The 284962-nt window shown below is 40.3% G+C and overlaps 7 protein-coding genes and 1 non-coding gene across 14 annotated transcripts; 3 read left to right on the forward strand and 5 right to left on the reverse strand.

Annotated features, from left to right (window-relative positions):
- Nucleotides 1–15476: 15476 nt before the first annotated feature.
- On the reverse strand, nt 15477–35501 carry cd274 (CD274 molecule). Of its 3 annotated transcripts, XM_062971944.1 has the most exons (8): nt 35291–35382; nt 34938–35213; nt 33161–33286; nt 28323–28391; nt 24411–24773; nt 22422–22706; nt 19940–20080; nt 15477–16943 (listed from the first exon to the last, which is right to left on the reverse strand). In XM_062971944.1, exons 4-8 carry the CDS (start codon nt 28375–28377, stop codon nt 16888–16890), a joined length of 900 nt encoding a protein of 299 aa, XP_062828014.1. In that variant the 5' UTR covers nt 28378–28391; nt 33161–33286; nt 34938–35213; nt 35291–35382; the 3' UTR covers nt 15477–16887. The 3 variants fall into 3 exon arrangements, with proteins under 3 accessions (XP_062828014.1, XP_016846530.2, XP_062828015.1); XM_016991041.2 differs by having other exon boundaries at nt 34938–35500; XM_062971945.1 differs by lacking the exon at nt 33161–33286 and having other exon boundaries at nt 34938–35501.
- A 27297-nt stretch (nt 35502–62798) lies between these two features.
- plgrkt (plasminogen receptor with a C-terminal lysine) lies at nt 62799–80116 on the forward strand. Its single transcript, XM_062971942.1, has 5 exons — nt 62799–62962; nt 65089–65175; nt 69981–70111; nt 78300–78409; nt 79647–80116. Exons 2-5 carry the CDS (start codon nt 65095–65097, stop codon nt 79766–79768), a joined length of 444 nt encoding a protein of 147 aa, XP_062828012.1. The 5' UTR covers nt 62799–62962; nt 65089–65094; the 3' UTR covers nt 79769–80116.
- Nucleotides 80117–87953: 7837 nt separating this feature from the next.
- LOC103277661 (uncharacterized) lies at nt 87954–92538 on the forward strand. Its single transcript, XM_008103344.3, has 2 exons — nt 87954–88275; nt 91864–92538. The coding sequence occupies exons 1-2, from the start codon at nt 88050–88052 to the stop codon at nt 92226–92228; spliced, it is 591 nt and encodes a 196-aa protein (XP_008101551.2). The 5' UTR covers nt 87954–88049; the 3' UTR covers nt 92229–92538.
- Nucleotides 92539–99758: 7220 nt separating this feature from the next.
- jak2 (Janus kinase 2) lies at nt 99759–218224 on the reverse strand. 5 transcript variants are annotated; one of them, XM_008103343.3, is made up of 26 exons: nt 217879–218224; nt 215435–215507; nt 196214–196334; nt 165757–166007; nt 146753–146876; nt 137290–137407; nt 136614–136759; nt 135073–135394; nt 133143–133262; nt 131954–132111; nt 124958–125069; nt 122658–122844; nt 121882–122009; nt 118396–118530; nt 116512–116599; nt 115801–115928; nt 115119–115257; nt 113718–113869; nt 112656–112806; nt 112040–112176; nt 111747–111936; nt 108565–108689; nt 105906–106078; nt 105415–105532; nt 103991–104101; nt 99759–103010 (listed from the first exon to the last, which is right to left on the reverse strand). In XM_008103343.3, exons 4-26 carry the CDS (start codon nt 165974–165976, stop codon nt 102903–102905), a joined length of 3390 nt encoding a protein of 1129 aa, XP_008101550.1. In that variant the 5' UTR covers nt 165977–166007; nt 196214–196334; nt 215435–215507; nt 217879–218224; the 3' UTR covers nt 99759–102902. The 5 variants fall into 5 exon arrangements, with proteins under 5 accessions (XP_008101550.1, XP_062828017.1, XP_003216540.1 ...); XM_062971947.1 differs by lacking the exons at nt 196214–196334; nt 215435–215507 and adding an exon at nt 215251–215385; XM_003216492.4 differs by lacking the exon at nt 196214–196334.
- Nucleotides 218225–242909: 24685 nt separating this feature from the next.
- On the reverse strand, nt 242910–278865 carry rcl1 (RNA terminal phosphate cyclase like 1). The gene is made up of 9 exons (XM_003216491.4): nt 278574–278865; nt 273257–273328; nt 272310–272485; nt 269215–269289; nt 268480–268604; nt 267670–267795; nt 264440–264596; nt 261289–261392; nt 242910–243281 (listed from the first exon to the last, which is right to left on the reverse strand). The coding sequence occupies exons 1-9, from the start codon at nt 278707–278709 to the stop codon at nt 243131–243133; spliced, it is 1122 nt and encodes a 373-aa protein (XP_003216539.1). The 5' UTR covers nt 278710–278865; the 3' UTR covers nt 242910–243130.
- LOC134296604 (uncharacterized) lies at nt 244001–248803 on the reverse strand. Its single transcript, XM_062971949.1, has 2 exons — nt 246951–248803; nt 244001–246724 (listed from the first exon to the last, which is right to left on the reverse strand). Exon 1 carries the CDS (start codon nt 248501–248503, stop codon nt 247307–247309), a length of 1197 nt encoding a protein of 398 aa, XP_062828019.1. The 5' UTR covers nt 248504–248803; the 3' UTR covers nt 244001–246724; nt 246951–247306.
- LOC134296603 (uncharacterized) lies at nt 250869–253780 on the forward strand. The gene is made up of 2 exons (XM_062971948.1): nt 250869–253321; nt 253548–253780. The coding sequence occupies exon 1, from the start codon at nt 250869–250871 to the stop codon at nt 252963–252965; it is 2097 nt and encodes a 698-aa protein (XP_062828018.1). The 3' UTR covers nt 252966–253321; nt 253548–253780.
- Nucleotides 260572–260664, reverse strand: mir101-2 (microRNA mir-101-2). The gene has a single exon (NR_129824.1). It is a non-coding gene; the product is annotated as a microRNA mir-101-2 (primary transcript).
- Nucleotides 278866–284962: the final 6097 nt, after the last annotated feature.

Raw genomic sequence — 284962 nt, forward strand, 5'->3', positions numbered from 1 at the left:
AAAGACTCCCTTCCTGAGAACACAGAAGACTGGGTGACGTGGAAGGCGCTGAACAGACTGCGCTCTGGCACCTAGAGGTGCAGAGCCAACCTTAAGAAAGGGGGCCACAAAGTGTGCGAGTGTGGCGAAGAGAAAACTGCAGACCACTTCCTACAATACTTACTTTATACACATTGTTTCAATGTAATAGAAAACACAAGGGGGAGCTGCAGAGCTGGAAGGAGAGTTGAAATACCCCCAAGGTACTGATTTTAACCTTTTGCTACTCTTCAGTACCCAAAACATACAGAGCTTGAGGGAAAATTAAAATCCGAAAAAGACTGAATTTTTTGCCTTTACATCTAACACCTCAGTAGTCAATGAAGGTTTTTTAAGCTTCATAGTAAATCCAAATAAAATACAAATGACTGTAGAGACAAGAATTCAATTCTATGAACCTGTCTGACACCTACGATCTACTGGGGAGGGCCTTCTCTCTGTCCCGCTACCTGCCCAAGCACTTTTGGTGGGAACATGGGAGAGGGAGAGGGCCTTTTCGGTGGCTGCTCCCAGACTGTGGGACTCCCTCCCAAGAGAGACCAGGGTGGCCCCACCCCTGCTGACCTTCCACAGGCAGGTCAGAACCTTCTTCTGCCTGCAGGCATTTGGAGAAGGATAAAGGGCATGCTGCTGGATAGATTTTGGGTCAAATGTGGGCAGAATTGTGTATTTTAAAATGTATTTGTAACTGTATTATAACTATTTTAACCTAACCTAATATTTTTGTATTAGCGTTTTAATACCAAAAGGTCCCAGGTTCAATTCCCGGGAGCGGAATGAGTGCCCGCTGTTAGCCCTGGCTCCTGCCAACCTAGCATTTCAAAAACATGCAAATGTGAGTAGATTAATAGGTACCGCTCTGGCGGGAAGGTAACGGCGCTCCATGCAGTCACGCCGGCCACATGGCCTTGGAGGTGTCTATGGACAACGCCAGCTCTTCGGCTTAGAAATGGAGATGAGCACCAACCCCCAGAGTTGGTCACGACTGGACTTAACATCCGGGGAAACCTTTACCTTAGCATTTTAAATGGTGACCAGAGTGTGTGGTTTGAGTCCCCTCAGGGAGAACGGCAGGGTATAACTTAAGTAAGTAAATTAATTAATTTCTATTTCAGCCACAAAACTCCACTGGGTGACTCTTGGCAAGTCACACAGTTTTATCACCAGATATCCTGTGGTGTATTGATATTAGGGTCACCATAAGTCAGAAATAGGAGCCCCCGGTGGCCAAGGGGATAAAAGCCTTGTGACTTGAAGGTTGGGCTGCTGACCTGAAAGCTGCCAGGTTCGAATCCCACCCGGGGAGAGTGCGGATGAGCTCCCTCTATCAGCTCCAGCTCCATGCGGGGACATGAGAGAAGCCTCCCACAAGGATGGTAAAACATCAAAACATCCGGGCGTCCCCTGGGCAACGTCCTTGCAGACGGCCAATTCTCTCACTCCAGAAGCAACTCCGGTTGCTCCTGACACGAAAAAAAAAGTCAGAAATGACTTGAAGACACACAACTTCAACAACAGTAGTAGTAATTGTAAGGGTTTCTATGCAGTCATCAAACTCCCGTTCTTGCAGAAGTGACATTATTAGTACTGGTTAAGGAACCAGGTATCCAGAAACATAATTGTAGTGGTCTTCTACTCGAACAACAAAACACAGAGACTTTTGTTCTTTCCCAAATAAGCAGGAAGGCTGTTATTTCCCTTTTGTTGCAGCAGTATGCAAAGTATATACAAATTTTATAGCTGCTTCTTCCTCACTACTCACAGCAGCAGTTTTCCAAACCACCATCCATCCTTCATCAACCCTCATCAAACATACTCAGAATAACCACAACCTATATACTACTCCCATTGCATTAACCACCACACTCTAATTAAAGTGGCTTAACTCTTTCATAGGTAGTTAGCCCAGAGGTATTAACTCTGCTATCACTAAGAAAATGCCAAGTAATTTCCAAATCCTGACAGTAATGATGATGTAGATAGCATTGGGTGGAATTCTGTTGTAACCTACACTAGTATAACCACCTGTTACTCTAAAATATGGGACTGTTCAGGTGATTGTGGCTCCATGCAACCTCAACTGTTGACTAATCAGTAACTGATGGGGAAATGTACTCTCTCAAATGTACTCTGGTTGCAGTTTTGCAGACAGGACCAAAAGAAGAAATGCTCCTCTGTCCGCTGGATCTCCAGTTTACTCAGGTCCCTTCTAAACTGCCATATGCAATGGAAGAATTAATTAAAGCCAAGGATATCTCAAAGCAATGTGAACATATCCATGTCCGTAACTAACACTTCTGCTTGCAAAACAATACTGTAATGGGGTCATAGCAACCCATAGCAATGTTCCCCACTGTTTTTTTAAATGCATGAAGTTGCTAGAGCTGTGATTCCCTGTAAAAAGGCCCTTTGTTAACTTGTGTGTAATACTATTACTATGTAGCATCAATGGAGCAAACTAGACTTTCTTTTTTAACATGCTGTTCCACTTGGAAAGCCCCAGAGCTTATACTAAGAATTGTATAAAAGGAAGTTTTTAACTTTCAACAATATTTTTTCTCACTACTTTGTTAAAATGTAATTCAGTACAAGTCACAAAGCTGGCCCTTGATATTTCAGTTATACTAATATATATAATCACTAAGTTTATATAGTGATTTTGTGGCTGAGGTTTGTGTTAGAGAGGGGTGTAAAATTACTCTGAAGTTTTAGATGATGAACAGCATATAAAATATATTAATAAAAATGTAAACATTGAACATGGGATAAAATGGCATTTAGGTGGCAGCTAGATGGATTATTTGTTATAGTTAACTAAATTCAAGATCATTAGCTTAATGACATTTTGCCCTCAGTTTACTGATCTTAATCAATGAACCCAAAAAACTAACTTAAATTATCCTTTCCATAAATGTGCAACTGCTTCCCCTTTCTGATTGTCACTCAGTTGCTCACTAAAGATTCCCTTTACCTTCTCTCTGTTTTGGCTTCTAAAGAGTTTTTTTTTTTTTTATCATGTCAGAAGCGACTTGAGAACATACTGCAAGTTGCTTCTGGTGTGAGAGAATTGGCCATCTACAGAGACATTGTCCAGGGGATAATAATAATAATAAGTTTATTTGTATCCCGCCACCATCTCCCCTGGAGGGGACTCGGGGCGGCTCACAGAAATATCAAATACAAAACAATAAGAATATGCAATACATCAATAAACAATAACATGCACCAATTGCAATATTTGAACATTAACCAAAAAGAATAAAAACACACTTATTAAAAACACTAGCTGTGCCCAGCCACGCGTTGCTGTGGCTTAGTCTGGTGGTGTTGGTCAGTCTACATTAGGTTGTATTGATGCTGTGACCTCCACCCTTCTTTATACTCACATTAGTAGTAGTATTTGAAATCTGTTACCTTCTTCGGTTTTTGTGTTGATTGATAATTGCTTGAGATCCCTGTTGTCTTTGGTTTGTTGTTAATTGTAATGTCTGATTCTGCTGAGTGCGGTTTATATTTTTATTGTGGTACCATAGTCTTTTTTTTTCTTTTGCCTGTGTAGGTGTTTATTATTGTTGTTGTTGTAGTGGTCATGAAGGTTGGATAAGTTAGATGCTACTGTATTATTTTTTGGAGGCCCGGTGTAGCACTGACTGGCCTCTCAGCCTCAGTGCCTGGCTGTTTCTTGCCTGTGATGGTGTTGATTCTTATTGTTGTTGTTGTTGTTGTTGTCATTGTTATTATTGTAATTGTTTTTTTGGAGGCCAAGTGTGAATGTAGGGATTGGGGAGGTGGATGAGTTGTGTTGTCAAATTTTGTATTTGTTATAGTCACAATGCGTTGTTGTGATTTTTGTGGGTCCGGATTGTGGTTTTGTGGTGTGGTTGTGTTGTTACAACTGAGAGGCAAGGCTTTTGTGTTGTGTTGCCAAGTTTTGTATTTCTGGGGCGTTTAGTTGTGTGCCAAGTTTTGTATTTCTGGGGCGTTTAGTTGTGTTGTTAAAGTCACGATGCATTGTTGCGAGTTTTGTGGGTCTGGATTGTGGTTTTGTGGTGTGGTTGTGTTGTTACAATTGGGAGGGAAGGCTTTTGTGTTGTGTTGCCAAGTTTCGTATTTCTGGGGCGTTTAGTTGTGTTGTTATAGTCATGATGCGTTGTTGTGAGTTTTGTGGGTCCGGTGTGGTTTTGTGGTGTGGTTATGTTCTTACAACCGGGAGGCAAGGCTTTTGCATTGTTTTGCCAAGTTTTGTATTTCTGGGGCGTTTAGTTGTGTTGTTATAGTCACGATGCGTTGTTGTGAGTTTTGTGGGTCCGGATTGTGGTTTTGTGGTGTGGTTGTGTTGTTACAACCTGGAGGGAAGGCTTTTGCGTTGTTTTGCCAAGTTTCGTATTTCTGGGGCGTTTAGTTGTGTTGTTACAGTCACGATGCGTTGTTGTGAGTTTTGTGGGTCCTGTGTGGTTTTGTGGTGTGGTTGTGTTGTTACAACTGGGAGGCAAGGCTTTTGCATTGTGTTGGCAAGTTTTGTATTTCTGGGGTGTTTAGTTGTGTTGTTATCGCATGATGCGTTGTTGTGAGTTTTGTGGGTCTGGATTGTGGTTTTGTGGTGTGGTTGTGTTGTTGTAACCTGGAGGCAAGCCTTTTGCATTGTGTTGCCAAATTTCGTATTTCTGGGATGTTTAGTTTTGTTGTTATAGTCACTGCGCAAACAACTTTATCATTTTATATATATAGATAGAATTTATGTAACTCGGATGTGTTACCATTCACCTGGGAAGCTTCTCTCATGTCCCTGAAAGCTAGACCTGACAAACGGGAGCTTACCCCGTCTCGTGGATTCAAACCAGCAACCTTCAGGTCAGCAGTCCAGCCGGCACAAGGGTTTAACCCATTGCACCACCGTGGCTCCTTTTCCTCTGAAGAGTTGAAAGTGAGCATGTCTTTGGGAGAAGACTAGAAGGAAGTACAGATGAAGGAATACACATGGCTGACAAGTATTGCTATCATACTTTTGCTAGTTTGTTGGGTTGATCAGCACAGGTCCAAATCTTCCACAATCATCATTTCAAAACACGTAAGAAGGGCACAGTGAGATGCCAGTATTCACTTAGGTTCAGTTCTGGGACCCTGCCTTCCCAGGTTACAAAAATTTGTGGATGCTCAAGTCACATTATGCACAATGGTGTAGTAAAGTGGAGTCTCCTATATACAATGACAAATCATTCAAATAAGTGCTACAGTGATCCCGAGAATCTGTGAAATGTCAGGAGACTACACCAAGATATGTCGACCCATGAGCGTAATATTCAGTGCATGGCACTGAATAGGTATGGAAACACTGTATCAAGGAGGACAACAGTATCAATATGACATTGACTTTCTATCATTTTTATTTTACCATTACTATGGATTTAATATGAATATTGTTGGTCAGTTATAGCGTTATTCTTTTGCTCCACTGTATTTTAGTTATCCCCATTTCAACATCCAATTCATGGTTTTATAGATCCATAACTGCCACAAAATGATCCTGAATACCATCTTTTAAAAATATACTTTCCATTAAATTGCCACTTTCAGGTGTATTGTGTGTCTGGTGGTGAAGAGCACTAGTGCAATGTGGCGTCACTCTGTTGCCACCCATCAGATCAGACTGTTTGGCCTTGAAAATCAGGGATGAGGAGGAAGAGAGGCTAGAAAAGTAAACCTTTATGCTACCTCATCACCATAAAATCTCCCCCAGCCTCAGATGAGATTTCACAGCTGCAGAATCAATAAATGGTATTGTATCAACCAGTTTATTTTTGATTAATTGCAGCATGAAAAAAACCCACACTGTTGATATTAGGAAATGAAGCTGAACAAGTTGGAAGAAGGAGAGCATCATTTGGATTGCCAAAAGGAAAGTATGCTGTCCTATGTATAAACAACTATATCAAGTGAGAAAATGCTGTTTGTTCCAAAGCAATAATATCTGCTTGAACTGGATACTGCTTCTTGAAGCACATCAAGGAACTATTTAAGTAACATGCTCCCATGGTGTTTAAAAAATCCTAATGCTGTTGTTTCTCACTGCTCCCTCGCCATAAAGAAATGTTACCTCTGTTTCCTTGGTTGCTACTCAACAGAGAGCTACTTTCTTTGTGGCTGATCTGGTCAGCATAACATTTGATATAACCCAGACTGAGATAATACAAGTAATAGGGTTAGGTGATACTTCCAGAAGAGTACTAGCATGCAGATGAAATGGGCACTTAATTTCTGTACTGGGCATGCCCTTCTTGGGCAACCATTTTTCTCAGGTAGACCTTACTTCTAGAGTTAGAAGACAACCATATCAAACATGTGATCCAACATTTCACAGAAAGAAAAATCAAAGTGTGGTGAAGGTGGTGGCAAAAGTTACAGTACTAACAAGGAAGAACACACGAGCTAGAAAAGGCTGTGATGGTTTGCTTGAAGCTAATCTCCTCTTTACCCTGACAGGATTAGTTTTCTAGTTCAGAAGGATTTTCTCAAATTGCACAGATCAGTCATGCATTTCCCATCTGAGTAAGCAAATTAGGACTTGCCAATTTGCTGTCATCTCAAAACCCTCTCTTGTGACTTTCGTCTTTCAGCTATTTTGCCTAAGATAGGAAATACTTTCTTCAGGGGTTCTGGACTGCCAAGTCTGTGCAAAATTAAGTGGAGCAGAAAGTGCAAAACGTGGTACTCAATCCTTGCTCGAGGGGATTACAGATAGAGCAGTCATGTACAAGTACCAGTGTTATCGAGCAATTTAGAGCAGCATTGGATAGTGAGATCCAAGCTGTATGTTAAGCCCGGTGAGAAAAAGAAGCCAATAATTTCCAGAATATATCTCACCAAGTTGAAGCAGAAAGCCACCGAGATATTTGATTTAATTTCATCTGAAAGTGATGCCAACCTGCAATAGTTCACCAAAAATAGACTGAGATACATAACATAGCAAAGCATGCACTTTTATACACATTTCAGGTTCAAAATTCCCACTGCCCCTGGCTGGCCCCAGCCTTGCTGTGATTGGCAGGGGCTCCCTGGAGAGGTGGGAGCTTGACACACCTCAGCCAATGAAAGAGCGCTGCCTGCCTTCAATGCAAATTCTCCCTCTGTCCAATGATGAAAGAGGAGCTGGCAGGTCTCTGAACAATGGAGGAAGCGATGGCTGATGATGAGATTAAGTATCCTGCTGTGTGGGGACAATAACCCTGTTGAAACTCTTACTGTCCTTAGCAAAACTATAAGTTACTATCTTTTATTGGGGGGGGGGGGGGTCACCTTCGACTTCACCAGAGTAAATACAACAGTGTGATGAGTCATGGGCCATGTAGTCCCGTTCAAGGCACTGTAGTCCCAGATGAAGAGGAGAACTTGGGTTTTTCACCATCTCAGTCAGAATTGGAACCTTCCCAGCCAGATTTGGGAACCTTGCACCTGCAAGAGATTTGTCTTCCAGAAATCTGTCAAACAAACCCTGAGCCTAAATCTCCTGTGTTTTCTCGCCACGAGTTTTGTAAACATCAGAGAGCTGTTCAAGCGGCCTCTCGTAGGAGTGCTAGGATAGCTGCTAAGAATTCAGCTGATTAAGCCTGCTTTCCATGGGAAACCTTAAGGAGTCATGCATCTGGACTCAGAGATTAGCTTTCGTTTCTAGTTCCCCAGAGAACTGCTCTTTGGTGGGAAAACTAGACCCTATTTAGGTGTTTTACCCACAAAGACATCTTGCGGAGTCAATTCGTCAGCTACTGGAGTAAGTTGTGTGTGGACAGCGCGCTCCGTTTCCAAGCCTCGTTCCTGTTTCAAGCCTAGTCCCTGATTTCAAGCCTTCGCTCCTGTTTCCAGCCTTGTTTACCTTCGCGGACCTTGCCTTGTTTTCCAGGATTCAGCCTCGCTTTGCTTCCCGGATTTTACCAAGTAATTCCACGGATCTTGTTCCTGCTCCTTGTTACCTTGTTGTCTTGAATCAAGCCTTGTGTTCCAAGTATCAAGTTATTTCCTAGCCTTGCTCAAGTTCATGGACTAAAGGACCTTGTCATCTCCCCTCACTTGCTTGGCAAGTGAGTGTTTCGGTTATTGGATTACAACTTTGGACCTTAATATTTCATATTGGACATTGTTTCTTTGGACTAATTTTGACCTTTCCTGAAAGGTCTAACTCTGGACTATTTTCTACACTTGTTTTTATTAACTTTATATACTTCTTCAATAAAGATATTAGATAGATTCTGGCCTCTGTGTATGGTTATTGGTGCCCTGCAGCCTGGGTCCTGACAGTTTGACTCCGCCACCCTAAGCACCAATTAACCTAGGCCAGAATGTCTACCGGAACCGTGCCGGGTGGCCAGCCACTTAGCTACACCATCGACAAGGAGGAAGTGGACCGCATCCGTGATAAGCTCAATGCGCAGGAGGGAGAAATAAAGGGATTGAAGGAACGCGGAATCCGTCTCCCAGCCTTGGCATTGCCAACCAAGTTTTCTGGAGAAGCTTCTAAGGTTCATGTTTTCCGTCGCCAATGCCAAGCTTATCTAGAGGCCCGCAATGCCGAGTTTCCCCAAGAAGACATCAAAGTGGCGTGGATCTACAGCCTTTTAGACGGGCCAGCGGCCAACTGGGCGACGGCGCTGTTCGACCAAGGTTCCCCACACCTAAGATCAGCGCAACATTTCTTGGATCACATTAAGGCGACTTGGGGGATCGAAGACAATTTGGAGGCAGCCGGCCATAAACTCCGGCGCCTCTCTCAGGGGGACAGACCCTTGTCCCAGTACATAGCCGAGTTCCGAGTGCTGGCCCACAGCACCGGATGGAATGATATAGCCCTCAGAGGACAATTTCGGGAGGGTCTCAACATCGAGATGTTGGAAGAAATTTCCAAAGTGGATCCCCCCCACTCTCTTGAAGCACTCATTGATCAATGTTTACGAGCTGAAGTCATGCTTGCCAACAGAAAACAATGGGTCCGAGGCCAGAGCGGTAGAGCTGGGGTGAAACCTCCCGCTCCCACCAGCGTCCAGCCGCGTCCAGTATGGAGACCCCCGCCACCAGCCCCATACCCCAGGGGGAACGAGGAGGTGCCGATGCAGTTGGGCAACGTGCGTCCCAGGTTAGATGCCGCCGAGAAGGCCCGCCGCCAACGCCTAAATCTCTGTTGGTACTGCGGAAACGGGGGCCACTTCGCTAGAGAGTGCCCAGCCAAAGGGAAGCCCCCCGCCCGTCTGGCGGCGGCGTCCTCCACGGAGATGAAGACGTCTGAGGCGGCAGGCACACAGCCGGCGGGGGAAGCCAGCGACCGGGCGTAGAGAGGCTCGCCAACCCGGTCAAAAAACCCACTCAAGAGCCGCCAACCGGAGTCCTATTTCTTCTAGTGGTCACCTTGTGGTCAGCTAAAAAGGGGCCAGTCATGGTCCATGCCATGATAGACTCAGGAGCTACAAACAATTTCATTGATAGAGAGTATGCCGACTCTCTGGGATTACAATACCATGACTTCAAGAATGCCCGTGTGGTGCAAGCCATCGATGGCCGCCCCCTCAAGACGGGTCCCGTAAGCCAGTGGTCGGAACCCACCAGAATGTGGATAAGGGAACATATGGAAGAAATTTCCTTCTTTGTTACCGAGGTTCCCCATTTCCCTGTAATTTTGGGAATTCCATGGCTGACACTTCACGACCCAAGCATCTCCTGGTCCAACAGAGAACTGCAGTTTGCTTCAAAATATTGCCAAAACCATTGCCTTGTAGCCAAGGTCTGCCATGCCACAGACACTGAACCCATTATCACCTTGCCCAAGAAGTACTCAGAATATTGGGATGTATTCAATGAAAAAGAAGCTGAGAGATTACCCCCACATAGACCTTATGACTGTGCCATTGACTTGGTGGAGGGGGCCCCGATCCCGCGAGGACATCTCTACTCCCTGACTGAACCGGAGCAAGAAGCTCTCAGGGAGTTCATAGAGTCAAACCTTCGCAAGGGATTCATCAGACCCTCTCAATCCCCAGCCGCTTCCCCAGTGATGTTTGTGAAAAAGAAATCAGGGGAATTACGCTTGGTGGTGGACTATAGAGCATTGAACAATATCACTAAGCGGAACAGCTATCCCCTGCCCTTGATCTCGGACCTACTAGACCGACTTCGGGGAGCCAAGGTCTACACCAAGCTGGATCTTCGGGGGGCTTATAATCTAGTTCGCATCAGAGAAGGGGACGAGTGGAAGACCGCCTTCCAGACTAAATTCGGATTATTCGAGTCCCGAGTTATGAATTATGGATTATGTGGAGCTCCCGCAACGTTCCAGCATTTTGTCAATGACATCTTTCAGGATTATCTAGATCGGTTCTTGATCATCTACCTGGACGATTTTTTGGTGTTTTCTAGATCACAATCAGAGCATGAGAACCACGTAAGAATGGTGTTACAACGATTGCGGGATCATGGACTTTATGCCAAGCTGGAAAAATGTGCTTTTGATCTACAAGAGGTAGATTTCCTGGGATACCGCGTCTCACCACTAGGGCTCTCCATGGACCCGGCTAAGGTTTCAGCAGTATTGGAATGGCGGGCGCCAACCAACAAGAAAGAGGTGCAACGATTCTTGGGGTTCGCGAACTATTACCGCAAGTTCATTCCAGATTTTGCCCGCTGGTCTGACCCAATCACCAGCTGCATCCGTGGGAAACAGCCTTTCCGCTGGACAGATCAAGCAGAGAAAGGGTTCCAGCAACTAAAGAAATTATTCACGTCCCAGCCAATCCTTCAGCATCCAGATCCTGAAACCCCTTTCGTTGTGCAGGCGGATGCCTCCGATGTGGCAATTGGGGCTGTACTCCTACAACCAGTGGGAGACCATCTTCATCCTTGTGCCTTTTATTCCCGTCAATTGACCGCGCCAGAGAGAAATTACACCATTTGGGAAAAGGAACTATTGGCCATAAAGGCAGCCTTTGAAACTTGGAGACATTGGCTAGAAGGAGCCAAATTTCCCATTGAAGTCCATACTGATCATCGAAATCTAGAGCATCTAAGAACTGCCCGCAAGCTAAATCAAAGGCAACAACGCTGGGCTTTATTCTTTGAACGTTTTAACTTTCAAATTCATTATGTAACCCCAGCCCAGACCAAGCAAGCAGATGCTCTGTCACGAAAACCGGAATACGCTGCAGGGCGCAAGGAGTCCTTTGAGTCCCAGCTGCTACAACCCGAAAACTTTGCCACGCTCACAGTGGGAAACACCAAATCCACTTCCATGGAATCAACTTCCCCTACTCCAGGACCCCTTTGTGCTCAGGAAATCAGGGCTAGTCAGCAAGCAGACGCCTGGGCACAGGACCAACTTCGCCAAGGACTACGTTTTCCCTTTTCGCTTAAGGATGGGCTACTTTGCTATAGAAATCATGTTTACATCCCCCCAGGACCGGGCAGGGAAAAAACACTTCGTCTGTGTCATGACTGCAAGCCAGCAGGGCATTTCGGGCTATTTAAAACCATGCATTTGATCCTAAGAGATTTCTGGTGGCCCAAGATCCGCAAGGATGTGGAAAAATATGTCAACACCTGCCCAGTATGCCAGCGCTCCAAGACAAGAAGAGAAAAGCCCTCAGGGCTCCTGCATCCCCTCCCTACACCATCCCGCCCATGGGAAATAATCTCTGCGGATTTTATCACTGATCTACCGCCTTCCTGTGGATTCACCACGATCCTAGTGGTGGTGGACCTTTTCACCAAGTTAGCCCATTTCATTCCCTGTGATGGCCTTCCCACGGCCAAAGAAACTGCAGATCTATTCCTCCAACATGTTTTCAGATTGCATGGATTGCCCAAGAGTTTGGTCACAGACCGGGGGTCCCAATTCACCTCTCGTTTCTGGAAGGCACTACAAAAACTATTGGGCATAGACTCTCGTTTATCTTCGGCTCATCATCCCCAAACAGATGGGCAAACTGAGCGCACCAATGCCACTTTGGAACAATACCTTCGCTGTTATGTGAACTACCAGCAAGACAATTGGGCTTCCCTGTTATCGCTGTCAGAGTTTGCCTACAACAATGGGGTCCAGGCTTCTACTAAAGAAACGCCGTTCTTTGCAAACTATGGCTTCCATCCACGTTTCTTTCCCCCTGTCATTGAAACCTCAGAAGTTCCCGCAGCAGAGGACTGGCTGCAGGAACTCGCAGCGGTGCAGCAACTCTTGCTCCAGCAATTAAACCAAGCCAAGGAGGACTATAAACGTCACGCGGACAAACATCGCCAACCGGGCCCCGAAATCAAGGTAGGAGACCGGGTTCTTCTGTCCACTCGCTTTTTGCCCTCCCATCGCCCTTGCCGGAAGTTAGATGCCCGTTTCATTGGCCCCTATCCAGTGGTGGCGCAACTTAACCCCGTGACTTTCAAACTCCAACTTCCGCGCTCAATGCGCATTCATCCGGTGTTCCACCGCTCCCTACTCCTTCCGGCGGATGGTGTGCGTCCTGATACAGACCGACCGGCCCCCCCTCCTGTTTTGATGAATGGGGAGGAGGAGTTCGAGGTTGAGGACATTTTGGATTCTCGCTTTCACCGCCGCCGCCTACAATATCTCATTGACTGGGTGGGTTTTGGCCCCGAGGAACGCTCTTGGGAAGACGCTTCCACAGTCCATGCTCCTGATCTAACCCGCCGCTTCCATCAGACCTATCCCGCCAAGCCGCGGCCCCGCGCCTCGGGGAGAGAGTCCCGGTTTGAGAGGGGGCTTGAGGAGGGGGATAGTGTGATGAGTCATGGGCCATGTAGTCCCGTTCAAGGCACTGTAGTCCCAGATGAAGAGGAGAACTTGGGTTTTTCACCGTCTCAGTCAGAATTGGAACCTTCCCAGCCAGATTTGGGAACCTTGCACCTGCAAGAGATTTGTCTTCCAGAAATCTGTCAAACAAACCCTGAGCCTAAATCTCCTGTGTTTTCTCGCCACGAGTTTTGTAAACATCAGAGAGCTGTTCAAGCGGCCTCTCGTAGGAGTGCTAGGATAGCTGCTAAGAATTCAGCTGATTAAGCCTGCTTTCCATGGGAAACCTTAAGGAGTCATGCATCTGGACTCAGAGATTAGCTTTCGTTTCTAGTTCCCCAGAGAACTGCTCTTTGGTGGGAAAACTAGACCCTATTTAGGTGTTTTACCCACAAAGACATCTTGCGGAGTCAATTCGTCAGCTACTGGAGTAAGTTGTGTGTGGACAGCGCGCTCCGTTTCCAAGCCTCGTTCCTGTTTCAAGCCTAGTCCCTGATTTCAAGCCTTCGCTCCTGTTTCCAGCCTTGTTTACCTTCGCGGACCTTGCCTTGTTTTCCAGGATTCAGCCTCGCTTTGCTTCCCGGATTTTACCAAGTAATTCCACGGATCTTGTTCCTGCTCCTTGTTACCTTGTTGTCTTGAATCAAGCCTTGTGTTCCAAGTATCAAGTTATTTCCTAGCCTTGCTCAAGTTCATGGACTAAAGGACCTTGTCATCTCCCCTCACTTGCTTGGCAAGTGAGTGTTTCGGTTATTGGATTACAACTTTGGACCTTAATACTTCATATTGGACATTGTTTCTTTGGACTAATTTTGACCTTTCCTGAAAGGTCTAACTCTGGACTATTTTCTACACTTGTTTTTATTAACTTTATATACTTCTTCAATAAAGATATTAGATAGATTCTGGCCTCTGTGTATGGTTATTGGTGCCCTGCAGCCTGGGTCCTGACAAACAGAAGCAAATACAGACAGGGACCTCCAAGGATTGAAATGTGAGAGTGACTTCACTTGTCTCCATTTGTTAGCTGTGTCAAGATTCAAAACAAACACAAACTGATAAATTGACTCTTATAAATATGGAGGGGTGGATTGAAATCTAAATCTAACAGGACAACCGTCAATGGAGTCACTTCTCTGAATGGAATCAGGAAGTGATAAATCACTTCTCCCTAGTGTTGTCATCCCTGCAAACCAAAAACCTACCCCAGAGGATTGGAAAACCTACTAGAGCTACTTTTCAGCCCACAAGACTTCAGGGAGTTCCAGGCAGGAGAGCTGGGGAAGAGAGAGAAAAGGGGATCTACTTGTAAATCTCAGATTTACAGTAGTTCAACAAGAATTCAGACTTCTTGTTATCTCTCAATAACAACAGCATCAAAATCCCATCCAAATTATATTACTGAAAATGCATTCTCGGGGAAATCCAGTTGTATATTTGTATGCAAATACATATGTGGGCTTAGTTCTGGTACTATTAAAATCCTGAGTTAAACAAGTACAATATGACTATTGTGCGTCTGCAAAAACTCATTGTTTACCCTTGGTTCAGCCCTTTTTAGTTGGAGGGAATTAGCATTTTCTGTATAGGTTTGTGGGGGGTCAGTCTATAGATAGCCTCTTTCCCTTAGAAGCCCCTTTAAGAATCCCCTTGGGCGGAGCTTCAGGCAAGGCACTTCTGGTTCTTGGAGGAGTCAGCCTTTTCGGTGACTGGAAGGTGAAAAGAGATGAAGGCTGAGAAGTCTACAAAATAGCATGTCCAGTCAGAGCTGAATGAGCTGTATTCAAGTCCAGTCAGAGTTACATATTGGGACCATCTTAAAGACAATTGAATACCATACAAGAAAGAGACAATAGAAGAAATAAAGATTCAAGAGCCTCAGTTCAGTTAGAACTATGTCTATCTCTCAAAGACTTTACCTCTCTTCACAAAGACTTTGTAGTGAGACTCAGGAGAGAAAGTCTAAATTTCTTGTCAGTTAATAAACTCTTGTTTGATTCAACTGTATAGTCTCTGATATGTTTCCTGCGCAGCCAGTTCACCTTCCAAGCAGTAAGACAGTGTGGAGGCAGAACAACAACTACCAGAGGAACTACAGACAAGATTTTTTGCAGATGCTTTGCAGTTCCCTTCAATCTGCATTAATCAAACCTTTCTGGATGCCGGGAGACTATTTCCCGAGACTAATGGCTCCATATGAGAACTCTCCTTAAACTACTGGGATTTGTAATTCCACTTTCTTATTCCGGATTAAGCAGCTGTCTGGAAAGGTCCTATGAATGCATAACTCATGAAAAATGTAACAAATGGTCACTGTAACAAAATGATTAATGGTTTAAAACAGTGGTTCTCAACCTGTGGGTCCCCAGGTGTTTTGGCCTACAACTCTCAGAAATCCCAGCCAGTTTACCAGCTGTTAGGATTTTTGAGAGTTGAAGGCTAAAACATCTAGGGGCCCACAGGTTAAGAACCACTGGTTTACTTTACCTTAACATATTTGCACTGATGTTAATATTTCCAAGTGGGACTTGTAATCTTGGGAGGACAAGAGAACCATGGTCCACTATCCCATTCTCTTTGGGGAATTGCAGAGAGATATTTGGGAAAGGGCCAGACAGGTTTCTTTCCCACTTATAGATGCAAAAGCACTATTGATCTCTAATAAATTATTATTATTATTTATTTATTTATTTATTTATTTATTTATATCCTGCCTCATCTTCCCAAGAGGACTTGGGCAGTTTGCAAGGCAACACAGTACAAACAAAATATATAAAATACACAAAAATGAACCAAAATCAGTAGCGGCACCAAATAACAAAAATTATAACATACAGGTGTAAATGACGTAACAATAAAACACAAAACAGAATTTCAATTAAAAGCAAACTATACAAACCAAGTTTAACATCCTAGCCACAAGATAGTTTAAAATATCAGCATTAAAATGCCTTTCATAATTATTTAGACCATTTCTAGTTTTCAAGGTACAGAACATTTTATTTGGAATTCCAAAATACCCCAAAATGCAAAACTAACCACATGAATAGTTGAGAAAGCGAGACATTTTCTTTTGGTTTAACACATTTACTATATTTTGTGCATAAAATTATTAACGATATGGTGTATATTACATTACACAGGTAACTTTTAAGCTATGTATATAAGCTCTCACACCAGAAGCGACTTCCAGTTTCTCAAGTTGGTCCTAACACAAAAAAGCTATGTATATGAGGGTTATTTGAAACATAAATAGACTTCAGGTTTAGACATGAGTCCCACCTCACATATATACATATATGCAAATATAAGTATTCCATAATCCGATTTCTAGTGTTCAACTTCCCCCAACTTTCATATTCCTTTCAAGAACTGTCTTTGGTAGGCTAGGATTACTATTCACACAACGCAGAAATGGAAAGAGGCAGTGACTTGCCTAAGGCCACATGAATCTCATTGAAGTTATTAATGGGAATGTCCTGCTTTGCTACTCACAAATGTGACCATCCTACCAATAATTTAACTTCAGTTAATAGTTGACCAAAGTAGCTGCTTACTGACAGAACCAGCTCCATGTAGGAATGACATTGGTAAAAATGCCAGCTCGGTTATTATAGGGTAAAAGGTAAAGGTTTCCCCTGACGTTAAGTCCAGTCGTATCCGACTCTGGGGGTTGGTGCTCAACTCCATTTCTAAGCCATTATCCGTAGACACCTCCAAGGTCATGTGGCCCGTCAGTTCAGCAGCTCAATGCTTTAACACACTGTGCCACCAGGGGCCCCCTCAGCTCTTATAACATATGTTTAATCATTAAATTTCATGCAGTTCCTGGACATTTCTTAGAACTGAAAAACCTCAAAATGCTTTCGTGGAATACATGAGGTGCCTTAAAATTGCTGAGCAGTGACAAATTTTTAATGGGCTGGAAAACTCAGTGCTGAAATGCATGAAAAACAGCATGCAGCAGTCACGTGCAAAGACTTCCTCATACAGCTTTTAAAAGAGTGGAATAAGGGGAAAGTGCAAAAGTGCAGACAGAGCAGGTGGAATGTTTCTTGTCTTTGCTCATCTCTTCAGTCTGGAATAGTTGCTGCATTTAAATTCTTGGTCTGAAGATCCAGATCTTCCTCTAAGAGAAGAAATAGGAAGACAAGAAGCGGTAGAGACAGTGATAATAGGTACATGTACAAAGGGTTCTTGTGCGTTTTTCGGACTGTGTGGCCATGTTCCAGAAACATTCTCTCCTGACGTTTCACCCACATCTATGGCAGGCATCCTCAGAGGTTGTGAAGTATATTGGAAAAAATAAGCAAAGGAGGTTTATATATCTATGGAAGGTCCAAGGTACATGTGCAAAGTCATGTTTCTTTGTATTAAAATAATATAGATAGCTTGTAAAACATCAAAATCCAGGTGTGTAGATACTGACTTTGGTCAATGTTTATATATAATATCTGTCTATCACACACAAAATGTAACTCATAGTGTAGAAGATAGTAGTTTCTTAGACTATAGAACTTTTAGAAATTACCAACTTACCACATCTGCCATTCTCAGTTTTGAAATACATTGAGAATAAAAAATGTTTTGACAACAGCATTAAATTGGCAGAAGATGAATATTATTCCTTTCCATGTGCTTCACCATACAATAAAGTTGCTAAACCTGCTGTTTCTCCTTCCAGAAGTATTTATTTGTGCATCAAAATTGTTCATTGAGTATTGTACAGAAAAAACCTAAGAACACTGCAGTAAAAAATGGAGGAGACAATGTGCTGTAGTGGTTTGAGCCTTTGACTACGGAGACTCAAGTTCAAATCCCTACTCAGCCGTGGAAATACACCAGGTGACTATACATAAATCACACACTCTCAATCTTAGAGGAAAGCAAAGGCAAATGGAATAGATCTTGCCATGAAGCTTTGTAATAGGTTCACTTTAGGATTGCTGCAAGTTCAAAATCTACTTGGAACATGATTAGATAAAAATGAAATTTATGCTGCTAACTAGCATCTCCTAGCCTAACATCCCCAGTCCTGTCTTATTGGGGAGCAGCTGCTGCAAATAACAGAGATCTGTTCACTTTCTGTGAGCAACCTTCAGCATGAAATATACAAGAATCTTTGTAGTAAATTCTGCTCACACTAGAGATTACTTGCAGGAAAACTATGGGAACATGAGTCTGCCACTTCCCAAGTTACAGGAAAATGAACCCGTTACTTGCAGTAAGTAATATTGTATTACTTACTCCTTGATAACTTGTTTCTTCTTCTTCTTCTATCACCTAGTGAGGAGTTTTCAAAAATGATACACTTTTACTTGAAAAAAAATGTAGTGTTTTATATGTTAAAGTACTACACATTCCAATATATGTTTGACCAAGGATTGTGAGCTGCGAGATGGGTCCTCCTTTGTGTCCCACTATGGGAGAAATGCATTACACAAGAACATGAGATAGGACCCCCTTCTACACTGCCATATCATCCAGGTTATCAAAGCAGATAATCCACATATCTGCTTTGAACTTGATTATCTGAGTCTACACTGCCTAATTCCTGAAGGTCGGCGGTTCGAATCCACAAGACAAGGTGAGGTCTCGTCTATGTCTGGATGGTAACACTTCCGGGCGTCCCCTGGGCAACGTCTTTGTAGACGGCCGATTCTCTCACACACCAGAAGCAACTGGCAGTATGTTCTTAATTAGCTTCTGACATGATTTTAAAAACCCTCACTTGTTGAATTGAATTTAATTGGTCTTGATATTTCTTTGCCAAGTCAAAACATGGCTTTTTGTTTACACCTTTGGGGCCTAATTTATTTTTCAAGTGTACATGTACCAGGCTTTAACCTTAACTGGTTTAATCTATTTAATCTAGTTATTATTGCTTTAAATCTGGAATTGTCTCCAACTGTTTATACTGTTTTATTTGTATACTGCTCTGATGATCCACAATAAAAGATGGGATATAAATACTTTAATTAACAAATAAAGCCAAATTTCAAATTTTACATTTAACTAAATAAAATTATTTTTGTAACAGCTACCATTTTTCACATCTAAACAAAATCAGCCTTCCTACCCCCTCACCTTGCACCTTGATATGATATTTTTGCATGTTTATACTGTCACAAATTGGGGCAGTGTATCATGGGACAAAATCTAGTTTTAGTAGGAAGCAGGGTCTGGAAGACCTTTAATTCCATAAGGCACCTTAGGAATACAGTCAAAGGGTGGGTGCATCTACACTGTAGAATTAAAGCAGCTTCAGCTTGCAATTCTTCTAACTGCCATGCCTCAATGCTATGGAATCGTTGGTGTTGTAGTTTTACAAGCTCTTTAGCCTTCTCTGCCAAAGAGTGCTAGGGCTCACCAAACTACAACTCCCAGGATTCCACAGTATTGAGCCATGACAGTTAAAGTGGTTTCAAACTTCATTAATTCATCAGCGTTGATGCACCCACAGTCTCTAAGGTTAATGGGGAAAAATCCCAACGGTCTGGGGAATTAATTAGTGGTATAAGATGTGGCTGAAAATACCACCTTCCAGCAATATTTAATATTATTATCTTTATTTATATCCCGCCTTTCTCCCGGTAGAGACTCAAGTTGGCTAACAACCACACAATCTAATACCAATTTAAAACAAAACAAATATAAACATTTAAAAAACAAATATTAGTGCATGGATATAAAAAATATCTGACAGGTTCTTAGACTTTAGTAGTAGTAGTAGTAGTAGTAATAATAATAATAATAATAATAATAACAATAGACACTGACAAAAATACGATCTGTCAACTGCAAAAACCCACCCTACTGGAATCTGTGCGCATCATCCGAAAATACATCACACAGTCCTAGACACTTGGGAAGTGTTCGACTTGTGATTTTGTGATATGAAATCCAGCATGTCTGCCTTGTTTGCTGTGTCATATAATGTCGTTGTGTCAATAATAATAATAATAATCTTTATTTATATACCGCCCTATATCCTCAGGGGACTCTGAGCCGTTTCCAGCATTTAAGACTTTAAGCTTAAACAAGTGCTGTGAAATAGGGACTCTGGGTATCAAATAACTGTTGAGTTGCCAAATAGAAGAGACAGAAACAAATTAATACTCTTACCTTTTTGGGGGTAGTAATTGGTGAATTGCTTTCTCCTCAACTTCATGAAGGCGAATATTATCAGAACTAATAGTAGTAGCAGACAAATTGGTACCATTACAGTCAAGGATTTTTTTTCCGTATTTGATTTATTTGCAAAATCTGTGAGCAAGAAAATCCATGTGATTTATTTGCGGTTTGCACAAAAATCAATCCGCTACTCAAGCCAAAGAAGCTATGCATAAATGCTACTTTTCGTAAGTGTCCCTTACTATACCAGTGATGGCCTGATGCATATAGTACAGGTTCAGTGGGAGTGAAAATATAATTAAAATTCAATACATATAAGTATTTATTATGTTCTTCAAAATGTTCTTTCCCAATGGTTTAAAGCAGTGTGGTCCAACCTTTAGTTACCTGAGGGCCAATCAAACTTTAGTATAGAAATGTGAGGGCTGGAGACATTCCAGAACGAAAACAAATTACATAATTAATATTGAATTACATAATTAAAATATTAATATTGAATTACATAATTAAAATATTTTTCCAGTAAGAAGGGCAAGGGCCAACAAAAATGAATTGGGGCGCATGCTGGACCACACTGGGTTAAAGGAACGTGGTAAGGATCACTGTGTGCAAAATTACAAGCAGACTTTCACACAATTCAGAGCCAACAAAATATCCTAGTATTACACACTTAATGGACTGGATTGAGTTGGCAGTGAGGTGTCTGTGTGCCTTGACACCACTTGTTGATAGAGGATGCAGAATTAACACAGTTTGACACCACTTTAACTGCCTTGGATCGGTGCTATGGAATCATAGTAGCTGTAATTTTATACGGTTATAGCCTTTTCCATCAAAGAGTGCTGGAAATTACAACTTTCAGGATTTCACAGCAGTGAGCCATGGCATTTAAAATAGTGTCAAACTATATTCATTCTACCATATAGATGCCCTCTAAAGCAAAAGCAAACGGTGGCAGCTTCTCCTACTTCATATGTCCTTTCTCACTAATAACTGTTGCCATCTTGACCACACTCTTGGCCAAGTCTCTTCATCTGATAAATGCTGGAGTGTATGTCTTTATCTTCCTAACAGTTGGCCACTGGTAAGCATCAAGGGGCCCTTCCACACAGCCATATAACCCAGAATATTAAGGCAGAAAATCCCACAATATCTGCTTTGATCTGGGTTATCTGTGGTCACACTGCCATATATTCTAGTTCAAAGCAGAAAATATGGGATTTTATTCAGCTGTGTGGCCAAGGATGTTTCCAGAGTTTGTTAATATAGACAACAAACTGTGTCTCCTTTACTGAGCCTCTGAATGGAGAAAAACTACTCAGTTTCCATATCTCAAGGATCAAAATGGCATTCTCTAGTGAGGCAAGTAAGTATCTCTTTTCCCAGCTCCAAATGTTATGGAACGAGATTTTTCAGTTGGGCAGGGACTGGAAGGGAAAGCTAAAACGCCTCCATCAAGCCATCTGAAGTTAATGAAGCAATGCAGATTGCCACATGAAGAGGCCCCTTTGTAAGACAAGAGTCTAACATTACTTAACCGCACCACTGGGAGCAACTTATTACAGTTCAGGACCAGGCAGAGTTCAGAAAAAGCTGCTCGGCAGCTGTGTGATGTTTCATCTATAGCTGGAGAAGGAAGACAATTGTTTTATTGTGTATTTAAATAAAGTTTTTCTGAGCTGGCTGCAGGAGTGCAGAAGATGACATGTGGACACGAGGGGAGCTCTGCTCATGATGCCATGTACCTTTTTCATAGAAAACTGAGAATGAATCTACACTGTAAATTCAATGCATTTTGGCACTGCTTTAACTGCAATGGCTCAATGCTACAGAATCATAAAAGGTACAGTTTTGTGAGGCACCAGCATTCTTTGGCAAAAAAGGTTTTAAAAAACTTTTTAAAAAACTAGGGCCCCTTCCACACAGCTGAAAAAATCCCAGGTTATCTGCTTTGAACTGGAATATATGGCATTGTGGACTCAGATATCCCAGTTCAAAGAAAATAGTGTGGGGTTTTCTGCCTTGATATTTTGGGTTATATGGCTGTGTGGAAGGACCCTACAATTCCCATGATTTATTGTGCCATGGCTGTTAAAGCAGTGCCAAACTGGATTAATTTGCACACTGTCAGTTAACACTGAGACTATTCTCAAATGGCCAGAGGACTTGTCATGCTAACTATCAAACGGTATTGTGAACCTGTTCCACCGTTTTCTCCTTCCCAGTTTTTTTTCTTGGTAAGTAAAACATGGAAAACCTGGGAGAGTTACAAATGGTAGACAATCTCCGGGTTTTTAAACTGCTTTTCACATAGCAGATATGATGTTAAAGGAAGAATCATTGCAGGATATATTACCATAAGAAGAAATCGTCATTGACAGAGACAGAATAAAGACAGGCAAAGGTAAAGGTTTCCCCTGATATTAAGTCTAGTCGTGTCCGACTCTGGGGTCTGGTGCACATAAATGCTTACCGAGCGATGATACTGCACCATGTGCCGATGTGTTTTCATTTAGTTCCCTATTCCAGAATACACAGCTATAGTTTCCGTGATTCCGTGGTTTGACTCTCAGGGTACTAGTAATGTTGAAAAGTCCATCCTCTGTCATTTGATGCGTAGTGAAGGCAAATTTGCTGAGATTAGTGCTTTTCTCATTTTGCCAAGAAACTTCAGCAAGAGGATATCCTTGTGACTGACAAGTCAAATTCAGCTCTGTTTTTTCCTTTCTCTTCTGGAAATGTATTCTCTTGTAGGGTGCTGTAGAAGAAAAAAGTGAACTACAATTACTATAAGACTCCAGTAATCGTGGAACCCATATCCATGGTTTCACCTCACTTTCTGTCCCTGTGATAATTGGATTTTGAAAACTTTGGCTTGTGGTGGAAACAAGAATTGGTTGATAAAACTTCAGCGGAGATACCTTTCCCCCATGATAACTATTTCAGGAGTGAATTTCCCTTTCGAAGGGTAGATTTCTCTCACTTCCTGTTGTCTCACTCCCATTCTTAACTATGAGTTGTTTCTAAGTTGAACGTTTGTAACTTATTTATTTACGACATTTATATCTCACCCTTCTCACCCTGAAGGGGACTCAGGTTAGCTTACATGGGTGACATTATTTCATGCCAACAACATCAATTAAAAGCAATTAAACAACAATTTAAAACAACATTAAAACAACATATGTAAACATTAGACAACTCAGGGACTGCGTGTTCAGCTAAATAAATGAAAAGGTTAAATGTTCTGTCCTTGCTTGCTGAGATACTGATCATTATAACTCTCCACATACCTGCAGTTGCTATCTGCAGTTTTTAAATACATTGTCAATTCAAATATGCATTTAGCAGTATTAATTTATTCATATGTTTATTACTTATTTTTAAATTGCACCTTCAGATATCAGCCAGCATGCCAACGCCTCAAATCAAGAAACAGCCTCCTAAGATCCACAGAAATGCTCGCAAAAACACCTCAACAAGCGAGAGTCCAAAAGTGGCAGGCTAAAACCCAGAACCTCAAGCCATGGCTGATACCAGATGAGAAACTCCCACCTGGGCACACAGAAGACTGGGCGACTTGGAAGGCGCTGAGCAGACTGCTCTCTGGCACCACAAGATGAAGAGCTAACCTTAGGAAATGGGCTACCAAGTGGAGTCCACGACATTTTGAGTGTGGAGAGGAGCAAACCACAGACCGCTTACTACAATACAACCTGAGCCCTGCCACATGCACAATAGAGGACGTTCTCATAGTGACACTAGAGGCACTCCAAGTGGCCAGCTTCTGGTCAAAGGAAATCGCGTATAATGCCAAAGTTTTTAACTTTGTGTTTTTAAATAAATTATAACAGTATCCTTAATTCACTTCTGACACGATAAATAAATTGCACGTTCTATCTAGATCCCTCAGTACAAGGTACCATCAATTTAAAAAGCACTAAACAGTCTGAAACTAACTTGGAAAACATAATCCAACAAGATAAAACATTGTACAGAAAATCACAATTCATCTGATCATAATCCAGCTTTGCCCATTAGGTCCAAAGGCTTGGAGGTGAGACCTAGGAACCTAGTGGTTTCTCTTTATACCAAGTAATGTAACTGCTCCCAAAGATATATTGCATGAAATGGAAAGAGCAAAGGCTGCCAAGGAAGAAGAGAGGCACTTATCTTTAAAATTGGCCACTGTCCCCATGTTATAATGTGAAAAAACCCAAGGGTTTTTCCTAAGGCAGCTGACAAATCTCTGAATTAAAGCCAGGCTTTGTGTTGTCATAAAAAGAGACTAATCAGTATTTCTTGGTCCCAGCATGCATTCATAAGAGTAACCTGATACATGGATATTTGCTTGGGATTTATTTAATCTACAGGTTGAATTTAACTGTTGACCTTCTGATCACAGTTTCTGCCTAACGTCTGGATTTTCCCCCCAGAGTATTAATGCTCTTGCGCAACTAACCTTTAACATCCAAATAAATGTACTTGAGGTCGGATCCTTCATAATGCACAAGACAAACATATATTCCTGAATCTGCGATCTTTACATTGTTGAGACACAGCATGGAAAGTCCAATTTTTAATTCGCTGGGTGCAACTCTGGCTCTGTCTTGATAGTCTGCGTGTTGCTGCCTGAGGTCTTCTTGACCTTTGCTGAGCTTGTAAACTTCTTTTACTTCATTTCCCTGGGAGGGTTTTCTTTGCCACAAGACACTTAAATTGGTCAGATTGAATGGATCGTGGACTGGAAAGCGGCAGCCCATTGTCACAGTGCCCCCATGCTCTGCAAAATAACGTGGCTGAAGAACTTCCACTGTGAATAAAGCTGAGACATAAATGTATGATTATTCATCAAACAAAGTACTGGCATTTTTGTAGAGTTGAAAGAGTCCAGTAGGTCACAGCATCTGGAGGGCCACGTAAAATGACATGGTAAGCTGGAACTGGGCCAAGGCCTTGAGTTTGACATATGTGTCCTAGACCAACACAAGAAGTAATTTATGCAGCACATAACTTGCCAGTCTTCATTTTCAATGAAATTTTCATATAAATAATATTAGTCCTGAAATTACACTTAGACCAGTTTGGTGTCTTTTTGCGAACAGTTTTGTGAGGGATGTATAGACATTTATATTTTTAGGTGACAATCCCTGGAATTTCACACCATGCTGAACTCGGGTTGGCGGGATAGACCTGCCACCTTTTTTGATCATTACTAAATAAGACTCTATACATTTAGATTGGAGCCCCAGGTGGCACAGAGTGTTAAAGCGCTGAGCTGCTGAACTTGCGGACCAAAAGGTCGCAGGTTCGTATCCGGGGAGCTGAGTGAGCGCCAACTGTTAGCCCCAGCTTCTGCCGACCTAGCAGTTTGAAAACATGCAAATGTGAGTAGATCAATAGGTACCGCTCCAGCGGGAAGGTAACGGTGCTCCATGCAGTCATGCCGGCCACATGACCAAGGAGGTGCCTACAGACAACGCCGTCTTTTTGGCTTAGAAATGGAGATGAGCACCAACCCCCAGAGTTGGACAGGACTAGACTTAATGTCAGGGGAAAACCTTTACCTTTACCTACATTTAGATGGCCTTCATCAGCTTTTTTGCTTTACACACCGATCTCACATATTTGCTTTTTACAACTTTTTTCTTTCGCCTGAAAAGCTCCAGAGGTTTCAAAGGCACGTGTCATTCTGGGCCCATCCAGACAAGCCCTTAACTCAAGACCCATCTTAGTTTTACTGGAGGCATCCAAATGATGCTTCTGATAAAACCGAACAACTCTGGGGCAAAGTAGGTAAACCCTGCTTTGTCCCAAATTAATTAAATACCTGATAAAACCGAGATGTTTCATAACATCTGGGTCTTTCCAGTAATGGGCCCAGTGTGAATTGGGCCCAGGGACTGTGTCACATGATCCCCAGACCCAATCCAAACAACAGTCTCAGGTTTTTCGGGCTCCATGGGCCCAGAAAACCAAGAATGCACCCACCCCTTCCCCAACCCCCCCAAAATAAGCCCTTAAAATTAAAACTTACCCGACTATTATTAAGGTACTGTTGGAGTCCTCCTGGTATGTAGAAATGACGGGGGGAGGATCAAGTTTCCTCCTTGCCCCCTGTCTCCTGACGTGTCGTTTCTATACTCCAGAATAAATCCAGCAGTACCTTAATGATGGCCAGGTAAGTTGTTTTTATTTTTAAGGGCTTATTTTTGGGGGGGGGGGGGGGCTTCTGGGTGTTTGGGTGCCATCCCCCAGAAGTTACCAAATGGTCATCTAGACACCCCTGGGAAAGCACGGATTTTGGGAGGAGGTGTAGAGAATCAAACCTGAACTGAAGCAGGTTTCTTAAACCCATTTCGGTGCACATTTAAGTAAAATCTGGAAGTGCCTTCTGTGTCCTTTGCAATGGTCAAATAAAAGTCCTAATATAGTTTTGTGAATTCTCATTACAGCCAAAACAATCAGCTTTTCTTTCAGCATTGCCACCATAATTGTGTCTGTAAACCAGAAGTAAGTGTCTACAGCCTGCAGTTCATAATAAAAATTCAATTCCAAAAGCTATACCTGTTACTCAATGGCTGATTCCCTCACTATAGCTGAATCTGCCCATCTTCAGATCTGTGACAAACCCTTCCATTCCAGCCAACATTAGCCATGCAGAAAGGGCAATCTGTGTATGGTATTTGCAAAAGGACAGAGCAGAGAGAAGACTCTTCACTTGCAAATCCAGCAGTAAAAATAAATGTAACAGGCTTTGCTTGGATGAACATAACACACACAACCAAACCCACACAACAATTTGTGGAATTAAATAGGCCACAACCTAATTTGTTACAGCTGAAAAGGCTTTATCTACCAAAAAATCGGATCTGTTCATCAGCCAACATGCCAGTTGAGGCTGGGGCTGGACCTACACTGCCCTATATCCCAGGATCTGATCCCAGATTATCTGTTTATCCCAGATTATTTGGCAATGTAGACTCATATAATGCAGTTCAAACGGATAATCTGAGATCATATCCTGGGATATAGGGCAGTGCAGATCCAGCCTGAGTGATGAAGACCACCCACATTCCTGAAATGGCAGGTGTGGAATTCCATTTTGGCAGATGCCACTGTGTAGTGCCATTGCCACCTGGGAGTGAGGCAGAGTCAAATGCCCTCAAATGGGCATAACTATGTTTGTTTCCTATGGTCCCATAAACAGAGCTGGATATAAGAGTCCCATAGGGTCCATCCATCTCCCTGCAAACTGGATCTGTCCCAAAATTTTCCAAAGTCGTGGCAAATCAATTTTGCAACACGACTATGCCTAACGTTTGGACTACAAGCAACAGGGACCCAAAATAAGAGGATTGATAGAAAGGTGATTTTGTGCTGATTGCCTGTCAGAACAACTGGGACTTTTCCTTCATGTTCCCAGGACTGGCACAGAGTGAAGCCTCTGCTCTTTCATGGAGAGATTAGTCTGCTTTTCCTGATAGATTACTTCTTTTGCCATTGCTGGATCAATATCTATCACTTTTGCTTTCTCTCCCTCTCCCTGCACCCCTGTTTCACTTTCTCTTTCTGTTTGGGAAATTCCAGCTGAGTGAGTGGGCTTTCTGACAGCAAATGGGTACAGAGCTGGCAGCTTCAGGCCCATTGACCAGCCACTTCCACAGCAGCCAATGAGCTGGGATCTAACACAAGATCCCCAGAAAAATACCATGGCAGCCGCACAAACCAGAGCAGCTCTGCTCCACCTCACACTGTAGTCTAGTCACCCACTGTGTTTCTTCAACAGTGTGAAGTGGAGCAAAGCAGAAAACTCTGCTTAAAAATGTGTTCTGTTGCAAATTGACTCAGGCACCATACGTTTGGACTGTCTCCTGTGACTGCAGCATTAAAATGAGGAAGATCTGAGGAATTGTTCAGTATTGTTCAATATCTTCTATTGAGTGCAATATAACTTGCAGAAAACAGTTCTCTGGAGACCCCCAAATTGCAGTCATGTATTGACATTTGCTGAATGTCTACTAAAATGGATTTCCCCGTCTTGGAATATAGGAACTATAGAAGTTCTCTAGACAGTTGTGGAGTTCCTGAGCAGATCACAAGGGAAATGTACAACTTTTAGAATTATAGTGAAGTGGTGTAGTGGTCTGGGCATTGGACTAGGACTTGGAGACTAGGATTCAAATCTTCACTCAGCAATGGAAATCCATTGGGTGGCCATGGGCAAGTCACACACTCTCAGCCTCAAAAGAAAGCAAACCCAAAATCTCTGAACAAATTTTGCCTGGAAAACCCTGTGGTAGATTTGCTTAGAGTCACCATAGGTCAGATACAACTTTTAGATACAATAACCAATTGGAGTAAAGGCTCTCACCTGATACCAAATGAAGCTGGATCTGAACTAGTACAACTAGGAGGGGTCCAAACATTTTTCTAGATGTATCTAAAAGACAATTTTAACATCATAAATATTCCCAAATGTATGAGGAAGTTGACACATGCAAAGAAACAAGGAAGTTCAAATAATAGTAATCCAGAGCAGGCTTTGATCAAACAGTAAATAATGGATATGCCGGTAAATAGGTGTGCTCTTTGTCCATTCTCCTTGACTCATTCCTAGCAGTACGGCATGCCTTGCTGTCCATGAACCAAGCATTTTGTTCAGTTCATGATGAAACTACAAAGGAGGGGTAGAGAATAGTTTGAATTATGACTCCCAAAGACCCTTATCACTGCCAATGTTGAATCTAGAGGGAATTGTGGGTCAAAAGAGGCAGCATAGCATATTGGAGTTCCTGATGAAGAAGCAAACATACTAAAAACAACATACAAGGTTTCATTATAAGATCCTCATTATATACGAAGAGACAAATAGTTTAGCGTGCTGATCCAGCTCCGTTGTTATGAAGAGAAGAGTCAGAGAAGAGATACAGAAACATCCCTGAGCTTATCAGTTTATATCACACTGGACTGAAGATTGTAGACCAAAAGGAAAGACTTTCATCACACAGACTGTCACTAGCCAGTGTTGTTATCTCTTTTCTCTGGATGCCTGTTTTTCATTGGTCACTGGAGGCAGGGTCTTTAGTGTACTGTGTGATTAAGGTAGCCTTGCACTAAAACACAAAGGGGTGCAAGATTAAGCAGTTTGAAATTTCTATATCAAACACAATGATCTTAATAACTTCCCCTCAAAAGATATTGTTTTGATTATTAGGGGGGGGGGGGATGAACCAAGCCACTTTGGTTTCTATTGATTTCTTTCATTTTCCAGTCTTGCCAATATAGTTGCCAGATCAGGAGTATATCAGGCCATGAGATTTCAGAGCCAAAACCTGAGACCAAAGGAGTCAGTCTCCTCATGAGATGCCACTGGAAGCATGTCCTGGAAATCTTACGATGGACAGCCATTGATGGCGCCATTAAGGACCAATTGTGAGTGTATAAAGAAAACCTATCTATTTTTTCCCAAAAGAAACCAAGTTTTAAAAATGAGATTTACAGACACACACCTTTCAAGGCTGCGCTCTTGCCTTGAGACTCCTCCCCATCTGCCAGAGGGCTGGAGCAGAGGCTCTAATACTAACAACTCTGACACTTAACAATGCTACAAAGACTATTAGGGAGACTTTTATCTCTTTTGCAGGGGCCTCTCAGCTTTTCACAGCATTGAGACCATTTTGAGTGCACAGGAGACATTGTAGTTTCGAAATTGAAAGATATTTTTGTTAGCTTTCTTATTCCCAGCAAACCTAAGGAAGGAAACATGACTGCATCTGATGCACTCCACATGGCTATGTGTAAGTCCTTCATAAATCCATTGTCATTATAGGAATTGGTGGGGTTTCCCACCACTCCTTATAATTTCTGTCCCTTTGCCTACCTTTTGAATCATCATGCTGGATGAATCAGCCTGCACAGATATAAGCCTTTTTCATTGGCCATTACTAGAATATGGATTTTGAAATGAATGCCTTTGGGTCTTATTGTCACTGCTGAGAAGTACAGCTTCCTTTACAACAAAAGAATTTGTTAAGAATGATTCAGATCAGATGCCAGACGGAGTAAGATTGTACACTCATTCTTTCTCATAGTGGATTTCCCCCTTTTATGGCCTAGTGGTCTAAGTCTGACCACCTTCGGGATAATCAGCTAATGAATCTAGCCTTGTCCTGTGCTGTCACTTATCACTGATATTACTCAGAGAAGGAAGATAACAATGAATAAAGGTAGAAAAAGGAAAGGGAGAGAAAGCCAACCAGGCTACTGAATTTGGAGTTGGAGTTCTCAAAAATAACTTGTTCATGTTGTAGTATGAAAAGGAGTCAGAGGCTGTCTTGCTTCTTCCCTTCTCACATCTATGTGAGTTATATTTCTGCAAGCAAGAAAGGTGAGAAATTTGGGGATTTCAGAGAGAAGTCTGATCTGTAACTGGGGGGGGGGCGGTATGCTTCCACAGGAATCCTGTAACTAGAGATTTCTCCCCATCATGTGTATGTCTTTGCCCTTCAAGCACATACAGTTTTTAAAGCCACACACAGAAAGTGGAAATCATTATGTGGCAAAGGAGAAGGGGAAATGATCAATTTGGTAGACGTGACTTGTCCTTTTCCATCCTTTTGAAGTAGATCTTAAAACTTCACAATAGAAAATAGTAAATGGCTATGCTACAGTTATGGCACTTTATGAATTATATATGGCTTAGTCCTGTGTGTTTAGTCTCAACCTGTGTGTCCCCAGGTATTTTGGCCTACAACTCCCAGAAATTTCAGCCAGTTTACCAGCTGTTAGGATTTCTGGGAGTTAAAGACTAAAAATATCTGGGGACCCACAGGTTGAGAACACTGTCCTAGATAAAGATGAAGATTTAGGTCTTTCTGTGGCATGTATGGATTCTCCCTGCTTCCCATTTCCCTCTCAACTGCAGTCTGGTGGAATGGCTACTACAAAGGGACACAGAAATGAGGGAAGAGTCTGATAGAGGTTTCTAAAGGACATACAATTTTCTTTGCAAGCCTACAACTTAGTTGTTTTGCTCTTTTACAAGGTACTTTTCTCAAAAAGCTAGGCCGTTATTATGCAGCAATACAACCCACAGCTTGATATGCAACTCTATACATTTAAAAGCTATTTCTGCAAAAAAGACCCTTACATTGTAAAGCAACTGAGTCATCCCTGTTGCTCAAACAATAGGACCACCAGCCCCATAAGATGAAAGGAGGTAGCTTCACATTCAATGACGGTTTCAGCAACATCTGGTTTATCTCATGTTGGTGAATCTACTATAAGGAGCCCCCGTTTGTGCAATGGGTTTAACCCTTGTGCTGGCAGAACTGCTGACTGAAAAGTTGGTGGTTCGAATCTGGGGAGCGGTCATGAGCTCCCGTCTGTCAGCTCTAGCTTCCCATGCGGGGATGTGAGAGAAGCCTCCCACTGAATGGTAAAACATCTGGGTATCCCCTGGGCAACATCCTTACAGACGGCCAATTCTCTCACACCAGAAGCAACTTGCAGTTTCTCAAGTCGCTCCTGATACAAAAAAAAAAAATCTGCTATAGATTTCAATCTGAATTTTTAAAGGAGCTATCCATGGTACTTAACCAGTCTTGTAGCCAGCGTCCCACACTTTCAGTGGCATCACTAGGGTGGGTGTCACCCCATGGACCTCCTCCCATACCAAACAAGACCACAATATTGAAGCTAAAATACTAGACAATTTGAAGAAATCATCTTGCTTATTGCAAGATTTAAGGATTCAAAGCACCATTGTAATAATGATGGTTCTTACCAGAGGGGATGCACATTATGGGAAGGTTCAAAAAGTAAATAAATGCAGAGCTTTAGCCTTACAGGTATACTGATACAGTGTACATGTGCTAGAAAAATGTTATTGTGGTGGTCATATCTAACCATAGGAATATTTTTTTATATATTTAAATATATATTTCTGCTGAAATACCACTCAATTTTGTATAGGCAAGTCATTTTGGTGCCACTCCAAACATCCCTTAGTGATGCCACTGCCTCCTTTAGAGTGAAGACTAAACCTGATAACAGATCTATTATACTATCACTGAAGCTCCCAACCTTTGTGAATGCATCCAAAATTCACTGCAATGAACTGGCCAGGTAAGTTGTTCCACACAAACAGGTTTCACAGCCTTATCTGAAGCCATAATTAGTTTCAAACCGAAACTGAGGGTGCACCCACACTACAAAATTAATGCAGTTTGACACCTCTTTAACTACCATAGCTCAATGCCATGGAATCCTAGGTAAGACCCCAGCACTATTTGGCAGAGAAGGTTAAAGAGCTTGTAAAAAAAAACTCCTATAATTCCATAGCACTGAGGTGTGGCAATTTAAGTGGTACCAAACTGCATTAGTTCTACCGTGTATATGCATCCTGAGTTACAAGAACTAGAAAAGATTCATCTAAAAGTCCAGTCATCTTCTGTGAGTGAAATAACATACCAAATAAGATACCCGAGTATAAGCTGAGTTTTTCAGCCCTTTTTTTAGCATTGAACTCCCCCCCCCCTCCCTTGGCTTATACTTAAGTGAGGGTCCTGGCCAGCTCATATTTGAGTATATATACTCAAGTATATAGGTAATCAGTGTTGGACAGTCTTATCTTAAATTACAGTTTTATGTAAATATTCAAAAACATTGAACCTACTGATGCCTCAATTAATGTAATTTTATTAGTATCTATTATTATTATTATTTTTGAAATGCTGCATTTCCCACCCTCATCTTGTACTTGAGTCAATAAGTTTTCCCATTTTAGTGGTAAAATTAGGTGCCTCAGCTTATGTTTGAGTTGGCTTATACTCGAGTATATACGGTATATCTAAGGCTGACCCTGATAGAGTTACCTACCTATAATGGACTGCCTTATTGTAAACCAGTGGTTGGTAACCTTGATCCCACAAAATATTTTGGACTGCTACTCCCATCATTCCTGGAGCTTCTGGAAACTGAAACCCATATGCCCCACTCCATTTTAAACAAAAAACAACACATTTTTCTTTTTATAGCCATTATTAACAACCTTGATTTATCCCACACAACTCTGTTTCTTCCTTGAATTAGCCACTCTCAGCATCAAACAATTTCCCTCATATCTCCTGCTTTTAATACAAAAAGCTTTCAGTGCTCATGTAAACAAAATGTCCTAGAACACATTAGAAAAATCAGAATTATATTTACCTCTTTAGCTAGCTTAGACCTCCTCCACTGAAAAATTATTTAGGATTTCTGCAGGTTTGATTTGACAGGGCTTCTTGGAGAAGAAGCAGCAAACATGATCCTTCAGAACTGCCAGCTGTCCCTGTTCTGATATTATCAAATATACTTCAAATTGGCTTTCAGGAAATGATGAATCTAGTACAGTTTCACTTTCATTTACAGAACATAACACATTGTGAAACACAATATTTGTTCCTGGCTTATAAAAACATCATTTTCTAATTGGTTCTATAATAAATAAATAAAAACACAGAAAAGGTTTATTAAACTGCAAACATTTTGCTTGGCAGGACACCCTGCAGCACATTTTGCTATAGCTTTTCAATGAAGAGTCTCAACCAACATAGTTTGTGGCAGCCACAAAAACAAAGTTTATGGAGTATAACAACTACTTTCAAAGTAAGTACTTCACAATTAAACAGGAAATAACACTTTCAAACCAGGAACATATTTTTTCAGATTTTGTTACATAGTGTAATGCATTAACCTTCTGAAACCTGACCTGTGGTATAAAAGAGAATCTTACTTTAATAGGTGCAATTGTCTCAGATTGTATAGACACATGCCTATTAATTATAACTGCATTCTTTAAAAATAATTCTTTTCTTTATCATTATTTAAAAGCAGTTAAAATTGATATTTCAAATTAACCTTTCCATTGGTTTATAAAATATCAGAATAAGGCATGCTATTGACCAGTGGTAGTAATCATACCTAAGTAAAGAGAAGCCCCATCCCACACACACAAAAGTAAAGTAATTACCATATACTTGAGTATAAGTCAACTCAAATATCCGCCAAGGCACCTAATTTTACCACAAAAAACTAGGAAAACGTATCGACTCAAGTATAAGCCAAGGGTGGGAAATGCAGCAGCTACTGGTAAATTTCAAAATAAAAATAGATACCAATAAAATTACATTAATTGAGGCATCAGTAGGTTAAATGTTTTTGAATATTTAAATAATTTTATTAATAACACACATGGGTAAATTTTACAATATAATAAAAATTAAAGGTATATAGGGTAGAAACATGAGAAAAAAGTGAAATAGTAAAAAAGAAAAATGAGAAAAGGGGGAAGGAAAAAATTATTTACAGGGGCATTTTGACTTCCATCTTCTTCATAGTGGTAGTGTTTATTTGTCCTTTGAACAAATTGTCCTTTAAAACTATAAGACTTCTTAGTTTCTACAGCCCCTCACTCTCCTTATCCTCTTGCGAAACAACTATTTTCTTTAATCTTCTTTTTGTTTTATATTAATATTTTCATCTTCTCATGTTTCAAATATTCTTTAATTGGTTGCCAATCTGTTTGAGTTTTAGGTTTTCCTTGGTGCATTGCCAGCAATAGAGTTAATCTATCCATATTCATAATCTCCATTATTTTTTAATATTTACATAAAACTGTAATTTAAGATAAGTCTGTCCAACTCTGATTACCTATACACTCGAGTATAAACTACAAAAAAGGAGATTCCACCTGAACATTAGGAAGAACTTCCTCACTGTGAGAGCTGTTCGGCAGTGGAATTCTCTGCCCTGGACTGTGGTGGAGGCTCCTTCTTTGGAAGCTTTTAAGCAGAGGCTGGATGGCCATCTGCCAGGAATGTTTTGAATGTGATTTTCCTGCTTCTTGGTAGGGGATAGGCCTGGATGGCCCGTGAGATCTCTTCTAACTCTATGATTCCTCCATTCCATGTTCTCCATTATTCCTCCATTATAAAGAAAAACTCACCTCCACTTTCATGTCCAAAGGCTCTTTTTCAAGCAATTTCCAGAGCACAATAAATGCCAAGTCCTGGTGGGTGCGCTTAAGAAAAGGAGGTATCCATGACCAGTTTCATTGTGGTCTTGGTGCCGCATGATCTGGCTCCCCTCCTTGGGGAAACCCTGGTTAATCTTTTCTCACTCTCTACAGGACTGTTGAGCCACAACACTGATAATCCTGTTTCTTACTGGCAATCCAGACAGTCCATTCCATGTTCTGATGTCTTCAGCAACCACATTTTTACTAAAACGGAAATTAACAAAATTAAAACCGAGAAGCAAGTCAATTGTGCATTTTATACCAATATTTCCTAGCCTTACCACAAGTCGACCACAAGTCGTAGAAGGTCCCAACCTTCATTTTCAACATATATTTGAGAATACTTCTTTCATTTGAGCCCATTTTTCTGGAGTGAAAAACCAAAAATACACCATTTTGTAAAAATTCTCCTTAAAACCATCACATAACATTTCAATCCCTTTGACCACATTTTCCCCATTTTCCCATCTGTACATTATATACAAAATTCTGAGCCCATTTTAGCACTTGTTCCTCTTCCAACTCAATTTTAACAGAAGTTTATACATATAATAATAATAATAATAATAATAATAATAATAATAATAATAATAATACTTTAATTGTATTCCGCCCTATCTCCCTGAGGGGACTCACCTGCAAATTCCTGCATCTCAAATTTACATTTGGTCTTCCCAAAATTATACATTTTGGCCATTTTAATTATTTCAGCTATTTTTTTTGCAGAAATACTGTTGAGAACTATCGCCCCTTGACAGTAATTCTTCATTTGATATAATTCTATATTGTTCTTGACCATATTCCAAAAGACTGTGATAACGCAGTGGTGAAGGAGAAGAAAATGTACAGCAACACGATAAATAACTATAGATGCATGTTTGAGTGTGTGTGCAAATTATCAGTCCATAGGATGGAACTATAGCAATTAAAATGGAATGATAAGTTTATAATTAGGTATGTAGTGTAAAAGGACCCTGTTCTTTGTAGATAATTTGTCTTTGCCCTTCTTTCCCATCTTTTGATCCCTGAATCCTTTTTTAGAATTGCTGGAGAGCTTTCCACAAAAGGATAGTCATCTTCCAATAACAACAACAACAACAACACTTTATTTAGAGTCTTCTGCCCTTCTCCCCAAAGGGACTCAGAGTGGATTACAACATATAAAGCAGACACAGGCAAACATTTAGTGCCTTGTTACAATCACATACAATGAGACACATAAACACAGACAAAGGCAAAGGCTTCTCCTTTCACTTCTGGCTCTGGAAGTGGTGCTCATCTCTGGGTCTGGGGGAGATGCTCTTCTCCCTTTCCAAGCCAAGGAACCTGCGTTGTCACCTCCTGGTCATGTGGCTGGCATGACTGCTTGGAGCATCTTTTTGCCTATTCCCGCCAAAGTGGTACCTATTTGTCTATTCACATTTGCATTTTTTTCGAACTGCTAGGTTGGCAGGAGCCAGGGCTAACAGCAGGAGCTCACCCTGTCCTGCAAATTTGAATTGCCAACTTTCAGCTCAGCAGTACAAGGGTTTAACCCATTGCGCCACCGCAGCCCCAACAGTATAACTCTGGATCCATGACAAAGGTTGCATCAGTTGGGTTATTTGATTCGTCAACGTCTGTGCTCTTCAGATTTTTCACATTCACAAAATATGGTAGTACAATTAAGGACTAAGAGGACTTTGCAATAAATCTTGATTCTATTCCACTTCTGTCATTCCTTTTATGGATTTTCAGATGATACTCTTATGGCTTAAGTGTTTTAAGGTACTGCTGTACTGCTGTTATGGCTCAAGTATTTTTAGAAGAAAGGTAATCTGCTTTCCATCTGCCATGCAATTCATACAACCTTGATAATATTGTGTGTGTCTCAATTGCAGAATAATAATAATAATAATAATAATAATAATAATAATAATAATACACTTTATTTATATTCCACTCTATCTCCCCGGAGGGACTCAAAGCAGATTACAGGATACATATAAGGCAAACATTCAATGCCTTTTACACAATGACATACACAGTCAGAGATAAAGGTCTTCCCCTTTTGTCATCTCCGGAGTCTGGAGGTGATGCTCAACTTCCGGCCATGGGGAGGTGCTCCCGTTCCATTTTCCCATGCCTAGGAGCCTATTATCTGTGGATTCTCTGATCTATTGCCTGCATGTTTTGCATATCTGCACAGTGTTCTTTTATCTTCCCGCCAAGGTGGTACCTATTGACCTACTTGCATTGCATGCTTTCAAACTGCTAGGTTGGCAGAAGCTGCGGGCTGACAGTTCGGGAGCTCACCCCAACTCGTGGCTTTGAACTGTCAACTCTCTAGTCAACAGTTTTCCGTGCAGCTAGCGGTTTAACCCACTGTGCTACAGTGGCGTGTAACTATTTGTAACACTCCGTCATAGACTTTTGTTTCTCCCCAAGTAATTCCGCCAAGCAAGGTATGTGGACCTAGTAAAAATGTTACCTGCCTGATTCCCCAGATTAGGGGTCACACTTTGGCATGATGATTTACTGTCTGGTTTTGAAAGGGACTGAATGTGGTTTTGAGTCATCTGGGCAGGAGATTTCATACAGAAACAAGACCTAGCAGTGTACAGTCTGTAAATATCAAACTTCTTGGGTAAGAATTCTATCATCTACAATTGCAAGGAAACACTCCTATTTGTTCTCTAGCTCAACATCTTACTCCTAATCATTCTCGGCAATTTTGATGGTATTATATTGCTACTGTTTTCTTCTTCTTAGCAGATCCCTAAAGACATAATGGTAATCAGATGTTTCAGGTTCTGACCTAGTAATCATGTGTCTGACAGGAAATCACGAGCTTTCTGTTTTGCTTTTTTACACAACCAGCTCTTCTGGAACTAATTCTCATTACTCAGAGCACATCCATTAACATTTGCCACATTTAATTTGCTTTCACAGCACAGGCAGTATGAGGTGGAAGGTTTGTGCACTGGGGTCCAAAAGAAATGGATCATGTAAACCAAAACTTGGAAGCATGTGTTTAAATTATAGCTATCAGAAACTGTAAAGCAGTAGGATCAGTAGCCACACTATACCAAGAGCTGCAGACCCAAATAATAAATAAATACATATTGAAAGCTCTGGTATTAGTATAATAGTATGTGAATCCCTTGAGTCTAACTTTCTGTCTTTAGTGCTGGCAGATTCTGGTTTGAACATGTAATATGATCTGAGCAATATTGTGTGTATTATCATTTTCTTTTCATTCTTTCAGCATCCAGAGTTTAGAATATGCAAAGTATTTGTTGGGTTGATGTGAGTTTTCCAGGTTGTATGGCCATGTTTCAGAAGCATTTTCTCCTGATGTTTTGGCCACATCTATGACAGGTATCTTCAGAGGTTATGTGGTCTGTTGGAAACTAGGTAGGTAAGGTTTATATATCTGTGGAAGGTCCAGGGTGGGAGAAAGAACTCTTGCCTGTTGGAGACAAGTGTGAATGTTGCAATTAATCACCTTGACTAGCATTGAAAAGCCTTGCAGCTTCAAGGTCTGGCTGATTCAACAACACAAGTATTTGTTGTTGCTGCTATGTCTGCCTTCAAGTCATTTCTGATCTATGGTGACCCTAAGGCAAACCTGTCATAGGTGTTGTCAAAGGCTTTCATGGCTGGAATCATTAGGTTGTTGTGAGTTTTCCAGGCTGTATGGCTATGTTCTAGAAACATTCTCTCCTGACGTTTCGCCCGTATCTATGGTGTATATCTATGGCAGGCATCCTCAGAGGTTGTGAGCCATGGTCGAGCGGAGATTTGAACCCTGGTGTCCAGAGTCTTAGTCCAATACTCAAACCATTTGGCTCCCTAGCAAAGCATTAGTTATATAATTAATTCCAGCAATCAAGACATGTCTGGAAGATTTTATTTTAACTAAATTAATTAAATTGATGTATAGAGATGGCAGACCCAGAATTTTAAATGGCATATTTTCAGTCATTTTGAAAAAATATTTTATTTTATGTATATATTTAAACTATGTTTCAAAAAGGTCAATCTCAACTCATCAGACTCTTTTAAATGATCTGCTTTGTATATGTGTAAAATGGAATACATTCAATTGTTTGTTATATCCACAGGGCATCAGTTTCAGGATCCATCACAGATATGAAAAAGCACAGACAATAATGCCTCATATTATTAAATGGGGATGACATGAATGCACATGCTTCTGCATATCCATGTTCGTGTGATCACCATTTACTAATATGGAGTGCAATGATCCATAGTTCCTGGAAATTGCTGATCCATTTCCCAGGGATCTGGAGGAGCCACTTTATGCCAAAGAGGCCATATTTTTAATTAGACCATCTCAGATAAAACCTAGTTTTAAAAACCTGCAGTGCCTCCTATCCTCAGTGAATTTTATCTTCACCAGAGAGCCTATATTTAAGTCAGATCATTGCAGGTATCTGGTATCATGGAGACATTGTACTTAGCTGGTATTGCACCCTCCTGGGCACAGAGAAGGCTGGGCGACTTGGAAGGCACTGAACAGACTGCCCTCTGGCACCACGAGATGCAGAGCCAACCTTAAGAAATGGGGCCACAAAGTGGAGTCCACGGCATGTGAGTGTGGAGAAGAGCAAACCACAAACCACTTACCGTACTACAATGTAGTCTTAGCCCTGCCACATGCACAACGGAGGACCTTCTTTTAGCAACACCAAAGGCACTCCAAGTGGCCAGCTACTGGTCAAAGGACATTTAATATAATGCCAGGTTTTTAACTTTGTGTTTTTAAATACAACTTTACCCTCAGATCGCTTCTGACATGATAAATAAAAAAATAAATATTGCAGGTATACATTCAAACTGGGTATGAATCTTTCCAATCATTTTACACAATTTGTTGAAAATATATACACTTAATTTTATTTATGTTACAAAATTGATCTTGTAAAATATTGAACTTTCCCTTGTGTAAACAGACAAGGGACTCCTGAGTCACCACTTGTGAAGCCCATTTCTTAGAACAAGGGAAACAGCTGGGAACTTTCCTTTATTTCTTTGTATGTGGGAATGGATGCTCAGGGTAAGAGTAGGTGTCTGGCAGATGGCTCTCTCTCGAGCAGGTAGAGGCCTATTTGACAAGGAACATTTTCTCTAGTCCAGGAGTTCTCAAAACTTTTCAGCTGTGGAGGCCTTTTTGAAGCAAAAGTTTCTTGTGGAGTCCCAAGAAATGTTTATATATTATATTATATATTATATTATGTATGATAATATACTCATAATTTAGTCTAAACACCTTCTGCAGGGAAAGCACAATCAATACACTCTCAACAGATGGCCATCCAACCTTTGTAACTATTATTATTGACACAACAACATAGTCTGACACAGCAAACAAGATAGATATGCTGGATTTCGTATCACAAAATCACAAGTCGAACACTTCCCAAGCGTTTAGGACTGTGGGATGTATTTCCGGATGATGCGTACAGATCCCAGTAAGGTGGTCTTTTGCAGTTGGCAGATCGTAATTTTGTCAGTGTCTATTGTTTCTAAATGCTGGCTGGGATCTTTTGGCACGGCACCCAGTATGCCGATCACCACCGGCACCACCTGTACTGGTTTCTGCCAGAGTCTTTGAAGTTCGATCTTGAGGTCCTGATAGCGGCTGAGTTTTTCCTGTTGTTTTTCGTCAATCCAACTGTCACCTGGTATTATTATTATTATTATTATTATTATTATTATTATTATTATTATTATTATTGGAGCAACTCCAGGGGCCATTCAATTCAACCCACTTCTGCCATGCAGGCAAAGCACAATCAAAACATTCCCTGAGCAGTGGGATGGAAATAGGGTTTTGGAAGCAAGGAAAGCACCTCCTGAGTGGCATGATCATCAAATTTGCAGACAACACCAAATTGGGAGGGATAGTTAATACTCCAGAAGACAAGAGCAGAATCCAAAACAATATTAACAAATTAGAGAGATGGGCCAAAACTAACAAAATGAAGTTCAGCAGAGACAAATGCAAGATACTACACTTAGGTAGAAAAACAAAATGCAAAGGTACAGGATTTGTGCCTCTTCAAACTCCATAGCCAACTTCTGGCAAAAGTTGACCATAGAGTCCTACTAAAGAACCTAAAGATTCCTAGAGAATATGTTCTCTCAGTTTAAACTGCTGAGCTGCTGAACATGCGACCAAAAGGTCGGCGGTTCAAATCCGAGGAGTGGGGTGAGCTCCTGCTGTTAGTCCCAGCTTCTGCCAACCTAGCAGTTTGAAAACATGCAAATGTGAGTAGATCAATAGGTACTGCTCCAGCGGAAAGGTGACGGCACTCCATGCAGTTATGCCGGCCACATGACCTTGGAGGTGTCTATGGACAACGCCGGCTCTTCGGCTTAGAAATTGAGATGAGCACCACTCCCAGAGTCAGACATGACTACACTTAATGTCAGGGGGAAAACTTTACCTCTGCCTTTAACCTATACATAAAAGAAATCCTATACAGAACTACCAATGGAAAATGTGGTTAAACTTTTCAACACAGAATCACCACAAGTGTGAAAAACAGGAGCTTGCTTCTAATGTGCCAAGATTGAAAGGAAATGATAATAAAATAAAAAGCCCCAGAAGACAAGCACTAATTTCCATATTCATCTTTCAATTTGTATGAAGGGGAATTACACTTCCACACCAACAATGTTTTAACTGTTTAAGCTTTTTCAGCTGTTTGCTATGTATTTATTTCATTAGACTATTTATGGCTTCTACTGCTTTTATCTGGAATTGTTTTAAATTGTTTATTTTATTTTCATTGAATGCTGCCCTGTGACTTCACAAAACAGGGTGGAATAGAAATATTTAGGTAAGCAAATAAACACACAGGAGTCGCACAATCTCAACTTGCCAGGCAAACCAGATGATTTTCTTTCCCCACAATTTCTGAGATGTAGAATCTGTTTATTACTTCCAATAATTACAGTTTTTCTGTTTAATATATTATGCATGTAATGAATGCCATATACCCCAAAATGTAATAGGACTACCGGAAGGAAACAATAAAGTGCAAATTAAAATCTATAAGCAATTCTGGAAACTTTGTGATAGATCAACTAGATTAGCTGGTATATCAAGGATAAGAATGAGATAGAAGAAACGAAGGAAATTTAGAAGGTCAATTTCTTCTCCTTTACACTTTTCCAGCATTTCTTAAAATTTATTATATTAAAATCTTGAAATACTCCTTTGTAAAACTCTCAATCTTCTTGTTCTTCACTAAAACACAAAGCCAGAAGCTTTTCCAACCTTTTAGCAGAATATGAAAAGAAGAAATACATATTTGAATCTGCAGTTGGCAATGTATGCTTACTCTTCACTCTACGCAACTTCATCAGAATATAGTTCCTGGACCTACACAATTCTCTTCTAATTCTGACTCTGAAAGTGGTGCAGAGAGATACCTTAGATCACAATGCCCGCTTTCTTATTGAGGGTTGATGATACTCTCTGGACTTGGAAAGTAATTTTGGAGAGGGTATAACTTCCAGAATCCAAAAGCTTTGGTATATAACATTTAAAGCATGACCTGTAGTCCAAACTCAAACACTATAACATGCTGGCTCTTCAAGGGTACTTGCTGATGGGCAAATCAAAGGAAAGTATAACTGCAGTGTGCTCAGAATAGATCTGTATCTGTAGAAAGGAAATTGCCAGCTTCCTATTCGTTAGTATGAAATGTTCCTTACCACAAGTTGGTTTAGTATTTTCAAAGCAGCACTCAATGACTGCTTTTGGAGGTAACAGACTCAGTCTCTTGGAAGTTGTCAACCTTCACTTTTAAAAGTTTCAGGACCAAAAAAGAAGTTTGCCCATTGCTCAGGATCATGACATTAGCAAAGACCAGTTTCAATAGCCCATTCCCCACCTTTATCAGAGTTGGCATAATGGATTAGTCCAAGGGAGCCACCTAATCCTCTGCTCCAGGGATTCAAGGAAGGAAGGACGGACAATGCAATATTTACGAGAGTTGAATGAAAAGTAATGCCTCTACCTTCATAACTCCTCAACAGATGGCAGTACTGGTATGCGGCAGGTACTGGCTTGTTCAGTAGACTCTCCTCTACACTTCCATTTGATGGGAAGCCTTAGCATTGAACGGTTGTGTTGTTAAAGTGTGAAGTATGGAACCCTGCATAGATGGTCGGTCAATGTGACTTAAGCAACATGCAGTCATTGAATTCTTGACAGCAGAAGGTGTCAAGGAGATTAATCAGAGAATGCATGCTGTTTATGGTGATTGTGTCTGGTGATTATGTGGAAAAGTGAATAGTGGTAGTTAAAGAGCACATTCTAAAGATTATTTCTGTGTTTGATTTATTAAAATATTCCCATCCAAACCCAAGTAACAAAGGTGGAGGCATTGCTTTTCATTCAACCCTCGTAGAATGAACTGCTTTAACCAACATAAACTTAACAGTATTTCAGTGGACCATCCAGTCCATCCCCCTTCTGCCTTGCAGGAATAGCAGTGGTTCAAACCCTTGTGCCAGCAGGACTGCTGACTTGAAGGTTAGGTTGCTGACCTGAAGATTGCTGGTTCGAATCTGGGGAGAGCGCGGATGAGCTCCCTCTATCAGCTCCAGCTCCCCATGTGGGGACGTGAGAGAAACCTCCCACAGGATGGTAAAACATCAAACATTCGGGTGTCGTCTTGGCAACGTCCTTGCAGACAGCCAATTCTCTCACACCAGAAGCAACTTGCAGTTTCTCAACTTGCTCCAGACATAAAAAAGCACCCCCAACAGATGCCCATCCAGCCTTTGTAATAATAATAATAATAATAATAATAATAATAATAATAATAATAATAATAATAGACAGAAGGCCTGATCCTTGCAGCCCAGGAGCAAGCCATCAGAACAAATGCAATTAAGGCCAAGATCGAAAAATCAGCTGATGACCCAAAATGCAGGCTGTGCAAGGAAACCGACAAAACCATTGATCATCTCCTCAGCTGCTGTAAGAAAATTGCACAGATAGACTACAAACAGAGGCACAACTACGTGGCCCAAATGATTCATTGGAACTTATGCCTCAAGTACCACCTTCCAGCAGCAAAGAACTGGTGGGGTCACAAACCTGCAAAAGTATTGGAAAATGAACATGCAAAGATACTGTGGGACTTCCGAATCCAGACTGACAACGTTCTGGAACACAACACACCAGACATCACAGTTGTGAAAAAGAAAAAGGTTTGGATCATTGAAGTTGCCATCCCAGGTGACAGTCGCATTGACGAAAAACAACAGGAAAAACTCAGCCGCTATCAGGACCTCAAGATTGAACTTCAAAGACTCTGGCAGAAACCAGTGCAGGTGGTCCCAGTGGTGATCGGCACACTGGGTGCCGTGCCAAAAGATCTCAGCTGGCATTTGGAAACAATAGACATTGACAAAATTACGATCTGCCAACTGCAAAAGGCCACCCTGCTGGGATCTGCGCGCATCATCCGAAAATACATTACGCAGTCCTAGACACTTGGAAAGTGTTCGACTTGTGATTTTGTGATATGAAATCCAGCATATCTATCTTGTTTGCTGTGTCATAATAAATAATAATAATAATAATAATAATAATAATAATAATAATAATAATAATAATTGCAGAAACCCCAAAGGCCATCCAGTCCAACCCCCTTCTTCCATACAGGAAAAACCCAATCAAAGCACCACCAACAGATGGCAACCCACACTTTGTAATAATTATAACAACAGCAGCAGCAGCAGCACTAACCCCAGGGGCCATCCAGTCCAACTCCAGTCCAACTCCCTTCTGCCATTCAGGAAAAACACAATCAAAGTACCTACTGAGTAGTGGGCGGGAAATAGGGTTTTGGAAGCAAATAAAGGTGCATGTGTATGTGGCAAGGAAAAGAGTCTGGGAAGCAAGGGAGGCGGAGGAGGGAAGGGTCTGTGTACTCGGAGGATACTGCTGCTGGTGCTGTTGTTTCTGACAGGTCAAAACTTTAATTTCCCTGGAGGAGGCGAAAAGAGGAGGTGAAAAGAGGAGGAGGCGGGAAGCTGCATGACTCCTCAGAGCCCCGCAGTATCACCCACAAAGCCCCAAGGGCTCCGCAGAGCACAGTTTGAGAACCCCTGCTCTATTCTGTCTCCATCACCAGATCAGCAACAGATCATGGGAGGATCCTATTGTTACTTTGGCACATTCCACAGTCAAATAATGTTGGTAGTTTTTTTAAAGTTCTGTATTCCACAAATGGAAAGATGAAAGGAACAGATTTTTTTTGGTAAATCTAGCTAAATCTGAGGTTATGCTGAACTTTAATCATAATTGTCAAGTCTTTTTGATATGATGTAGAACAAGTTCAGTGTTAATACATAAACTGAATAGTTTATGTTGATGACAATCTGGATGACATGTTAATTTTACAGAGAACTGGAAGTTAACTATTTTTTATATTTAGACATAATACCCCGTATTAACAACTGCTTCCCTTTTTATCAAACCTGTGAGTCAGGAATTTAGACTGCCTCTTATTGGTATTTTGAAATCCTGGAAAGCCTAGTGTGAACTACAAAATGAAATAAGTGAAGTTAGATTTGTGCTAATACGTACAGTTGCAGCAGGCAGATCTAATTTGCTTTATTTGGGTAATTTAAAAATGAGAGAAAATAAAATATGAAAGGATAGAGGAGTTTGTCCTTTCCTTCCTATTCCTGTGCCACTTTGGACTCTCTTGGAGCTTCCCACTTTCTCTAGATCCCCCAACACTGGAACCACTATTTTATGTGGTTCCTTCTCCATTTAACCTTCAGATGACATGGAGATCTGCCATGGTACAAATAATGGGAAACTTCAAAGAGAAAAATAATGGCAAGAGACTCTGATTCCATCACCATGAGATGACAAGAGGACTTCCTCTCCTGCTATCACTCAACTTCTTTCTTTGGTGTGAATCCCCATTATGTCATGCATAACCATCACATAATCAAGTTCTTTATCTTCAGCAGTGGAAGTTTTTGTTTGCAAACTTCCCCACAATTTTCACGAGACAGGTGATTGGACTAGAATAAAGAAGAAACTACATTATTACTTAATTTGCACACCAATTCAATTATGGGGTGTGTTTACGCAGTGGCAGCTCCAATATTACAGGAATGGTGAATACGCCCTTTTAAAGGATCTATCCAAGGTACTGAACCTCTTTTGAGAATACAATTTAGTACCTTGGACAGCGCTTTAAAATTCAGAATAAAACAAAAATTGATAAATTCCCACTGGCACTGGAGTCACCTGCTGCTAGAGTTACAAGGTCAGTTGAGAGGAAGAACTGCTGAAATTATGTTCCAGAATATCAAATATATCCAACACTCCCTTGACAACAGGCTGTCAGATATTCAGATACTGTCAGATATTCAAAACTCTCACACATACATTTATATTGCTCTATTTGCATGCCACCCTGGGATCCCATATTATAGGAAAGAATATAAATATTTTAATTATTAAATATGTAATGCTAAAAACAGAGGAAATGTTATAACATAAAGAATGCTGAAACTCAAGAGTGCTGAAAGTTTATTTTCTAATTTTATCCACTCCTTTAATCAACTAAAGCCTGTAGCTTCATAATATTATCTAAAATCTGAAAGCGCTACTCCTCTATCTTTAGCAGCAATTCAATTTCTACATGTAATTCTAGCCTTTTTAAAATTCCATATGAATTTGACCAAATCTTTTATCCATTTATCAAAAACCTTCACTTCCTTAATTATTTGTAAATTTTGAAATAAAAACAGCATTTTTGGGAAAACCATCATTTTTAACGCAACTATCCTTCCCATCCAGGATAATTGAATTCTTTACCATCTTTCCAGGTCTTTTAAAACCTCTTTCCATGCCTTCCCATCATTATCTTAATATAGATTATTGTTTTTATTATCCATAATCCTAAATACTTAACTGTCCTTGTAACATTACACACTGATAAGCTCTCTGATTTATTAATATTGCTTTTCAAAAGATTTTTAATTAAAAATATTGATTTCTCTTTGTTTATTTTAAAACCTGCCACATTTCCATACCTACTAATTATTTCCATCAAATTTAGTATACTTTATGTAGGGTCTTCTGTAATGACCACCATGTCATCAGCATATATGCTAACTTTAAACTCTTGTCCTTTTATTTTCACTCTTTTATTACATCTGTCTTCCCTAAATCTTAATATTTAGTACTTCTAACATCCATATAAATAGGAGGAGTAACAATGGACACCCTTGTCTTGTTCCTTTTTGTATTTCTATCAAGTTTGATAGTTGGTCATTTATCCATGGTTTTGCTTTTTGTTTAGAATAAATTACATCCATCACTTTTCTAAATTGCTGGCCCACCCCATATTGAATCAATACTTTACCCATAAAGTCCCAGCAAACATTATCAAAAGCTTTCTCAGCATCCAAAAATAACAATGTCATCTATATTTGGGTCTTGGTCGGCAAGCTCTATTATATTTAAAATCATTATTACATTCTGATTTAACTGTCTACCTGGGAGGAAGCCAGCCATCTATGATTTTAAGCAGAATTCTTTTTAATCTGTTTGCTAATATTTATGCAAATAATTTGTAATTGCAATTTAATAACGAGATTGGCTGCTGAAAGTTTGAGAATATGCTGAGCGAAAGTTACATGATTTGGCATGGGGCTTAGAAATTTAGTACCTGCAATAAAGCTTGACATATAACGCAATGTTTAAAGTGTGGTTTTGTTGGTTGGTTTGAGTGCAATGAAATACCTGTACGGTTTATGTTAGCTGATAGCCAAATTGTTTCTGAATATGGAGAAACAAACTGCCTCATTGCGGCTTAAATGATTTGGAAATAACAAGTACATTTTACATTAATCTTTAGCTTCACTTTTAAATAAATATTATCACAATTTTAATTTGGTCTTACACTGGTAAAACAAATAATTTTTTTGTGTTTATGTGCCCTGAAGTTGGCACATTCAACCTATGGTGACCCTGTGAATGAGAGAGCTTCAAGAGTTACCCACAGCCCTCCTCAGGTCTTAAAAAGTCAAGGCTCTGGCTTCCTTGATTAGGAGTGGCTTTTTTAAAAACTGAAATATATCGTCAAATTTTACATAGCCTTCTTTCATATACATAAGGATTTTTGGTTTTTCCATATTATCTAGCTCATTGTGTAAAATAAAATATAATGTAATAGAGTAACCTTTTAAACATGAAATCCCCATGTTGGAATTTTCTTTTATTTCAGGAATCTTTGAAGGTCTCCAGTCTTTCTTGAATATTGAAGAATCTTTTATCTGAAGATATCTTGTCAAAATATCAATTTATGCTGTTTCAGCTACTTTTTCTATCAATTCTTCCACTTTTGGTTTTTCTTCTCGTTTCCATGTCCGCACATACACAGTTCTAACTGCAGTTGTCATCAGAATGAAAAATCTGTCATATGTCTTCAAAATAAATGCCTAGTAAGAATGCCTCTAGATTCAAGAGTATTTTTAGTTTTAATACTCTTTCTATAGTTTTATGCATCTCAATAAAAATTACCTTCTTGCAGGACTACTATATAAAGAAATGATCCCGTTGCTTGTTTACATTTCTAATTGTGGCTGCATTTTGACTATTTTTACAGGTTTCATGTAATATTGATAGAACATTTTGTAAATGGTTTCCAACAATGAGCAAATTCTGAATATTTTTATTTTTACTTTCCAGAGGCATTCCCACTAATTTAGACTAATCATGCAGCCAATATTTTTAGCCCATTCATCTTCCATGTGTAGATTTTGGATAGTTATTTATTTCTTACTTGTAATATTTTGTCAAAATTTGTCTTTTCTTCCTCAGATCCTACGTGTACTGTATGTCCTTTTGATATTGATGGTGTATTTGTGTACATTCAAACCAGTTCAGGTTGTAGCCTTGTTGGTTTATTTCCATCCTTGTTTTTAGTTAGAGATTGCCTTGTGTCTTCTTGAGTAAATCCGTATAGGTTAACCATCTTCTGTTACCCTTGGTATTTCAACTTTGCTTAAAGGCTTTTTGAATCAAAGTCCATTGGGGCATTTTTGTATAAAAATTTCTTTTGTGCTTGTTTCAAGTTTTCATCTGAATTTTCCTATTTGGTAATTTATTAAAGTTTGGGTCTTCTGCCACTTTCCCATAAATTAGGTATGCATACAAGCCACATTTTAGATCTGCTCCTTCAAGAACAATGAAGGATTTCCAATGCTCATTTCCATTTCTAAGCCGAAGAGCCAGCATTGTCCATAGACACCTCCAAAGTTATGTCACCGGCATGACTGCATGAAATGCCATTACCTTCCCACTGAAGTGGTATCTATTGATCTACACAAATTTGCATGTTTTTGAACTGCTAGGTTGGCAGAAGCTGGGGCTAACGATGGGAGCTCACTCCACTCCACGGATTCGAACCGACCTTTTGGTCAGCAAGTTCAGCAGCTCAGCGGTTTAACCCACTGTGCCACCCTGGGGGCTCCAATATAAAAACAACTTCATCGTTATTTTTATATACATCTTTATTATTCATAGTTATGTTTACTCCTAAAATATTTGCTTGGAAGGTTGTTTCAAGTCCTGTTTTCTGTCTTAGTTCTTCTATTTTATTTTATTTTATTTTATTTTTGTTATTTAGCTTTGCCAGGTTAGGAATGACTTTGAAGCAGGCATCAAGATTAACAGGAATGGACTGGTAAAGAGTTTGAACAAACATTTCAGCCATATCAATCATTCTTCTTTCAATAATAGCAAGGCATCTTTACCGGAGGGAGGGGGCAGATAGGAGTCTTCATTCTAGCTTTTTGAATGTAATGCCAACAAAAACTGGAAAAAGTAATACTTACTAGATAAGGCAAAATGATACAGAAATCTCTAGAGTCAGTTTGAATTTATAACAAATGGAGACTGGAAAGATCAAGTTAGGTCAAGCATCCTGATTTACTATTTGTCTCTTTGAGTTAGTGTTTGTTTTCTCATAGAGCTCACTATGCCTTCCCTAGCTTCCCTAGCTATTGCATTTTATATATATAAATAAAACAGTTACTACAAATAACATTTCTGTACAGCATAGAAACACTATATATTTACAGTGTCTCTCATCCAAAGGAACTAAAGCTCTTTTAACACTGTCATCAGACTTTCATACCATCTGAAGAAGCAGAGAGAATAGCAATACGCTTGTATGTTAGGTAAAAGATAAAGGTTTCCCCTGACGTTAAGTCCAGTCGTATCCGACTCTGGGGGTTGGTGCTCATCTCCATTTCTAAGCCAAAGAGCCAGTATTGTTCATAGACACCTCCAAGGTCATGTGGCCGGCATGATTGCATGGAGCTCCATTACCTTCCCGTCGGAGCAGTACCTATTGCTCTACTCACATTTGCATGTTTTTGAACTGCTAGGTTGGCAGAAGCTGCGGCTAACAGTGAGAGCTCACCCTGCTCCCCAGATTCGAACCACCGACCTTTCGGTCAGCAGGTTCATCAGTTCAGCGGTTTAATCCACTGTGCCACCTGAGGCCCACTTGCATGTTATGAAAAGGGAAATGATGTGTTTTGAATTGCTAAGTACAGTAGGCTTAACACACCAGCCTTATGGTTGCTTTAAAAGAACTGTTTCTAATTGTGAGCCCGTATAAAGGTAACTATGTTGCCCTGTCATTGAAAGTCTTGTGGGCCACAGAAAATTGTGTGTTTGACACATGTGCAGCACGCTCTCCACTTTCGTATTTAGCATGCTTACTAGCACTAAGTGCCCAGAGCTTACTTCTGTGTGTACCCACATGATGCTTGCTTTGACCCAGGCATCCCCTTCCCTTGGTCTCTCTTAGGCAGGCAGTGGCATTGAGTGAAAAGGACTGCATTTGATTCCATGCGCTTAGTAAATGGAGCCCAATGGAAGTCTCATGGAGCCATCACATGACCTAAGGACGTTTCTAATGGGATTCTGTGGTGTTCTGTTTCCTAAGCGCATGGAAACAAAGCCCAAAGACTGTCTTCAGGAGTCCAGTGTTACCTGACTCCAAACTGGAGAAAGCAGAAGAAAGCGGGGAGAAGATGGTGAAAGACACAGAAAGGACATGGGATGGCTGGTCATCCCAGAAGATAGTTTGTGTGCACGTACCACCAGAAAGCAAAGGTGTTACTATTTTAACAGGTTGGCAATTTTCAATTTTGGAATATTTTGGATTTCAGGTGGGATGCTCCACATGTACCATAATGCAATGTTAAAAGAACCAGAAAAAAGAGTGTCCCTCCTGTATATATGCACCTTATGTACATGGATGTGGCAACACAGTGGCATATATGGTGATGTACAGTGTTTCAGTCCTCTGCCTGGGTGCATCTCTTCCCCTCCCTCTGTACAACAAATTGCATATTTTTGAACTGAGCCTTGTCTATGCAAGGCCCACGCTTGATCATGTTCCTACATGATACATCATTCGCTGGGCTACCTGACTGCATCTCAGTTCCTAAATCAAAGGCTTCAGCTGTCACAACAAGCCACATTTTTCAAAATCCAATTCGTACAGGAACAGAGAATGAAGTGAAATCTTCTGAATGGGGCACAAGCAGCAAAACAAACACCACTGGGGGGTTGACCCTTCTTTACACTATCCAAAGACAGATTGGTAGCTATCCTATCATAATTCTCTCAGTGAAAGCTAATTTTCAAAGCAATTCATAGAAGGAATAAGATGGACATATTCCCCATTCTTGGAAAGATGAACAACAAAGAAAGCAAAGTCATGTAGGACTTATTTAGAGGTACATTTACTTCGAATTGCTTGGGTTGCATTCTTAGTCAGAACCATTTAATAAAGCCATCCACAGGTCAAAGTTTTCATACAACAACATACTTTCTGTTCCTTGATTCTGAATAAGTCCTACTAATTTCTAGGGAAGTACAAACCGAAAATAAGTCAAAAGAAGGCAAGATCCAGGAAGTTACTGTAGGGATTTTTTAAAATTTCTGTTTGAACCAACTGCAGTTTACTGGCAAAATCAGCTAGAAAGTGGTAGGACAACAAAATCTTGACTATGCAAGATTGGATTTCTCTGGAAAGTACTATCTGACACAATTAACAAGAATTGTACTATAGAAAAATGCCTAGTTTAGTACAATTTATTTATTTATTTACAGTATTTATATTCTGTTCTTCTCAGCCCAAAGGGGACTCAGGGCGGATCACAATGTACACATACATGGCAAACATTCAATGCCATTAGACATGCAACATACAGACAGAGATACAAAGGAATTAAGTAATGGGCAAGTCAGTTCTGCACAGAAGGAAGCCTATGTTAAAATTCTCTAATCCTAAAAAAAAGGTATTTAAAGACCAAAGTCAGCATCCTGAACTGAATCTGGAAACAGTGGGTACAAGACTGGTACAACATTATTTTATTTATTTATTTATTTATTACAACATTTATATCCCGCCCTTCTCACCCAACAGGGGAATCAGGGCGGCTTACAATAAAACACACATATAAAACCTGTACAATACACTATACATCAGTTAAAAATTAACTTACATAAAACATTCATAAAACACATTATAAAATACAAATCCTTAGGCAATAGATGCCATTATACAAATCCTTAGGCAATAGATGTTAAATCGAGTTCACAAGATTGACACAATGGAACAGAAACACAACAATGTAGCAAATAAAATAATTGGCATGATACTATCTAAATTTTCAAAGGCGGCTTTCACAAGTTTTAAAGCCAATCTCTATGGCCCCAAAGGTGGCAAGTGACATGTGTGGAGACATACACACACATTTCTTACACACAAAAGTACAATAATGCTGAAAAGTGATGAAAGAGGTGTTTAACCATCTCCATTTCTGCAATCCTATGGTGCAACTACGCTGCAGAAATAATGTGGTTTAACGCCACTTTGACTGCCATGGCTCAACTCTATGGAATCCTGGGAGTTGTAGTTTGGTGAGACACCAGCACTTTTTGGCAGATAAGGATCAAGGCTTTGTTCAATTACAACTCCCATTATTCCATATCATAGAGCCATGTCAGTTACAGCAACGTCAAACTGCATTAATTCTACAGTGAAGATGTACTGGCAGATCTGACATCAACATAGATAGATCTGTTTGAAAATTTCATATTTTTTGCACTGGAGGTGGAGACTAGATATGTCTGAGAATGTATTTATGATATTTTATTTGCATTGAAGGTGGGCATCAAGATATGAAGAGATTCAGAAAGGAGGCTGTGGGACCAACCAGAACCATACCAGAGCCATTGGACCAACAAAGTCTCTGATTAAAAAAAATCTGCTCTGGAAACACGGATGTTGCTTCTGTTTTCAGTAGCAGTTATAAACACACAGAGAGTGCACAATATACAGTAGAGTCTCACTTATCCAACACTCGCTTATCCAACGTTCTGGATTATCCAACACATTTTTGTAGTCAATGTTTTCAATATATTGTGATATTTTGGTGCTAAATTCATAAATACAGTAATTACTACATAGCATTACTGCGTATTGAACTACTTTTTCTGCCAAATTTGTTGTTTAACATGATGTTTGGTGCTTCATTTGTAAAATCATAACCTAATTTGATGTTTAATAGGCTTTTCCTTAATGCCTCCTTATTATCCAACATATTCGCTTATCCAACATTCTGCCGGCCCGTTTATGTTGGATAAGTGAGACTCTACTGTATAATCAAACAGCAGAATACACACATTTCAATTGTCCAACAGAAAATATTGCCATCTAGTGCACAATGAGCAGAAAGACACTATGTAACACCATTTTTGTTACTGGGTTATAAAATGTCATTTATAAAATTTCAATTGGTTCTATCATAGAAACATGGAAAAGGTTTATAAAACTGCAAAACTTTTGTTTTTGCAGAACATCTTGCAGCACATTTTGCTATAGTTTTTCAATGAATAACTCATAGAGTCTCCGCCAATTCAACATAGTTTGTGGTAGCCACAAAAACAAAGTTTCTGTAGTATAACAACTATTTTCAAAGAAAGTACCACACAGTTAAACAGGAATAACACTTTCAAACCAGGAACAGATTTTTTTCAAATTTTATTACATAGTGTAATCTCCTTTCAGATCTCTTTTGCTAGCTGCCTTGACTGATTTCTTGCAGAGTTTTGGAAACTAAGCCATGGTCCACAAAGCACTTCACAGCTTTCTTTATTCTTAACATACTGTACATATGCCCCTGCGCACATACTCTATTTTAATGCAAGTGATCACAACTGTGATCCTATAGCTTTTGGACTGCAATTTTCCATAACCCCACACCTCTAGTTACGTTGGCTAAAGCTGATAAAAATGGTAAGTCAAAAACACTGCTGTCCACAACTGCTAATGTGAACTAAACACGTTCATAATGTTATTATTGTTTTCATTTTATTTTATGTATTACGGTATGAATGTTATGTATGGGATCTTTGCGTGCTCTTTTGTAAGCCGCCCCGAATCCCTTTGGGAAATGGTGGCGGGATATAAATAAAGTTTATTATTATTGGGTTGTTGTGTGTTTTCCGGGCTGTATGACCATGTTCCAGAAGTATTCTCTCCTGATGTTTTGCCCACATTTATGGCAGGCATGCTCAGAGGTTGTGAGGTTATTATTATTGTTTCTTCCCTTCCCCTTCTTTTCCCTCCCTCTCCCTTCTTTCTTTTCTCCTCTTTCTCCCTTCCTGTCCCTTTTAATTCCTTCCTTCCTCTCCCTCCCTTTTTCTTCTTTCCTTCCCATTCCCCCTTCTCTCCCCCCCTCCATTTCTTTCCCTTATTTTCCTTTCTTTCCTCCCTCCCCCCACTTATTCTTTTCCTCCTGTTCTTTCCTTTCCTCTCCCTCCCTCTTTCCTTTTCCTTCCTTCCCTTTCCTTTGCCTCTCTCCCTTCTCCCCTCTCTCCTTTTCCTTTCCTTCCTTCCTTTCTCTTCTTTTCCCTCTTCCTTTCCCTTCTCTCCTTTCCCTCTCAGGACCCATCTACACAGTTGAATAAAAAACCACATTATCTGCTTTGAATTGGGCTATATGGCAGTGTGGACTCAGATATCCCAGTTCAAAGCTGATATTGTGGGATTTTCTCCCTTGATATATTGGGTTATATGACTGTGTGGAAGGGCCCCGGGATATCTGAGTCCACACTGCCATATATCCCAGTTCAAAGCAGATAGTGTGGGATTTTCTCCCTTGATATTCTGGGTTATATTACTGTGTGGAAGGGCCCTGGGTTATCTTAGCCCACACTGCCATATATCCCAGTTCAAAGCAGATAGTGTGGGATTTTCTCCCTTGATATTCTGGGTTATATTACTGTGTGGAAGGGCCCTGGGATAACCGAGTCCACACTGCCATATATCCCAGTTCAAAGCAGACAGTGTGGGATTTTCTCCCTTGATATTCTGGGTTATATTACTGTGTGGAAGGGCCCTGGGTTATCTTAGCCCACACTGCCATATATCCCAGTTCAAAGCAGACAGTGTGGGATTTTCTCCCTTGATATTCTGGGTTATATTACTGTGTGGAAGGGCCCTGGGTTATCTTAGCCCACACTGCCATATATCCCAGTTCAAAGCAGATAGTGTGGGATTTTCTCCCTTGATATTCTGGGTTATATTACTGTGTGGAAGGGCCCTGGGATAACCGAGTCCACACTGCCATATATCCCAGTTCAAAGCAGACAGTGTGGGATTTTCTCCCTTGATATTCTGGGTTATATTACTGTGTGGAAGGGCCCTGGGTTATCTTAGCCCACACTGCCATATATCCCAGTTCAAAGCAGATAGTGTGGGATTTTCTCCCTTGATATTCTGGGTTATATTACTGTGTGGAAGGGCCCTGGGTTATCTTAGCCCACACTGCCATATATCCCAGTTCAAAGCAGACAGTGTGGGATTTTCTCCCTTGATATTCTGGGTTATATTACTGTGTGGAAGGGCCCTGGGTTATCTTAGCCCACACTGCCATATATCCCAGTTCAAAGCAGATAGTGTGGGATTTTCTCCCTTGATATTCTGGGTTATATTACTGTGTGGAAGGGCCCTGGGATAACCGAGTCCACACTGCCATATATCCCAGTTCAAAGCAGACAGTGTGGGATTTTCTCCCTTGATATTCTGGGTTATATTACTGTGTGGAAGGGCCCTGGGTTATCTTAGCCCACACTGCCATATATCCCAGTTCAAAGCAGATATTGTGGGATTTCTCCCTTGATATTCTGGGTTATATTACTGTGTGGAAGGGCCCTGGGTTATCTTAGCCCACACTGCCATATATCCCAGTTCAAAGCAGATATTGTGGGATTTCTCCCTTGATATTCTGGGTTATATTACTGTGTGGAAGGGCCCTGGGTTATCTTAGCCCACACTGCCATATATCCCAGTTCAAAGCAGATATTGTGGGATTTCTCCCTTGATATTCTGGGTTATATTACTGTGTGGAAGGGCCCTGGGTTATCTTAGCCCACACTGCCATATATCCCAGTTCAAAGCAGATATTGTGGGATTTCTCCCTTGATATTCTGGGTTATATTACTGTGTGGAAGGGCCCTGGGTTATCTTAGCCCACACTGCCATATATCCCAGTTCAAAGCAGATATTGTGGGATTTCTCCCTTGATATTCTGGGTTATATTACTGTGTGGAAGGGCCCTGGGTTATCTTAGCCCACACTGCCATATATCCCAGTTCAAAGCAGACAGTGTGGGATTTTCTCCCTTGATATTTTGGGTTATATGACTGTGTGGAAGGGCCCCGGGATATCTGAGTCCACACTGCCATATATCCCAGTTCAAAGCAGATAGTGTGGGATTTTCTCCCTTGATATTCTGGGTTATATTACTGTGTGGAAGGGCCCTGGGTTATCTTAGCCCACACTGCCATATATCCCAGTTCAAAGCAGATAGTGTGGGATTTTCTCCCTTGATATTCTGGGTTATATTACTGTGTGGAAGGGCCCTGGGTTATCTTAGCCCACACTGCCATATATCCCAGTTCAAAGCAGATAGTGTGGGATTTTCTCCCTTGATATTCTGGGTTATATTACTGTGTGGAAGGGCCCTGGGATAACCGAGTCCACACTGCCATATATCCCAGTTCAAAGCAGACAGTGTGGGATTTTCTCCCTTGATATTCTGGGTTATATTACTGTGTGGAAGGGCCCTGGGTTATCTTAGCCCACACTGCCATATATCCCAGTTCAAAGCAGATATTGTGGGATTTCTCCCTTGATATTCTGGGTTATATTACTGTGTGGAAGGGCCCTGGGTTATCTTAGCCCACACTGCCATATATCCCAGTTCAAAGCAGATATTGTGGGATTTCTCCCTTGATATTCTGGGTTATATTACTGTGTGGAAGGGCCCTGGGTTATCTTAGCCCACACTGCCATATATCCCAGTTCAAAGCAGACAGTGTGGGATTTTCTCCCTTGATATTCTGGGTTATATTACTGTGTGGAAGGGCCCTGGGTTATCTTAGCCCACACTGCCATATATCCCAGTTCAAAGCAGATATTGTGGGATTTCTCCCTTGATATTCTGGGTTATATTACTGTGTGGAAGGGCCCTGGGTTATCTTAGCCCACACTGCCATATATCCCAGTTCAAAGCAGATATTGTGGGATTTCTCCCTTGATATTCTGGGTTATATTACTGTGTGGAAGGGCCCTGGGTTATCTTAGCCCACACTGCCATATATCCCAGTTCAAAGCAGACAGTGTGGGATTTTCTCCCTTGATATTCTGGGTTATATTACTGTGTGGAAGTAAGGCAGGAATGAAGGGGTAGGAGGAAATGGCCATATAAGGAGGTACGAGCAGGCCAGGAACACAGCCGATGGGTTATCACATGGTTTCCCTGAAATCATGTGTTTTGAGAGAAACGAAAGTAATGAAATGTAATACTGCACCACAAATATGCACCAATGGTTTGATATGTGGGCGGTCGTAAACTGAACCCACTGAATTGTATAAATAGACACTCGACCCTGTCTGCGGCGTTCTCCCTTTTGAGCATCTAGTTGTGCGTGGGATGAACCTCTGCAGCTGCAGGAAACTTTTAGTAAACTGCTTTCTTTGGGAAAAAGAAAAAACCTCCAGTTGTCTGTCTCCTACTTCCACTGCGTCCGCACAGACACACGAGAAGCCGGGAAGAGGGGAAATCTGGTTTCCGCTACATTTTCTGGTGACCCCGACGTGATTCCACAATAAGACGGGCCAGGAGATCGGAGACGGATCCCGTTGGCGGGACGGTCCCAACTCGGCGGTGGGGGCCAGAGGCAACTACCGTGAGACGAGAAGGGGCCCCTGAATATTGTAAGACCGGCTGCGGTACTTGCCTCTGATGCCAACGCCGGCCGACGGTGGGAGCCGCAACGACAGCGAGGTTCCAAAGAAACCAGGCAGGGAAAAGGATCCAGGGAAAAGTCCAGGGGCGAAGGTTGGTCCGACGTCTACAGCAATCTGGCAAGTATAGTGGTTAAAATGAGACACTAAGGGAACACAGTTACCAGCGCCGGGAGGGGACACACAAAGGTTCCCAGGGAGGTATAAAAGGGTTTCTGTCTTGTGATTCCTGACACACACCGTTGAGTGTCCAGGTGCCCAGTCCAAGGCAGTCCCCTCTATTAGGCAGGATGGGAGGCAGTGGGTTCAAATCCACCACCCCATTACAGTGTATGTTAGATAATTTCGGCTCAGTTGCAAGTAGAGCCGTAGAAGGAATTCCCCAGAGAACAAGACTTGTGAGGGTGCCCCAAGACCAAGTCGTGCAGGGCTCATGAGGAGTCGCAACTCCCGGGGAAAGGAAAAAAAAAAACTGTTTGATTTCTTTGTCATATGTGGGAAATAATGAGTTTCAAGTTCTGCATGTTTCGTGGTAATATTGAAGTGAAAATGAAAAATGAGTCTATAGATTTACACAAAAAATGTTGAGCACAAATATCTAGAAATGTTTTATTACGGTTGAAAAAATCTGATTCGAAGAGGTTCTGTCTGTGTTAGTTTGCTTTTGCTGACAAGCTGCAGAGAGGCAGAAAAAGGGAGGGAGTTAAAGTGGTGTTGAGGCTCAGAAAGTTTTTTTTTTTTTTCCTTGTTATTTCTGAGGAACAAAGGCTGTTTTCTTAAAAAGTTTTCTTTTGCACCTGGGCCTCATGCCAAAAAGATAGTGGGAAAATCTTGACAGTTCAAGGTAAAAACTCCCTGTTATTCTGGTTAAACTCAGGCGAAATGCCCAGAGGAAGATAATGGAATTCCAGTGGACAGCCAAGGTCAATGAAAGCCGCTGTGAAATGTAATGTGAATTTAATATGAAAAAAAAAAAAGAAAGAAAGAAAATGATGATGTAAATGTGTGTATATATATATATATATATAATATTTTGGGGTTCTGTCTTTCACCTGGATCTTAAATCCTTGCTTTGGACTTATTTTGGGACAACTGGGTGAGAATGTTTTCATGAGCTGAGAGAGAGTGTGTGACTTTATCTAAACAACTAACCACTAATCAGAATTCCTGTGGACTTTGTGTGAATGAGATGTATGTGTTGAATTCAAAATGCATAAAGAGTTATAAACAATGTTAGTAGATTTGTTCAGAAGCAATTCGGAAGCTGTAGATATTTTTTTTTTGAAAAAAAAATGGTCTTAGGCTTGAAAAAAAAAATCCTTGTTTTGAAAGAACAATGCTTCAGTGTTTTTAGAGAACATGGTGCTACAGACTTTAAACCCCTTACAGGTTATAGGGAAATGTTGGAGGTTCTTTTTTTTGCAGCACTTTGGAATACAAGGAGAGGAGTTATTGGTTGTAGAGACTTTGTATGGAAAACTGTCACAAGTTGGCAGTGCAAGAAAAAATATATATATATATATTTGTTTTTGAAAAAAAAAAAAAAAAATTGACCCCATATTCCTGACACAGAAGGATTAAGAACTGACATTGATTTTTAAATTTTTTTTATTGACATTTTATTCAAAAAGGGAGCTAGTGCTTCATAATAATTTTGTGAGATTTGGATTCTGGACTTTGTGACTTTGGCCCAACTCTTTCTAAAGGTTACGGAAAGGGAGGACTAGGACTTTTGTAAAATGGGACATTAGATCCTGCAAATAGGGGCATTTTTTCCATCGCCCCCAGCCTGGATTTTGCCAGATTTGAGAAGCGGCAGGAGGCTTTTCAACGTGTGTTACTAACAAATTTTGATCTGTTCAACGAGTCGGTGTAAAAGGGGAATTGAGTAAGTTTAACACTGCAGCAGGACTGGAGTGGAAGATTGCATTGCAGCAAGTGGATACACGATTGTTAAATCGTTTGCGGAAAGGAAAAGAAAAAGATGCGGAGAAGAAAGATTTTGTTGGATTTCAAGACAGATGAGTGTGTTGTCAAAGGCACAACCTCTGAGGAGGCCTGCCGTGGATGTGAGCGAAACGACTAGAGAGAGTGCTTCAAGAGCCATACAGCCTGGAAGGATGAGTGTTTCCCTCCCCTTCTTTTCCCTCTCATTGTTTTTTGCTACAGGTCCTGAACTCCTGTATGGGATAAAACCCAGAAGTCTATGAGACATGTTTATTGAGAGGCCTGGGAGGGCCTATAGGTGTTGCTGAGTGCTAAGGCTGTGATGGAGTGTGGCATCAGGCTGGAGGCTGTAAGGGCTGACCAACTCAACAACATACAATTTTCTATTTTGACCCAACTCTCCTGGTTAGGACCTTTTGTAACGGGACATTGCAAATAATTCGGATTTTTGCCGGATTTGAGAGACAATGAGGGACTTTTTATATGCCATCTAACAACCTTGCTTTTTAAGCCAAAAGGAGGATATAGCACGGAGACAATGTGACAAAGAATAAAATAAGTTAACCATTGCAGCAGGACCAGAGTAAAAAGGATTACTGCAGATCGCGGAAGAAGGCCCATGGAGGAATCATTTCTTAAGAGGCCATGGAGGGGTCGTTTGGGAGCTGAATAGTGGCCTACCTGCCCCACCCGTGGAGAGACAAGGGATTTCAACAAGATTGGCTGAGACAAAAGTGATGCCGAACAGGATGATCGACAGATGGGTAATCCGTTCCCCCTCCCCCATTCTCTCTCACTGTCTTCCTGTTTTCTTTTTCAGCTTTTTTTTTTTTTGGACTCCTGTTCCTAAATTGGAGATCCATAAGGCATTGTTACTGAGAGGCCTGTTTTCCAAAATGGAGATCCATAAGGCATTATTACTGGAAGGCCTGTTTTGGAATCCAAAACGCGCAGGAGTTTAAGTCTACCCCACGCCACACACTGGGTATACTGAGTATGACAGCTAAAGCCCTGTGAGAGATGGAGATTTTCTTTACAGATTTTTCTTTACACAGAGACAATTCTTAGAGACTAGAGACTTGATTGGACAAAGAGACTTTCTTCAAATTAACTGAACATTATTCCTTTGATCAAGGAAGAGGAAACACACCCCCAGTTTGACTTTATGCCAAAGACTGAAAAGACCTGAAAGTTGGACATGTATGTGAATGGCCACCTCTGGCCATAGCAACAAATCCATCATCGGAAGAAGCCAAATGACTGGGCTAGATCAGAATTCTACTGTGGACTATGTCCTTTCTAAAACCTGATTAATATTTTTAATCCTCATGTGTTGTTTACCTCTGGTGATGAAACTATGTACAAATGCTATTCTGCGCTCATTTTCCACTGAAAAGATAGCTTGGCTACAAGCTAGAAGGGATTGGAGGGACCCATAAGTCTGCTCATTTAGTTTGCTTCAGCTTTTGTATACACGCTTCGCAAAAAAAAAAAAAAAAAAAAAAAAAATGGGGGAATAAGGCAGGAATGAAGGGGTAGGAGGAAATGGCCATATAAGGAGGTACGAGCAGGCCAGGAACACAGCCGATGGGTTATCACATGGTTTCCCTGAAATCATGTGTTTTGAGAGAAACGAAAGTAATGAAATGTAATACTGCACCACAAATATGCACCAATGGTTTGATATGTGGGCGGTCGTAAACTGAACCCACTGAATTGTATAAATAGACACTCGACCCTGTCTGCGGCGTTCTCCCTTTTGAGCATCTAGTTGTGCGTGGGATGAACCTCTGCAGCTGCAGGAAACTTTTAGTAAACTGCTTTCTTTGGGAAAAAGAAAAAACCTCCAGTTGTCTGTCTCCTACTTCCACTGCGTCCGCACAGACACACGAGAAGCCGGGAAGAGGGGAAATCTGGTTTCCGCTACAGAAGGGCCCTGGGTTATCTTAGCCCACACTGCCATATATCCCAGTTCAAAGCAGATATTGTGGGATTTCTCCCTTGATATTCTGGGTTATATTACTGTGTGGAAGGGCCCTGGGTTATCTTAGCCCACACTGCCATATATCCCACTTCAAAGCAGACAGTGTGGGATTTTCTCCCTTGATATTTTGGGTTATATGACTGTGTGGAAGGGCCCTGGGTTATCTGAGTCCACACTGCCATATATCCCAATTCAAAGCAGATAGTGTGGGATTTTCTCCCTTGATATTCTGGGTTATATGACTGTGTGGAAGGGCCCTGGGATATCCGAGTCCACACTGCCATATATCCCAGTTCAAAGCAGATAACGTGGGATTTTATTCAGCTGTGTGGAAGGGGCCCCAGACCCAGTTCATTGAAAGCGCTAGGTTTTCTGAACTCCATCTCCCAGGATGCCTGACCATTGGCCACGGCAGCGGAGGCTTCTGGGAGTTGAAGTCCCAGCCCTGTTGGAAGAGTCCAGTTTAAGAACCACTGGCTGAAAGCGCGCCGAGATGCCGCAAGCAGCCCAGGGCAAGGCGCTTGTCGGCCGCCGGGGCGGAGATTCACCCGGAAACGAGCCCCGTGGCCGACACGTGTCTTTCCCGGTTCGTGGGCGGGGGCTGCGCGTCCACGGAGGCGGTAAGTAGGCGGTGGGCTGGGGACAGGCACATGCGACGCTATTTCACGTGTCAGAGCGGTTGACACGCAATAGAACGTGAGAATGGGAGTACACGTGCCACGGGGAGGTTGCGTGTTTGCAGGGAAGCCTCACTTCCCTATGCATTCCTGCTGCTGTTCTCCCAGCATGGGCGCTGGAAGCAAAGCAGCTAAGAGGCAATAGTCAGCAGAATCTTAGCTTTAGATCAGGCATGGGCCAACTTAGGCCTTCCAGGTGTTTTGGACTCCAACTCCCACCATTCCTCACAGCCTCAGGCCCTTTCCTTTTGCCCCTCGGCCGCTTAAGCGGCCGAGGGGCAAAAGGAAGGGGCCTGAGGCTGTGAGGAATGGTGGGAGTTGGAGTCCAAAATACCTGGAAGGCCCAAGTTGGCCCATGCTTGGTTTAGAAACACTACAATACTATTATTTTCATTTATATATCCTCCAGTGACATTCAAGGAAACTTGGAATAGTAGTAAGACGAGGCTGAAAACCGTCAATACAATTCAGTGAAAATTGAAACATAGAATTTATTTCACAAATCAACCAACTGTAAAGTTAAAAATGTATCAAAAGACAATACTAAAAATCAGCAAAACCACCTTCCAAGTCCGTGTTGAAGGCTTTCATGGCCAGAATCACTGGATTGCCGTGTGAGTTTTCCGGGCTGTATTATTTTTTTATATACCATATTTATATCCCGCCTTTCTCAACCCCTGGGGGGGCTCAAGGCGGCTTACAAATGGCACAACATATTTCCTCTAGCAATAATGGGCAACCTTTTGCACTTGGTGTGTCAAAATTCACCAAAAAACCTAGCATGACTTGGGTGGTGTGTCACTTCGAGAAAAAAACCATAATTTCGCAATATGTATAGTTTAAATAACAAAAATATATAATTGTAATATATAACTGTATTTAATAAATCAAAACTATTTACTACCATTATTTTCATGTACAACAATCTATGGTACCTCTTGTAGTTTCCACGCTGATTTTTCTCTATTCCAGTTTCAATGTAGTCACGAATAATGAATAATATAATAAAAATATAAGAGTAATAATATGATAATATACTACAATAATAGAATAATAATAGAATGATTTTATATATAAATGTAATGTGCATAATTCCTATGGAGTAAACAACAAAACCACTTGACGAAATCACACCAAATTTGGCCACAAAAGACATAGTCATCCAATCAATCTGCATGCGGCAGCGTGTCAGCAAAAATGGCTAGGCGTGTCAGTGCTGACACACATGTCATAGGTTGGCCATCACTGGCCTATAGCATAAGATGCAAGAAAGTGACATTAAAATTAAAATAATCATTCATAAAATCATATTTAAATACAATCCAGTGTTGAGACACGACATCCAAAAAGCAAGGTCTAAAGGCCGATCCAGAGTCAGTTTCACGATTTCAAGTGCACTTATTGCACAACTACTGTATGGCCATGTTCCAGAAGCATTCTCTCCTGACGTTTTGCCCACATCTATGGCAGGTATCCTCGGAGATTGTAAAGTGTTGGAAACCTGGCATATATAAACCCCAGTTGCCTAGTTTCCAACACCTCACAACCTCTGAGGATGCCTGCCATAGATGTGGGCAAAACGTCAGGAGAGAATGCTTCTGGAACATGGCCATCCAGCCCAGAAAACTCATAGCAACCCAAAACTGCCGTATTCTTAAGTTTCCATAGCCAGAGACTTTTGGTAACATTTTTTTCATTCTCCATTAATTTCTTTGGAGGATGTGTATTCTGTCCAGACTTAAAGTGCCCCTGACTCCCAGGCTGGATTTACACTGCCATATAATCCAGATTATCGAATAAAATAATCCGCATTATCTGCTTTGAACTGGATTATATGAGTCCAAAGTAGATAGTCTGGATTTTATTTGGCAGTGTAGATCCAGCCACAGTGAGCTAAAATAAATTCCGCAAACTGACAACCTCCAGAGCAAGTTGATCAATATTTTTATAGAGAACAATAGCAATTGCCATGAGAGACGCATTGTCTAAATCTGCAAGGTTGGCATATTTTATTTTCATTTTTCAGTATTATGAAGTAGATACTGAAATACTCGGTTGTATCCTTTCAGGTCAATATGGGATTCATCTTTTCCAAGTCGATGAATGAAAACCTGAAGAGTCAACAGGAGTTCATGATTATGAACTCTCGACTTCAGGTTGGTCTTTATAATGGGCCAGGCCAGTGTGGCGATTGTAGAAATGTTTGCTCTAGAACATAATTTGGCAATGGATCTGTTCACTGGCATTTTGAAATATTGTGTCAACATGGCCAAGATCCAGCATGCCTTCCCCTCAGATGCTTTCCCTCTGCTTCCATCAACCTGCTCTAAAGGGCTTCCCAGAGTAGAGGAAGGGCACCACAGATCCTATGTGTCCTTAGTGAGATTTGGGGACCACCTTTTCTTTAGGGTCAGTGGATTCAGACAAACAGTGACCAGCATCATCCTGGGAAGTTACGTCACCATAAACCGACTTTTAGTCATGGAAAATTATATCTCACGACTGCATAACATTTGCATTCTTTTGAAGAGAGCAGAGATATTTATTTTCGTGTCAGGAGCAACTTGAGAACTGCAAGTCGCTTCTGGTGTGAGAGAATTGGCTGTCTGCAAGGACGTTGCCCAGGGGACGCCCAGTTGTTTTGATGTTTTTATTATCCTTGTGGGAGGCTTCTCTCATGTCCCCACATGGAGCTGGAGTTTACAAAGGGAACTCATTCACACTCTCCCTGGATTTGAACTGGCAACCTTCAGGCCAGCAACCCAACCTTCAAGTCATCAGTCCTGCTAGCATAAGGGTTTAACCCATTGCACAACCGGGGGCTCCTAATGAAGTTTTGCCATTGGCCTCATTGTTCAAGCAGAACAAGTACTGTGGATGTTCCACAATGTTTTCATTGCAGTGTAGATCCTGTTGCACAAATGAGACTCCCATTCATTTTGTGCAGTTGTCTGGATGTTTAATGAGAGCCCTGCTGCACAATGGGAAAATCCGTGTTGTGCCCCAATCCGCATCAATGCAGTTCACTAGAAAGGCTACATGTTTGGGCCAGAGATGTAGGTAAAGCATGGCGCAGCTTCTGATGCAGGATCTTGGTCAGTATCTTGAATGTAAATTACAGTAGAGTCTCACGTATCCAACATAAACGGGCCAGCAGAATGTTGGATAAGCGAATATGTTGGATAATAAGGAGGCATTAAGGAAAAGCCTATTAAACATCAAATTAGGTTATGATTTTACAAATGAAACACCAAAACATCATGTTAGACAACAAATTTGGCAGAAAAAGTAGTTCAATACGCAGTAATGCTATGTAGTAATTACTGTATTTATGAATTTAACACCAAAATATCACGATATATTGAAAACATTGACTACAAAAATGCGTTGGATAATCCAGAACGTTGGATAAGCGAGTGTTAGATAAGTGAGACTCTACTGTACTATATATACTCATTGATCTCATGCATAAGCTGAGGGTAGCTTTGGTGGCCAAAATTATGGATCTTGATGTGACTGTTGAATAACTCAAGGTTCGTTCATGAAGAAGGGGAAGCCCAATGTCAATTCAGAAGGCCTTTTCCTGGCCAGGCATAAAAAAAGACAGAAAGGTGACCAATGTCAACCAGGTCTGGGCAAACTTTGGCCCTCCAGGTGTTTTGGACTTCAACTCCCACAGTTCCTAACAACCTACCGGCTGTTAGGAATTGTGGGAGTTGAAGTCCAAAACACTGGAGGGCCAAAGTTTGCCCAGACCTGGTGTAGACAGTAGAGAAGGTCAGTGTAAGTCTCATAAAAAGCATTGTTGTACTTAGATTAGGGCAGTATTGTGATAAATTACTGGTAATCTGTGCCTAGTGACCTGTCTTATCTGCTTTTTATACACACGGGTATGATCTTTGTGCAGCTTTCTGAGTGAAATACAGATAATAAACCTTTCTCTCCAGTTCAACACAGACAAAGGAAAAAAGGTGTGGAGCTATGAACTTGCATTGACTGTTGAATGAGATTACCAGTTCGGAGAAAGGAAGACAAGACCCAGGCTAACGTTTATGAGCCTGTAAAATAACCCTGTGAATTTTTATTAGGTTTGTGTTCTGCTTTTCCTCCAAGCAAGTTGGTTCTGCCAGAACCAATCTGAGTTAGGCTGTTCCAAGGCCATAGAGTGAATGTCATAAGGATTGGGATATGTATGTAACAACTAAAATCAATTACATCAGTGGAGCGCTATCCTGTAAATGCGTGGTGGGTTAGGTGATATTTAGGCATTTTAGAGTTTTAAGGGTGTGTGTTTGTATATGACATATATTATTTTCATAACTGCAAGATGTGGTGAGCCAGCGCTGCACCATTTGGGGTCCCGCCTGCTCATTTTGTGTAAATGGTTTTGGAATATCCACTGAAATCCATTGTGATGGGATGGCTTGCTACTAAATGTAAATTTGGGGAATCAAGGGTCGAAATATACACTTAAGTGTATATTTGGCTGAAGTGTGTCATTGATCTGGAAAGGTTTCTTGAAATCATTTCCTCCAGAAAGCTTTGGGGCTGGATCTACTGGAAGCAGTGACATACCTCTGTAATGGTATATTTCTATTTATCCAACTCCAGTGGAATTCTCTTCCCCTCTGATTCTCACTGCAGTCTTCGGCATAAGGGAATGCCTTCTTCAGAGCACATACAACCCTACAACAGGTTTTTGAGTGAAAAGGGATTGCAGGAAAGGAAGATCTCTGATCCAGGTGGAATCATGGAGATCCAATAGAAGATGTAATTTACATGTATTCTATGTGTTTTATGGCACTAGTATGTGCTTTCTGTGAGCCACCCTGAGTCCCTTTTGAGAGATGGTGGTGGGATATAAACAAAGAAGTTGTTGTTGTTGTTGTTGTTGTTGTTACCACCCCATATACTTGTTGAGAACACAGAGGGACTTAAGTTAGTAATGAGTCCAGTGAACCCCCTACATTTGATGGGGTTGGACCACAAGTCCCCTAAAAAAATGAAAGCCGACAAAAAAATGATTTTTTTTTTACCTAAGAGAACACCTGTTTAGAAATATGTAGGCTCTCCAGCACAACTCCATAGTCAACTGCCTCCCAAAGTTGACTATACACAATCATACTGGAAGACCCAATATTCCTAGAGGGGTGTTCCTCTGGGAGTCTTTAGGTCCTCCAGCATGAATCTGTGATCATATTCCAGCAGAAGTTGGCCATAGACAACCTAGAGCAGTGGTTCCCAACCTGTGAATCCCCAGATATTTTGGCCTTCAACGCCCAGAAATCCTAACAGCTGGGGACCCACAGGTTGAGAATCACTGACCTAAAGTTTCCCAAATCCTCAAGTCAAATCCATAAATGTAGAGGGATAACTGGTTCATTGTTCAACTCCAAGTATGATTAAGTCTAAATTTAGCCCAAAAAGTAATTGTTCTAGGGCAGAGGTCCTCAAACTTTTTAAGTGGAGCCGGTTCACGGTCCCTCAGACTGTTTGGTGGTGGGGGGGGGGGGCAGACTATGATGAAATAGTCCAAAAATTAGGATTGTTGTTGTTGTGTGCCTTCACATCGTTTCAGACTTAAGTCAACCATAAGTCTAAAGTTTAGGACAGGGGCCAGGTAAATGACCTTGGAGGGCCACATCCAGCCCATAGGGACCCCTGTTCTTGGGTTTCTGGAATCTATTAAATTAGATCTCTGGCTGCAACTTTTAAAACTGCCCATCTGATTAAATAGGCTTTGTGAATAGTCACACAAGGATTTTCACTTGGATTATGATTAAACAAAGCTATATTTCAGCTGCAAGTAGGATAGATGATGTGCCAATTAATAGTTTCCTGTTTCCTGACTTTCTGAACCCTGTTACTAGTAATTACCCTGGTTTCACACATAGCTGTCAGTAGACAGTGGCTGTCTTCTAATAGTGGGGAATGAAACTTTTGACATAGATGTGTGTATGTGTCCTGTGAAATTTGAAACATCTTTCCTGAGGAAATGGGAATATCTAATTTCCTGTCAATAGATTCTCATAGCTAACTGTCTGACAGAAATGTAAGAAGGTGAATGCAAATGTGGATAATAAACATATCCTATAGCTCTTCTCACTTTGTGTTACTGTTGTACTTATTTTCTCACCAACACCCACACATTTGGTGGAGCTGGAGTCTTTTGTTACCCCTTTTCCATTAATTTCCTCTTTGGTGGAAAGGAATATCTTTCTTTTAATGCAATCATAATTTTGGACCAATTTTTTCAGACTCATCTCTGGACATTGTATAGCAGAATGTTACTTCTAGGCTGGGGAACAAAAAGTTTTTGCAGAAGGCCCAAAAATATTGCCCCCCCCCCCCCCAGAGCAATAGCTTTACTATTGTGTTGCACATGGTTCTCATAGCAGAGATGCTAAGAAACCTTGTTAGCAAATTGCAAAGATGTGCTACAGGCCATCAGCAATAATACCTGATGTGCATTGGTGCCCAGTGTGCATCAAGAATGACACACATTGGGATCAATCTGATGTGCATCCCATTGTACATTGGTGTCATTATGAAATGGTTCCTCTGCTTCCCAGAAAGATAACAACAATTTTCTGCTGTACATGGACATTATGGAACTGCCCAATGGAAATTCTCAGATTTAAATCCACTTACGAAGATCTGATTTCTCAACAGGATTCCAAGTTGGTGGATACCATGATTTCTGTTACAGTAGTGATGCTTTTAGATCCCTGCCACTAGAGGAATCAGGGCAGCTATGGATACACTATGTGAAAAGTGTACATACCTATGTACACTAATAATTATATTTTGTACTAGTGGTGAAACCCTCTATTTTTACACAAGGGTCACTGTATTCATATCTTCTGGTGTGAAAATTCTGATTTCCAGAAATTCTTCGAGCAATATTGTAAAAAAAATGTAAGAAAGCTATCATATTTATATATTTTTCCTTTACATTCAGCTGGAACGGCAACTCCTGATGCAGAACCAAATGCGAGAGCGGCAAATGGCAATGCAGATTGCTTGGACACGGGAATTTCTCAAGTATTTTGGAGCATTCTCTGGACTTGCGGCTGTAGGTCTAACAGTTGGGTATGGAATTGTTACTATTACGGTATTTTATAAATCTTTTTAAAATGTGATAATAGTTTTTGTTCTCTTTCACTTGCCCCTTCCCTCCATATTCTCTGACGAAGAGTGCTCTAACTAGCAAACACTCACTGACTACATAGATCACCATTTTCTGTCAGATAGGCTTCCAAGAAAGAAAGAACAGTAGCAGCCAATGAGCATAAATATGATGTCAGTGCCTGACATGTTGGAAAGGAATTAATTGCCAGTCCCATATACTCAATGGCTAGATACTTTTTTAGCTGATATAGCACAAACCTCCCTTAGCTCAAAATATTTGGAGGGACACCATAGCTCCTATAACAGAATTGACAGCGGTCCACAATGGTGCGAGTTGTAGTCCTCAATCTATTGGGGGCACCAAAACTGGGATGTCAATGTTTACTTTGGCAGAAATTTTACCTACACACCATATAATTCCCATTCTGAACATGAGTAAACTTTAGAATATTTTTAGCATCTGATGACTGGCTTTGCAGAATTCAGATTAGTAAATTTCATTACAATGATGGGGCTTCCTTCTTAGGCCCCATCTACTCTGCCTTATAAAATCCAGTTTATCTGCTTTGAACTGGGTAGTTTGTGGCAGCCACAAAAACAAAGTTTATGTAGTATAACAACTACGTACTTTCAAAGTAAGTACTGCACAGTTAAACAGGAGAATGTTTTAAATTTTGTTAAATAGTGTAATCTGTTCAAAGCAGATAATCTAGATTATTTGATTTGATAATCGGGATTATATAGCAGTGCAGATCTAGCCCTAGTCTCTGGGTTAAAGATCAGGCCAAAATGGCCCATTTTACATGCACTGTTTGTTATGGTTGAGCCTTATGGCTCCGATACTGGGAGACGTGGTCGTAAGACTCCTTGAGAGTCAGACTCTCTTGAGGAGCGAGAAAGGAAACGGCTGCGGGACTTATTTGCAGAACCAACAGACGAAGACTCCTTTGAGGGTTTTACCGAGGGAATGGAGGAAGAGGTGGTTAGCTCAGAGGAGGATGACATGGAATGGACTCGTCTGAGGGAGGATTTGGGTGTCACCGGCAATGCTAGTGTGGGAGGCGACTGGCGGGTTGCAGGATCGGACCCGTGGACGAGTTGGAGGGATGGAACGGGATCCACAGCTGGGGATGCTGTGGGGCGTAGTCCAAGGTGTGTTAGCTCTGATGAGGATGATGATGATGAGGCACCTGGAATTAGGGTAACAGCTGACAGCGATGAGGAGTTGTAAACTGGCATAAAATGGGGTTTAGAATCCAGGGCTAATTGCGTTGGGCAAGGTAATCTGGACGAACGCTTGGGCTCTTGTTGGGAATTTCCTGAAGACGGGTGTGTTTCGTTTGCTGAATACGTAAGTTACCAAGGACACTGGGCATAGACGGCGGGAGGAACTGTGTGGGCTTTTGTTGTGCAACCTGTGTTTAATCTTATTAGCTTGGACCTCCGTCGTCTTCTTGACGGACATTAATTGCCTATTCTGGATTGACGTTGGACTGACTGACTGACTACGACCTCGGACTACCCCTTCTGTGGCTTTCGGTGGAATTGGTGAACCAAAGACATCTGTACCTGGCTTTCGACCTCGGACCGGACTGGGACCCTGCTGACCGTTGCTACCCTGATTGAAGTGCCTGGATCCGGATTCCGTTTGTTGCACGGAGGAGTAACAACCTTAGTTACTCATTTGCAGCTTTTGAGTAGCAGAGAGGAATCTGCTGCCAGCTATTTATGTTTCTTTGAATCCTTGTTTATCTACTTTTGTTTGTTTAAATTGCCGGGCTGAAGTAAGCATTTTCTGTTTAACCCGGATTAAACTCCTGTTTAATCCGGTTTATCTTTTGAACCACTTTTAGTATCAGTGGAGTCTTTTTTGTGTATCTTTTACACTGAAGGCAAGTGTTTGCCTAGTTTTTTGTTTCATACGGGCACTTTTTAGTTCTGTAACTTTAATAAACTGTGTTGAACTTTATCTGGTGGCGTTCTGTCTGTGACAGATTGCCCAACGCCCATAAAAAAGTTTTCTAGTTAGGTAATTACGTTAAGAAGACGATGGAGGAGCTTAAGGCTCGTTTTGACCAGCTGCAGGCTGCTTTTTACGCTGCACAAGCAGCACAGCCAGCTAAAGGACATGTAATGACTCCCGAACGCTTTGATGGGTCTCGAAACAAACTGCCCACTTTTTTGGCGCAAATTGAACTTTATTTTTCCCAGATTAGCGCACAAGTCTTCCCTACAGACACCAGTAAGGTGGCGTTTATTTTGAGTTTATTGACCGGTCCTGCGGGACAATGGGCCACTAATTTAATTTTGGGAAATGACCCAGTCAAAGACAATTTAAATGATTTTAAGAAGTTACTATCTGACACTTTTGGGGACCCCCTCCGTATGGAGAATGCTAGCTGGGCTCTTTATCGGTTAAAACAGGGAAAGGGGTCTGTTTTGGACTATTTAAACAAGTTTAATTCTTATCGTCATCAACTTGATTGGGGAGAGAACGCGTTTATGCTCTTGTTTATTGCTGGCTTGAATGATTATCTCCAGGATGAATTGGCGCGTTTAGAGCCGGCAGAAAACTGGGACGCTTTGGTGGCTAAAGTTTTGCGTTTAGACGCCCGGTTCGAATCTCGCAAACAGTCTAGAGCAATGTATGCGCCAGCTGTATCTGCGCCTAGGGCACCTGTAGCAAGAGGGGAGGAACCTATGGAACTCGGGGTGTTTAGAAAATTGTCAACGGCAGAAAAGGACCGTAGAAGACAATTGGGACTGTGTTTGTATTGCGGGAATGCGGGGCATTTTGCTAGAAATTGTAATGTTAAGCCTTCTCAGCTTTCGGGAAAAGGTCAGCCCTAGTGCGACATGAGTCCAACGCACTAGGGCTTCTAAAGCAGTCGCTTGAGGGGAAGAAACATGTCTTCGTACCCATTTCTTTATCTGTTGGGGGAAAAGAACTTGCTTCTACTCTGGCACTGCTGGACTCAGGGGCTACGGTCTCGTATGTGGATGTTGGGTTTGCAAGGAAGCATGGGCTTCCTACAGTACGTAAAGCATGCGATATATGGGTGGAAGGAGCGGACGGGAAACTACTGGAGTCTGGGGTGGTTAATCGTGAGACCTCAGAAATAACGTGGGAGGTACAAGGAGTAACTGGAAAGTTTGTTTGGGACATTACAAGCTTACCAAGATATAATGTAATCCTGGGAATGGATTGGTTAACTTTGGTGAATCCTCAAGTGGATTGGGTGAAACGTACTATAGCTTTTAACAGGCAGGAATGTTTTGCTCTTAGTCCTTCTCAGCTTGACATGGAGGGAGTGCCTGCTGAATATAGGGAATTTCAAGATGTGTTTTGTAAGAAGGAAGCAGACAAGTTGCCGCCTCATAGACCATACGATTGTGCAATTAGATTAGTAGAGGGCGCTAAGTTACGAGCAGGAAGGTTGTACGCTTTAACGGTACCAGAAAGACAAGCCTTGAGGGAATTTCTTGACGAGAACCTAGCCAAAGGGTTTATCCGCCCATCTAGCTCTCCAACTGCTGCACCTGTGTTCTTTGTAGCTAAAAAGACGGGGGAGCTTAGACTAGTATGTGATTATCGGGTACTTAATAAAAACACCATTCGTGATAGATATCCGCTACCTTTGATTTCGGAATTACTATCGAGAGTGCAAGGGGCTAAGATCTTTACCAAGCTTGACCTGCAGGGGGCGTATAACTTGATTAGGATACGGGAAGGTGACGAATGGAAGACGGCATTTAACACGTGTTTCGGATGTCACGAGTTCCGAGTAATGCCTTTCGGATTATGCAATGCACCTGCTGTCTTTCAAAGATTCATAAATGATGTATTTAGAGATTTAATTGATCAATTTGTAGTGGTTTATTTGGACGATATATTGATTTTTTCTAAGGATTAAAGGGAACACCAGCAGCATGTAAAACAGGTACTACACCGTCTACGGGGTAATGGGCTTTTTGCTAAGGCTTCCAAATGTGTGTTTCACGTGTCTGAAGTTGAGTTCCTGGGTCATGTAGTTTCGGGAAAGGAACTAAAAATGGACCCGCACAAAGTTGACGCAGTCAACTCGTGGCAAGAACTCAAGTCCAAAAAAGATGTACAGCGATTTTTGGGATTTGCCAATTACTACCGAGAGTTTATCCCAAACTTTGCCAAACTCACTGTACCTTTAACGCAACTCTTGCGTAAAAAACAACCGTTTGTGTGGGGAAGGGAGGCTCACGATGCGTTTCAGCAGTTGAAGTCTAGTTTTCAGGCTGATAACATACTAATCCATCCAGACATTGATAGACCATTCATAGTAGAAGCAGACGCTTCTAGTTATGCGCTGGGGGCTGTATTATCGCAAAGAGATTCATCAGGGATTCTGCGTCCCTGTGGATTTTACTCCAGACAACTAACACCTTTTGAGCAAAATTACACCATCTGGGAAAAAGAATTGCTGGCTATCAAGGTGGCTTTTGAGGTGTGGCGGCACTGGTTAGAGGGCGCACGTCATCAAATTGTAGTCAGATCTGACCACAAGAATTTAGAACATTTACAAACTGCCAAGAAATTGAATCAACGTCAGATTCGATGGGCTTTGTTTTTCTCTAGGTTCAATTTTAAGGTTCAGTTTGTGGAAGGGAAGGTAAACTTGCGGGCAGATGCATTATCTCGTAAGCCTGAGTTCAAAACTTGCGAGCAGTCAGTGTGTCAGACTATTTTGCCTACTGCCTCTTTATGTGTGGTGGACAATGAGGCTGGATTACATGCTCAAATCCTAGAGGCTCAGAAAGATGATAACTGGACTCAAGAACAACTCATGCTACTTTCGGTAGGGAATCGTACTATGCTGCCTCATTTACAAGACCAGGAGGGGGTATTAGTACGTAATGGTCAGGTTTATGTACCGGCAGGTGCACTCAGGTTGGAAGTTATTAGGGCACATCATGACGAACCAATGGCTGGGCATTTTGGCAGGTTTAAGACCGTACAACTCATTGCCAGAAACTATTGGTGGCCAAAGATGCGACAGGACATTCTCCGCTTTTGTGATACCTGCGCAGTTTGTCAGCAGAGTAAGACGCCTGTCGGGCGCCCTAGGGGTTTATTATCTTCTTTGCCTGTTCCTGAGAGACCATGGCAGATTATTTCCATGGATTTTATTTCTGACTTGCCTAGGTCTGGGGGTTATACATGTATTTGGGTGGTGGTGGATCTATTTTCAAAAATGGCTCATTTCATACCGTGTTCAACAATTCCAGCGGCTTCTACATTGGCTTTACTATTTACCAAACATATTTTCCGTTTGCATGGAGCTCCTGAGGTTATTATTTCTGACAGAGCTCCTCAGTTTGTGTCTCGTTTTTGGAGACACTTCCATGAGTGTTTGGGAACCAAATTGAATGTGTCTTCTGCTTTTCATCCACAAACGGATGGTCAGTCTGAAAGAGTGAATGGGTTGTTGGAGCAGTATTTACGTTGTTTCTGTCTGGAGCAACCAAGTGCTTGGGTTAAGTGGTTGTCGGTGGCTGAGTTCGCCGATAATAACGCTGTACATACGCCTAGTCAACACACCCCATTTGAATTAACTTATGGTTTCCATCCGCGGGGAGGGGTGGCGCCGTCAACCAATGTGGTTTCCTCTGATCCGGTGTACCGTTCCTCTGAAATGGCTGCCTTACATGATGTTGCTCGCCGGCTGTTGTTAGAAGCTAAGGCAGCGCAGAAGACTCAAGCCGACCGCCATAGACAAGCCGGGGAGGAGTTGGAGGAAGGGGATCTGGTTTGGTTATCATCTAAATATATTAAACAGGCTGGAGGAAAGTTTGCGCCACGGTATTTGGGACGTTTTCCTATTACTAAAAAGATTTCTTCTGTGGCATTTAGATTGCGTTTGCCTTCTTCTTTTAAGATCCACCCTGTCTTTCACCGTTCTTTGTTGAAGTTAGATACTTCTGGGCGCCGTAATACTGTAGCTGAAGACATCACTGCTGTGTCTTCACCTTTGGAGGAGGAGGCCTTTGTGAGAGGGGATAGTGTTATGGTTGAGCCTTATGGCTCCGATACTGGGAGACGTGGTCGTAAGACTCCTCAAGAGTCAGACTCTCTTGAGGAGCGAGAAAGGAAACGGCTGCGGGACTTATTTGCAGAACCAACAGACGAAGACTCCTTTGAGGGTTTTACCGAGGGAATGGAGGAAGAGGTGGTTAGCTCAGAGGAGGATGACATGGAATGGACTCGTCTGAGGGAGGATTTGGGTGTCACCGGCAATGCTAGTGTGGGAGGCGACTGGCGGGTTGCAGGATCGGACCCGTGGACGAGTTGGAGGGATGGAACGGGATCCACAGCTGGGGATGCTGTGGGGCGTAGTCCAAGGTGTGTTAGCTCTGATGAGGATGATGATGATGAGGCACCTGGAATTAGGGTAACAGCTGACAGCGATGAGGAGTTGTAAACTGGCATAAAATGGGGTTTAGAATCCAGGGCTAATTGCGTTGGGCAAGGTAATCTGGACGAACGCTTGGGCTCTTGTTGGGAATTTCCTGAAGACGGGTGTGTTTCGTTTGCTGAATACGTAAGTTACCAAGGACACTGGGCATAGACGGCGGGAGGAACTGTGTGGGCTTTTGTTGTGCAACCTGTGTTTAATCTTATTAGCTTGGACCTCCGTTGTCTTCTTGACGGACATTAATTGCCTATTCTGGATTGACGTTGGACTGACTGACTGACTACGACCTCGGACTACCCCTTCTGTGGCTTTCGGTGGAATTGGTGAACCAAAGACATCTGTACCTGGCTTTCGACCTCGGACCGGACTGGGACCCTGCTGACCGTTGCTACCCTGATTGAAGTGCCTGGATCCGGATTCCGTTTGTTGCACGGAGGAGTAACAACCTTAGTTACTCATTTGCAGCTTTTGAGTAGCAGAGAGGAATCTGCTGCCAGCTATTTATGTTTCTTTGAATCCTTGTTTATCTACTTTTGTTTGTTTAAATTGCCGGGCTGAAGTAAGCATTTTCTGTTTAACCCGGATTAAACTCCTGTTTAATCCGGTTTATCTTTTGAACCACGTTTAGTATCAGTGGAGTCTTTTTTGTGTATCTTTTACACTGAAGGCAAGTGTTTGCCTAGTTTTTTGTTTCATACGGGCACTTTTTAGTTCTGTAACTTTAATAAACTGTGTTGAACTTTATCTGGTGGCGTTCTGTCTGTGACACTGTTGGTAAGCTCTTTCAGCATAGTTTGTAAAGAAAACATCTGATAGTGTATAAAAACAATAGATATGTAACAGTTGGATTTTTACACTGCAGTCCAATCTGGATTCTTTATGTTCCTAGTTTAATTTTCCTTTGTATTGTACTTGCTGCAAATATTTATTATGTATCTCTGTCTAATGTCTCATCTTGTTTTATTTGAACTGGATTGATGAATGTAGGTCTTTTGATATAGGGTAGGACAGCAATATTTTAATAGAAAAACAAGATCAACAGGTATACATACTACCTCTGTAAATACTGCTTGATTAAATAAATTATCCATAAGAAATATAAGCTCAATCAATATTTATGACACTCAATTCTTTTTGCTTTTAAAAAAATCATTTTTCACTGCCTATGTGTTTCATGGGGACAGAGCAAAGAACATACATATCCAGTTTATGAGAGGGCAGATTGTATCTTCTTATTGATACTGTAAACAAAACAACTATATTTGCAAAAATCTAAGCACACATATCTCTCCACAAGGACAGTCTGCAGAGCTAGAATACCGTGGAAGAGTTGCCCTTTAACACAGAAAGATTACAAACACTTTAGACAGTGACATTTCCCATTTGCCATTTCTGTTCATTTTTTGTATATTCCATGAATATGATTAGACATATTTTCATTGGCGGTTGTTTTTATGTATACATATGATTTTTTTAAAATGTGGATACAAAATTAATGTAAATAAGTACTATATTATGTGTATGAAACTGGAAATAGGCCATAATTCTGGTGAAAAAAACAAAACTTTCATAAATAATACAGTAACACTTGTGATATAATTGCATCATCTAAAAAGAGTCTTAAATTAACCATTTATTTCTAACACAAACTTGGCAATTCATTGTATTTGATTCCAGTGTTTTTCTTTGTTTGCTTACAGGGCAATAAAAAGGAAGAAGCCTGCATTCTTTCTTCCAATGGTCCCTTTAAGTTTTATACTTGCCTATCAATATGATATGGGTTATGGATCACTCCTGAAAAGAATGAAGAGTAAGTATGTCTATTATATACCTTAAAGATGGAGGTGGCAACCGAGTGCCTATGTGTACAAGTTCTTCCAGTATCTGTGTTGACCGCTTCCATTAAACAAAACCTAATGACTTGAAGCTGTAGTTGCTTCAAAGTAATGCCCGATCCTTGAGTTGCTGCCACTTTGATTTCCCACATGCTATGCACCTCATAGAAGCCTCCTTCTGACTTGCGAAAATTAATGAGGAGGTGCAAATTGAGGGAGTGGGTTATGGTGGTGGGCTATGGGTGAATGCTGGGCAACTGCAGGTTTCACTCTGCTGGTTTGGTGTTGTAGTTTGTTAATCTAGGAGTATGTTCAAACCATGTCAAGACTCACTGGGCAACTTTAGGCGGGTCACACACTCAGCCTAAGAGGAAGGCAATGATAAATCTCCTCTGGGGGGAAAAACTGTTGCACTAGACCTCCGAAACACCTTTTCATCACAAACCGCACTCTTTCCAGGTAATTCAATAAGTAAAAGTTTATTAAGAGAAGAGTATATAAAAATAAGCAAGTATAAAAAAAGGAGAAACAAAGTTCAAACAGGTATTTCCAAGATAGCCAAGATTCCAAAATCCTTTCAAATACAGTCTCAAGAGTCAAATTGACAGCTATATCCATAAACATGATAGCATGAATCCAAGGCAGGCAACACATGAAACTAGAAACAGGAACAAACTTGGAAACCTGAATACATGAATCCAAAAATGTAGGACCAGGAACTGAGAAGTGTTCACCTGAATACAATGTTACTCTCACAAAGGATTATATATATATGTATAAATTGAGAAGCAATTTAGGGTGGTTCAGGGGAGAGCGTGAGAGAGAATGTGTCCATTGGTATGAATTTCAGAGACTAAACCTGAAAAAGGATGTGGTTTTGTATATGTGCAATATGAGGTTTTTGTATGCTTAGGAGGTTAATTAGGCAAGGATGATTTGCTTTTAATTTGTGGTAAAAAAAAATCAATTTAGAGCCAGTGTAGGAAAGTGGATTGCTCTCCATGCAAGAGGTCATTTTGTTTGAGCAAAACTCTGGATCCAAATAAATTCCAGTAATAAATGCAACTTGTCAGGATTGATCACATGTTACGGTGACTATTGTGAGATGCTTTCCTCATCATACAGCAGCTGCGTTTAAATGATGTCATTCAAACTTTTTAAAAAAATGCTCTTATAGCATTGGTGCAAAGGTATACATTTTTTGTCTTCCAGGTGAAGCAGAGAACATACTTGACATGGAGAGCACTACGCTAGAAATGCCAAAAGGACCCCTTACTTTTGAAAGCATCGAAAAAGCCAGAAGAGCCCAGAGCAAGTTTTTCATTGAAAAGTAGTTTGGTTGCGAACTAAAACATGAAAGAATAAAAATATGTATTTGTAATTATGTTGCTGATTTAAGCAACCTGATCCAGTAATATGTACATAGCACCTTTCCATCATGACTCGAATGTAATCAAATCAGCTGTTTGGCAGGAAAAAGGAGCTGGGAGAATAAATCCAAGTCCTTTTTTATTTTCCAAAAGCTGATTCGCACAATTTTTGATCTTTTTAGAAAAGGGGTTCCATGTGCCATCCCTACAACAAGATAATTAAACACTGGGTGGATTGAACTAACCTATGTTGAATAATATTATCTAAATGTAATGTCCATTGTGAAATAAAACTGATTTGATACAATATAAGTTTAGATGTGCTTATTCTCATTGTTAAAAAGACTTACAAAGCAAACACCTACATGTCCAATCTGTTGTCGAAGGCTTTTATGGCTGGAATCACTGAGTTGCTGTGAGTTTTCCGGGCTGTATGTTCCAGAAGCATTCTCTCCTGACGTTTCGCCTATATCTATGGCAGGCATCCTCAGAGGTTGTAAGGTATGTTGAAAACTAGACAAGGGAAGTTTATATATCTGTGGAAGGTCAAGGGTGGGAGAAATAACTCTTGTCTGTTGGAGGCAGGTGTGAATGTTGCAATTAATCACCTTGATTAGCATTGAAAAGCCTTGCATCTTCAAGGCCTGGCTGATTCCTGCCTGGGGGAATCCTTTGTTAGGGTGTGTTAACCTGGCCCTAATTGTTTCATGTCTGGAATTCCCTTGTTTTCATAGTGTTCTTTATTTACTGACCTGATTTTAGCTTTTTTTAAATACTGGTAGCCAGATTTTGTTTATTTTCATTGTTTCCTCTTTTTTGTTGCTATTGTCCACGTACATGTGGATTTCAGTGGCTTCTCTGTGTAGTCTGACATGGGGGTTGTTAGAGTGGTCCAGAGTTTCTGTGTTTTCAAATAATACGCTGTAGTTAGTTCATCAAGTGCTCTGTTATGGCTGACTTCCCTAGTTTAGTTAGTCTGCAGTGCCTTTCATGTTCCTTGATTCATGTCTGAACAAGGCTGTGTTTGGTGGTCCCTATGTAGACTTGTCCACAACTGTTGAATTTTCTTATTGGGTCTGTAGATATATGTCCATTCAAAAGCACTGAGATTGGCCCCAGTCTAAGGATGGTTTGGATAACAATAATGGATACATTAAAGTGCTTGATCCTGAGCAAGGATCAGGATCCTTGCTCAGTGTCCATCTTAGTCCTTAAGACAGTCGTTCTGAAATTGCAGAATTTCACGCCTCCCTTTTGAGTGCAGTGGGCAGCAAAAGGGGGAAATGAATACTAATTTTGAGCTTGTAAGGAAATTATTTGACTGGGCGAGACAAAATCCAATCAAACATTCCAAGTAAAATATTTACAATAAACAGTGTTTATTTACAATAAATATTTACAATAAAAATTAGGATGCATCTTCATATCACATGAAAAATATAACTTGAGTTCATGCCACCAAGAAATAGAGATAAGGAGGACTTAACCTAATATGCAGTTCTATCTTTGCATCTTTTATGTTTCTGACATTGGATTCAGGCACAAGATCTGGAAAAGTCCCAGCGGAGGGGGAGCTAAATACATTGTTCGTTGTACTGCATTAACTATAATATTTTATTTTGAATAAAATTTGTATGTGTAGAGTTATAGGCATTTCCCAAGTTATGAACAATATAGGTTCTATAGGTTTTTCTTAAGTTGAATTTGTATGTAAGTTGGAAAAAATTCTTTACTGTGTCCAAAGCGACTTGAGAACATACTGCAAGTTGATTCTGGTGTGAGAGAAATGGCCATCTACAGAGACGTTGCCCAGGGGATGCCCGGATGTGTTAGCTGGGAGGCTTCTCTCATGTCCCTGCAAGCTAGAGCTGACAGATGGGAGCTCACCCCATCTCAGATTTGAACCGCCAACCTTCAAATCAGAAACCCAAACTTCAGGTCATCAGTTCAGCCGGCACAAGGATTTAACCCATTGCACCACCATGGCTCCTAGTTGGAACAGGTACATTTTTAAAGTGTAACTCCATGTAACTTAAAGTGTGTATATGCCTAACTTAAAGTGTGTGTGTGTGTGTATACACACACACATACACATACATAAACATACACACACTCTTTGAATAGCATAGAGAAGGGTTAATACCCCTGTGGTGTTTGTTTTGCTGCCAGTGCCTCTGTTCAGAAGATCTCGCCTCACTTTCTGTCCCTGTAATAATTGGATTTTGACTTGTGGAAACACGGGATTTCATCACATTGAGCTGGAGAGAATGAGGGAAAGCAGGGAAAAGGGTGGAGTTTCATGGGGTTCTGTCTTTAAAGAACATGAAGCATTTGCTCCCTCCCATCACATGAAGAGTGCCTCCTCCAGCTTCTAACTCAACCATCCGCTTAATTCCCTTCATATGAGCAGGTGATGATTCCTCCAATTTCAAGGATACCAGCACACTTTAAAACAGGGCATCCTTTAAGGCAGCACAGCCTTCAAGCCCCCTCCACTGAAACAATAGCACCTTTCTTAAGGCACTTTCCCTGGGTTCATTTGCACTGAGATTTCCTCCCATTGTCTCGCCAGGAATTTTATTTATCTTATTTTTAAAAACATCACCCTGGACCATAGGAAGTGGTTTTAAATTAACTCTCATCTTTTCCAGGGCCCTTCCACTCAGCCACATAAACCAGAATATCAAGGCAGAATAACCCACAATACCTTCTTTGAACTGGAATATCTGAGTCCACACTGCCATGTATCCCAGTTTAAAGCAGATAATGTGGGATTTTATTCAGCTGTCTGGAAGGGGCCCAGAGCTGTTGCATTGGCGATAGTGGTTTCAAATTAGCCCTTTCCCCAAGCCTCTGCATTGGCACACAGAGTCATCATTTTATTTACAAGAAGGCAACAGGGATTAACATCAAAAGGGGAAATTGGCAATTTTTCCCATCTCTATGCAGGGAATTTAAAAATAAGTCAATTGTCAACCTGCTGAGCAATTGTTGAAAAAAAAAAACAACACTTTAGAAACAGCAAAATACCTCACTACCAGAGTTGAAGTTTGCATCGTGTGAACAGCACTGTAGGTTGCCATTTCTTAAATGCGTAGAAACACTAATTTTATTGTGTGATGAAGTCCAAGGGTTGGTGCTCATTAGAGTCTGCCCAGAAGACTCTAGTCTTCTTAACAGATCGATTTACTGGTTTGGCCACTTACACATACTATTCTAGTGCAAATAGGAACACTTTATTTTATATTCCTAATATGCAATAGGAGCCCCCATTGGCACAGCGGATTAAACCACTGAGCTGTTGAACTTGCTGATCAAAAGGTCGACGGTTTGAATCCGGGGAGCGGAGTGAGCGCCCGCTGTTATCCCCAGCTTCTGTCAACTTAGCAGTTCGAAAACATGCAAATGTGGGTAGATCAATAGGTACTGCTCCAGCGGGAAGGTAACGGCACTCCATGCAGTCATGCCGGCCACATGATCTTGGAGGTGTCTACGGACAATGGCGGCTCTTCAGTTTAGAAATGGAGATGAGCACCAACGTCCAGAGTTGGACACAACTAAACTTAATATCAGGGGAAACCCTTTACCTAATACACAATAACAGTATTTGGATGGGTTTCCCCGCCAGAAATTTCATCTTTTGCTTGACTGATAAACCATTAGTTGGTAGGATGAAATAATTGAACAGAAGATTACTAGGAAACTGGCTATTTTTATTTGTTATGAGAACAAGGTGCTTTCTTACAGCAGGTGCCCAGGTACACATTATTCACTCTTTCAAAAAAATGAAGTTCAGTTGTCAGGTAACACGCTGTGCTATAAAATTGGATTACGTTTGTAATATCTTCACCTCCAGCTTCTTGCTATTATCCACGTCAAAATGTCCAATTAGTTGGCCTGATTTCAGTCATACTATGCCTTCTACTAGTGCATGCTTCATACAATAGAAAGTGGGAAATTTGAGTCACAGGTCAAAAACAAAGGAATAAAAGCTCCCAAATTACCTTATGTTCAGATAGTGGATTCCAAATACTGCAAAACAGTTTGGCAATTTTGTCTGTTGTAGAGTTGTTTCCCCTTAAAAGGAAAAAAAAAGTTAGAAAACAAATGGGGTGATGGAAAAACACAGGAGCCTTTACAAGACAGTGGACACTTTCCATAAAAATTGGTCATTCGTTTTAATCCAATACTTGGTATAAAAGTTTGCAAGAAACACTGTTAGGATATAGTCCGGCTGTATCATCCCTATAGAGCAGACATGGGCAAACATTGGCTCTCCTGGTGTTTTGGACTTCAATTCCCACAGGAGGGCGAAAGTTGCCCATGCCTGCTATAGAGCATGTGTTGTTGAAGACTTTCATGGTCAGAATCACTGGGTTGCTGTGAGTTTTCCAGGCTGTATGGCCATGTTCCAGAAGCATTCTCTCCTGACTTTTCACCCACATCTATGGCAGGCATCCTCAGAGGTTGTGAGGTCTGTTGGAAACTATGCAAGTGGGGTTTATATATCTCTCCAGATTGGGAGAAAGAACTCTTGTCTGTTTGAGGCAAGTGTGAATGTTGCAAATGGCCAGCTTGATTAGCATTTAATGGCCTTGCAAATTCAAAACCCGGCTACTTCTTGCCTGGGGGAATCCTTTGTTGGGAGGTGTTAGCTGGCCCTGATTGTTTCTTGTCTGTAATTCACCTGTTTTCTGAATGTTGTTCTTAATTTACTGTCCTGATTTTAGAGTTTTTAATATTTATTTATTTATTTATTTGCAGCATTTATATTCCGCCCTTCTCACCCCGAAGGGGACTAAGGGCGGATCACATTGCACACATAAAGGCAAATTCAATGCCATAACATAGAACAGAGACAGAGACAAGACGCAGGCACGGGCTGGCCTCGAACTCATGACCTCTTGGTCAGAGTGATTTGTTGCAGCTGGCTTGCTTTCCAGCCTGTGCCACAGCCCGGCCTCTGAGGATGCCTGCCATAGATGTGGGCAAAACGTCAGGAGAGAATGCTTCTGGTACATGGCCATACAGCCTGAAAAACTGACAGCAACCTATAAAGCATAATTATTTTTAGTGAATAAAATATGCAAAGGCGCTTCCAAAGAGCAATTTTACCCTTTTCCCTAATAGACACTGAAGGCCAGATTCCTTTGCTTTGATTTTGCAGAAGCTAAACTAGAGGTAGAATGGAAGGACTGGCCTTGCATCTGTACAAATAAGATGTCACGCTCTGCTAAAAAAAGTAAACTATTTTATATTTCTTTTGCTGGTGTGGAAAGCTGGGCCTGGGTGGTGCCAGAGTTAAAAACCTTGCTTCTGTCCTTAGTCAGGGTTGCAGTTATATAGCGGGCAAAATAGGGGGCTTGCCCCTGAAATAAGAATCCTGTCTCCCCATAAGGAAATTCGCTTCATTTCCAGTACCCCAGTAATAACAAGGATTGGTGATGAAGCTTCAGTGGAGACCCCTTTTCCCCAAAATAAACTCTTCTAGGAGTTAATTCCCCTTCTGAGGAGAAGATTTCTCTCACTTCCTATAGTCTCACCCCCGTTCTTAACTGTGAATTGTTTATAAGTAGGAAGTGTTGTTGAAGATTTTCATGGCCAGAATCACTGGGTTGCTGTGAATTTTCCAGGCTGTATGGCCATGTTCCAGAAGCATTCTCTCCTGACTTTTCACTCATATCTCCTGACATTTTGCCCATTTGATGAAACAACCTGAACACAGCACATTATTTGAGAACACAGAAATGCTGGACCACTCTGACAATCACCATGTCAGACGACACAGAGAATTGTGGACAATTTCATCAGGAAAGAGGAAAACATGAAAATGAACAAAATCTGGCTACCAGTATTAAATGATGCAGGATCTCACAATGGGATATTGGCCTACACAAATTGGAGTATAGTGTCTAGATTAAGGGAAATCATGCTACCCCTCTATTCTGCCTTGGTCAGACCATACCTAGAATCACACTGAGCCCAATTCTGGGCACCTCTATTGAAGAGAGATGTTGACAAGTTGGAATGTGTCCAGAGGAGGGCGACTAAAACAATCCATGGTCTGGAGAACAAGCCCTATGAGGAGCAGCTTAAAGAGCTGGGCATGTTTAGCCTGTAGAAAAGAAGACTATTTATTTATTGTGTCAGAAGCGAACCGAGGGTACACATTGCAATGTATTTGAAAAAAACAAAGATGAAAAAAACAACAACTTGGCATTATAAAAAATGGCCTTTGACCAATAGCTGGCCACTATGGAATGCCTCTGGTGTTGCTGTAAGAAGGTCCTCCATTGTGCATGTGGCAGGACTCAGACTACATTGTAGTAGGTGGCTTTTGGTTTGCTCTTCTCCACACTTGCATGTCGTGGACTCCATTTTGTGGCCCCATTTCTTAAGGCTGGCTCTGCATCTCGTGGTGCCAGAGCAGTCTGTTCAGCGCCTTCCACGTCACCCAGTCCTCTGTGTGCCCAGGAGGGAGTCTCTTATCTGGCATCAGCCACTGATTGAGGTTCCGGGTTTTAGCCTGCCACTTTTGGACTCTTGCTTGCTGAGGTGTTCCTGCGAGTATCTCTATAGATCTTAGAAAACTATTTGTTGATTTAAGGTGTTGGCGTACTGGCTGATACCCGAACAGGGGATGGGCCGGAGATGTCAATGCCTTGGTCCTTTCATTGCTGGCTTCTACTTCCCGGTGGATGTCAGGTAAACAGTATAATTTCTCCAGTGGTGTTGGGTGTAGACATCCTGTGATAATGTGGCATGTCTCATTAAGAGCGACATCCACTGTTTTAACGTGGTGAGATGAATTCCACACTGGGCATGCATACTCAAAAGCAGAGTAACAAAGCACAAGGGCAGATGTCTTCACTGTGTCTGGTTGTGATCTCCAAGTTGTGCCAGTCAGCTTTCGTACGATGTTATTTCTAGCAGCCTATTTTTGCGTGATAGTCAAGCAGTTCTTCTTGTAAGTTGGAGCAGGGTCCAGGGTAACTCTCAAGTATTTTGGAGTGCTGCAATGTCCCAGTGGAATTCCTTCCCAGGTTATCCTCAGAGCTCGAGATAATTGTCTGTTCTGAAGGTGAAAAGCACCTGCCTATGTTTTAGATGGATTAGGGATCAGTTGCTTTCCCCTGTAATAGGCAGTAAGAGAAGGCTGAGAGGAGACATGAAAAGGATCTTGGAGTCCTTGTGGACAACAAGTTAAACATGAGCCTACAATGCGATGCGGCAGCTAAGAAAGCCAACGGGATTTTGGCCTGCATAAATAGGGGTATAGCCTCTAGATCCAGGGAAGTCATGCTCTCACTGTATTCTGCCTTGGTCAGACCACAACTGGAATACTGTGTCCAATTCTGGGCACCGCAATTGAAGGGAGATGTTGACAAGCTGGAAAGGGCAACTAAAATGATCAAGGGTCTAGAGAACAAGCCCTATGAGGAGCGGCTTAAAGAACTGGGCATGTTTAGCCTGCATAAGAGAAGGCTGAGAGGAGACATGATAGCTATGTACAAATATGTGAGGGGAAATCATAGGGAGGAGGGAGCAAGCTTGTTTTCTGCTGCCCTGCAGACTAGGACGCGGAACAATGGCTTCAAACTACAGGAAAGGAGATTCCACCTGAACATTAGGAAGAACTTCGTCACTGCGAGAACTGTTTGGCAGTGGAACTCTCTCCCCCGGACTGTGACGGAGGCTCCTTCTTTGGAGGCTTTTAAGCAGAGGCTGGATGGCCATGTGTCAGGGGTGCCTTGAATGCGTTTTCCTGCTTCTTGGCAGGGGTTGGACTGGATGGCCCATGCGGTCTCTTCCAACTCTACTATTCTATTACTAGAGAAGGTTATCATTTTCCAACACTTTCAAAGGAAGTCCCACAGGACACAACTAAAGAGGAAACAACACTTTCAAATCAGGAACTGATTTCCCGCCCAAACTTTGTTCCCTAGTGTAATGCCAATAATAATGCCTGGAACTCAGGGCCACCTGGCAGAAGGGCTTGGAGGTGTCCTAGTAGATTAATCAAGCGGGTGGGCGAAGGAAATGAGTGGCACAAAAGGTGTGTTTGTGAGAGAGACTGTACAAGAGAGAGGGGGGGGGGGCGGGAGGAGGATGAGTCAGTCTCGGGGCTGCCCCGATATAAAGGGAGGCCAGGGCGGCGGGAGCTCAGTGCGTCTCTGACCCCCGAGGGCCAAGAGTCTTCCTCCTTTCTGGTGTGTGTCTCTTTCTTTCCGGAGCGGGACCTGCCATGGGGCCCCAGAGCCTGCTTGCTCTGCTGCTGCTTCTCCTGCTCAGCCACTGCCCCTTCTTCTCCGAGGAGCAGAGCATCGGAGACGAAGGCGAGCCCCGGGTCAAGCTCTGCGGGCGAGACTTTGTGCGCGCCGTCGTCTTCACCTGCGGAGGCTCCCGCTACAGGAGGATCTCCCCAGAAACGACGGCCGCCTCGGGAGACAACACGCGGACGCCGCAGATCGGTGCGTATCTGTGATGGGGAAGGGGCCAAAGGGAGGGGGGGGGGGAGGAGGAGGGATGCACTTCCAGCCGCGTTGCCTGCGCCGACTCCACGCCAAACCACAGTCCAGGGACCCCAGAGCCCCCAGCCAGGGCACGGCTTCCTTCTCCGGGGCAGGCGCTCCCCAGAATCCCTCCTGATTGAGAGCACACCTGAACATGAGCAAGCCCTTCCTGACTCTTAAGAGCTGTTCAACAGTGGAACTCTCTGCCTCGGAGTTGGGTGGAGGCTCCTTAGACTCATAGAGCGAGAGAGAGACCACATCTAGTCCAACTAGGCCTGTAGCCATGGAGGGGGGGGGGGGGGTTAGGGGCTCAACCCCCCGAAAATTTTCAGGGTTTTTTGTAATTTTTTTTTGCTTACTCATGAATTTTAACTGGTTAACCAAATCCCCATGAGTGTCCACTGAAGTCTATCGATGGAGCCTGTTGTGTTATGGAACTACTCTTCATGATTCACCAAAAAAAGTTTCACCCCCCCCCCCCCCACCACTAATTTTCTGGTTATGGCTCTAAGTCCAACCCCCAGCTTTCTGTCATGCAGGAAAAGCACAATCAAAGCACCCCCGACAGATGGCCACCCATTCTCTGTTTAAAAGCTTCCAAGAAAGGAGCTTCCACCACACTCTGAGGCAGAGAGTTCCACTGCTGAACAGCTCTTACTGTCAGGAAGTTCTTAGAATCCTAGAGTTGGAAGAGACCTCGTGGGCCATCCAGTCCAACCCCCTGCATGGTGTCTTGGGTGCAAACAGACAATATTCCAATTTGCACAAAAAGCTTAAGGGTGCAGCTCACTAAGCTTTGCAGAGCAGTCTCTATACATATAATATATATTTCATAATTTCAGGGTTTGATTTCTCAATATCAACTCTAAGTTCCCTTCAGTGGTTGTTGAGATTGATATTATCAGCATACTACCTTCATGGTCAATAATTCACTTGAGCCAAGAGTGACTCAAGTCCAGGAGAATCTGGCAAACCATCAACTTGATTCTTGGTTGTCCAACTCCATCCAATTGGCTGTGTTTCCTGTATAGGATTTCCTAGTGACTATATTTCGAATCATAGAATCCTAGAGTTGGAAGAGACCTCGTGGGCCATCCAGTCCAACCTTCTGCCAAGAAGTAGGAAAATCGCATTCAAAGCACCCCCGACAGATGGCCACCCAGCCTCTGTTTAAAAGCTTCCAAGGAAAGCGCTTCCACCACACTCCGGAGCAAAAAGCTCCACTGCTGAACAGCTCTCACAGTCAGGAAGTTCTTACTAATGCTCAGGTGGAATCTCCTTTCCTGTTATTTGAAGTCATTGTTCTGCGTCCTAGTCTCCAGGGCAGCAGAAAACAAGCCTGCTCCTTCTTCCCTGATATCCTTCCACTTATTTCTACATGGCAGTCTGTCTCTTCTCACCCTTCTCATCTGCAGGCGAAACATACCCAGCTCTTTCGTCTCCCTCCTCTGGACACCTTCCAGCTTGTCAATATCCCTCTTAAATTGTGGTCCTCAGAATTTGAGGCTTTTTAAACAGAGGCATAAGATTAAAACTCATTAAATCATTCACATCAATGCTGAATTTATAGTTTAAAACAGTGGTTCCCAACATTTTTTGGACCAAGGACCATTCTCTAACATTAGTACCAAAAGGGTTATGAATCAGGTTTTGGTCGACTTTAGATTTGGTTTGGTTATTTGGAGTGCTGATTCAGAAAATTGCCTTGGATAGATTACATCAGCTCTAGTTTCTGATATAGAACATATACCATCCAGTATTCAACATCTGCTCACCCACAGAAAACCATATTTAATAATCTTTAAATATTTAATAAACCATATTTAATAATCTGTTGTTTCTAGCCCAGTGGTTCCAGAGCGCGTTTGAATGGATAGTCCCAATAGAGCTGTCATCAGAATACTTCTTTTAAAAGCATATGGCACTTTATCACTGTTACTCATTTCCATGATACAGCACTTTATGAAACCTGTCCCCGCTGGTTTGCTTTTCATTACTCTGATTTTATCTGCTTGGATTTTAATGTATTGTCCATTATTTTATTTTGTGTATCATTGAAATTTTTAAGTTTTTGTCAAATATGTTGTGTCGTTGTTTCGGGCTTGTCCCTGTTGTGAGCCACCCCGAGTCCCTTCGGGGACATGGGGCGGGATATAAAAATAACGTTTATTATTTATTATTAGTGGTCCTCAACCTTCCTAATGCTGCGACCCCTTAATACAGTTTCTCATGTTGTGGTGACCCACAACCATAAAATTACTTCCATTGCTACTTCAGAACTGTAATTTTGCTACTCTTATGAGTTGTAATGTAAATATCTGATATGCAGGATGTATTTTCAGTCACTGGACCAAATTTGGAACAAATACCCAATACGCCCAAATTTAAATACGGGTGGGGTTGGGGGGGGATTGATTTTATTAATTGAGAGTTGTATTTGCTGGGATTTACAGTTCACCTACAATCAAAGAGCATTCTGAACTCCACCAACAATGGGGTTGAATCAAACCTGGCACACAGAACTCCCACGACCAACAGAAAATACTGGAAGGATTTGGTAGGCATTGAACTTGAGTTTGGGAATTGTAGTTCACCTACATCCAGAGAGCACTGTGGACTCAACAATGATGGATCTGGACCAAACTTGGCATGAATACTCAATATGTTCAAATGAGAGCACTGGTGGAGTTTGAGAAAAATAGACTTTGACCTTTGGGAGTTGTAGTTGCTGGGATTTACAGATCACTTACAATCAAAGAGCCCCTTGAAGCCCACCAATGATAGAATTGGGCTAAAGGACAGGCTGAGAGATCTTCAGCTTTCTCTGCCAAAGGAGTCGCCCAAGACCATCAGAAATATGTGTTTTCTGATGGTCTTCTGCAAACTCCTTGAAGCCCCCTCGCAACCCCCGCAGGGGTCCCGACACCCAGGTTGAGAAATGCTGTTCGAGTAGGTCCTATCGATATTCAAATCCCCACCCAACCTTTACAACTTTCCTGTTTCTAGGTTTTTGATTGATTGTTTTTTTCGTGTCAGAAGTGAAGCGTTTCTAGTCATCAAGATTATTAGAATGTGATGCACTGCGTGTTTAGAGGCTTTCCTCAGAAAAGTCTTCCTTTTTCCACCAATTATTTAGTAGTGTTTAAATAGAATAGAATAACTTTATTGTCATTTTATATTGTACAGCGAAATTAAATGCTTTCCCCAGCACACATTACAAAACAACACATCCATCCCTTCACACTCCTACCATCATATTCTGGGAAGACAGGATTTGTTTTGAAATGCAATTTGAGAGGTGTGTGTGATCTTTTTTAAAAATTATTTTTATTAAACACTTATTTTCATTATAATTAAAATAAATCCAAAAATAGGAAAAAGACTCATTTGTGACATGAGCATCCACAAAAAGAAAAGACAAAACGACAAGAAAAAACCCTACAATTACCCTAACTACATATATACATTTATCGTATGTGTGCGATCTTTTTATTAGAAATTCTGGCAATCCTAGCTGATACTTTACATTCCATTTTGTCTCAACAGGCTTTCTGAAAATTACCAATGACAAAGGACAAGAAAACAAGAATTTGATGTCAGTTTCAGATCCTACAGTGAAGCAGCTGCAAAGTCTCAACCAACCAGCTGGGCAGCAGCCATTGAAAGACTTGTCCACTTTATATATTGAATCTGCTCCTCTTTCTGATAACTTCATTGAATATATTCGTCAAGTGGAGGATGCAGCCCGCAAAAGAAGAAGGGAAACTGAGCCAAATAATTTGAAAAACCTGAATAATTTTCCCTGGGACAAATACCCTCGAAGAAAGCGTGACGTTGACCTTCAGGACAGGCTGTCCTTAATATGCTGTGTTTTGGGATGCACCCAGGAAATTCTTAACAGACTATGTTGAGAATATGCACATTTAGTTTTTCAAGAACAGACTTACAGGTACTTACAACACCACTTAGCTGTATGTTACATGGACAGACCAGAGAGCCATTGTTTCTTTATTTATTATCTTGAGTAACAAATTATGTCCTTGTTTCTTTTTAGCCATTTGTAGACACAAACACCAAGAACTTCTTATTGGAACCCATATTCTGTGCTTATCATATTTGTTCGATTTTAATAAAAACATTTCCCCTTAAAATTAGGCTGATATTTCTACCAAAACTCTGTCCTGTTTAATTGCTTTTAATTAAAGTCTTACGAAATCTCGACATGAATGGTGTGTATATAAAATTTGCAGGTCTCCCAAGTATAATTAAACATGAAGAATGACCTAGGATTGATTTTCTTATATAGTCCATGTCAGTGGTTCCTTAATATCGACCTGAGTATTGGGAAAGGAAATGTTACATGCCGGGCATAAAAGTGCAGGTATTTGTTCATTTTATAAAGCTGTAAGAAAAGGTGAAGGCAGGAGGAAAAGAGGGAAAACTTGTTGCAGGTGGATTGATTTGATCAAGGAGCTGCCCTGAGTTTGGAAAATCTGAGCAGAGTTGCTGTTAGTCAGGGATCCTGAAAGTCATAGGGTCTCCGTAAATCTAAATCTACTTTCATAGCGTCTCCATAAATCTAAATCTACTTGATGGAAAATAACCAACAATTGTAAGGTGGCAGAAAACCATTCATTTCACTTGGGAAGTTCATCCCATTCATTGCTTGAGTGCATTACAAGGCTTTTTCAACATTTCACATCCACAAAACTTATTAGGAAACAAAGGTTTCTTACTGGCCTTTGTTCTGAAATTAAAAGAAGTAACTCCAAAAAAGTCCCAGCATGGCTACCAAATGCTACTATGAGTAAGTATGAAGTAAACAAAGATTATTGCACAAATATTAGTAAGATTAGTTGTGAGCACTTACATCTAAGTTGTCCCAACTGCCCACACATACTAAGGGTACATCTACTGTCAAAAGTCAGACGCCAATTAGAGAGCAAAACAGAGTTTATTCAAGAAATAGCCCAAAAACTAGTCACAAACATAAAAGATGGCTTAAAACACTTAACTTTCAGTGTTTTAAGGCAGTCCAAACAAAAATATATCAAAAAATATGCTTTAACAAATAAACCGGATTATTCAAGCAAATACTCCATATTAAACTAAAGGTTCTTCAATTCAGCTCAAAACATTCTGAGTTGACTTGGAATAAGTAGCCAAAACAAAACAAAGACTTGGAAACTCCCAAAAAACTCCTCAAAGTCCCAAACTTAGCAGTTCAAACTTAAAGCCTCAAACAGAAACCCACACTGGGCAAAGGAGCTCCCCAGTGAGAGTAGCTTGTAAACAAACTTGGAAGCCGGTGCAAAAGGAGAGAGCGGCTCCAAGCCTCTACTGAGGCAAGCACCAGGCTTTGGGATTTAAAGGGACAGAGCAAGGAGATGTCGTCAAACCGTTCCGGAGTCAAAACAGCAGGGGCAGCAATAATCCGCTTCAAGAGTGCAGACAATGCCAGGAGCTCAAGGAACAAAGCGAAGAGACATCGTCAGGTCGGTCCAGGGTCAGGAAAGGAGACAGCAGCAAGGTCGGGAGGCAAGCCAGGAGTCAAGAGCCGTGGGTAGACACAAATCAGAGAGTGACACCAAGAAGCTTTAAGGAGCGAAGGCAGAAGTAGAGTCGAATTCCAGTCCAAGGTCCAGGGGTTGTAGTCATCAATTCAAGGTCCACGAAACGGAATGGCACAAAGAGCCAAGGCAATGGAGGCAACAGCAGATCTGAAGCAAAGTCCCAGTCCAGTCTTCTTTAACACGTACAGGAGTCCCAGTGGCGCCCAGCAACGCCTTGCCACATGCAAAGTGAAGTGACTAAACATTCCCAATTTATCCTAATTCTCCCTGGGTGTCCAAACACCAACGCCCAAAGAGCAGGTGACCCAAATCCTTAATCCGGTCAGATCTGCCGGGGAGACTCTGCTCTCGGTCCCACCCTCTTTGCAGGCATGATTGGTGGGAACGAGGGACAGGGCCTTCTCAGTGGTGGTCCCTTGGCTGTGGAACTCTCTCCCCAGTGACATTAGGTTGGCCCTCTCCCTCCTGGTTTTTAGAAAAATTGTAAAGATCTGTCTATGATACCAGGCATTTGGGGAATAGTGCAATGTGAAACTGACTCGTAACAGCACAAGATTAGGTATTATGTTTTTAACTGTTTAAATTGTATTTATTTGTTTTTATTTGTTTTAATATTTGTACTGAAATGTGGCACTGTATTTTGCCAAATTGTAAGCTGCTCTGAGTCCCCCTCAGGGTGAGAGAGAGTGGGATAGAAATATAGTAAATAAATAAATAATAAATACTTCTGTTCTTATACTCTTCTGTTCCCCCATTCCCTCTATTTTTGTCACAGCCTCCAACTAAGAATGGTCTCCCTACCTTTGTGGTGTGGGAAGATGCTCCCACAACAGCTAAAGCTCAAAACATTTGTTCTACACAGGAACAGATATTATGTCCTAAAAGTTCAAAAAGTAGAGTGGGTGAGGAACGAAAGGATAAAGTAGATAGTAGGAACAGTATGTCTGTCAGCCAAGATCTAAAGGTAACAAGGACATTGTATAAAATCATGCAGACTTTGACATAATGCCCTAAACTGTTAAAATTATTTTTGTTTTCACTGTTTAAATCCCAGATTTGACACATTCCAATTTTAGATTTTCAGATTTTAACACAAGTTTGGAGTATTTGCACTGCAAAATCTATTATTTTATTGATAGATGACAAATAGGTATAGGGTAAAATTAGATTAGGAGAATAGATGATAGACAAGGTGGAGGCCCCTTGGCTGTGGAATTCCCTTCCCAGGGATATTAGATCAGTCCCCTCCCACTGATTTTCCGTAAGAGGCTGAAAACAAGACTTTGTGACCAAGCCTTTAGAGAACTTGTGCAATAGACATATATGGAATGATGTGCAATGACTTTTGGAGCAGCCCGGATTACGCTTGTGGATTACATGATTGTGAATGTATTGTTTTAAATGTTTTTAATTGTTTTGATGTATTTTATAATTTTCTTTTAATGTCTATTTGAATTGTATGCTGTTTTTAAGGCATCGAATAGTTGCCTATGTGTAAAACTGCCTTGAGTCCTCTCCGGGGTTGAGAAAGGGGCAGACATGGTGCAAAATAAATAAATAAATAAATAAATAAATAAATAAATAAGGCGGTGCCCTAAGGGCATTACAGAAGTAGATAAGACTGATACTGTCAAAGACCGACATTGTATGGAAAACGTTATTTTATCTAGTATTAAATTGCTCTTAAGATCACAATGCACACATTGAGGGAGCAGAGAGATCCCACATCAGGACTAAAGATGAAGCGGAAGCAGTTCTTGCTGCAAATGTCAACTGCATTACTTGGAGACCCCAGAGTCCATAGTGCCTCAATATCTAGAAAAACATAACTGGAGAATACAGATTTCAGTTGTGCAATGACCTGTAATGTCAGAGATTTGTTCAGCACTGTAACAATAGGCTGTTTGTGAAAAATTTAAGAGGATCCCACATTTCCCAGGACTGGTGATACTGCTGCAAGTCAAACTCATTTTCACCGGGAGAAACACATCAGCCTTATGGTTGCCTTGAAAGGGCTGGTTGTAATTGTAAGACTATAAATGTAAATGTGTTGCCCTGGCGTTGAAAGTCCTGTGGGCCACATCAAATGACTTGGCAGGTCAGATAAGGCCCGCGAGCCTTGTTTGATAGGTGTGCTGTAGGTGATCCATTAACCCAACATTTCTCAACCTGGGGGTCGCAATCCCTGGGTGGGGGTCGCGAGGGGCGTTTCAGAGGGGTTGCCAAAGACCATCAGAAAACACATATTCTTGATGGTCTTAGGAACCCAAATCCTTCCAGTATTTTCTGTTGGTCATGGGGGTTCTGTATGGGAAGTGTGGCCCAATTTTGTCATCGGTGGGGTTCAAGGGGCTCTTTGATTGTAGGTGAACTATAAATCCCAGCAAGTACAACTCCAAAATGTCAAGGTATATTTTCCCCAAACTCCACCAGTATTCACATTTGGACACATTAAGTATTTCTGCCAAGTTTGGTCCAGATCCATCATTGTTTGAAATCCACTGTGCTCTCTGGGTGTAGGTGAACTACAACTCCAAAACCCAAGATCAATGCCCATCAAACCCTTCCAGCATTTTCTGTTGGTAATGGGAGTTATCTGTGCCAATTTTGGTTCAATCCCATTGTTGGTGGAGTTTAGAATGCTCTTTGATTGTAGGGGAACTGTAAATCCCAGCAACTACAACTCCCAAATGACAAAATCACCCCCACCAGTATTCCAATTTGGGAGTATTGGGTATTTGTGCCAAATTTGGTGCAATGAATGAAAATACATCCTGCATATCAGATTTACATTATGACTCATAACAGTAGCAAATTTACAGTTTTGAAGTAGCAATCAAAATAATTTTAATGTTGGGAGTCACCACAACATCAGGAACTGTATTAAGGGGTCAAGGCATTAGGAAGGCTGAGAACCACTGCATTAACCCATCATCTGCATCTTTCACCCCAAACAGCAGCGGTGAGAAAAGTGAAATTTGGGCCCAAAGACTTTTTTGCGGTGACAAAATGCCACCCATTTTAGAAAAAAAATATTATTTTTTGCATTCAAGACCCAGAGCACTATCTCTACTGTGAGAATATTAATCTTCTGCTAGTCATATTAAGAGTAATGATTCTTTTAACCTTGGCTTAATATGACTAAGCTGTAATTACTCCCAAGAAATACCTAAATGTGCAAGATACTTTCTTGTTAATGTAAGATTGTTTGCTTAGAATAAAAAGTTTCCCTTAAAGGATCTCGTGATTTGCATGCTTTCTTCATATGCCTTTACTCAGTGTGTATCTCCATATGCATAAAACATTATCATTTCCTACAAGCTTATTCTCTGCAGGGGCAAGGGTACAAAAGGCATTGTAAGTCCTCAGCAACTTCCCAATGAGTCACGGAGTTACTTGGGGCAAGTCAGTGGGCGGTGGCAGCTAGATGATCTCCAAGCATCCTCAAGGGTCCTATTTCCTACTCAAGCGTAGGAAATGAGACTATTACAGTATCATTTGCTACTCAGGTTGTCAAACAGCTTTAGTTAGCCTTGAATTTGGGTATCCACAACAAAACAATAGCTTAGCCATAATTGGTGTCTATAAAAATATCTTCGAATTTAGAAGTACACATTGCTCCGATATTATATTTTGTTTTCAAAGTAACATGTGATTCATCAAGTAAATTAACATGTTACTATCAGTGTAACAGAATCCCTTGCAAAATGGCAAACCTGCTGATTTCCCCCCAGCAATATTGGCAATGAGTAAACACTAGTTATTATATAAAATTGCCGTGTATACACATCATTATTATCATTGCTTCTCGCTATTGCAAAAATAATTGTGCTATTTTTTATCATGTCAGAAGCTAATGTTGTTTGTGGTGTGAGAGAATCGGATGTCTTCAAAGACGTTGCCCAGGGGAAGCTCGGATGTGTTACCATCCTGCAGGTGGCTTATCTCATGTCCCCACATGGGAAGCTATAGCCGACAGACAGAAGCTCACTCCATCTTGCAGATTTGAACTGTCAACCTTCAGGTCAGCAGTTCAGTCAAACAGACACCCCCAAAAAATCAGATTGTTGGAAATAGCAACCTTCTTTAAGCCTCCACTAGTTATTTGTTATGAACATAATTCAGATTGTTTACTGTATTGTATATGTGTGTATTGGTATGCAGCTTTCCCTAACTACTTGTTGTGAAAGGGGCTGCAGACCATGTGATCAGATCTCGGCTTCTTCAAGACTCAGACTCCATTTTAGAAAGAGTATGCTTAGAGCCTTTGTTAGGAACAGAAATATGCTTTTAGAAGTCAGTAGGAACAGTGTATGCTTTCAGACACCAGTAGAAGCAGAAGCCATTAGGCTTTCAATGTTGAAACAGATACTCTATTAGACTCTCAGAACAGAGAGATGCTTTGGACTTTGGACTGTTGATTATAAGAAAGATGCCCTGTGTTACCTATATAAATTACTTAAAATCCTATCTATAACTGGATTGATAGGCAAGGTACCTGTATGCTGAATACATGAAGTTTGTGAGTAAACCAAATATTGTTACTTTTAAAGAAGTCTACTTCTTTTCGTCTCTTGAGAGCATGATTTAAAGGCAGATATATTTTAAGAGAGAGTTGATGCTTTTGGACAACTAAAAAATAACACTTCTGAAACTTTGCTTTATGTGTGTGTGTGTGTGTGTTTGTGCATTGGCATATCTTTGTCCTTAACAGTTCAAAGAGATATCTAGGTACATCAGTTTAAAGCTGAGAAGCCTAACTGCTGTGCATGAATGCCATTTTCCAAAAAGTTTATGGCATTATTTTTCCTAAAGGTTATGACTTCTAACAAGGTCATGCCTTTCCAAAGATCATAAAATCTCCAAAAGGTTATGGAGATTGCCATTTTCCAAAACAGATAAACGAGAAGTCGCTCTCCAACTCTGAATTGAAACAAACTCAAAGTCATAACATCTCAAGTGTAGAGCCAAAGCAGAGTAATGTCTTTGATGTATTCAAAAACATCTCACTGAACTGTCGGCCACATCTGCAAGATCTCTTCCTTCATCAGTTACCCCTAATGTGTAGACAGAGAAGGGGAGACAAAGGGATGGGCTTAGGAAAATAAGATGGATGTGTCCTCTGTCCATGTTAGGACTTGCCTAAATCCACTTAAAATATTGCATTTCATCACATAATAGTCATATTTCCCCCCTTTTTTGATCCCCAATACGGTATTCTGCAAGGAAAGAAATTGGAGCCTTGTGTTTGTGGGTTTCTTTCTTTCTTTCTTTTTTTTAAACAAACCTGCCTACCCCTCAAGACAAAGAGGTGATAGAGAGTTTATACTGTGTTATGGGGAAAAGCAAGCAGGGAGAGATCACTTTTGTTTAAACTGTCTTATGCTGGAAAGGAAGGAAGGAGTTCATTTAAACTGTCTTATGGGGGAAAGCAAACACAGAGAGCCCTTGTTTGGTTTGGTTTTACACTACCTGCGATGATTACGTGAGGAAAGGAAAAAGACCCATTTTGGAACTCCAAAACTGGGGGTACAACTATTATGCAATGGCAACTATTATGCGATGAAATATAGTAGTAATTCTCAAACAAAAACCATTTAATTCTCCAAGTAGAACTATGATCTAGTCAGCATTTTGCATAACAATGTGAAACAAAACAAATAAACAAAACCTGTTTTTTTTAAAAAAAAACCCTCAAAGTTTTGACAGTACAACCTTCTTACTAAAAAATAAAACCACTAAGCTCAGTAGGAATTACTCCCCATGTAAGTGTGTATAGAACTGCAACCTCAAACATACGATAGAATAAGTTTAAGAGCCTCCAAACTCATCAATGCGTTTAAGAAATTAGAATACAAATCAAATAGGTATATTATACCAAGCAAATATGCTTTTATTCACTGGGGGAAGGGATACTACAACAATGGAAGAGCTTGTCATTGTATTAAACAACATTCCCTGAGTTTTCTCCATCTTATATGGAACATGAACTTCTTGATCAGATAAAGATGAATTCCCATTATGGTCAGACTACTACTATCTTTATATACTGCATTACTCTTATGCTCTTATCATTTTGGTTAGCCAAAAACACATTACACACATAATATTCTACAAAAGCAAGAGACATTTTTCTGTACAGCATATTTTTCAAAGGAGCTTCAAAGCCATGTACAAAGTGCAATACATTTGACCATATCAATTTTTAAAAATATGTATATATACAATGTGCAACTGTATCTGAAATTGGTGATGGTTTGCAAATCTTCGGCCATTGAAGCGTAACATACTATTACAAAATACAAAAACCTGCCTCCTCTCAAAACACATTGTTAGGCATAAAAGGGAGAGAGGGGGTTTGGCCTGAGGAAAGCAAGGTGGATACTGGGATTGCTCCCTCCTAACGCTATGACGATGTGCAGGCACATGGATTTCCCCAAGTGCAGGTGAAGCACATCCCAACCTGTAAGACAAAATGAAGAAGCTTTGGCATGTGTGGGAGAAGAGATCCACATGTACTTTTAGACCACCAAATTAGCCTTGATGCATATGCCAGAGCCCACAGTGGCACAAAACAGACTTGATACTCGCAGAAACAAACATTTGCAACATTTTGAGGTACTTTTAAAATCCTATACAAAGCTCACACCACTGCACTCTCCTTATCTGAGGTAGATAGATGGGATCAACAGACTAGGGGTTTATGCCATCTAAGTCACAATCTGTCGGACACTCAAGTATATTTCAAGTTTTAATTCAGCTCTGACAGCCTACAACAAGGATGAGAAGCACCCAGTCCTTCAGAGGCGGATGGACTGCAAGTCCCAGCAGCCCTGGCAATGCAGCCAATGGGAGGAATGATGGGAGTTACAGTAAGGCAACATTAATAGTTCCCACCCTTGATGTATAGAAACTGCCTCTTTCACCAAATTTAGCCTTTTGGCTTCTGGATGTAAACACTTAACTGTATCACAAATTCTGAGCAGGGGAATCCCTAGATTTCAAGCTTCTGAAACAATGGTTTCCCATATTTGGTTTTTCAGATGGTTTGGACAACTTCTCACTGCCCATGCTGGACTGGGTTTGTGGGAGAAGGAAGTCCAAAATGCCTGGAGGGTCAAGGACTGAGAACCACTGCTCTAAAGCAAGGCTTGGCGGCAAGTAGGGCAACATGGTCAAATACCTAGTGCAACTCACTTCAATTTCAACAACAGTGGCCAGCTCTCCAGCTGACAGACCGATGTTACTTCTATTACTTCAATTTTTCCATATTCTTAGGCTGTATAACCCGCTGGCATGAATTTGTGCCACAGAATCTGCTAATGCAAGGGTCTGCATGACTTTTCAATTTGTTCCACAATTTCAGCTGTATAAAATCAAGCCGTGATATCACAAAGCTGCAGTTACACATGGCCCAATAATACAATAACCTAAGGACAAGGATTGGTGAACAGGAGGAGGATCACAGTAATTCTTTTAAAAAACATCAGAAACAAGTTTTCTATTCATAGCTGAATGGATAATCATGGAAAAGCTAAGAGGGCAAAAGGGGGAAAATGCAACATTGGGTAGGACTGGCAAGGCTAACAAAGTTTACATCTGGAACGTATCACATTGCTGACTACAAAACGCTTTCAAAGGCTTGTACCTCTTAAGAGACAAAAGCAGAACTCATCACATGTACTAACGCACAGGTAGGAAAATAGACTTCTATATATTTGTTCATTGAAAAACATATTTCAGCAGGTGTTCTAAAATAGATTTATATATATATATATATATATATATGTATATATCCTTATTTGTTCCCTTTCCATCAAAGTATTTACAGTACATCAATCCCCAAAGGTGCATCTCTGTTTCTGTTGCTGGCCACCACTTGGCTCAGACAGGCACGTCAAAAATTGCTCAACCAACTCTTTGAAACACACACGGGCGCTTAACTTGTCTTACTCACAGTGAATTCACTATGCTTTGACACTATAAAGAAACAGACAAACATTAAACCTCATTCAGGAAACACAAGCCCTTGTGCAAAGGATGCCAAAACACTCTTCAGTCACTGAAGAAAAGTCCAGCGTGAATTATGAGTTTTTTTGTATCCAGTAACTTCCTGCTCTGACTTGTTCAGTGATGGTTTGCACGGTATTCCCCACTTTTACATGGAGTCCTCGATAAATTGCGGCCATGTTTTCTGGCGCTCCATATACTGGGACATTCGGAATCAGTCTGTGATGTTTTCTCTTCTCACCATGACTAGTAGCTGTCCTATAGGTCTTAGATTGCTTTAAAAAATACATCTCATGGAGAGGAATCCACACACAAGTATGATGATGATGATGATGATGATAATCAGTACAGAGTGAATATGGGCATCTTTGTTTACTATTAAGCTCAACTTTCTCCTCTTTAAAGTGACACAGCTGGGAATGTGAAATATTCTAGGTGTGCTGAAACAGAATCACAGATGTTTCCAAATGTCCACAAATTCTGTAGACCAACTGCTGCTTCAGAGCAGAAACCTATACAGGTCTACTCTACTATCAGTCCCATTGATAAATGGGTACAAAACTATAGTCTAAATCACATTCACTTCAGTGATGATTTTTTAAAAACATGTCAATCTGCTCACCATTCAGTCTTTGGATTCTTTTAGCCAAATCTGTAGGGTAACAATAATATTTTTGGCCAATCTGTCTGTCTGCATGTAAGGCAAAACAAGGTGACGCTAACTGAACACATTTTCCAGTGTTTTGCTTTTTTTAAAAGTAAAAAATACAATTCCTTCACTACCAAGTGCTTTGCATTGGTGCAGCAAAACAATACTCCCTATGAAGAAAGGAAGCAGAGTTCTTCACAGTCATGGGAAAGTCATGATGGGATCATTTCCCTCCAGCCTCTGTTCTCAAAGAAGAAAGTGCCTGGGAGGGCCAATAATCTGCAACCATGCCAAGAACAGAACATATTTTGTTATGCAGGTCAAAATTTCCCTTTGGATGCACTTTGGAGTTTTCATCCACCCATGTTCTCCCTTAGGACATCAACTCTCAAAGTGAGGTCCCTAAAGATGGGCCGCACACTTGGGTTACTGTTCCAGCATTCTGTCATGATGGCGTAAACCTTGGAAAGACAGAAAACATCAGCATCAGATAGGCAAAACTATTGTCATAGGTTGTTCTTACACTAGTCAAGATAGCAAGAGACCTTGCCTCTAAACAAAAACAAAGACTTCATTTTATCCTCTTTCTCATACACACACTCCATCCCTCAGTGCAGAACTTTCCGACCATTTTATGCTGGTGACATACTTTTTAGAATTGCATTGTTTTGCATCACAGTAATTCAGTTTTCCTAGCAAACCAGCGGTTAAACCAACTCCTTATAAGAAATAATTAAATTATTATATTGAAAACAGCACAAAGTCTAAATGGCTAGAAACTACTTAAAATGCATACAAAAAGGGAAAATATAGCATCATTAAAATAATTTTGGAACAAAGAGGATGAAAGTCTCTTTAAAACAGGTGTTTGTGTGCTGAGGGAAAAATCAGATGGAAATTTGGTCTTCTGTAGGAGGAAGTTTGCCAATCTGGGAGTAGCCCACCAACATACCTTTGAAGCTAATGGGACAGAGAGGAAACCTTCTCTTGCCACATGACACACTTTTTTGGTTAAGATGGGTTTATTAACTTTATTAACTAAAAGTTATTAATATTTAAAAATGCATTGCCAAAAATCTGCTGTGATATGTGATATCTTTCTGTGATCTCTCAGGCAAAGAGTAAGGGACAGCACTGTAGCTTTACTGGTAAACTTCACTGGATTTATTTGAGAGAATTAACCTGTGAAGATAGATTTGGGAAAGTTCTGTGAAGCCCCTAAGATGGTTCCTTGTTTTAAAAAGAGATTTATGTAATGTTTATTTCCAATCTTTTGAGAGTAATTATCTTAATCTTTCACATCACGGTGGGGTTTATGTGGCCTTGCAGATAACTGTTCACCTGCAACTTCCAATATTGTGGAGATACTAACTAGGACAGCTGGGAAATGCAAAATAACAATGTCAGAAGAATGACAAGATAAAACATAGTCATCTCATACCTCATCAGGACATCCATCAGGTCTTGACAGCCTAACATTGTTTTTCAAAAGAACTATTAAATGGAATGCGATCTGGTTTTGCTTATCATCGCCAATCATGCGCATGAACTCCTAAAAAGGAAAATCCAAAGCCAAATGTTTGTAAGATTGTTTTAATCCAGATTATGAAACTAGAAAAGGAAATAAAGAGATGGGACATCCAAATAGCTAGGGCTGCAGAAAGCCTCATTTAGTAATATATGTGCCTGTGCAGATCAGAGTCTTGAAAAGCTTTTGAGGATCACCATTCCCCAAATTAACCAACCATCAGAACAATGTTGGAGGATAAATGTCAACTGTTGGATTTATGAATTAGATGGCTGTTGCTAAAAATAAAAAGGGAGCAGAATAGTAAGGGATAAAAATCAAGAGACAATTAGTGTGAAGTTCACAGAATCATCTCTGTGTTTGTTGGTTAGTATAGTTTGTGTGTGAACATTAACGCAGGAAGGTGTTTTGCTGGTGTGTTTGCTTTTCATTTATCTTCACAGTATGTTGTAGTGACTAGGTAGAAAGCTGCACAGCGATATATGTTATATGAATCTGCTTTTTTGTATTTTTTCATCTTTTTATTATGTTTTCCGTATTTCTGAATAAAATTTTGTTTTAAAAATAGAGAAAGAAGTAACACTGGAGCAACAATCACCATCTTTATGTGGACTTGTTGGAGAATTCTTATTCCTGCAAGCAAGATTCTAGTTTTGTGCAGCACAATCGCCCAATGCAGAAGCTTTATATGTGTGTGTGTGTGTGTGTGTGTATACACATACAAGTATGTATGCATGCATGCATGTCTGTTTGTACCACAAAGGTGAAGTGGCCTTCTGTAATGTCACTGGATTAGCTATCGCTAGGTGAAGTGGCCCTCTGTGATGTCACTGGGAAAGAAAAGTGACATGTATGAGGGAGAGGGAAAGGTAGGAAAGAGCCACAAAAACAGCTATGCTCTCAGAGCTGGAGAAGGGGGAAAGGGAATGGGAAGGACAAAAAGAAAGAAGGAAAGGAATGAAGGAAGGGGGAAGGAGAAAGAAAAAGGAGGGAAGGAAGGAGAGAAGAAAAAGGAAAGGGGAAAAGGAATGAGGGGAAGGGAAGACAAAGAAGTTATGAAAGCGGAGGGGGGAGGGTGATCCCAGCAACATCCAGACAACGCCAGGTAGATACGTTAGTACATAAATAAAAAATAGCAACAATTGACTTAAGTCAATTCATTTTGCACACTGTTAACCCAAAACACGTGTTTTATTTTATATGACTGTCCTGTAAGTCGCTCACTTATATATTATGTTTCTATGATTCTGAATATAAAGGTGGGGATTGAAGAGAGAATAGAAGGAATGAGAGCAAGTTGGCTGAACGTCTACTCATCACATAAAACATTTACTCACCACAGGTGGACTTTTGTTCTTGTCTGTATATGTGAAAAGTTCATACAGGACCACACCAAAACTCCACATATCTGAAGCCACAGAAAATTTGTTGTCTGTCAGTGACTCTGGTGCATACCTATTTAACAACGGCAAATGACAAAAAGTCTGTAAGCCTAAAGCATATCAATATAATGCTTTTATTGCATCCTTAACAGAGTACAGAACATTTTCAAATGATCACTATTTATTTAATATCTGCACTTTTCTAATCTGCATGAAATCTATACTACAATAAAAAAATACAATGTATTTCTTGCCACCTTTTCTCAAGACTCGAGGTGAGGTACAATGTAGGTAAAGTACATAGATAAAACATAAGACCATGAAAACACCTATCTTAAAAGACTACACCACACTAAAATCTTTCATACCTAATAAAATGTAAATTTAAAATCCACAGTTTAAAACATTCATCGTTTAAAACTGACTGGGTACAAACGGAAACATACCAAAAGATTGGACTCTCTCCTGGTTCCTTGACTTTGTAATATTCTTTGTCCTGCGGCAGGACTTTTGTCAAGCCGAAGTCTCCAATCTTAACTCTGTTTTCATGCTCCACCAAGATATTTCTGGTCGCTAGATCCCTATGAATGTATCTTTTTGATCCCAGATACTCCATGCCCTGTGGGTCAGCAAAATTACGGAAATGGAATTAACCGGCTTTAATAAACCTAAAACAGAGAGGCTAAAAGATTTAATGAACTGTATCATTAAGAGTTGGTGTGTCAGGTGTATTACACCTATTCATGGGCTAAGACATGTCTCCCATCAAAAGATAACACTATTAGAAAAATAAAATAAGCAGTGTATGAAAAGTGTTGAACATCCCCAAATTGGTCAAACTTGGCAAAGTTCCGTCAATTACCACTAGATGTCATTATTGAGGTTACTGTCAAGTGATGGAGCGGCATGCGGAGATGGTAAATGATACAAGCTCTTAGCCTTGATCCAAAAAGAGCCAACAATATAGTTATCATTTTGACCCTGAGAATAAGATCATGAGCTGATGCCCAATGGCAAGCTGAGTGCTCTGATTGACACTTTCCTGTTTTTTTGTTAGATGACATGGCTGTGAAAGCCTGCTATCAGTAAATAAAAGGATCTTGCCTTGTCTTTGAGACTACTTAAGAGAAAGAAGTTTGCAACAGGAGCTTTTATAAACTCAGTCTGTTGAAGAAGACTGAGGCCCCTTCCACACAGCTGAATAAAATCCCACATTATCTGCTTGAACTGGGGCTTTTTGTAAACTAGGCAAGTGGAGTTTATATATTTATGGAATGATAGCTTCCAACACCTCACAACCTCTGAGGATGCCTGCCATAGATGTGGACAAAATGTCAGGAGAGAATGCTTCTGGAACATGGCCATACAGCCCAGAAAACTCACAACAACCAAAACTACAACTGCATCAATTAACCATTAGAGAAATTGTGCCGAATTTTTCCTTCTCTTTGCCCCCTCTTCCTTCTTCTGCTTATTTTCTCCTCCAGGTTATCCATGGTAAGTTGCCAGGGAGTGGCCTGCCATTAAGCACAAATGGAGGTTTGCCCAGTCAAAATAAGCAGCTTGCTGCTGGTATTACTATTACTCTCACTATGCACTAAGGCACCTTCTCACTTTTTGAAACTCAAGCTGCCCACCCTGCTGGCTCAGAAGAAAAGTCCTTGCTGCTCACTGGCAGGCATTGCCAATCTGTATTCAGTTACCCCAGGACTGATTTGCCACCCCAACCCATTCTGCCCACTACAACCTTTAGAAGTGGGTCCAGTATTGGACCACACCATGGTCTATCTTGTTCAGGGGTTGGCAAACACACATCAACTATGGGTGGTCCTGTTGTGCCCCACCTGTTTTTACATCCCTTGGCATATTCTAGATTCTTGTCTCTTGAGGAAAATTACTTTCCATTTTGGTCAAACAGGGGCAGAGGAAGAGAGCTGCTACTCCTGAAAGCCTCTGGAAGTCATGATTATCCTATGACTGAAAAGTCATATCTCAAAGTTTTTGTTTTTAAGTCCAATGTGAAGTTCAGGTCACTTCTATTTTTAAAAAAGTTGGAAGAAACCATCTGTCAAAGGAAAACAGTCTGGAGCAGGATCCTGAGTACAGGCAAAATTAGCACCTGAACCTGCCAAATTTGCCAAGTCTGATCTAGTCCGGTATTCCATGTCCAGCAGCGGCCAAGCAAATGCCCCCGGGTGCTGACAAACAAGACAAATATAGCACCATTTCCAGCACTGTCTGCATCTGATAAAATCCATAACCTTGTTCCTTTTCTACCCCAGGGAGCTGGGAATAATCCTGATCAAATGAAGGTACATAACAACAACACTCATTACTATGGGCAAAACTCTGCCAAGAAATGCCTCATTGTGAGAAATGGCTCACCCGCAAGACAACAAAATAGTTATGAAATGAAGTTCAAGAAGTCCACATGACAACATTCATTTATGTCAGTCTTCTGCCATCTCTTACACCATTTGCTAGTGAACAAAGGACAGGTAGACCCTGCTGTTTCCAGGCTCAAAGTATATGTAGAAGAATGACATATCTTTATTCTACTCTTCCCTATTTCTTCCACTCAGGAGATTGAACCCAGTCTACCTAGTACAGTGGTACCCAACCTTTGGGTCTTCAGGTGTTTTGGACTTCAACTCCCAAAAATCCCAGCCAACTTACCAGCTGTTCGGAACTGTGGGAAGATGAAGTCCAAAACACCTGGAGGCCCAAAGGTTGGGAGCCACACTAATCTAGTACTTCCATGCTAACTGGGGTATGATAGTAATGATAGTTCAACATAGCTGGAGGTACCAGGCTGAGGAAGATTGGTCTAGAATTGAGTTAGGAAAAGTAACCTTTTCAGCTTTTTTCTTACTATACAACAAGTCAGAAAACCACAAATATCAAACATGTGCTCCTAGAGCTGTGGTTCTCAACCTGTGGATTCCTCGGTGTTTTAGCCTACAACTCTTAGAAATCCGAGCTAATTTACCAGCTGTTAGGATTTCTGGGAGTTGAAGGCCAAAACATCTGGGGACCCACAGGTTGAGAACCACTGTCCTAGAGCAAGCATAAAAGTATTAATGTCACCAGCAGATATTATATTACCTTACATATCTGAGAAGCATACTGCAGGAGTTTCTTATGATCCAACCTGTCCTTATGTTTCTGGAGATAGTCTCGTAAACTTCCATAGGGCAAATATTCCATTATCAGCTTCAGATTTCTGCGACCTTTCCAAGCAAATAACAAATGGAAATATTTAAGATTATGATTTACAGCCATCCCAGGTGACAGTCGCATTGACGAAAAACAACAGGAAAAACTCAGCCGCTATCAGGACCTCAAGATTGAACTTCAAAGACTCTGGCAGAAACCAGTGCAGGTGGTCCCAGTGGTGATCGGCACACTGGGTCCCATGCCAAAAGATCTCAGCCGGCATTTACAAACAATAGACATTGACAAAATTACGATCTGCCAACTGCAAAAGGCCACCCTACTGGGATCTGCGCGCATCATCCGAAAATACTTCACACAGTCCTAGACAGTTGGGAAGTGTTCGACTTGTGATATGAACTCCAGCATATCTATCTTGTTTGCTGTGTCATAATAAAATAATAATTTATTTGTAGACCGCCCTATCTCCCTGAAGGGACTCAGGGCGATTTTCAACAAAATAAACACAATGGCAAACATTCAGTGCCAAAACAACAAATGATAAATCAAACCAAAGAGTAAAAACAGATTCAATAAAATTATAGAATAAACACTTAAATAAACAGACATGATACATCACAAACATTTACAACTTGACAAGCTTCTAAAAAGTACGTCACCAACATGAAATGTTTGGAAAACTCTGATACAGACTATATAGAGTAAAAAATAATCCTTCCAGAACTCCAAATTTTGTACATATCTGGGAAGAAATGGGAGATGGTGGACCTCACTCATTCCTATGAAGAGACTGCATCAGCACCAAACTACTGGCAGTTGTCCACCTCTGAGCTAAAAAATATACTTAAAATAAAGGGGGGGGGAGTGAGAATTTACTGGGACCACAATGGAATTTGGTCAATGTTCTGGAAACTGTATTCAATAGCAAGTATGTAGAACACAGGTTTCCACAATGTAGTTGTGGTCTCAATTATAAAACAAACCAGGTTCTAATTAAGATTATATTATATCCTCTGCACTCCTTGATTCACACTAATGGGAAACATTTGATAAATTATCCACCTGCTGAAAACTTTTCTCTGGTATAAAAAATGAACAACAGCAATGACTTATATAGCACTAGCTGTGCCCGGCCACGCGTTGCTGTGGCGAAATATGGTGGTATGGGAAATAAAGTATTGAGGAATTGGTGGTAGTTAAGGTAAAGGGTAAAGGTTTTCCCCAGACATTAAGTCCAGTCATGTCTGACTCTGGGGGTTGGTGCTCATCTCCATTTCTAAGCCGAAGAGCCGGCGTTGTCCGTAGACTCCTCCAAGGTCATGTGGGATGACTACATGGAGATTCGTTACCTTCCCGCCGGAGCAGTACCTATTGATGCACTCACATTTGCATGTTTTTGAACTTCTGAGTTGGCAGAAGCTGGGGCTAACAGTGGGGGCTCTCTCCGCTCCCCCAATTCAAACCTGTGGCCTTTCGGTCCAGAAGTTCAGCAGCTCAGCGCTTTAACACACTGCGGCATCAGGAGATATTATTTCCTAAAGGTTGTGAATATACAATATTTCTGAATGGTTTTTTTCCCTGTTGGACGCAAGTATGAATGCTGCAATTAGGAAAATGATTAGGATATAATGGCCTTGCAGCTTTAAAGCCTGGCTGTTTCCTCCCTGAGTGAATTTTTTGTTGGGAGGTGTTAGCTGGCCCTGATTGTTTCCTGTTTGGAATTCCCTTGTTTTCAGAGTGGTGTTGTTTGCGATATTTTATGTGCTTCTACTGTCTGTGGCCCTGAGAAAACAGAGGATTTGCCAGACTTTGATGATGGGAATACTTTGTTGGGAGGCGTTAGCTGGCCCTGATTGTTTCCTGTGTGGAATTCCCCTGTTTATTTACTGTCCTGGTTTTAGAGATTATATTGTTCTGCATTATTCTATCCCAGTAATTATTTCATATTAAAGTAGAATCTCACTTATCCAACATTCACTTATACAATGTTCTGGATTATCCAACACAGTCTGCCTTTTCATAATCAATGTTTTTGTAGTCAGTGTTTTAAATTTATTGTGATATTTTAGTGGTAAATTTGTAAATACAGTACAGTAGAGTCTCACTTATCCAACATAAATGGGCTGGCAGAATAATGGATAAGCGAATATGTTGGATAATAAGGAGGGATTAAGGAAAAGCCTATTAAACATCAAATTAGGTTATGAGTTTACAAATGAAGCACCAAAATATCATGTTAGACAACAAATTTGGCAGAAAAAGTAGTTCAATACACAGTAATGCTATGTAGTAATTACTGTATTTATGAATTTAGCACCAAAATATCACTATATATTGAAAACATTGACTACAAAAATGCATTGGAAAATCCAGAACATTGGATAAGCGAGTGTTGGATAAGTGAGACTCTACTGTAATTACTACATAGCATTACTGCGCATGGAACTACTTTTTCTGTCTAATTTGTTGTATAATATGATGTTCTGGTGCTTAATTTGTATAGCGATTACCTAATTTGATGTTTAATAGGCTTTTCCTTAATCCCTTATTATCCAACATATTCACTTATCCTGCCGGCCTGTTTATGTTGGATAAGTGAGAGTCTACTGTTTATTGATAATCTTATATTATCTGCTTAGAACTGGATTATATGAGGCCCCTTCTTCACAGCTGTATAAAATGCCCACTGAAGTGGATTATATGGCAGTGTGGAGTCAAGATAATCCAATGCAAAGCAGATAATATAAGATTATAAATGGGTTATATAGCTGTGTGGAAGGGCCTTGAGTCTACACTGCTATATAATCCAGTGCAAATTAGATAGCCTAAGTCTGCCTGTCCCCTAACTGAACCCTGGCTGTCCCTTGGCTTGCTAGGAGTTGGTTGCTAGGAGACGAAGTGGGCAGAGATTAGCCCTCTAAACTGGCAGCAATTGGATAAAAAAAATTATTGCTCTCCCTCTAATTAGGACTTTGTTTTTCTTTTCTTTTTGTTGTATCAACCTGGAGGCATGGATGATGGGTTGTGTTGTCAAATTTCGAGGTTGCGGGGCCTGTACTTTTGTTGTTTTGTGAGTCGCCGTGATGCCATCACTCTTTTATATATATAGATACCTGCACTGTAGCACACTCCTTTGTACTTGACAATGTTGTCATGTTGCAAAGATTTGAGGATTTCAATTTCTCTTTCAAAGTCTCTCAGGTGTTCTTCTGTGCTGTGCTGAAGCTTCTTAACAGCGACCACCTCCCCAGTGTTGTCTTGCAGTGGATCGTATCGGCACATCTCCACACTCCCAAAATTGCCCTGCGAAGCAAATGAACAGGGAAAGGTAAAGCCAGGAAACTGGAAACAGTAGTACATTTCTGTTCCAGCATCTTTGACCTACATCAGCCAGCAAGTCTCCTACCTTGCCAAGTTGCTGTAAGAACTTGAGGTGTCTCTCTTCAAAATATGTAGGGTCCTTGTTTTCAAAAGCCCCAGAAAGTCCAAGGCCACTAGTTCTCATATTTGGTAACATGTCATTTTCTGTCAAAAGTTCATAATCTTGAAAAACAACAACAAAAGAAGTATTATTTGACCAGGCCACACTATCTGAAGAGGAATAGAGACAATGTTGTTTTTGCTGATACCAAATCTGAACCTATAAGATTGTCATTAAGTAACTACTATGTAGAAATCCAACTCTCCTATTCAACTAGAATGGACCCACTGAAGCCATAGAATCTGGTGATCCAGCATTTATATAAATGCCAACTACTTCCATAGATCTACTTTGATTGGGACTTCAAAATCGATGTAGACCAAGAAATGCAATATAATCTCAAATCCAGGGGAAAAGGGCCACTGTCTGGCCTTCCCTTCCCCAAAGTCCTAGCTAATTCCAAAGTAAAAGAAATCTCCAAATATTTTGTTTTCACAACATTTTGTACAAACAGCAGAACTTACTTTAATTACAAATTCAGAAATACACTGCACTGGCAGTGGCTACCAAAATCTGCCCCCCCCTTCACTATTTAACATACCTGGAGTGAACAAACTGTTAAGATCACGTATAATTGCTCTGAAAGATGGCCTAAAATCTGGTTCATAATCCATACAGTTATTTATAAGATTTGCCAGTTCAGTCCAATTTGGAGCAGGAAGTTGGTGCCTATCTTCATAAAACTGTAGTTTCTACAATTCAAAACATTGCAAACATTACTAAAATAGCTAGAAATTCATGAAATTCTGTAAGTCTTGAAGCAAACTAGATTTTCTTATGACATCCCTTATAAAATGGCCACCATTTAAGAAGTAAGAAATGTTTGTCTTTAACATGGCAGTTCTGTTTACATAAAGTAATTCTCCCAAGCTCTGGTTACCCCTGAAGAGAAGGCAGGAATAGAATAGGGATGCATGCCAAGAATGCTTTCAGAACCATGAAATCTAATGTAGGACAGATTCACACAAAGATACCACAACCAAGTGCTTGAGTAGATACAAATGAATACACAATAAAAATTAAATATATAGCATGACCTTCAGATTGGTAGGGACTTCATGTGGATATGTGAAACCATGAAGAATAGTGAACCCAAATGAACTTCTGGTTAAAGAATACCATAGGACCAAAAAAAAATTACATTTTTTTGAACGTGGATAAATGAAACCTAAAATATTGGTCCCACAGATTTGGGGGTCATATTATAGAGCAGGGGTCCCCAAACTAAAACCCGCAGGCCATATGCAGCCCTCCAAGGTCCTTTACACAGCCTGTGCCCTAAACTTAGGGTCAACCCTAAGTCTGAAAAAACTTGAAGGCACACAACAACAACAATTCTAATTAACTTGACTATCTTGTCAGCCAAAAGAAAGACCACTTCCCATTGAAATACTGGTAAGTTTATGTTAGTTAAAATGGTTCTTTATTTTAAATCTTGTATTGATATTTCATGGAGGGGGGAGGGTTTGCACTACAAATAAATGTGCAGTGCATGTAGGAATTTGTTCAACAGTCTGAGGGATCGTGAACTGGCCCTCGGCTTAAAAAGTGTGAGACTCCTGCTGTGGAGAGAGAGAAATGCTGACCACCACACCGCTCTTACTCTCTGCAAATCCAGTGCCCCGAGGGGCTTGTCTCCCCCGCTGCAGATCTCCCACAAGGTGGTCCCAAAACTCCACTTGTCCGTCGCCAAACTCAGCCGCTTGGGATTTTCGATGCACTCAGGTGGAACCCATGGGATTCTCTCTAGAAGAACTAGACAAGAATGAAGCAGAAGGAAAGAATCAGAAAAAATTAATGATTTTTTAAAGGGTGCTTTAACTGGCTGCCTGACTGCAATGTGTTTCAAAACAATGGACCCAATTTCAAAGTGCGATATATTTTTTACGAGGGCAACATGCTACAATTACACAAAAAAGTTACAAACGGTTTAATGAGTTATCAAGTTATCCACCATTTTGAGCCAGGAACAAATTTTATAAATGACTCCACAAATGGAGAATACACTAGGTCTTATGTTGTAGGGTTGCCATTTTGCAAATGACTGAAGTCAGGGGCTGTTTGTACAATAGGAGAGGCATCTAGCAGTAATCCTTTGACAGTCTATGCCCCACCCTTTCAAGAGATAAGAATTTCATTTGTGGGCGATTAGCGGTTATAGAGATATAATAATTTCAAACCAGGCACATCTTTTTGCAGCCTGTATCATGTAAGCTTGGAAGGCGCTGAACAGCCTGCGCTTTGGCACCATGAGATGCAGAGCCAACCTTAAGAAATGGGGCCACAAAGTGGAGTCCACGACATGTGAGAGTGGAGAAGAGCAAACCACAGACCACCTATTACAGTGCAGTCTGAGCCCTGCCACATACACAGCGGAGGATCTCCTTATAGCAACACCAGAGGCACTTCAAGGGGCCAGCTACTGGTCAAAGGACATTTAGTATAATGCCAAGTTTTCAACTGTTTGTGTTTTTAAATACATTACAACTGTACCTTCGGTTTGCTTCTGACACAATAAATAAATAAATGTAAGCTTGTTTGAGAACCATCTTTGGAAAGTTGGGATATAAATTCTCACAATAAGTAAGCAAAATAAAATGTACTGCTTTACAAAAAAAATGAAGATTCATATCTATGACCTATATGAAGTATTTAAAAATGTTCAACTACAATTTTGCTTGTTTGGAATTCTGCTGCAGTTGCCATTATTTGTTTTATACTTTTAAGATTATTTAAAGGCTGCCTTCTTCAATGTGTTCTTCCCCTTTAAAATATATATTTGGCATTTTATTCATTCAACAAGAAATATCTATAGTTTCATGTAGCAGAAGATGTGATATGCCACGGACTCTGATTAAAATAGCCAATGCTTGGAGAAGGCTCATGGCGTCGTCCTGCTCCTCAAAACAGAAATGGTGGAACAAACAACCAGTGCAGCAAGAGAAAGGAGATAATTGCTCCCTGACATTTTCAAGGTAGAACACAAATGATGAATCAGACTTACTGTCTTTTGGCAACACTGTAATGCCGATACCAGGATCACTGAGCTTGATAAAAGGAAGATTCCCAGACTTCCTATCTTCTTCTCTGATAAGCAAGATATTTTTTGCACATACGTTCCCATGAACAAGGTTTTTATCCTCCTAGTAAAGATAAATATAAGGGCTTAATTTCCCCACAAAACATAAATCATGCTGTGACAGGATTTCTCAAGGTGGCATTTTTATTTCAGTAACTACAAAAAAAATTATAACAAAAATACAACATAAATGTATTACAATTTCCTCTCACTCCAATGAAGACAGATATTAATGTCTGACCCTTTCACATATTTGAATAAGAACTCCATGATAATCCAAGGTTTCATGGAACTATCTACGGGAGTTGATCTATCCTATGGATATTTTAATAACCAGGAAAACTCTGCATAATCCAGAAATATATGTACAGCGAAACCAGAAGTTTTTTATATTTGTTTAAAAGACAAATCATTGGATCTTGTTTAAGGCCCTAGACAAAACTCTCTGCACTGCATATTATTTTGAGAACAAAGCCTTTCTGTGAACAGTCTGGATCCTTAATTCAAAACGTATAAAGTGTATATATGTATATGCCTTACCAGTATTAATTAAAAGAAGGTGGGAAACTTTACTTTGGGCTTATAGTAACGAAAGCAAACTGCTTACCAGAAAATGCATTGCCATTGCCAGCTGCTTTGCAACTTCCAGTTTCCATAAGATATTTATAGAATTTTTATTCTTCTTCAAATAGGTGTCAAGTGCTCCAAATTTTACATATTCTTGTACCAGAATGTCTGATTTGAAACATATACAACAACGATTAATAAAAAAGTACAGAATTCAAGTCGCCTAGTTACTGCACTTTAAACTGCTCTAGTTCATTACGGCCTGCAAACTACATAACCGATTTTTCATTTACTTTGCTTAATTTTTTATCTGTTCCAACTACAGGCCAATTTGTTTTAAAGGGCTGCTTTAAAACTAAGGTAAAAAGCACAAAGAAGCCTGCATAAGAAAATAGAACAGCATTTTAAATGCAACAGACTGCAAAAGAGGGCATAAGGAATGTTTTTAAAATATATTAAGGCTGAGCAACTGTGGTCCTCTGGTTGTTTGGACTACATGATACCTCATAACTATGCTCACATGGCCAGCTGGGAGTTGCAATCCAACAACAACTGGAGGTCCACAGTTCCCTACTCCTGCCTTACACCAAACCATAGTGCATCACAAATTGACAAGGGAACACAGATATCGTCATGAAACAACTTGTACCCGATAAGAATGTAAATAAATTCTGAAACGACTATTTACAAAGCGGGAAACAAGAATAGCTCTCTAATTAGAGTGCACAAACAATTAGCTGAAGTTACTTACTTTCCTCTCCACAGACACAAACTCCATAATTTAATACCAAGTGCTTGTAAGAAAGCTGGCTCATCATGCTGGCGGCTTCAAAGAAAGACTGCAAGAGAAAGGGAACAACAATTAACAGAGCGAAAACCAATGGGACCTCTTTGGAATTAAATCTAATTAAAACCACCTTTATTTTCACATACTTCATCTCCGCATCTTCGGCAGCAATATTACATAATAGATTATTTACCATTAGTCTCCAAAGGTCTGTTTTTAAATAATAAATTATGCCAATCTGATAGCAATAGGAAAATCCCTGATGAATGAACAAGTACAGTTTACATTGCTGAGACTTGCCAATAAATGATTGATGATTTTGGACTCAAAGTTATATTATTTTTATAAAATATTCAAAAGACAAAATTCACAAAGGAGAGAGAGTTTAATAGCTTTGACATTCAGTAAACTTTTAATACATTTGTCTCACTAGACACAGAGAAACTGTGATCGTCTCCTTGGTGATTTCTTGATCAGGAAATTTACTCTTCAAAAATTGACAAAGAGGATTTCTCATACAGATTAAAATGTATTTAAGCTTGGACATATATATATTTAAAGGTAAAACAAAACATGAAGTGAATTTTGTATGGAAGAGAGCTGAATTCTGTAAATTAAGTAAATTGCAGAAATTAAACAAATGTGTATATTTCTATAAATTATTGAGCTCATTTTAGTCATGGGAGAGGAAAGGCAAAAGGAGAAGCTGAATCTTGTTGAACACCTGTCCTCTGCCAGTTGGAAATATATTTGTTCCTTTCAAAAGCCTGATATTTTCCCAGGTCTTGTTTACATATTGTTTAATGGGCAAAAGTTGGAAGTTCAATGTACTGATGGCCATCCTATTATAAGCATATCTCACTCAATTATTTATTCACAGACCTCAGGACCTCTAGTGTGTTGCATGGGTCTATATACAGGTTGCGCATCTCTTATATGGAATTCTGAAATCTGAAATACTCCAAGATCATCGACACGGGTGGTTGAGAGATAGTGAAACCTTTGCTTTCTGATGGTTCAATGTGCACAAACCTTGATCATGCACAAAAATGGCTAAACAGGTTGTGTATAAAATTACCTTCAGGCTATGTACACAAAGTGTCTATGAAACAAATTAATTTTGTGTTTAGACTTGAGCCCCATATCTAAGACATCTCAATACCACAATCAAAATACATTCCAAATCCATTTTTTCTGGTCCCAAGCATTTATTCTAAGGGATACCCAACTTGTATTTTCAAAAGTCCCCACACAACTGTAAAAGTAAGAACAATGCAATTTCCAAAATGAAAGATGAGATCCTCAGTATTCATAACTACTGCTACTACTTTACTCAGAGCTTGGAAAAATTGTTTTTTGGATAAAAAGTTCCACCAAACTCTGGTGCTGCTCCCCCAGTCTTAGATATAATTGCATCTTTACGGCCAGGGCCCATCGTACCTTAGGGACCGTCTCTCCTTCTCCCATCATCGGAGGTCGCAACGACCATCCCAACGAGACTTACTTTATGTACCGGGTCCTAGAGAAGTGCACTTGGAAAGGACCAGGCGCAGAGCTTTTTCTGTTTCTGCCCCTGCCTTATGGAATGCCTTGCCGCCCTACATGAGAGCCATGCGTGAGTTAGGGCCTTTTACCCTAGCACTCAAGACCTGGCTCTTTACTAGAGCTTTTAATCTATGTTAATTTTATTAATATTTGTATGTATGTATTTTTATCCTTTACAATTTTATCTTGTAAATCGCCTAGAGCATCGTGGATGGAGGGCGATTAATAAGTAATTAAATGATGATGATGATGATGATGATGATGATCTTATTGCTTAAGGAATATTCCAACTTGTACACAAACCTCAGAGTAGTTTCTGTGCACTTTATCCAGAACCTTCAGCAGGACTTCTGTCTGATACAGTTTACCGTAGTCTCCCACTTCTTTCCTCACACCTTTGAAAATCTTGGTGAAGGTGCCTTGGCCAAGGCTTTCATTCTAGGAGGGACAAAGAATGTTTTAACTATGTCAGCAGTTAAACTAATTCAGGAGAACCTGAGCCTCTAACTTAATTACAGGAAGTGGATAATCTGAAGGGAAACGATTACAAGCAACTGATTAGATTAAAATACCACACACTGATCCTACACATGTTTACTAAGGCCCCTTCCACACAGTGGAATAAAATCCCACATTTTCTGTTTTGAACTGGAATATGTGGCAGTGTGAATTCGGATAACCCAGTTCAAAGCAGATATTGTGGTATTTTCTGCCTTGATATTCTGGGTGTTATGGTAGTGTGGAAGGGCCCTGAGATGTATGTACAAAAACAACGTAATCTTTAAAATGAATGCTGGGAACCACTGTGCTGAATTTTGCATACATGTACTATTCAGAACTTAGAAACTCACTGTCTGAATTGCAATACTAAGCATGCCTCATTCCAAAAGCAATTTTTCCAAGTCCCATATACTTCCATAAACAGTGCACACTTGATATCCACTGGGGTTTGGCTCCAAGGCCCTGTGGATACGAAAACCCATAGATGCTCAAATACCATTATGCAGGCAGGTTATTAACAAGACAGGTTATGTAGGAGTGTTTTAAGTAGAATTTGTATGTAAGCTAGAACAGGTACATTTTTTAAGTGCAACTCCAGTTATAAATACTTTTCCTTTATTTTTGGATAGCATGGGGAAGTAATGTTTGTTTTCCTGTTTGTGCCCCTGTTCACTTCACTTTCTATCCCTGTGACAACTGGATCTTGAACATTTTGGCTTGCTGTGGAACCAAGGATTGGTAATGAAGCTTTGGTGGAGACATCTTTTTCCCATGATAACTCTTACAATAATGCATTTCCTTTCCTGTTTGTAACTAGGAGTTGAATGTTTGTAACTCCTGTATATAATGGTGGAAAAAACAGGTTTTATTTCTGTGATTTTTTTAAAAAATTGAAAGTCATGGATGCTTGAATCCATAGAAGCAGAAGCCATGGATACGGAAGACCAACTGTACACCACATTCTAGTAATTTTACCACATCGACTATCCAATGCCGATCTGCTACTGAGCACAATTCAAAGTGCTGGCTTTAGCCTATAAAGCGCTAAACGGTTCCGGCCCAGCTTACTTGTACAAACGTATCTCCCGCTATGACCCACCTCACAGTTTAAGATTTTCAGGGGAGGCCCTGCTCTCGATCCCACCACCCTCGCAAGTGCAACTGGTGGGGATGAGAGAAAGGCCTTTTCAGTGGTGGCCCCTTGTCTGTGAAACACCCGCCCTAATGAGATCAGGCAGGCTCCCTCCCTCTTGTCTTTTTGTAAAAAACTTAAAACTTAGTTATGGGACCAGGCATTTGAGCAATAGATGCAGCATTAACTGTAATGAATCTATGACGAAGAATTGATAGACCTGGATTATGACTCGGAATGCACCTCTGAATATATATTTATATGGATGTTTCAATTAATATTATTGTTTTAATTGTAATTGTTTTTATATACTCTGTTTTATACTTGGTTGTAAGCTGCCCTGAGTCCCCCCTCAGGGGTGAGAAGGGCGGGATAGAAATGTTTGCAATAAATAAATAAATAAATAAATAGTATGTTGAACAAGTTAAAATGCGTTGATCCCAATACAGAGCCTTTAGAGATTCAATTGTTTACACCACTGTGAGAACATTCCTTCTTTTCACTGTATAATATTTTACTAACCCATAAAAGAACCTCTCCTTTTATCCATCACCACTTTGCTCTTTTTCTGGAAGGGAAATAGTGAAGTTGCCATTTCCCTTTGTTGCCTAACCCAGTGGTGAGCTCATTCTATGTTATGGTATTAGTCACCTTGAGTATAGAGAGACATTATGCAAAAATAACCTAAAGTGCTGGGGACTCGAGCTGTTGACGGAAGTGAGGGCAGAATACAGCATAATCTTTTCATCTGCTCTTCTGGGAGAGCACAACACAAGTCAAGGTTGTAATCCTATGCAAAGTTACATAAAGGTTAAGTTCTCCTGAACTCAATACGATGTTACACTTATAGCAAATAGTTTACTCATGCATACCGCGTGTTTATGGCTTTATTTTTCCTAGCCAATGCATTCATTGCAAGAGTTCTGCACAATACATCTTTCTCCCAATAATGGGACTCAAAGAAGATAAAAACATATTTAAAATAATACAAAAACTAGATTACAAGTGTAAGATTAAAAACAATTACAGTACACTGTTTTCAAAATTTAAAAAACACTAAATCTATTAAAATTATTTAAAAACTACATTCAACCCTTTAAAAATCTTCAAAACAACACTATGCAGCATTAACAAATGAACTGCCATCAGTTTGTAAATACCTGGAAGAACAGAAAAGTTTTGACTTGCTGCTAAAAGGAAAAAAGAACGGGAACATCCTGGCCTCTCCAGGGAGGGAGTTCCAAAGTTTGGGAGAAGCCACCAACAAGGCCCCTCTCTTTTGTTTCCACCAAACAGGTCTGAGAAGGTGGTGAAACAGAGAGAAGGGTATCTACAGAAGACCACAGAGCTCTAATGTACTCAATAAAGGGAGATCTGGTCCTCCAGACAACCTGGAACCAAGCCCTATATAGATCAAATGCAGCACTTTCAATTGTGCCCAAAAACGGATCAGCATCTGGTAGAGCAGTAGCAATATCAGGCAAGTTGCTTCTTGTAGTTAGACCCAGCTAACACCCTGGTGGCAGTTCTTGGGACCTAGTGAAGCTTTCTGAGCACTGAAAGAACTGTAATGCAGAATGCATTATAGTAATCCAAATGGGATGTAATGAAGGCATGTAGTACTGTGGCCAGATCCAATTTATCCAGGAATTGAAGATATTACATAAGATTAAAAGCAGTGGACAAAATAGATATACTTACTTGAGAAACATCAGGCAAGAGAGAGAAGGCCAGAAAGGTTTTTTGAGAATGAGCAGCCAGCTACACAATTGATTATTAGGATGGTGTGTGTGTGTGTGTGTGTGTGTGTGTGTATGTGTATATGTATATATATCTCCTGTATTTATCTTGACAACAGGATTATGAAGCGTCATTAGAAAAAAGAATATTATAGCATATACTAATTCTTAATTTACTCAAAGCAAATGAACTTGCAATTTTTCGAATATATGATGAAAGAACTCTGTGTTCCTTGTGAATTTACCAAAATACATGCCCAGTTTTCTGTAAGCGTAATGTTCCCCCTGGTGCAAATTATTTCCAGTAACATATACTGAGAAACAGTCCCAGCTTTCTATTAATGAAACTTGATTCAAAGTAGCTGCATCTAGGATCAGAGGGGTATGTGAACAAGAACATTAGTCTGGTGAACTTACGAAAATCAGGTCTTCATTCCGGATTTTGTGGAAGACCATCTGGTTGATATTATTGTGTCTATGCAGTGTGGGTGATGTGGGCACATCGGAGGCTGCGTTGCTCCTCAAGATTAGTAAGTTTGACTTATCTGTAAGAAAAAGAAGACAAGAGAGTGCTGGTTCAGATATGGACACAATTTACATATTGACTGTTAGCCAAATGTGTGAATTGTCTCTAATGAAACTGAATGAAGTGACGCAAATAATGCCATAATAACATCTGTGATGATTCATTCATATATGCAAACGAACTGGAAAATGATATGTATGTGCAAACTAATAGGCTTACATCCACTATGTCCAATTGGCCCAATATAGTATTCTATTTCCCATTTGTCAACTACAAAGGGTTCTGGTTTGGGAATAACAGCTGAAAATGTTCACTTATGCTTGAAACTCCCTAAAACAGTCACTATAGCAATCATGGTAACAATCTAGTTCCCAGTGACGCAGTGGGTTAAACCCTTGTGCCAGCAGGACTGCTGACGTGAAGGTTGGGTTGCTGATCTGAAGATTGCCAGTTCGAATTCAACCCGGGAAGAATGCAGCCTCTATCAACTCCAGCTCCATGTGGGGACATGAGGGAAGCCTCCCACAAGGATGGTAAAAATATCAAAACATCTGGGCGTCCCCTGGGCAAAGTCCTTGCACATGGCCAATTCTCTCACACCAGAAGCGATTTGCAGTATAACAACCAAAATACCTCAACACACCAGAAACACATCAGAACTTTTTACCTTTTGGTTTTGGAGGGCAGCATCTGGTAAACTGGAAAATTATACTATCCGACCGGACAGTTTCTGTCCGATAGCAATTCAAAAGATCCACAAGGTTTGTAAAACTTCTTCGTGTCCCAGTGAGATTATATTCTCCATTCTCATTTTTTGTTATCAAGCAATGCTTATAATCAGCCATACTATCTTGCTAAAAATAAGAAGGAAGAGAACAATGCATTATTTTAAATATTTCTGTTTACCCTCTTTAAGTTTAATCAGGAATTAGTTAACTTCTGGCAAGATCAAGTCTCCAAATGACTCCTCTCAGGTAACCAAAACAGTACAAAAGACCTCAGAGAGGAGGTAATGTTTTGTTTTGACACAGCAAGCTCAACTCTTGAATAGCCCTAATTGCTAATGCTTTGGTCTCATATTGGGAGAAAGGCACAATATAAATAGAACGAACCAATTAATGAATGAATAGCACTGCTCAAAATGTTAATGAAGTGGAATGGCACAAAAACATGCAGAGAAGAAAAGTGACAGCAGGAGTGACAGTGCTCAAATTTGTAAGCATGAATTCTGTGAGCAAAGTATTTTCGGAACAAAGGAGAGAACAAGGGAGAACAAGGAACAAGGGAGAGGGCCTTTTCTGCTGTGGCCCCCCGTTTGTGGAACTCACTGCCCATTGAAATCAGGCAAGCCCCCACTCTTTTAGCCTTTAGGAAAGATTTAAAAACATGGCTCTTCCGGTGTGCTTTCGGAGAGTAACTGTTACACACTTTTTTGTTACTCCCCCCATCATCTATCCTCCAGACTGTTTGCTATCTTATGTCTCTGCTCCCCGTGGTTTTATTCTTATCTTTTTCTCACCCCAGGTTTTAACTGAGTGTTCATGCGGCCCGCCCTGTTATATTGCTTTTTTGATTTTGTGTTGTACTGTACATGATTATTTTTGTATTGTTGTAATTGTATTATGATATGTTGTTTTTATATTTTGCTATATTGTATTGTTCTGGGCATGGCCCCATGTAAGCCGCCCCGAGTCCCCGTTGGGGAGATGGTGGCGGGGTATAAATAAAGTTTTATTATTATTATTATTATTATTATTATTATTATTCGGATTTTTCAGAAATGTGGACTTGATTCTGCATTGGAGAAATCAATCTTATAAGCAGCAAAGAGAAAACAATATTCTGAATAACTTTGATGACTGACTACTTTCTAATAGTTTAGTCAAACAAATGAACTGCACATGTATTAATATTTTATATGGAGACATAATATAATATTTTATATGATTTATTTAATTTCTGGGAGTGCCTATAAAATTGCTAACAACGTATAAAGAAAGTTTTGGTTTAATATGTGGACTTATTAAACTGAAGAAGCTGGAGAAGCTTATATATTAATGTGAGCAAAAGACCACTAGGAAACCTGTACCACTAGAACATGATCTAATCTGGGGTTGTTGTATGTTTTCCGGGCTGTATGGCCATGTTCTAGAAGTATTCTCTCCTTAGGAGAGAATACTTCTAGAACATGGCCATACAGCCCGGAAAACATACAACAACCCTGTGATCCCGGCCATGAAAGCCTTCGACAACACATGATCTAATCTGTTGCAGAGGCCAAACAGGTTTGTGACTTATTCATAGTTGGACTGCTTCTACACTGAAGCATTAAAGCAATTTGATTGATACCATTTTAACTGCCATGGCTTCATGCTATGGAATCATGGGGAGCAATAGTTTTACAAGGTCTTTTAGCCTTTGCTGCCAAAGAGGGTTGGTGCATCACCAAACTACAACTCCCATGAATCCATGGCATTGAGCCATGGTAGTTAAGGTGGTGTCAATCTGTATTAATTCTACAATGTAGATGCAGATTTGGATGGGACGAGAAATCACCTGTGAACAACAGGCATATTTCCAGGTAGGGCTAGGAATGACTCTTCAGCTGTCAATGAAAATTAACAATATTAAGTGGTTCCCAACCTTTGGTTCTCCAGTTGTTTTAGACTTCAAGTCCAAGATATCCTAGCCAGCTTACCAGCAGTTATGAATTCTGAGAGCCAAAGTTACATGAACCAAATGGGTTAGATCAGTGGTTCCCAACCTTTTTTTTGACTAGAGCCCACTTGACCAGGGACCACTTTGACCAGGGACCACTTGACTAGGGACTAAAATGTTAAGATGCTCCGGATGTGTAATATGCAAGAACACGATGGTTTAGAAGACACATACAATCCTGGGAAAACTGGGCTTTGACATTTTTGCTTACATTCATTGTAATTGGGCATGCTAATTATCAGCACTTACCTGAACAGCGAAGGTAAGGAAGTACTTATTAAACTCCTTTGGGCTGCAACGAAGAACATAATAACCAGGCTGATTGCCAGCTTTTTTCAATTTATTGATTGCAAAGTCCATCCTGTTATTAAAATATATTTGGGAGGGGGAGGGAAACAATGATTAATAAGCTTTAGTTGTAGACCACTCCTAAGGATTAACTAGATTTTAATGCCACATGAAGGCCTTTTAAAGATGAAACACATTGTGACTATACACTGAAAGAAAACACTTCTAAATCACAGAAGATGTGCACCTTCTACATCCTCCTTTTGACGGTGAGTAATTGCTCTTCTGTTCCTGTTTTGTAAAGAAATATTTTTGTTTTCTCATTTCAAGAAAAAGGGAAACTTCCAAGTTAAGAGAACAAGAAATCAGTTTCCACTTTGAGAAAGTGATTGTTCTAGGTGGAAAGCAGTACTGAATCGTGATTTTATTAGTTGAAAGAGTCTTCTTGCTCTCCCATGTCAAGCCTGGCTAGAGGAGAAGTCCTTAATCCCAAGCACTATTGATTATTGAAATCAATATGGTAATCAGTCAAATGTATGAGAACTTAGCAAAAGAAACAGTGATAATCATAATATCTTCAACTTTCAATTTGCTTGAACCCAATGGGCCATGGAAACCCACTGGGTGAGTCTATGGGCCCTTCCACACAGCCATATAACCCTGAATATCAAGGCAGATAATCCACAATATCTGCTTTGAACTGGTTTATCTGAGTCCACATTGCCATATAATCCAGTTCAAATCAGATAACGTGGGATTTTATACAGCTGTGTGGAAGGGGTCACACACTCTAAATCCCACAAAACTCTATGATAGGCTCACTTGAGGGTTGTTAAAAGTGAGAATGACTTAATGACAAACAACTACAAAATGAAGGGCAGCTTATATCACATACTCATTTGTACAAAGAGATGCCGGAGGTGTGAAATAGACCTATGTCAAAACTTTTCCTATCTTCTCAAGAAGGAAGTATTACCTTTCCAGATGGATAAGACGAGTGTTGTCATTAAGGCAGGGGTTTTTATGGTTAATACTGAAACTTTCTTATAAAAAAGAACAACTTGAAAGGCAAGGTGCAGATGTCTAGAAGCATCCTGCATTTGCTCATCTCCACCTTCCCTTTCCGCATCTTGCAGCTGTTTTCCCATCTAGCACCACATTAGATGCATAAGCCATGATTTCTTTAACTATAATGCTTGCTGTACTAAATATGATCCTGATAGGGCTGGGCATATATTGTTAGAGACCCCTTTCTGTTGGGGATCAGTGAAGTGAATATTAGGGTATTTCCAGGTACCACTCTTATAGCTTTTAGGAAATGCTACTGAGATGATGATGCTTGTGCATGAGAAACCAAAATAGATGCAAGTAAAGGTCAAGGTTTCCCCTGACGTTAAGTCTAGTGTCTGACTCTGGGGGTTGATGCTCATCTCCATTTCTAAGCTGAAGAGCCAGCGTTGTTCGTAGACACCTCCAAGGTCATGTGGCCAGCATGACTGCATGGAGCGCCCTTACCTTCCCGCCAGAGCGGTACCTATTGATCTACTCACATTTGCATGTTTTCTGCTAGGTTGATAGAAGCTGGGGATAACAGCGGGCGCTCACTCCGCTCCCCGGATTCGAACCGCCGACCTTTCGATCAGCAAGTTCAACAGCTCAGTGGTTTAATCTGCTGCGCCATCGGTGGCTCCTAAATAGGTGCACTGGCCCAATAATTTCTAAATAATGAGATTGGGATTCTGACTTGCCAGTGCATTTAATGGGCCCGAGAACTTAAACTAGAACTAGTGTGCCACTTTTGTCTCTGCCACTGTTACCATTTTCAGACTAGTCAGTGGACTGAGTCTTCTATGGGAAGTGTGCTCATGCAGGAACAATTCAGGCATTTTGAAAACAATGTTCCTGCCCCTCTATCTTACCAAGGAATGAGTAAAATTACTCTCTATTTACTCAAGTTTAATGCGCCATCAAATCTAGTGCACAGCTCAGTTTTCAAAATGCATACGTAGTGGCAAAAGTGCACTCTTCGTAATTTGGTAAAAAAAAAGTGTGCATTACAGTTGCTGCCTACTTAGAATTCCTTCTTTAGAAACTAAACACTAAAGCGTCTAGCAATTGAAAGGAAAACCTTGGGGTGCATCTATGCTGTGGAATGAATCCACTTTAACAGCCCTGACTCAATGTTATGAAATCATGTAGTTTTACAAGACATTGAACTTTTTTCTGCCAAAGAATGCTTACCAAACGACAAAGCCTAGGGTTGCATAGCATTGAGCCATAGCCCTGAAATTTGAGGTTCAAATAGAAGCTCCAGGCACCTCTGAGGCGGTTTCCCCTATTGCTTTGGCACTAAGATTACTGTATTTAAAAAATCTAATGTGTACCTTAATTTTGGAAAAGTAATTTAGACAAAAAAATTGAGATTAGATTTGAGTAAATACTGCATGTTTGCAGCTGTCCATTCATTCATGACTCAAAGTGGGATGGGGAAAGTCTTTCTGTGCATAAGGAATGTTTCTACCCCTTCATTTTCTCAAAGTACTAAAACCTAGCACTGTCTGTGTCCAATGAAGTAGAATGATTGAAGATTCCAAAGAGGTAAATGGAAGTGACGTATATACTCGAGTATAAGCCGACCCAAATATAAGCCGTGGAACCTAATTTTACCACAAAAAACTGGGAAAACTTGTTGACTTGAGTATAAGACAAGGGTGGGAAATGCAGCAGCTACTGGTAACTTTCAAAAATAAAAATAGATATCCATAAAATTACATTAATTGAGGAATTAGTGGTTAAATGTTTTTGAATATTTACATAAAACTGTAATTTAAGGTAATAATATGACTTTAATAAGGTAAGACTCTCCAACTCTGATTACCTATATACTCGAGTATAAGGCGACTCAAATATAAACCGACCAGGACCCTCACTCAAGTATAAGTTGAGGGCTAAAAAACTCGGCTTATACTCGAGGTATATAGGGTATCTCTTTACGCAGTAAAGATGTGCCTTCCATCTATGGAAGGACACCAACTGGACACCACCCTGAAAAAAGGAGAAGGAAGAAGGTTCCTTCTATTCCACACCTTGTCTTTCAATGCCCCAACTCCTTGTTTGAGGAGAGAGGAAGTAATACAAGGAAAAAAAACAAGAACAAGGAAGATTACAGAATAAAATGAAGAAGTCAAAAAGCAGAACTCAAAGGATCTGCAGAGAAACCTCTGCAGAAGGACACGCAAAGCTAACAGGTAGGATAGGACAAGAACCTTTGCCCTATGAAGTCAGATATTATTTCTGCCTTCAATCAAGATGGTTTTCTGTAGATGAAAGCTGCTCTCTGCCTTCTTTATTGAAAAAACCCTGATATAAATCATTTCCTGTACAACTCACACTTTGTTTTGCTACTTGTGGTCATCTCAACTGAAGCGCACAACACACTTAGCTCTTCAGAAGAAGGAAATACTATATAATGTCTGAAGAAACCTTCCACAGCTTGAAATCATTTTTTCTCAAGTCTTTAAAGAAAAATTAACAAGAAAGGAACATCTGTGCAAAAAGCAATTTCCTTTGCTAGCAATTTTCTGTGTTCCCCACAATCATTCAAGTAGCTGATTCCCAAATTGCCTTTTCTGTCTTCTCAACACTACACTCTATTTCTGTTTAGACCCCCGGGTGAACACATTAAGAATCCTCTGCCTCTGACATCATAGATCGACACCATGGCTATGAGATTTGTGATTGCCCATTCCCTGCATGGCAGGTCCATAATCGGACTACGGGGGAAAGTAAACATGTTTGGAACTAGAATTGTGACTGAGTCAGAAAAATATAAATCTGTTACAAAAAGCAACCTCAAAGAGGCCTTCCTATATATTTGGCTCAAGGTTCTAAAGGATTGTTATAATGGGAAGAAAATGAGGAATGATTGTGCAAAATTCCTTATCCAGAATTCCAAAATCCAAAATTATCCACATAGGTGGCGGAGATAGTGACACCTTTCCTTTCTGGTAGTTCATTGTACACAAACTTTGTCTCATGCACAAAATAATTACAAATATAATTACCTTTAGGAGATGTGTATAAAATGTATATGAAATACTAATGACACTGGCCAAACAAGTCATGCCAGACTAATCTGATCTCTTTTTTCGATAGAGTTACGAGTTGGGTCGATACAGGGAATGCTGTGGATGTAGCCTACCTGGATTTCAGTAAGGCCTTCGACAAAGTCCCCCACGACCTTCTGGCAAATAAACTAGTAAAATGTGGGCTAGACAAAACTACGGTTAGGTGGATCTGTAATTGGCTAAGCGAACGAACCCAAAGGGTGCTCACCAATGCGTCGTCTTCATCATGGAAAGAAGTGACAAGTGGAGTGCCGCAGGGCTCCGTCCTGGGCCCAGTTCTGTTCAACTTCTTTATTAACGACTTAGACGAAGGGTTAGAAGGCACGATCATGAAGTTTGCAGATGACACAAAACTGGGAGGGATAGCTAACACTCCAGAAGACAGGAGCAGAATTCAAAACGATCTTGACAGACTAGAGAGATGGGCCGAAACTAACAAAATGAAGTTCAACAGGGACAAATGCAAGATACTTCATTTCGGCAGAAAAAATGGAAATCAAAGATACAGAATGGGGGACGCCTGGCTTGACAGCAGTGTGTGCGAAAAAGACCTTGGAGTCCTCGTGGACAACAAGTTAAACATGAGCCAACAATGTGATGCAGCAGCTAAAAAAGCCAACGGGATTCTGGCCTGCATCAATAGGGGAATAGCGTCTAGATCCAGGGAAGTCATGCTCCCCCTCTATTCTGCCTTGGTCAGACCACACATGGAATACTGCGTCCAATTCTGGGCACCACAGTTGAAGGGAGATGTTGACAAGCTGGAAAGCGTCCAGAGGAGGGCGACTAAAATGATTAAGAGTCTGGAGAACAAGCCCTATGAGGAGCGGCTTAAAGAGCTGGGCATGTTTAGCCTGCAGAAGAGAAGGCTGAGAGGAGACATGATAGCCATGTACAAATATGTGAAGGGAAGTCATAGGGAGGAGGGAGCAAGCTTGTTTTCTGCTGCCCTGCAGACTAGGACACGGAACAATGGCTTCAAACTACAGGAAAGGAGATTCCACCTGAACATCAGGAAGAACTTCCTCACTGTGAGGGCTGTTCGACAGTGGAACTCTCTTCCCCGGGCTGTGGTGGAGGCTCCTTCCTTGGAGGCTTTTAAGCAGAGGCTGGATGGCCATCTGTCGGGGGTGCTTTGAATGCGATTTCCTGCTTCTTGGCAGGGGGTTGGACTGGATGGCCCATGAGGTCTCTTCCAACTCTACTATTCTATAATTCTATGATTTTGGTGCCTCAAATGTTAGCCCAGTTTCTGGCTATGCTGATTCCAAAACTAGAACCAGTTTCCCCCGATCAGCTCCAGTTTCTGAGATACAGAACATATGCCACATAAAGGCAATCCCCGAATTACAAACATCTGACTTACAAGCAACTCACAGTTAAGAACAGGGAGGAGACAACAGGAAGTGAGAGAAATCTACCCCTTGGAAGGGAAATTCACTCCTGAATGAGTTATTATAGGGAAAAGGTGCCACCACTGAAGCTTTCTCACCAATCCTTGTTTCCACAACAAGCCAATTTTTTCAAAGTCTAATTATCACAGGGATAGCAAGTGAGGAAAAATCTTCTAAATCGGGGCACAGACAGCAAAATAAACACTACAGTGGTGTTAACCTTCCCCTCTGCTAATCAAGGCTATATTTGGCTGGAGTTACACTTAAAATGTTACATATATTTGGCTAGAGTTACACTTTAAAATGTACCTGTTCCAACTTACATACACATTCTACTTAATCACAAACCTACAGAATCTTATTCGTAACTTGGAGACCCCCTGTACCATCTTCATCTACTCACCAATAGAAACTCATGATAACCATATCTAAGAAACTAGAGCAGATGCAATCCACCCAATGTAATTTTCTGAATCAGCATCCCAAATAACTCCAGGAACAGGTCTAAAAACCAAGACATTGATCCTCCCCCCCCCCACCCTTGGGCCATGTGATCTGATACTATGTAGATACAAGTATTCCAAAATCCTCCCAAAATTAATATAGGGACTATTTCTGGTCCCAAGATTTTGCATAAGAGATATTAATGTATGCTAAAAACCTGAACCTGGCAAGTAGCTCCCTATAAAAACCAGGTCCTTGGATTTTCAAAAGGGCATGCACCAATACATGACCTACAAGTCTAAAAATGGGCTTAGCTGATCACTGCATACAGGGCACACATCCAAATATATCCAGGCGTACATCAGTTAAGAAAGCCTTTGACAAAGAAGCTCCTTTTTACAAAATATTTTCAAGACTGTCCAATCCACCACGTTTTGGCCTTCAACACTCAGAAATCCTAACAGACGGTAAACTGGCTTGGATTTCTGGGAGTTGTAGGCCAAAATACCTGGAAGGCCACAGGTTGAGAACCACTGGGCTAACTGAAATGTCACTATTGGCACTGAAAGGATGGTACGGGAAGGCTGAAGAAACAGATTTGTAGAATCGGTCTGCAGCAGTTAAGTAATTTCTTCCTCTGATATCAAGTTTGCTGCTAAAGAAGTGGTGCTCAGGAACACATCTGTTTTGTTAACTGAGGTATACCTGCATTTCAACTGGCTATGTCCAAAAATTTGCTTCCTCAATACAAATGCTTTTTAATTGCTTTTAATTATTTGTATTTGCCATGGTTTTAAATTTATTAGGTTTTGTCATGTTATTATAAGCCGCCTTGAGTCCCCTTTGGGAGAATATGGGGTAGAAATAATGTTAATAATAATAATAAATTCCTTTTTTCTGGAGTAGGAAAATTGCCTGTCAAAAAAGTGAAGTGTTTCTCCATGGTATAAAGGCATTCCCCCCCTCAAAGACTTATACAATATGACACTCACGAAATTGGCCCATGGCAGTTGCTCTGGATGCTTTCAAGAACTGAAGGAGGTGCTACTTCTTTACAGAGATAATGGTGGGCATCAGCCGTTAATCTGTAATACCCATCAATTAATGATACAAAAGAAAGGGCATCTTTTAATGAATGAAATTCAGCTTCCTGGGAAGACAAAAAGGGGAAGGGATAATATATCACATTTTTGTAACATGTTTATAAAACTTTTATGAATATTGTAACACCTAATATTTGACCATTTTATCATGCCACTCTTATTCTATGAACGGAAATAAGTTATCAATGGATTACACAATGAAAATGAATTAATTAAATTTTGATAGTGCATTTTGAGACTAGGTTTACTTCAAAAATATCTTCATGCCTAGCAGTGGTATGCTAAGGATTTAGAAAGGCTTCAATATATTTGGCCATGGCTTCAAGTTACGGTAAGACAAGAATGACCTGGATCCAAACCATAGCGAGATAAATTACACTGCAGATTTTTGAATGGAACACAAAGTATCAACATAGACATCTAAACAGGTGGTTGGGTTCTAGTATACTTTCACATAATTGAACATAATTTATAGATTTTTCTCTCCTTCCAGCAGGTTTTGGGGAGCTCTAACATCTAAGAGGCAACATGGAACTTCAGGATGTTGAATGTTTCATCTTCCCTCAGTTTTCCCTTCCCTTTTTGGAACATCATATCTTATGAAGAGATTAAAAAACCCTGAAAGCCAGTATATTTTGTGCAACTATTGTTGCCTACCACAGTATGAATCAGGATTTGATAAATTTGAAGGGTTTTTTAAAACTCCTAGGTCATTGTAGGGTTCTTTGCTGAGCTCAAAACGACCTCCCAATCTGAGTGCAAACAGAACCAGAACACAGGCAATATTGTATTCACACAGTGAATAATAAATAAATAGTAAATATGCATTCTGTCTTTATCGTTAGAAATCTCCGTAAAAACTGAACATGTAGGTTACCTAAATTTGATCATGCACTATATGAATATTACAGGTAAAAAGTCTAATCTAATGAGTTGGTCATCTATTCCATCCCTACGGGATATATATGCACATGCTGCTGTCACTGCATATTGTGACTGAAGATTCATGACATATCAAAGTCATACAAATAATCCAGCTTGGACAAACAAGGTAATAAAAAATGCACTGCCAACATACCAAATTCTTGCTGTCCTGCTTGTGAATGGTTACAATTCTATTCTCTCCAGAACCTTCCTGGTTCGCTTGCTTAATACTGACGTCAATAATGTCTGGGAAATCACAGTAGGTCTGTATGTCCTGCAAAAAATATTCAATTGTTAGTAAACTGTTTAGTCATGTGTGTTTACCAAGATTATGAAAGTCACCAACTCAAAGCAATTGTTAACATTACCAGTCTGGCTTGACAAAATAAGAAACTATGATCTTCTAATGCAAAAATGAGTGACAGGCAGCTTTGTGCTTTAAGGCTCCCATCTCTTTTTCACTCTGGTTTGGGTTCCAAGCTAGATTTCTTTGAGTTATTATTATTATTATATTATTATATATATTTATACCCCACTTTGAGTCCCCTTCAGGGCAGATAAAAGTGGAGAATAAAAAAATATAATCATATAATAATAACAATTTCTCTGTGATATTAGAACTCAGAAAACTGTGGTTTGCCTGAACCCATGGTTTGATCCTCTCTTCTTACTGTCTACAATAGAAATAAGACAGTTTGAACCAAGATATCAAAGGAAATGAAAAGTTTATCCCCCCTGCTAGTTCTTCTCACAAAGAGAGGCAGGCAAGAAATAAAATAATAATAATAATAATAATAATAATAATAATTATTATTATTATTATTATTATTATTCAGAGAGAGCTCTTTTTTGCCATGATAAAACTATATTTTTCTTTATGCCTAAACTGAGCAAATAGTTCCCCCAAAGTGCATTTTTTTTTCATGTCAGGAGCGACCTGAGAAACTGCACGTTGTTTCTGGTGTGAGAGAATTTACCGTCTGCAAGGGCATTGCTCAGGGGACGCCCAGATGTTTTACCATCCTGTGGGAGGCTTCTCTCATGTCCCCGCATGGGAAGCTGGAGCTGACAGACAGGATCTCACCCCGCTCCCTGGATTAAAACTGCCAACCTTTCGGTCAGCAGTCCTACCGGCACAAGGGTTTAACATATTGCGCCACCGGGGAATCCTCCCAAAGTGCAATGAAGGTCCAGTTCAATGTCGCTTCATCAAATATCTCCAAAATGGCCACTTCTAAAGTCCTACCAGACTGCAACAGCCAAATCCATACTGTTTTCTTCAGCAATTATTTTTTTCAACCAATGCCAGCTTGAAGGTGGTATAAGCAGAAGCAGAAAGGGGAACTCTATGGCTGAGCCAAGAAAGAATGAATTTACAGTCAAATGGATCCAAGATCACTATGCTCCTCCACCAGACAGCCCCATTTTCATACTACCATTGAAAAAGACACAGTAGATGCAGTGCTCTCAATTGAGGGATTCAGACATGCTTGCGACTCCATAAATGGGCAATGATGGCCCTCCACATGCTTTTTGGTTTACTACTACTCTTCTGAATCACTGTATCCAATGGTGAGGGATTATAGAAAATACAGTTCGCAACACTGGATATTACTGCTATTCTTTCATCGGCAAGGTAGTCTCCTCTTCTAATATCAGCGCAAAAAAGAGAATGGGATTCTTCGTCACTCAGTTATTTCTGCTGCTAATCTAGTTATTTCTGTAATATTAAAATTAGTAATCTTAAAAGCCTTGGCTGGAATCCTGATAAATACTAGACATGTCAGCATGGATGCCAAGTAACAGCATGCATGTGGAGCTCCCTGCATCAGGAACCTGCATTGCTCAGGCTGCAATGGAGAACTGCAGGTGTATTGAAGCTTTGACCAGCCTCCTATTCCTTTACCATTATACATAACATATCTTTAAAGATACTTTCTTACAAGGATTGGCCTTTGCCAGATCTACTTTCTAATTCACTGCAGAATTATCCATTTCGAATTAGCCAGTTCACATTTTAGCAACTCTGCTTCTATTGACAGCCTTTGTACTAATTAAAGTGAAAGGTTGTTATTAGAGATTACCTGTTCTACCAGTGTTTCACTCTCTTTATGTTTCCCTCTGGAGCACTGAATTCCACCATTTGCACTTATAATAATAGTTGCACAGCGTTCTTCACCGGAAGGCTCTCTGCCAGGCTCCTTGACTTCAAATACTTCAGAGTAGAAGGCAGACTGGAGGGTTTCCAGATTTATGAGATATTTCAGTTTCAAGTTTCTGGCACTTGCGTTGCACTGGCCAAACCTCTGAATGAATCTGCGGAACCTGTACCTTATTCTCTTGCGGGTTAGAATGTGATAATCCTGGATTTTTTCTCTGATACACTTAGGCAAAAACATTTTATAGCTGTGAAGACAAAATCCAAACATAAACAAAACTTATGACTGTGTGTGAGTTAATTTTAAACAGAAGTTGCAAAAAGCATCACCAAGTACTTCTGAGTCCTGAAATAATGCAACTTGAAAGCATGCTGTTCAGAAATCAAGAGGCTAGTCCAGCTTGAGACACTTCAGTGTTGGCATAAAAATATTGATTTAATGTCATTACAACTAGACATGAAATAATAATGGCATTAAAATGGCCTTGAGCTTTCAGGAATCTCACATCTGAACACATTCTGTCACTGGTCAGGGGTAAATCCCTGCAACTTCCTTAGATTTATCTGAAACCTGCCAACCAGTATAGTAGAACGGATAAAATGTCACAGTTATGGTAGTGGAGTTCAGAGCTGAAATCCCACGGATGTCCTTAGGGCTAATCAATATCTTTCAGATTCATCTAAAACAGTGGTTCTCAACCTATGGGTCCCCAGATGTTTTGGCCAACAACTCCCAGAAATCCCAGCCAGTTTAGCAGATGTTAGGATTTCTGGGAGTTGAAGGCCAAAACATCTGGGGACCCACAGGTCGAGAGCTACTGATCTAAAAACAACACGTTCTTTGGAAAAATGGGGTGGGATGACATGCATTCAAATTATTAAGAGGCTCGTATTCCACTTAATGAACAGAGTGGGAATTCCCTAATTTCTGCTTCTCTCTGCATCTCTTTATCACAGCAATTGTTTGAGGGGGTTGTGCAGCGCATATGACATGGAAAATCTTGAAGTGGCAAAAAGGTTCAGAGACTTTCATGGCTTTGTGCAATTATCTTTTTGGATCTAATGCAATCTGAAATCACCATCATTTGTTAAAGATAGTTGAAATATTCCAATACGGTTTATTTTCAAATTCAGATGTTTCCATTTCTTATGACTGTGGAAAACACCCTGAGAGGGATGTTTTCTTACCTTTGTATGAAAAGGATGGGGACTGCATTGTGTATAACCCCCTGCTCCTCCCTGCAACACACCACAGCTATTAGATCACCTTCTATTAGATGTCATCATTTATTGTCTTGAACTGTTCAGTAGATTCTTCTATCTGGTGTCAATATCTAATGGATCAGTTCAAATATTATATCTTGAACACAATAAAGAATGGCCCTCCTACAGTATTCTTACACAATTGGTTTTTATTTGCACAGGTATTTTATATACAGTAGCTAAACACCAGAAAAAAACACATACCTAACAGAATTGTAAATGGATAGTGGGGTTTGGTCCTTTTCTTTGGCCATTCTCATTATATCCAGAACAGCCATGCCAAGACATTCTTCTTGTGTTTCATGAGTAACAGCCATTTTTACCCACCCATGGACAAAGTCTTCTCGCCACTGGATGCAAAAAGAAGTCGGAGAAGACAGTTTGAATATTGACATATATAATTGTTAATGTCAGCAAACTTCTATTGAATCACTTAGAATATATGCTGAACAAGTCTGAGGACTTTATCACACAAGGTCTTAAAAACGAGTTGTGGCAATGTAAACCCGTGCTGGTGAGAGCTGGAACACGCCAGGATGGTCACTCTTCTTATCACACCAATGTTTGCTATAAGCACTTTCAATGACCTGAAAGCAGTTTTAGATTATTATGTCAGCTCAGATGTCACTTCTCCCAACCTGTGCATTGCCTTCTTCGTCCATGCCCCCCTTTCCCCCCAGAAAAAGTGTGCATTTTGCAGGTTTCCTCTATTTTGTGTATTCTGCAAGGGGGGAGTTGCCCTTCTCCCCAAACAGGGAGAAAGTGGGAGTAATGACTTTGCTGATGAGGTCATATCCAGCTGCTTGCCAGAGGTGGAATGAAGAGCAGAAGAGATAGGGGCAGGGGAGCAACCACCAACTAATAAAAAAACCCCTTTTACCTGAGCAAACAAATAAGACATGATGATATCATCAAGCACAGGAGTCTCAGCACCTCGGGAGACACCATAGCGATATGCCCGTGTAGTGTCATTGCAATACCAGTGTGGGAAATAAAACCTGTTAGGAAAGATTCGTCATCATTTATTTATGCTTTTATAACCAAGATCACACATGAGTAAAACAGAGCTTTAAATACTTCCATACAATTTCATTTTGTTATGAAATCCAAATAATTTTGTTTGTTGAAATAGTAGTTTTTTTAGATAGCAAATGCCATGAACTAAGCAAATAATTACTGAACTGAATGGCTGACAATTTACCTGGAATGTATTAGTTCAAATTCAGTGATCATTATTAAAAAAGCAATAACTTGACTCGCACAGCTAGATTAATTTCCAACCTGAAATGAGGTTGTGGTTTCCACAACACTTGGCATTTAATGTTATGATTGAGCCTCATGGCTCTGTTACTGACAGACGTGGGCGTAAGACTCCTCGAGAGTCAGATACTCTCGAGGAGCGAGAAAGAAAAAGACTGCGAGACATTTTTGCAGTACCATCTGACGAAGAGTCTTTTGAGGGGTTTACGGAGAGAATGGAGGAGGGGCTGGTTAGTTCGGAGGAGGATGAGATGGATTGGACTCGGGTAAGGGAGGAATTGGGTGCCACTGGTCATGATGGGATAGAAGATGAATGGGGACTTTCAGGATTAGACCCATGGCTTAGCTGGAGGGATGGGACGGGATCCACAGCTGGAGATGCTGTGGGGCGTAGTCAGAGGTGTTCCAGCTCTGATGAGGAAAGTGATGAGGAAACGCCCGGGTTAAGGAGGACAGCTGACAGTGATGAGGATTTGTAACTGGCATAAAATGGGGCTTGGGAGCAATTGCAAATTGCGTTGGGCAAGGTAATCTGGACAAACGCTTGGGATCTGTGTGGGACGCTTTCCTGAAGACTGGTGTGTTTTCCTGTGCTGAGACGTAAGTTGTTTTTGGAATTCAGGGTCAGACGGCGGGAGGAATTGTGTGGGCATTTGTTTGTGCAAACCTGTGCTTACTCTTATTAGCTTGACCTTCCGTCGTCTTCTTGACGGACGCCATCTCCTGCTTTGAAAACTCGGATTGAACTGACCATGGCTTGCCTTCCCCCTTCTGGACTTGGAAACTACAAACGTCTACTTCTGGCTTTGAACCACGGAAAGGAACTGGGTCTACTCTTCTGCTACAATCCTTGGCTGATCTGTTCGTGTTGGAAATCCTGTCTGCTGTGTGTGTGGGAGCGACGCAAGTTCCTCTAAGCACAGTGTTGGCAGCAGAGAGGAATCTGCTGCCAATTAGTTGCATTCTTTTGTATCTTGTGTTCCTCGGCTTTTGTTTTGTTTACCCTCAGGCTGAAGCAAGCAGTTTGTTTTTACCCGGATTAAACTTCGGTTTAATCCGGTTTATCTTTTGTACATTTTTTCCTTGTCCCTTTTTTGCTCCTAAAGGCTAAAATTGCCTGGCCCTTGTGTTTTACGGGCATTTTTGAGTTCTGTAATTAAATAAACTCTGTTATCTTGAACCTTGTGGCGTTCTGTCCTTGACAGATTGCCCAACGCCATTAAAAAGTTTATTGCAGCAATAAACCCGTCAGGAAGACGATGGATGAGTTAAGAGCCAAATTTGACCAATTACAAACGGCTTTTACCGTCAGCCAAGCTGCTCATACTGTGAAAGGACATGTTTTGACACCTGAACGCTTTGATGGGACCAGGTGCAAGTTGCTAACCTTTTTGGCACAAGTGGAGCTTTATTTTTCCCAGCTCAGTGCTCATGCCTTTCCTACAGACACTAGCAAGGTGGCATTTATTTTGAGTTTGTTGACCGGTCCCGCAGGACAATGGGCCACTAATTTAATTTTGGGAAATGACCCAGTCAAAGACAATTTGGATAATTTCAAAAAGTTATTAATTGACACTTTTGGGGATCCTCTCCGCACGGAGAATGCTGGGTGGGCTCTGTATCGGTTGAAACAGGGAAAGGGGACTGTTTTGGATTACTTAAATAAGTTTAACTTGTATCGCCACCAGCTGGATTGGGGGGAAAATGCATTCATGCTTTTATTTACTGCCGGCTTAAGTGATATGCTCCAGGATGAATTAGCACGCTTGGAGCCGGCTGAAAATTGGGATGCCTTAGTAGCTAAGGTGCTGCGTTTAGACGCAAGGTTCGAGGCTCGTAGACACTCGAAAGCAATGTGTGCGCCACCCATGCATATTACCAGGGCACCTGTGGTGATGGGGGAAGAGCCTATGGAGCTTGGGGTCTTTAAGAAGCTGTCTACAGAGGAAAAGAGCCGTAGGAGGCAGCTGGGTTTGTGTTTGTACTGTGGGAATGCGGGGCATTTTGCCAAGACCTGTAATGTGAAACCTTCCCAGCTTTCGGGAAAAGGCCAGCCCTAGTGCGACGTGAGTCCAACGCACTAGGGCTCCTCAAGCAGTCAACTGAGGGGAGGAAGCATGTTTTCGTACCCATTACATTATCTGTTGGGGGAAGGGAACTTGTTTCCACTTTGGCACTGCTGGACTCAGGGGCTACGGTCTCTTATGTAGATATTGAGTTTGCTAGGAAGCATGGCATTCCTAGAGTGCGCAAAGCATGCGACGTGTGGGTGGAAGGAGCAGATGGGAGACTGCTGGAGACTGGGGTGGTTAACCATGAAACCTCAGCAGTAATGTGGGAGGTGCAGGGAGTAACGGGAACGTTTGTGTGGGATATTACAAGCTTGCCTAGATATGACGTGATCCTGGGGATGGATTGGCTAGCTGTAGTAAATCCACAAGTAGATTGGGCGACACGTAAAGTAACCTTAAAGAGGCAGGACTGTTGCATTCTGAATGTTACTCAATCTGATATGGAGGGAGTGCCTGCTGAGTATGGGGAGTTCTCTGATGTGTTTTGTAAAAGAGAAGCGGACAAATTACCACCGCACAGGCCATATGATTGCGCCATCAAGTTAGCAGAAGGTGCGAAATTGCCAGCAGGAAGGCTGTATGCCTTGACTGTACCGGAAAGGCAAGCTTTGCGGGAGTTTCTAGATGAAAATTTAGCCAAGGGGTTTATTCGCCCATCTAGTTCACCAACTGCGGCACCAGTATTTTTTGTAGCCAAAAAGACTGGGGAACTTAGGCTGGTCTGCGACTATCGGATCCTAAACAAATACACCATTCGGGATAGGTACCCGCTACCTTTAATCTCGGAACTATTATCAAGGGTGCAAGGGGCTAAGGTCTTTACCAAGCTTGACCTGCGGGGGGCATATAACTTAATCCGTATACGGGAAGGGGATGAATGGAAGACGGCTTTTAACACGTGTTTCGGATGCCACGAGTTCCGAGTCATGCCTTTCGGACTTTGCAATGCTCCCGCGGTCTTCCAGAGGTTCATGAACGATGTGTTCAGGGACCTAATTGACCAATTTTTAGTGATTTATTTGGATGATATCTTGATTTTTTCTAAGGACGAGAAAGAACATCGTCAACATGTCAAGCAGGTTCTGCACCGTCTGCGGGCTAATGGGCTTTTCGCCAAGGCTTCCAAGTGCGTCTTTCATGTGCCTGAAGTGGAGTTCCTAGGTCATGTAGTGTCAGGTAGGGAACTTAAAATGGACCCACATAAGGTTGACGCCGTCAACTCATGGCAGGAGCTTAAGACTAAGAAGGATGTACAAAGGTTCTTAGGTTTCGCTAACTACTACCGGGAGTTTATTCCGAACTTTGCAAAGCTCACGGTACCTTTGACGCAGCTCCTGCGTAAGAAACAGCCATTTGTGTGGGGGCGGGAAGCTCACGATGCGTTTCTACAACTTAAGTCTAGTTTTCAATCGGATAACATACTAACACATCCTGATGTTGACAAACCGTTCGTGGTAGAAGCGGACGCTTCTAGCTACGCGTTGGGGGCTGTATTGTCTCAGAAGGATTCCTCGGGGACCTTGCGTCCCTGTGGATTTTACTCGCGGCAACTAACACCCTTCGAGCAGAACTATACCATATGGGAGAAGGAGTTGTTGGCGATTAAAGTGGCGTTTGAGGTGTGGCGGCACTGGCTTGAAGGGGCACGGCACCAGATCGTGGTCAGATCTGATCACAAGAACTTAGAGCACTTGCAAACAGCAAAGAAGTTAAACCAGCGTCAAATTCGATGGGCTTTGTTTTTCTCCAGGTTTAACTTCAAGGTGCAGTTCGTGGAGGGGAAGGCAAACTTGCGGGCCGATGCTTTATCCCGCAAGCCGGAGTTTAAGACCAATGAGCAGGTAGTATGTCAGACCATCTTGCCTACTGCCTCTCTATGTGTTGTAGACAATGAGCTCGGGTTACATGACCAGATCCTTGAGGCTCAGAGGGATGATGTGTGGACTCAGGAACAACTGATGCTGCTATCAGCAGGTAACCGTACAATACTGCCGCATCTACAGGATCAAGACGGAGTATTGGTACGCAGGGGGCAGGTTTACGTACCAGTGGGGGCCCTCAGGTTGGAGGTGATTAGAGCCCACCATGACGAACCCATGGCTGGGCACTTTGGCAGGTTCAAGACCGTACAGCTTATCACCAGGAGCTACTGGTGGCCAAAGATGCGGCAAGACATTTTGCGCTTTTGTGACAGCTGCGCTGTTTGCCAGCAGAGTAAGATGCCTGTTGGGCGCCCTAGAGGGTTGTTGTCGTCTCTACCTGTTCCAGAGAGGCCATGGCAAATCATTTCCATGGATTTTATTTCGGATTTACCTAAGTCTGGGGGTTATACTTGTATTTGGGTGGTGGTGGATTTATTTAGCAAACTGGCTCATTTTATTCCTTGTTCAACCATTCCGGCGGCCCCTACGTTGGCCTTACTATTTACTAAGCACATCTATCGTTTGCACGGAGCACCCGAGGTGATTATTTCAGATAGGGCTCCGCAATTTGTGTCACGCTTTTGGAAACACTTCCATGAGTGCTTAGGGACTAAGTTAAACGTTTCTTCAGCTTTTCATCCACAAACGGATGGACAGTCTGAACGGGTTAATGGGCTCTTAGAGCAGTACTTGCGTTGTTTTTGCTTGGATCAACCCACGGCTTGGGTGAAGTGGTTACCGGTGGCTGAGTTCGCTTACAACAATGCGGTGCACGCGTCTAGTCAGCATACGCCATTTGAGCTAACTTATGGTTTTCACCCACGGGGAGGTGTGGCGCCGTCGACCAATGTGGTCTCTTCGGACCCTGTGTACCGCTCTTCGGAAATGGCTGCATTGCATGATGTTGCCCGTCGCTTACTGTTGGAAGCTAAGGCAACACAAAAGACTCAGGCTGACCGCCACAGGCAGGCAGGGGAGGAGTTGGAAGAAGGGGATTTGGTGTGGTTATCTTCCAAACATATTAAACAGGCTGGGGGAAAGTTTGCGCCTCGGTATTTGGGTCCCTTTCCTATCGTTAAAAAGATTTCTTCCGTTGCGTTTCGTTTGCGTTTACCGTCTAGTTTAAAGGTCCATCCAGTCTTCCATCGTTCGCTGTTGAAACTAGATACCTCTAGTCGTCGTGGTGCTATAGCGGAGGGTATTACTGCCACTTCTCCGCCATCGGGGGAGGAGGCCTTTGTGAGAGGGGATAGTGTTATGATTGAGCCTCATGGCTCTGTTACTGACAGACATGGGCGTAAGACTCCTCGAGAGTCAGATACTCTCGAGGAGCGAGAAAGAAAAAGACTACGAGACATTTTTGCAGCACCATCTGACGAAGAGTCTTTTGAGGGGTTTACGGAGAGAATGGAGGAGGGGCTGGTTAGTTCGGAGGAGGATGAGATGGATTGGACTCGGGTAAGGGAGGAATTGGGTGCCACTGGTCATGATGGGATAGAAGATGAATGGGGACTTTCAGGATTAGACCCATGGCTTAGCTGGAGGGATGGGACGGGATCCACAGCTGGAGATGCTGTGGGGCGTAGTCAGAGGTGTTCCAGCTCTGATGAGGAAAGTGATGAGGAAACGCCCGGGTTAAGGAGGACAGCTGACAGTGATGAGGATTTGTAACTGGCATAAAATGGGGCTTGGGAGCAATTGCAAATTGCGTTGGGCAAGGTAATCTGGACAAACGCTTGGGATCTGTGTGGGACGCTTTCCTGAAGACTGGTGTGTTTTCCTGTGCTGAGACGTAAGTTGTTTTTGGAATTCAGGGTCAGACGGCGGGAGGAATTGTGTGGGCATTTGTTTGTGCAAACCTGTGCTTACTCTTATTAGCTTGACCTTCCGTCGTCTTCTTGACGGACGCCATCTCCTGCTTTGAAAACTCGGATTGAACTGACCACGGCTTGCCTTCCCCCTTCTGGACTTGGAAACTACAAACGTCTACTTCTGGCTTTGAACCACGGAAAGGAACTGGGTCTACTCTTCTGCTACAATCCTTGGCTGATCTGTTCGTGTTGGAAATCCTGTCTGCTGTGTGTGTGGGAGCGACGCAAGTTCCTCTAAGCACAGTGTTGGCAGCAGAGAGGAATCTGCTGCCAATTAGTTGCATTCTTTTGTATCTTGTGTTCCTCGGCTTTTGTTTTGTTTACCCTCAGGCTGAAGCAAGCAGTTTGTTTTTACCCGGATTAAACTTCGGTTTAATCCGGTTTATCTTTTGTACATTTTTTCCTTGTCCCTTTTTTGCTCCTAAAGGCTAAAATTGCCTGGCCCTTGTGTTTTACGGGCATTTTTGAGTTCTGTAATTAAATAAACTCTGTTATCTTGAACCTTGTGGCGTTCTGTCCTTGACATTTAATCAATAAAGGACCAACATGTATATTGTCCTTTCATCATCAAGTATTTGATTAATTTATTGGAATACAAAATAAGTCCCAGAAGAATTTTGTTAATTATAGAAACTGTCATCTAGAAGGAGTTTAGCTTCTCCCAATTTGCAGATCACTATTACAAAGTGGGACTATTGTAAGAAAAAAATGTTGTTGTTTTGCGTATTAAGATCATTTCTGACTTATGGTGACCCTATCACAGAGTCTTCTGGGGCTGTATATGACTAGTCTAGGGTCACCCAATGTGCTTCCACGGCTAAGCAGGATTCAAACCATGTTCTTCAGAGTCACAGTCCAACACTCAACTCACTAAGTCACACTATCTACACATAAAAGCATGATCGTTTTTGTATTGTTCTGCACACTAAGCATGTTGTTGGGAATAGAAAGTAATTGGAACTCGGGTATGGAGGATCTTGGGCTTCACGACGACTTTGAAGGATATATGGCAGAAGGAATGGCACATGGCTAAAAGAAAAAAATTCCCTAGAGAAACACTGTTGGGGAAGTATCATGTTGCATGCCTAAGGAAAGTTTTTGTGTGCTTGGAGCTTTAAGCCAAAAACAATGTTAGTCATCCTCTTTCCAGCTGGAACTGTGTCTTTCCTTTCCGTTAAATATTTTGCCCTGTGCTTCCAATACAATACTACTACCTTGTTTCCCCCAAAATAAGACAGGGTCTTATATTAATTTTTGCTCCAAAAGATGTGTTAGAGCTTGTTTGCGGGGGCAGTCTTATTTTTCCAAATTGACTGTTTAAATGAACTATATTTAGAGCTTTTTACAAAAATACAGCATATATTTCAAGCATCCTCAGAAATGCTGAGAAATCAGGATAGGTCTTATTTTCAGAGTAGGTCTTATTTTTGGGAAACAGTAAGTGAGACCGCACATATTTTGTAATTTGAATTGTATATACCACATTACACTACATGATTATGGCACAAACTTTTGTTACAGAGAGTTTGAGTGCATACAGATATATATTGCTGTATAGGCATTCACTCATATGTTAGTGTGGTCAGAATCAATGGCCAGCTGCAAAGATTGCACAGGAGAGAAATAAAAGTGAAATTTAGAGAGCTGGGTTTTGGTGTCCTTGTTAGCATTGTGGCCAAACACCAGAAGTTGCCCAGTGTAGAGGAAGAATCCATTTATGTCAGTGACCTTGTTTGATACTTTTTGCGAACTGGACGAGAGGAATTTTTCTCTCCTTCAAAACTGCTTCCACATTCTCAAACTTTGGGGGGCACACAAACTTAGACTTTTTTTAAAAAAATATATGCTTTTCTATAACTCTTTCTTCAATCTCTGGTGTACATCCCAGCTTAGGTGACCCATATTGCTATCAATGGGGAGTTTGATCACTGGGCAGGGGGTAGTTTGGGGGCAATTCTATCATTGGCTGTGAAGGTGTGCTGTGAAAGGGCCCCATCAACAAAGGGGATGGAATGCTTCTCTTGATGTATATGATCTAATGCATCATTTGCCACCAATCAAGCTTAAAGCAATTAACATCTGTAAATATTCAGCAACACAAAAACTCTTAGGGAGTCTGTGAATGACACCTAGTTCCAGAAGAAGACAGAAACCACATTTGTTTTATCTCTCATCCTGAAATTTACATGTTAAAACGTTTCACACTTCCAAGGAAGTCCTCCTTTTAACAGTACACTATAAGACCCCCCATACTTGCAGGATCCATATTCAATTTCACTTACCCATGCTGGGGGCAGGGGGAGATAAATTGTCTTCCAGAACAATCATATGATATGCTTCCCTAGAGGATACCACAAAGGCATGCTGGAGTACTTAGCAAATGTCTAGAGGGGTAATTCTCTAGGAACCTCTACATCAGTGGTTCTCAACCTGTGGGTCCCCAGGTGTTTTGGCCTACAGCTCCCACAAATCCCAGCCTGTTTACCAGCTGTTAAGATTTCTGGGAGGTGAAGGCCAAAACATATGGGGACTCACAGGTTGAGAACCACTGCTCTACATCCTCCAGCACCACTCTATGGGATGCTGTAACTGGAAATAATAAATTTTAATGGCTTTCTAAATTCTCTGCAGTTTCTAGAAACTGCAGTCCACCCGGAAACTGATCCCTCAAAGATACGGAGGTCTTATGGTAATAAATTTTCAACAAAAAAAATAACACTGTATTTTGGTCTTGTTTAAATATTATAGAAACAGCATATATGTTTCTGTGTTCTTGTAGGAGGGTTTCCTACAACAATATACTGTACAAACACATTGTACACCTGAAACCACTTAGTATCAAATATTGGACACTATCAATTTTCCAACAGAAATCTCCTTGGAAATAATCTCAGGTGAAAAATCTAATCTGTGTGACGTAGCAAAAGGAATGCAAATACACATTTACAAATGAGATTGCAGATGCAATACACCAATGTTACACGTGCCACACAGTTTGTGGAGACCAAGGTATTAAGTCATGTGAAAAGGATGGATGTAAAAGAAAAAAGAAAAAAGAAAAACAAGGAAAAATTCCATTATTTCTACTGTGAACTCCTCTAACAGTTGAATGTCAATAAAAACGCAAGAAATGAAAGAACTGCTACAATCACATTCTACTCCTCTAGATGTTTTTAAAAGTAATTAAAATACAATTCTTTATACACATCAAGGCCCACCTTATTCGGTAGAGTACCGTCAGTGTGGCTGATCCCTCTATTTGGAAGGCGTGGTTTGGAGGATACCAGCATCGGTCTGCCTGGTTCATGAGTGCAAACATGTTGTGGTACACAGGCAAGATACCTATCGATGGAAGAAGACATTTTAGTTGTAGGGTCCTTCACACAGAACTACTACTTATTTTTAAAAAGGTATCGCTAAGTGTTGCTGAACTACAAAACCACAAATTTTAGTATCTTCTACAATTATATGTCAAAGACTACTGTGGAAAAGCTGAAGAAAGCAATCAGTTGCATTACACTGTATGTTGTTACACTGTATGTTATTCCTGGTGAAAGAAAGAAAAACAAACCTTTTCCCACAGGGAGTAAGCATTTTGATCTTAGTAAGAACCAGGCATTCCTACAATATTTTTTTCTAATTAAGAAAATGCATTGACACTGAGATTAGTTGTTCATTTGCCAATACAATAGGATCTCTGCATTCGTATTAGGGGCGCAGAATGCCTGCAAAAGAAAAAATGCAAACAAAACCCCCACCTTTTTTTAAACCTGGGAGAATACTTGTCTAGGAATCTTTGGATGACCTCAAAATGCCCAGAAAAGTGTTTTCTTTGGTAATCTCCAGGTCCTCTAGTACAACCTCTGGCAGATATAGACCATGCAGTAATGGAGGATTTAGAGCAGGGATGTCCAACATTTTAGCTTCACATTGGAAGAAGGAGAATTGTCTTGGGCCACACATAAAGGCACTAACAAGAGCTGATGAGCAAAAAAAAAGTCCATGCAATTTTTCTGTGATATCCACCACCACAGATAAGCAAACAAAAAAGTACTCACATAATAATCATAATTATGCACCACCCTGTTTGGAAGATCTTTTAAAATCGCTGAGAATGTTTACATGTTTCCAATTATAATGTAACTTACAGATATTTGTGGATGTAACATACTCTGATTATCCTATTCTTCTGCCTACAAAATTCGTTCTCAAGATCCATTCAATTGAGTTACATACACACACAAACACACAAAAGATAACCCAAAAATATAAGTTTTAAGTAAATGTATGATTTTGTGTTTGTCCGCATTCATAGGCATGCTGGGCTGCAGGCAGCCTGTGGGCCATGGGTTGGACAATCCTGATCTAAAGTTTCCTAGAGAGAACACATCAAACAATACATGAATAAATAAATTAGCAAAAGTTAAATCCACAAATGTGGAAGGCCAACTATACACACAAGTAAAGACCATGATTTATAGTGCCCAACATTTAGTACATGTTGGGTTGTACAGACAGACAGCAGCTCTTACTTATAATAGCATTATTTCCAGTTACTGCAAGTGTTCACTGGCTGACACACATTTTGCTGCCTCAAATGTTAGTCCTCTTTCAGGGTATATTTGACCTGCTAATTCCAAAAAATGACACCAGTATTCCCCTACCAGCTCTAGTTTTTGAGATACAGAACATATGCCACATACCAGTCTTTATTTATTTACCATATTTGTATCCTGCCTTTCTCAACCTCTGGGGGGACTCAAGGCGGCTTAGAAACAGCACTACATAGTGCCTACAGCATAAAACATGAAAAAGTTACATTAAAATTAAAATAAGCATACATAAAAGATATCTAAATACAATCCAATGTTAAGACACAGCATCCAAAAAGCAAGGTCTAAGGCCGATCCAGAGTCAATTGCACGATTTCAAATAAACTTATTGCACGACTACTTCTCAAAGGCTTGCTCCCATTTGCCCATAAAAAAGCATAATGATATCTATGAAATTAGGGTAGATGCAATTTACGGAATCAGAGCCTGAAATAACCCAGGAATAGGCTAAAAGCCAAGACACCAAGAAAAAACATAGTTTTGTGTTAGGCTGTGTTATGGTTGCATTATAAATACAGTACAGTCTCACTTATCCAACATAAACTGGCCGGCAGAACGTTGGATAAGCAAATATGTTGGATAATAAGGAGGGATTAAGGAAAAGCCTATTAAACATCAAATTAGGTTATGATTTTACAAATTAAGCACCAAAACATCATGTTATACAACAAATTTGACAGAAAAAGTAGTTCAATACGAAGTAATTACTGTATTTACGAATTTAGCAACAAAATATCACAATTTATTGAAAACATAGACTACAAAAATGCGTTGGATAATCCAGAACGTTGGATAAGCGAGTGTTGGATAAGTGAGACTCTACTGTAGTTCGGTCTCTCTCTCTCTCTCTCTCTCTCTCTCTCTTTGCCTGCTTGACACAAAGGGCATGGACGTTGAAAACAGAGAAATTATGACTACTCATAGGTAGAATGAGTGATATAACATCACGACAAAGCAAGACTGGGGAATTCAAGGAAGAAAAAAAATTGTCTCTCATGGGGATAAAAAACCAAATGTGCCTCTAAAGCAATCAGATCCAAATGATTTAAAGGAAAAGCAATCACTTGTCACATATTTACTTGCTGAGAAAAAAGGTGATTCAGTTGCGAGTCACTTTGGACAACAGCAGTCTTGAACAACATCCAGAGAGATGAGGCTTTCAAAAAGAATCCTTTCTTGTAAATCCAGAAGAATTGCAAAATTTGCTGACATTCCTTGGACTGGAATGCAGCTTGAAAAAGCAACTCAGCAGATGATTTGCAAGTCATGGAAAGTCACAGCCCATAAAACTTTTTATGTGAAATGAAAACATATTTCTTTCATATAGAAACACCCTGAAATGATAACTAAAGCGCTAGCCATCTTTTATTAACAGCCATGATGTCAAAAGGAATTTCATTTCTTTTAACAGACCCAATTGTGCTTCTAAATGAATAAATCCAATTATGTTGGATGTGGTTTTTCCATCTTATATACAAAGTGCTGTATAGCTACTGTAAATAACACTGTAAAATACATTCAAAATGTATGTTATGACTGCTGTGGGAAACACTGACATTTCCATTATATACCATTACTTGTCCAAAAGGTGGAAATAAAAAATTGTTTGAAGCATTTATAAACCACTATGCGTATTATTCATTTTTTCTACATGTAATACACATTCTAAAACATTTTTTCCAGCTGTGTAAATTCTCACAGACCTCAAGCACTCTACAATACTCCATTTCTTTGATTCAAAAATGCACTTTTTTCCTCATATAAACATATCTAAAACTCAGTGTGTCTTAGATAGATAGATAGATAGATAGATAGATAGATAGATAGATAGATAGATAGATAGATAAGTGTTCATCTTACAATCAAAAAATACGGAATTAACAAAACAGTATAGACTGATTGGTACTTCTTTAAATTCAATCATTCTTTTGAAATTTGTTCAGTACAGTAGAGTCTCACATATCCAAGCCTCGCTTATCCAAGCCTCTGGATAATCCAAGTCATTTCTGTAGTCAATATTTTCAATATATCATGATATTTTGGTGCTAAATTCGTAAATACAGTAATTACAACATAACATTACTGTGTATTGAACTACTTTTTCTGTCAAATTTGTTGTATAACATGAAGTTTTGATGCTGAGTTTGTAAAATCATAACCTAATTTGATGTTTAATAGGCTTTTCCTTAATCCCTCCTTATTATCCAAGATATTCGCTTATCCAAGCTTCCGCTGACCCGTTTAGCTTGGATAAGTGAGACTCTACTATAGTTATATAGAATCATGGGCTATATAAAAGAGCCCAAGGGCTTTCCAGTTCAATCCCCTACCATAAAGAAACACACAATCAAAGCACTCTTGACAGATGGCCATTCAGCCTCTACTTAAATATCTTCAGAGAAGGAAGGCAGAAGGATATTCTACTGTCGATCACTCATGCCATCAATATATTTTTCCTAATGTTTAGCTGAAATCTTTATTTCCATGGTTTTATTCATATAGGTTTGCATTTCTCACCTCCTCACCAAATCCCTTGATTGACACAAAACTACTATCCATTAAATCCTTGTCTTTTTATTTCCACCAAGTGGCAATGTATGAACTACACAGTGGAATGAATGTAGTTTTGCCATCCCTTTAACTGCTGTGGCTCAATGCCATGTAATCAATGGAGTTGTAGTTTGGCGAGGCATCAGGGCCATTTGGCAGAGAAGACTTTCTAAAACTACAACTCCCTGGATTCAATAGCATTGAGCTATACTAGTTAAAATGGCATCAAACTGTATTGGTTCTGCAGTTCAGAACAACTATTTTTGGTCTCATTTGGAGCCAATTTTTCTCTGAGAAAAGGGTATGGAGATAATAAAACAGGTGTACACAAATGGAAAAAAACTTGTCTCAGGCAGCGTTCTCTGCAAACCTTGCATCTTATGGAGAGACTTGTAAAACCACAACTATCCTTGTGTGCAGGATTCATATGCTAGTTGTATTTGGAACACAATTCTCACCCATACTATCATGATCCATGAATAGGGGTGATAGAAATCATATTCCATTATATCTTGAGGACAATCTGTTGTTGAAGACTGCTATGCAGCATGGGGATACACACTCAAAAAATCTTTTCACACCCTGCCTCGTAAACAGGAAAAAAAATGATGTTGTTGAAGACAACAACTGTATCATCTTGAATGGATGCACATCCTTCCTACCAATGTTACTCAAAGTTGTGATCCATGAAATGGTGCTGGTCAACAAGTTATCCATCCTAAGAGTGTTTCCAGGAGAGAAAGAAAGAAAGAAGCTATTGTAGCCAATAGGCACAAATATGTACTCTAGATGTAAAAGATGATAGTACTGCCCATCATCTAATTTAAGAAATATAGCTTTGCACTATTATTAGGAAGGGAAACTCTTAAAACCCATACTGCTTTTCAAGGCAGGCAAAAATGTTTTAGTCTTGTTTGAAAGTCTTGAAATTCTGCTTGCACAGAAGCAAGGAACTGAAACCCTTTCCAGCAGCCACAAAATGCTGGGTTGAAATACAAGTAAGCTTTTGTCAACTTCTGTACATTAAGTTCAGGTTGTGTTCTCATGTCCCCAGCGCTAAGTTCAATTTGAGCATTCCAGCTGCAAAAGAAACGCTTCCAAGAAAAAGAAGAAGAAATCCTTGGGGTAAATAAATGCACCAAATTTTCTCAATGCAAGTAAGTGAAACATTTTTCATTTTGGGTTGAAACACACACCTGCATATATGCAGGATAATGCAGCATTTTAAATAAACAGCCTTAGGGTTATTAGATTCAAAACTGAAACAGACTCCTGTCCTTTTAATGCTTGTGTAGAAGAGGAAATGTCAACAGGTGTTACTTGTCATGTAACCAGTTAACAAGCAACCCTATTCATTACATAAATTCATTACATATTCAGGAACATCTTTATTTAAAGAAACAGGCAAAAACCACTCTCAAGCTGTACAGAAGAGAGGAAGTGCATACTGTCAGCCTTCCACATCCGCTGGTGTTAGGGACACAGGAACTCCACAAAAGTGAAAAACCACAAAATAATTTTATTTTTTATCTCAAAGAAAACTTTTCTGGGATTCTCTAGGTCAGTGCTTCCCAAAGTAGCCAATATTGCCCCCTGGGTGGCTCTAGAATGATCTAAAGGGGCATCAATAGCCTGGAGTGTAATTGAGAGATGTTGAATAAAAATAAGGGGGCAATGAAAACATATAGAAAGATAATTTTGAATAATGATTAGTACATGTTTCATATGTTGTGTAATACAGTTAAAGATGTAGTGATTGCTTTATTTTACTAATAAACACACAAAAATACAAATTATAACCAATCTGTGGTGAAGTCTGCTGACAGGTCTTAACAAGCAAGTGCTAGCAGGCAAGCATGTTGGGCATTGCTGGGAAGCCGAGCATGCATTGGCAGAAATACGTTCATGAAATGGCTTGTTTAAAGTAAAGGTAAAGGGTTCCCCTTGACATTAAATCTAGTAGTGCTCATCTCCATTTCTAAGCTGAAGAGTCGGCGTTTCTGTAATACTCAACTTTTTTTGACCAAATTACAAAAAATGCACTTTTTGCAGCTGCATATTACATTTGTCAGCAAATACTTTTTTGATTTCAGGGTTTTGAAAATTTTGGGGGGACGCATTAGATTTGATGGCACATTAGATTCAAGTAAATATGAGTACTGTACATCAAAATTGTGCAGACAGTAAACTATTGCTTTTTCCACCAGTTTGGAAAATGTTTTGAAGTGCTTTGATTAGCGTAGTCTGGCCAGCCATAAAACACTCAACCATAACTGATTTAATCTAATGACATTTGGAACTTGTGATGCTAATATGGGTAACAGCTCAGGCAGTGAACCAACAGCAATATGGAAGAAAGAATTAAGGAATGTAACAGTATTTGGGGATGATTTACTCCTTCTTTTCTGGTAGTCACACAGTTAAAAGAAAGAAATGCTCTGATAACAAAAAAGGATGACACACTACATTTCATCACTTTTCTAATCTCCTAAAAGAACTCAGTAGCTCAATGAGTTCAACTTTACATACGACTAGACATAAATTTGCACACATACAAGCCAAATAAGTTACAATATATGCTTTCCAGAGGTTTTAACTGGAATCGTGTCTCATCACATATACCAGCAAAGCATTCTGATGCTAAGATTATCTATCTGGAATGACAAGCAAGTCAGGCAGAAGATTAAGATGTGCTGGTGACCTCTGGCATTCTTGCCATCTTTTCCCACAGCCAACTAGTTTCACTTACAGTTTTCCACAACAATTGCCAGAGCGAGCAAATGTTGCTGTTCTACTTGAAGCTGGATTAGTTTTGACTGCCAAAATCGCCAGCTTGCAAACTCCTGCCCTCGAGTTTTCTTTTTTCCAAAAAATGTTTTATTCTCACTTACAAGAAACTCAAGTTACACACCCAGCTCCTCCTAAATATATATCTGTATATATGTGTGTGTGTATATATGTGTATATATGTGTATGTGCATGCATATATACATATATACAATATAATTTACAATAATATATATTATAATATATTGTATATGCAAATATTAATAATATTATTTTGTAATACAATATAATACTAATAATACAATATAAAATATTAATTAAAATATATAGATACAGTACAATAAGTGTTGTGACTGCGCCTTTGGGGATTATGGTTGATGGTGATGGGATTCGAAGAGGAAGAAAAAACCCTCGTGATGAGGGTTCACTGGAGGAATTGCGCAGGAAGCGACTTAGAGAGCTATATGGGGGATCTTCTGAGGAAGATTCAGATGGGGAGTTTGGGGAAATGGATGCTGAGGAACAGGTGGTGGCTGGGGAAGTGGGCACTGAATGGGCACAGCCACCGGAGATGTCTGGGGATTTGGGGCCTATGGATACTACTGAACCTGGGGTTTCTGCAGGAGCTGATCCCACTTGGGATGCTTGGAGAAGGGAGGATGGTTCTTTAAGTGTTCATGGGGCTAAGTGTGGGCAGGATGATTGGGACTCCGACGAATTGCTAGGTACTCCGGATCCACGAGCTCTAGCTGTGTGGAGTTCGGACTCTGAGTAGATTTGGGACACCTGGTGTTTGGGTGTGAGTGTTTGGTCACCCAGAAGGAAGGGGAATAAAATGGGAATGTTTGGCCACTGCACTTTGCGTGTGGCAAGGTGTTGCTGAGGCGCCATTGGGATCTCTGTGTTTCCGTGAAGACTGGACTTGGACTGTGATTCGGATGTAAGTTATCTGGGACTGCTCTGCAGCAGAGGGATGGAACTGTGTGAGTTTCCCTGGACTGCATTCTGATTACTATTTCTAGCTGCTGATACCATCTGGCTTGGCTCTCGCTGTGTCTTATCGTGGACCTGGTTTGGATGACTGCACCCTCTTCGGACTTTGGATTGAATTTGACCTGGCTTCTGTCTACGCCCTCTGACTGACGACTACTCCCGGCTTCTGACTACTGGTTTGCCTTTCGGAATTTGCTGCTGCCTCCTGACCTGACCTTGGATTCTCCTGACGACGGCTATTCATCATCCCTTTGAAGCTTTCGGCTTTATCTGCACCGTGGAAGCAGTTTACTGTTCTTCTAGTTTGTTTGTTTTCAAGCCAGTTTGCTGTTTTTCTTTTGGGAACTGTCCCTTTAAATCCGCAGAGCCGGCTATCTGTTTTCAGAAACGTTTTGAAGCCAAAAGAGGCTTTTGCACTTTCAGTTATACTCTGCAGCTTCTGGAAGGTTTCAAGCCTTCGTTTATTTTGCATATTTTCTTGCAGACAACTCTATTTGTTCTCCAAAGCTGAATTGAAGCGTCTTTTAGTTTTTATTGAATGCCAGCATGGGAAAATAGCGTGGCTTGTTTTTGAGTTATTTTTGTCCAAACTACTCTTGAAACACTGATAAGTGAAGTGTTTCAAGGATACTTTCTGTGTTTATGTTATTTTTGGCTTATCTTCGGAATAAACACTGTTTTGTTTGTTAACTGGCGTCTGACTCTTGACAATATGGTAATTTATTGCCAGTATTGTGCTATGCTAATAATATAATATTGTATGTAAATTTAATTTGTAAGCCTCTCTGAGTCCCCTTCGGGGTAAGAAGGGCGGAATATAAATGTATTAAATAAATAAATAAATAAAACCTCTGCAAAATATTGCCTATGCTTTTCTGTACAGAAAATACGAAGTTATACAGATGGGAAGGGTAACTCCCTTCACTCTAAAAGCCATTTCCCCTCAAGGCATATAAACAGAAACAAACCCACAAAATATCCCATCCACATGCTTCAACCATTCCCTACCAACAAACCTTTATAAAGATGTATTTTTTCTTACTTGTTTTATAAAATGTAATGTCCTTTTTTCTTTTAAAATTATAACTCATCAAACTGAGATTGCATGTTGTTACTCATTGGAATCCCAGGACCTAGACCCAAAACTCAAAAGATGGAATGACAAACATGAATATATGTAAAGGTTTCTACCAAAACTGAACACTGCGAAAGAGCTATTAATTCTACAACCAGGACAAGGGTCAAAAATGTAAGGAAGAATAAAGAGTTAACTGAAACAGTGAGTCAAAAAAATCACAGCAACACAGGATGTTACTTGGTCCAAGAGGTTAATACAAAACCTGAGCTGACGTATTCAGTATGTACTCATGTACAAGTCAGCTTCAATGTATAAGCTGTGGACAGATTTGGGGACCAAAATTATGGATTTTGCTATGACCCATGGATAATTCCTCACCACGATTTCCTCACCTGGCATTAAAAAAGGAGGGAGTAGGAGGGATTAGTACTTCTTTTAGGTTATCCCAGAACAGACTACATTCTTGCCTTTCACCACTTTGCTCCAAGAAGGGGATGGTGCATTAAAAAAAGCATCAAGGTACACTATTCACATTAATCCCTGTGAATAAGTCAACCCACTTTTTGAGGTGACTTTTTGTCTAAAATGTCTGGATTTGGTGCAATAATCAACAGCGGAGGAAGACAAATAAGGAGGGATTCAGAGTATAAAGAAGAAATGGCAGGGAAGCACTGGAAGAAGCTTTCCTACAAACAAGACTTTGAATGAAAGAAAATCAAAACAAGACATTGGGAATATTCTAATACCGTTATTCCCAACCTGTGGTTTGTGGATCACCAGTGGTCCCCAAGAACTAAAATATGGTCTGCAGCCTCACCGTTGCAACACTGTTGCAACAAGAGCAAGTGGTCTCGTGAAATCCTTATAGTGCCGGGGCAATGGGGATGTCGGGAGGGGAGAAGCTGACTATCCACGAAAGGCACGACAACAAGCCTCCTGAGTGCTGCTTCTACTCCTTCCCCCCTCCCCCTGAGCGGAACCGTTTCATGTGGTGCCTGGAAGCAGGGGCACCTTGGTGTCTTCGTTTTTAGGGCCATTCCTGAGGTTATTTGGAGTGCCGATTCAGAAAATTGCATTGGATAGACCACATCAGCTCTAGACTATTAAATATGGTTTTCTGTGGGCAAGCAGATGGCGACTACTGGATGGCATAGGTTCTGTATCAGAAACTAGAGCTGATGTGGTCTATCCAATGCAATTTTCTAAATCAACACCCCAAATAACCAAACTGAATCTAAAGTTGACCAAAAACTGATTCCAACCCCTTTTGGCACTAATGTTGGAGAGTGATCTATGGACAAAGTGGTCCCTAGTCAAAAAATGGTTCTCATATAATGGGTGAGAATGAAGTTATTTCACTGGTTTAGCAAGTAATATCTTCAAGCAAATTCTACATTCAAGATTTGATCTTTTGGATTCTTTTTTTGGAGGGGACATTTTCAAACCATGGTTGGTTGAATTTGTGGATGCAGAATCCTTGAAAACGTAGAGCTGATTATATCTGACTTTTAATCCCATCTCCTGAGTATTTAGTTTATGTATTTACTCTTGTCTCTGGAGTACAGCCATCTCAAGAAGCTGTGATGGCCATGACAATAGTTGATATATTCAGATCTCTTGCCAAGCCATACTTGGCACGAATTCTTGGTGTTCCAGCAAATGACAAAATATGGCTTCTTCATTCAGACATCAGGCCTTCCTGCAGTTAAGTCCCCTGAACCATGGATTAGTGTGATATCCAAATTATGACATTGCAACCTGTCTGTGGCCACCCAGGGAGCTTCATGCCTGAACAACCAGGTATCTCTACTTCAAATCCAACACTAACACCCTCTGTGTCAGCTTTGCCATAAATTGTGGCCACAGACACGACTCGCTGTGCAACTTGCTTGCTGCTGCTTGCACCCCTTGCCTTCCAAGACATACACACGACAGAGGGAAGTACAGATGGGAGTAATGGCAAAGGCATTCACTGGCAGAAAGCGAGTAAAAAAAGACTTCTGGGAATGGAACATTGTGTTCCATCAACAGAACATAAGAAATGAACTAATCAAAGCTTCAATAAACAAGTGAAATTTGGGGCTGGAAGTGGTAAAAAGAGATGGAAGAAAGTGTGTAAGAATATCTTCTTCTTACATAGTTCCAATTTGGGGCTTCAGTTTCAACTAGGGTACATATAAACCAATACAAGAATTTGATTTAAAAGCCTGCTCAGTCTGCTTCTGGGATGGTGAAGGCACAGGTATACAATTGAAGCCAATGATTAAGAAGAATCACAACATTAATCTCCGCTTGATTTTACAGTGCTCAAATTCCCATAAAAGTTAGATGTAGCTTGCTTTGTTTCTTCCTAATAATCCTTGAGGTCAAGATGTTTTGATTCAGAGCATCCTGGAAAAACCAAGTGCCTTTTCTGAAAACCAAGTCACTTACTCAAGCAGACATCACAGAACCAGCAAAGTTAGACCCAGTTTATTGATTTTATTTGGAATTTTCTAGGTCAATGGACTGCAGCCTCATGTCGTTACACTCTTTTAATTCCAAATAATTTCCTTTTTATAGCTGGACTAGCTGTACCCGGCCACGCATTGCTGTGGCGAAGTATGGTGGTATGGGAAATAAAATACTGTGGAATTGGTGGTATTTAAGGTAAAGAGTAAAGGTTTTTCCCTGATGTTAAGTTCAGTCGTGTCTGACTTTGGGGGTTGGTGCTCATCTCCATTACTAAGCCAAAGAGCTGGTGTTGTCCGTAGACTCCTCCAAGGCCATGTAGCATGACTGCATGGAGCGCCATTACCTTCCCGCTGGAGCAGTACCTATTCATCTACTCTCATTTGCATGTTTTTGAACTTTAGGGTTGGAAAAAGGTAGGGCTGCCCCAATTCAAACCTGCGACCTTTCGGTCCAGAAGTTCAGCAGCTCAGCGCTTTAACACACTGCGCCATCAGGGGATATTATTTCGTAAAGGTTGTGAATATACAATAATTCTTATTGGGTTTTTTTTGCCTGTTGGAGACAAGTATGAATGCTGCAATTAGGGAAAATGATTAGCATGTAATGGCCTTGCAGCTTTAAAGCCTGGCTGTTTCCTGCCTGCGTGAATTTTTTGTTGGGAGGCGTCAGCTGGCCCTGATTGTTTCCTGTCTGGAATTCCCTTGTTTTTAGAGTGGTGTTGTTTGCGAGATTGTATGTGCTTCTAGTATCTGTGGCCCTTAGAAAATAGAGGATTTGCCAGACTTTGGTGATGGGAATACTTCGTTGGGAGGTGTTAGCTGGCCCTGATTGTTTCCTGTGTGGAATTCCCCTGTTTTCAGATTGTTGTTCTTTATTTAGTGTTCTGATTTTAGAGACTGTATTGTTATGTTTTATTATACCACAGTAATTTTTATATATTCTGATTTTAGTGTTTTTGAATACTTGGAGCCAGATTGTATTCATTTTCACAGTTTACAGCAACACAATAATAATATAATAATAATAATAATAATAATAATAATAATAATAATAATAATAATAATAATGACTTTGGTAATACACACTGCTTCACTCCCTTCTCAGCTTCCTTTCTGGAAGAATCCTTTATTGGGAGGTGTTAGCTGGCCCTGATTGTTTCCTTTCTGGAATTCCCAATTTCCCTGCTTTCAGAGTGTTGTTCTTTATTTACTGTCCTGGTTTTAGAGATTATATTGTTCTGTATTATTCTACCACAGTAATTATTTCATATTACAGTAGACTCTCACTTATCCAACATTCGCTTATCCAATATTCTGGATTATCCAATGCAGTCTGCCTTTTAGTAGTCAATGTTTTTGTAGTCAGTGTTTTAAATTCATTGTGATATTTTGGTGGTAAATTTGTAAATACAGTAATTACTGCATAATATTACTGCATATGGAACTACTTTTTCTGTCAAATTGGTTGTATAACATGATGTTTTGGTGCTCAATTTGTATAATGATTACCTAATTTGATGTTTAATCGGCTTTTCCTGAATCCCTTCTTATTATCCAACATATTCACTTATCCAACGTTCTGCCGGCCTGTTTATGTTGGATTAGTGAGACTCTACTGTATATTTATAATCTTATATTATCTGCTTAGAACTGGATTATATGAAGCCCCTTCTACACAGCTGTATAAAATGCACACTGAAGTGGATTATATGGCAGTGTGGAGTCAAGATAATCCAGATCAAAGCAGATAATATAAGATTATAAATGGGCTATATAGCTGTGTGGAAGGGCCTTCAGTCTACACTGCCATATAATCCAGTTCAAATCTGATTATCTGTATTTTATAGGCAGTGTGGAAGAGGCCTAAGTGAGGCCTAACTCTGCCTGTCCCCTGGGCTGAGTGAGTTGCTAGGAGACCAAGTGGGCGGAGCTTAGCCTTCTATTGGCAGCAATTGGATAAAAACAATTATTCTTCTCCCTCTAATTAGGACTTTATTTTTCTTTTCTTTTTGTTGTATCAACCTAGAGGCGTGGATGAGGGGTTGTGCTGTCAATTTTCGAGGTTGTGGTGTTTAGTTTTGTTGTTTTGTCCGCTGCCGTGATTCCATCACTTTTTTATATATATAGAAGATTATGTAGCTGCACTGTTTCAAAGGAGAATTTCTCACAAAAACCCTTCCAGACATAAGGGATGGAAGAGCTGTGAAGCTACCATTTGCATTCTTAGTATTTTTATTATGTTCCATGCTTTCTGTACTCAGGGCAAAAAAATCCCAAACTTTAGGATTTCTGGAGTTTGGACACTTTTCCTCCCTAGAGCTGGGAGGAAGGGACAGGTTCCTTTCGAAGGGACTTGAAAATCCTACAAGAATTTGGACAGCCTTGTGTGTGTGTGTGTGTGTGTGTGTGTGTGTAAAGACTGTTTTCTTTTTCTTTCTTTTTTTTTTTTTTTGAGTGAAAGGACCCTTTTAAAGAAATAAAAGTCATTGCCGTTGTCAGCCTTGCAACCCATCCTCTATCTTTAGATTTAACTAGCTTGAGAACAAAGTTATGGAGAACTTTACAAAATACCTTGATGAAATAAAATCACATCTCAGGCTTTCTCCCAACTCATTAAATCTGATGGATAAGAGATATTGTTACCATGTATACTTATGCATCAAGTTGAAACATTTTAGACAACAAAATAGATTTATCCATAGGCAAGTATAAAGTGAAATATTAACCTGGGCAGGAAAATGGTGGCAGTGGCTGCACTCTGATGCTTCCCCATCCATTTTTAATAAAATAATAATAATAATAATAATAATAACTTTATTTTTATATCCCGCCACCATCTCCCCAAAGGGACTTGGGGTGGCTTACATGGGGCCAAGCCCAAAAATAACATACATAATAAAAACACATCAAGTAAAACAAATCAATAAAACATATCAATAAAACAAATACATAAAACATGGATTAAACATAAAAATGCATAAAAATGACTGGGCCATAAAGTGCATACAGTGAAGCTACCTAGCAACATGCACCAGGCGCTTGCCATCTACCTAGCAACACGCAGGGGGCACATCCCAAGGGGCGAGTGCCCCGTACATGTTGCTAGGTAGCTTGCAATCTACCTAGCAACACGCACACTAGCCAGCCAGCGAGCACCTGCTCGGATTGCACGGAGCGGGGCTCGGACAAGCGGGGTTTAACTGAATGTGTGTGTGTGTGTGTGTGTATATATATATACACACAGTAGAGTTTCACTTATCCAACACTCGCTTATCCAACGTTCTGGATTATCCAACACATTTTTGTAGTCAATGTTTTCAATATATCATGATATTTTGGTGCTAAATTCATAAATAAGTAATTACTACATAGCATTACTGAGTATAACTACTTTTTCTGTCCAATTTGTTGTTAAACATGATGTTTTGGTTCTTAATTTGTAAAATCATAACCTAATTTGATGTGTAATAGGCTTTTCCTTAATCCCTCCTTATTATCCAACATATTTGCTTATCCAACGTTCTGTCGGCCCGTTTATGTTGGATAAGTGAGACTCTACTGTATATATATATCACACACACACACACATACATACAGTAAAACCCTGCTAATTCGAACTCCACTCATCCGAGCGTCCGTGCTAACCGAGCGAAATCTCCCCCCCCCCTCACTCACCCCGCCAGATCCCGGTGCTGCCAGAACCCAGCCGGGTGAGTGAGTGAGGGACGGAGGGTGGGCTCACTCTCTTGCTCCTTCGCCAGGTGGGGTGCTGGTGCTGCCGGCCCCGGCGTGGCAAAAGAGCCGAGGCACGGGTGGGCAGGTGAAGGGGGAGGGCCGCACAGGCCCTCCCCGTTCACCCGCTCGCTGGCTGGCTAAATGTGACATTTAATAGGCTTTTCTGTAATCCCTCCTTATTATCCAAGATATTCGCTTATCCAAGCTTCTGCCGGCCCGTTTAGCTTGGGTGAGAGACTACTGTATATCTATACACACACACACACACACATGCACATATATACATGTATATGGTCAAATTATACACAAATGTATATGGTAGTGTGGCAAAAGATAATTTTGTGAAATCCCCAATCCCCTAATCATTGTACTTGCATCAGGATTGTTTGCAGACTGGCAGATTTATCACTTAGTTAGTAGTATCATTCAGTCTGCAGTTTGCTGGATCATCCTTGTTTTTTCTTTTTTGAAGTCAAATTTCTCACAAATGCTTTAATTGTACATTTCCTGCATCAGGAAGTGGTTTGTCTAAGTGCGCTTGGGGCCCCTTTTCAACCACAACTCTATGGTTTTATTAACTTTTCCCTATGCTCAGTCTGACAGAACCTCCTCTGTTACACATTATGATGTCCAAAGTTGCTAGACTCCATCAGCAAGTTCCTTTAGTACGTTACAGTGTAACTCAGCTGGTCCTATAATTGCCTTCCCACTTTGAAATTGGGCACCCCTGCCACTTCAGTACATTTTGGAATTTTCCATCAATAAAAGCATTTGCCCAAGTTAAACAAGACACATGGGAATCAAAAGCAGAAGACCATAAAAAGGTTGCAGTGCTCAATGGCCCCAGGGTTTATCTGGGATTCAACAGGTCTCCTCCTCCAGACAATATGTAGAGTTCCTGTGCTCTGGTCATTTTTGTTTGTTTATTGTTTATGGATATATACTCTCCCTTAGCTTTGTAAAAATTGTGAGCTTGGCAGGGTGAGAAAAAGCTTCCTGCCACCTCATCAGCATCCATCAGCATTTTTATTTCATTTGGTGTGGGCATCTCCACTTTGCTTAATTGGAGACAATCAGTTCTTGCTGGAATAAATGAGGAACTGATGCTTTCAGAAAACAGCTATAGCTTTCAAAAACTATGTTTTGTGTGCACAGCTTTTTCTTCACAGGACATGAACACAGGCTTCATATATACATAAATAAACCTTAGTCTAATATGATTCACCCTTCATGGCTGTACCCTTCCCCTGGAGCAGTCATTTTAACTAACCGTAGTTGAATATTATGTTCTAAGTTCGACAAACTGTAGTTCACTTGAGCAACTTGAATGACTTGTAATTAGTCTATACAGTAAGCCCAAAGTATTCACAGGACTGGGACCAGAAGTTTCATTTACCCACATCTGAAAAAAATATGTTTCTCTATGCATTTTCTAGGTCCTTCAAGTGATTCTATGGTATGCTTCACCCAGTTGTCTATAAACTTGTGCTGGAAACTAGTGATACCTAAAGAGGTGTCCTCTCGAGGCATCTTCTAGATCTTCCAACACTATGTTATACTAACATGTTATACTATGTTAATAATGTATGTGATCTAACCTGTTAGTAATCTATGTTATACTAGATTATTAACAGGAGTCGTGCACAGGGAGAAATCCACTCCCATGTTGCGGCAGCTCCACTGGCTGTCGATCTGCTTCCAGGTTAAATACAAAGTGCTGGTCATTACCTTTAAAGCCTTAAATGGCTCGGGTCCAGGCTACTTGACCAAACGCATCTCCTCTTACAAACCAGCCCAGGCACTGCGGTCAGCAGAGAAGGCCCTGCTCTCAGTCCCACCCCCATCTCAAGTACGGCTGGTGGGAATGAGAGAGAGGGCCTTCTCCGTGGTCGCCCCCCACCTCTGGAACTCACTCCCTAAAGAAATAAAGCTGTCCCCCTCCCTCCTCTCCTTCAAAAAACCACTGAATACCTATTTATGCTCACTAGCATATGGAGAGGAGGAGGATTAGATAAAGAGAGATCACTACCGGGCCCCTGGCTGAGAACTATATCATATTTGGACCTTCCTAGTCCACGCCAGCCCAATGCTCATTGTTTGACCACGTAACCAACCTACGCTATGAACTCTAGTTGGCCATTGTAAATCAGTGTGAATGTTTATTTGGATTTTAAGTTATTATATAATTTTGTTTGACTCCATGTAGTTTAATTTATTGATGTTAGGTTTAATTTACTGATGTTAGGCTTTAATATGATGTTAGGTTTTAACGTTATTTTTATTTGTAGGGTTTCTCTGGGATTTTATGTCAGTATTTGTCAAGGTCAGACGCCAGCCAATGGATGGAAATACAGTTTATTGCATAAACAACTCAAAAAATCTCATTAAACAAACACAGGAGCTTGCAACAGTTAACCTTCAGTGTGAAAAAGGCATATAAACTAAAAAAACTCCAAAAAACCAAACCGGAGTATAATCCGGATTATCCAGAGATATAATCCGGATTAAAACAAAACTGCTTAGATTCAGCTCAAAATTGCAGGATGGATTGAAGAAGGCAAAACAAACTGTGGGCCGAATTTCCAAGGGTCCAAAGTAAACAGAATCCCAAACCGGGACAAACTTTGCCGCCGGAAACAGCGCAAACAAACCGGCACCAGAAACAAAGTAAGGAAGGGCAAAGAGTTACTGCAGGGTTAGAAACCAAGCCAGTGGCTAGTAACGGAGTGTAACTGCAGAACCAGGAGTCAAACTGAAATTGGGAGCAGAGCGTTACTTCAGGGTCAGGAACGAAGCCAACAATCGATAACGGAAAGTAACTGCAGAACCAGGAGTCAAACTGGAATTGGGAGCAGAGCGTTACTTCAGGGTCAGGAACGAAGCCAACGGTCGGTAACGGAGAGTAACTGTAGAACCAGGAGTCAAACTGGAATTGGGAGCGGAGCGTTACTTCAGGGTCAGGAACGAAGCCAACGGTCAGTAACTGAGAGTAACTGCAGAACCAGGAGTCAAACTGGAATTGGGAGCGGAGCGTTACTTCAGGGTCAGGAACGAAGCCAACGGTCGGTAACGGAGAGTAGTTACAGGGTTGAGAATGAAGCCAAGCCGGAATAGGGAGCGAAGAGTAATGCCAAAACGATGTCCAGTCCAAGGTCCAAGATGAGAAGTCGTCACAGCAAAGTCCACGTCAATGGGTTGACACAAGTAGCCAAAACAACGGAGGCGAACTAATGCAGACAGTAATCTCAATGCAGTCTAAGGAAAACCCAAACAGTTCCAGCCCCCGTCGTAGATGTAACCCGGAATAAACTTACGTCGGTTGCACAGTCCCAAGCCAGTCTTCAGGAACACAAATACTCCTCAAATGAGTCTTGCTCCCGAGGAGTCTTTCTTCTCTTCCTGCTACTATCAGTAGTATCGTTGACCCCGGAAGGCTCATTCACAACAGTATTTGTTTGTTTACGGAGGCATTGAATGTTTGCCATTGTATGTTTGAATCCGCCCTGAGTCCCCTTGGGGAGATAGGGCGGAATACAAATAAAGTTTTATTATTATTATTATTATTATTATTATTATTATTATTATTATTATTATTCTGCCAGACGGTCTTTCACTCAATAGAATTTGGTATTACCTGCAGTCTCACATATCCATACAAATACGGGATATATATAGTTTCTTGAAAGATGACAACTTCAATTCACAGGGTAAGAAATGGGATTTTAAAAAACTATGTTATGGGATCTGAACTATGTAGAACTGGAAACTGAAGTGAAAGCTCTTCTTCTGGCTGTTCCCTAGAATGAAGGCTTACTGTTTTTTATTGATCCAAATGAGACCAGTGTGATGAGTTAATACTCCACATTAGTAAAAAGAAGCACTATACTCAAAACAGATAGAATACAATATTCCCAATTGATGCCCAGGAGACAGCAACTGAGCTGTTTGGACTTCTTGCCAAATCTCAAACAAGAAAAGTGAAATGATATCACCAATAAGAAAAATGATCTTACCACAAGCCTTACAAGCAGCAATACAGATCTCTTCTGCAATATAATCTCCAGCTCGAAACTCCAAATAATCGCCTTCAGTCTTTCCCAGGGAATGATAAAGGTAAACTCGAAGAAGTGGTTCTGTCTGTCTAGAAATGGTTGAATTCCCAACGACGCCACCATTCTGGTGAATTGGAGATGACGCTGTCCCTTCCATCTCTGTCATCGTAAGGCAGGCCATGATGTCTTTATGTGCTACTCAAAGCATTTGCCTGCAAAATAGTTTAAAGTAATTTGTTATAGGTTAGATTAAGAGTCAGTAAACAGAAAATCTAGAGTATTTTGCATTTAATTTGCAATGCTAGAGAAGGCATAATTTAATGCAGCAGAATTCAGATGTCACAGATGAGGACTTTAAAAGCTTGTTTAACATTTAAAGTACAGATCTACAGTTCTCATGGGAGGTTAGGTAATGTACTTTCTCATCAGGTTACTTGCCATTTTTTTTTGTTTACAAGTGCTGAAAAGAGATGAAAAATAGAACAAATGAAATGTACAGGCTCTGTTTATAATGCTCTTAACCATATAACAGGTCAATTGTTTTTTTAAAAATCAGTAAGTTGATAGGAATATAATCAAACTCAATGTGCAGACTTCCAGAATTTTAGTGGAGTACCACACCTTCACAGCACTACTATTCTCCTGATCCCATATATACCATTCATGTGATTTTCCAAATCCACATTTCGTTTTGATTTAGTGCTTCCACTTTTGAAATTCACCTTGTGGTGAGAAGCACTAGTGTGAATCAATCTGTAAACAGACCACTCATGCTGCCTGCTGTGAAGTATGTTGAAGTTAAAACTTTGGGGTTTGTTACATTTCAGAATTCTAATTCTTTCTTTCTTTCTTTCTTTCTTTCTTTCTTTTTCTTTCTTTCTAGAAGTATGCTTAGCTTCACAAAATGATCAGGCCAAGAAGTTTCATTTTTGCATCAAAAAGGAAGTCAAAGCAAGAACAACTGACAAGTTTGGATCTTCCATACCTTAACTTCCTCAAATTAGACCATTACTGCTAACCTCACACCATACAAATACTTCAACACAAAGCTTTAAATAATATATCCTATATAACAGGCACGAGATGCTTTTCCTGAGCTGCAGGGGTCGGGATGGACAGTCCTCCTGATGACTCTGAATAAGATTTCTCCTCATTCTTAACTATTAGCTCTGCTGGCTGAGGAATCTTTCACAGCTTAAGTTCAATATGACTTCTAGCATTGAGATTCTCAACTTCTCCAAAGCCCAATAATGTAGTTTGCATATTATTTGAATTGTTTGTTATTCTACCCACTAAGCAAATAATGGGTGATTCACTAGCCTGTTTCTTTGTGTATCTTGCTAATAACCATATCAAGTGTAAAGGACGGATCAGAGGATGGCTCTTTTTACTGTATTTACTTATACAATTAATTTGCCAACTGGTCTCACGGTGCACACACAGGTGCACATACACACAGACATCACTGGTGTTGATGTGCCACTCCCCTAATCTCTCACAACTGGGTAGGCTGCCTTTGGGGTGATGAGAGCTGCAATCCAACTGGATCTTGATTTATAATATCTTTCCTAACATCAGTTATTCATACTGAACCCAAATGATAACAGGAACTCTTGGAGATTTCTCATTCATATGACTGCAGTAAGTCCAAGGTGATTTGATGACAATTAACCACAACAGTAAATGTAAAGCCGACTTGATGTTCCAAAAGATTATCTAAGAGGTCTTCACTACATTTACAAAGATTCCTTGAAACATTATAGCAAACACACTTGCCTTTTAAAGTAATTGCACATGACGGTACTGTTCCATTATCCGAGCAGAGGCCAAAAGGGGGCACTAGACCAGTGGTTCTCAACCGGGGTCCCCAAATATTTTTGGCCTACAACTCCCAGAAATCCCAGCCAGTTTATCTGCTGTTAGGATTGCTGGGAGTTGAAGGCCAAAAACATCTGGGGACCCCAGGTTGAGAACCACTGCGCTAGACAGAGAAGGATAGTCCATTTTGTGGGGGGTGAGGATGGGGCGATGGAAGAAGAAAAGCCATTTCCCCATTTTCCCGTTATTTCCCCCACCCATGTCGCCATTGTGGAAACAACCCTTTTTTATGAAATGGAAGTGGGGAGGGGGAATAACCAGCAAAAATGGCAGAAATGGTTTTCCTCCTTCATCTCCCCTCCCCAATAAAATGGCCTATCCTTCATGGTCTAGTGCACCCTTTTGGCCTCTGCCTAGGTTAGTGGAACAGTACTCACAAGACTATTCAATTAAACTTAGTCATAGACAACAAGACATAATCTAGACTGGATCTACACTGCTATATAATCTACATTATCTGTTTTGAACTGGATTATATGAGCCTACACTGTCATATAATTCAGTTCAAAGCAGATAATCTGGATTTTATATGGCACTGTAGATGGGGCCCAAGTTCTCTTGAAATAGATTTAGAAGGAGAGAACATAGCCCCAATACATTAATTTTGCACTTGAGCTAAACCTCAAATCCATGGGACCACATACATGAAAACGTACAGGGAAATTCCTATTCTTCTCCAAATGTTTTCAATCCAGAAATGGTACTGGCTGTTACATCAGTAACCAAAAGGAAGTAAGTAATACAAACTTTGACTACAAAAATGGCTTGGATTATCCAGAAACTTGGATAAGCGAGACTCTACTGTACCAGCAATTTGTAATCCTAACCTTGAATTGCTACTTCCACCCTTCATCATTTGGTATGCGAACTTGGGCCAATGGATCTTGTAGTCCGAAAACATCTGAAGGGCCCTATTAACAGTCTCCTATCCAATTACTAGCCTACTAACACATAAATGAATGTTAATCCATATAACCAAAGTCATTACTTGTGCAAGAAGTTTGTAAAGGCATTTCAGAACGGAAAGAGAACATAAGCAATGTTTGTTCAAGACACTGAAACAGTATTTTAAGCCGTTCTGCCACAGAAAGGCTGAAGTTCAAAACTGCTAATGTTTCAACCTCCTGAAAACAGGATGGGACATGAGTAGTTGGAGAATTGACCCATTGGTAGGCATTATCCACTACCGTCACTTAAGTAGTTGTAACCAATTTAGGCTACCTGCCCTATAGTTTTTCTGCCCCATGATACAACAAAGCTGAAATGATATCATCTCTGTTGTTATACTGGATTTGTTAAGTAGGACCTTGAAATTCTCCCTAGGATTCAAATATAACAACAACAGCAGCAACAACAGCAACAACAACAACAAAACAACAACATTTCATTTATTACTCGCCTCTCCTTTCTATAATCCTATCCCTAGCTCTTCACACACGGCCATCAGAAAGTTTCCCACAATTCAGACAATGCAAGTTTTAAAAAAATTTCTGGTGCACAAGGGTTAATACAGCTCTTTTCTTCAAAGAGTTTTATCAGAATAGTTGAAAGGCCTTTGCCCTCACTGGCTGTGATCCCACGAAACAGATGGTTCTAATGGGGAAGGCAACAAGCTGCATGCAAAACATTTAGCTGAAATTAATCTCAGTATGGAACAGCGCTTCCTTCTAATTATTTTGGATTTGTGTTTCCAGCTAGTGGAAGTTTAGAAAATTTTCTCCCTAAAACTATGAGCATTGGTTTCGATGATGCATTGTTGTGAAATGATAAAGCACTATCTTCCGCTTTAATGTCTGCAAACAAATAAAACTGATAAAGAATTCAGATATTTAAGAAAAGTTAACGCAACAGAAATGGGTATCACAGTAAGACCCTTACATTGGCGAGGATAGCTTCCTGGCTAGACTGCTGTTACCTGAAATCAAAAATATGATTGAAGTCTATTAAACAGCATGTCTTCTGGTTCCAGCATAACCTAGAGCTGCATGGAGGGATTCCCAGGGTGGTATCCTCAGTTCTTCCCCATAAGTGAAACTGCAGATATTGGTTCCATGGTTACAGAGGTCTTACTGTACTTAGCTTTTCTTTTATATTCTCAAGGAACTTAATGCTACAGAATTTGGGGGATGATTCTAGAACATGAGTATTGGACTACAATTCCCATGAATTAACCATTTATCCTGTTAGTTGGAACCATCATAGCACATCACCAGTACAGCCAAGGGTTTCTTGCTACATACTATATCATAGGTTTACTTAAGTCCTACCTGGGCTGTAGTTCAACGTGCGCAAGGAAGGAAAATGCACTAGCTTCATATAGAAATAGGATATGGGTCATCAAGTTCAACCTCATACTCAATAGGGCAGAATCACTTGCTGGGGATGTTTTAGCTGTAGGCTCAACACTGAGCAGGACATTGGACTCAATGGCCCATGAGGTCACTTCCAACTCTTATGTTTCTATGACTCTATACCACTGTTTTTCAAACTCTGCTCCTCCAGATGTATTGGACTTCTGCTTCCATAAATCCTAATAGCTGGTAAACTGGCTGGAATTTCTGGGAGCTGAAGTCCAAAACACCTGGAGGAGCAGAATTTGAGAAACACTGCTCTATACCCACCGATCATCACTTCCACCAGTCTTCCCATGTGAATTCAAATTCCAAATCCAATGGGAGAGTTTTCAAAGGTGGAGGAAAATGAGGGCAGGAAAATGAGGGGAATGAGAGAAGTGGAAAAGAAGGGTTTTGACTAACATATAATATTTTCTTTTATGTTTATTTTACTCTGGTTCACAGGGCATAAATCCTCAATGTTATGCTTAAAAAAAAGTCACCTCTCTCAAAGAGTAATGATTTGCCCTCAAGAAAGTGGGATCAGGAGTTAAGATTTCAAAGGCTCTGTCTGAACAAAAAGATGCCAAACGCCTCTGGGATTTTTACATGAATTGCATGAATGCAACGGTATCCTCAGGTTTCTCCCTGACATCTGGTATTTCAAAGTACACAGCTTCTTCTGAACACTGAGAATCCATTTAGTTGTTATGAGAGCTTTCTGTAGGCAAAGCTGGAATATAGTTTTGGATGGTCAGGGCAGTGGGAAAGTGTGGTGGTTTCGCAGAGTCAGGAGAACCCATAGCAGCACCACTTTTTTTTTTACAAATCCTTATTACTTCCAAACATGTGACGTTGCTACAAGACATGAAGTGCTTGCTATACACAACTGCAAAAGGAACTGGATCAAATTAGATTCCTGTTACAATAATGCTCGCTCTTTAGATATGTTTAAAATACAGATTCCCCCATCTCCCTTAAAAAGGGGTTGAGAAAAAAATGACGAAAGAAGTGGATTCTCTCCACAGAAAAGGTTAATGATAGAGCATTTTCTTGACGATTTTGTTACTAGCATCTTCCATAAAATCATGTCAAGAAAACAACTTGTAAACAATCTACAAGTGTTGAATGTGAAGGTCACAAACATTCAAGACATGGATATCTTCTGAGCAATTGATATTACGCATTGTTTGCCCCCAGTGGACTATCTAAAGAGACAGGCGGTCCATAATTGAGATACAGGACGCCTTGCATGGCAAAGATCGCTGTTATCTCTGCACACACAGCTTGACAGAAAATGGAAAACCACAAAAACAAACCAGGGCTCTGGAAGTAAACACACTAAAAGGGGCTGGGGTGGGGAGGAAAGAACAACTTGATATAAACACTTGGTTTATTTTAAAATTAACTGTGTTACTGGACATTTCAGCAAGCAAGGCTTTCTCATTTTACCTCCTCTTACTTTGCCAAAGTTCACAGCAATGTTTCCCAGCTCCCGCTGGTTTGGCAAAGAAAACAGTTAATACAGAAACATTCTGCTCCTCAATATTAATTATAACTTCATAATATAATATGAGAAATTATAAGGTGATAACAACGAGATATTTGCGCTTAAAAAGCTCAAGTAAAAAGCATTTTCCATTTCAGCCACATTGTGAAACTTTCCAAACTTTCCAAAAGCTGTTACAAATTTATAACTGACGTAAAATGTGGAAACTATTTTTAAACTCAAGATAGCACAATTCAGTTCATAGCGATATGAAATCAAATAAACAAAGTCTATCTGGCTCAGATATGCGTATGAAAAAGTCACCACACCACTAGACATACAAGCATCTTTATCTCTGTGTTGGCAACTACATGTTGCAGCCATAGAAAGAATCTTGTGTTCAAGTCTGATGCTCTTTGGGTTTACAATCTGGAGAAATGGTCATATGGATAAATGCCATTGCAGAGGTAACATTTCTATAAATGCTGAAGTCACAGCTTTGAAGTCAGATAGGATTTTAGAAAAAAATTCAAGTGAGTCTTACATCTTTAGAGACTGAAAGTTATTTAAATTAACACTACTCAAGGTGCATGGCTGGAGCACTGACAGTCCCAGGCAAGTTTCAAGGAAAGAAACAATGGCATCCAAAGGATATAAATTTAGTTCCTAGTACCATGGGAAAAACTGTCTGTCCCTCATATTAATAGCCTCAGCAAAGACTGAAGCAACACTGAATATACTTTATTTCTTATATTCTAATATGCTATCGATTGTAAGATGAACACCAACAGGAAAAAACTTTATTTACATACATAAAAAGCACTCCTGATTCTAAGGCGCATCTCATTTTTAGAGATGTTTATACTGGGGAGGATGTGTCTTAGACTCAAAGAATTACAGTATTATGTAAACTTAAGAAATGAGAGATTTTGTGTCTGGGGAGAACAAACAGTGGAAGATATCAAACATTTTTTGATTGACTGCCCAGCATATGCTGAACTTCGACACAGATATTTACATCCATTACTATCTAATTTTAGGTCCCCCAACAGAAATGATCTTCTGACAGTCCTCTTGCAAGGACAAGAAAGATCCACCATAATCAGAGTAAGCCTTTTTATCCTGAAAGCTATCAAGAAAAGAGCACATTTCCTGAAAGAAGAATCAGGAAAATAAGATTTTGACGGCAAACAGAAGGTCAGCTGCCTGTTCTTTTTGCCTTGTTTTTATTTATGTTGCACTTTGAAATGGTCATATGACTGGTCAAACAAATAAATTATTATTATTAGTAGTATTATGTAGACTTGATTTCCCAGAAAACTATCATGTTTAATACTTTATAACATTCAAGATCAATCAGACAATAAGATAATTTTTTAAGAAGTTACACATGGAGCTACAAGCGCCTAAAGTGTGATGAACACATGGATGGGAAAGAGGAGGTTTTTTGGTTTAATCTGTTCATAAAAGGCAGGCAAAATACAATAAATCAGAAATCAACATGAATGAAGCAAAGAAGAATACAGTCCATTATGGGGAATTACAAAATCAGAAATGCCCCAAAGTCATCTACTTGGGTGGCTGAGACAGCGATGCCTTTGCTCCCTGATGATTCAATGTACACAAATACTGATTTGTTGCCTTTGAGTTTATGTATAAGGTATACACAAAACATAAATGAACTTCATGTTTAGATTTGGGCCCCGTCTCCCAGATATCTCATTATGTATATGTAAATATTCCAAAATCGGGGAGGGGGTTGAGAAACAAAAAATCAAAAACACTTCAGGTCCCAAATATTTCAAATAGGGGATTTTCAACCTGTATTTTGTCTCTTCTAGTCTTCTACAGTGCCAAAGAGACATGAAACACCATTTCCCATAAAAACAACTAAGCAAAGGAAACCAAAACAGGAATTGCAAGGAACTGATACGGTACACCAGTAGTTCTCAACCTGTGAGTCCCCAAGTGTTTTGGCCTACAACTCCCAGAAATCTCAGCCAGTTTACCAGCTGTTATGATTTCTGGGAATTGAAGGCCAAAACATCTGGGGACCCACAGGTTGAGTACCACTGCTGTACACAGTCTTATGTAAGTTGTCTTATTACACAGTTTTTACAAATAATTTTGGAGGAGGAAATCTGCCAGTGTGTGTGTGTGTGTGTGTGTGTGTGTGTGTGTGTGTGTGCGCAGTTTGACACCATTTAAATTACCATTACTTAATACTATGAAATCCTTGGGCTTGTAGCTTGGTAAGACATCAAGTAATCTTTGGAAGATTACTTGATTTTTTAAAGCCACAATGCCCATGATTCCATAACATAGATCCACGCAGTTAAAGTCATGTCAAACTGCATTAATTCTAAACTGTAGATGCACCTAGAGCCCAGCACTCAAAATGCATTATGTTCGAGTTCTTATACACATCATGTCGTGTCTAAAGATTCCTATATCAAAAGTAAATCATCCAAGGTCTACTCAATCTCTTCTTGAAAATTCAGAGCAAATCAGATTGTGCAGATCAGTTGTTTATTTCATTTTGCTTCAGTTCACTTTCTTCACTTTCTATCCTAAAAGAGGTTTTTAAAAAAGTTTTCCACTTGCAACCTTTTTCACCTGAAACATTGTTATGCAATCCCAGGTAAACAGGTATGTAAAAGAGGTACTGTATAAAATCAAACATTTACTGTTTAGCAAGGCTTGCTAAATAGGCTCATTTTCCATTTTATGAAGTACAGATGAAGCATTTTCTGCAGAGCCTACCCTATACACCGTACATTGTTAACAGATTTACTATTGCCAATTTTTCGGCAACGCCAGCATTGAACTAAGAGATTCCATATGGGGTCAGGAACCATAATTTAAGAAGCAATATCCTACTGTAGAACAGCAGCAAAACATGCACAGTGCCTTCAGGTGTTGTGGGACTGCACAATGTAGCATTGACACAGGATGGGAACCACAGTCCCAAATATCTAGGAGGTGCATATTCACCAACCCTCCTGTAAAACTACTCTATAATGGTTTGGAAACTGGATGCTCTACTTCAGGCATGGGCAAACTTGGGCCCTGCAGGTGTTTTTGGCTTCAACTCCCACCATTCCTAACAGCCTCAGGCCCCTTCTTTTCCCCCCTCAGCCGCTTAAGGAAAGGGCCTGGGGCTGTTAGGAATTGTGGGAGTTGAAGTCCAAAACACCTGGAGGGCCCAAGTTTGCCCATGCCTACTCTACTTGCATAAAAAGCCAGCATTCTAACAGTCCTCATTTTTAAAAGCCCCTTTATTAGGAATTTGGATACTTTTGCTCACAAAGACTTTGGTCTGTGATGTAAAAGAAGTCCAGCCGTCTTCACATCCAAACCAAACAAACATGTGTTTGCTCATTTATCATTAGATTATGATTTCACCTGAGCTTATTTTGTTAAAGCAAATACCGTGTCAAAATTGCGTTACTGTTTGTTCTTGGTACATCTAGTAAACAAACAAAACAGAGAACATTCACCTGAGTGGAAAAATTAATGATTCTGACTCTTCCCGCCCCTCACCCCTCAAAGGTAGAAATAAATTCATCACCACGCATTTCAGGCGTCAAACCTGAAATACATTTTCTCAAACCAATTGTACTAGACTAGCTAGATTAAAAACATTACATTAGGTCTTTGTTTGTTTGGTTATTCATTTATCATTTTATTGCCCCCGGTGGAGTAATGTGCTGGCAGGACTGCTAACCAACACACTAGCAGTTTGAATCCGGGGAGAGCTGGTGAGCTTCCTCTGTCAGCTCCAGCTTCCATGCGAGGACATGAGAGAAGCCTCCCACAAGGATAGTAAAACATCAAAAAAACATCTGGGTGCCCCCTGGGCAACGTCCTTGCAGATGGCCAATTCTCTCACACCAGAAACAATTTTTTTTCGACTTGACCCAAAAAATTTTTTACTACCTTTCTTCCAACACGAGAACCAGGACAGCATGCAAAATACAGTAAAATAAAATGCAGCTGAAAAACCAATTGTAATATTAAGAAGTTTAAAAATTAATGAATGATTCTATTAAAAATGTATCAAATTCAAAACAGTTCAAAAGCATATACAATTTAAAACAGAGAATGAAAGCTTTCCACCTCTAATTGAAGCACCCTTCCAAAACAACCTAACAGTTAAACGCTTGTAAATAAAAATCTTGATCTTTTTACTGAGGTGACTGTGGAAGGGAGGAACACAGTCCAGGAGCAGCTACCAAGAAGCCCCCAAATGGGACTATGATGGTAGCTGTATCAAGACAAAGTCCTTCCTTGAGCACCTTAAAATGTGAGCATATACATAAAGGAATATATGGTTCCCTCCAGAAAGTCTGGACCTAAGTCACTGATAACTTTGTAGCTCTATGCCAATATTCTGAATTGGTTTTGGAACTGCAAATGAACCGGACCCTAATGAAAGTCTTATAAAAGGGAGTTAGATATTTGCTGTACCTCACTCGAAACAGCAATCTAGTCATAGCATTTTGGACCACTGAAATTTCTGAACAGTTTCCAAACACCATGTAGAATGTGTTTCAGTAATCCAAACAGTATACAGTTATGGGTTCTGCTCAAGGATCTCTCTATACCTGCCATTTCGATCACATTATTTCCATAAACTATTAACAGCCTGCATGTTTAGGTGACTCATGGTACACACGTTTTTCTTTTTACACCAAAATTTAGTGAGTACAAATTCCTACCAACCCATTTTTTTCTCCTTCCCCGCAGTTGCCCATGAACCAGAGGCCTTACTAACCTTCTAGGAACTGCTCGTCAGGTGACATAAGGAAGCTGCTGGGGTAGAAGTGTTCCACCAATACAAATATTAGTGCATTACAAAGATATTGATCGCAAACAGAACAAGACAAGCTGTAGATCCAACAGAAATCACAATAGTCTGACATTACAATCATTGAGCTCCACTGAAAAGATTTGTGGGATTTGTAGTTTGGTGAAGTAATTAGAATTCTCTGCTGTACTTCAGAAGAGGTTACTAGAGATCTCTAGAAGACAAGTCTAAGCACCTCACCAAATTTCAAATCCAAAAAGAGCTATGATAGCTAAGGTGATATGAAATGGCTATGACTAACTATGCAGTGCAGTTACACTTTCAGTATAATGATCATCTCCTTAGAGAAAGGAGAATCATGTAAAATGTGAACCAAATTATATATAACAGACATGTTCAAGGAAGTCTTTAAAAAAGAAACACTAAAAGAGTAAAGATGCAGCTCAAATCTTGAGATGGGAAGAGAATTTATCTATAGCAGTTTCTGTGTTTTATTGTTTTTACCAGGGGGTACTGTGAATTTATGATGTTGTGTTAACTGTTTATTGCCTATGTTTTGTTTTGCACTTGTTGTATTTTGTATTTTGTGTCACACCTTTTTGTGAGCTGCCCCAAGTCCCTCTGGGAGATGGTGGATATAAATAAAGTTTTATTATTATTAATTATTTATTATTAATTTGCACAACAATGACTACTGATTCATGCGAATTTAGAGCAGAAATGGGCTATGGGGAAAGTTCTGCCCTAGAAGAACACATAGGTCAGTGGTTCTCAACTTGGGGTCCCCAGATGTTTTGGCCTTTTTTCTTCAACCAGAAATCCTAACAGCTGGAAAGCTGGCTGGAGTTGTAGGCCAAAAACATCTGGGTACCTCAGGTCGAGAACCACTGATGTAAGTTCTACATCTGGACAAAACTTTATGGTCAAATGTCATGTGTATGGGGGAGGAGGGAAGGCAGAGGAATCACATTTTTATCAAGCTCCTGGAAGCAAAATCTATTATTTCAGGACCAAAGCATTTAGGAGACATTCTATAAACTGTTGTTATCCAGATTGTTTTATGGAAAGCCAACTGTTGAACTAGATTTGATACTTTATATTCTTGCTCTATCCTTGTGGCTTTGTTGTGCAAGCTGAACCCTTCTTCAGTTCAGCTGTCACAAAATTGCAACAGCAGAACATAACCACCTGCCCAGTTTCTGCAAAGAGTAACTTCACAGTCATTTCCAGCTGTTTAATAGCAAGAAGACTTTTTAAAAAAAGTTTGGTTCAATGCTAAACTTTCGAATATAGTGCACTGACAGGTGGTTGAGGAAGCAAATCAAGTAAAACAGTAGTACAAAGAGAGAAATTGTTCGATTATAACAGAATTGCTAAATGTAATTCAGTGTACAGGCAGTCCCCAAGCGATAGACAAGAATTTATTATTTATTATTTCTTTACTTCATTTCTATCCTGCTTTTCTCCACCTCAAAGGGGACTCAAAGCGGCTTACAAACATTAAAATACATCTCAACAAAATCAATAATCTAAAACATGAGTAATTAAAACACATATCAATCAATTAAACAAATTAAAACCAAATAAAATGCTGAGTCATGATCCATAGTCCGTTATTCAAGTTGTTAAAGTCTCATTCCGTAGTTTCCATAGAATGGTGCTGTAGGTTTGTTCTTAAGTTGAATTTGTATGTGATTTGGAACAGGTACATTTTTAAGTATAACTCCATCTATATCTATCTATCTCTCCATCTATCTATATATGGGGGGGATGACTTTGGATAGCATAGGGAAGGGTTAAGACCACTGCAGTGTTTGTATTGTGTGTCCCTGTTCAGAAGATTTCATTTCACTTCCTGTCCCTGAGACAATTGAATTTTGAAAAAGCTGACTTGTTGTAGAAACAAAGATTGGTGATACAGCTTCTATTGAGACCCCTTTTCCCCATGATAAATCTTTAAGGAGTGAATTTCCCTTCCAAGGGGTAGATTTCTCGCACTTTCTGTTGTCTCACTCCCGTTCTTAACTATGTCATTTGTAAGTCGGATGTTTGTAACTTGTGGACTGCCTATATTTTGAAACAGGAGTGGCCCCAAGATCTATCAGCAGCTTGCCAAGTGATCTACTGTAGTTCAGAAAGAAGTTTCACTTGCTACAACAAGGACAATGAAAAAATGTTCCCCTCTCCTCAATTATGCTGATGAAATCAAGAAAGGATAGGGAAACTAAAGCAAATTACGGTAGAGATCACCTGGATTTTAATTTAAAATGTTATTTCCTGGTCAATCATTTGGGGTTGAAGTGTTTCCAATGGGAGACTGAACAGCTCCAGGAGATGGAAGGAGAAAACAAATGCTGGCTAGCTGGCTGTCAGCGCCACTGTTCCTCAGATGTTCAATCCGCCTCCTCTTTGCAGTGGAAAACGTGTCATAAACAGCACATTTTTTTTTTCAAAGGTGAAGAGCAGGAGCGTCAGTAAAACAGGACTCTTCAGCTTGCAGCCTTCTAGGTGTGTGTGCCTCCAACTCCCAGAAGCCCTAGTCAGCTTGTTCAATGGTCATGAATCCTGGGAGCTGAAGTTCAAAACACCTGGAGGGCTGCAGTTTGAAGAGGCCTGCTGTAAAGTAAGAAAATGGGTAAAAGACTGCAGCTGTTTCCAGTAATACAAATGCAGTGAGGCCTTCATTTGGAATTTCTCAGCTAATAACAAAATTGGAAAGCTGTACACAATAGCTGAACAAACTATATGACTTGTTGCATTGATCAACCAGAAAATTGCCTATGAACTTTTGCTTAATATCATCACTAAATGGCACAGTTAAGAAGCTAATCATTAGTTTATCAGCCAATATCAAGGAACAGTTAGTAGAGAGAATTCAATTTTGCTTTGCAACTGGATGAAAGCAGAGACGGAACCAAAAAAAAACAACCAGATTGTGTTTTGTTACATACGTGTTTAAAATAAATATTTCTGAGTTGTTCATCACCTTGTTGGTACACACTGAAGCTGAAGAAATATTTTACAGTTCAAATGGATTTATAACCTTGCTTAACAAGCGTTTGTTAAAATGCATTAGCATAAACAGGACACTAGCCATATCTAGAAAGCTTCCAAGACTTGTAGCATGGACTAAGGAGATCATACCATCTGTAACCTGGTACCATTGCTGCATACACAGGGAAACTCTACTTGCTAAGCAGATATCAGAAAAACTATAATAGTCAAAATTGTCAATTTTATTTTTAAAAACACTAATGACTGAATTTAAGACTTTTTGAGCAGCTTTGCAATGATAGGGAAATGAGTATCACCAACATCTGCTATGCTGTAAAGTCAACTGGTTATCACACGGTAATGTTTTATTTCATCTGGAAATTGAAAGACAAGATAATTTTTTTCCTCATGGATCTGCAATGTCACTGTAGTTATCATTTGACAGATTTTTAACTGATTAGTGAAATTAACATATCTGTCAGATGCCTTCACCCATTTAAATAGCTCACCTTAAATCTGCAAAGAGAAAAATTAGCTTTTCAAATTGAAGGCAAAATCAAAGACTTGATGAAAAAGTTGGAATTGTGGCATCATGATCTACTGAACCCAGATCATGAGACATTTCCAAACCTCACAAATGTTCTTGGTTGCACTTAGGAGGCAGAAACATTGGAAAGATTTATAGCATAGTTTCCATGAATATTTTCCTGTTTCTGATGAAGCAAAAACTGAATTCGATATCCATTTTCAGTTAATGTTTATTGACTAGAGAGGATCCCAGCAGCAGGGGATGGCAAGCTTATAAAAGTGGAACAAACAGTTCCTTCCAAATTTCTGGCCCCATTTGCAATCAGATTTTCTGGAACTATCAAAAAGGCTACGAAAGTATTGCTGCCTTTTGTAACAATAAACTTGTGTGGAACAAATTCTTTCCTTTCATTTATCTTTAAAATGGGAGCCCCCGGTGGCGAGGACCCCCCCCCCCCACACACACACACACATGAAGTCCAGGGATATATCCTCTGCAGATATGGAGAACATACAGGGTACCGTTGTCATATCTGCTCAAAGCAAGCCTGATTAGAATTGACCTAAACAAGCCCTAGCCTTAAGCCTAATCCGTTCTCATTTGAAATGATTTTTAAACATTATATGTTTTAATGATTGCCTTCTAGTTATAAAGGAAGAAGGCAAAAAGATAGCTCTATTATTAAACAAGGCTATGATGGCTAACAATCCAGGCTATGCGTGGGTTGAGGATAACTAATTTAAAAGGCTGTAGTAGACACTATGTCAAAATCCGCATACATGGCTATCCTGACTTGGTTAGAAGTCACACAAGAGTAAACATGCCCTAGACAGAACAGATCAAGAGATTGCAACTCTGGCTTTAAAAGAAAGGACACTGAACTCATTTTGGCTGTCTTTACAAAAGAAATACCTTCAATGTGTTATATAAGAAATGGCTTCTAGAGTTGGAACAGCTATTTGGAAGCAAGGGCCACCAGATAGAATGGAAATTATGCTCAAGTAAAGACGGGATCAGGCTGCACAACAAATATCTAATCTTCACTCTAAGGTCATTTCCAATTCTGTATCACCCCAGGATTTGCAAAAATAACAAAGTCTGATCCACAATGGCCCAAAGGACTGAAAACTCAGTAGGTGCAGCTCTCTGAACTTTCAGCTCTGTTCACTCCCAGTTTATACAGAGAAGAGGAGGAAAAACATTGAATTCTTTTTCCTTGCAAGGAGCTGTAATACCTCACAGGGTAAGGTCCACAATTGTAAAAGCCAATGCACTTCTATTCAGATACTGTATATATATTAGTGAGTTTAGACAGACATCACGAAGAAGAAAAACCCTTTCTAATATACAATTTCCTGAAACAAGCATGCCTCTGACAGTATTCCAAAGCTCGAGGCTCTACCAATGAATCCTGAAAACTGTGGCCAGAATAATTCATACTCATCATAGGAAAAAGAACTACCTACTTACTTACCATTTATAGAACGGGCACAACCCAGTAATGAATTCAGTTACTGGTACAGTATGTTATTTACATATTGCCTGATGTAATCTGATTTTTCTGTTGTAAAGCAATCAATTGCTACAGCATTCACTAGATGAACCTAAATTTCAAAGATTACTGAAGAGAGGAAGAAGAGAATTTATCCACCCATTTTTCACCAAAAAAACATGTATCTTACCTTTTTAGCATTGGTTCTCAAGAAGTTCCAAGATTTTAAAACAATAACACTAAATATTCAAGGAAGTTAATCCACAATACAGTATTATCTTACCAATGATGCTGTAGTCCTATATACCACAGTGGATGGGGGAAATGCAAGCTAGAAACCTAATGTAGTCCCCTAAAGTGCTCACCCACGAAAACCTACTGGATGAGCCTTGGCAAATCAGTCTATCAGCCTCAGAGGAAGGCAAAGGTAAAGCCCTTCTGAACAAATCTTGCCAAGAAAACCCTGATATCTGTGCTCTTTTTTCTGTAGCACCAGCTGCCTCGTCCCAATGGAGTATGGAACATGCAGCTGCTTTTTTCAGCATTTCAGAACCAGTCATGACTCCTAATCAACTTCTGTCCAAATGATCCATCTTCGGGTGGCTACACAGCTTCAAATATACAGGCCACTACAAGTGGAAGGTACAGCCAAAGAACAGGCCCCGGACTTGTCTGCTTTTCGGATGCCAAGGTTGCATAAAGACCGTTTTGTACCCTTCCAATTACACAGTGGATATTTGGAGGGCATCCAGTTAGTATTTGCTGACCTCAACCCTTTCAATTCAATCCCATGCTTTCATTTCATGAAAAGAGCGCAAATTTATGTACTCTTTTGTTTGGCTAAAGACTGCAAGAAAGATTACACCTGGAAAAACTTTTAGGATTACTCCTCCAGAGCTGCTCAGGAACAGTATTAAAAAGTATTACTCTACCAAGGAGAACTCATCCAATACAATTCCACAGTGATGGAAATAAATCAGTTGGCCTTTCTAACTCATTTGGATTTACTACTTGTACTAACGAGACTAGGACACGACATGTTATCAAGCAATATCTAAAAATAGTTGTAACATATCTTTACTTATTCTCAGCTAGACATATTCATCTCTATCCTCCATGAAAGATACTAAGACATGACCTTCACTGAACACCTGGTAGAAGTATCAACTATTTTCCTAAGCTGCAGTGCAGGCATCTTCTAAGTTGTTTAAAATCTGTATCCTTTATATGTACAGCAATTTCAAAGCACAATCTATAAGACTAGAAGCTTCTGTTAAATAAATACCTAGGTCTCCATGAGAAGCGGCAAAATTAAACATTCTTGCAATGATAATTCATTTAACTTTTTGGAAAATCTTAAAATGAAAACTCTGAGTCCATGATGTGATGGTAATAGCTCTAATGGAAGTTAATGTCTAGAGTCAACACAAAGAAGTGATCCAGAACAATTTTCTCATCGATAGCACAATCGATAAAATGTGTACACTGTCCTTGCACTATCACTTAGGCAATAATTAAATTCAGCACCATTATGGGGTTTTCTATTCAGTAGAGTCATTTTGGATCTATTCCTTGATTCTTCCATTTTCCCCAGAAACCAAGACTGTTGTTTGCTATATTAAATATTCTAATTGTGTATCAGGTACATATCATTAATTTTTTAAAGATTTTTGACATTTTATTAGTTGGTTTACAGTCTGTCTATTCCCAAAGATATGTCTTAAGGTAGGTTTTTAAAAAAAACATATATTCAGTATATATTGGCTGAATATATCTAATCCAAAATATTTGGAGCCAAAGGTGATTGGGATTTGGGTTTCTTCACAGAATTTTTAATATTTGCATCTACATAATGAATTGGGACCCATGTCTAAACACAGAATTCAATTATGTTTTATAGATGCCTTGTAGAATCTGAAGATTTTATCCACAGTATTTTAAAATAATTTTGCACATGCAACAAATGTGGTGTACACTGAATCATCAGAAAGCCAAGGTGCTGTTCATGTAGAATACTTGGGTTTTTCAGAATATTCTGGAATTTTGATTAAAAGACATGTACTGTATCCTGTTTCTTCTGTCCCAATCACAAATCCCTATCCGACATAGTAACTTTTCCCATATAAAAGCTTTCAGGACATTTATTGTACCCTTCTGCAGCATGTCATAGTTTTCCTTTACATGTGTGACTTACCTGTTGTCTTATCAAAAATAGTTCTGTGCATAGTCTGCATTAGCAATATAATTCTATCAGTACTTTCTGTGCTAAAATTTTCTCAAACTTCACAATCTATAGCAGTGGTTCTCAACGTTCCTAATATCTCGGCCCCTTAATACAGTTCCTCATGTTGGGGTGACCCAACCATAAAATTATTTTAGTTGCTACTTCATAACTGTAATTTTGCTACTGTTATGAATCGTAATGTAAATCTCTAGTAGGCAGGATGTATTTTCATTCACTTGACCAAATTTGGCACAAACACCCGATACGCCCAAATTTGAATACTGGTGGGGTTGGGAGGGGGGATATTTTGTCATTTGGGAGTTGTAGTTGCTAGGATTTATAGTTCACCTACAATCAAGGAGCATTCTGAACTCCATCAACAATGGAATTAAACCAAACTTGGCACACAGAACTCTCATAACCAACAGAAACTACTGGAAGGGTTTGGTGGGCACTGACCTTGGGTTTTGGAGTTGTAGTTCACCTACTCCCAGAGAGCACTGTGGACTCAAATAATGATGGATCTGGACCAAAGTTGGCACAAATACTCAATATGCCGAAATGTGAACACTGGTGGAGTTTGGGGAAAATAGACCTTGACATTTGGGAGTGGTAGTTGCTGGGATTTATAGTTCACCTACAATCAAAGAGCCACTTGAACCATACCAATGCCAAGAGGTTCCTAAAACCATCAGAAATATGAGCTTTCTGATGGTCTTTGGCGACCCCTCTGATACCCCTTGCAACCCCCTCAGGGGTCCTGATCCCCAGGTTGAGAAACAATGATCTATAGTCCTAACATGTACAATGTATACAGACACACTTCTCAATAACTATGCATCTGATGATGCACCCTTAGTCACTAGATCTCCATCGTGTCTAATGCTAAAATACACTCTATCTTATCTTTTCTCAATTGAAATTAGATGTAGAAAATTTAATGTTATCCCTTAAAAGAACTGCTAATGAATCAATGAGCTTGTTAAAGAGTTCCCAAAGAGTAATTGGGTCCCAATACAACGAATACTCTACAGACACAAATGCAGTAATTGGCCATATTAGCAAAGCAATCCCCATTGATCCGTTGAACAATTCTCCTAATAACCACAGAAATATCTTCTACAAAGCTGAAGTCGTGTGAAAGAGCAGGAGTAGGGAAATAATCAAGCCCTCAACAGGAAAAATTGGAGAGCTTTCATAAAATATGAAAGAGGCAAATGTTCCTATACACAGCGCCGATATGAAGCCAAATACTTCTCCATGGCAACTACCAAATACAAGGCTTCAGTATTCTTTAATTTTTACATGGCACACAAATTGCCAGTTTAAAATCTTGCAGAAAAGGGTTTTTGTTTTTTAAAAAGGCTCTGGTCGGAAATGCTGACTTTAGCTTTTCAACTCATATGTACATTATTTAAAGAAATTAACAAAAAATGTAAAACAGGATATGGGTTTTCACATGCAGCAGCTAACGTTAACAAATCAAATGTGTATAAAAAGGCATATGTCAGCATCAGTTGCAGAGAGCATCAGTTGCAGTCGAGATCTATCAATATACTGCCTAAGGTTAGGATTCTCAATGCTACTGGTCTGTTCATGAAAGAAACGTAAACAATCTAATTTGCAAGTGGGAAATGTCAAACAAAATTAAGATAGTCAAAATGATGACTCTCCCGAATTTTTTGTTCCTGTTCTAAGTCCTTCCATACTAAATAATCAAGAAATGGGACAACTCACTAAAAACTTGGGTAGCAGGAGGAAATAAAAATAGAATCGCTAATTCAATATTTTACTCCGCAGAAGGAAATGGAGGATGGGGGACACCTAGTCTACAAGATGATTTTGAGGCCTGCCAATTAACAAGATTGTTAGAATTAGATTTCGATGATTCAAGAAAATGGGCCAAAATTGAAAAAACAATAAACAGATAGGATCACTGCCTGTGCTTAAAAGGATGGGTGGATAATAAAATTCTGGGGGCTGGGCTGTGGCGCAGGCTGGTGAACAGCCAGCTGCAATAAATCATTCTGACCAAGAGGTCACAAGTTCAAGGCCAGCCCGTGGAGGGGTGAGCACCCAACAATAACAAATAAAAAATAGCCCCTGCTCGTTGCTGACCTAGCAACCTGAAAGATAGTTGCATCTATCAAGTAGGAAATTAAGGTACCACTATAAAGTGGGGAGGCTAATTTAACTAATTTATGACTCCATAAAAATCATCCAGCCGCTGTTGGAATGAGGAAGTGCTGTCGCAGTGGATGATAAAGCAGCTGCTCCCCTTGTAGCAGGAATCGAACATCCCCTCAGGAGAAGGTTAAATTGCCTCTGTGTCTGTCTCTGTCTTTGTTCTATGTGTATGGCATTAAATGTTTGCCTTATATGTATACTATGTGACCCACCCTGAGTCCCCTTTGGGGTGAGAAGGGCGGAATATAAATACTATAAATAAATAAAATAAATAAAATAAATCCAAGGGGGCCCAATGATCTCATCCATGGAGTGCTGGAAAAAATGGCAAGGTAAATTACCAATAAATAAAGTAGATAGACTCCCACCCAATAGGGTTTCTAGACAATGAAAAGGAGCAGATATTTGGCAAAGTGATAACAAATTTAAAACAAAATTGAATGAAATTGATAAATGACCTCCTAAACCCAGATGGGACAATCAAGGATTAGGAGACGATAAAGGACAATTGTGGTCAGTGTAACTGGCTTCTTTGAAACAAAGGATTATGAATTGAATACTGGATCAATTAAATTAAAAATCAAGTACATAAGAACTAGAGAAACACAAAGGAAAATACTGACTAAATAGTATAGAACCCAAATTAGCTTATATAACTAAATCAACCACAAAATTGTGTTGGCACAGATGTGGAGATGTGGATATGTGGTTCCTATAAGCATATGTGTTGATAATGTGACAAAGTACAAAATGTTATAACAAGGTAAGGAAAGCAATGGAATAATTAATAGGGCATACATTGGTGTTGAATAAAAAATAATTTTTCACCCTGAAACTAGACAAGAATGAAAACATTAAGGATTGGGTGGAAATTATAAAATACATGACAGTCGCCGCCCAAGCAACTGTGGCCTTGGGGTTAGAAAGAGCATAGAAAGTCGGAAGTTAAAAAATGGTTCAAATATCTAGTGGACTTCATGTTCCAGGATTATATCCTTGAAAGTAGAAACAAATATATATCAGGCTGAATCAAGAAAAATTGGGATCTGAAATGAGGAAGACTGATAGATAAAGTCAAAGGAAAAGGAAAATATAAAGAATTGAACCATATTCTCTACACGATTGATCAATTAAAATAATATTTGAATAAAGGAAAGTACTGTTCCCTGAGAGGGGGGGGGGAAGAGAAATATCAAAAGACACATGTGGGAGATAAATGTGGAATGTTAAGAAAATTAAGACAACAATATTCTGTATGTATTTTGAAATGGTGACAGATTTTGATATTATTCTACCTGTGTTTACAATAAAAACATTAATTTTTTAAAAAAGAAACACGACAAGTGCTAGATTAGATGTCTCTGTCTCTTATCAAGGACACTTTTGTTGGTAATAAAGCACTTCACATGAGCACCTCAAAAGAACCACATATTTTGTTTGCAAGTTCCAAAATGTTATGTATCAAAGAAAAATCCACACAGCAAACAGTATGGCTTAATCATTAGTAATTGATACAGAGATTTTTCCTTCTGCACACAATTTATAATCTGCTTGGTTGTACTAGGTTAAGATACCTCATCTCAAGGTCTCATTAAAGTAAAAACAATAACAAATTAAAAAACAGCTCAAGTCTCCAGAAATCAAGCAATGATACCCTCAATTTATAGTTCTGCTTTCAAATTTACCGATCTTGTAACAACATTGTAGTATTTCAGATTTCTCTTTAGTAGATTTCCAGTTGGAAGTAGATCAAATTACCTATGGGTTCATCACATGTATTCCCTAGCTGTCTGTCCACACAGTGCAGAAAATGACCAAAAAGTAAATTACAATTTGTCTGTCTTTATTTTTAAAAAACATACAATTTGAACATATGAATAAAAAGACATAAAAACCCCTTAACAACGACATAGCATAAACAAAAGGACTATGTCAAAACAACATTTTTGCCAGTCATCAGAAAGACAGGAGCTACTGTGGCGCAAGGGGTTAAACCCTTGTGCCAACTGAACTGCTGACCTGAAGGTTGGGTTGCTGATAGATCTGTGTGGGAGAGTAAGTTCTTTCCAGCACATCAGGTCTAAATAATACAAAACTTCATTGGTACCAACCTATCCTTTGAACTGTGTCAAGAAACAGAGCAGCAACTAGTGAGGCTGTTGTGCATTTCCTTCATAACCAGACCCATTCACACATCTGGGTGCAGCATATTAGATGAACTAAGTTTTTGGAGATCTTTCAGAGACAGCCCCTCATATGCACCATGTTACAATACTCCAAAATAGCCATAACTAAAGCACAAATCATTATGACCAGATGTGACATCGCCAGAAAAAAAAGAACATTTGGAACCACGGCTATGTAAATACATTCCTTGCCACTGCCGAAACCCGGGCATCCAAGTTTGGTATACTTTGGAGTACACCAAAGCTGCAAACTTTAACCCTCAAATGAACATAATATCAATCAAGTAAGACATTTAATTTTTGTTCCCTGAAATGCCCTGATCATGAACACTTCTAACTTTATTATTTTTGTATTTATTTGAGATGAAATCCAACGGCCAATTCCAACACAAGTAGACCTACTGAAACAATGGACACTTGGTAAGTCAATACTTATGTAACTCACACTTGATACCATCAAATGACTTTAGAGCTCATTTATATCCCAACTTTCTCCCCAAACAGACTGTAGGGAGTTTAGAACTTTTCAAAGAGCATTGTTACTGGTGAAGGAGGACTATGGGAAAAGATTTCTGGTGTTAGGGACAGAAGTAAACAATGCAAGAAACCATGTCTGAGATGGAAAAGTGCAGGATTCTACTTTAGCTGACATTATTGCAGCCTACAAAAGCCACAGTAACAGCAGCTGTCTCCAAAATCCAGTATGCATGAATAGAAAGCAAAACAGAAAGAAAAGGACAGAGCAGCAAACCTTGCCTCAACAGCCACCCAGCAGCATATCAAAAAATGCAAAAAAACTGGTTAATAAAATGAAAATCATGTCAAGGATGGAGACAGATTGATGAAGCCTTGGATGGTTTGATAGAAGTATCATGTGTTCTCTAGAAGGTTTTTCTTTATTTATGTAAGCATTACCTGACAGCAAGGCTCATTCACACTACACAATTATAGTGCCATTCCATTTTAGCTGTCATAGTTCCATCCCATGGAATCCTGAGATTTGTAGTTTGGCAAGGAACAGGAACCTTTGGGTTGAGAATTCTAAGTACCCGTTCCTTAATTTCCCATTCAGGATTCCAAAGAATGGAACCATGGCAATTAAGGAGGGATAACAATGTTTTACAGTTGGCTCTTGGTATCCGCTGAGATTGGTTCTTGGATCACCTGTAGATACCAAAAACCATGGATGTTCAAATCCCATCATATATAATGGCATAGTAAATGGTGTCCCTTATAAAATGCCAAAATCATGGGTTGCTTAGGCCACTTTAAAACAATATTTTCAAACAATGGATGATTGAATCCATGGATGCAGAATCCATGGATATGGATGATTGATGGTAATTCTACAGTGTGAAGGGGCCTCTGGTTGCTTCATTTCACATGTGCATATCGTTAATTTTGCATTAAAAGTTTGATAAAACACATTAAAGTGCTCTTCTTTCTCACCTGTTCCTATTCTAGCCATGTTTTTTCTACTTCTGCTATTAAAGTAATATCTGGGAACACTTTTATTTCAGGACTGAGCTATACCTGCACTCATGTGAAAACCTTAATAATTACATGGAATGGAGGAAAGCAGGTGAGGAATACATCACAGTCTTCCCAAGTTGGATTTTCCCCTCCAGTCCTCCCAGTCATCTACCATCAACACTGTTGTGAAATCAATTTTACAAGAAGTATGTGTGGATACAAAAACAACACTAATAATGGGTTGCTGTGAGTCTTTCAGGTTGTATGGCCATGTTCCAGAAGCTTTCTCTCCTGACGTTTTGCCCACATCTGTGGAAGACACCCTCAGAGGTTGAAAGCCTTCGATAATACATTGAACACTAGTAATGTACCACTGCTACTAGCTCCACTTAGCATCTTCTGCTCCAACATGGAGATCATCTATTCCCAACTGTTTCGTGAGAAAGGCTCTGACAACATTTTATATGTTCACATCGTTTGCTACAATGGTTCTCAACTTTTGGTATTTCATATATTTGAACTTTAACGCCAGTCTCAGCTAGAATAGACATCGGTAACGGATTCTGAGAGGCAAAGTCCAAAACATGTCAAAGCCAAAGGTTGAAAGTCTTTGGTTGACTGCCTATGATTTTGCTCACTGAATTTTGATGCTAGTTGTACACTGCCTTAGAAGAATTTCTATTCTGCAAGGTAGGAGACAGACAACTATGATAAGTTATAATCATATTTTGGTCAGAACAGTTAAGACTCAATACTGATACTAACCAGTCAGCTGTTGACAAGGGCAGCCCAGTTATATTTTGGTCACAGCAAAAGAGTGTTTCTCCAGTAACATTAATGATATATGCTGTACATTACGGAGACTGTCAGATAGCCTCAGCGTCAAGTTTCACAATGTCATTACCTGTGTGCACAGAAGCACAGTTTTACCTCCTCCTTGGCAATAAAGTATTTTTTTTTTCAATTTCATTAAAACTGTGTGAGCTCATCTAGGCAGCGAAACACACACTGTAATAAGGTGACTTGGTCAACATAGTAACTATGTGTTGCCTTCGACAACACATAGTTACTACTCACTTCCCAAGTGTCCTAAGCGTACTGGTTAACTCCCATCAAACATATTCTGCACAGAAATAAGATTACAATTTCTTCTTATACACGTAGACTGCTGCACCTTTAACAACTACATGGCAAGCAGATACAATGGAAGTCATCACCAAAATGATAAATCTGAAAGATTAATCCAGTATCTGCGTAAATTACCCTGGTTTGACAGATTATATACAATATAAAATTCCATGCCATGGCTGCCTTGTGTACTCCTTATTAGGTGACAAACTGCTGGTGGTGAACATCCTTTTTAGAAAAGAATAATTGGCTGCAAGTGTTGACAAAATGACCATGCCAGAATGTCTGGAAAGAATTACCATGTCTGTATACCTGTACGGCTCTAAAAGAACACATTTCTGAAACTTAAATTTTATATATCCCTTGACTGGCCAGTCCTGAAAAATCTATCATGATTTGTGTACAAGGTGTACAAGGCTTCTTTAAAAAAAAAACCTCAATATAATCTGGTATGTTTCTGTTAAAAATGACTTTTTTCTTCCACCAAACAGATTTTAACACTTCTAGTGTTGCTCTCTGCATAATTGATAAATTCTACAAGTATTCATAAATTTAATCTACAAGGCATGGTAGTATATTAGTTGCCAGCTCCGCACTTTCCACTCCCAGCTGGAAGAGTACAAACACAATTGTCACATCATTGGTGTACAGTTGAGTTAAGAGTTTACCTTGTTCCATGACTGAATGCATTACTCAAATTGCTCTTATCTAAAAGTGAATTTTCCCACTGAAATGCTATTCATCTGTTCTGCACCTCAAAACCCGTCCCCATTTTTGTATTTTTAAAGTAGAAAATGTACTTTATAAATAACAAATAATGTATACATTCACAAGGAACAATAAAAAGAAAGATCAACTTTACATAGTAGAAGCACAAAGTTGTGGCACAAAGTGAAGAGGCAGAAACATCATTTTATTCATACTATACTCATTCCAGCCTCCCTCCCTCCCTCTCTCTCTTCATGAAGCCAAACATACCAGGATAAAAACCGTGCAAAATCAACTAACCTAAAGTTCTTCAAAGTAGACAAGAACAAAGCAGACAGCAATCTCCCAAAGCAGACAAGAGCACGAGGCACAGAGGCTGCTCCCTTGAAGCCCTAAATCCCTGTACTTTTATGCTAGCGCTCCCTCTGGTGCTAGCTCTTAACTCAAAACACTGCTTGTATATCAAAGCAAAACCTGTGCCGACCAACAGCTCTTAATTCAAAATGCACTTAAGTTCCACTATATTTCTCTATACAGGGAAAAATCCAATGCAAATTTTCCCAATACAATGCAAGGTAGGATTACTCAGTTTTCCCAAGGGAACTTCCTTCTCCTTTTATCTGCCAAATTCCACAGTTGCTATACCTCTGTTTTATGAATTTATGCAATGACTCTTTTCCTACCTAACAATACACTGCTGTATCTAAGAAGTATGCTTTTGCATGCTTTCTGATTCTCCTACTGCAAGTGAGCAAAACCAACCACAGAATTTCAACAGTGGTTTGCAAAGCAGCATAACTGAAGCAGGAAACCCTTGTTTCTCTTCGACAAACTACTAGGCATATTTGGACACCATGGAATCCTAGGTTTCTGTGGGAAAGTTGGCTTACCAAGCACACCATTTCCCAATCTCCTGTCATTCTTGTTTAGACCTCGCAGTTTTTTGTTTGTTTAGCTGCTCCTATTGCAAGCATGTTGTAGCATATTACTTATTTGCAGTAAGCTGACAATCTTGTGAAGGCTCGCTTACCATGACATGCAACCTGGGCAGCATGATATGGATTATGCCTCTGCTTTGTTAGGGGGGAGAGAGACAAGCTGGATTTTCAGGTTTGCATGTTACACTATGCAAACCACAGATAAAGGTTCACATTGTATTCAGCTATGATCACTTTCGGAAAGAGTCCAGCATATTTGCATTCACTAGGACATCACAGTATTGCAACAACCAAATTCTCCCAATACATTAACAGTGGCAAACGGAATCCCTACTTATTATTTTAAAAACAAATGAAGAATTCTAGATCAAATTCTGAATATTACTATGCTTTCAAAGAAAAATACAGGTGTACAATTTAAAGTCATCAATACAATAGATATATTTAAACAGAATTTGTTTGCCTAGAAATGTTTGAACAGACCTCTAAACCAGGTTTTTATACAGAAATGAAGGAATTCCAAACTCTTATTGTGAATAGGTAACTATCACAGTTGACATCAAATACATAAAGAATGTCCTCTCTTTAAACATAGCATGGAAATGTATAAAGTTACCCAAGATTCTTACATAATATTCAGCAGAGAATAAAAAGAAATGTAAATTTACACATTTCTCTGTTATACACACAATACAATTAGTATTCTGAATTTTCAGATGGAGGAGGGGACTAGAGTGCTGCTGGCGGAAAACTCATAGCGTTGCTGACCGAGCACGGGCTAGAGCCGCTATTAGGGCCTACTCCGCGGCTTTGCGGGCAGCCAGGAAGACCTTCACGACTGCCCGCATAGCGTCTGCAACTAACAGACCATCGGAGTTGTTTCGGGTCGTCGGGGAGCTCCTTCACCCTCCTGAGGGGGGAGGGGCACCCGAAGACTCGCCAACTCGGTGCAGCGAGTTCGCGCACCACTTTGCAGACAAAGTCGCTCAGATTCGCTTCGACTTGGACGCTAGTTTTGTTGCAATGCCAAAAGAGGTAACTGAGGCACCTGTCTGTTCGAACTTGTGGGATTCGTTTCAGCTTGTTCGCCTGGATGACGTGGACAGGATCCTTGGAGCGGTGGGAGCGACCACTTGCTCCGCGGATCCTTGCCCCTCGTGGCTAATTAAATCAGCCAGAGGAGGGTTGGTAGAGTGGTTTGTGATGATAATTAATGCCTCTTTGGATCAAGACAAATTTCCATCTGTCCTCAAACAGGCCATAGTGAGGCCCATATTGAAGAAGGCCTCCCTTGATTCGACCATTCTAAACAACTACAGACCAATCTCGAACCTCCCTTTCTTGGGCAAGGTCCTGGAGCGAGTGGTTGCCTTGCAGCTCCAGGGTTTCCTGGATGACACCGATTTTCTGGACCCATCGCAGTCCGGCTTTAGACCTGGTCACAGTACTGAGACGGCTTTGGTCGCCTTGGTGGATGACCTCCGCAGGGAACTGGACAGGGAGAGTGTGACCCTGCTGGTTCTTCTGGACATCTCAGCGGCTTTCGATACCATCGACCATGGTATCCTTCTGGGACGGCTCTCTAGGATGGGCCTTGGGGGTACTGCTCTGCAGTGGCTCCAGTCCTTCCTGGAGGGCCATTCCCAGTTGGTGAAGCTGGGGGACACCTGCTCAGACCCCTGGCCATTGACCTGTGGGGTCCCGCAAGGTTCCATTCTGTCCCCCATGCTTTTTAATATCTACATGAAACCACTGGGAGAGGTCATCCGGAGTTTTGGAGTTCGGTGCCATCTCTACGCAGATGACACCCAACTCTACTACTCCTTTCCACCGAACTCCAAGGAAGCCCCTCGGGTACTGGACCAGTGCTTGGCGGCTGTGATGGGCTGGATGAGGGCAAATAAGCTGAAGCTTAATCTCGACAAGACAGACGTCCTCCAGGTCAGTCGTATGTCCGATCGGGGTATTGGGTGGCAACCTGTGCTTGACGGGGTCGCACTCCCCCTGAAGGCGCAGGTCCGCAGTTTGGGGGTCCTTCTGGACTCAGAGCTGATGCTTGATGCCCAGGTGTCGGCGGTGGCCGGGAGGGCCTTTGCACAATTAAAACTTGTGCGTCAACTGCGACCTTACCTCGTGAAGTCTGATCTGGCCATAGTGGTCCATGCCTTAGTTACCTCTAGACTGAACTATTGCAATGCACTCTGCGTGGGGCTGCCCTTGAAGACGGCCCGGAAACTCCAACTAGTCCAACATTCAGCAGCCTTGCTTCTAACTGGAGCTAATTATAAGGAACGGTCAACCCTCCTGCTTAAGGAGCTCCACTGGCTGCCGTTCACCTTCCGGACCCAATTCAAGGTGCAGGTGAGCACCTATAAAGCCCTGAAAGGTTTGGGACCCTCCCCCCCTACAAACCTGCACAATCTCTTCGTTCGTCGGGGGAAGCCCTCCTCTCGCTCCCACCTCCTTCACAAGCGCGGTTGGTGGGGACGAGAGAGAGGGCCTTCTCCGTGGTGGCCCCCCGGCTCTGGAACTCGCTCCCCAGGGAAATCAGGCAAGCCCCCACCCTGGTAGCATTCAGAAAGAGCTTGAAAACCTGGCTCTTTACTCAGGCCTTTAGTTAAAGATTGCTCATCCCCATAGCAATCTGTATCTGTGACCATTCCTGTACCGGTTTGCACTTTTTACCTATGTCAACTTGATAAAGACACATCCCAATTTGCACTTCCAAGAATTTGCAGCACTTTATCAGTCACCTCGTGTTTACAATATTTATATGGTGCACCTTGTCCAGTCTACTTTTACAACCTCTCCGTTTTAATCCATGTTTTTATTAGTTCTTGTCATTTGTTTTTATTGGCTAATGTTTAAATTTTTATAATTGTGCATGTTTTTGTCTATTGTTGTGTTTTATATTGCTATTGTTTTTATTCAGGCTTGGCCCCATGTAAGCTGCCCTGAGTCCCCTTTGGGGAGATAGAGGCGGGGTATAAAAATAAAGTTATTATTATTTATTATAATTATTATTATTCAGATGACCCTGGAGGAAGCTTGGCATTTGGACCTCTTTTTCTAGCCTGTGAGTACGCTTTCCAAGGTATGGCAGGGTAACCAACAATTAATAACAATAATATTATTATATTAATATTATAATATTATTATAAGGGGCTCGGGCAGCTTAAAAGCCCAACAACAGCAGAGTTTACAAATAAAAATACATTTAAAAACATAGCAAACGTATAACAATATAATTAAACAATTAAAAACAGCAGAGTATAAAAATAACATTAAAATGAATCACAGCAAACCTAAATAATCAGAGCCAGGAATAGGTAGGTGGGCAACGTCAAAAATTAGAGATGGCTGGGCATGGTCTTATGCAAAAAAAGCAGATTATAAGGCCAGGGCTGGAGGTAAAGTGCTGAGTTCAATCTAACGGTTGCGCTAGGCATTCATGGGCAGGGGTCTAAACATTATCAAATGCACATTGGAACAACCAAGTTTTGAGGTCCCAAATATGCTTACGTTGCGGTGCAGTGTTTTTATAACCTCATCTCTGAGCATGAAACTTTTCTGTGTTGTTATCCTCTTTCCAAGCTCTGCTCGTGATGTAGAGTAAGACTGAAATATCAGCCCTACAGTATCCTCTCATGTGGGGCATGAAGCCCGGGTGAGTCCAGAAACTCAGCAAAAAGGCAAATAGAACACAAACTGTAACTTTGGCCAAAAAAGTACTGCTTTCAGCTGAACCTACTCACAGCACTGCCTATGATAGTTAAGAGTTTAATGTTTGTTGTTTACGAAGAAGTTCTCAAGGTCTGGCATTGTAGCCATAACATCAGACGGAGTAGCCCTGGGCATACAGTATTGCAATTCCGGCATGTCTAGCACAGCACAAAGGGCAAAGTTCAGCAAAACAGGCTACAGGTGAGGTGTCGGCTACTGTCAAAACTGAGTTAATTAGGCTAATTACAACAAACCAGCTGAATTTCTAATTTACAGCAACCATGAGTATACTGAAAATGACACTGAACAAGTGTTGTTGTCTGTACCTTTTCCTGTGACGTTTAATGTGGTGAGATGACTGCAAATGTAGCTGAGTTCTGGAGTTTGTGGTCTACATAGCTTTGGGCAATGAGGCAGAAGAGTCAATGTGCCATAATATGTGTCGTCCTAAAAAAACAAAAGGAAACACCCAACAGAGGACGCAAGGACTGAATACATACTAAAATGTGATTTGAATCATGTCTCTCTTGGAGATCATCTACCCAATGTACAATTAATGCAGACTGATGCCAGTTCAACTGCTATGGTTCAATGCTATGGGACCCTGGAAGTTGTTAGCCTTCTCTACCAAAGAGTGTCAGTGCCTCACCAAACTACATTTCCCACGATTCCATAGTATTGAGCCATGGCAGTTAAAGTGGTATTAAACTGCATTAATTCAACAGTGCAGATGGACCCTCAGGGGTAGATATCCTCTGCATGAAGTCTAGCAAATGAAGAAAGCCTGGCTGCCAAGTTTCTAATGACACACAAAAACAGTTCCTTCTAGATAAGCATTTTCATGAAGCTGTTTTGGGATTTTTTAAAAGACAACTGAAATGCATGTATATGTACAGGATTAAAGTTGTTTGTACTATTAATGCCATTACTATATAGAAATGGTAAAGCTGATTTGAACTGTGTCTATGCAACAGAAGGAGCAGGATAATAAATCAATAATGTAAATAAATACACTGGGAATCTAGTTTATAGTTCCAAAACAAGTCTGCTGACACTTTTGTGTGCAGTATTTTCTTTTGCCAAAGAGATAAGCTGCATTGGTAAGTGACCAGGAGCTTGTATTTTTGGCAGCAGGAAATAAAACAGCAGAAACGAAAAATCTTTGGGGGGAGAAAATTATTCCTTCAGCATATGACTACACCACACCCAAGAGATCTGTTTCATGAGCAAACAAAAAAAGTTTATTTTATTATGAGGAAGGTACAAGCAGAGAGATTCCAGGGAGAGATAAAAACAGCACAGATGTGTTAGTTACTTTGAGAAAAAAAACCAAGGTGAAGTTAAGACATACAGAACCTTGTCACTGCGTACCTTCAAGCTGTTTTTGACCTAAGGAGACTCTAAGGAAAAAAACAATTATGGTTCTCCTTATGGTTTTGTGAATAGGCTCTAGTGTAGTGAATCAGTATAGATCCGCCCATAAGCCAACACTCAAACCACTATGCCATTCTAGCTCTCATACAGAACCTAACAGAAGATCGAGGTCCCTTCTGAAAAGGAAAACCCTGTAATCCAGAAAATTCAGCAGTTCCCAAACTGTGTTCCATAGAACCCTAGGGTTCCACAAAAGCTTCATGGGACTTTTAAAACTCTTTTTTAAAACTTTTTTGGAAAGCTTGTGCCAGAGCACAAAGATTTTATTGAAATTCAATGTACCTCTGGTTTAAAAACAAAGTTTGAATCAGGATTGTTGTGTGTTTTCCGGGCTGTATGGACATGTTCCAGAAGTATTCTCTCCTGACATCTCACCCACATCTATGGCAGGCATCCTCAGAGGTTGTGAAGAAACGTCAGGGGAGAATACTTCTGGAACATGGCCATACTGCCCGGAAAACACACGACAGCCCTGTGATTCTGGCCATGAAAGCCTTTGACAACACAAAGTTTGAATCTCTTTATTTCCAAACCTATATTAAACAAAATGCCCAGGCAATAGGACTAGATGCAAGAAAGAAGAACTTTGTGCGTTTACAATGCTTAGGGACAAAGTTAGGGGCTCTGTAGGAAAATCAGGGACAGAGTTATTAAGGTACATGGCTAAGTTCCTATGGGATCACTACCATGTATGTGCGTTAAAAGAAAAAGACACCCTAATTTATTACAATCCACAGGCTGAGTAATTGGCGTAATTAAGGTCAACAAGTTTTGGGCCACTCCTGAAGGGGTATAACTGGGGAGAGTTTGTTGTATATCTTTAGGCTTACTGAATGTTTGCCTCAGAGCTTACTCGGAGTAAGCGCCTGGCTTGCAGCCTATTTGATGCTGGCAAGTTTGTCTTCCATGCTCATCTCTATGAACAAGAAATGAAGATTGGGAGAAGACATATTTTCTGATGAAAAGCATTGCATGAATTAAATGCAAGGACCATACAAGAGGAACTGTGACTGTCCTATTACTAGAAAGTTTCTGTTGAAGTTGCTGTTTTTTCCATGAACTCTGCTGAACAAGAGTAAAGTTTAAGTTTTGCATTTCTTCAACTTGTGTTACTCTTTTTGAATAAACAAAGGACTAAACTTCTGCTGGTCTGCATGCATCGCCAAACTGTAACAAGAGTTAGGGTTCTACAGGGGACTGGGATGTCTTCTGTACAAAAAGGAGAATAAAATCTCCTAGAAAATTAAGTTCTGAAGGCTTGCACCAGTCTATTGCAGTGTTGAGCTTTTCCACTGACTCTGATATGGGACAGGAACTAAGTTAAAAGCATCTATTATTCCGGGAAATTACCATAACAGTCTCTGTAAGAGCTTAAATACACACCGAACCTGCTTTAGAGATGGAACTTCTATGAAAAGCCTGCCGTTTCCCAACTGTAAATCAAATGTTTTCCTGCTGGTACTCTATCGCATTGGCAACCAGCTTCAAACACCAAGGAAATTCAAAGGAATACTCTGCACTACCTGGCAAGTGCTTCTGCGGAAATTATTGCAAAGAAAGCAGGTAACTGTGGGGATGGGCCACTCGAGAGCTTCCGCCCTCAGAGCTGCATAGTTTTCCCCAGCTCTGACACAGAACTAAGTTATTCTAGACTAACAGTAATAGTGAAAACAAAGGGGGAATTTAATATTTGAGTTTTGTATGAGGGACTTCCCTAAGCACAGGCGACAATGAGAACTGCATTTCCGAGCTATAACTAAGGCAATTTAATACCAGCAAGTTCCAAGAAGTAATTCTGGAACTTTGTAAGTAAGATTCCTTCAAAAGTTGACATTACTATTACTTCCAAAATCACTCACAAAGGATGCATCTACATTGTAGAAAGCTTCACATTAATAATGGTTTTAAGATTGCTGTTGTTTTTGGTTTTAATGGATATGCTGACTTTATATGTATGTGTATGTATGGCATCAAATTGTAGCCTTTTTGTAAGGCTGCTCTGAGTCTCCCTTCTGGAGTGAGATATATGTATAGTAAATAAATAAATAAATAATAGAATGAATGCAGGTTGACACCACTTTAACTGGCATGGCTCAGTGCTATGGAATCATGGAAGTTATAGTTTGGTGAGCCTTTTGGTAGAGGAAAAATTCTAGTAAAACTAATAATAACAACTACAACAACAACAATATCAATAACAAGGTCAAGGTTTTCCCCTGGCATTATGTCCAGACATGTCTGAATCTGGGTTTGGTGCTCATCTCCTTTTCTAAGCCGAAGAGCCGGAGTTGTCTGTAGATACCTCCAAGGTCATGTGGCCGGCATGACTTCATGGAGCGCTATTACCTTCCCACCGGAGCGGTACCTATTGCATGTTTTCAAACTGCTAGGTTGGCAGAAGCTGAGGCTAACAGTGGGAGCTCACTCTGCTCCCCGGATTCAAACCACCGACCTTTTGGTCAGCAAGTTCAGCAGCTCAGCGGTTTAACCCACTGTTAATACATTATTTGTATTCCTCCCTACCTCCCCAAAGGGACTCAGGATGGATTTCAGCAACACAGACACAAGGCAATCATTCAACTCCCACAATTCCACAATATTGAGCTATACCAGTTAAAGTGGTATAAAACCACAGAAATTATACAGTGTAAATGTACACTAAGGCAATAGTATTACAGTAGAGTCTCACTTATCCAACATTCGCTTATCCAACGTTCTGGATTATCCAACGCATTTTTGTAGTCAATGTTTTCAATATATCGTGATTTTTTGGTGCTAAATTCATAAATACAGTAAAAACTACGTAGCATTACTGCATATTGAACTACTTTTTCTGTCAAATTTGTTGTATAACATGATGTTTTGGTGCTTAATTTGTAAAATCATAACCTAATTTGATGTTGAATAGGCTTCTCCTTAATCTCTCCTTATTATCCAACATATTCACTTATCCAACGTTCTGCCGGCCCATTTATGTTGGATAAGTGAGACTCTACTGTATTTAATTTAAATATTTAGTCTAGTTCACTATAACTATGGTAGCTAGTGGAGACTCTTGCAAATTCGCATGCATTATTTCCTAAAATATGTTAAAAGCACATAAAACTGACTCCAAATTAGTTTTGGCAATTTCACAAAGCCTTGGAACATGAAGAGTCAAAATAAGAAGCAGTTCAAATTAAGAGAGCTGGGGTGCAATAAACATCGGCCAATTTAATGGAGAAGCTGAAAAATATGCAGATTTCTAAATAAATACACTGGATGCATTTGGCACATTATCAAAAATATAAAACTGGCTTAGCAGTGCTGGTTTCCTGTGAGCATCAGGAAGCATTCATCATTCAAAGGCCATTTCCAAATAATTATTTCCCTGTCCTGGGTGATCTGCAGCTTCCTTTCTGAAGCCATTTTCAATTAAATTTGTTCAATTAAATTTCTCATGCTGCTGATTTATATCCAATCTAATAAACTCCTCTGCCAGATAACCCTTTCCCTAACCATCACATAAAATCATGAGTCCCAAGACAGGAAGATAGTCAATTAATGCTTCAACCATGTTTATGTCTGCCCAAAAATCACCGATTTAAAGACAACAGCATGATATGCTGTGAAATTCAAACTTAATGAACAGTGCTTTAGTTTGCTGACAGGGTGGACACTGTACTTCCATAAATCCAATTAGACAGGTGTTTAGCTTTCTGTGCCAAAGAGTGCTTCTGGTTCACCAAACTGCAATTCCCATGATTCTATAACATTGAGCCCTGATAGTTAAAGTAGTGTTAAACTGCATTCATTCTACAGTAGAGACGCAACCCGAGTCTATAGTGATGACGATGTGCTCACACCAAACCAAACACTGATGCAGTTTGCTGGGGTTTGGAGGACAGGGCCCACACAGAAGTGGAAACACTGCAAATAAAAGTGCCATTTTTAAAATGTAAAGGAACACTTTCTAGGAAACTCTGCAGTGTGACTCTAGAAAGAATCCATTGGGTAATTCTACCTACAGATGTAGGATCTGAGTCTTAATCTGCCATGTGTTGGACTAGTAGAAAAACTTACATCATAATAGCTCTTGTTAATCTTCAAGGTATCTTAAAAAAACTTAAGATGCTTTAGTTTTGCAAAAAATCTATTGGTCTGGATTTGGTCATATTTAGAAGAAAGCAAGTGAAATCAATTGGACAAATTAGTTTCAGCCAACTTAAATTCTATTGGTTTCAACTGATTTCAAAGTGAGCAAAGGCACACCTGTACTAATCCTTTATCCCAGTCAATCCGGAGTGTGAAAAAGGAAAGGGGGAAAGAAGGGGATGTGCCTCCTCTTCCCGCTCCCCTTTCCGATATTGCTCTGGCACCTTGGTCGCTATCATTACAGGGGATGAGAAATGGGCATTAGACATGTTGCATCCACTGACCTCCACTAAGACAAAAAGTGGAAGAGGATGCTGAATGACATCCTGTCTCCCCAGGCTGTCTAAGATTAGGGAATACGGGATGGCTGTGCAAAGAGTTTCACCCAGTTCCATGTCGGGTCCAGCTCAACTGCTTACATGAGCTCAAAGTCACTGTTTGCTCCAGATTCTTGGGAAGGATTCAGAGCAACCAATGACTTTTGTTAACATAGTCCAAGGCCACATTAAATGACTTTAGTGCCCATGTTAGTCCGAATCAACTCCTTCTGTCATGGAGTTGATTAGTCTTTCCCTTCGGAATAACAGGTCAGTGTAGGTAAAGGCAAAGATTTTTCCCTGACATTAAATCTAGTCGTGTCCGACTCTGGGGGTTGGTGCTCATCTCCAAGGTCATGTGGCCGGCATGACTGCATGGAGCACTGTTACCTTCCCGCCAGAGCGATACCTATCTACTCACATTTGCATGTTTTCGAACTGCTAGGTTGGCAGAAGCTGGGGCTAACAGCAGGAGCTCACTCCGCTCCCCTGATTTGAACCGGCGACCTTTTGGTCAGCAAGTTCAGCAGCTCAGCGGTTTAATCCGCTGCGCCACCGGGGGCTCCCTAATTCTAGATTCAACTTAACAACACAAGAAACAAATACAATAACAAGGACCAAGGACCATAAACCAAACTGCCTCTGCATGAACTAGAAACAGGGAAATGCACCCTAAGGATCTTTTTGCAGACCTTGCTCTATCCAGACTCCGTAGACTACTGTATTTTCAACAAAAAGGAGATTGAATTCCTTTTTCTGGACGCTCCCACCTTTTAAACAGGTTGCAGAACCAAATTCTGTGCTATTAAATATCAAATAGCATCTGTTTTCCAAATCCTGTTGTGTCCTTCTGAATACATCTAGTTTTCCAGGAGGACTGGCATTTTTGGCAGTCCCTGCTCCACTGCAGTATCCCACTTCTGACATAAACATACAAGGGATATGGAAAAATATTGACCATGCAAACATATGTGATCAAGCACCAAATTCCACTATCACCAAGATGTCCCAACAGAAAGGGGTTTTTTTTAAGAAAGAGTTAGGTGTGAAAATTACTGTCTTTGTGCAGCAAATACAAAGCAGTCATGAGCCACACAATTAACTCAGTTGAGAAAAGTCAGCAGCTAATTTACATAGGTTTCCACAGGCATGAGATTATGAGGCTTAATTCTGAATATACATTAAAGGCTATGTAAACAGGGCATGCAGGATGACTAGTGCTTTAAATTACAACTTTAGTTAGCAAAATTGTTGTATTTAAGAATCTCTAGACACTGGTTATTTCTGCCAAATACAAAATATAAATCTGTAAATAAAAATGCAAAGAATATGAATATACCTGATGTAAATAAAAACATATTGAAACAAAGCAAATATAAACTGGAGAAAAACTTTGGGTTCACTTATTAATCCCTTTTCATAATTGTGGAAAGAAGGCTGTGAGATGGGAGCTCTGTCAAAGCCTCTGAAAATACACAGGATCAGCCTGGAACGAATGAATGGATTAAAAGCATTTATTTAGAATCCCCACCATGAAATACACAAATAATAACATTTAAAATATATCATTTTTATATCACTACAGCACACAAATCTCAGCAGCCAGCAACTGTAATGGCCAAATTACAAAGTGTGTACATTTTGATGCTGTGCATTTCATTGGCAGCAAATACTTTTTTGGGTTACGAGGTTTTGAAAATTGAACTGTGCATTAGATTCAATGGCGCATTAGACTAAAGTAAATATTGTAAATGAGTCAGGGGGTATGTGTGCATATGGATAGATCCGGAAGTAACATTAGCAGCCAAAATGACACTAAAACTACTGTATGTTGGCTAGAGCAGTGGTTCTCAACCTGCGGGTCCCCAGATGTTTTGGTCTTCAACTCCCAGAAATCCATACAGCTGGTAAACTGGCTGGGATTTCTGGGAGTTGTAGGCCAAAACACTTGGGGACCCACAGGTTGAGAACCACTGGGTTAGAAGAAACGGGTAAAGATCACGCAATGGGTTGAATGACTCATTCAAAAACTCCACATCCACGAACCTGCAAGATCTGAATTTCGATAACAGTGTCTCTTGAAGGTCTCTCCTTCACAGCACTGCTGTAAGGCTAATAGCACCTAAAACCAAAATTTTCTAGGTACTTTCAAAAATTACTTAATACATGGCACTTTTTAGATGTTTAGTATGGAAAGTTTAAACTTTTATGCTATTGCCTTATTAATGCTATGGTTCATTTTTTTCTGTAGATAACAAAAATACTGACAACTAAGAATAATGTATGACTCTTTTAACAGAAAGCATAATGAATTACTTTCAGAAAGGCTAGCCACTTTCATAGATTACTTTTACATTAAGTTTAACACTCTGAAACAGATATAAAACAAAATATGATGATGTCATTTACCAAATGTAGCCAAAATCCCCTTAAACTTTCCAACTTGGTACCCCTTTCCATCCAAGAAATTTTATGTGACCACAAGTATAAAGGTATATAAAATAGCTTTTAAAAATCAAACGTTTACTGATAATAAATTAGCCTTTGCAAGGTGTGAGAAACATGCTGGGTTTTTTTCTTTTTGTATAATACATTTTTAATATTTTCTGCAGAGTCTACTGTAAATACTACAAGTTATTGGTAACATTCAGAAACTTTTTACTAGTGCCAAATTTGTCATGGTCCCAGTGTTGAACTAAGGGATTAGGACCCAAAGTTTAAGAAGCAACGCACCGAAGGAATCAGATCCTACCTGATCTTGGAAACTAAACAGGGTCAGTTGTCAGTTCCTTCAGAAAAAGGACGTGAAAAAACCACTTCTGAATATTCCATTGACTAAAAAACCCCAGTGACGAAGTGTGTTAAAGCACTGAGCTGCTGAACTTGCAGACTGAAAGGTTGCAGGTTCAAATCCCAGGAGCGGAGTGAGTGCCCGCTATTAGTTCCAGCTTCTGCCAACCTAGCAGTTCAAAAACATGTAAGTAGATCAATAGCTACCGCTCAGGCGGGAAGGTAACGGCGCTCCATGCAGTCATGCCGGCCACATGACCTTCGAGGTGTCTATGGACAACGCCAGCTCTTCGGCTTAGAAATGGAGATGAGCACCAACCCCCAGAGGCAGACATGACTGGACTTAACGTCAGGGGGAACCTTTATCTTTACCTAAAAAAACCCTATGAAATATTTGGGGTCACCATAATTTGACGAACAACTTGTCAGATTATATTTACAAACAATTTAACTAACACTTGAAAACAGAATAGTGTTCCCTCACTACTTCGTGGTTCACTTTTCGTGGATTCGCTGTTTCGCAGTTTTTCAATAAAGTCTAAAAGACAATTATAAATCATAAAAAATACAATTTACAGCCTAAGGAAGGGAGGAAGGAGAAGCCAAAGGGAGAGAGCTCGGGTGTGGCGCAGGGGGCTCGGGCTGTGGTGCAGGCTGGAGAGCAGCTGCAATGAATCACTGCAATGAATCACTCTGACCAGGAGGTCATGAGTTCAAGGCCCATTCGGAGCCTATGTTTGTCTTGTCTTTGTTCTATGTTAAAAGGCATTGACTGTTTGCCTATATGAGTAATGTGATCCACCCTGAATCCCCTTCGGGGTGAGAAGGGCGGAATATAAATGCTGTAAAATAAATAAATAAATAAAAGAGCCCAAGCAGCAACAGGAGGAGAAGGAGAAGGAGGCAATTTATCAACACACAATTGGTTGATAAATACTTAAAATAGTATATAACTACTAAAATAATGTATAAATATTAAAATAAATATAGTGTCCCTATGCGGATTTTCACTTATTGCGGGTGGTCCTGGAACGTAACCCCCGTGATAAGTGAGGGAACACTGTATATGTAATTTAGATCTTAATACTTTAGCTAACAGTAGAAACCAAGGCTAAACATTTAAATACGGAGAAGTCCAATAAATTCAGAATTAGTCTACTCTAGCTTTATCAAGCTACAGGATTGAACCTTAGACCAGTGGTTCTCAACCTGTGAGTCCCCAGGTGTTTTGGCCTACAACTCCCAGAAACCCCAGCCAGTTTACCAGCTCTTAAGATTTCCACTGACCTAGACTGTATCCAATGGTACTTTTCAGTACCATTGGATACAGTTCAATGATACCAATATCAAACATTTGATACTGATATATGAAAATATCAGTGGGGTAGATTCTTGGTCCGCACTGCATCCTGCCTGAAGCCACGCTGAAAACCCAGAAAATTGGGAGGCCCCTTGGAACAGCTCTGAGAAGGTTCACAAACCACTGAGGGAAGCCGGAAAAAAAATAGATCCAGTCTGATGACAGTAGGCTTCCATTTATCCAGGAAAATGTTGATTTATTTTCTAATCAATTGTACAAATATATACAATTCTGCACAAACAGCTGAGATCAAAAATAGACAAGATTATTATTATTTTTATGCATATACATGAACAAGGTTCACTACAAACATGGCGAAAAATATATAACAAAGAGATAGACATACGCACTGCAATTTTTCTGCATGCATACACCCCTGTTGAATACCATAAGTTTTATTTTTTAAAAACTTGTATAACTGTATAATCCAGAGCTGACCTGCTATGTTTTGAATACTTTGCAGACACCATGTAACACTTAATACAGCTGTAATCACATCAAGAGATTTTCTCAGACCAGACACTGCAAGCATTGGTTAACAAGAATATTGGGCAAACTTTGGGGGCATTTTTTAAAATGAACTGACATGGAATTTTAAAGAATTTTCTTTTCCTTTGCTAGAGTTGCTAAGAAGGCTACTATGAAATTGTTGCTTCAACTATCTCACAGAAAAATATGTTTTATAATGGAATATCAAGTAAATATTACCTTAGAATAATTACTGATATATTATGGGGATGTAAATAACTAGAAAATAGTCAGTATTGTAGAGAAAGCTACACAAAGACACAAGCAGGTAAATTATAAATTCTAAGTAATTAACATCTAAAACTGATAAGAAGATCTGGATGGTAGTTCTCAGAGGTTTTAAAAAACAACTCCCAGAAACCCCACCCAGCATGGCCAATGGTTTGGGATTATGGGAATTAAGTTTAACTCACAGCCCCAGCTAGCATAGGCAATGCTGAAGAAAAATGGGAAATGCAACTCAGCAACATCTTGAGGACTATGAAATTCTCACCCTTGATCTAAGAGAACCAAAGACTGATAGCCACTGATATGAAGAGGAAACACTTCTTCAGAATCTATCATTCCCAACAAGGATTATTTTGAGGTATGAAGCTTATGGGTGGATATCAAAATGTATCGCACTATAAATATAATTGCTTTATTGTTCAAGTTGGGAAGCATGATTGCAGTTCTTACTTATCAGGTAATGGTCAATAATTAATTAACAACAAATATAGTAAAACACCGGAAAAACTAGTAAAAGTGCTCTAATTTTTTTTTGCACTCTTAGAAGTTAATTTTGAGTTGTTTCTTGAAAAATATGATTTGGAATCAGTTTAATCTATTCTGAAAGTTGTACATTTAACTCTTTAAAATACCTTGCAATGCTATAGTCTTGTAAGAAGTCTTCTGCTATTAAGATATAAGCCAAAACCTATCCAGCAAGAAGGTACCATATATACTCGAAGATAAGCTGAGTTTTTCAGCCCTTATTTATGAGCTGAAAAAGCCTCCGCCAGCTTATAATCAGGTCAAGGTCAAGCCGGCAGCAGAGCCTGGAGACCCTTGCTTGCAATATATGATATATTTATCTCTCATCTTACCCTCCCTTATCAGTGTTTTCTTTTCCAATGCCTCCCTCGCTCTTAACCAAGGGAATATTTTGAAAGATAATGAAGCCCTTGCAAGTCAGGAAGAATATATATATACCCATTAATCTTATAGAAGTATTTTTCCCTGAAATATTTGTTAATTTCTGCTACAGATATATAGGCATTTCTCCCTGCAAGCCTTTGCAATCCCTCTATGTACCTTTATATTTGTATCTATCTATCTATATACATTAATTTTATATATGAGTTTCCCCCTCATATGTTTGCAAGTCTTTGCAAATCCTATAAACATTTAGATATCTAGAGATTTCAATGTACTTGTATATCTGTATCTGTGTGTATACCTTATTTTATATATGAATTTTCGCCTCTTATGTTTGCAAGTCTTTGCAAATCCTATACAGATATAATTATCTATATATAGAGAGATGTCTAGATAGATATATATGAATATACAGTAGAATCTCACTTATCCAAGCTAAACGGGCCGGCAGAACCTTGGATAAGCGAATATCTTGGATAATAAGGAGGGATTAAGGAAAAGCCTATTAAACATCAAATTAGGTTATGATTTTACAAATTAAGCACCAAAACATCATGTTATACAACAAATCTGACAGAAAAAGTAGTTCAATACGCAGTAATGTTATGATGTAATTACTGTATTTACGAATTTAGCACCAAAATATCATGATATACATTGACTACAAAAATGCCTTGGATAATCCAGAAGCTTGGATAAGTGAGTCTTGGATAAGTGAGACTCTACTGTAGATATGTAGGGCTTGCAAATACTGCAGGGGAAATGCACACACACACACACACACACACACACACACACAGATTTCTAGATACTGCAGATATAAACATAAATATATCGAGTTTGCAAATATTGCTGGAGGGAAATGCATACATATATAGAGAGGATTTGCAAACGTTTCAGGGGGAAATGCATAGGTGAAATTAGTATATATAATTATAGATCTAAATCTAGCTCTGCATTGTTTATGTAGGCATTGACTGTTTGCCTGTTACTATGTTGGAAGCTGGCCTGAGTCCCCATGGGGAGATAGGGCAGGGTACAAATGAAATTATAATTATTATTATTATTATTATTATTATTTTATTGTTAATACCATATTGTTTTTGTTGACCCTACTTTTCCACTTTCAGAGCTAGTTTACTGTTTTTCTTTGAAATACGGCAAATATTGAAAAACCTTTAACCTACTGATGCCTCAATATAATTTCACTGGGATCTATTTTCATTTTGAAATTTACCAGTAGCTGCTGCATTTTCCACCCTCGGCTTATACTCGAGTCAATAAATTTCCCCACTTTTTGTGGTAAAATTAGGTGCCTCAGCTTATATTAGGGTCAGCTTATACTCGAGTATATATGGTAGTTATTTACAAGGAAGTAATACTGAACAATATAGTCTGCTGTGATGGGCATACCAGCTTCCTCGCTCTTATCTTTCTATCAAGAAAGTTAAATAAAATAACTATAACTATAACTTTCCAATGGGATTTTAATACTGTAATTGATTGTACTCCTTCACATGGTCTGTGGTGCCATCAAGTTTCAGGTCATTTCATTTCATATACCTGGATAAATACGGTGTGAAACATGTTCTTGATTTCTGGCAATTGACTGCACTGTATGCTCTGAAAATCACCTTTCCAATTCTAGCCAAATGCATTAGAAAAGCTTTCCACCGTATTGGCTGAAAAATTCCAAATTGTCTGGGCATACTGAATATTAAAGTATTTTTTAGCTACAACACTAAAACCTAGATTGTTTTTAAATACTATGACCACCTTCATCATTTTTCCTACAGACAAAACCCTAAATACTTCAAAACTAGTCTAAAAACACAGAGAGATTCGTCAAAGATTCTAATATTTTGTGTGGTGCCTTCCATAATGTTGTTCACTTACTTCCCACAACTATAATAGTTTTCACACAATGGCTATTCCATATTCCACAGCACAATGAAAATCAGTTTGCTCTCCAAGGTCACAATAGTACAAAACTCTGTTCTTTAACAGTAATGCTATTTTAAAGAAGGCTTTTTAATTTTTTTATTTTTTGTCTTTTTCCCCCTCACAAAGCAGGCATGAGCAAATTCCACATCTCCATCACATGCAACCCTCAGGCTTGAAGTGTCTGTTGATGCCTGGCTTTCAAGAAGCCTAGGAAATGCCAAAAACGCGGTTTATATTCAACATAACTGGAAGATATCAAACTTGTTAACTGCAATTCTATCACACCTCTTCCACATCAGTTTGTTACCCAGACTAAAAAAAAAACCTTGTAAAACAAATCAAATTGAATTATTTCATATTTAATTTGATGTCAATAAATATAGTGCATTCTAGGGATGGTCAAAGTGTATGTTGTCGCATTATAACTCCGCTCAACCCTAGTGAGCATAGCACCTGATGAAGAACATTACGAGTTTATAGCCTAATATCATTTAGAAGGATCCACATCCCTATTGTACAATTATGGCATTAAACCACACTAAGATCTAGAATAAAAGTTTTCAAACATTCATTCTTACATGAAAGGACCTACTTAATTACCCTCAACAGTTAATTTTAGCCGACATCCTAGGAAAGAGAACTCAATGGAACTGAGGACTCATTCATCCATTAGCATGAGATTTTTTACCAATGTGACAGCTCTTTTTCTGTAGGCTTGTTCATTTTTTTAAACTTGGTCCTAATGCAGATAAATAGTGAAATTGCATTCATTTCAACTTAATTTCCTTTGAATCACGATGAGAGCTGTGATACAAGCACATCATTTTATATTAATTTCAAACAATTTATTTGTTGGTATTTCTCTATAATCCTGTCAGCTATTCCAAGATGTACTCTCTGAAATGCAAACCTATGACTCAGAAATTTTCCACAAACTACTAACAGAGCTGCAGCGAATGAATTCTTGTATTTTCTAATTTGGAAGATGGCTGTATCCCCTAAATTCTGTTGCTTGAGCAACTTAGCAAGTGTGGGGTGGGCTCATTATTGCCCCTCACAAATATCTATAATATTGGCTAACATCTGGTTAATTGATCAGATTAGATCAAGGGAAAAAAGCTAAAAGATCAGGTGATTAATTATAACAAATCCACTGAGAACATCTTAATTCAGTCTAGCCAACTTCTTTAGATCAGGGGTCCTCAAACTTTTTAAGGGGAGGGCTGGTTCATGGTCCCTCAGATTGTTGAGGGGCCGAATTATCATTTGAAAAAAATACATGAACAAATTCCCATGCACACTGCACATGTCTTATTTGCAGTGCAGAAAAAAACCCCAACAACAATTATTTATTTATTTATTTGCTACATTTATACCCCACCCTCTCTCATGCCGAAGGGGACTTAGAGCAGCTTACAAGTTGTATGTACATACAATATATTATATTATTAGCATAGCACAATATTAGCATTATATATTACTATATTGTACTATACCACTATTTCATAATATTATTAGTAATATTACATTTAATATATAACATATAATTAATATTATTATATTATACAATATTATTATATTGTATTATTATTAGCCACCTTGAGTCCCCTATTGGGTGAGAAGGGTGGGGTAGAAATACTGTAATAAATAAATAAATAAATAAATAAATATTATGTTGTATTACATTATAATATTATTATCCATATGTATACACAATATATTATATTATTACCATAGCACAATATTGGTAAATGAAAGAACAATACAATATTTAAAAATAAAAACAATTTTAACCAACATACTCTAAACCTATCAGGATTTCAATAGGAAGTGTGGGCTTGCTTCTGGCCAATGAGATAGTCAAGTTAAGTAAGATTGTTGTTGTTGTGTGCCTTCAAGTCATTTCAGACTTTGGGGGAGCCTAAGTCGAAAAGTGAGGGCGGGGGCCAGGTAAATTACCTTGGAGGGCCGCATCCGGCCCCCGGGCCTTAGTTTGGGGACCCCTGCTTTAGATGATATAACTTTAGAACAATTAACCCTAGAACAAATTATTTGGGGAAAATAACCATGTCACAAATTGAAATTTCCAACAATGCCAGAAATGTGAAAACATTGATGCCCCGGAAGGAGTGTGTTCCCAGAGCTGGCAATATTGAAGATCTTCCTCAATATCTAGTATTGCTCATTGTACAATTTTCCCAGAGAGATATTTTACCGTTTTGGTAGACACAGGGCCTTTCCACACAGACCTATATCCCAGAATATCAAGGCAGAAAATCCCATAATATCTGCTTTGAACTGAGTTATCTGAGTCCACACTGCCATATATTCCAGTTCAAAGATAATGTGGGATTTTATTCAGCTGTATGGAAGGGGCCTAGGATGCAAGGATTTAGATGGCATCCACTAAGGACAATATTCTGTGAACTCACCAGAGCTAGAGTTCATTAAGAGGCAACTCTTGAATGGATTTTAAAAATTAAGGTTTTTAGGGTATAAAATAACAGGACCTACCTGTTTCCCCAAAAATAAGACTGTGTCATATATTAATTTTTGCTCCGAAAGATGCACTAGGTCTTATTTTCAGGGGATGTCTTATTTTTCCACAAAGAAGAATTTGCATTTATTGTTGGACAAAAAAGAGCATTTATTATATACTTGTACAGTAGTTGTTATCACAAACCAGCATAACCAAACTGTGAATCCTATCAAGAATTTCTTGTTACTACCATTATTTCCATGTACAGCAATCCATGGTATGTACATTTACCAATCCTGCATGCTCTGGTGTTTTGTTTGGCGGGCATGCTTCCAAATAAAAACTTTGCTAGGTCTTACTTTTGGGGGAGGACTTATATTTAGAATTCAGCAAAACCTCTACTAGGTCTTATTTTCTGGGGATGTCTTATTTTCAGGGAAACAGGGTATGTAGGGTGCATCTAAAAGCAGAATAAATGGTACAGTATCACCAAAACCTAATGGCAGTAAAATGCACACAAACAGAGTCAGTGAAAAGGGCAAGTTAACTAAACCCAGAATATTTTTGTGTTCTATTTTTGCTGTTTTGTACAAGTTGCCTCTGATTCATGGAGACCACAAGGTGAACTTATCAAAGGGGTTTTCTTGGCAAGATTTGTTAAGGGGAGTTGGCCCGTTGCAATCCTCTGATGCTGAGCAAGTGTGATTTCCCAAAGCCACCCAGTGGGTTTTCATGGCCAAGTGGGGATTTCAACCTTGGTCTCCAAAGTCCCAGTCCAACACAAAAATCACATAGTTGAATATGATACAAATGCCAGATACAGTTTATTATTCTGAATGTTGTCTCCTAAGATAGTTTGAGGTGAAGTATCCAAGTACACTTGTTTTAGTACCTTTGGTCCTCCAGTTCCCAGAAGTCCCAGTCATTATGACCAACACACATGGGATTATGGGAGCGATAGTACAAAACATTTGGAAGAACAGACGTTCCAAACCTTTCATTTCTGAAGATTCCCTTGATCCCTCCCCGGCCACATACCGAGGACCTAAACATTTATAGTGTTATATTTTATCAAGACTGTTTTTGATGCTCTTGTGATTGCTGGAAGAAACTATAAGCCATATTTTAATGTCTCATCTATTTTTTCTATCGACATAAGGGATTTATATTCTAACTCAACCAAATGAAAGCTTCCTCTTTTCAATTCAGAAAACTTAAATAAACTTCTTCTGAATCTCAAAAAGCACCAAAGATTTCTTATGTCAGTTACAATATATACTCTTGTACCGGTTAGTTCCTCGGAAAGTGCAAGGTAAACTGAGAGAGTGGAAAATTCTATTTTGGCATCGCTTAAGCAGTAAACCTTTGAGAAATAGAGAATATTTGACATTTGTCTACAAGTAATGAACAGTTCAGTATTTCATAGAACAGCATTTCAATCTGGAAAAAAGTCCATTAGATCATACATTCAATAAAATGAGTAAAACACACATCTGAAAACTGCACAACTGACTTAATACTCATTTATTTATTCTGGCAAAAAATGACAATGTAAAAAAAGTCCATAGTTGCAAAATGCCACTGTTATATCACTGGAAGCACCAAAGAAGCAGAATGGCGTTGATACCTCTATACACAATCAAATAAACTATTCAAAAAGCACAGAGAACTAACAAAGTCAAACTTGCAAAGTCATGTTTTATGTCATGACATAATTTAAGTTTCCTCCCTCCTTCTGAACTGTAATACAGTTTTTTATTGTCTTAGATGTATAAACAAACACTAATATAAAACTCTTTAATCAGAATAAAGTAAGAATAATGTCATTCACTGGCCCTAAAAAACGGTAAACATAATATTGCATGCAATTACACAAGAGACTTTACCCTTATGTAGCGAAAGTACATTGGGTTTAGAAAGAACGCCTTCCAAAACCATTCTTTACTGCCTCCATTCCCGACATCAGCTACCTCACAAACAGCAAATATGTCATTGTACCCTGCACTACTTTCGTTTTCCAAATGAACTAAGCAATTCCTGCTTTATAAGCTCTTTAAAAGTTTTCTTCCGCAATTGCATAAAGTCTCAGAAAGTCTCCTCAGCTCTCATGTTTCTCCTTACAGCATTCAGAGTGACAAGTACCTGTCTTTAAATGTTTACGTGCTCAGGACTGGAACCATGGCCAAGCCAAAATCCTCTTAGTAATATCTGTCTTTGCTGATCTTTGTGTGTGTGTGTGTGTGTGTATGTGTATGTGTGTGTTGTGTGTGTTACACTATACATGTTCACCATGTAAAAAATAAAATCAACAAAGCACCAGCAGAAAGACTATCATGTAATCTCTGAAGTCACTCAAAGTCGCTGCATTGGGTGAACACATCAGTACAGCGATGGCCTGTCACTCCATTTCTCTTCCCAAATGAGTTTTACACATGGAACAGAAAATGTGTTCATTTAATTTTAAAAACTAAATATCCCCCCAAGCCCTTTCCAAAGCAAGATAACACTCCATAGTTCATCCAATACTATCATCTGCAGAGAGCAAATGTATTTGCCGCACACCAACTGTGATATTCTTTTTTTTTATTGCCTGCAATACAGCCGAGAAGGAAATGACATGAACACGGCAGCAATCCATCAAGCAACGGATACAAATGTCAAGAAGATGGAGTAGATAAGGAAGCCCAAACCTTATCTTCTAACAGAAATGCTATTCTCATTTTCATGTCCCAAGTGTTGCACGCATTTTTCTGAAAATATATTCAGCATGGTAGTTCGCAAAACAGATCTCTAAGGTACAAACTAGATATTATGTTTATTTTATCTCTCCTTAAGGCTGTGGTTCTCAACCTGTGGGTCCCCAGGTGTTTTGGCCTACAACTCCCAGGAATCCCAGCCAGTCTACTAGCTGTTAGGATTTCTGGGAGCTGAAGGCCAAAACATCTGGGGACCCACAGGTTGAGAACCACCGCCCTAGCAGATAGATATAACAGCGGATCACATACTGGGAGAAAAGAGCTTTAAGCTGCTTATCTCATATGACAAATCATAGGCACAAAATTTCAGGTTCATCTGAACCAAAGGTCCTACTCCCATGACTACTTTGACTCAAAAATATGAAAAATCCCATTATTTATTTCCTGTGTCACATGTAATTGGCCTCGGAAACATATCTGTAAACTGACAGCTCATCTTTAGATTCAGTTTATGGGCAGGGAGCGTATAAAAGTTTAAAATTACCTTTGAAAACTACAGAACAAATGGTCTTATTTCCCCAAAAATGATTACTGTCTTAACAATACAAGTCAGTAATTTCAGATCCATGCATTTTGAAGATGTATTGGTCCCTTGCTTGAGCACAGCAGCCTACCCAACCTTAAAAGAAAAAGAAAAAGAAGAGGCATACGTAAAATATATTACAAACCATGGAGAAAAAAGGCCTCTTCTGTCCATGGGGAAACTTCACATCTCTCTTTGACCAGGACTGCTATTACAACCTAAACAGGAGAACAACAACCCTCATTATCTAGGGCTTGGGAGATAACAACTTTTTCGGATTTTGGAACACCTGTACTGGCATATATGGCAGTTAAATTAGATATCTTGGAGGTGGGTTTAAGTCAAAACACAACATTCATTTATGTTTCATATACACGTAGCCCGAAGGTCATTTTACACACAATGTTTTAATAATGTTTTGCATGAAACAAAGCTTATGTACATTGAACCACCTGAAAGCAAAGGTGTCACTATCTCAGACACCTATCTGATCAACTTCAGATATTTCCAACTTAGATATTCCAGATATGGGATGCTTGAAGGATAATTAATTAGCAACATAGGAAATGGCTTGATTTCGAGGATAGGAATTCAGGATAAAAAATGCTCAACCTCTATATGATTAGGAACATCTGAAGTCGCCTTAGCTTAAAGAGGGGAAATCTAGACAAGAGAGCCTCAACTTATACCATCCATGGGGGCCTCTATTTGGGGTTTGTCTCTTTTTTAGGACTTGACAGATTACACTACATAACACGATTTTTGTTCCTGGATTATAAACGTCATTTCCTAGGTTGCTGTGAGTTTTCTGAGCTGTTTGGCCATGTTCCAGAAGCATTCTCTCCTGACGTTTTGCCCATATCTATGACAGGCATCCTCAAAGGTTGTGAAGTCTGTTGGAATATGCCTCACAACTTCTGAGGATGCCTGCCATAGATGTGGGTGAGACGCCAGAAGAGAATGCTTCTGGAACACGGCCATACAGCCCCGTAAATACACAGCAACCCAGTGATTAGGAAATGAAAGTCATTTCCTAATTGGTTATATCATAAAACATTGGAAAAGTTTATTAAACTGCAAAACCTTTGTTTTTGTGGGACATCCTGCAGCAGATTTGCTATACTTTTTCAATGAATATCTCATAGAGTCTCAACCCATTCAACATAGTTTATGGCAGCCACAAAAACCAAGTTTCTGCAGTATAACAACCACTTTCAAAATAAGTACCGCACAACTGAGAAGAATTAACACTTTCAGACAAGGAACAGAAAAAAATTCAAATTTTGTAACGTAGTGTTTTTCACCCTAATAATGTAATATCCAAACACAGAGTTGGAAGAGACCCTGAGGGTCATCCAGTCCCATTCTGCTATGGATGAAAATACAATCAAAGCACTCCTGACAGATGGTCATCCAGCCTCTGTTTAAAAACCTCCACCACACTCCCAGGCATCACATTCAATATAATACACATTAAACAAAACTAAAAAATATCAGAAGAAGGAAAAACAGAGAGAAATATAAAATATTTTGCAAAACACAATTCCAGATTCAGGATGCTAAACCTAGGTGGAATTAATGTAGCGTGGCCCCACTTTGCCTGCAAAGGCTCCATGGTGTGGAATCCTGGGAGCTGTAGTTTGGTAAGGCACTCCTCTTGGACAGAGAAGGCGAAAAACTTTGCAGAGGCACAACTCCCAAGATCCCACAGCATAGAGTCAAGGCTTGAAATTAGTAACTTTTAAGTATGTTTTCTTTTTATCTGTGACTTCTTGTATATACCTGTGTTGTATGCCAATAAAGCAGGCATGGGTAAACTTTGGCCCTCCCTCCAGGTGTTTTGGACTTCAACTCCCACAATTCTTAACAGCCTACTGGCTATTAGGAATTGTGGGAGTTGAAGTCCAAAACACCTGGAGGGAGGGCCCAAGTTTGCCCATGCCTGCAATAAAGGCTGTGTGTGTGAGTCAGGGCATTCGCTTTCTCAGTCTGTTTGGAACTTCAGCTCCCAGAATCCCTGATCCTTGAACATCTGAGGCTGCTGGGAGTTGGAAGATTAGGAGTGGATAAAGGGATGCAGCCTTAGAAGGGAATTGGGAGAGGTGAGATGAGGAGGGTGCATCTACACTGCAGAACTAATCCAGTTTGATACCACTCTTGACAGCCAGGGCTCAATGCTATGGAATCCCACGAGCTGCAGCTCGGGGAGGCACCAGCACCTTGCCAAACTACAACTCCCAGTTCAATTAGGAGTTGGGAAAGGGATGCAGCCTTAGAAGGGAAATGGGAGAGGTGGGATGGGGAGGGTGCATCTACACTGCAGAACTAATCCAGTTTGACACCACTCTTGACAGCCAGGGCTCAATGCTATGGAATCCCAAGAATTGCAGCTCGGGGAGGCACCAGCACCTTGCAAAACTACAACTCCCGTGATGCCAGGGCAGTTCAAGTAGTGTCAAACCGCATTAATTCTACAGTGCAGATGCTCCTTAAGGAGCTGAAAAGTTTTCTGCTACAGAGAGAGAAAGGAAGGAAGACGGAAGAAGGGAGGGAGAAGCAAATCCTCTCAAAACCTGTTGCTGGACTCACTCCTTCCGATCCTCCTCCTGTTGCTGCTATTGATTTCCTCCTCCTCCTCCTCTGTTGTTTCGTTCTTCTTTCTTTCTTTCCGCTACGCGCGTGAAGTTTCCCTCCCCTTTTTATTTTCCGGCAAGGGTTTGGAGAAGAAAAGGATCCTCCGCCTCCCTGCCTTTCCAGCTGCTTTTGAGGCGCCGAAACAGATCCGAGTTTGGCCTGCTCCGGAGAACGGACAGCAAGGAGGAAGGGGAGAGACAGGCAGAGAGAGCCAGGAGAAGGAAGCTGCAAGGAAAGGCGCGCGCCTCCCGGGCCTTGGCTGTCGCGCGCTCGCTCGCTCCCTCGCTCGGCTGCGTCACCGCGCAAAAGGCGAAGCGGCGCGCGGAAGAGGGGGAGGCGGGGCCAAGCTATAGGCTCCTCCCCCTCTTTCCTCTCTTTTGGAACTGCTGCTAGATCAGGCCTGGGCAAACTTTGGCCGTCCTTCCAGGTGTTTTGGACTTCAACTCCCACAGTTCCTACTCTTAATTTTTTTTATGCGTAAAGATATGGGTTGCTATGAGTTTTTCTAGACTGCATGCCCATGTTTCAGGAGCATTCTCTCCTGCGGTTTCGCCCCCACATCTATGACAGGCATCCTCAGAGGTTGTGAGGTATATTGGAAACTAGGCTAGTGAGGTTTATATATCTGTGGAAGGTCCAAAGTGGGAGAAAAAACTGTTGTCTGTTGAAGGCAGTTGTGAACGTTGCAATTAATCACCTTGATTAGCATTGAATAGCCTTTCAGCTTCAAAGCCTGGCTGCTTCCTGCCTGGGGAAATCTTTTTTTGGCAGGTGTTAACTGGCCCTGATTGTTTCCTGTCTGGAAATCCCCTGTTGTTGTTTATTTACTGTCCTGATTTTAGAGTTTTTTAAAAATATTGATAGCCAGATTTTGTTCATTTTCATGGTTTCCTCCTTTCTGTTGAAATTGTCCACATGCTTGTGCATTTCAATGGTTTCTGTGGGTTGTGAGGTATATTGAAAACTAGGTCAGTGAGGTTTATATATTTGTGAAATAATGTTTACAGTGGGAGAAAGAACTCTTGTCTGTTGGAGACAAGTGTAAATGTTGCAATTGATCACCTTGATTAGCATTGAAAAGTCTTGCACCTTTAAAGCCTGGTTGCTTCTTACCTGGGGAAATCCTTTGTTGGGAGGTGTTAGCTGGCCCTGATTGTTTCCTGTCTGAAATTCCCTTTATCAGAGTGTTATTCTTTATTTATTGTCCTGATTTTAGAGTGTATTTATTACTGGTAGCCAGATTTTGTTCATTTTCATGGTTTCCTCCTTTCTGTTGAAATTGTCCACATACTTGTGGATTTCAATGGCTTCTCTGTGTAGTCTGACATGGGGGTTGTTAGAGTGGTCCAGCATGTCAGTGTTATCAAATAACATGCTATGTCCAGGTTGGTTTCTCAAGTGCTCTGCTATGGCTGACTTCTCTGGTTGAATTAGTCTTCAGTACCTTTCATGTTCCTGGATTCATGTTTGGGCAATGTTGCTGTGTTTGGGGGTCCCTATGGAGACTTGTGCACAGCTGCATGGTATACGGTAGACTCCTGCAGAGGTGAGAGGATCCCTCCTGTCCTTTGCTGCATGGAGCATTTGTTGGATTTTCTTTGTGGGTCTGTAGGTGGTTTGTAGGTTGTGTTTCTTCATCAGCTTCCCTATATGGGCAGTGGTTCCCTTGATGTATGTATAGTCAGCCATAGCAGAGCAACCTGGACACAGCATATTATTTGAGAACACAGAAATGCTTGACCGCTCTGCCAACCACCATAAAGAACAACACTCTGAAAACGGGGATTCCAGACATAAAACTATCAGGGACAGCTAACACCTCCCAACAAAGGATTTCCCCAAGCAGGAAGCAGCCAGGCTTTGAAGCTGCAAAGCCATTCAGTGCTAATCAGGGTGACCAACTGCCACATTCACACTTGCCTCCAACAGACAAGAGTTCGTTCTCCTACCCCAGACCTTCTACAGATATAAATTCCACTTGACTAGTTTCCAACAGACCTCACAACCTCTGAAGATGTCTGCCATAGATATGGGCGAAACGTCAGGAGAGAATGCTTCTGGAACATGGCCATACAGCCTGGAAAATTAACAGTAACGCAGTGATTCCGGTCATGAAAACTTTCGACAACACATAAAGATATGGTCTCTGAATGTTGTCGTACCTATCCAAACGACCTTTGGCAGCAGAAAAGGCTCATCACTCCTGAATTGCAATAATGCTTTAACTCGCAGAGTTTCGCCTGCATACCCTGCAAGCACAGCTCTGCTTTTGTTACTACTGGATTTTTATAGTCACAAGTTTCATTCAAGTTTCTGGTGTTTTAGCTATAATATTCTGGTCTGATACAGGATGAAGTCCATGGAAGTGACACCATGAGTGTCCGCATTGTTTGACACCAACCTCACTGATGCCAAGCAAACAGATTGGTGTGAATTTTTGAGAATGATAATCTGCTTCCATAGACACCTTTTTGCTGGTTGAAATGAGTCCTCACCACCACTGCCAGTCCACCCCATATCACTTATAGAAGTTGACAGCACTGGGATTGGAAAACATCTATTGCACTAGAGGCAGTAGACTAGGGGCGAATCTACATTGGAGAATGTATGCAGTTTGACACCACTTTAATTGCCATGGCTCAATGCTATGCAACCATGGGAGTTGTAGTTAGACAAGATCTTTAGCCTTCTTTGCCAATGCTTGCTGGTGCCTCACCAGACTACATCTGATGATTCCATAGCACTTAAGCCATGGCAGTGACATTCTGCAATATAGATGCACCCTAGTTTGGAGGCACGCACATTCAGCTCCAAAGAAAACAGATACATTCAGGTGGAATTACAGGGGGTCTTCCCTTGCTATCACCCTGTTGAGTGATTTCAGCAACTGTAAGAACCACAGATTCGGAAGCCTGGCATGTCTAGCAAATTTAGAAGGCCAAATCACACAGATGAGGTAGAAGGCAAAACCAGAGGCTTATTCTCTTTTTTAAAAAAATAGTTTTTAATTAATTTTTAATAGTTAAATAGTTTTTAATACATAAAAATAGGATTTTACAAAACTACAGAGATATGAAAGAAAAGAAAGAAGAAAAAAAGGGGGGGAGAGGAAAAAGTGGGGTGGCCAAAGGGAAGGTGAATAGTTTAGGGAAATTGGAAGAAAAAGTTTAAGTATAATAAAGATTAAAAGTTAAAAAAATGTTTTTCGTCTTCAATTCTTTTCTCTTCACCGTTTTCTCTTACTTCGTAATCTTCCTACACTTGTCTTCTGGTCTCATTCCTTATTTCAATCACGGGGGTTCTTATTTTTTCTCTAGTCCTTTGCAGTCTTTCTATATTCTTCATTTGAGAGGTTTATTCTCAATGGCCTAAGAGGATGTCAGTAGAGAAAGCATTCCAAAATACTGACATACTTGTCGTGAATACAGAACATTTTATTTGATTTTGCAGCTTTTCAAGAAACCCGTACCAGCTCCTGATTGGTTGAAAAAGAGTCCAGCTAAGATCCGCATCCTGAGTGGCTCAGGACTCTGAATAATGTCTTCCCTGATTGGCCCTTCATATGGCGGGAAATTCAATAAACTGTCATTTGATCATTTAAAGTGAAATGATCTGAAATTAGCACAGTGCCAAAGGAATGCGGTGTAGTAATCTGTAATGAGTCCTTGATGAGTTGTTAGCTCTGGTGAATGCAATAGCATCAATCCAGTGTACACAATAAATAATTGGGCATGATTCCCATCTCAATAGGTGAAGCTGGCTTGAAGCATGGGTGCCAGATCTTTCCCACAAATATTCCTGAACTTATCAATGGGAGCAGGAAATGGACCCAGGGAGCTCTGACATACATCCATTGGATAATTTCCTCCTACCCTCATCTCCCAGTCCATTCTGAGGAGATAATGGAAATTCAGACAGGGGGTCTTGGATGCAAACAAACAACATTCCAATTTACACTAAACACTTAATGTAAGACAAAGATGCAGCTCGCTAGGCCAGTTTCTATTCATATAATGTATATTTCATAATTTCAGGGTTTGATTTCTCAATATCAACCCTAAGTTCCCATCAGTGGTTGTTGAGATTGATAGTATCAGCATACTACCTTCATGATCAATAATTCACTTGAGCCAAGAGTGACTCAAGTCCAGGAGAATCTGGCAAACCATCAACTTGATTCTTGGCTGTCCAACTCCATCCAATTGACTGTGTTTCCTGTGTAGGATATCCCAGTGATTGTAAGAAGGAGAAGAAAAAGTAATTTTCATAACTCTTCATGTTTCGTGTAGCCTATAATTTAGCAGTACAAGTTGAGCATCCCTGATCCACAATTCCAAAATACTCTAAAATTAAAGATTCTCCATGTGGGTTGCTGAAATTGTGCTTTCTGATGATATAATGCACACAACTTTGTTTAACGCACAACATTATTAAACATATTGTGTATAAAATTACCTTCAAGCTGTGTGTATAAGATGCATATGAAATATAAATTAATTACATGTTTAAACTTAGATTCCATTTCCAACACATCTCATTATACACATAGGTATACACATAGGTGTCCCATAATCACAAACCCTTTTGGTCCCAACCATTTTGGGTAAGGGATATTCAACCTGTAGTAAGAGTTCCCAACAGGAAAATGTTAATTATCAGTAGTCAGCAGTCTAGACAAATGTAAATAGAAACCTGGATTTAGTCTGTAAATAAGACCTTTGTTCATGAAGTAACTATCTTCCTAAGTAATGCTTAAGTAATAAGATAAAAACTGGGGTAAGCATAGAGGCTTTGCAATTGAATGCAACTGGAAATGTAAGGGTGATTAAGGCCGATTATTGAAAACGTTTCACATTTGAGTCTGATTTGTATATGAGATTAAATCCCAAGGGAGATTATTATAATGATGGTGGTGCTGGTGATAATGGTGATGATTTCTTACCCACTTTTTCCTATGAATTGAGACTGGGAACCATAGATTAAAATACTGCACAGATAGACACATAACACAGTTAAAAGCATGAACACAAGTCAAAAACACACAATCAATTTAAAGCGCATAACATCAATTTAAAAAGCACACATACTAAAAACAATTAACTCATACTTAAAAAACTAGCTGGATGAATCTACCAGAAGCAATTGTTCTCTAAGGCTGTTTTAAGCACAGATAATGTATCAATTTGTCAGATCTCTTCTGGCTAGATGTTCCAAAATTCTTCCGGTTAACAGTTGCCAGTCACATCTAGTGATGTAATTTTAATACAAATTAGGATGATACAACGGTCCTCTGATTCAATTCAGAATCCAATTTGGTGATTCACATTGGACCCTTATATGAATTGGAGTAATCTAGACCCAAGTTAACACATCACAAAACTGAATCAAGAGTAGGATATCAAATGATTTGCACTAGAGATAAAAAAAAGTTGTAACATTTCAGTGTTGTTTTTTTCATGCAAATATATGAAATCTGAAAAAATGGCTCACCTTCAAAGTAGCTCATCTCACCGAACGGACAGATTTATTTATTTAGTGTCAAAAGCATAGCATAAATAAGTATAAAACTGATACAATAGGGGGAGCACAAATGGCTAAATAATTTTAGACCAAAAACGGGCAACAGCGACTGCATTGTCTGCATCTTTAAACAATTCTTCCTCTGTGCATGAGGCAGGGCATTGTGGGAAAGCATATAGATGTGAAGTTGTTTGTTCTGCTCCACAGTCACACAAGGTGAAGGATTCTTCTAGGTAGTGCCATATTGCCAGGTTGTCTTTTGACCCGCCCACTTCACGTCTGAGTATGTTCAGGGAGGGATTGCCCAGTTGCCCATTCTTGGTTTGCCCCAAAAGCATTGCTTTACAACAGACAGATAATTCCAAAGTGTTTTTTTTAACTAACCACCATTAATGTGTTTTCATGATACAGTGTTCTCTCACTTATTGCTGGGGTTAGGTTCCAGGACCACCCTCAATAAGTGAAAATCCGCAAAGTAAGGACACTATATTTATTTTAATATTTATACATTATTTTAGTAGTTATACACTATTTTAAGTCTTTATCAACCAATTGTGTGTTGATAAATCGCCTCCTTCTCTTTCTGTTGCCCCTTGGGCTTCTTTTCTCTCCCTTTGGCTTCTCCTTCCTCCCTTCCTTAGGCTGTAAATTGTAATTTTTTTATTATTTATAATAGTTTTTTAGAGTTTATTAAAAACTGCAAAACAGCGAATCTGCGAAAAGTGAACCGCGAAGTAGTGAGGGAACTACTACCATATTTTTAAATTATGGACAGTCACCGGAGTGCCCATTTCTACTCTCTCCATTATACTGTAAGTTATAAGTGCCTCTTGGTTGTACTATATGAAACTCTGTGTGAAACACTAGCACAATACAACCAAAGATTGATTAAAGACACAGAAAATAAAGCAAGGCAGTATGTTCAGGTGGCCACAGCCACCCTTCCTGCCCCAGTATTGGAGGTGAAAATAATATAATAATAATAATAACTTTATTCTTATACCCCGCCCCATCTCCCCGAAGGGCCTCGGGGCGGCTTACATGGGGCTATGCCCGAACGCAACAGCACAAAATCAAAACAAAAACAATAAACAAATCAGCAGACAATAAAACATCAACATGGATAAAACAGTCATAAAAGGTCAATATACAAAATAATGTTAAAATCATGACTTGGATCAAAAGATCTGGGCCAAGATACAGAAAAAAATGTCAAGTCATCAGGGAGGGGGGAAATGTGGGCTAGACAAAACTACAGTTAGGTGGATCTGTAATTGGCTAAGTGAACGAACCCAAAGGGTGCTCACCAATGCGTCGTCTTCATCTTGGAAAGAAGTCACGAGTGGAGTGCCGCAGGGTTCTGTCCTGGGCCCGGTTCTGTTCAACATCTTTATTAACACTTAGACGAAGGGTTAGAAGGCACGATCATCAAGTTTGCAGACAACACCAAACTGGGAGGGATAGCCAACACTCCAGAAGAAAGGAGCAGAATTCAAAACGATCTTGACAGACTAGAGAGATGGGCCAAAACTAACAAAATGAAGTTCAACAGGAACAAATGCAAGATACTTCACTTCGGCAGAAAAAATGGAATGCAAAGATACAGAATGGGGGAGACCTAGCTAGACAGCAGTACATGTGAAAAAGATCTTGGAGTCCTTGTGGACAACAAGTTAAACATGAGCCAGCAATATGATGCGGCTGCTAAGAAAGCCAACGGGATTCTGGCCTGCATCAATAGGGGAATAGCGTCTAGATCCAGGGAAGTCATGCTACCCCTCTATTCTGCCTTGGTCAGACCACACATGGAATACTGCGTCCAATTCTGGGCACCACAGTTGAAGGGAGATGTTGACAAGCTGGAAAGCGTCCAGAGGAGGGCGACTAAAATGATTAAGGGTCTGGAGAACAAGCCCTATGAGGAGCGGCTTAAAGAGCTTGGCATGTTTAGCCTGCAGAAGAGAAGGCTGAGAGGAGACATTATAGCCATGTACAAATATGTGAGGGGAAGTCATAGGGAGGAGGGAGCAAGCTTGTTTTCTGCTGCCCTGCAGACTAGGACACGGAACAATGGCTTCAAACTACAGGAAAGGAGATTCCACCTGAACATTAGGAAGAACTTCCTCACTGTGAGGGCTGTTCGGCAGTGGAACTCTCTCCCCCAGACTGTGGTGGAGGCTCCTTCTTTGGAAGCTTTTAAACAGAGGCTGGATGGCCATCTGTCGGGGGTGCTATGAATGCGATTTCCTGCTTTTTGGCAGGGGGTTGGACTGGATGGCCCATGAGGTCTCTTCCAACTCTACTATTCTATGATTCTATGATTCTAGGGGTAATTACACAGCAGGTGTAGTAATTAAAGTGCTAAGTGTAATCCTGAGAAAGCATACCTGAGGGTCTATTGCTTAGTAGGAAAGTAAGCCGATCCTACAAGAATCAATCATCAAAGGCCTTCCGGAAGAGCCAGGTTTTCAGGCTCTTCCAAAAAGAAAGAAGGGTGGGGGCCTGCCTAATCTCCCTGGGGAGAGAGTTCCAGAGCTGGGGGGCCACGACGGAGAAGGCCCTCTCTCTCGTCCCCACCAACCGCGACTGCGAGGGTGGTGGAAGCGAGAGGAGGGCCTCCCCCGACGAGCGAAGAGATTGTGCGGGTTCATAGGGGGAAATGCAATCTCAAAGGTAGATGGGTCCCAAACCGTTTAGGGCTTTGTAGGTAAGGACCTGCACCTTGAATTGGGCTCGGAAAATAAACGGCAGCCAGTGGAGCTCCTTAAACAGTGGCGTTGAACGCACCCTGTAATCCGCCCCAGTTAGAAACCTGGCTGCCAAGGTGCTGTGCAATATTTCCTAAAGCAGTGGTTCTCAACCTGTGAGTCCCCAGATGTTTTGGCTTTCAACTCCCAGAAATCCCAACAGCTGGTAAACTGTGTGGAATTTCTGGGAGTTGTAGGCCAAAACACCTGGGGACACACTGGTTGAGAACCACTGTATTAGATGGCATTGTCAGAGACACAGTTTGTTCTCTCTATGTCAGATTGGTTCAAATAGTTACAAATCACTCCAGCCTAGCCTGAGTCATTCTGAATTCATATTAAGCTAATACAACCCATTTTGGACCTGGCTCCAATTGGTACCAATCAACTTAATTCTCTGCGGAAATCAGAATCTGTCCAAAATAGTCACACAGCCTTAGAGAGCATATAGGCTGTGATTCAGTATGTGAATAGCATGCAGCTCATTTGAACAAAGATTTTATTTTCATATAAACCCTGAAAAGATAGACATATATTAATCTTGCTGTTATTAAAAACAATGACTATAAATAAAACCTAACACAGTCAAAAACAGCAAGAGGAAAAGCCAATGGGCATGCTCTGCAAACAGAGGTACATAAAATAATATGGTAGGAGGGATTTGGCCCAAGGGATGTCAGCCAAAATATTAAATGGTCCACCGAAGCCTGAGGTAGATTAAATTATCTGGAAATATAATGTTCTTACATAAGAACAGAGTCAAGCCATTCCATTATTAATTCTGTTTACTATATAGAAGAAGGTGCTTAGAGAAAAAGAACACTGTTTCTTGGGCAGCAGCATGCAATTAACTTTCTAGGGGCATACGGCAGGAACATTTTTTTTCTAAACTAATGTAGGAAAAATGTACAAAATGTGCCATCACATGTCTTAGTTTGCCCTGATAACGCATTTGGAAGCCAAAGTGCACAGTGGGGTTGGGACATCTGTGAATCATCCCTGAGAATGATCATCTCGTCCAGTCAGGCTCATTTCTCTCCGAGTCATGCCCCATGGTAGCCCTGGTCCGCAAAGACATGCTTTTGTTTCATTTGGAACAGATTGAAAAGCCACTTGAATATATTCTGCTCCTGCAGCATGGAGCACAAAACCTGGGATTGGCTTTTGCTTGGGAGAACAAGATGTTCTCTCTGGGCTGATAGCGCAGAGGAAATGAGAAGTTGAGCGTCCAAATCAGGTTTAAATCAAATACATCTGATCTTTCAAAAGAAGCACTGATGTCACATATCTCGATTGCTAGAGAAATTGAACTGCTACTGCTAATAGAAGGAATTAAGGAATATTTTCTCCATCAGACACATGTTTGGAAAGCTTCTTTAAGTATGGAGTTTGGAAAATATGATACCTGCCAGGAAAGAATAGAAGTGATTATTTAATAGACTATAGTTATTTAATCACATGTCAGTTCAAGATCAAACAGAATATGTTCTATTTATTTTTTAATGTTGTGCTTATTTGTTTTATATCAATTCATTGCAAACTGTGAAAAACAAGAATATGTGAGGTATAGCACTAAAACAATAAATGATAATGTTATTATACTCTCTGTGCATGGATGATAAAACAGAGAAAGGGGGTTGATCAATTTTGTGTCTCCCCAAAATTCCTCATATTGGAGGGTGCTATCTGGTAGAGACAGTCTTGTTTTTTATACTGCTGCCTTTCCCTTCCTAATATATCCCAGCTTTAGTTTAGATTGTAAGGTAGGAATGGTATTTCTAAACTCAAACAAATTCATGCAGAGCCTGCCAATTTTTAAGTGCTCAGTAAAATAAACTGGCGAAGAAATATACAGACTAAAAGACATGCCTTCTGGGGAGAAGCAGAAGAGATTTAAGGAACGAGGAAAGTCCAAGAACGAGCAGGAAGAAAACACTTTCCTTGGTAATTTTTTGTTAGGTGTGGACCTTCAGGGTTTTTATTTTTTTTAAAATTCAAGTCCCAGCAACCACAGCTAGCATAGCCAATAAATTGTATTTCAACCTGATAGGGAAGGTTTAATCATTCCCACCTTACCCTGTTTCCCCGAAAATAAGACATCCCCGAAAAATAAGACCTAGTAGACATTTTGCTGAATTGCTAAATATAAGGCCTCCCCCGAAAGTAAGACCTAGCAAAGTTTGTGTTTGGAAGTATGCCCAGTGCCTGCCAAACAGAACACCAGAGCATGCAGGATTGGTAAATGTACATACCAGTTGTAAATGAAAATAATTGTAGTAACAAGAAATTCTTGATAGGATTCACAGTTTGTCTAGTTATGTTGGTTTGTGATGACAACTACTGTACAGTATATAATAAATGTTCATTTTTTTGTTCAACAATAAATGTGAATTCTTCTTCATGGAAAAATAAGACATCCCCTGAAAATAAGACCTAGCACATCTTTGGGAGCAAAAAATAATATAAGACACTGTCTTATTTTCGGGGAAACACGGTAGGTTGTAATGTTAGTTGGTGGCAGAATAGATAATCTCCTGTGTTGTGGGCATGCCTCAAGTGTGACAGGGGGCTTGCAATAGAACAGTGGTTCCCAACCTTTAGTCCTCCAGGTGCATTGGACTTCAGCTCCCACCATTCCTAACAGCTAGTTAGATTGCTGGGATTTCTGGAGTTGAAGCCCAAAACACCTGGAGGACAAAAGGTTGGGAACTACTGCAATAGGAGAAGATCCTAGAGACATGCACCTGGGTTTATGATGGGGAAAGTGTGTGTGAGTGATTTCTGGTAGATAATGCTGGAGTGGCATCTGTGGTTGTAGCCCTCACTGGCATTAATAACAGGAGGCTGCTAAAGTGGAGGCTGACATTGAAGATCTTCAAGATACCCTTATCTGCATTGCTGTTGACTGAGCACACAAGAGGATCAGCTACTCCAAATGTCATTGAGACATGGCTGAGATAGTGCTATAGTTACGTTTTATGGGACTGCGGAACATTTTGGGACTAGATAGGACTGTGCAACAGGGACAAGCTCCATTTGAGTTGGGACAGAAGCATATTGACTCTCATTATGAAAGCGGTGGCAGGACAGTTTTTAAACTGAACCCTGATCAACAGAGCCTGGGAAGGATTTCATTTGGGTTGAAACATCCCTAGGGCATGAAAGTGGAAATGTTTCCAATTTCCCTACTGAGAACAATGTGGAAATAAGTCATGGGCATAAATAGTAATGTTGAATCAATCAGAAACAGTGCCTACTGGGCTATAAAATTTGCTATATATGCATGTCTGGATTACAATACCTCTAATATTCCAAATATTGTTATTCTGAACCTCCTACCAGTCCCACCAAAAACAACCAATGGTAAGAGAGGATGAGTTCTTGTTCATCAACATCTGACATCTGACATGCTCATAAATGGATGCAGTCTTTAAAAATAAATCCTCCTCCTACAATGTACACTGTCCACTTTTTAATTTCTAAAAGTCATCTTTAGGTTAATCTCTCCTCTCAACCAATCCCATGGCGGAAAGCTCAAGTGATATGGTTGCAATCCCAAGAATATTTACCTAGGAAATAATATCTCATGGCCACCACAGGATTTTACTCCTGTGTAACCATGCAAATGAAGGCTCAATATCCAGGTATTACACACTTTGGTAAAATGTCCCTTTCTGTCCCAGCAATTATTTAATGTCTCAGCTGAATATATTTTCAGTTGAGTCAAAACATATTTTCAGTTTTCCTGCTGAGGAATGATAAACAAACCTTGTGAGATGTGACCTATGTTGACAATGAGTATTTATAAAGGCACTCAACTGAGACACATTTACTCTTGTACAGTTAAGATTGCCTCAGGCCTTTTGATACTCTTTGCCAAAGTATTATGTGGAATGCAGTCTTCAGATGTACCGACTCTTCATAGGATGAGGGGTTCCTCTACTCTTCCCAAAGTATTGTGCTTTCAGCCCTGTTACGCCCTGCTCTATGTCTTCCCAAAGTTCTGCTTCTGATTATTCCCCAATTCCTCAGGGCAGCAGGCTCCTTCTTCACACAAATCATATCCAATAAGATCATAACTTGAGTTGCCTGTCCAACAATAATACACCCTTCCCTTTGGCTACTAGTCAGTCCCAGGAGACTCTGTAAGGTTTATTTCTTTACTCAGTAACAATTCAGCATAATGTTAAAAACCAAATTGTCCCCAGATTCTCCTTCTATGGAGGAAAACTGAATACTGTGCTTCATTATCATCCAGCATTTTTGTCAGAACTGTCCTTCATGTAAAATTGTGTAGGTACATATGAAAACGGATAAAAACCGGTACAGATAATAACTGAAAAAAGTCACAGTGGCAAAATGTAACCAGACATGTTGTCATACTAAAATACCATTGAATTTTAAACCAACTTAAAATCACATTTATAAAAGGCACAGAAACAATGCTTTAAACATCTTCAATAGCAGTCAGTCTATTGCTTTTAAAAATCTGCTTTAAAAGTGTTGTTTGCTGCGAGAAGAACAGGCTTAGCATTTGCAGGAAGGAACTTTGCATCGATTGGGATGGCAAAGATATTCAGAGAAAAGTTGAAAACCACTGGACCGTCCTCTAGCTTTCTGCTTATATCATTAATTTCTTCCTCTGTAATAAAATGAATTTGTGGCTGGCAAGGTGCTTGGCAGCCTTTGCTTCAATGTATGTGTATCTAAAAGTCATGATTTCATGCACCTTCAAACTTTAGCATAGTGTGAACCTCGCTTCCAAAGTCAACCAGAATGGGTTCTGCTCTCAACATACATGGAGCCTGTGAAGTCTTGGCTCTGCCTTTTCCTCTCCTCTGCTTTAGTTCCCTCTGTTTAGGTTTTCCCAATCCCAATAGTGTAGATTCCTCTATTTGTATTAGTTTTTGGGTGGAGCATAATATTCGACTAGAGGACAGCCTTAGTTGGTTTAGTCCTTTCGCCTGTATAAAGCTCTTTTGCTAGACTCCTTTTTTCTGCAATAGAGCCACAGAGACTTGAGGCCTGGTCATTGTCTGGTAACCCTAGGCCCAGGCAATCCAAAACACGCATCCTTTAGCACTGAATCCTGCATGGTACCACCAGTCCTAGAGACAACAGAAGCCTTTGACCAGCTTAAGCTTCACAAAGAAAGAAGATTGAGACAGACCTTGGGCTCCGGCTTGTGAGCATTGCTTTACACCAGAGACAGAGGACTTTCACAGACTCCAGAAAGATGGCTGCAATCAGCAAAATTTCCCTTTGTAATGTAATGTTTTAAGCTATTTTTCAATAGCCCCGGGTGGAGTCAACCCTTTATTCATCTTGTTTTCAGTAAACTTATTGGTTATCTTTTCATCTTGCCTAAAGTGCCTCTGTGTGGGTCTTGATCTTATCAGAAGGTATACAGATAGCGCCTGAGTAAAGCCAGACACCATTATTTCCATAGTTTTGTTTGATAAGAGGGAAATGGACAAAACACTCCTTTCCTTACTCATAGCCAATGTTTTGGAGCAGCACCTAACAGTGTAGAGCATAGCTTTCCAACCATTTCATGTTGGTGACACACGTTTTAGATATGCATAATTTTGTGACATAGTAATTCAATTTTCTCAGAAAACCAGAGGTTGAATCAGCCCCTTATAAGAGATACAGACATATACATAACTTGTAATGACAAATTGAATGGGGACACAGTATATCTCATGAAAATCTTTTCATTTATAATTTTTTATTTTTTTTTGTTATTACACATAAATTTAGAATTTTCCTGTTACATGACACATCCACACATTACTAATGTGTCATGAGACACAATTTGGAATGCTTTAGCATTGAGGGTGATGAGTGAATGCGTTAAAGTTAGAACTCATTAATGCTGATGGGGAAATCTTCCACTGACTCACCAAAACCTTTTTTTTAAATAGGGACACCAGGAAATGCCTTTTCAGAACAGATAATTGCGAGACACTAATAAATTAAATTACACATTATTGTGGTTTTGCAAAAACGGTTACAGCTTTGGATGAATTGCCAGGATGGGTGTTAAGAATTTGTTAGCAACAGAGCCAAATTACATGCATCTGATGAATGAACCTCATCTTCTGTAAACCTTCCCAGCAACTGGGGTGGGAAGAATGATGTGTGATCTGGATTGAGACTGGAGTACAGAGAATGGTGTTAACACTTTCTTGACATTAAATTTATCTCTGCTAAAACCACCCTTGGCAGAAAAACATGTGTGTGTGTGTGTTTTATACATTGGGCCGATGTAAACAGTTTATGTGGAAAAGTTCATTAAGATATGGCGCTGGGAGAAAGGCTAAACTACTTTTCTTTGGTCAATTATCCTGTGCCAAATTAGCAATTTTGCTAATTGAGGCAAAGCAGCAAACTCCATCGCTCACGCATCAGGAAATATGGCATCCAAAGCTAGCCAATCTTTTTATTCATATGAGGTTGGAAAAACCACAAGGACCTCTCTCAAATTTTGTCAAATAATAATAATAATAATAATAATAATAATAATAATAATAATAACAACAACAACAACAACAACTATGTGGCCCAAATGATTCATTGGAATTCATGTCACAAGTACCACCTGCCAGCAGTAAAGAACTGGTGGGATCACAAACCTGCAAAGGTAATGGAAAATGAACACTCAAAAATACTGTGAGACTTCCGAATCCAGACTGACAAAGTTTTGGAACACAACACACCAGACCTCATGGTTGTAGAAAAGAAAAAAGTTTGGATTATTGATGTTGCCATACTAGGTGACAGTAAAATTGATGAAAAACAACAGGAAAAACTCAGCTGTTATCAAGACCTCAAGATCGAACTGCAAAGGCTCTGGCATAAACCAGTACAGGTGGTCCCGGTGGTTATTGGCACACCGGGGGCCATGCCAAAAGATCTCAGCCGGCATTTGGAAACAATAAACATTGACAAAATTACAATCTGTCAACTGCAAAAGGTCACCTTACTGGGATCTGCGCGCATCATCCGAAAATACATCACCCAGTCCTAAACACTTGGGAAGTGGTCAACTTGTGATACGAAATCCAGCATATATATCTCATTTCCTGTGTCATACTATGTCTTTGTGTCAATAATAACAATAACAACAACAACAACAACAACAACAACAACGAACAGAACTTTGAAAAAGTAGACTGAGTGCCTGTTTCTTGGAGCCCAAGAACAAGCAATTAGAGCAAATGCCATCAAAGGCAGAATTGAAAAGCTGACTACAGATCCCAAGTGTAGACTCTGCAAGAAAGCAGACGAAACGATGGATCACATCCTCAGCTGCTGCAAAAGGATCGTGCAGACAGACTACAAGTAAAGGCATAATACTGTTGCTCAGATGATCCATTGGAACTTGTGCCACAAATACCATCTGCTTCTGACAAAGAACTGGTGGGATCACAAGTCTGAAAAAGTTACAGAAAATAAAATGTAAAACTACTCTGGGACTTCCGAATTCAGACTGACAGAGTTTTGGAGCACAATACTCCTGACCCAGGCCTGTAGCCAGGGGGGGCGGGGGTTTAGGGGTTCAAACCACCCCCGAAATGTTTCAGATTAAAAAAAACAACCTGGTTTACTCATGAATTTTAACTGGTTAACGAAATCCCCATGCTAAGTCTATGAGACGCAAAAAATTAAGAGTCCTTCCAGGCACTATCTCAAGCACATATTGACAGGTCTGTAGTCGGGGGGGGGGGGGGGTGTTAAGGGGTTCAACCCCCTCCCCGAAATTTTCAAAACCCCCTCCAAAATTTTTTTCTGGCTACGGCCCTCATGATCATATTAAAAAAAAACAAAGTATAGATCGTCACTGTTGCAATCCCAGGCAACAGCAGAATTGACGAAAAGCAACTGGAAAAGCTGATGCGATGAGGATTTAAAGATTGAACCGCAAAGACTGGCACAAGCCAGTAAAGGTGATCCCAGTGGTGATGGGCAAACTGGGTGCAGTGCCTAAAGACCTTGGCCTGCACTTGAAAACAATTGGTGCTGACAAAAGCTCAGATCTGCACGCATTATTTGCCGATAATCACATAGTCCTAGACACTTGGGAAGCGTCCGACATGTGATCCAATACAAAAGCCAGCAGAGTGATCTTGTTTGCTGTGTACTAATCTTATTGTGTATCAAATAACAACAATAACCATTAACTGTTTCCATGAAACAACATTTTCAGGCTAAGCTAGACTTTTCATTATTCTAGTCATGAACCCTACCACTGAGTCCTTATGGCTGGTGGATGGGATGGAAATAAGAGATGGAAATGCATTCAGTCATCTCCATCTCCAGAATTTCAAGGGAGACATTTTGAGTGGGCAAACAATTGTGAGCCTATGATGAAAAGAGGTGTTAGCCTCCTTTTTTCTCCCCCATTAATGCTGAAGCAATAGCAGCTGCTTTACAGAGACAGAAGTCCTGGGGGGGGGGGGGACCATCACAGAGCTATCTATAAAGTATAGTTCCACTTCTGTACTGAGCTGTAGGGCCAACACTTTCCCTGGAGCAATGTAAGGTATTTTCCTGACGTATTTACCAGCAAAGAACAGTATAATCAGTACTTTGGTCCAGTTAAGCCACTTTACTGCTTTAGGCTTCTGGAGTTCAGTAATAAAAGGTTTTGAGTTACAGCCAACGAGACATGTCTATATGAAGAATAACTAAAACAAGTGCATGTTGAAGTACAGCCATTATGATTTTGCTCTTTCCTCCTGCGGGTATTTTCTTCTGACATGAGCATTTGCTGTGAAGACTGATATGCATTTTAACTACCCATATATACTCATGTACAGGTCAACATCATGTATAAGTTGAAGGCAGTTTTTGGGGGCCAAAATTATGGCCCAGGCGAAACAGACAATATACAACACACAATATAAAAACAGATCAATAAAAACAAATAAGATCGCATATACAAAAATCATACATTGATAAAATCCTGAAAAGAACCTAAAAACGAACTGGGCCAAAAATGCGAGTAGTGCGAGCTATAATTAGGGAAGAGGTAGCTAGCTGAGACAGTAGTCCCACTGCAATGCTAGGGAAGGAGTGCACAGGAAGAATATATCCAGCTAACAGAGTGAAAAATGCTATAAAATAAAATAGACAACTGGGTGATCCCAAACTTTAGAAATCAATCGCCAAAGGCCTGTTGGAAGAGCCAAGTCTTCAGGCTCTTTTGAAAGATAGGGAGGGTAGGGGCCTGCCTAATCTCCCTGGGGAGAGAGTTCCAGAGTCGGGGGCCATGACGGAGAAGGCCCTCTCCCTCGTCCCCACCAACCGCGACTGCGAGGGTGGTGGGAGCGAGAGGAGGGCCTCCCCTGATGAGCGAAGAGACCATGCAGGTTCATAGGGGGAAATGCGGTCACGAAAGTAGGTGGCTCCCAAACCCTTTAGGGCTTTGTAGGTGATCACCTGCACCTTGAATTGGGCTCGGAAAATAAACGGCAGCCAATGGAGCTCCTTGAATGAGAGGTGTGGGGGGGGGGTTCAAAGCGCCCTGTAATTCGCTCCAGTTAGTAGCCTGGCTGCTGAACGCTGCACCAATTGCAGTTTCCGGGCTGTCTTCAAGGGCAGCCCCATGTAGAGCGCATCGCAATAATCCAGTCTAGAGGTAACTAAGGCATGGACCACCATGGCCAGATCCGACTTCTCGAGGTACGGTCGCAGCTGGCGCACAAGTTTTAATTGTGCAAAGGCCCTCCCATCCACCACCGACACCTGAGCATCAAGTGTCAGCGTCAAGTCTAGGAGGACCCCCAAGCTGTGAACCTGCACCTTCAGGGGGAGTGCGACCCTGTCAAGCAAGAGTAACTCCTTTGGGAGAGGGTGATTGGGCATTTGGACAACGTGGCCAGTCCAGTGGAGTTGATGGCGAAGGATCATTGCTTCAGTGCTGGTGATCTTTGCTTCTTCCAGCACGTTGACGTTTGTCCGCCTGCCTTCTTAAGAGATTTGCAGGATTCTTCAGAGGCAATGCTGATGGAATTGTTCCAGGATTTGAGTGTGACGTCTGTAGACAGTCCAAGTTTCAGAGACATATAACAGAGTTGAGAGTACAATAGCTTTATAAACAAGCATCTTGGTCTCCCTACATATGTCCTGATCCTCACTCTCCGCTTCATTTGGAAAAATGCTGCACTTGCAGAGCTCAGACGGTGTTGTATTTCAATGTCAATGTTGACTCTTGTGGAGAGGTGGCTGCCAAGGTAACAGAAATGGTCAGCATTTCTAACATTACACCATTAAGCTGTATTCCTGGCATTGCAGAGGGATTGGTTGGTGCCTGCTGAAGGAAAACATTGGTTTTCTCAATGTTCAGTGAGAGGCCAAGCTTTTCCTATGCTTCCGCAAAGGCGTTTAGAGTGGTTTGTAAGTGGTTTTCTGAATGAGCACAGACCACATTATCATCAGCATATTGGACTTCTATAACAGATGTTGTTGCGACCTTGGTTTTGGCTTTCAGTCTGCAGAGGTTAAATAGCTTGCCGTCTGTCGGATAGATAATTTCCACACCAGTGGGAAGCTTCCTATCAACAATGTGCAATATTACAGCAATAAAAATGAGAATAAGTTTGAGGTCAAAACACATTTTCTGAAATCTGGCATACAACACCTGGCATTTGTTGGTGGTCTGCCAGCTGAGTACTAAGCAGGGCAGACCCTGTCTAGTTTCCAAGATCAGACAGGATTTGATGCCGAGTGGAGATCTGTCTCCAGAGTATCGGGGAGCTTCAATGCTGAAATATTAATGCTTTTTGATGTCACAATTGTCAGTGCTCAATGCGATGGAATCATGAGAGCTGTAGTTTTACAAGGTCTTTAGCCTTCTCTGCCAAAAAATAATAGTGTCTCACCAGATTAGAATTCTCATGATTCTGTAGTATTGATCCATGGTAGCTAAAAATTGTGTCAAACTGCATTGAATTCTACAATGTAGATGCACTTGTAATCTTTGCATACAATAGTGACATTAAGTTCAATTACTCATTCAAACAGGAACTGGATATTTGGGACATTTAGCAAGTATGGCAGCCCAGAACTATTACTCAAGGCTGTCTTGTTAGCTATCTTCTGCTACCTCTACCTACACCCACAACAAAGAGCAGTGGGAGAAAGTGAAGTCAAGCCCAAAATTAATCAGACTAGGAGTACATCTACACTACAGAATCAATACAGATTGAAACTTTAATTCCCATGAATCAATGCTTTGAAAATTGTAGTTTGGTGAGGCACTCTGGCAGAGAAGGCTCAAGACCTTGTAAATTTACAACTCCCATGATTCCATAGCATTGAACCATGAGAGTTAAAGTGGTGTCAAACTGCATGAACTGAATTCTATAATGCAGAAATTCAAGGAAGCCATAGAAGAAAAACCTATATTTATCTCTCTCTATTGCCCTCTTGTGGCACATAGTCATTTGTGCATGATGATAGTAAAGGTAAAGGTTTTCCCCTGACATTAAGCCTAGTAGTGTCAGACTGGGGTTTGATGCTCATCTCCATTTCTAAACCGAAGAGCCGGCGTTGTCCATAGACACCTCCAATGTCATGTGGCCAGCATGACTGCATGGAGCACCGTTACCTTCCCGCCGGAACGGTACCTATTGATCTACTCACATTTGCATGTTTTCGAACTGCTAGGTTGGCAGAAGGTGGGGCTAACAGTGGGAACTCACCCTGCTCCCTGGATTTGAACCGCTGACCTTTTGGTCAGCAAGTGCAGGAGCTCAGCGGTTTAACCTGCTGCACCACTGAGGGCTCCACAAGCATGATGATAACTTTCCTCAAATTTTCACCAAGTGGATTTCTAATATTTGTACAGGGCGCCATACTCCTTAAAAGCCAGAACGAATGTGTAGTCCAGTGAAGAATTTGCTACTTAAATAACAAAGCCACTCCTTGGATTTTAGTTTTAATGCATTAAGAACCCTGAAAAAGGAATTCTTAAGAGATCATCACATGAAAATGGATTCTCTGTGCTCAGTTAAGCTACAAATTGGATAAGGAGACAGGTCCTGGAAAGTCCCTGGGTCCCATGCAAACCTCACCAACCTTTAAGAGGCTCTTTGTAAGCCTCGCTTCTGGCGTGTCTGCCACAGAAAATACGTAGATGCAGAGTTGGGAAATGTTAGTTTTTTTAACTTGAACTCCCAGATGAATTTGATGGCTAATCAGTTTTGCTGCTGTTATTACTTTGAGCTATTCAGTGCCAATCTTGCCTGGTGTGACCATTTCCCAGATGCGATGAAATGGGTATTTTCATACAATATCAATTTGTGATCAAACACATTTCGCAGCCTCCAAGCTCAGAAGGCTGGCAGGATATGAATAAGGTTTTAATTCCAGATATCCGGTGGGTACCAAATCAGGGAGGGCTGTTTTAATGTTTTCTGTCCCAGATACTGTTCACTGAATTAAATAAATGTCATTGTGCAGAATGCCAAGCCAGAATTTAAAAACAAGGAACAACTTGCCAGAATTTATGTTGTTCCTTCAAGGAAGCAAAACAGACATTTTGAACTACTACAGTAAATGGTCCAAGTCTAGATTTAGCTATGTTGAGGCAGAATTAAAATATATATAGAAAATGACTGTATACAGTAGCATAACTGACATCCTCTTAATTCTGTGGACAAATGCTTTCAGGAATTTATTTCAGTGCAATCATACTATTCCAAAATTAATAAATTACTAACACAACTACTGTGTTGTTGAGGTCTTTCATGGCCAGAATCACTGGGTTGCTGTGAGTTTTCAGGGTTGTATGACTATGTTCCGGAAGCATTCTCTCCTGACATTTCACCCCCATCTATGGCAGGCATCCTCAGAGGTTGTGAGGTGTTGGAAACTAGGCAAGTGGGGTTTATATTTGTGGAATGTCCAGGGTGGGAGAAAGAACTCTTGTCTGTTTGAGGCAAGTGTCAATGTTGCAATTGGCCGCCTTGATTAGCATTGAATGGCCTTGCAGCTTCAAAACCTGGCTGCTTCAACGCAAGGCTATTCAATGCTAATCAAGGTGATCAATTGCAACATTCACACTTCTCAAGCAGACAAGAGTTCTTTCTCCCACCCTGGACATTCCACGGATATATAAACCCCACTTGCCTAATTTCCAACAGACCTCACAACCTTTGAGGATGCCTGCTATAGATGTGGGCGAAACATCAGGAGAGAATGCTTCTGGAACATGGCCATACAGCCTGGAAAACTCACAGCAACCCAACACAAATATTGCATACTCCCTTTTAGCAAACTGTGATCAAAATATAAACAGGATGCAAGGACGTGCACACGTGTACATGCATAATATACAGTACAATCCCTTCATATCCATGGGGCAATTGTTCCATGAAATGCAGATAATCATGGATATATTTGGGCCAGAAATGTACCATAGAATTGCACTGGAAGACACAGAGAGGTTCACAAACACTATTGGAGGGAATAATTTTTGGAACATGGATATGTGAAACCACGGACATTGAATCTATGGTTGTATTGTAGTGTACTTTAAGAAGCATCCTGTATGGCTGAGCATAAGATAGTAATTCCATGTGCAGCACTACATTACTACTAGCTAGCTATTCCCCACCTTTTAGACATACCACTACAATCCCGTTGTTCCAATCCCAGTGTAATGTTGCATTGAAGAAGCATCAGGCTATGTCCCCACAGCCAGATGTGACATGTTAACACCATCCATTGTGACCTACCAGTGACTTATGAAGGTCTCAACTTATAATAGAACCATTTTATGTCTTTCTGCAGGAACAAACAGATCTTTTTTATCTCCTCCCCAGTTTCCACCAGTCATAGAATAATCATTGCAGTGATCCTCCTGTATGTTGAAAAATATCTCTGCCTCAATCAAAAACTGATATCTGCAGGTGTAAGGCTGATATCTGTACTTGGCACTAACAGGGTGCCCAATATTATAGTAGTGAATTATTGTGTTGTTAACAACTTGTCGTGAATGGGAAGGTTTACATTCAATAAACTGCCATGGATTGTATTCAGCGGTGAACATCCCACAAGAAAGGTTTTTTGAGTGGAATGGACTCACTGTGAAGTCTTTTCCTCTCCTTTGCTTCAATTCCCCATTTATAGGTTTTCCCAATAGTGTAGATACCTCACTTAGTTTTTTGGGTAGAGCATAAAATCTTAAGAGGCTAGCCTTAGTTGGTCTGTTCCATTTGCCTATATAGAGCTCCTTTGCTAGACTCTTCCTTTTTCTGCAGTAGAGCTATAGAGACTACAGGCCTGGTTTTTGTCTGGAAAATCCTAGGCCTAGCAATCCAAAACAGGCACTTAGCACTATAAACACTGCTTTCAGCAGTATTCTTATACCACCAATCCCAGAGACAACAGGAGCCTTTGACTAGCTTAGGCTTCACAAAGAAAGAAGATTGAGACAGCCTTTGGGCTCCAGCTTGTGAGCCATTGCTTTGCACCAGAGACAGAGAACTTTCAGATTCCAGAGAGATGATTGCAGTCAGCAAAATCTCAATTTGTAATGTATTGTTTTAAGCTATCTTTCATTAGCCCTGGGTGGAGTTAACCCTTTATTCATCTTGTTTTCAGTTAACTCATTTGGTTATCTTTTCACCTTGCCTAAAGTGCCTCTATATGTTAAGGGTCTCGATCTTAATAGAAGGTATACAGATAGCCCTTGAGTAAAGCCAGACACTATAGTTTTCTGAAAGGCTAGGGCGTGCCATCACACTCAGCCTGGCAGCCTCCTCGATCTGCATGACAACAGATTTTGTGGCATATTCTCAGATGGGAGAAGAATGGGAAATCATGGCAGAAATCCGCTTATATGCTATCTGATGGAACCCCATAAACATGTGTTATATTCCAAGTGCTTTCTAGGTAAAAGAAAAGCAATTTCGGATCCCCTCCCAAGGTGTTTTCTATGCACCATCAACTGATCCAGAACTAGTTCTGACCATAGAAAGCTAAAAGTGTTTCATTGCTAGTGTGATGAATCATCACTAATGGGTTTATGCTCTGATGATGTGCTCTGATCTGGTACCATAATTTCCCACTGTTGCTAGGCAGCAAAAGCAGTCACTGTTTTCATCAGCCCTCCCTACTGAGATTGTAGCAGTCATTCAGTGTGGCTAGAGACATCATGACACATCTGTAAGTTCCATAAGGATGTATCTATTTGGAAGTATAATTATATGGAGTCTAGACTCTTAGATCAAAGTTTGACATAGGAGGCAACAGACAGATGATACTGATGAATAGAAGCTCCTTTTTGCCACAGATTTGTTATGGGACACACCAATAATTTCAGTCTCTCCCTACAAGGCATTAACTGTTAGCCTATCCACAGAATTAAGAAGAAAGCTTTAGAACGCTAATTTGTTAATTTCAGTCTCTCTCTACAAGGCATTAACTGTTAGCCTACCCATAGGATGAAGAGGAAAGCTTTAGAACACATGCTTCAAACAAGGCTTGCAGGCTGAATCTGGCCCTTCATGTCATTTTATGTGGCCTTCCAGATGCTGGACTACAACTCCTGTATCAGATATCATAACTAGAGCTGATGAGAGTTATAGTACAGTAAGATCTGGAAGGTTGCAGTTTGTTCTGTTTAGTCAGGATAGTGGAGTTTGAATTTAGATACAAGGCTTGTGGATATTGTCCTGGTTTGCAAAGATACTATATGTGTGTTAACTGGAAAATTAAATGCATGAAGCCAACTGGATGAGTTTACAAGGACCTGGGAATGGGTTTGCAACTATTTCTGTCCTGCTGCTGGAGAACCGGTTTTGAACAGGTTTCTCTCTGTGCATGTGTAGGAGTCTACTGAGTACTGACTAGAAAGAAAATGGCTCTGTACTCAGAGAGGCCTGACTATTTCTGAGGCCTTGTTTGCTGCTGATCTTCACTGAAGCAGATTTTTGGACTAAGAAAGGACTGCTTATGACTGCTGATTTCTGTAAGCATTCAGAGGGACTATTGTAAATACCACTGTTCTGTTGACCTCTTGGACTTAGTAAAAGTTCCTGTGTTATTTGTTCTGCAAAGTTGAGTGGTGCATCATTCTACAGTGTGACTCTGGGTTCATGGGCACATGTAAGAGTTTCTACCTATCATTCACAATCCCCAACAGATATGACATCTGACATTAAAATGACTTCTAATCTTCCCACAACCTCAGAGCCACAAATGCTGTTGGGCTGTCATTCCCATTATTCTCTGTCTGTATAGTGGACAATCAAAAATGATGGGAGGTGTCATTCAATAACATCTGGTAAAACCAAAAAGCACCGGCCACTATTTACAAAAATTATAATTGGCCCTCTGTATCCACGGATTCTCTTGTTATTAGGTCCAATGACCCTTTGAAGGCAGCCATAAGGATGAAAACGAGTTAGACATCCCTGCTTTAGAATAATACAAGTAGTCAGACAACAACTATTCTGATGGAAATTAAGTTATGGGGAGCAGCTTATGATTGTTTGCGGAAAATATTTAATTAAGACTTTATTTTTTTTAGCCTAGCCCTAATAAATTTGTACAGGAAGTATAATTACGATGGAAACTATTTATGAATGAAGTTCTACCCTGAGTGAAAAACAGCAAAATAATTTTGTATTTTAAGTACACAATTCCATACTACAATGATTTGGAAATATCCCTTACTGAAATGTTCACTCATTACACTTTACATCACATATCATAATTCTTTAATTGGATAACCAACTTTTTTACATAACGTTTTAGTAATTACTTTGACAAAATATAGAAGTTCTTGTATTACAAATTGTGTAAAAATAGATGCAATAGAAAATCTATATATTAGATGTAGCATAAAAATTTTGCAACAGAAAGATTTATTTGACAGACCATGAGTCGCTAAGGCATTTTTCATTAAAAGTCCACAGAACATATCATCTGACTGTCTTGCTAAGATTGGAAAATCCTACGCCAACACATGTCATTAACACCTTTTCACCACCTTTGCGTTCTTCTCCTGGAGATTTGGTTTCAATTTTAAACATAACCTGGAAAAAACTTCTCAAATGTCGCAGAAACTCAATTCTGAAAAGGAAAAGAAAAGAAGTTGAAGATGAGTATGCAAAGACATCCCAAAGTATACCATGGTTAGTATGGACAACATCTGAATTGTAGTATGATAGGGGATCAAGGCCCGTGTCAATCGGCAACAATCTTCCAGGCCTCACAAGAAGCACTTCAAACTTTTAGAACAGGAGAAATGCATAGAGAAATGGGTAACGTCCTCCCCCAAATGATGGGGACATGGAGATAGAGCAGGCATGGACATGGGCAAACTTGGGCCCTCCAGGTATTTCAGACTTCAACTCTCATCATCCCTATGAGCCTTTTCCCCTTCAGCAAATTGATGCAATGATTCAGCAAAAGCTGTAGTTCAATATAAGCAAGTGTGCCTGTAACATAGTAAGACTGAGTGTGAGAAGCCCCAGATTGAAGGCCTCATGCGTGAAGCTCCAATGTAAGTCTGGTGAGAGGAGGCTCTGTGAGAGCGAAGCTAGAAGCTATTTATCTGCACAAGAAAGAAGCCAAGCATGGAAGCAAAGAAGGAAGTATAAAGAACTTTATTTGTGTTATGTAAACCTTATTTTTATAAATAGTGCAATCATATTATTTTGCTACAAAGAAAAGCCTCCTAAGGAAGAGATAACATTGGTCTGTGTGTTTTTGTTCTTTTTGTCACTTTTAGCGACTGGTGCTGAGTCACGCTGCTGCTAATAAGTTATTCTGCTATACATTTATTGGGGGGGGGGGGGTCTTTTGCTAATAAGCCCACTCGCCCAACAACTTCCACTCCTGAAGATAAATCATTTTCACATTACCAAACAGGACTTTTTAATCTAACCCAGTTTAACTCCATATTAGAATCCCAAGGCTAAAACCAGCACAAACCAGTAAACCACAGTACATTTGGTGGGTTTGCTCTTGGGCAGATGCCTACAGGGTGAAGCTGAAAGCAGATTAAGGGCCTGATACCCTACCAGATACCAGGGAAATTGGTATTCACGTCGTGCTGACAGAAATTAAAAATCAGGCATTCGTGCTTATCAGGAGCAATTACATAGTGCTGTAAGATTTCATTAGGCATCGCTAAACCCATAAGAATTAAGTCTTTTGTATGCAGATGTTGTCTGCGCTCCTACACAGGTTTTGATTGTTGACTATTTTTTCTATTTTCACCCTTGAAAGCACACACACAAATACTAAATGGCACATTCGGATGCAAGATTACATTTGTGGCTGTTTATTTTTGAAAAGAAAAAGGTTACTTGGATGTATGATAGAGGTGAAGAACATTAAGCGAAGTGCAATTAAGTAGCCATGGAGAAGATTTTCTTCATAACACCAGAATGCAGGCTCACCTAAGAAACCTGAATGATAGGAAATTCAGGTGAGATAAAAGGAAGTGCTTCTTTATACTACACATGGTAAAACTGTGGAACTCACTGCCACAAGATGGATTGCCAACTTGGATGGCTTGAAAAGGAAATAGTATGAAGTCATGTGTGCTAAGGCCATCACTAGCTACTACCAGGATGGGTGTATATCACTTCCAGTATGAGAGGCAGTATGTCTTTCAATCGCATGAGACAAAACATGTAGATGGACTCATACCTTGCTGCTTGGCAACTTACTGGCTGGTAGATAAATGAATACACAGAATGGTGGATTTAGATTGGCCTCCACTCTGATCCAGCACGGCTTACTCAGACACATATAACACTCTGTTTAATGGAGCTTACACCAAGCAAAGTGTTTACAGGATTCAGGATGTGGAAGCTATGAGTCATAAGCAGTGAAGCTACTTCCAATGAACCATCTTTCTTAGCACGGCAGTGTAAATTACATTTCAAAAATAACATTTTCAGTAAAAGAAAACCATTCTGTGGCTGCAAAAGTGTTTGATCATTTTTTTTAAATTACCCTTTTAAGGAGATTTTGGAAGCGTTATGGCAGGAGAGCTTTAAAAAATTTCATTTTCTCATCCATCTTAATGTTTCTTAAGGTTTTTTTTGCTTATCATGAAAATGACATCTAATGACATTCTACCCTCCAGTTGTACAAGAACTCCATCTTTATTTGAATTTAGATACTGCACAGGCTTTCTGGGATACTGTCATTGTGACAACTACCAGGAGCATCACTCTTCGACATTGCGGAGTTAAGCATATCTGAAGCACACCTAGCTATAAGGGCTAATGGTATTCTGATTGTGATTTTTGGTTCTCAGCTCTTATATAAACAGTTCAATTTTTAAAAGAAAGAATATTTTCCATACTTTAAAAGGCTTTCCATACTTTAAAAGGCATTATAATCTCAATCATGTAGAAGCAAAGTGCAACTCTGAGAACAGATACAACTTTTGTAAAGCTGTTTTTTGTGGCCCACAATCTCCCCAGAATCTCTTGGCCACCGTTTTCCTGCCCTTCCCCACCTAAACTGACTTTCCTGGAAGTCTCTAAGCATGAATGTACTTTTTAAATAGGTCGCAGCCCCCCTTACACTGCTAAACATTAGAAATGACTGATCTTTCAAAACCGACTTCTAGCCCTTTCTACCTACCATTATTGGCATTTCTTCTAGTCCCTATGGCTTGAGAAGCAGAAAATTGGTCCCCAGAACTACCAGTTTCCTATCAATGTATGGATTACAAAACTACGGTACAGCTGGCCCTCGGTATCCACGGATTCTGTATCCATGGCTTGAAAATATCCCCTCCCCCCAAAATCCTATAACCAAAAACTGATTTTGCTATTTTATGTAAAAGATAACATTGTATGAAATGAGGCCATGCAGCTGTGGATAAGTCTACATAAGGACCACCAAATGCAGCATTGCCCAGACACGAATCAAGGAACATGAAAGGCACTGAGGACTAATTCAACCAGAGAAGTCAGCAATAGCAGAGCACTTGATGAACCAACCTGGACACAGCATATTATTTGAGAACATAGAAATGCTGGACTACTCCAACAACCACCATGTCAGACTATACAGAGAAGCCACTGAAATCCACAAGCATGTGGACAATTTCAACAGAAAGGAGGAAACCATGAAAATGAACAATATCTGGCTACCAATATTAAAAAACCTCTAAAATCAGGATGGTAAATAAAAAAACAACACTTAGAAGACAGGGGAATTCCAGACATGAATCAATCAGGGTTCCTGAGTCAACTCAAACACAAATGACCTCCTATATATACAATTGAAAATGAATCAGTTCAGTAAATAATATATCTGGCAAATTAATATACTGTTTAAATTCACAGTAATATCGAACACCATCAAATGGATTGTCCCATATACATAGAAATGCAGTCGGCGTTAAATTCACAGTAATAACAAGCAGCCTCAAATGGATAGTCCAATATACATTGAAGTGCAATCGGCGTTGTATATTCTATTGCCGAGAAGAGTAAGTTCGCCACGACCGGTTTCGGCCCTGCATCAGGCCTTCCTCTGGTGGTCTGAAAATAGTTACGTACACTAACATAAGTGACAAAATATATCCATAAAACATCATCCATTGCCTAATACTAACATGGTTCCAAACTTAACACTTGTTCTCTTTAGAGATACATGTCATTTACATTATGAAATGTATATCAAAGACACCAATAGTTACATACACAAAATATAAGTAACTACCTATCCATTGAGTAATAACTATAAACAACATTACAATATACTTACATAGTTCCAAATTTAACACTTGTTCTCCTTAGAGATACCTGTTTTTTACAGTGGAATCTAGGTCAAAGGAACAAGGAGTGGCCATAAGCATTAAAGAGTTACAAACATCCAAAAATTTGTTTTTAAACAAATTGTATATTTCTAAAACAGTATATACTCACGGGATACTCTGCTGTGTGTTAGGTTCTAATTGCGAGTATGAAAAGCATCAAGGGGTTGCCTCAATTTAAAGGGGAAGATGTTAAAGAAACAGAAAGGTTTATATGAAGATATAGAAGAAATACCACCAGATGGTGCTATGAGTACCCTTATTGTATTGGGTGTATTCAATTAGGGATTTATAGTATGCTAAGGTTCTATATATAACAACTGTATGAATTTTGTTCATTTAAGCCCTGTGGATGTTCTGTCCGTAATCTGAAAATCCAATATGTTTCCCTTTGCAAAAGTTTATTATTGAAGTCCATATGTTTGGATTGTGATACTACTTCTAGTATGTGGTATTTGAATGATTCAGGACTATGCTGTAGATCACAGAAATGTTTGTACAGTATGGATTCTCTGACATGATTTCGTATTTTGCTCCTGTGCTCTATAATTCTGCTCTTAACTTCTCGACGAGTCTGCCCCACATATGATAAATTACAATCACAAATTATCATGTAAATAACCCCTTTGGTTGTACAGGTGGCAAAATGGGGAAATTTAAATTCGAATGATAGATGTTGGTGTGTCAAGATTTTGGTCTCTATCAATTGGCTGCATACTGAACAATGATGGCAGCGATAGTTGCCCACCAGATTAGATTTTACAGTCCGGGGCCTATTGATTATGTTTGAATGTACCAATATATCCCCAATATTCCTTGTTCTTTTATATGCTACCAAAGGGGGTCTATCACATCCAGGGATGTCTCTTATTAAGTTCCAGTACTTTTTAACAGTTTTGATGGCTAGATTGGACAAACTTGTAAGTGTGAGTGGCCATATCAATCTGTCTACTCCTGGTCTAATTTTGTCCTCTAGGAGTTTAGATCTAGGAATACTGGCAACCTTCGAGTAGGCTGATTGTATTATGGACTCTGGGTAACCTCGATTTCTGAACCTGCTTTTTGTCTCTTCCATTTCCTGATTGAAGTCCTGTAGGGTAGAGGAGTTGCGTTTAATCCTGAGCATCTGTGTAAAGGGTAAATTATTTTTTAATGCCCAATGATGGTAACTGTTGTAATGTAACAAGGAGTTTCTATCAGTGGTTTTTCGGTGGTTACTCACTTTCAATCGATCATTTTCCTTTGTAACCACGACATCTAGAAAAATCAAGGATGTAGAACTGATGTTTCCTGTAAATTTAATTTTGAGGTGAATTGTATTGATCCAGGATAATAACGTTACTGCCTCCTGATGTGAATTAACAATGATAAAGATATCATCAATAAATCTACAATATTTGATAATGCCGTCCGCTACAGGGTTCTTTGTGTGATTCAAGATAGTTTCATTCTCCAAATTATCCATGAATAAATTGGCTATCGCTGGCGCGACAGGACTGCCCATGGCTACACCTTGTATTTGGAAATAGTATTTTTCATCAAACTTGAAGTAATTTTTTTCAAGAATAATATCAAGAAGATCCAACAAAAAAAAAGGTGGGAGGGTGGTGATTAGGCCTCCTGTTCAAGGTTGATTCACATATATATCGTGCCTCCTCTAACGGAATATTGGTATACAGTGATATTACATCTACAGACATCAGGACTGCATCTGTTGGGATCACCAAGGATTCAATAATGTTAATAAAATGTTTTGTATCTCTAACATAGGAAGAAGTCTGTTTCACAAAAGGTTGTAAATAGTGGTCCACGAATTTAGCTAGTGGTTCTAAGACTGAGCCCGATCCGGATACAATAGGACGGCCAGGTACCGGTCTAATGTTTTTATGTATTTTGGGTAGAGTATATAGTACAGGGATTCTGGGCCATGGTGTATGTAGAAATTTATATACATCCTCTGATATATATCCAAGTGCCAGCCCTTCCAATGTCACCGTTCTTATAATTGACTGGATATGGTGTGTAGGGTCCCGTTCTATATTGAGATAATGTTCTCTTACAGATAATTGTCTACGGATCTCATCCATATAATCAGTGCGGTTCATTAATACTATGGCTCCACCTTTATCAGCTGGCTTCCAAACCAGATCTTTGTCATTAGCTAAATTGTGAAGGATGTGCCATTCCTTACTGGAAAAATTTGTACTGTATGATCTTTTTTGCTTTATAATTGTACAACATAATTCTTCAGATACTGTCTTCTCAAAAACTCTGAGGCCAATATGGTCAGTCGTAGGAAAAAAATTACTCCGTGGTTTGAAAGTGGAGGTAGTAGGGTTTATTTTGGTTCCAAAATGATGTCTTAATCTAATGGTGCGAAATAACCTAGCTAATTCTATTCGCATCCTAAATGGATTATACTTAGGTTTAGGGACAAATGATAGACCTTTGTTGACAACCTCCCTCTCTTGAGGGGTTAGAACTCTTCTAGATAAATTCACGACTAGGTCTTCCGTTTGGCATTTGGAGCCTCTTGAAAAAAACGATTGGGTCTATTCCTAGTACGCCCCGTACGTCTGGGTACCCGAATGTTATCACTCCTAGTAGAGGCCATGCTACGTCCTGAACTGTCTGACATGGATTCTGTGTCTTCTTCAGAAGTATATTCACTAAACCTTACTTGTTTTTTAGAATATTGGCGTTTAGAGTATAGCCACTGGTAAACTCTGTTATTGTTGTAATCATTTTCATCCCGCTCAAACTTTTTAAGTTTGAAAGATCTAAGTTGTTGGGCTGCTTGTTGAGGCTGCTTGTTATTACTGTGAATTTAACGCCGACTGCATTTCTATGTATATGGGACAATCCATTTGATGGTGTTCGATATTACTGTGAATTTAAACAGTATATTAATTTGCCAGATATATTATTTACTGAACTGATTCATTTTCAATTGTATATATAGGAGGTCATTTGTGTTTGAGTTGACTCAGGAACCCATTTAGAGTGTTCTTTCCAAAGCTTTGCTTTGTCATGGCTGAGTGGCAACAAGGATTAAGTTTTGATGATAAATTTAAGGAATCCTTAATCAAAGACAGATCATTGTTTGAATCTGGGGAATCTACTTCTGGTAACCCCAACACGGCAACAGGCATAAGGGAGTATGAAAAACTGAAACGCAGAGAGATTAGATTAGATTTACATGCTTCAACATTGGCAGAATATATCAGAGCTAACAGAATTCCTAGGGGATTACGGATTTTTAAACCCCCAGGAATGTTTCATGATGATGAATCCTTTAATCAAAAATGGGTGGCAATTCTCAATAAGTGCTCGCAGGATTTGATGCTCTTACTTATTGCACGCTCCAATGATGAAATTGCCAATGTAAGAACCCAAACTCAGGTTATATTGGAGAGACTCAACTCTGAGGACCAGTTTAAAACTGATTTGGACACCCTCACATGTAAACTTAAAGAATTTTCCCAACAACTTAGATCTTTCAAACTTAAAAAGTTTGAGCGGGATGAAAATGATTACAACAATAACAGAGTTTACCAGTGGCTATACTCTAAACGCCAATATTCTAAAAAACAAGTAAGGTTTAGTGAATATACTTCTGAAGAAGACACAGAATCCATGTCAGACAGTTCAGGACGTAGCATGGCCTCTACTAGGAGTGATAACATTCGGGTACCCAGACGTACGGGGCGTACTAGGAATAGACCCAATCGTTTTTTTCAAGAGGCTCCAAATGCCAAACGGAAGACCTAGTTGTGAATTTATCTAGAAGAGTTCTAACCCCTCAAGAGAGGGAGGTTGTCAACAAAGGTCTATCATTTGTCCCTAAACCTAAGTATAATCCATTTAGGATGCGAATAGAATTAGCTAGGTTATTTCGCACCATTAGATTAAGACATCATTTTGGAACCAAAATAAACCCTACTACCTCCACTTTCAAACCACGGAGTAATTTTTTTCCTACGACTGACCATATTGGCCTCAGAGTTTTTGAGAAGACAGTATCTGAAGAATTATGTTGTACAATTATAAAGCAAAAAAGATCATACAGTACAAATTTTTCCAGTAAGGAATGGCACATCCTTCACAATTTAGCTAATGACAAAGATCTGGTTTGGAAGCCAGCTGATAAAGGTGGAGCCATAGTATTAATGAACCGCACTGATTATATGGATGAGATCCGTAGACAATTATCTGTAAGAGAACATTATCTCAATATAGAACGGGACCCTACACACCATATCCAGTCAATTATAAGAACGGTGACATTGGAAGGGCTGGCACTTGGATATATATCAGAGGATGTATATAAATTTCTACATACACCATGGCCCAGAATCCCTGTACTATATACTCTACCCAAAATACATAAAAACATTAGACCGGTACCTGGCCGTCCTATTGTATCCGGATCGGGCTCAGTCTTAGAACCACTAGCTAAATTCGTGGACCACTATTTACAACCTTTTGTGAAACAGACTTCTTCCTATGTTAGAGATACAAAACATTTTATTAACATTATTGAATCCTTGGTGATCCCAACAGATGCAGTCCTGATGTCTGTAGATGTAATATCACTGTATACCAATATTCCGTTAGAGGAGGCACGATATATATGTGAATCAACCTTGAACAGGAGGCCTAATCACCACCCTCCCACCTTTTTTTTGTTGGATCTTCTTGATATTATTCTTGAAAAAAATTACTTCAAGTTTGATGAAAAATACTATTTCCAAATACAAGGTGTAGCCATGGGCAGTCCTGTCGCGCCAGCGATAGCCAATTTATTCATGGATAATTTGGAGAATGAAACTATCTTGAATCACACAAAGAACCCTGTAGCGGACGGCATTATCAAATATTGTAGATTTATTGATGATATCTTTATCATTGTTAATTCACATCAGGAGGCAGTAACGTTATTATCCTGGATCAATACAATTCACCTCAAAATTAAATTTACAGGAAACATCAGTTCTACATCCTTGATTTTTCTAGATGTCGTGGTTACAAAGGAAAATGATCGATTGAAAGTGAGTAACCACCGAAAAACCACTGATAGAAACTCCTTGTTACATTACAACAGTTACCATCATTGGGCATTAAAAAATAATTTACCCTTTACACAGATGCTCAGGATTAAACGCAACTCCTCTACCCTACAGGACTTCAATCAGGAAATGGAAGAGACAAAAAGCAGGTTCAGAAATCGAGGTTACCCAGAGTCCATAATACAATCAGCCTACTCGAAGGTTGCCAGTATTCCTAGATCTAAACTCCTAGAGGACAAAATTAGACCAGGAGTAGACAGATTGATATGGCCACTCACACTTACAAGTTTGTCCAATCTAGCCATCAAAACTGTTAAAAAGTACTGGAACTTAATAAGAGACATCCCTGGATGTGATAGACCCCCTTTGGTAGCATATAAAAGAACAAGGAATATTGGGGATATATTGGTACATTCAAACATAATCAATAGGCCCCGGACTGTAAAATCTAATCTGGTGGGCAACTATCGCTGCCATCATTGTTCAGTATGCAGCCAATTGATAGAGACCAAAATCTTGACACACCAACATCTATCATTCGAATTTAAATTTCCCCATTTTGCCACCTGTACAACCAAAGGGGTTATTTACATGATAATTTGTGATTGTAATTTATCATATGTGGGGCAGACTCGTCGAGAAGTTAAGAGCAGAATTATAGAGCACAGGAGCAAAATACGAAATCATGTCAGAGAATCCATACTGTACAAACATTTCTGTGATCTACAGCATAGTCCTGAATCATTCAAATACCACATACTAGAAGTAGTATCACAATCCAAACATATGGACTTCAATAATAAACTTTTGCAAAGGGAAACATATTGGATTTTCAGATTACGGACAGAACATCCACAGGGCTTAAATGAACAAAATTCATACAGTTGTTATATATAGAACCTTAGCATACTATAAATCCCTAATTGAATACACCCAATACAATAAGGGTACTCATAGCACCATCTGGTGGTATTTCTTCTATATCTTCATATAAACCTTTCTGTTTCTTTAACATCTTCCCCTTTAAATTGAGGCAACCCCTTGATGCTTTTCATACTCGCAATTAGAACCTAACACACAGCAGAGTATCCCGTGAGTATATACTGTTTTAGAAATATACAATTTGTTTAAAAACAAATTTTTGGATGTTTGTAACTCTTTAATGCTTATGGCCACTCCTTGTTCCTTTGACCTAGATTCCACTGTAAAAAACAGGTATCTCTAAGGAGAACAAGTGTTAAATTTGGAACTATGTAAGTATATTGTAATGTTGTTTATAGTTATTACTCAATGGATAGGTAGTTACTTATATTTTGTGTATGTAACTATTGGTGTCTTTGATATACATTTCATAATGTAAATGACATGTATCTCTAAAGAGAACAAGTGTTAAGTTTGGAACCATGTTAGTATTAGGCAATGGATGATGTTTTATGGATATATTTTGTTACTTATGTTAGTGTACGTAACTATTTTCAGACCACCAGAGGAAGGCCTGATGCAGGGCCGAAACCGGTCGTGGCGAACTTACTCTTCTCGGCAATAGAATATACAACGCCGATTGCACTTCAATGTATATTGGACTATCCATTTGAGGCTGCTTGTTATTACTGTGAATTTAACGCCGACTGCATTTCTATGTATATGGGACAATCCATTTGATGGTGTTCGATATTACTGTGAATTTAAACAGTATATTAATTTGCCAGATATATTATTTACTGAACTGATTCATTTTCAATTGTATATATAGGAGGTCATTTGTGTTTGAGATGAATCAATCAGGGCCAGCTAACACTTCCCAACAAAAGATTCCCCCAAGCACTAAGCAGCCAAACCTTGAAACTGAAAGGCTATTCAATGCTAATCAAGGTGGTCAATTGAAACATTCACACCTGCCTTAAACAGACAAGAGTTCTTTCTCCCACCCTGGACCTTCCACAGATGTATAAACCCCACTTGACTAGTTTCCAACAGACCTCACAACCACTGAGGATGCCTGCCATAGATGCAAACGAAACATCAAGAAAGAATGCTTCTGGAACATGGCCGTATAGCCCAGAAAACTCACAGAAATTCAGTGAGACATAAACATCCATGGGGATCCTGGAATCAAACCCACAAACTACAAAGGATCTGTTGTATAGGGAAAAATTTTAGTGTCATACAGCTACATGTACCCGAAGGGAAGAAAGAATCAACAGAGGTGTGAATGGTTGGGATAAGGTTCAGATCCAAATGTGAAGCCTAACTGCAGTGGTGCAAACCTCAGAGATAAGGGCGAGAGTAGACAAACATCAGGCAAGAGGAGGCAAAAAGGGGTGGCAAAAAAAGAAAGAAGTTCAGAGAAAAAGATTTCCAGCAAACGCTTCAGGGACACATTCCTCAACCCCCCATGTGCCCAATGCAACGACTGTCAGCCATGCAGCACTGTTCATGAAGGTGCTAAGCAACAGATATTAACCTATACGCTCCCGATCTATAAGCCAGGAGGAAGTGGTGGCTGACAGTTTGTTTCCATGTCAGTGAAGCAGTGGATCTGACTCAAGAGTTTGTGCCAAATGTTCAAGGAGCTGTCATAACTGCCGAGCCCTATTCTCAAAATATGTCTTGTGTCTTGAAAGGCTCCAATGGGTCTGGGTCTGGAATGGATTCAGCACCCAACTGATATGGCAGCCATCAGATGCCGTGGCCAGAATGACTTGCCTTCATGGCAGACTTTCCACAGATGTGTCTAAAATGAAACAATGATCCCTGTCCTTCAACCAGGTCACTTTCATGTGATTTCTGGGCAGAGGTATTAGCAGGTGAGCCCAGGCTAGAAAGGCTGGTGGATAGAAACAGGCCTGGTCTCCTAGCAACCCAAGTCAAGAAGGCCTTTGAATTGCCACTAGAAAGTCAACCGCTACCCAAGAATTGACTGTCAAGAGTAATAATATTCTATGCAACATCAAAAAAAGGAGCATTAAAAAAAACATTTAAAAAAAGCACTAAAGCTCAAGAACAAGGTGGGCCAAGAGAAGGGGCTTCGCATAAACAAGCCTCAGGTCTCAATTAATATGGGATAGATGAACCTGAAGAAAAAAACAATGAAAACAGCGGGATTTACTCCCAGGGGTGAAGTATATATCAACCTCATTATCACATGCCACATAACCACAGGATGTCTTCACCCCACACCACTGGAGAAATAATACTGTTTAGCCGGTATTGTACCACCTGATATCTGTTGGGAAGTAGCAGCCAATACTGAAAGGACCAAGGCAGTGACATCTCCTGCTCATCCCCTGTTTGGATATCGGCCAGCACACTAATGCCTTAATTCAAAAAATCATTTTCTAAGACCTACAGAATTACTTGCAGGAACACCTCAGCAAGCCAGAGTCCAAAGGTGGCAGGCTAAAACACGGAATCTCAAGCCATGGCTGATTCCGAATGAGAGAATCCCTCCTGGGCACACAGAAGACTGAGCGAAGTGGAAGGCGTTGAACAGACTGCGCTCTGGCACTTGATGCAGAGCCAACCTTAAAAAATGGGGCCACAAAGTGGAGTCCACGACATGCAAGTGTGGAGAAGAGCAAACCACTGATCACCTATTACAATGCAGTCTGAGCTCTGCCACATGCACAATGGAGGACCTTCTTTTAGTAACAACAGAGGCACTCCAAGTGGCTAGCTACTGATCAAAGGACATTTAGTATAATGCCAAGTTTTTAACTTTGTTTGTGTTTTTATATACATTACAACTGTACCCTCGGTTCACTTCTGACACGATAAATAAATAACCTCAATACAAGTTATCTTCTAATGGACAGCACTGAGGCAATGCCCAAAGTCTTGAAAAAACGGTACAACCACACTCAGCCCAGCCTTGAGAGAGAACACAGCAAAGGTGAGGAAAAGCCAGCAAACAGGGAAGATCTTGCCTTATGCTATTAAGGAAGACGATTGATGATGATTGAGGGTAAGCAAAAGGCAAAAGAAACATCAGTAGGCTTTACCAACTTGCTGCTGCTGCTAGCTTGGCCCAGAGAACCCAGTTAGATGAGTGAAAATCCTAGGGTAGAGGACATTGGAAAGAATTTTGGTCAGAACATGGCTGAGTTTTTCCTCAACCTTTTAAAAAACTAAGCCAAATGAAGGGGAAAAAAAGTGTTCAAGCTGCAAACTCACTTGCTTCATTGGGCAACCTAATTTTATCTTCCCACAATTTGTGTAGACACAACCATGGCTGTCAATTATGTTACATAAATTCCTCTGCACCCATCCATTTGCTTTCAGAAATAAGAGTTTCTCAGCAGATTCTCAAGGTGCACCTGATAGACAAGCTACAGCTTATCCTGACTCTTATCCTGGACATCTCTGGCCTATCCCCTGTTCCGATATCAGCCAGCATGCCAATGACTTAAATCAAGAAACAGCTTCCTAAGATCCACAGAGATAATTGCAATAACACCTCAGCAAGCAAGAGTCCAAAAGTGGCAGGCTAAAGCACGGAACCTCAATCAATGGCTGAGAACGGTTGAGAAACTCCCTCCTGGGCACACAGAAGACTGGCCGATTTGGAAGGTGCTGGCACCACGAGATGCAGAGCCAATCTTAAGAAATGGGGCTACAAAGTGGAGTCCACAACATGTGAATGTGGAGAAGAGCAAACCACAGACCACTTACTACAATGCAGCCTAAGCCCTGCCACATGCACAATGGAGGACCTTCTTACGACAACAGAGGCACGCAAAGTGGCCAGCTTCTGGTCAAAGGACATTTAGCATAATGCTAAGTTTTTAACTTTGTTTGTGGTTTTTAAAATACATTATAACTGTATTCTCAATTTGCTTCTGACACAATAAATAAATAAATAATCCCGACTCTTCAATGAAATTATTGCAATGATATTTGCTGCTTCCAGGATGCATTTGTTTCATTTACAGAGCATACTTTCAGATCCTTGGTTTAAAGAAAATCACAGGAAAGCAACTGGCTGACAGTCACAATAATTCTTAGCATCAGAAAGAGTGAATAGCAATACAAGTGTTTATTAAACAATGCACTGTCGTGGTTTTGAGTGACAATGTATGAGGAAACAACACTGTAAGGAGGAAAGGCTATGTAAAGTTAGAAATCCAATTAATTATGAGATGACTGAAATAATAATAGGAGTGACTATATGGAGCTATATATATATAAGCTGGTATGAGGTTATATTATAATAAAAAATGAGGGGGGTCCAGACATAAATTTTAAATTTCTTTAGGTTGTCTCCTTTAGTTTTTAAGAGCAAAATGAGATATGACAGAGCTCTTCTCCCTGTTATCTATCAGGTCTTTTCTAAAAGACATTTCTAAAAGATAAATCCACCCGAACAGACAGGGTGGGTCACTGGGCAGTTCAGTCTAAGGCCACATAAAGTCTGCCTATGGTCTCTAGGATCAGACACAACAAGAGTATAGCCACCCAACTATAAACAATGGTTCAAAACCGTATTTTTTAAGTTCAGAGGAAGTGCTAGTTAAACGGATGGCAGCAAGTCATTTTGTGATGGACCGGAACTGAATATCTTTCCAAGGTTACATTGCAACTCCCATCATGCCCGGCTGTTAGCCGATAGGAAACGGAGCCCAACAACAACTGGAAAGCCATGGATTCCCCACTCTTGGGGAGTACGGAAAGCACAGCCATCATGGGTATCTTCCAGCATTTATATTTATTCAGCAATAGGTAAATAGATACCAAAGATTTGAAAGGTTAATTTTTTGTACTACAGCAATGAGATTCCCTCAACCAAAACAGCCAGTAATTGGGGATTTCACAAGCTGTAGTAATTTTCTAATCCAGTAGACATCTAACATGAAACCCTTAACAAAACAAAGGCCTAATTCTAATTTCTCAGTTTAATAATAATAATAATAATAATAATAATAATAATAATAATAGTAATAATGCTTTATTTGTATTCTGCCCTATCTCCTCAAGGGGACTCAGGGCAAATTCCAGCATACACAAACACAAAGGCAAACATTCAATGCCTAGAAACAACAAAACACAGATAAAGGTAAAGGCTTCCCCTTCCGGCTCTGAGGGGTGGTGCTCATCTTCATTTCTAAGCTGAAGAGTCTGTGTTGTCCATAGACACCTCCTAGATCATCTGGCCAGCATGACTGCATGGAGTGCCATTTACCTTCCCGTCCAAGGCGGTACCTATTGATCTACTCACATTTGCATGTTTTCGAACTGCTAGGTTGGCAGAAGCTGGGGCTAACAGTGGGAGCTCCACTTGTCCCGTGGATTTGAACCGCCAGCCTTCCGGTCAGGAAGTTCAGCAGTTTAACCCACTGCGCCACCATAGCCCAGTTTAGGTAGTGGAGACTCACTGAATCAATTAATAAATATTAAGTCACTTATCAAAATCACATTCCTTCGAAGGTCTATTGTTCTGAGACTAGTGATTGAATTTCTTTTCATCAACAGAGATAGCCAAGACCTGCTTTGCTAACATACTTGTAAAAAAAGCATTTATTTGATGAAGAATTGGCTTGCACACGGACGACTTTGACCTCACGTTAATATAATGATTAAATGAGAGCTATCAGGTCAACAGTGATTTATCTCAGGTAAATGAACTTGACCCAAATTCACTAAAAAATATCAAAGTGGGGTTTTAATGTCAAACAAAAACCTTCCTATGGAAAATTAGAATTAATATCATAAGACTATAAAATATTTCAGCTTTTTTAATTAGGTATTTCACACAAAATTGAAACATGAATGAAAAATTAATTTAAAGAACATAAATTTAGATCTGTACAGAGAGTATTTGAAGGTCCAGGGGCATTTTTGTCTTCCCTCAAATCTTAGAAGAACTATGTCCTCCAACAAGTTCATCCATGAATCCTCACCAGTTATTTTTCCACAAACCTAAATGTGAGTTCCAGAAACATCTGAGGGACTCAAAACACCATTTTTAGAAATGATGGGTTAATATTGTAATTTGATTGGAGAGGGGTAATATTTGACCTATAAGACACACTTTGCCCATTCAAAGGAAGGTATATCCAGTCCTGTTTATCTGAACCATGAACAAATTCTAACCGCATACTAAGGTTGCAACAACCTACATCCTTATTATTATTATTATTATTATTGCTATTATTATTATTGTTATTATTATTATTATTGGAGTGTCACTGAAATCATGAAGCCTATTTCTGAGTATGGTTGCATATATAGAGCTGCACCATATATTTATGTTCCATAGTATCATTTGTTAATTTAATCCTCATGGATGTAGAGGTGCCAGAGAGAAAACTGGACAGGAATCCTATACCTTTAATGGAAAGAAAATCTCAGCAGATGTTGCATGTTACCAGATGTGTGAGAAGCAACACTTGCTGAAATTCCCAGTTTCAGACAACCATTAAGGATACAGGAGCAATCTCTGATTTTCAATCTCAACGTGAGATGCTGTAAAACTTGAATAGCAGCAACTTCTGCTAAAAGATGTAAAACAGGAGAAAAGCCTGACAGCATTAACCACTGATCTTTGTACAGCTAGATTCAGTCTCTCACATATGGCCAGTCAAAATCTAGTTTCAATCAACACTACTGAAGGATTTTTCTTATTGTCTTAAAATTAAAACAGAGGCTGGATGGCCATCTGTTGGGAGTGCTTTGCTTATGTTCCTACATGGGTTGGACTGATAGCACTTGGGAGTCTCTTCCAACTCTATGAGTCTATGACGTTATGATTCTGGCCATATTTATCTTCAAGAGAAATAGATATCCTCTTTTCCAATCTCCTAGCTCTTCTACGTCTCTGTGCCAGATGTCTAGGCTTCAAATATTTTGTCCAACCATTTCCATAATCAGCATGGGCAGTGGTAGGAGCTCTGAGAACTCTAGGCAGAAGATCTGGGGAAGGCAAAGGCTGCCCACCTCTGCCCTCAGCTATAACCCATAGTATATTTCCTTATCCAGGTGCTGCATATGTATGCAAAACACTGCGCCTTGTCACACAGAGAGTGCATCTACACTATGGAATTAATGCAGTTTTGACACCATTTGAACTGCCATGGCTCAATGCTAAGGAATCCTGGGAATTGTGTTATGGTGATGCACCAGAACTCTTTGGCAGAGAAGGCTAAAGTCTTTATCAAACTACAACTCCCATGATTCCATAGCATTGAGCTATGGCAGTTAAAAGTAGCGTGAAACTGCATGAATTCTACAGTATACACCTGATTCCTACATCCACCTTCTCCTCTTCTCCTTTGCAATTAAGATTCACAACCATCAAGAATCTAGCATTTGATTTAGCCTTCTCAGTAATGATGCTCCACTAGAGTTTATGCTTTATAGGCTTATTAATAACGTTTGCATTACTGGATTACTATAAACCAGTATATCAAACATGCTTTCCCCCTTCCAGCATATTCTGGCCTCCCATCATCCTTCATTTCTAAACTCAAATGCCAATGTTCAGCAGTAGTTTTCCAGTACATCCCATCTCATTGTGATGGCACCATCATTCTTCAGTTATCACAGTACTGTACCTTTCAGATATACAGCACCGGTACCATGATAACCGAAAAAGGACAGTTCACAGTCTAGTTGTTTTAATACTATTCCCAAATGAATATGCCACCTGGCAGCCAATGTGAAGAATCCACAAAAGGCAGCCATTTTTAAAAGCCCAGAAATAACAAGCCAAGTGCTAAGAAAGCAATAGTCAGATCTAATATCCACACCCATAAGGCAAAAAGAAGGAATTTCCCTTCTGGCACAAGATGCTTAAATAGAAAACACACACACACTGCAAAACTCAACGGTCCCTGAGAGTTTCCCCCTGAATGAACACAGATCACATTAAAATGTTTTTTTAGCATTAACAGTCCAAAAGGACCACTGCTCTATGCTGTAACTACTAGAAATGCAGGCCAAAGGGCTATAAAAACACTCTCTCCCTCAGTGTGTGTGTAATCTGTCATTGCAAATTAAATTTCTCTGTCCTTGTGGTGTAGCAATGAGTAAAAAAGCTATCGGCCTGCATGAAAACAGACACCATGTAGTGTGTGGCATCACACAGATTAAAAACTAGCTCTTCCTGCAGCTACAAGCTGAGCATTCAAAGCAAGCAGAAAAAACATCGTTCAATACAATTAGCAAAAATGAAAAGGCCTGGGTAATTAAGATTTCCAACGGGGGGAGGGAGGAGAGAACTTACGTATATGGCGACAGTGGTCCCAAGAGGACTTTGGAAACATCCTGCTGTCCAAGGGTCATGAGGAGCAGGACGAGGGTTTGGTTTGTTGAATCCACACAGCCTCCCTATGAATGCAAACACTTTAACAATTAAGCTTTGTACTAACCAGAGAATATGGGCAGAAAGGGGAATACAGAAGGGGAGGGAAAATCACAGAGCAACCATGCTCTGCACTTCAAGAGTCAAAAGACAAAACATGAATAATTTTGTAACAAATTGGAAAAAAAAGTATGAAATTATTAGCATGACCTATCCATTAGTGTATGCAAATAATCTTCTAATTGTGTTGTCGAAGGCTTTCATGGCCGGAATCACTGAGTTGCTGTGAGTTTTCCAAGCTGTATGGCCATGTTCCAGAAGCATTCTCCCCTGACGTTTCGCCCACATCTATGGCAGGCATTCTCACACCTTTGAGGATGCCTGCCATAGATGTGGGTGAAACATCAGGAGAGAATGCTTCTGGAACATAGCCATACAGCCCAGAAAATTCACAGAAACCAACCTTCTAATTCCTGACTAAAATTCAGCTGTTTGGTTGGGTCTCCTTTCAGCTGCAGATTTTAACAGCATCATCTCAAACTCCTAGAATAGAAGAGCTCAAAATGGTGCCTCAAAGAGACAACTTGCCCTGTGATACCTATCATCTCTCTATGGATGTCCTTGAAGGAGCAACTACCTATTGCCCTTTGGGGTAAATGGAGGACAATATCATAGTGCAGGAAGAGCCTTGTGTCACTGCGTCTGCTCAGACAGAAGATCCACTGAATTTAATGGGACCTACTCTCATTATACAAGTTACAAACATCCGACTTACATACAACTTCTAGTTACAAATGGAGGTGAGACAACAGGAAATGACAGAAACCTACCCCTAGGAAGGGAAATTCACTCCTGGAAGTTATCATGGGGGAAAGATGTCTCCAATGAAGCTTTCTCACCAATCCTTGTTTCTTTGACAACCCAATTATTTCAAAATCCAATGTTACAGGGATAGAAAGTGAGGTGAAACCTTCTGAACAGGGGTGGAGACAGCAAAACGAACATTACAGGGTTGTTTGCCCTTCCCTATGCTATTCAAAACTTGCATATGTTTGTGTCTATATATATAAAAATTTTCCCCTGACATTAAGTCCAGTCATGTCCAATTCGGGGGGTTGGTGCTCATCTCCATTTCTAAGTCGAAGAGCTGGCGTTGTCCGTAGACACCTCCAAGGTCGTGTGGCTGACATGACTGAATGGAGCACTGTTACCTTCCCGCCGGAGCGGTACCTATTGATCTACTCACATTTGTATGTTTCCGAACTGCTAGGTTGGCAGAAGCTGGGGCTAACAGCAAGCACTCACTCTGCTCCCCGGATTCGAATCTGTGATCTTTGGGTCCGCAAGTTCAGTAGCTCAGTGCTTTAACACGCTAAGCCACCGGGGGCCCCATACATACACACACACACACACACACACACACACACACACATATATATATATATATGTGTGTGTGTGTGTGTGTGTGTGTGTGTGTATGTGTGTATGTATGTATGTGTGTGTGTGTATGTATATATATGTATGTATATATATATATGGCTGGAGTTACACTTTAAAATGTAATCCTTCCGACGTACATACAAATTCACCTTAAGAACAAACCTACAGAACCTATCTTGTTTGCAACCCAAAGATTGCCTACACTCTATGTGGAAAAAACTGTTGCCTAAGACCCCGTCTATTGTCAAATTATCCAGAATATCAAAGCAGATAATCCACATTTTCTTCTTTAAACTGAATTATATGAGTCTACACTGTCATATAATCCAGTGCAATAGAAATGGTCCAAGTTAGCAATAATGGGTTGTTCAAATAGGCACTGTATCACATGCTAAGAGGCAGGCAGATGCCATCCTGTAACACCAGCCATTTTAACTTGTGATATGTATTTTATGGACCTCAAAAGCAATCAGACTAAGCATATAAAGAATGTGATTCTGGTTTTCCAATTCCATTCTGAGACTTGCAGGCCAATAGGCTGACATGGATAAGGCCCCTCTAATTCTCTGGCTTTCATTAAGATGCAATATAGACAGCATGGTATCCAATGACTTGATTTATCCACTAATGCATTCACTTCTGTGTCTACTGGCAACAGACGCAAAACAATGTCTCAGCGCTCAACCTTCCGCTATGATCTCCTAATCAAGAAGGCAAGGCTTTTAAAATGATATACTACATCCAACGGTCTCTTAAACAAAAATCATATTTCTGGCTAAGATTATTTTCTTTATTAGAAAAAGTACATTACACACAATTTAGCCTCCCAGTTGTATTTATGACAGAGGGAGAGTGTGTGGCCCTTCAGTTGTCACTGGACTACACATTCCATTATCCCTTGCCACTAGTTTGGATTGATGGGAGCTACAATGCAATAACGATACGAGAGCCACAATTTCACTCATCTATGGAATAAAAATGGCACGTAACAATACAATATAGATAAGGGGGGATAGGGACATACTGAAACACATGTGAGAAATCAAGTAGTGATGCATTCTTTCTTATTTTTCTACAGCAAAGATGGATGAATCTGGCCCTCCAAGTTTCTGACCTATGACTTCCATAAGTCCTAGCTAGAAAAGCCATCACTGTGATAGATGCAGTTTAAAAATATCCGGGAGGCCATAAATGCATACCCTTGTTCTCAAAAGAGACAAAAACCAACTTACTATTCCAAGAATCAAAGGAAAGTGATTTTTAATCATAATTCATATTACAGTCAGCCCTCCAGACATGCAGGTTTTTGCATATTTGTTTATTCATGGATTTGATTAATATGATCTCTTTGGGAATCTTCAGGTTCTCTAGCGTGGTTATATGATCAAATTCCACCAGAATTTGACTATAGTGTCACACCAGAGCAACTAGAAATTTGTAGAAAAGTCTCTTGTCAGGTTAAAAAAATATTTTTATTAGCAGTTTTTACACTTTTATGAGGGCCCTGTGCTCCTAACCCCAATGAAAATGGAGGACCTACTGCATAATAAATATATTATGGGTGTAACAAAACTATTTTCTCTACAACAGACTAATATTTCTACGTGCTTTGGAAATTAAACCAATCACTTACTCTGTAAATCTCTTCAAGGAGCAACTTTGCACAGTTTGAGCCAAGATCTTCAGGGAGTACAACTGTGCCTTGCCCTTGGGGATTAGACGCCAATTCAGCACTGAAGAAAGTCCCATTTATTGTCTCTGCCACAAGAGAGAGACCAAAACCTGGAGATCTGAAAAAAATTGTGTGAGAGAGGATTGGTACATTGTGGGTTTTTCAAATTAAAGCTCCTTTATAACATTTTTCTGTTTGTTATTGAAGGCTTTTATGACTGGGATCACTGGACTGCTATGAGTTTTATGGGTTGATGGCCATGTTCCAGAGGCATTCTCTCCTGATGTTTCCCCACATCTATGGCAGTCATCCTCAGAGGTAGTGAAGTCTGTTGGAAACTAGACAAGTGAGGTTTATATATCTGTGGAATGTTCAGGGTGGGAGAAAGAACTCTTGTCTGTTTGAGGCAAGTGTGAGTGTTCCAAATGGCCAGCTTGATTAGCATTTAATGGCTTTGCAGATTCATAGCCAGGCTGCTTCTTGCCTGAGGGAATCCTTTGTTGGGAGGTGTTAGCTGGCCCTGATTGTTTCTTGTCTGGAATTCTCTTGTTTTCTGAATGTTGTTTTTTATTTACTGTGCTGATTTTTAATACTGGTAGCTAGATTTTGTTCATTTTCTTTCTCCCAACCTGAACTTTCCACAGCTATATAAATCCCACTTGCCTAGTTTCCAACAGACTTAACTACCTCTGAGGATGCCTGCCATAGATGTGGGTGAAACATCACAAGAGAATGCTTTTGGAACATGGCCATATAGTGTAGAAAGCTCAGGTAGGCTGTTCGGAATTATGGGAGTTGAAGTCCAAAACATGGCCATACAGCCTGGAAAACTCACAGCAGTCCATTTTTCTGCTTATCTATTAGAATCTTCTTCACTCATACTTTCTTGTAAAATTAAAACTTGATAGAAAATAACTAATCCTGAACTTCTGCCCTCATCTTAATCTAATCAGACCTGGCAAATATTATTTTGCATCACGGAGCATAGGAAGTCATCATGTACCAAGATATACATCTAAGTAACTTCAGTGGGTATGATATGACTTGTTCCACCATCCCTAAACCTGTTATATCATATACCTTTGGGAATTTTTGCAAACACAACACACACCACAAACAGAGGTTCATTTCCAGTTTCGAACCCTGCCCTCCTTTAGAAAAGACATGCTTTTCTACGGGTTTCTAACACCAGTGATTCTTGTGCTACTTTCCCCCACTGGTAGCTCCAGGGATCTGTCCTCATCTGGCCTCTGTTAGTGTCTCCCCAAGACAAGTCTTTCCCATCATTTCTTACCTGATTCTTCTGTAATAGGAAACCAGAAAACTCCTGCATGCGAAGTATGAAAACTGAATGCAAACCATGTGACCTGAGGCTCTATTCCTGCTGTACACACTCCAACAAGTAACATGCAGAGTCAGAGGAATTAGGTAACAGATGATTGAAAGGCCTTTTCTCGATTCATCTCTAGCCCTGTACTGTCAATGAGGACTGGCAGCAGCTTCCCAGGGTTCCTGGTGATATTGGGTTATGAGTACATGCTGGGAAAGTGAGTTCACAGCTCAGCAATTTAACCTTTACAAAACCATTGTTCCTAGATCTTCATAAATCACTCATCTGCACCGGGGATACTTATACTAGCAAATGTAGAGTGGAAGTGGTGGATTTGCACTCATTTGAAAAAGGAATAACTATCTCTGCTTCATCAGAAGGTTTTCAACAAAGAGCTAACCATCAAGGATGCTTCAACTGTGTATTTCTGCACTGACAAAAAGCTACAACTTCTTTCAACCTCTATGAAACTATACCCTCCCATCACCTCTGCCCACTATCTGGGGCCGATGGAAACTGGTGTACAACATCTAGAGAACCCCAGTACCCCACTTGCCTTCCTGGGTTGTTGTAAAGATTCAGAGGGTTAAGTGTATTCAGAAATGCTAGGAAATCTTGAAATCATTATGTAAATAGAATAGCTGATACTATTACAAGTTGAATATGCCTTATCCAAAATGTTTGGGACAAGTAGGGTTTTGGATATCTGGTTTTTCTTCCAGATTTTGGAATTCCTGAATTTGCACACACATACATAAAAAGGTATCTTGGAAAAGGAAACAAAGTCAAAACATGAAATTATCTTCTGTTTCATACACTTTATGCACATACAGTAGAGTCTCACTTATCCAACATTTGCTTATCCAACATTCTGGATTATCCAACGCAGTCTGCCTCCCACCCGGATCCACAGCTGTTTCTCTAGGCAGCAAGGACTGAATTTTTTACGGATTTAATTTTTGACAATGTTGTTACTGTAAGTTCATTTTATGCAATTCTATCTTTATTTGTAGTTAATTTGTTAGTAGACAATTGCAATGTTTTGGTGCTAAATTCGTAAATACAGTAATTACTACATAACGTTACCATGTACTGAACTGCTTTTTCTGTCAATTTGTTGTAAAATATGATGTTTTGATGCTTAATTTGTAAAATCATAATGTAATTTGACGTTTAATAGGCTTTTCCTTAATCCCTCCTTATTATCCAACATTTTTGCTTAGCCGACGTTCTGCCAGCCTGTTTATGTTGGATAAGTGAGACTCTACTGTAGCTTGAACATAATCTTATGCACAATACTTTAAATAATTTTGTGCACGAACAAAGTTTGTGAATATTGAACAAAGCAAAGGTGACACTATCTCAGAAACCCATTTGGACAATTTTGGCTTTTGGAGGATTTGGGATTTCTGGATCATAGAATCATAGAATAGTAGAGTTGGAAGAGACCTCATGGGCCATCCAGTCCAACCCTCTGCCAAGAAGCAGGAAATCGCATTCAAAGCACCCCCGACAGATGGCCATCCAGCCTCTGTTTAAAAGCCTCCAAAGAAGGAGCCTCCAAAGAAGGATAAAGATACTTATCCTTTTATTTAAGTTGTTTCATAATTTATTGAATTGTTTCTGATTTTTATGTACTGTTGTCAGCATTGAATGTTTGCTGTTGGTTATTTTGTTGTGAGCCGCCCTGAGTCCCTTCAGGGAGATAGAGTGGACCATGAATAAAGTTTCATTCATTCATTCATGCTCAAGCTGTAGATGGTATTTTGGTAATGTCGATCAATCTGTTTCTTCTTCAATTAAATATTAAGTTAGTAAACTACAAAAATGCATCCTACCAAAACACTATCTGAAAACTTACTTCCCAGAACTTGATCCTTTCATATGGTCCGTGTAAATGTAAATATCTGGCAGAAATTTATTCAGGATGCTCCTCGCAGATTCCACAATTCGGTTTGCTATCTGAGGGGACACTCTGACCGTATAGCTGGTTTATGAAGTTAAGAAATCTCGTAAGAAAACTTTTAAATAAGAAAAGAATAAATATACAAAATATAACTTTACTATGTTTCTAGGCACCGCTTCGGTGGGAAGGTAACGGCGTTCCATGCAGTCATGCCGGCCACATAACCTTAGAGACCTACAGACAACGCCGGCTCTTCGGCTTAGAAATGGAGATGAGCACCAACCCCCAGAGTCAGACACAACTGGACTTAACGTCAGGGGAAACCTTATGTTTCGTATAAATCTGTATATCTATACAGAACTGAAAAAGTACTCTATGTTCAAAACGAAATACAAGTTTTCTGGGAAAAAAATATTTAAACATCATGTTTTACAATTCTATAAAGAAGAGGAAATACTGGAAAAACGAAGACAAGTCATAATTGACATAGCAACCCACAAATAATTTTCTTTTTTAAAAAATGAAGGCTGGAAAGAAGCCAGGAGTTTACCATTTACATTGCCACTCAATGATAAAACATTATAGGGGCTAAAAGAAAAAGAAAAAAGCCCATTACTCCTCTAATTGCTCAGAAATTAAGAACTGGTTGCAGTGAAGAGATTGTACCAGTTAATTCTAATTTTTATTTGATTGTGGTTTATTTTATGAAACACCATGCCTCATTCAGAAGTAGATTTACAACAACAAACACTGAAGGAAGGATACGCCATACCTCGAATACGTTTAATTTTCCCAGGGTCAATGTACTGAATAGGCTTTAATGCCTTCTTAATAGGACAGCTGAATATCACTTCACCTCCTCCTTTGGGGGGCATACCCCTCCTTGTGATCTGAAAGCAGTAAGAATTTAAATTAAGCAGTAGCCTATGGTTTTATATCCAACTGAGTTATTGATTCCAGTAAGGAGCAGGAGCCAGCAAAATGAAGAGGGCTCAGGGCCCTTCCAGACAGACCCTATATCCCAGGATCTGATCCCAGGTGTTCTTTTTATTTCAGATTATCTGGCAGTACAGACGCATATAATCCACTTTAAAGCAGAAAACCTGGGATCAGATCCTGGGATACTTGGCCTTTCTGGAAGGGCCCTCACACAGAGCAACCTTTGTCACAGGACTGAATTATTCACTAGGATTCACAAAGCACTGAACATGTAATACTGGGTGTTCCTGGTCTATAGATTCCTAACATAAGGACAAAACACATAGGTTGCACACCAGTGTGGATTAACATGTATGAAGGTCTTCAAGTCGTCACAACTGTAACTTAACATGTTTATTCTCACGTATAAAATCTCTCTCACATATGTGATTGTGGCACTGTTTACTATAAACAGGCAACTGTACCTTTTCTCTTTAACCTTCCGTGTTGGGAGAATATGCAGTGAACACATAACTGAGCACAAATGACAGCACAGAAATTTAGACCTTCTTAAGGTCTTACCTTCAGTTCCAATTCTTCACCATCAATTCCAAATCTTTTCAATAAGGGCAGGGACGTTGCCTTAAGAACATCCACCTTTAAAAAAACATGGGAAAGCCTGGTTAGTTAAAAAAAAAACCAACATTATTTATCAAGAAATTCAAAAGTTTATTCCATGGGCAGGTTTTGAACCAGTAATTCTGGTCCACCAAATAAAAAATTCTAGATAAGGCAGAGCTTTGCCTTGGAATGTTTTTCTACATGTGTCTTTTTTCAATCTAGTACAAGCTACATTATGAGAGTGCTGAACTCACCTTCTCCCCAGCTACAAGTGGATATTGGCTGGCCATTTTTCTATCTAAGTAGCCCTCCCCTTATCTTTGGGGGACACGTTCCAAGTCCCCCAGTGCATGCCTGAAACTGTGGATATATACCATTTTGCTTCCTATGCATACAGAGCTATGGTCTATGTGACTAATTGGCAGGTAGCGTATACAACATGGATACGCTGGACAAAGGGATGATTCCCTGAAACCGCTGAAAGCAAAATGTGTAAAGGATGGCTACTGTAGGTTTTAAATATTCTTCCAGCAATGCTTGGCTGACATCCTATCATGTAGCTATATTAATCTAATGAAATAGCAGGTTTTACAGATAAGTTTAAGAGATCAGCCCTACCATTAGCCAGAGCCAAGGTACTGCTGGAAAAGGAGAATGTGTTTTCCCCCTCTGCCTCAAGTGCCTAAATAATATAACTGGTCCAAGTTACTCTTTGCCTCGACACTGCCAGGAGGGGATGCCATTTACTGCTAAGCCTCAGACAACTAAAATGCCTTGGTCCAGCCTTAGAATTGGCAACAGAGTGTATATTTCACATGCAGAAGGTCTTCAGTTCAGTCCATAGTATCTCTAAGGTGACCTAGAAAAATTCTGTATCAGAAAACTTGAAAATGTTCTAATCTCTAGGCCATACAAAGCTTATGAGCCAGTGGTTTAGCTCTTTATAGAGAACAACATGTCCTCCTAAGCATCTTGTTATTGACTTAGCTGCTCAAAAAAGAGATGCAGTGTCTAAGAAGAAAACGAACGAAAATAGTGACAATGATGATACAAAAACTTTCATTTCACAGGGCACATGTGGCTAAGGAGCATCAGAGTGTGGTCAAGATGGCCAAAGTTACGAGGAAGAATGCACAAACTAGAAGAGGCTGTTTACCTTCATCTGAGCTCCTCCCCCCCCCTAACTTTTATTTTGTGTCAAAAGCATTGCAAAACAAATACATTTTAAAATGATGGGGAAAAAAGGAAATCACAAGCAACTAAATAGTTTTAGACCAAAAACAGGCAACAGCAACCGCATTGTCCGTAGCTTTAAACAACTCCTCCTCCGTGCATGAGGCAGGACATTGTGGGCAAGCATACATATGCGGAGTTGTTTGTTCTGCTCCACAGTCACACAAGGTGGAGGATTCCTCCAGGTAGTGCCACCTTGCCAAGTTGTCTTTGGATCTGCCCACTCCACTTCTGAGTCTGTTCAGGGACTTCCAAGTTGCCCATTCTTGGTTTGCCCCTGGAGGAAGACCCTCTTGGGGGGCCATCCAGTTAGAATTGCCAGGTTTAGCTGCCCGGAGGGACACTCTTGCTGCTGCTGGAGGAACATCAAGAGGAGTGGTGGTTCTCATGAAGCCCTTCCTTGATTTGAGTCTACTGGGAGGAGGCTGATAGTCATGCAGTGGGTGGCTTTCACAGTGTTCGACCTTATTTCTCTCACAGTTAGAAGCAACTTCCCGTCGCACGTCAGGAGGGGCAATGCCAGCTAGCTTGTAGAGTTTATCAACAGATGTAGGTTTAAGGCATTCTGTGATGATTCTGCATGTTTCGTTTAGTGCTATGTCCACCTGCTTAGCATGGGCAGACTTTTGCCAGACAGGACAGGCGTACTCAGCAGTTGAGAAAGACAAGGCCAGGGCTGATGTTCTTATTACTTGTGGGTCTGCACCCCATGAGCTGCCAGTCAGTTTCCGCAGGATGTTGTTGTGTGCAGCTACTTTGTGCCTGGTGTTCATGCAGTGTTTCCTATATGTTAATGTTCGATCTAAGGTGACACCAAGATATTTAGGATGGAAACAATGTTCAAGCTCTTGGCCTTCCCAAGTAACTTTCAGTTTCCTGTTGGCTTCACGGTTACGAAGGTGGAAAGCGCACACTTGTGTCTTGGCAGGGTTAGGCTTCAGGTGGTTCTCATTGTAGTAGCTGGAGAGATCTTTCAAGGCATTAGTGAGTTGCTTTTCAACTGTTTCAAAATTTTTCGCTTGTGTTGTGAGGCCAAGGTCATCAACATATATAAAACTCTTTGTGAGTGGTGGTTGTGGCTGGTCGTTCGTGAAGATGTTAAAGAAGGTCGGTGCAAGAACGCTGCCTTGGGGTAAACCATTCTTTTGCCTCCTCCATCTGCTTTTCTGGCCCTGAAACTCCACATAGAAGCTGCGGTTTTCTAGGAGGGTCTGGACAGTTTTTGTAAAATCAAAGTCCCGGGTAATAGGGTAGACTTTATGCAGCATTTTTCTATGTTGCACCGTGTCATAGGCTGCCGTAAGGTCCACAAAAACTGTTCCCGTAATGCAGCCTTTCTCATAGCCCGCTAACTAAATTCAAATTACTTGTACACATTGAACTGTGAAAGCTGAAATACACTGAGGTCAGAGGGAAGAAATGGTAGAGAACCAAGACATTTTAAAACCAGCTGAAAAAAACTGGATAACAAAGCATTAATCAGCTGCCAAACTGTGACAGCTGGAAGATATACAATGTAATAATATTTTGAGGGGAATTATGCATCACACAAGACTATCTTTATCAAATGCTCTTAAACCATAGAGAAATGTGCTATTAACTCTTTACATCAGGGGTGGGAACTGTGTAGTCTATAAAGGTCTTAAGGCCCTCTAAGACCCCCAGTGCAACTTTAATCCCCCCCCCCAAATTACAAAACACATACCTAAACAGAAAACTGTGGCCCCTTTCTAATTCTGTTGCTGCATTTTAGGCACTATGCAGCAACAATAGGAGGGCATAACTAAAATAACCAATTTGATACCTCAAGCTTTGCAACTTACCGAAGGATCTACTTGATCGTTGGTTATACCTCGGAGAACAATCCTTAATGAATTTTTCATGAATGGTGCTAGGCAGAGAAGGCTTTCCAAATAATATCCAATACTGCGACTGAGGCTGCAATCATGTTCCAATGAACCCCCATAGAGGAGCCCAGGTTGGTAGTATAAAGAAGTTCCTTTGAAAAGAAAATTACATTTTTCAACCTTTATTTTTTTTTTTTTGGCATCTGTAGCATTAACAGAAATTAGGCCACATCTAGTTCTTGATGCTCAAAACATTCAAGTGATTCCTTCAGCAAAACCATCATAAATTGGAAAAATTACATTCTGGACAACCACTTTCAAAACCCATTCCTGGCTGTAGGGTTCTGGTAGCTGCACTTTGGCAAAATATCATTTTCAGGTTTTGTAACTAAGTGAGAGGCAAAGAGGACTGGGACCGAAATACAGAGGAAAGGGGGATTTTAAGCCATCCACCTTCCAGAGTGTAATGGTAATGAAAATAATTTTCCACAGGCCCATGAAACTAATTTATGCTCTAGAACCAGCTTCTGAAACTATGGGTCCCAACCCCAAATGGGGCCCTTAGCTCAATGCTGGGATCACACAAAAAATGTCAACAGTTAACCATCTCTGAACACCACCTAGACATTGACAAGAATCTGTCAGTAACTATGTGCTGTGTTTACAGTGGACTCTGGAAAATACTTCAGCTGCGTTTCATAAAAAGAAAAATCTTGCAAATACTGACTTATTATCAGTAAATGGTTAAATTTTATACCTATTTTATATACCTATATGCCTGGGGTCATGTAAAAATGTCTCAAGTGGAGTCACAAACAAAACGTTTAAGAAGCTCTGCTCTAGAAAGGAAGTTGCCTTATTCTCTTGGGCCCTGTAAAGCATCAGCACACTGACAGCACTAGAGAGACCCTAAACAGATTTACCTGTTTGGTTTATTTCAATCCGAGACCCATTGGTTATTTTGTCAATCAGTCTTATAAAGTTTGCTTCAAAATCTGTCAGAGAAAAATAATGTATATTAGATATTCAACATCAGAACAAAAGGAGCTGTATGGCAATCAAATCACTCAGCTGGACTTGTGCAATATGAGATTGACGGACTGTGTATCCTATGCCCCCTTGTAAAGCCATCTGGAGACATATTGCAAGCTGTAATCCAAACACATATCTTTTCTGAGCTCTATAGAGAAGCAGAGATGCTCTAGTGAGCATACTATGGGTACAGATAGGGAGAAGAGATTAATTCAAGAAAAGCATTAAAATGAAAATACTATTCAAGTGAGAGTAAAAATGTTCTCCTGTGTCAGGTTGGAATACAGCCCTCAAGAAAAATGGAGATGTGCAATATGTTCTATTTTTGATCTATGGGTGATGTTTGAATTTGTCACACCCATTAGAATCTAATCAATATGACAAAATCAAACAAGAACCAGGAAGCAGAAATAATAGAGCAAAAAGGATATTATTAACTATATGGGTTTCTTTATTCTATTTTCCACAAAAACCATAATCTTTTAGGAAGAAGTGGGTTGTGGTGGTCCTAGTTCCGTTTCATTCATAGAACTTTCTTCTACTCCTCTCCAATTCAGTGTCTCAGCTTCCTTTAACCAATTTGAAGGCTATGTAGAAAGAGCTGCCTGGGGTGGAGTAATATTCCCCTTTCTACTTCTGGTGGAATCTGATGTTTCACCAGTGGAAGTCCACTTTCCATGGCTTTCTGTCCATGGCTTTCAACAACAGGCTTTAGCAAATACTTGAACCTCCTCCTGCTTTCTGTGCTGCTTTCGGAAACTTACCCTGAACACCTGAAAATGTCTGGTATGGAAAGTGAACAGGAAGACGTCAAAATCATGGTTTTATTTATCGTGTCAGAAACAAATTGAGAATACAGTTATAATGTATAGAAAAACAAAGTTACAAACTTGGCATTATGCTAAATTTCCTTTGACCAGGAGCTGGCCACTTGGGAGTGCCTCTGGTGTCGCTGTAAAATCAGGGTGCAATGATAACCTTTAAGTAATCCTAGAAAGGGTGTCATGGATGAAAATAGAACTAAATACAGTGGTCCATATTCTGATGATAAATATAAGAGCTCTCTTAACATTCAAAGGCATAGACATTTTAAAAAATCAAGCGTGGATTATTTAATCAATAGAGAATCCATGTTGTTTAACATCTACATGAAACCGCTGGGAGAGATCATCTGAAGTTTTGAAATTCAGTGCCATCTGTACACAGATGACACCCAACTCTATTACTCGTTTCCATCTGATGCCAAGGATGCTGTCCTGACCCTGAACTGGGGTCTGTCAGCTATGATGGACTGGATGAGAATGGACAAATTGAAATTGAATCCAGACAAGACAGAGGTCCTACTGGCCAGTCGTATGGCCGATTAGGATATTGGGTTGCAACCTTTGCTGGGGTCACACTCCCCTGAATGCGCAGGTTCGCAGTTTGGGGGTCCTCCTTAACTCAGCGCTGATCCTGGAGACCCAGGTGTCAGCGGTGGCCAGGAGAGCCTTCACACAGTTAAAGCTTATACACCAGCTGTGCCCATTCCTTGAAAAGCCCTATCTGGCCATAGTCACATCCAGACTAGATTACTGTAATGTGCTCTACATGCGGCTGCCCCAGAAAAGCGTTTGGAAACTTCAACTAGTACAAAGGTCAGTGACTAGACTGCTTTCAGGGGCAGGATATAGGGAAAGAACTACCCCATTATTGAAGTAGCTATACTAGCTTCCAATTTGTTTCCAGAGTTAATTCAAGGTGCTGGCTTTAGCCTATAAAGTCCTAAAAAGTTTGGGCCCAGCCTACTTGAGGGAACGTATCTCCTGCTATGAGCCCACATGAGCCCTGAGATCATCAGGGGAGGCCCTGCTCTCAGTCCCACCACCAACACAAGTGTGGTTGGTGGAACCGAGAGAGAGGGCCTTTTTGATGGTGGCCCCACGGCTCTGGAACTCCCTTCCTAAAAAGGTGTGATCGGCCCCCTCCTTGATGGCCTTCTGTTCACAAATTAAAACCTTTTTTGTGGAACCAGGCCTTTCCTGAAGATCAATAATAAGCAATGACCAGACGTTTACTAGTAATTGACATTTTTTGAATGCTATTTTGGACCTGGTAATGCTTTTACACGTTCTAAAGGAACTGGAATTTTTAGTATTCTAATTAACTGTTTTAACGGATAATCTTAATGGTTTGAGGGTCAGTGAATTTTTAATGGTATAATATCTTAATTTATTATTTTGTTATACATATATGGTTTATGTAATCCATTGATTTGGTTATATGTTTTTTGTTGAATTTTTTTATGTTATGTAATTTTTGCCGATTTCAACCATTGTACACAGCTTTGAATCCCACCCATGGGAGAAGAGTGGGATAAAAATAAATAAATAAATAAATAAAGGATGTGGAGTCATAGAATCATAGAGTTGGAAGAGACCTCATGAGCCATCCAGTCCAACCCCTTGCCAAGAAGCAGGAAATCACATTCAAAGCACCCCGGACAGGACCAATTTATACAGTTTAGCACAAGAAAACTGGTGTCAGTCAGTGTAATGATAAGCTTGATCTATTTATATTTTAATGTTTGTATGTTTTCAGTTCAAAATTGTACATGGCTGTTTTTTAAACACTATCAGCCACTTTGAATCTCTTTTAAGGCTCCATCTACACTGCCATATAACATCCAGATTATGTGATTTGATAATCTGGATTATATGGCAGTGTAGATCTAGCATCAGAGAGAAAAAGCTGGATATAAATAATAAATAAATAAATTAGATCAAGCAGTGTGATATAAAGCAAGGGTAGGAAATCGCGATATACTGTTCAACAACAATTTCTATGAACCCCCTCCCCCGCCCCCAATCACTAATGGTAGTCAGGGCTGCAGGAAAGGCCTAGTTTCCCATCTCTAAGATGAATTTTGATTGCTGCTGTTTTCAAATCAGTGCAGATTTTGTCCATTTTTTTCCCAGTATTTCAGCGTCAAGTGTGGTAGTGGTCCATAATGGGAGGAAGTCCGTGAGGTGTGACATCAGGAGTTTCCGTGCCAGGTGACATCAACCCAGGTGCTCCAGTATGGTGGTATGGGCCCAATTTTCTTTTATTTTTAGTTCCAATGTTATGATGTGGGTCCAGTTTTCTAATATTTTGGCTCCAATATTGTGGCATGGGCTTGCTTTTCTGTTATTTTACCTCCAATGTTATGGTATGGGTCCAATTTTCTGGCATTTTGGCCCCAGTATTGTGGTATAGGTCCAATTTTCTAAAATTTTGAATCAAATATTGTGATATGGGCTGGTTTTTCTGTTATTTTACCTCCAATGCTGTGGTATGAGTCCAATTTTCTGGAATTTTGGCCCCAATATTGTGGTATAGGTCCAATTTTTTAATATTTTGGATTCAATATTGTGGTATAGGTCTATTTTTCTGGCATTTTGGCTCCAATATTGTGGTGTGGTTCCCATTTTCTGGTATTTTAGCTCCAATATCATAGTATGGGTCCAGTTTTCTGGTGTTTTGGATCCAGCATTGTGCTGTTAGCCCAGTTTTCTGAAATTTCATCTCCAATATTGTAATGCGGATCCAATTTCCTGGCATTTTGGCTCCAACACTATGGCGGGGGGGGGGGGGGGGGGCAATTTTATGCCATTTTGGTATTTAGGCTCCAATATTGTGGTAAAGGCCAACATTTCCGATATTATAAGACCAATATTATGGTATAGATCCAACTTCCTGGTATTTTGGCCCCAAAACAATGCTATGGGTCCAATTTTCTGATATTTTAGCCCTGATATTTTGGTGTAGATCCCATTATCTGATGCTTTAGCTCTAGTGTTTCGGTATGCATCCTATTTCTTAGTATTTTGGCTTCAATATTATGGTATAGGTCCAATTCTTTAGCATTTTAGCCTCAATATTGTGGTATGCATCCATTTTCTGGTATGTTGGTCCCGATACTATGCTATGAGTCCAACTATCAGGAATTGTGACTCCATTATCATGGTATGTGTCCAATTTTCTTATATTTTAACCATGATATTGTGGTGCAGGTCTAACTTTCTAGCATTTTAGCCCCGATATTGCGGTATAGGTCCAGTTTTTTTTAGCATTTCAGCCCCAATATTGTTGTGGTACCCATAATCTGATGTTTTAGCTCTAGTGTTTTGGTATGCATTCTATTTCCAAGTATTTTGGCCTCAATACTATGCTATGAGCCCAACTTCTGGGAATTGTGACTCAATTATTATGATATGGGTCCAATTTTCTGATATTTTAACCCTGATATTGTGGTGCGGGTCTAATTTTTTTGCATTCTGACCCCAATATTGTGGTATAGGTCCAATTATCAGGAATTGTGATACCATTATTATGGTATGGGTCTAACTTTTTGGTATTTTAAGCCCGATATTATCATATAGGTCCAATTTTCTGACATTCTGGCCCCCATATTGTGACATAGGCCCAATTTCCAGGAATTGTGATTTCATTATTATGGTATGGGTCCAATTTTCTGGCATTATAACCCCGATATTGTGTTGTGGGTGTAATTTTCTGGTATTTTAACTGTGATATTGTGGTATAGGTCCAATTTTCTGGCATTCTGGCCCCAATATTGTGATGTAGGTACAATTTCCAGGAATTGTGACTCCCTTATTATGGTATGGCTCCAATTTTCTGATATCTTAACCCCAATATTGTGGTATAGGTCCAATTTTCTGACATTCTGGCCCCCATATTGTGGTATAGATCCAGTTTTCTGGTATATTAGCCCCAATCTTGTGGTATAGGTCCAATTTTCTGGTATTTTAACTCCAATATTGTGATGGGTCCAATTGTATGGTATTTTGGCTCCCCATATTGTGATATAGGTCCAATTATTGGGAAATGTGATTCCCTTATTATGGTATGGATCTAATTTTCTGATATTGTAACCCTAATATTGTGATATGGATCTAATTTTCTGGCATTTTAGCCCCAATATCGTGGTGTACTTCCCAGAATCTGATGTTTTAGCTGTCGTGTTTGGGTCTGGGTCCCATTACCTGGCAGTTTGACGCTCCAATGTTGTGACATAAGAGGTGATTCAGGGGAGGGTGACACAGGGGATCCTGGTGACGTCACTGCTGCCTAGACTCCAAGAGAATGCAACCCACCCGCCAATCCTCCTGCCTGTTTTCCTGCCTTCCTTCTCCCACCAACCACCGCCCCGCCCAGAATACGCACCTCGGAGCCCCGGGTTGTCCTCCTTGGCCCGGATCTTGCGGATCTTTACCGGCCGCCCGCTGAGCGTGGCTAGCACTATCCTCTGCCGCAAAAAGTTGCTGCCAACATAGCTGAGCGAGTGAGATTGGCTCGCCATGTTGCCGGGGCTGCCGCGCGCCGCTGCAATCGCGGGCCCTCCTCCCCCTCCGCCCCTTCGCGAAAGACCGGGCAACCAATCGGCGCCCGAGCTCCGCCGAGCGAGCACGCTGATAGGCCCGCGAGGAAGAGCAGCCCCCGCTGCCTGGCGCTTGTGTATCGCAGCGACAGCAACAGCAGCGCGGCTGCCCCGCGCGCAGCCCACGTGCTCCGAGAGAGGGAGGGAGGGGGAGGAGGAAGAGGAAGTGGGCGGAGCCTTCGGGGCAGAAAGGAGGGGCAGCTGGAGCCTGACAGCTGCTGTCTCCCCTTCTTTTTAGGGAGTATCTATGTACACCAGGAGGATAAACGCACGGTAACTCCTCGGAGAGCACAGCATTGATACATGGCAGTTAAAGTTGGTGTCCAACTGCATTCATTTTATGCCAGACTTCGGTGCCTCAAGTCTTTTGGACTCCATCCCCCAGAATTCCTCACTGTTGGCCAGACAGGCTGAGGCTTCTGGGAGATGAAGTCTCAAGAACCCGAAGACCAACGATTGGGAACCGTTGCTCTACAGTAGAGATCAGGCAATGGCAAACTTTGGCCTCCCTCCAGGGAGTAGGCTATTAGGAACTGTGGGAGTTGAAGTTCAAAACACCCGGAGGGCCGAAGTTATCATTATTACTATTATTTCTGTTTTATCGAAAGCTTTCATTGCCGGAATCACTAGGTTGCTGTGAGTTTTCCGGGATGTATGGGCATGTTATAGAAGCATTCTCTCCTGACGTTTTGCCCACATCTATGGCATGCATCCTCGGAGGTTGTGAGGTCTGTTGGAAACCAGGCAAGTGAGGTTTATATATCTGTGGAAGATCCAGGGTGGGAGAAAGAACGCCTGTATGTTGGGGGCAAGTGTGAATGTTGGAATTAATCACCTTGATTAGAATTGAAAAGCCTTGAAGCTTCAAAGCCTGGCCGATTCTTGCCTGGGGGAATCCTTTGTTGGAAGCTGTTAGCTGGCCCTGGTTGTTTTCTGTCTGGAATTCCTCTGTTTTCAGTGTTGTATTTTATTTACTGTCCTGATTTTAGAGTTTTTTTTAATATTCGAAGCCAGAGTATGTTCATTTTCATTTCAAGACAATCCAACAAATGCTACATTCAGCAAAGGACAAGAGGAATCCTTTCAGGAGTCCACCGTGTACTGTGCAGCTGTGGACAAGTCTCTATAGAGACCACCTATGTTTGAGCAGCATTGTCCAAACACGAATCAAGGAACATGAAAGGCACTGCAGATTAATTCAATCAGAGAAGTTGGTCATAGCAGAGCACTTGAGGAACCAACCTGGACACAGCAGATTATTTGAGAACACAAAAATGCTGGACCACTCTAACAACTACCATCTCAGACGACCAGAGAAGCCATTGAAATGCACAAGCATGTGGACAATTCCAACAGAAAGGAGGAAACCATGAAAATGAACAAAATCTGGCCACCAGTATTAAAAAAACTCTAAAATCAGGACAGTAAATAAAGAATAACACTCAGAGGACAGGGGAATTCCAGACAGGAAACAATCAGGGCCTCCTAACACCTCTCAACAAAAGATCCCCCAAACAGAAAGCAGCCAGGCTTTGAAGCTGCAAGGCCATTTAATGCCAATCAAGGTGGCCAATTACACCATTCACACTTGCCTCCAACAGACAAGAGGCTATCCCAGACGTTCCACAGATATATAAACTCAGTTTTCAACAGATCTCACGCCTTTGAGGATGCCTGCCATAGATTTGGGTTAAATGTCAGGAGTGAATGCTTTTGGAACATGGCCATACAACCCCGAAAACTCAAAGCAACCCAGTGGTTCCGCCTTCAACAATACATTGAATGCGAACTATTTTTGCCTTTCAAGTTCTTCTTGTGCCAATTTTTTTTGTCCCTCATTCCCTTCTAGAAAAGAGGATGTGGGGTTGCAGTCTTAGGCGGATAAGATATTCAGCAGTGGTCTCAAAAGCAAAAATAACCACTCGTGGGGTCAGCTGAGAAGTCTGCCAAACAAAGGTCTAATGTTATCAGCTTCCCACAATGGAAAGAAATCACTAGAGTGAGGCCCACTAACTGGCCATTTGGCACATGTTTGATCTGGTAAATGTTACAAAGAATGATCAGATGGAGATAATAAAATCTCAAAGCCTAATCTAAGCACAGTAAAAATAATTGAATTTCATGCTTCAGTGGCAGGCGGATGAAAAAGTCTCTTTATCTAAACTATATTTTCTTAGAATTTTTTTCTACCATGTCTGATTGCTAATATAGGCTCAGTGTCAAAGACTGCTTGAACATTTTCTATCTTAGAACTGCAACATTAATACAGTTCGACACCACTTAAACTACCATGGTTTTAATGTATGGAATAGTGCAGAGTCTGGTTTGTAAGGCAGTCAGCAGAGAAGTCTAAAGACCTTGTAAAACTACAGCTCTCGTGATTCCATAGCATTTAGTGTGTCAAACTGTCTTAATCCTACGATGTAGATGCACCCTCACCCATCCCTACAACAATGCTATCTTTCATGAAATTATCTGTTTTTGTTTTACACAAGGCTCTTGTTCTTTTGACAGTTGCATGATATATCAGAAATCATTTTCAGGCATAACAAAGGGAAATGTTTAACTTTTTTCCTGGCAGTAGTAAAAGATGTAATCATCTCGTGAAAGAAAGGTTCTATTTAGTGACACAGAAAGGAAAGAATAGAGATGGTTAAATGGCAGCAATACTCAGAAGGTTATTTTCCATTTACTTGCACATGTTTACTTTAATTATTTACTTGCACATGTTGCGTGGATAAATGTATGCTTTCATATGTGTGAGCAATGCAGGTAGATTATCCTGGAAATGACTGGGAATGTATATATTGCCTTTTAGATATTGCATATGCTCCAACATTTCCCAGATGAAAACTTGAACTGAGGACAAAAAGGGGAAATGAGGAGAGAAAATATTTAATATTTTAAAAGCAACCGAAAAGGTAATATTAGGATTAATCATAAGTATCCCAGAGTTGGATCTACACTGCCATATAATGCAGTTTGAAATTCACGATATGGTCAGTATAAACCTAAATAATGCAGTTTGCTACTACATTATATGGTCACTTCAGACCCATATAATGCAGTTAAAATTACATCATATGGTCAGTGCAAACCAATATAATGCAGCTTGGTACTGCATTATATTGTCACTGTAGACCAGGCATGGGCAAACCTTGGCCCTCCAGGTGTTTTGGACTTTAAGTCTAAAACACCTGGAGGGCCAAAATTTGCCCATTATGTGTTTATACTGACCAGACAATGAAGTTCCAAACATTATATGATGGTGTAGGTCCAGTCTAGGACAGAGTGTGACATTACTGAATTCCAGTTTCCAGAAGTATATCCAATATAGACCTTTAGACTGGGTCACAGTTTCTCCACCCCGTTATAGGGCTTTGTGTAAAGCAATAATGTTTTCTTTCACATATGTGAAGCGTCTGTCATACAGTTGGAAATTTTTCCAGTGGAACTGTAGCAAAATACAGTATAAAGACCAGTTGCTGTGCTAAATATCATGATTGGACTATCTGAAGATACTTCATAATATAGGTTTGGTATCCCTTATACTTAGGACCTGAATTGTTTTGGATTTTTAAATTTTCTTTGAAATTGTGGATTACTTGTATTTGCATACATGTACATAATCTTGGGAATGGGACCTAAGTCTAAACACAATATTCTTGTACACCTAATACATAGTGCTTGAAAGTAATGCTATGCAATATTTATACAATAAATAATTTTGTGCATGAAACAAAGTTTTGCACATTGAACCACCAAAGAGCAAAGATGTTCCTATTGCAGCCACATGTGTGGACAATTTTGGATTTCTGCGTATTTTGGACTTCCAGATAATGTACGTTTAACGTGTATTCTGAAAATGTTACTCTCCTTCTTGAGAAAAGGAAAACCCAACATTTAAAATATTTTTTATGATTAGTAATATTTGCCGCAGAAATTTAATCAAATCTACTATGTGTTCTAAAACCAACAACAAATAAAATAAAGTTTCAGAACAAAAGCAGTACCTGCATTTGAGCTAGTTGAAGGTGATAGTTGTGGAGAGGTATTTTTAAAAATAGCCTGATGAAAGGCAGAATGAATGACTTAGTGGTTGTGCTGGATTAAAGAGACACACAGAGGTTGCATAACTTTCCAAGTTTATTGCACCCCTGGCCGGAGACATGGTCAAAAATAGCAAACTGAAGCTGATGCTGCCAATTTCCCAATCTAATCAGTGGCTAAAGCTACAGTAACACTCCAGGCTGGAGCTTTGAAAGCAACCTGTAGAAGAGGCTGCACTCCACAAACAATTTATTACTATAATACTTTTGGTTGTATCGTAATTGGGAATACTAACTAGAATAAACCCAGTCCCTAGCTAGAACATGTAGGCTCAGTGGGACATGTAGACTTACTAGGACTGCATTCGGGGAGTCCACTCCAGCGAGAATTAGAAAGTGTATTTATGGCACTGACATGAATTGGACTACTCTGAATTAAACTGGGCCCTCCACAGTTGCAGGTTTGACCTTTATGGATTTGATTTTCCATGAATATGATTTAAAAGGTTTCTCTAGGTGACTTAGGGTGCATCTATACCAAGTGTGGGCAAACTTGCTGTGGTTTTTAACTAGGAATTTTTTAATCCTGTTTATATTTAATCCTGTTTAAATGTTTATATATTTGTATATTTTAAATGGTTATGCTGCATTGAGTCCCCCTTGGGGACAAAGTGGGGTATAAATAAATATAACAACAACAACAACCAATTTGGCCCTCCAGGTGTTTTGGACTTCAACTCCTACAATTCCTAACAGCCTACCGGTTGGGTTGCTATAAGCTTTTCGCATTATATGGCCATGTTCCAAAAGCATTATCTCCTGACATTTCACCCACATCTCTGGCAGGCATCCTCAGAGGTTGAGGGATCTCTTGGAAACTAGGCAAGTGAGGTTTATATATCGGTGGAATGTTCAGGGTGGGAGAAAGCACTCTTGTCTCTTGGAGGCAGGTGTGAATGTTGCAGTGGGAGGTGTTAGGTGACCTTGATTGTTTCCTGTCTGGAATTCTAGCTACCAGTATTAAAAAAAAAACCTCTAAAATTAGGACAGTAAATAAAGAACAACACTCTGAAAACAGGTGAATTCCAGACAGGAAACAATCAGGGCCAGCTAACACCTCCCAACAAAGCATTTCCCCAGGCAGGAATCAGCCAGGCTTTGAAGCCGCAAGCCTTTTCAATTCTAATCAAAGTGATTAATTCCATCATTCACACCTGCCTCCAACAGACAAGAGTTCTTTCTTCCACCCTGGACCTTCCACAGATAGATAAGCCTCACTTGCCTGGTTTCCAACATGCCTCACAACCTCTGAGGATGCCTGCCATAGATGTGGGCGAAACGTCAGGAGAGAATACTTCTGGAACATGGCCATACAGCCTGGAAAACATACAACAACCACTTCCCCAGTGTTTGGCACAGTGTCATGTATTTTCGGATGATGCGTGCCGATCCCAGTAAGGTGGCCTTTTGCAGGTGACAGATCGTAATTTTGTCAATGTTTATTGTTTCCAAATGCCGGCTGAGATGATGATGATGATGGTGATTATTATTATTATTATTATTATTATTATTATTATTATTATTATTATTATTATCATCATCATCATCATCATTACTTTTTCCTGCCAACCTAGCAGTTTGAAAATATGCCAATGTGAGTAGATTAATAGGTACCGCTCCGGCGGGAAGGTAACGGCGCTCCATGCAGTCATGCCGGCCACATGACCTTGGAGGTGTCTACGGACAACAATGGCTCTTCGTCTTAGAAATGGAGATGAGCACCAACTCCCAGAGGCAGACATGACTGGACTTAACGTCAGGGGGAACCTTTACCTTATCATTACTTTGTCCTCCAGGTGATTTGGACTTCAACTCCCACAGTTCCTAACAGCTTACTGGCTGTTAGAAATTGTGGGAGTTGCAGTCCAAAATATCTGAGGGGAGAGCCTACATCCCGGAAAACTCACAGCGACCCAGTGATTCCGGCCATGAAAGCTTTCGATAACACAGAAATAATAGTAATAATGATAACTTCGGCCCTCCAGGTGTTTTGGATTTCAACTCCCACAGTTCCGAATAGCCTACTGGCTGATAGAAATTGTGGGAGTTGCAGTCCAAAGTTTGCC

Source organism: Anolis carolinensis, chromosome 2 (genome assembly GCF_035594765.1).
Source record: "Anolis carolinensis isolate JA03-04 chromosome 2, rAnoCar3.1.pri, whole genome shotgun sequence".
In the NCBI taxonomy this organism is placed as follows: domain Eukaryota; kingdom Metazoa; phylum Chordata; class Lepidosauria; order Squamata; family Dactyloidae; genus Anolis; species Anolis carolinensis.

What these genes read in the sequence shown, in the direction of transcription:
- cd274 (XM_062971945.1), bottom strand. Translation starts at nt 28,377, where the DNA reads ATGTTTGGACCCCTCCTAGTTGTACTAGTTCAGATCCAGCTTCATTTG. An exon ending in CCAGCTTCATTTGGTATCAG is followed by an intron (nt 24,774 to 28,322) that starts GTGAGAGCCTTT and finishes TTTATGTCTCAG; the next exon opens with CTTTATTCACAGTGGAAGTT. An exon ending in CATTTATTTGGATGTTAAAG is followed by an intron (nt 22,707 to 24,410) that starts GTTAGTTGCGCA and finishes TTTCTTCTACAG; the next exon opens with CACCCTACAAGAGAATACAT.
- plgrkt (XM_062971942.1), top strand. Translation starts at nt 65,095, where the DNA reads ATGGGATTCATCTTTTCCAAGTCGATGAATGAAAACCTGAAGAGTCAA. An exon ending in TTATGAACTCTCGACTTCAG is followed by an intron (nt 65,176 to 69,980) that starts GTTGGTCTTTAT and finishes CTTTACATTCAG; the next exon opens with CTGGAACGGCAACTCCTGAT. An exon ending in ACTCCTGAAAAGAATGAAGA is followed by an intron (nt 78,410 to 79,646) that starts GTAAGTATGTCT and finishes TTTGTCTTCCAG; the next exon opens with GTGAAGCAGAGAACATACTT.
- LOC103277661 (XM_008103344.3), top strand. Translation starts at nt 88,050, where the DNA reads ATGGGGCCCCAGAGCCTGCTTGCTCTGCTGCTGCTTCTCCTGCTCAGC. An exon ending in CACGCGGACGCCGCAGATCG is followed by an intron (nt 88,276 to 91,863) that starts GTGCGTATCTGT and finishes TTGTCTCAACAG; the next exon opens with GCTTTCTGAAAATTACCAAT.
- jak2 (XM_062971946.1), bottom strand. Translation starts at nt 165,976, where the DNA reads ATGGCCTGCCTTACGATGACAGAGATGGAAGGGACAGCGTCATCTCCA. An exon ending in GGAATGAAGACCTGATTTTC is followed by an intron (nt 118,531 to 121,881) that starts GTAAGTTCACCA and finishes TGTCCCTCCTAG; the next exon opens with AATGAAAGCCTTGGCCAAGG. An exon ending in TCTTACAGCAACTTGGCAAG is followed by an intron (nt 111,937 to 112,039) that starts GTAGGAGACTTG and finishes TTTGCTTCGCAG; the next exon opens with GGCAATTTTGGGAGTGTGGA.
- LOC134296604 (XM_062971949.1), bottom strand. Translation starts at nt 248,503, where the DNA reads ATGGGCAGTCCTGTCGCGCCAGCGATAGCCAATTTATTCATGGATAAT.
- LOC134296603 (XM_062971948.1), top strand. Translation starts at nt 250,869, where the DNA reads ATGCGAATAGAATTAGCTAGGTTATTTCGCACCATTAGATTAAGACAT.
- rcl1 (XM_003216491.4), bottom strand. Translation starts at nt 278,709, where the DNA reads ATGGCGAGCCAATCTCACTCGCTCAGCTATGTTGGCAGCAACTTTTTG. An exon ending in ACGATCAAGTAGATCCTTCG is followed by an intron (nt 269,290 to 272,309) that starts GTAAGTTGCAAA and finishes GTTTTTTTAAAG; the next exon opens with GTGGATGTTCTTAAGGCAAC. An exon ending in AAACGTATTCGAGGTATGGC is followed by an intron (nt 267,796 to 268,479) that starts GTATCCTTCCTT and finishes TTCATAAACCAG; the next exon opens with CTATACGGTCAGAGTGTCCC.